The sequence below is a fragment of the Lissotriton helveticus genome, chromosome 2_1 (genome assembly GCF_964261635.1).
Source record: "Lissotriton helveticus chromosome 2_1, aLisHel1.1, whole genome shotgun sequence".
Lineage (NCBI taxonomy): Eukaryota > Metazoa > Chordata > Amphibia > Caudata > Salamandridae > Lissotriton > Lissotriton helveticus.
In genome coordinates, this window is record NC_136059.1 from 1,278,502,474 (window position 1) to 1,278,746,266 (window position 243,793).

Here is a 243,793-nt window from a genome sequence, read left to right on the forward strand (position 1 = left end):
TGCTTTGACTTGCATGACACAAGCAACAAGGGATGAGGATTGGCTAGCATTAATTGCTGCCAGCATATTAAAAGATAGTACCTCATTCTGGAAAATATTGAATAATCCTTTTATCAATGGTGTTTCTAATACCCTGATTGAGATTGTCATTCAAGCAGAAGAATGGGCTGTACATTTTGCAAAAATGTACGCACGCAACTCAATTGAGGTAAGTGAGCAAGAGGAATTTATTGAAGAAGGAAAGGAAAATCCCTTCTTGACCTCACCCTTGAGGAAGTGAAAGCAGCTTTTGATTCTACTCATAGAGGGAAGGCCCCTAGTCCAGACGGGGTCCCAGTTGACCTCTTCAAAATGAATGAGGCACTATGGGCCCGCTCTTGACAAATGTACTGGAAGCTATATGTAGATTAAGGGTATTAAAAAATTGGACAGCGTCCTTGATTGGTTCAATATACAAGAAGGGTGATAGAGCCAATCCAACGTGTAACTGGCCAATCTCTCTCCTTGATTCATCATTGAATGTGAGAGGAAGAATACTATTATCCAGATTAACAAGCCGGGCAGAAGAACAGGAAGTCTTTTGGAAGGGGTTAAGGACTGTCAAACAGTGTCTAAACGTAAGTCTTTTTATAGGTAAATATACACTAGCAAAGTGGGGACATATTTACATGTTGTTCATGGATCTGTCTAGCGGTTATTACTGTGATAATCACAACAAATCATTACACCTGATGGCTGAGATGGGAGCGAAGCAGTCGATAGTGAATTTCTTATGACAGATTTACAAAGATGCCGATAACATGTTGAGGTGTGACATTAATGGGGAGTGAACACTAGGATTTGGGATCGGTAGGGAGGTGAAACAACTGTGTTTTGGCCCCAATCCTTTTGACAATGTATATCAACAAAAGCATCATGTTGAGACCATTCTCAATGATTTAAACAAAGTCCAGAGCACACAGGAAAATGTATCTTTCTGTGAGGGTAATCACATTCGTCAATAAAGATAAGATCTCACACAAATAGTATTATCTGTTAGTTTTTATCGGTCAAGGTAGTACTCCTATCAAAGGAGATCCAAAGAAAATTAAAACCAGCCGACACGTGTTTCGTCAAATCGGGAAATCACCAGTGACTCTTCAGGGCTGAAAAAGTGTAATTGGGGGCGGTATCGGGGGACCGGTGATCATTCCAACCCGGTCCTGGTCTGGTTTACATTCAAGTAAGGCCACCTGCGGCCGAAAAATGGTAAAGTGTTGCGCCAAAGTATAGAAAGCACCAAGACAGGCGGGTAATGCCGTCTTGAAATCAAAGGGGGCTCTATGCCGAACTGTTGGAGAGCTGCACGATCGTTGCCGGATACGGCAACGATCGTGCAGCTCTCCAACAGTTCGGCATAGAGCCCCCTTTACCATTTTTCGTCCGCAGGTGGCCTTCATTGAATGTAAACCCGACCATGACCGGGTTGGAATTATCACCGGTCCCTTGATACCGCCCCCAAATACACTTTTTCAGCCCTGAAGATCACGGGTGATTGCCCGATTTAACGAAACACGTGTCAGCTGGTTTTCATTTTCTTTGGATCTCCTTTGATAGCAGTACTACCTTGACCGATAAAAACGAATAGATAATACTATTTGTGTGCGATCTTATCTTTATTGACGAATGCGATTACCCTCACAGTAAGATACATTTTCCTGTGTGCTCTGGACTTTGTTTATTTAAACTAGAAGGGTGGGTTCTTCCCCACTCTTTTTTCAGAGGTTTTGCGTTTCCTCTGACCAAGAAGCACCATTCAACTTTAGCATTTCTCTCTACTCTCACCGCTATTTGTTGTGCGCCAACCATTTCTGAACACACAAAAGCCCTCGCAGAACTTTTACATTCTCAATGATTTGTCACGTATGGGCAAAAATGATGAGGTTGCATTCAAGTTAGTGCATGAGAAGTTGATTAATAGTAAAGAATGTCAAGAAAGAGGAGGAATGCACAAAAAAACTGTCAAAACATTTTTGGGAAATTTGTGGCAATAAAGGCCACAAGGCAAATTACAAAGAGCGTCTAGGGTGGAAATCTGTGTGCAAGAATTGTGGTAGGAAAGGTCACTTTTCTAAATGTTGCAGATCTTCATGTGGTACAAACAATGTTAAGGAAGTAGATTGGGATGATGGCAAGCATTACGTGGATGGTATAAATGAGGTGGTAGTTTTACAAACTACAGAAGGTGCTCTTGGTAGCCCTGTTGAAATTGTTCTGGTTAATGGGGAATCAGTCAAAATGTTATTTGATTCAGGTGTTAAGATTACTTTCATTCCGAAAATATTCTATGAGCACAAATTGAAGGAGAGAGTGAAGCTATGCAAACCAGACATTAGCTCTAGATGGTATGTCGGAGAACTCATCAATTTGTTGGGTTACTTTTGGGGAACAATTGAATTTAAGGATCACATCATATCAGGGAAAGTGTGTATTTTGGTGAAGGGCGACGCACTAGTATGCTGGTGTCACCAATTTGATCTTTATGTCTATATTGATCCTAACGAGAATCCTGCTGTGAGAGACATACTTATGATTGAGAGCATCTCTGATGGTAGTGGTGGGTTGCATAATCAATTTCTCAATCTTTTAAAAAAGAAGTTGGTCTGTTTATTATGTGCACATAATAAGACTCAAAGATAATGCTCAACCCAAAAAAGGGTAAATTAAGGCATGAACCTCCGTCTGTCAAAGGAAGCATGAAGAGTGAGTTCACTAAATTGATGGACAATGGAATCATACCAGAGGTGAAAGCCTGTGGTGATGGTTCATACAGCCAATGGAGAGAGTAGATTATGAGCGCACTTAAGTAAACCTAACAAGGCAGTGGTGGTGAACCACTATCCACTTCCGAATATCAACACGTTGTTATTTTGTGATTGAAAAGGAAGCCCTGGGTGTATTCTGTGCAGTTAGAAAACTAAGGACATTTCTTTGGTCCTGCCTTCAGTTTCAAAGTAAACAGACTTTTACTTTGAAACCGAAGGCAGGACGGGTGGCGACGGCCGGGCCCAATGTGTGGGATTCAACTTAAATTATAGAACAAGGTGTACATTTACAGACACCTGCATGGTATCCACGGCACTCAGGATCAGAGTAACCTATGAGCTCCTGATCTAAATTTGAATATTGTTGCAAAACAAGCAAGGAGGTTACTAGTGCATATTATGTTGTAACATTGAAACGATTGGCTACAGTTGGATTCCAGTACATGTGGAAGGAACTTAGATATATTTAGTTTATATAAACATATAACATAAGCAGCATCATTATTGTGTCTACTTAGATTGTTACACAGCTGAACAACTCTGCCCAAAGAGTGATTCACCACCATTGTGATCATTATTTGGTTTTGTGTATTAAATATCAGATATAAGACAGACAAATATTGTTAATGTCCTGATGAAGGTGGTGCCTCAATAACTTATCACCCCTGAAACGCGTAGACGCTCCTTTTTGGTATATGGTTACATCCAAGGAACCTCCCCATGTCTAATAGTATCATGAAGTAATGGACTGATGAATTGCTATTGAGTGATTCTTTTTGAAGTAACTGTGTCTTGATGTTTTGGTTGTTTCACACTTCATTTGTCTCTCAGGGTTATTTATCTGTTGATTATCATTTTGATGTATTGTACAATCATGTTTTTATCCTAAAAAGATGTTTTAACTGAAACAATATATATTAATAAATAAATGTTTATTGTATGGAGTTTTGAGCTCTTTATCCTTGTGTGTATTATAGTTGTTTTTTGAGTTCATACAGGAATCTGTATGTGTATTGTGTGATTGTTTGAGTGTGCACTAATGATATGTAAATATATATAGTTTTTTTTTTTTTCAGTAATTTTTTTATTGAAAATAAAGAGCATATTTACATGGTACTGGGTGAAGAACACATGGGGAAAAAGAAAGAAGAAAAAGCCCCGGGGGGGGGGGGGGGGATTGAGGTTGTCAAGCATTGTATACATTGGCTTTAATTAGTTTGGCTCTTGACAGTCCATTCTGCAGTTTGTTACATCTTCTTCTCTCCGTTCTTGCATGTTCCAGTTTCCCCCGTGTCCCTTTGCCACCGGTATGGTTATATATATATTATATATATTATATATATATTATAGTGGCAATAGCCAAAGCCAACATAAACACGCTCGCCCCATCAATAACACAATACGCTAACAGCCTGAACATCACGGGACAACAGGTAGCACAAATATACAGAGCCATGACCCCCAAAACGTCCAAATTGAACAACAGAACTGTAAGCCAATGGGAAGAAGCAGCAGGGAGAGAGCTAAGCGAGAAGGAAAGGGCAGATATATAAATATATATAGTTGAAAATAGATTCACAGTAGCCCCAAGAGAGTCTTTTCTTCTTCTTACCTGTGGTACCCTGTCTCTTGGCAAGTTGGGTCGCTCCCTTCTTTTTATTCACATTAAACTTTAAGGGGCCAGACAGCAGCACAGCATCATTGGCCGAGCAGCTCTGAGCTCCCCTGGGGACATGATTGGATGCAGATCCTGGGTTGCAGCCCCTGCCAGTCCGATGAGCTGGCTTGACATTGGCCCAGTGCGCTAACTGTGTCCAATGTCCACAGCTTCTGCCAACATTGACCATGCTGGGTGACTAAAAGACGTGGGTGAGTGGCACTGCACATGACCCAGAGGTGCAGACTTCCATATGCTGGGCCGCTGAATAAGAGGACAGACCCCATATCTGCTGCAGCCCCCCGCTTGTAACTCCCTCTCACCTCACCTCGGTTGATTTCAGTGCTGCTGAGGTGGCACCGAGGTGTGGAACAGCGTCAACCAAGTGGCCTTGCTCTGCCCCCAGTCCCTGGGTCCCTGGATAAAATGAAAGTGGTGGGCTGAGAATTTAGGGGGCATGTAAAACGAGGTGCGATGCCTGACAGCAGTACACCAACGCCCCCCACCGATAACCTGGCTTTGCTAGGGGGTACGGAGTGCACAGCGGCCCCCTCCCAATCTTGGGCCCCGGTGGAGTTATGATCCCCAACGGCTGGGGGTGCTTCCAAAGCTGAGGGACAGACAGGCCTGCAAGGGGACAGTGGTTGCTCTTGCAGGCACAGTACTTTTCATCTAGTAGATGCACGCTCTGCGCCTCCCGGGGGCCCCTCAACATCTGCTGAGGCCTGGCCGGGAGCAAGCTTTCTTCTACCCCCTGTTTCCAAAGACCTTGAACTGAACTACATTGTGCCAAGCGGCGCGTGGGGTCTGAGGCAATCACTCCCAACCCGAGTGCTCTGCTTGAGGGGTGCACCTGAAGATTGCAACAAAACTTTGGAGACAGGACCTGGTGCCTCTTGACTGCTCCGAGGGTTCCCAGCTATGTACTTCACACTCTGGCATTCCTGCAGCTATTCCCTGGAGACCTCCCTTACATCTTGCACTGTGGTGTAGCAGCCTTTGAAACACCACGTTGGAAACATATATCCTGGCACCCCGAACTGACTCCCGCCTACGACACTTCATAAACTGCTATGGTCCTTCCCTTTCTCCAATTTTGGATCCCCGGGGCTCACTAGGCACAGCTGCTAGCCTGCAGATGCATGGCACTGGTGGAAGTTATCATAATGGAGAATGGAACAGAGGAGAGGCTTTGGATGGACCAAATTTCAATCTGCATGGCTTCAGCTTCTTCAGCATCATGCCAGGCCCCAAATCCATCAAGGATACGCAGTAACCTCTCTTCGGGGCAAACTCCCTCCTGCAGAACAGCCAAGAAGGATGCCTCCCAGGCACTAACAGTGGCAAACCCACCCCAAGAAACTATCTTGAAAGACTGTATGGACTTGAAATTAGAACAAAGATTGGGTTAATTAAAACAGATCTCAAGACCTGCATCAAAGACCTCAAGAGGGACCTCAACTAGAGATACAAATAGATGAGCTAGCGCTCACTGTGGATGCCAGGTCAGAAAACCAGGAAATGCTGTGGATGAGAGTGATGACTCTTCAAGAGCAACACATTGAGCTACAAAGTAAAAAAGAGAACTTAGAAAACAGAAGTCGCTGAAACAATCTATACATCAGAGGAGTCCGTCGAGGGGTGGAGGACACTGATGCCATGACGTTCACAGCAGAACTCCTCCAAACCATTCGGCAAGAGGACAGCGCCGCTCCACCTGCCCTAGATAGGGCCCCCCCTGAGTGGGCTCAGCCAGGTTCTGAGCTGGGATGGGGCAGTGAGCTAAATAACGGTGATGGATCAAGCCCTGATCTTTGGACTGGGTAAGAGTGGTCTGCTTAATTCAGACACTCTGTTCATCACCACCCCCTTTTTCTGAACAATTTTGTCCACCATAAGCGTGGAAGGGTATACTCAGACATGAGTCCCTTGCTCACTGCTCCATCAGGATTCAAGCAAGCCGGGCCGACGAGGCTGAAATGCCAGAAACCGGTCCCCGGTAGCTTGTCTCCTTTCTGGTGAAGAATTGGCTTGGTAGTTTGGTCTGCCCTGTTCCCATGATGCACTGGGCCAGGGACAGACTAATTTGCATATAGCCAGGTTCTGAGCTGGGATGGGGCAGTGAGCTAAATAACGGTGATGGATCAAGCCCTGATCTTTGGACTGGGTAAGAGTGGTCTGCTTAATTCAGACACTCTGTTCATCACCACCCCCTTTTTCTGAATAATTTTGTCCACCATAAGCGTGGAAGGGTATACTCAGACATGAGTCCCTTGCTCACTGCTCCATCAGGATTCAAGCAAGCCGGGCCGACGAGGCTGAATTGCCAGAAACCGGTCCCTGGTAGCTTGTCTCCTTTCTGGTGAAGAATTGGCTTGGTAGTTTGGTCTGCCCTGTTCCCATGATGCACTGGGCCAGGGACAGACTAATTTGCATATAGCCAGGTTCTGAGCTGGGATGGGGCAGTGAGCTAAATAACGGTGATGGATCAAGCCCTGATCTTTGGACTGGGTAAGAGTGGTCTGCTTAATTCAGACACTCTGTTCATCACCACCCCCTTTTTCTGAATAATTTTGTCCACCATAAGCGTGGAAGGGTATACTCAGACATGAGTCCCTTGCTCACTGCTCCATCAGGATTCAAGCAAGCCGGGCCGACGAGGCTGAAATGCCAGAAACCGGTCCCCGGTAGCTTGTCTCCTTTCTGGTGAAGAATTGGCTTGGTAGTTTGGTCTGCCCTGTTCCCATGATGCACTGGGCCAGGGACAGACTAATTTGCATATAGCCAGGTTCTGAGCTGGGATGGGGCAGTGAGCTAAATAACGGTGATGGATCAAGCCCTGATCTTTGGACTGGGTAAGAGTGGTCTGCTTAATTCAGACACTCTGTTCATCACCACCCCCTTTTTCTGAATAATTTTGTCCACCATAAGCGTGGAAGGGTATACTCAGACATGAGTCCCTTGCTCACTGCTCCATCAGGATTCAAGCAAGCCGGGCCGACGAGGCTGAAATGCCAGAAACCGGTCCCCGGTAGCTTGTCTCCTTTCTGGTGAAGAATTGGCTTGGTAGTTTGGTCTGCCCTGTTCCCATGATGCACTGGGCCAGGGACAGACTAATTTGCATATAGCCAGGTTCTGAGCTGGGATGGGGCAGTGAGCTAAATAACGGTGTTGGATCAAGCCCTGATCTTTGGACTGGGTCAGAGTGGTCTGCTTAATTCAGACACTCTGTTCATCACCACCCCCTTTTTCTGAATAATTTTGTCCACCATAAGCGTGGAAGGGTATACTCAGACATGAGTCCTTTGCTCACTGCTCCATCAGGATTCAAGCAAGCCGGGCCGACGAGGCTGAAATGCCAGAAACCGGTCCCCGGTAGCTTGTCTCCTTTCTGGTGAAGAATTGGCTTGGTAGTTTGGTCTGCCCTGTTCCCATGATGCACTGGGCCAGGGACAGACTAATTTGCATATAGCCAGGTTCTGAGCTGGGATGGGGCAGTGAGCTAAATAACGGTGATGGATCAAGCCCTGATCTTTGGACTGGGTAAGAGTGGTCTGCTTAATTCAGACACTCTGTTCATCACCACCCCCTTTTTCTGAATAATTTTGTCCACCATAAGCGTGGAAGGGTATACTCAGACATGAGTCCCTTGCTCACTGCTCCATCAGGATTCAAGCAAGCCGGGCCGACGAGGCTGAAATGCCAGAAACCGGTCCCCGGTAGCTTGTCTCCTTTCTGGTGAAGAATTGGCTTGGTAGTTTGGTCTGCCCTGTTCCCATGATGCACTGGGCCAGGGACAGACTAATTTGCATATAGCCAGGTTCTGAGCTGGGATGGGGCAGTGAGTTAAATAACGGTGATGGATCAAGCCCTGATCTTTGGACTGGGTAAGAGTGGTCTGCTTAATTCAGACACTCTGTTCATCACCACCCCCTTTTTCTGAATAATTTTGTCCACCATAAGCGTGGAAGGGTATACTCAGACATGAGTCCCTTGCTCACTGCTCCATCAGGATTCAAGCAAGCCGGGCCGACGAGGCTGAAATGCCAGAAACCGGTCCCCGGTAGCTTGTCTCCTTTCTGGTGAAGAATTGGCTTGGTAGTTTGGTCTGCCCTGTTCCCATGATGCACTGGGCCAGGGACAGACTAATTTGCATATAGCCAGGTTCTGAGCTGGGATGGGGCAGTGAGCTAAATAACGGTGATGGATCAAGCCCTGATCTTTGGACTGGGTCAGAGTGGTCTGCTTAATTCAGACACTCTGTTCATCACCACCCCCTTTTTCTGAATAATTTTGTCCACCATAAGCGTGGAAGGGTATACTCAGACATGAGTCCTTTGCTCACTGCTCCATCAGGATTCAAGCAAGCCGGGCCGACGAGGCTGAAATGCCAGAAACCGGTCCCCGGTAGCTTGTCTCCTTTCTGGTGAAGAATTGGCTTGGTAGTTTGGTCTGCCCTGTTCCCATGATGCACTGGGCCAGGGACAGACTAATTTGCATATAGCCAGGTTCTGAGCTGGGATGGGGCAGTGAGCTAAATAACGGTGATGGATCAAGCCCTGATCTTTGGACTGGGTAAGAGTGGTCTGCTTAATTCAGACACTCTGTTCATCACCACCCCCTTTTTCTGAATAATTTTGTCCACCATAAGCGTGGAAGGGTATACTCAGACATGAGTCCCTTGCTCACTGCTCCATCAGGATTCAAGCAAGCCGGGCCGACGAGGCTGAAATGCCAGAAACCGGTCCCCGGTAGCTTGTCTCCTTTCTGGTGAAGAATTGGCTTGGTAGTTTGGTCTGCCCTGTTCCCATGATGCACTGGGCCAGGGACAGACTAATTTGCATATAGCCAGGTTCTGAGCTGGGATGGGGCAGTGAGCTAAATAACGGTGATGGATCAAGCCCTGATCTTTGGACTGGGTAAGAGTGGTCTGCTTAATTCAGACACTCTGTTCATCACCACCCCCTTTTTCTGAATAATTTTGTCCACCATAAGCGTGGAAGGGTATACTCAGACATGAGTCCCTTGCTCACTGCTCCATCAGGATTGAAGCAAGCCGGGCCGACGAGGCTGAATTGCCAGAAACCGGTCCCCGGTAGCTTGTCTCCTTTCTGGTGAAGAATTGGCTTGGTAGTTTGGTCTGCCCTGTTCCCATGATGCACTGGGCCAGGGACAGACTAATTTGCATATAGCCAGGTTCTGAGCTGGGATGGGGCAGTGAGCTAAATAACGGTGATGGATCAAGCCCTGATCTTTGGACTGGGTAAGAGTGGTCTGCTTAATTCAGACACTCTGTTCATCACCACCCCCTTTTTCTGAATAATTTTGTCCACCATAAGCGTGGAAGGGTATACTCAGACATGAGTCCCTTGCTCACTGCTCCATCAGGATTCAAGCAAGCCGGGCCGACGAGGCTGAAATGCCAGAAACCGGTCCCCGGTAGCTTGTCTCCTTTCTGGTGAAGAATTGGCTTGGTAGTTTGGTCTGCCCTGTTCCCATGATGCACTAGGCCAGGGACAGACTAATTTGCATATAGCCAGGTTCTGAGCTGGGATGGGGCAGTGAGCTAAATAACGGTGATGGATCAAGCCCTGATCTTTGGACTGGGTAAGAGTGGTCTGCTTAATTCAGACACTCTGTTCATCACCACCCCCTTTTTCTGAATAATTTTGTCCACCATAAGCGTGGAAGGGTATACTCAGACATGAGTCCCTTGCTCACTGCTCCATCAGGATTCAAGCAAGCCGGGCCGACGAGGCTGAAATGCCAGAAACCGGTCCCCGGTAGCTTGTCTCCTTTCTGGTGAAGAATTGGCTTGGTAGTTTGGTCTGCCCTGTTCCCATGATGCACTGGGCCAGGGACAGACTAATTTGCATATAGCCAGGTTCTGAGCTGGGATGGGGCAGTGAGCTAAATAACGGTGATGGATCAAGCCCTGATCTTTGGACTGGGTAAGAGTGGTCTGCTTAATTCAGACACTCTGTTCATCACCACCCCCTTTTTCTGAATAAGAGACTACATTCCCAACATCTTGACACGTGTTAATTTCTTCACTGAAAATTAGGCTATCCTCAAGGCCTCTAGGAATAAAGCTGATTTGGTGTTCCTGGGGCACATCATTTACTTGTATCAAGACCAATCTTCTGTTCCACTACGCCATAGGCAGGCAAGACGGTGACAGACAAACTAAGAGAAGAGGAAATCCGATATAAAAGGGGACACCCCTTCATGCTTCTCTTTACCTGGGAGGGTAAGCGATTGGGCCTTGCCATTGATCCTTGAGACAGTGATCCTTCACTGGCCTGAAGGGCTCCCCAGGGAAGGATTGAAACTGGTCTGGACCACAGTATGCTCCACCACCCGGATGAGTGTCTCAATAAAACTTTGTCCCAGGAGACAAAACAGGACATCATCCAACATCTTCGAAAAATGGGCAATGATAAATCGGCGGCACCTTCTACAGCAGGTTGCCTGTAGCGGCATGGACTCTTCACCATCTGCTCTCTCACATCCTCAGCCGCAGGTGCTGATGACTCACCCACTGTCATGGTCTTTGGGTGCATAGTACTGCGGGGGACCGGAGGAGCACAGTCCTTCAACATCCCACAAATGAACTTGAACATTGCCTGATGGTCATTTCCCCACACTATACAACCCAGGCGGTAAACTCCTCCAGTGGATGAGGGCACACTGGTGCCGGTCTCCGTGGGAAGTGGATAAAACTGCTGGACCCTGTTGGTTGGTTTTCCCTACTTTTTTCCTACAGGTCAAATACTGCTAGCAATAGTTACAGCAATGGGGTACAGGTGATCCTAGGCATTTCTTTAACACTGGGGAGGAACTGCAGACCACTCCTACTATCTCTGTCAATTCCTGGGGACACCCTATCAATTTAGAGTAGCCACATATCAACACCCTTGGGGCCAGATTGGGCTAGGGACACTGCAGCCCAATTACGCTCTCCTGAAAGCACTAACCCCTCATTGCTGTGAGAGACACATCACATCATGACCTCCTGTGACCATGACCATGAGGGCTGATGTTAAACTACTCTCTCTTAATGTCCGCTGCCTAAACTCTATGAATAAAAGCAACCAAAACACCTGACATGCCACTGCGCATACATGGACACAAAAACATTGGAAGTGGGCATCCTCTGTAAAACAGTCTTCAACTCTGCTATACCGAAGGTAGTGAGGGACTAAGAGGGCTGTTACCCAACATTGCACATGCTGCATGGCAAACAGCAGCTCACGCTCCTCAACATTTACACCCCATGCACCGCTCAAGACCCATACCTCCAACGCATCCTGCTGAAACAATGAGCAAGGGTAGAGGGTGACATTGTACTTGAGGGCGGCTATAACTTAGTATGGGACCTGGGAATGGACTGAATTGCTACCACTTACCAAAGCACTGGGACAATGTCAGCGCACCAAGAGAAGGATTTTGTAGTTAGGACTTTTAGAAACCTAGCATTAAAAGTACCCTTATACGCAGGATTACTCTTTTTATTCACAAGTACATACATCATATTCCTGTATTGACTAAGTCTTAAAAACATTCCCTCCTTCAAAACCTTGCTGCGGCGAAGATGTCTGCTATCTCTCTCTCTCTCTGATACCTGAAACTAGTCTATGATCCATTTGATGTAGAGTAGATCAGTAAGGGAATCACTGAATACTTCGCTCTTAACTCCCTGCTGCACATATCACTCCACACACTGTGGGATGGGTTCAAAGCCACTTTCCTGGAGGTTATCTCCTCGCTGACCATCGCCTCCGGGAGAGAAGCTCGACTGGTTGAATCCAAATTGATGGCTTAGGTTAAGGCTCTGAAGCAGTAAGACAAAATCATGCCCACTAGTCGCAATAAATGAGAGTTTGCCATCCTTCAAGGCCGACTCTGTGCTTACAGGACAAATAGCGATGAACGCTCTCTCCCAGCACTCAAAAAGCAATATTACGAAGAAGGTAACAAAGTAGGTACCCTTCTGGCTCCTAGACTGCACCAGGCGCACGCTAAGGCACACATTGTGAAGCTCCAAAAGCTAAGGCGCACATTGCGAAGCTCCAAACTGGAAACAGGGGTTGGGTGATCACTGAACGTGATAAACAGCGGGAATTCCACGAATACTATCAGACCCTCTACAATGATGAAGAGGCCTTGCCATTCCTGATAGAAGACTATCTGGCCATTTGCAAATGGGAGTCACTCCACCCTCACCATGTGGAGTCCATCGATGCCCAAAATGTACTCAAGGAACTACGTAGCACAGTTCGAGCCCTCCCTGTCAGCAAGACACCAGGACCAGATGGGCTCCCAGTCAGCTTCTACTGCCTTTTCTTGCCTGAAATGTGAGATCACTTACTACACCTGTTCAACTGCTTCACACAAGCCTCGGGCCTCATGCCCACTATAGCAGCAGTGGAGATATCTCTAATATTAAAGTCAGGCAAAGAACCAATGCTTTTCTCATCTTATCATCCCATCGCCCTCCTGAATACCGATGCAAAAATTTTAACCAAGATCCTCCTCCTAGTGGAGGAGTGTGGCTCAATGGTTAGAGCGGCAGACCCTGATGCAGAGTTCTGGCCAGGGACCAGGGTTCGATTCCCGCCTCGGCAGGGTCTCGGGCTCAATTTCCTCAGACCTGTTAATTCTCGCCTCAGTGCCTATTCTAATCACGGGCCCCACGCTGCAACTCTGGGCAATAGCTTGCTTAGCCTCCACACCGGGCCCAACAGCGGTAAGGATGCCTGGTTTCACCCTGGGGGTGCCCAGGAGTGGACACTTCACAGGGAAAGCCAGGAGGGGTTCCACAGCGGTATGAGTATCAGCGCCAGTAAGCCGAATAGGCGACACCGCAAGGTGACCGTCTGGTGACAGTGCGCTCTATAAGTACCATGACATTACATTACATTACATTACATCTAGACTGGAACATTACCTCCCGGTCCTTATTGACTCTGACCAAGTGAGATTTATCAGCAAAAGACAGGGAGCAGAAAATATGCGGCACATCAAGCACCTTGTTGAGAAGTCACACTACTATCACATCCCGACTAGCCTTTCTATCGTGCAACACAAAGAAGGGTTTTGTTAGGGTGAACTGGTCCTTTCTCCAAGAGTTTGTGTGCAAAGTTGGGATGGGTCCTGGCATGATCACCAAAATCATGGCTTCCTATGGGGGGGCACACTTCATGTCACCAGGCAAAGCATGAACCACACAGCTATCCTTAGTGGCACGTGACACGGCTGCCCACTGTTACCCCTTTTATTTGCTCTAGCAGTCGAGCAGCTGGCTGTCCCCATCCGCTGCATGGTTGAAATAGAAGGGATCCGCTTTGGAGGGCAGATGCATAAGATTAGCCTATTTGCAGATGACCTCTTACACTTTCACAGCGTGTCGCCTCTCTCCCAGCCCTGGTGGATAGTTTGACCACATTGGAGGCGGGATCTGGTTTGACAATCAATATGTCAAAATCGAGAGCGTTCAACTTAACTATACCCAATCACATATGGGTCACACAGTCCACTAGGAAAGGGCTGACTACCTTTTCCTCCCCAATACACCAATCTCAAGCAGTCCTCACTTTACCCTGACACTGCCCCCTTACTCGTTTCAGGACTGGACTGCTGGCGACTTTAGAACGTTACGTGATAGCTTCACAGGGAGCTCCATAAAGACCTTCGAGCACTGCAAAGAAAACTATAATCTCCCCAAGACAGCTAGGTTACAATACTTTCAGCTTTGACATTGGTCATTATAGACCTCTGTTTACCCCAAGGTTGTATGACCCTTCACTTCCTTCGAGAAGCTTGTGAGAGCATAGATGGTTCGTGAGAGCTCATTTTCAAAACATACCTCCTGCTCCAACACTCTACATTCCCTGCACCCATACCTACCAGACCACATGGCATTCTACAACTGCTGAGGGCATATCACCTAAACAATGGGACAAACTGTGTCGCGACATACCCAAAACATATCGTAGCATGTGCCTGAGAGAAACGGCATATAAGCCCATGTTCCAGCGGTATTACACACCCCAGTCTGCCTCTCCTTTATCTACCCTGGCACATCATCTCTTTGCTGGTGATGCAAAATGAACCAAGGCGACTTTTGTCATGCATGGTGGTCCTGCAGCCTCATTGTTAATTTTTGGAAGGAGGTGTTAAGTCATGTCAAAGCCACTGTGGGGTACCCCCTTCCATCTTCCTATACCATGGTCGTTCTTGGGATTCGACCCCTGGCCTTCAAAGTGATTACCCATGCTGACTGGATGCTTAATAGCTACATGCTCCAGGCAGCAAGGCAACTTCTGGCCCTAGCATGGAAAAAGACTAGTCCCCCTCCACAGCACAGTGGTTCTCTCACCTATGTCATATCCTAGTGATGGAACAGTTGTCCACAACCTGAAAGGAATAGAAGCCAAATTCCAATCTGTGTGGCGACCTGTGATACAATACCGTACCAGCATATAATTCACCTGTTTCAACTCTCCAAAACAGTAGGCGTTTCAGCTCTTCAGCTGACCCACCCCTGCTGGATATTTAACCGTAACACACCATTGCCTTATCGTAGAGAGCAGTCTATGATGTGCCTTATTACCTCAATGATGCTGCAGCACCTCACCACTCTTGATCTGGTCCCCACAACCCATGTTCGGGTTGTACCCTTTGGTGCCTTGAACTCTTTTACTTTGCACCTCCATATGGTGACCTCATATGGACAATCTGATCCTATGACCTGTTAATAATCATTAGCAATGCACTTAATGAGCCTTGCTCCCTGCAATTGATCAAGCTAATTGTACTCTTTTATATCCATGTATGTTGCCATGATGTAGTGACACAGTCACCTCCAGGTGTTTTGTTTTGAAAATTTCAATGAAGAGATTTTGAGTATAAAAATATTTATCTAGTCAAAACCATATTTTAACCTAACCCTGTTTGTTTCGGTTTGTCGTAGTTACGGACAATAGGCAAAAAAACAGTGCCTTCAGATGTCTTGCAAGGAAGTACAGTATATAAATGTCATCCATTCTTTTCTCCCTTCCCTACATTTGTTGGAGAAACAGACATGACTTGGAAGGTGTCCAGAATAGCTTCAAGACACAACACTTTGTAAAGAATTTATAAGGACATTCGAATTCTGACCAAAAACTCTAATTGATATAGGTCCCAAAATACTACACAGATAGGCAGATTTTTAAAGGATTTGCATTGCCCAAGCATGACGCAAATAGTCGCAAGGCAAGTCCTTAATTGGGTTTACTAAGCAACGCAAAACTCCTTTGCGTGGTTTTCCATGGCTTAGAAAATATAAATAGATAGCACTGTCTTGCTCCACTTTGCATCAGGTAAGCGTTACATGGGAGGAGCATGGCCGTTGCCATCCATCCACCCATGTATTTTGATGCAAACCCAGATTTACAAAGACTTGTAAACCTGGGTTTGTGCTAAAAAGATGCATCTACTTGACAGAATTGTAATGAGGAGTAATGTCTTTATTTCTCTTTGTTAATTCCTCTACCCATGTGTAATGCATTCCACAGCACTCTGAGGAATATCCCTCTAAGTATTGTTTTTGTGCAGGAAGGCATCCTATCCTGCCCAAACACCATCATACCCGTAATGCAAACACCCTTGCACTATGATGCAAGGGTGCCTCCTTTGGCCCTAGGCAGCACACATAGTGAGACAGTGCAAGGACAGAAATGCTGCATACCTTTGTAAATATGGAGCCCTCATTTCTGCCCTCTCCCTTTCACACAACGCAGCATAGCAAGTTAGTTTGCTGCATTGCAATGTGCAAAAGGATGATAAATCTGCCACTGAATGTCAAATTTCTCACTCTTGAGATTACTAGGCATAGACACTTAGTGGTAGAGAAAAGCTGTCACCGGTGCCAGTATCTAAGTAACATCATTCTTTAATCGTAGGCTAGCACCAGGAATCTTAGCTATCAGCAGTGAAGATTGGGTTGAGGACGTACCTCTTGCTGATGCTCCACTGCCAGCCAATAGCCTTACTGTTATCAGAACATGAACTTGTGTGTGAGACTTGAAATTTTCCAGAAGGTAGAACTGAATTATTTTTTACAAATCTAACCCTGGTTTGAAACGGGATTGCTGCTATGTGACCCAAAACTATTTTTTTTTAAAACCTGAAAGCATTACCCGTCGGGCCCTATATTGAGTTCAATTTTATCGAGGGCCATCAAATATTGACGCTTTTTAAGAACTAAGCTAAAATTACTTGATGGCCTGGCAGTCTGGTTAAATCAGGAACATGGAATTATACAAAGCCAGTGCCTTTTGGATGGCTGAAATATCCCATAATCTCTGTGATCAGAAATTACTGAGCCACAGGGATGGAATATTGTCTCACCAATTGCAAGGATTTGTCCCAGAAACCTATCTCATTAGGATGAGCTGAAACCAAGAACCCAGGGAAAACCTTATTTGAAAGAGATGCTTGTCCCTGAAAGACAATAAAGCCAGAGAAGTATAGAACAAATGAGGAATTGGCATTGGCTGGATTAAGGTCCCCTGCTTGATTTGGTAAAGCAAAGTCGTCCCTCCCTGTCTGTTTTTTGTTCTGATTAGCCCGGTGTTTTCCTCCAGTGAACTCGACAATCATGAAGGTTTACTGAAGTGCCTCATATTTTTATTGTTTTGTTCATCATTAGTGCGGTGTTCTGTTGACATGGGGGACATCCAAAGTGAGAGCGGTCAAGGCCCCCTTGGCCTAGGCAATGCAGTGACTGGTAGAAGTTGTGGTGGTCATCTCATGGTTCAGGGGGAACATTGTTTTGATCTATACCCCTGATGGGAGACTGCTGCGGTCTCTCCCAGGTAAAATGTCCCCCCACTCTCAGTAATAAGGGTATCACACCTTCATCATCTGTCGAAAAGTTTTGAAGGGGGCAAGTGCTTCACTTGTGTATGGTTCACAGATGACTTTAAAGGCTGGAGGCTATTTGGACACAGTCTGTATGCTTCACAAGAATGTGGCTTTTCTTTTGGCAAGGCTGGCTCTGTTTATATTTAAATATGCTAGCCCACACAAACTCCAGGTACCCTTCCCCAAAATCTGTTCCACCTGCTGTTGTCAGTAGGGCACCAGACCATTACTTTCTCCGTGTTAGGTTTCCCCTGTCTAAGTGAAACCCACTAAAGCCAATTTTCTGTGTGTGTTTTTGTTGGTTATGCATCCAATGAGAACATATCAAGATCTCTGTATAAGTCCATTTCATAAAACCAATAGAACACATCAGAACTGGTCAGATTTCTGTACTCATCTTCAGAGCCCCAGAAAATTCTGCAAGAAGTTCTTCTCTAAGATTAGAGGTGTGCTTAAACTTTTAATTAAAACCTTATGTTTGATTCTGGATTCCTACCTTGTCCATCAGATGTGGAAGAAAAAAATAAGTATTGGCCCAATTATCAGTACTTGGTATACCAATGAGAACTGTGTAAGATCAGAAGAAGGAGGCTTCCTACACACAAGGAGTGGAACCACTGAGGGTTGCTACTTGTACTACAGGGTGAGTCTAAATCTGGGAAGCCTCCAAGATGCATTGTTGTTGTGATTTAGAGAGAGACAAAAAGTGCACTTGCCTGAGCACTTGGGCACAACTGCCAGGAGAAATCAACCTGATTCATGGAAGACCTGCAGAAGGCCCAATTGACTAGAAGATCTGCATGGAGGATATCTCAGTGGATTGAGGTCACCCAGGAGCCACATGATCTCTACGGCATAGTTGTCGAGGAAAGGAGGAGCATACTCAGCGTCATGGAGTTGCATTGTTCCCTTTCATGCAAAGGGTTAGTGAGCCTGCACTGTTCTTCAATCCTCCACATACCTGTATTTAGGAGGCACAGGCATAGAATGTGTTTCTGTTGACTGGCAGAGGTGGCTCTAAGTACAAAACGGGTTGAACCAACTTTGTAGCTATACAGTTCAAGATAGCAACTTTTAAAATTGTGGTTCAACCTTACTTCTCAAGCCTAATTCCAAAAGGAATTAGTGAAGCAAGTTACTCTCGACTGAGATAGATAGCTGGCATATCTTGAAATACATGCCCTTAAATCTCTGGTCACCTTCTAGGCTCCAGCTGAAGTGCTGGCCTAGTGCTACATCTGGCCCATTGAAAAGATTACAAAAAACTAGTCATAACTGGTTGTTGTCTCCAGTTACATTCAGTCTGGACCACAGGGACTTAACTCGGCCTAACCATTTCATTCATTACTAGATCTTTGGTGGACCACAATTAACTTTGGAGGAGTGTGGCCCTTGTTGCTTTTGGTGGTGGGTTTGGGTATAAGGAAATTTTGAGGAACACCATTTATTTAATTTTCTTTTACACTACAAAATAATTAGATGAGGCTTTACTGTATAGAGTTGTCCAAGTATTGAGCAGTGCTAGATTTAGGTCTGGATTCCCCAAATCTGTGTCGCTGGTATAAAACTGATGCAATTACACAGAAAAGCCATTGCAAAACAATAGAGACCCAATGTATTTGTGAAGATGCCTGACATGAGCAAACTGGAGCATAACAATACCCATAAGACCAATGTTATGATGCCGTCGTGCCTATCTCATTGAAGGTTGTATCTGTTAGGACACAGCGCTGTGGCAAACGGACAGACAAAGCTGCCTCTTCGATCTCCAGACTACAACCTCCATACAAACCACGGCGGGAACTACATTACCCATCATGCTGTGCGCGGCGCATGCGCGAGGCATGCACGCGGAATCGCCGGCATAAAACGGACCGGGATGCAGAGACAGCCGTCGGATATTTTCGGGACCACAGTCGGAATCTGTGCCACTACCAGGTGAGCCGTACCTCTGGAGAGACGTTCACTCGACTCTTGTTCCTTACGCTGAGAAGCGCCTCAGCCCTCTGTCCCCGCTCGAGGGTTCGAGCACTGACTTCGCGCATTGAAGCGCCACAGCCCCCTGTCCCCGCTCGAGGGTTCGAGCACTGACTTCGCGCATTGAAGCGCCTCAGCCCCTGTCCCCGCTCGAGGGTTCGAGCACTGACTTCGCGCATTGAAGCGCCTCAGCCCCTGTCCCAGCTCGAGGGTTCGAGCACTGACTTCGCGCATTGAAGCGCCTCAGCCCCTGTCCCCGCTCGAGGGTTCGAGCACTGACTTCGCGCATTGAAGCGCCTCAGCCCCCTGTCCCCGCTCGAGGGTATCGAGCAACAGAACCAGCGCATTGAAGCGCGGCGGCTCCCCGCTCGAGGGTATCGAGTGACTATGAACTCGTCCCAAGAGCATTAAGAACAACAAATCCCCGTTCGAGGGTTATCGAACGTGTGGGCTAAACCCCTTTGAGTTCCCGGAAACCTTTCCATTTGCCCTCTGTTGGATGATGTCGGGACCGGCATCGCTGCAGAGGACGAACTAGGGATTAATCTGTCCTTACCATCGCAAACCCTGTTCGAGTGGCATTGCCGGCCACTACTTAGCACGGTGTCCTCTGTTGGGTGGCTGTCGGGACCGGCAGTCGTGCAGAGGACGGTTGGACGCCCACATTATCAGCTTCTACCCCGCCCGCTCTGTACCAACAGCTTTGCGGTATTTCATGTACTCACTTGTTTGATTAAACCCTGGTTAATCTCCGCATTCTACGTCTCTGTACGTTTGTACGAAAAGCAAGGCCAGAAGGCTGCACACCACTCAACCCCGGGGTACTCAGGGGGTTACAGTATCTTGGCCCAGAAGGTGCTACCACCTTCTACTGCACTGGCTGCCACAGTCCATGTACTGTGGATGAATGGCCTTCTCACAACCAGTGTGGGGTGACACTTCTCAGCGTGAAGCACACAAACACCCCATGTCGTACTCCCCTCAGAATCCATCTAGCCTGCCTGCCACCTTTATGAATGACATATGCAGGGCTGTATTAGATTGGTGTGTCACCATGTCACCTTGGTGGCATCCCTGTGTTTTGGGCACACCTTTGATACTTGAACAAGCAAGCTTCCACAATAAATATGATTATCGTATTTTATTTGAGTATCATCAATAATTTCATGATGTAGAAAATCTTTTTCCGATGGAGAGATGTCTAACAGCCACGGAGCACACTAACAACCTATTAATCCAAACGCCGGATGACATAGCTCCCGGACGAAGGGTATACTACCCGAAATGCATTGGAGCAGTTTTGAAACATGTAATATGCAACCGGATCAGTTTTGAAACATGTAATATGCAACCAAAAAAACGATGAAATATGAATGCATAAAAAAAGATTTTCTACATCATGAAGCTCATGATGATACTCGAATAAAATACGATAATCATATTTATTGTGGAAGCTTGCTTGTTCAAGTATCAAAGGTGTGCCCAAAACACAGGGATGCCACCAAGGTGACATGGTGACACACCAATCTAATTCATTATAGACGCGTGCCAGGACGGACACGCCACCTGTTTGGAGCACCCAACCCTCAAACACAGATTTCTTTCAAATCACAAACAGACTTTGCCAAACTAGCTGTGCGCCCCCCACCCATTGTTTCAGTCATATGCAGGGCGGTGCCACACATCTGCTCCCAAACACCATTCCCAGCCCATGCAGCACCTCTGCATCTTAGTGAGGGGAATGTGAACAGCAGCACGGCACTCCGATTCCCAAACACCATTGACTCGCATTCCTTAAAACCCAGACAACCCAAACCACTATGTGAGGGGCATCCGTTGCTGCAAGGAAGGGTGGGAACTCGTTACAGATACACTTACGAACACCATTTATTTGTAATTTATTTTTTTGAACCATTGATTTTTTCTATTCAATTAGAGTGACCACTGAGAATTCAACATGGCGGCTGTGTTTGCAGGCATGTGGCCATTGAGATTCTCCTTTGTCAGGTCAGCATTATAGACATGCTCTTCCTGCCTCCATGACCCTCAGCTCACCTTCCTCACCTATTTAATAAAACATTTCCAAGGGCTGTCTGAGAGCTGCACTGAAATGAGAGCTTATGGGACGGACTTGTTTAAAGAACAAATTAATTGTGAAACAGACCGTGCTCTTGCAGTTTCCCGCCTCCCCGTGTCAGCGTTTCTCACCTGCACCTGTGGACTCCTGTGATCCGGCTTGGCAGCGCTCCTCCAGGTCAATGATTGTGCGTTGGCTTTCCACCATGGTAAGCCGCGCTGCAGAGCCATGCCCCTTTGCTTTTGAAGACTGCATCATCAAAATGGAAATGACTTTTCGCTTCTCAAGCGTGGTAAAATTACCTTGCTCTTCTCCCAGGTGGGGAGGGCGCAGTCCTTTGCGATGGGCTGTCACAACTGGCACTGTACAAATGTTGTAACTCTTGCTAAAAATGAAAGCTCTTGGGTGTCAAAACGTGCACCTAATTACACGTGAGCCTCTTCCCAGCGTCCAAACATTTATATTTCCTTTTAATTAGACCCACATTTTTGCAGTAAACATACTGAATTTGTTATAGCAGGCAGACACATGCATAAGCAAATGGTGTTTGCTTGCATTACTACCATAAAGATATCTTTCCAAATGTTCTTTTTTTTTTTTTTTTTACTTTTTAAAGCTAAAGTACTGAGGCATATTGAAGTTCTTGTGAGTTTATATGCAGTGTCCTAGTGTATCCGAGTATTCAACGCCCTACCCCCTTAGACCCTCATAATGAGTACAGCGGACTTTGGTGCAGGGATAACAGAGGGCAGCAACTCCTGATTCTTGCTGGTATTCCAACCCCCACCCCGTTTAAATCTGTTAATTACAACTGTTCTTTCCAAAATGAGGAATAACCACATGCACCTGAAGATACTGTGTTTTCCGCAATCCCGATTGCTCTGTGCAGATTGAAAGATTCTGGAAAGTGGCCCGTGAGGGATCAAGGAGTGGGATGGGAGGGCAGGTAGTGGGGCTGGGTGGTTTTTGTCCTGTCTGGGAGCATAATCGGCTCCCCAATGCTGCTGTGGGGGTGGGTAGGACCTCACAGTTCAGCAGCCCACAGTCCCTATTCCTGCATCAGCACAGACAAATCTAGTGTCTCTGAGCCCGGAATCATGTTGACTGGAATATGGAGTCCTGATAGGAGGGTCTTAGCAGAGCGCGTCTTGACAGCTCATCCTCAATACCATGGCAGTTTAGTTCCCCAATAGAGTAACTTGATTATCCCTAAGATGCCAACGGCAAACAACAGCATCCTCACAGGTTAGTGCACAGTAACAACTTACTGACCCAGGACTCAGAAAAAAAGCTTATTCTAGGCATCTGTGTGATGCCCCACAACACTAAGACAGTAGTCAGACAGGGAGCACATGGAGATTAAGAGTAAAACAAATAACCAGCTTTGAAGATAACATCAAAGGAGCAAATCAGTACACGGTACCTGAACACTGAATACCAGAGACAAAATAATCTCAGAATCAGACAGCAAAATGCACATAGGGGCACAGGCACAGAAAGAGATGAACCTCAACAGGAGTAACCAGCTAAGCAGAAGATTACATAATAAGAAATACCATAAAAGGACCTGCAGAGCTGTTCAACGCTAATAGCATTCAAAAAACCGTAAAACAGCACGTCTCTCTCTCTCTCACATATCGTCATCCACCACACTGATATGTGCTGCGTCCCATAATGCAATAACTGCACCTTGGTGGTCACACAATAAACATTTAGGATATATGTTGGTGCCTTGTATTATATATTTCCAAATTTCATATTAAAAAGGACTATACATGTCCATAGGTCATCATTTTCTTGTATAGTAATTTATTAATCTCGTTGAGACGACAGCAGGGACCAATACAGCATAGTCCAGCTCTGAATCACACAGCAATTTGCAACGTCTTTTTTGGACCCAGCAGTCTGGATGTAAAGAAACGCATCTGTGACATTTCTTCGCCTTGAAAAAGCCCCGGGCGACCTTGCCACATGGACCGAAACACGCGTTGTAATAACTTGTAAAATTTGAGTGTTGATGTCATCAAGGACTACGAGATTACTTAATTACTATACAAGAAAATGATGACCTATGGACTCTAATGCTCATTTTTTATTTGAAAAATATATAATACAAGAGACCAACCTATATCCTAATTTTTTATCATGATTGTACTGTGGATTAAGGGTTATAACCCACCAACAGGTTGGCCCCTCTTAACCTTAAAATTGAGCTCTATTAAAGTTGGCATGAACACCCTAAACTATTACCCCAACGCTCCTAGGTTATTGCACGTCATGGAAACACTTCCCATATAGGGTCAAAACAAAGACAACATCCTTTCAACCACACAACCTACACAGTGTAGCCTGCCACTCATGTAGAAAAGTGCTTCAGCACCCAACATAGGGGTAGTACGCGCTATATAAATGCTGCAATACAATGGAACACAGCAGGAGCTGCTACTCTGGAGACAGCACATCAGTAGTCTTCTCAAACACCTTACAGAATCAATGGAGGTCATCAGAAGTGACAGAGAATGCGCTATATATAAACGGCGTAACTTGACAGGAGTCAGGTCTGGTAAATGCTGCAAGTACGTTTTTATCGGGTTTTAAAGTCGATAGAGTTGGGCTGTGACTGTCAAAGACCCAGACAGAAAATTCCATGCTATACTTTCATATATTAAGTATAGAGGAGTTAGTTGGCCTAACAGCCAGGGAGGTGGACTTCGAATCTGGGAAACTGGGTTCGAGTCTCGGCAATGACATGGAACATCCTGTGATTCTGGGCAAATCACTTAATCTCCCCGTGCCAAAAAAAAATGAATGTGTCCTAGTGTAATGCAACTGGTGCTTTGTAAAGCTCTCTGATACCCGATTGGGGTCAAGTTTGCCCTATATAAAACTCTGTAAAATAAAAATAGTTAACCCGTGTAGAGCAAACATGTTAGCAAAGCCCTCTGCCTTGCTAGGCCCCTCTGCTTGGCAATGCTGTAACTAACTCAAGCTTTTGTGTGATTTTGCAATTAGTGCCCCTGCGGGGAGTTGCAATCCTTGAATCCATTAAACTCGTTTATTTTGATGTGTTCCACACAAAGCAAGGTTTGCATTCCAGTTTATTTGATGACTGCTGGGTAGCAACAGTCATTTCTCGACCCATCTACTCCTCCCACCCATTAAACAAGACCTTGTTCCCCCATAGTTTTACCAGAACCACTCGCTCTCTTAGGAATTTTCGCACCTTGTTAATTAGTTGGTTACGAGTAGGAGCTGGTCTCTTTCACTGCCTCCTATTCGGCTTTCGGCAGCGTGTGACGCAGCAATAAATGTACACGAGGAAAACTGTTCCTGGCAATTCTCCCTAATTAACGTCGGGTGACTAACCATAAATTAGACCGTACGTGTTTCTGATATAAGCAAGATATTGTCCGACTTGGCATCACATACTGATGCCCTGAGAAAAGTACAGCTGAGCTCTAGTTTAATTTGTTTTCCTGCCTCGCGGCTATATTTTATCTGCCTGTTCGGGGGACACCCTGAAGGTCTGTGTTTTGGTTGCTTTGAGTACCAGCACTGGAGCGACTGAAATGGTTGTTTTCATTCGGCGTCAGGGACGGGGATTTCTGGTGCAAACAGACTGTTTAAGTCATAGGCTGTAAATAGCGCCTAGGATCACAGCTCCTTAATGAATGAATGACAGGTCTGCGATTTCTGAGGGCGCACGCTCACATTTTATGGCGTTGAAGCTGATGGGAGCCAAAAACCTGTCAACAAAATGTCAAATGTGGGAAGGTCCCTTCAAGAGGTTGCTAATGGATTTAAGTTTATGTTTTGCGACAAGTGTTCCTTTTCTCCGCGTCTTCCACTCTGGCATTCATGGTAGGGTACATTCCCCCAGAGCACATTCATTTTTTTTTTTTGCAGTTTTATATAGTGCAAATTTGACCCGAATCGGGCATCAGAGCACTTTACATAGCACCAGTTATGTTACATGAGGACACACATTCATTTTAGTTAGGCACAGGGAGATTCAATGATTTGCCCAGAATCACAGGATGTTCAGCGTCATTGCCGAGACTCGAACCCAGTTCCCCAGATTCGAGGTCGACCGCCCTAGCCGTTAGGCCAACTCCTCTCCCCTATCCCATGCGGAAAAATAAAGATGCCAAGTTCTTTCTGATGCGGCACGCTTCTCCGATGTTGCGAGAAGTCTCGGCTCAATGCGTCAAGCTGCAGCGGCCACACCCTTGCTCAGAGATGCAACAACAGCGGATCCAACGACGGCACGCTTCTCCGTGGATGCGAGGCGCTTTTCTCAATGCGGTGCAATGCGTCAGCTACAGCGGCGACATCCTTGTTCAGAGATGCAACGGCATCCATTGCGACGGCGACACGCTCAGTGCGAGACGCTTCTCGCGGTGCAATGCGTCAGCTGCAGAGGCGACACCCTTGTTCAGAGATGCAGCGGCTGCAACGGCGACACGCTTTTTCGGTGCGAGGCGCTTCTCTCGATGTGGTGCAATGCGTCTGCTACAGCAGTGACACCCTTGTTCAGAGATGCGACGGCTGCGGCGGAGACATGCTTCTTCCTCTTGAGTCGCACTTCCAGCTCCTTGCAACACGCAGTCCCTCAGAAGGCCCAAAACAGCAGCAGGCACTTCCAAAGAACTCTTGGAGAGCTGGGGGTTGAAGTCTCTTGTCCCTGAGACTTCAGCAGGAGGGAAGCTCTTCTCTCAAGCCATTGGAGATCCGTCACAAGTTGAATAAAGTGCACACAAAGTCCTTTCTCCTTTCTTTGGCAGCCAGGCAACCACTGCAGGCCAATCCCCAAGCAGCACTTCAGCTTAGGGATAGTCTCTCCTCAGTTTCTTCAGATTCCTCTCCTCAGCAAAGGTTTCTTCTTGTAGTCCAAAAGTGATCTAATTTCTTGGGATCAGGGTCCCAATATTTATACCCCAAAATGCTTTGTCCTCTGAGGCAGAGGAGCCTTTGCCTAGTCCATACCAGTTCTAGTCCATACCAGTTCTGGAGCACTCTGTTCACAGGACTCCTTCTTTCCTTTCACAGTGCAGGGCAGACACATCAGACGCCCCACAGGAGGTGGAGCCAGCATTGTGGAGGAAATGCATAGCCCTGAAGCACTCTGTTGACATGACTCCTTCTCTCCTTTTACAGTGCAGGGCAGAGACATCAGACGCACCACAGGGGGTAGAGCCGGCATTGTGCTAGGCAGACACTGCCCTATTCAGGTCCCAGGTGCAACTCCTCCCACCCATCTAGATGCAGATCTCTCCATTCACCACTGGGCTGACTCGTCCTGTCTCCTGGAATCCCCCAGCCCTGTCACTCAAACTCCAGACAAGCAATACACAACCTAGCAAAGGCAGGCTTGGATAGTTAGACAAGAAATACCTACTTTCTAAAAGAGGTATTTTCAAACACAGAATGTTAAAACCAACTTCACTAAAATATGTATTTTATCATTCTGAGTTTAGGCATAGTAAACTCTAATTTCTACCATGTTCCCTGAGTCAGTTAGGGTTATAAGATGTAATAATCTAGCTGCTCATTCTGGCCTATGGAGAATAGGTAGCCTTGCAATAGTAAAAAACGAAAATGGCTGTTATTCACTATTAGGACATGCCACAGACACCAGGGCATGTCCTACATTATACTTACAATGCACCCTGCCTTTGGGCCTACCGTAGGTGTGTCTGATATGAAGAAAAGGGAAGGTTTAAGGACTGGTAAGTGGGTGCAGTTGCCCAGTCAGCATTACAGTACCAGACTGCACACAGGCTCTGCAATGGCAGACCTGAGACACACTTTTGCAGGCTGCTTCTGTGGGTGGCACAACCGGTGCTGCAAGCCCACTAGCTTGTACTATACTAGACTATACTAGATATGTAAATACTTGCAATACAGGATTCGGCACTAGACTTATAATGCTACAACTTTTGATTTTTTAAAAGGTATCATCCCGCTTGGCTGTTGCCATCGTGCAACTACACAACCTTCGTTGTGTTGATATTATCCTATATTCAACCTGGCAATGGTCTAAGAATAGAAAAGACCATACCTTTATTACCGGGTAAGACTCTCTTTTCCTCACATTTGCAAAATGAGATAAGATGTTTCTTACGTAATTTGAAGGCCCTTACATTTAATCATTTTTTTGAAGGTGCCAATCCGATTGCCACAACATTTTTATCCAGTCCTCATCCACCTAAGGACTCTCTAATTACACCACTACAGTGGTAAGTCGTGTGAGAATTTTTCTATATCGAATGAGACGTTAAAAAAATTTGCCACTAACTCGTTATTAATTTCTCCCTCCCTCATTTTGATACATCGCGCTACAGTACCCGGCTGGGTTAACTGTGAGTGTAATTACTTTTATCCTATATCACATATGGTGGTGTACTCTCATCTGAATATCAGTTTTTGCCTACACAATTCAGGTAATCCGTCAGTAAGCCTCCTTCATTAAAATAATCTCATTAAAATAACCTAATTTATAATAAGCACGGTAATAATAGTGTTTCATTTACTTTCCCAATTCACAGAAGTCCCCTACACCTCTTCAGTCCTGACGAGACCCACTAAACTTATTGGGTCGAAACGCCCTCGACGCCCCTAGAAAACGAACCTTGCAAACAGTGACTATGATTCATGATAGTCACTGAGACATATAATATTGTCATTTCTTATTAAATAATTGGTCGTTTTTCTAATTTTCCTTGCACAACAATCCTCTTAGAAACCTTGTTAGTTTACTTTGTAATTGTTATTTTATGTGTCCTTTTGGTTCTTCTATATACACTTTGGTTCACTTCTGCACTTTTTGTACTTAAAACGCTATATGTATATAAATGCAATTTTGATTGAAGAAATTCAAATGATGGTTTAAAAACAAAAAAAATGAAATATAAATGATGATGCAAAATCTTACTGTGTAGAGTTCTTTTTCGCTTTTGGACATCCTTTTAAATACCCTTTCCATATATGTTATTGATTAACGGTTAATATACTTATGAATCATAAAACTAATGTGCCACAAGAACCATTGTTTTTGATATTTTGTGTATACCCTGGTTCTTTAGTGAGTAGGGTCTCCTTGTCCTTGTTGTGGCAAGCCCACTAGCAGCATTTGATTTACAAGCCCTGGGCACACTCAGTGCACTGTACTAGGGTCTGACAAGTAAACCAAATCAGCCAATCATGGAGTCACTAATCCATACATCAATTTACAATAGGGAGAACATATGCACTTTAGCACTGATCAGCAGAGGTAAAGTGCCCAGAGTCATAAAACCAACAAAAACAGGTCAGATAAAAATATAGGAGGAAGGCAAAAAGTTCAGGAATGACCCTGCAAAAAGGGCCAAGTCCAAAACAGCCCCCTTCCAGCCAAAACGCAGGGTAGACCGATCACTACTTTGATAGGCTTCCCTGCTTGGGCGATAGAACATGGACCTGGCCCGCAACAGCAGGGGCATATTCCAGTTGTACCCCAATTTGAACCTATTTCAATTCCTCTGTCCATACTCTCAGGGTCCATCAAGCTAACCCATGTGAAAACCTTCTCCTCACCTGTGGACTCCACCGGTGCAACATCTAACTTTAACTTGCTCATAGGTGTGTCCCAACAGACAGACAGCAACCACGGTGGCCACTGACAGTAGTCCGTGTTGAGAGCCAGGCCTTATGCCTCTCAGGGCTCTCAAACCTATGTGGCATCAGAGATCAGGGGTAGTAGCCCCAGGTGCTTGGCACCCTTTGTCCACTGTCCCTCCTGTCAGGTCCGGAATGCTTTTCTGACACTGACCCACCAGCCCCAGGCCTCTACCCAGCGGCTGGAAAAGAGACTGGAGTGGGCTCTCCCACACCCGGTCCTCCTCCTTGGGGCTTTGTACCCTCCCACCTGGAGCAGTACCCTCCTCCAGAATTGTCATGGCACCTGTGGCAGGTGTCCTGCACAATTTGCCCACCAGTTCAGAGGTTCTATCCTGCAACTGGGCTTCTAGGTTAGCGGGACACCCTGAACCTGGACCTCCAACCTAGGGTCTAAACCCTTCTGTTGAAGTGGGGTCAGAGGCGAGGACTCCCCCCCCTCTACACCCCCTTCCAGGGTGCTGTACCCTCCCACCTGGAGTGGTACCCCTAGAAGCTACATTGGTCTGGACACTGATTACAGCTGCCCCTTCCTCCAGGTCAGACAACACCTGAACCTGGCTTCCCAACCCAGTGAGCAAACCCTGCAGTTGAACCCTTGCCTGGCAAACCAGGACTTCCTGGGGAGTGCATATACCCTCCCTGAGGGTGACACATAACTCGTGTCTTGTGACAGTCTGCCTGGCGCAGATCTCCCGATCCCTGTCCATCTGACGGTGCACGAAGATCCCCCAGGACAGAAGTGGTGTCACCATGGTCATTCACTGGGGACGCAGCCCTTCTGGCTGGCCCCTGACCCACTGGTTCTTCCACTGGGGACTCCTTCCCCCTCTCACCTCTCAGTCTGAACTTCTGTACCCTTCCCTTAGGAGTGGCACTGCCAGATACCATAACTAATAGAGGCCTACTTACAGACACTCCCAGTTCACCAGACACTAGGGGATCCCCTCAACGGGCAGCCCACCAGGACAGCCTAGGCTCCCCACCTGTTGTTCCCTTAAAGAACTATCCAGGCTCTGAGACTGAGTTTCGGGCACCTGGAGACACGCAGCCCCACACTCACTCCTTCTCCACTGAGACAGGACATGAGTCCCTACACTCCTCCCACCACACTGGGACCTAGCTGGGCAACACTGAACCACTTCCACCACTGTGGGTTGAAAGATACCCACGCCACTCCCCACAGGGTCACTCTCCAATGCCTCTACAGACCCTCTGGAATCCACCAAAAGGTCTGCCTCCAATGTGTGCTCTCTGGGGTCATATAACTCACTCTCCAACAGGTGTTGGCATAGCTCTGGAAAACAGGGACTTACAATATGCTCTCCCACAATTGGATCACACAGCTCCCTACAGGGGTTAACCAAACTATCCTTCACCTCACCATCCAGTGCCTCGCACACGTGCTCCACACCATTCTCCTGAGATTGGCAGGACAGTATCTGACTGTCTCTGTCATTCAACCCACACTCTTCTGGGCGGTCTTCACACTCGCATACCAGGACATCAACCTTGGGGGAACCCCTCTCCCTGCACCTCTCATCTAGAGTCAGTAGAATGTCCCTCCCACCACTAGGACCATGAACCCCTGTGCCAGTTTCCCCATTCTCCTCATTGACACTGCGCACTACTGGAGCTGCCTCATATCCTTGAACCTCCTGGTGTATGTTAACTGCCTCCAAGTCAGGCGCCACATCTCTGGGTGTGTGTACTACTCCCTCCGAACTAGAAAATTTAATTGTGCTGCCACCATCTGAGCTGGACTCCACCTCAGCCAAGCCCCCTTTCTGAGCTACACACTTTTTCTTTTCAGCTAAGGCTCACTCAATTTCCTTGCACTCCCGTTCTAGCTGCTTCAGCCTCCGGTCACGAGCACAAATCAAATTCCTCTCTTCACAAGTCAATATTTCCCACAATGTGTCCTCCTCAGTGCCACTGCCCTCTTGGTATTCTGGCTGGGGATCCTCCCCCTCAGACTTCTCCTCAGAGTCATCTGTTAGTGTTGCTGCCCAGCGTAGCACCTCATAGCTATACAGGGCTGCCTCAAGATCCTGCCTTGTGGATTCTCCTCTTCACAGGCAGCCCCCTCTCCTTGCAAAATACTTTTAGCTCCCCTATCTTGTAGATGTACAGGTGACAAAAGTTGACTTCCATTTTGACAAGGTCCAACAGGTGCAACAACTAACCAGAGTTCCAAAAACCAAATTCCAAAGGGAAACAGGGAAAAATAGTATGTGGTTGCTTTCGGTCTGCACTCACTAGTAGTGTTCACCATTGTCCTTGGCTACACAGAGATGAATGAAACTTGGTGCCAAAGGGGTACTAAATCCAACTGAAGTACCAACACCATAACAGCCAGAAGCAGCAGTTATCAAACAAATGCAACCCTCAGTAAACATAGCTGCCAAGGTTTTGGATCGCTATGTGTGACATTTTGATAATTTCAGTGTAATTATGAGTGACATTTCAACGGCTATTCTTGACACTTTCTCGCGAGCAACATCAAGCAATGAAGACAACGGAATCATATAAATATCAGATATGACACTCATTTGAGCAACAAAAAACTCCAAGAAGATCTTTAAACTGCTACAAAGCAGCAGGAATGTAGGCAGTAACATAGTGCTCTTGTAACCTAAGAGGCCACTACACAACATCATCCATGAACAGTGAGTTACATCATAAACGCCGGTCTCTTTAGTGAGCACCCAGTCTCAAAGGCAGCTGCCTGATGAGGCCGCGCTGCCGTTAATGTGTCTCACACACATTCAGGGTGACTGGTACTTACTTGTTCATTACTTTGCAGCAGACAGCGTGACTGTGTCGGCAACTCAAAATGCCCTCCTAATATTACCGATTGCCCCCGATGTTGCTTGATTGGTCAGTGTGTATTATTTACATAAGGAGCAATGCAAGTCTATCAGCCCGGATTTTCACATATATTTTGATGTCGAGGTACAATAATGTTATTTGTCTGTATGATAATCTTTCCGTAGGAGATCTCTACCAAGATTATGCAGGACTGTAATATCTGGATCATCCACGGTTTGAGTCACTGTCCCCTTACTGGCATGTTTTGAAACACCTGTGACAAATTTGGTGCTATTTAGGTCATAAACATTTTATAGAATTCTCACAAACCTATCTGGGTAATGGTATTTAAAATATTTATAGTCATTTGTGCCTTTTCAATTGTAAAAGGCTCAGTCATTTGTTTCTTTTTTGTCTGAGAAGTTGAGCACCTGCAACAAGTCCTGGAAGAGTGAAGGTTAGGGGTGGGGTTTTTATTTAAGTAAGGAAGAATGGCACTTGGGCTAATGCGCGTACTATCTACTGCGGACCTGTGTCAGTACGGTGCTGCCAGGTCGGGGGAATAACCTGATAACCCCCAGAAATGTGTGAATCACAGGATCCACACTGTAAAGTAGGCACAGTCCTGGGCACACGTGGTTAGGACATTACAATGTTAACGTCAGTCTCAAAGCGTTATATAAATGCAGTGGTGGACACCAGTATAAATTCGAAAAGTTTTTGTATCTTGCAGCAATGACTATGTTGATCAAAACAAAACCAGCCGACAAGTGTTTCGTCACTAGGAAAGGTCCTGTGACTCATCAGATGTTAACATTGTAATATCCTAACCACGTGTGCCCAGGACTGTGCGTACATGTTCTTGAAGAGTTTCCCTTTCTCCTTGCCTTCAACAACCAAATACTCAAGTACACAAAATCAGCTCCAGTTCCCAAAATCAGCTCTCTGTTTCTTGTAGCCTGCAAACATTTTACTAATTAGATGTGCACTTGTTACTTACCATGTCCGTTTAGTTTCCTTTTCAGCTATCTGGGTTCATTCAAAGCAGCAGCCCGGCTCCTCAGGCCGCGAGCCACTGACCCCCCACGGGCTACAATAATTTTGGTTTGCCACCCGCCTCCTTAGTCCACTGAAGGATGGCCAGCTATCCTGAATTGGTTGGCGGCCTGTTCAGCGTGACAGTCCTGGCAGCACCGGGCTGCTGCACAGCTGGATGATGGTTAGTCACTAACTGCACTAGTGGACTCGGACCGCAGGCTTGGCAATTTAAATTGGATTCGCCGCAGGCGGCAGCCATATGCCTGAGTCAGTGTGGATGGCCAGGCCGATGCAACAAGCAGCAGCAGCGCTGCTTAACCAGAGCCATAACTGCGGTTCGGGCTGGTGCGCCTGCAAAACCAGCCACTCACAAACTCCTCGGCAGCAGGACATGACATCAGCCCGCAGCACCACAAGCGGCCAGATTTATTACAACCTGACTGTCTGACAGTGGTGCTGTGGGATCAAGATACATTGTAGCAGAGCTGTGAGCTGCTTGCCAGCGGCTCTTAGCTAAACTGCGTGCGCACAAGCAGCGCGTGCAGGCCACGGGCGACGGGCTGATAGCTGCCAAACTACTCAGTTTTAGGCAGCACTTCAGCAGACACAATGTGGAATGCATCATATGTGTGATAATGCATTTCAGTGCAGTGATGCGGAGCACCACACTGAAATGAGTTGGTCTAACACCTGATGTGTGGTACTTGGCAGGACTGAGTAAATGATCAACATTTAGCCAATGCTTCCAGTAGTCCAAGAACCTAGAAAGAGAAAATCATTGTAACTTTACCAAAAAGTCTCCTCCCTCTTTACTTGCGGTTTCTTCTCTGTATCACTATTTTACCTCTCACACTCAAAATGTAACCCTCTTTTATACCCTTACATCCGTTTTCAGCACCTATTTTGAGTTGCTTTTGCATCATTTTGTCTTGTTTGTTATTTAGCGATTATGTCTTTGGTTATTTTTCTGTACTGTGATTTCTTTCTTGTGAAAACGTGGATTATTACTTGGGATGGTTGTCAGCCTCACCAATTTATAAAGTCATTATTGTGTATCCAGTTAGGTTTCTTTAATTTAAACCTTAGCTCAGTCCTGGGTCGCTGTGGCACAGAGTCTTAACTCAAAGGAAAAAAGTGTAAAGCATTTTTCAGTACCTAAAGTCTTAATAAGAAACAACCCACTCCTATATTTACAAATAGTATATATTTTTATCTTTCAAAAGACACCTAAATGACAAATATCTGATGAAGGGGGCCGAAGTTATGATTTAGTTTTTTTCACTTTTTTATAAACACTGCAATTCAATCAAAAAGTTTAATAAATCACTGGTTTTCCCCTAGTCGCCATAGTCTATGAGCCTTGAGCGCAAGGGTCTGGGCCAAAGTCAAAGTTTCAGGCTGGCCACAGGCAGGAGCAGGGTGGGACCTAGTCAAACCTTTACCTTCAAACTTTTCTCGTTCTTTTTCTCGTCAATGGGCTTGTCGGCAAAGTCCTCTGCAGGTGTATATATATATATATTTCTATTTTGAAAATTGCCCATATAATTGTTTTTAAATCCACAATATTTGGTTTTATCAATGCAGAGATTGAGATGACAGTATTTGACTGCAAATATTTTTACATTGCATTATATTTTGTAAAACCAGATACTAACTTGTGTAATACCTCTGCTGAGTCATTTCAACTCTAGTATCTTGTCCATGTCTACTATCAGCCCGATCAGGTGACGTTGTTACAACCAATTACTGGCACTTTAAATGAGCGTTCTCCACATTTGAATGTTGTCATGTGAGCAAGGCTCTTCGGAGCCGAAACGTCATGCGGCTGAATTTGCACAAATAAATCTTCAGCACTTACTTGGTCCGTGCCGTGCTAGCTCTGTCTCAGTGTAGGTGTTTGTTGCTGGGTGGAGACGCGGTTTACCGGATATATCGGCTGGTTTGTTCCCGGACCAGCCAATACACGAGACCCTCTTCGAAAAATGGACAACGCCTGAATCTGGACGCTATCTTGGAGCTTCCAGGATTTACGGACTCCGGAAGGAGTAAGGCGTCTGACCCCCGCTAGCCGGGTTTGCAGCAGCAGCTGAGATTCAGTCGTTGAACTTTGGTGAACGAGCCCACGCGGTGGCGGACCGGGAGATCAAGGTACCGGCAGTTATCGTCTCGTATACAAGTTAAACCTGAGAAAGGCTTAGTGGTTGAAGAGTACAGTGCATAGGTGCACTGCTTACCAATTATTACATCGGGGCAGATTAGACGCCTGTTTACCAACATTTAAATATTGCAAATATGTCGGCTGACAACGTTCGAGATCGGGATGCATTAGCAGTTACGATAATTTCCGACAGCTCTCCTCTCCCAGTTAACATTCGGGGGAGAAACAGTGATGGCGCCAGTAAAAGCAGCAGCACAGCACTTAAAGATCTCTTCAAAACTCTGGAAAAGAAATCCAGAAGCGAACAATCCAAGTGGTGGGAATCTAAATCTTTGCAGAGATATATTGAAGTAAATCGGATCCCCCGTGGTCTACGTATATTGACTGCCCCCACCTACGAGGATCCCAACCCTGATCTAATGAGGGAGTGGGCGGAGTGTAACCTGGAGGCATCGCGTTGCCAAGTCCAGATACTTATTAAGTATGCAGATATAGATCGAGCTAAACTGCTTACGGAGATAGCAGCCATTCAGGAGCAACTGGAAACGATGGGGGAAGACGAGGAGAGGCTAAACTAACGAAGGCAATGAATGAACGTTTGAAGAAGGAGGAAGCTAAAATTATATAGAGAAAAACATACAAATTCCAGCGTGATCGTAGTGATTACGAATTGGGCCAGATCTTCACGTTCTCCAAGAAATACGATGCTATTCGCAGTGGTGTGGCCAAACCTCAGTCTAAACCCAAGCCAAACAGACAAAATCAAGGACAGATTGACTCATGCAATTCTACCCTCAGCTCTGATGTAGAAACTGAATCTGACACAGAACGCCGGAAACAAGCACAAGCAAGTGTTATCCCGAAACCATCGTTGGGACAAGAAATCAGTTTTTTGTGCCAGGAAAGACTTTCAACATTAAGGCCCCGGACGCGACAAAACTACGCAAACAGCGGGCAAACTACAGGCGGCGCAAAAGGCACAGGGCGTCCAAAAAGTGGTTATCAGAGAAGAAAAAGGGGCGGTGGGCAGGGATCTGCCAGCCAACAGGAATAAGCGGTGTCAAAAATCAAACGATAGTACATTTAACGTCTGTTATCTTAACATCTAAGGAAGAGGAAATACTTAACTTGGGGCTAACATTTGCTCCCCTTTGTAATTTCAATTACCCCACAGTCAGATGTGATCTCTACAAAGCAGTCAGAAAACTTAAGCTACGAAAACTATATGCGCTTAAAGCAAAATCTAAAGGACCCACACTGGTACAAAGTGGTAATGAGGGGATGTTGAACATTGCATCTCAAGGCACGGAGGCTATCACTGAGCTTTGGGAAACTGATGGGGCTGGTTCTGAGGATACCACACCAGCCATAGATGACATGGGAAAAATAGATGAAGTGGGGAACAGGATTTCACCAAGAACCCCGTTCAGACCCCCCTCAACATTTACCCCGGTATTACCAAGAGATGCCATCGACATTTTTCATGAGAATGTTGTTACACAACTAAAGGATTTACAAAGAAATGTATCTACTATTAAAAGGAAACATGATGCCCTATCACAGCGATATACAGCCCTTACAACCCGATTAACTAAAGAAAAAGACAATATAATTCGAGGAAGTGATAAGGGCAGAAATATTGTCCTGATGACTAGAGCAGATTATGATAAAGAGGCGTATTCGCAGCTGAACGACAGAAACTGCTACGAGCGCATCAACGTCCAGGCCCTGAGTTCAATCAAGAAGGAATATCATCAACAACTGGTAAGATGGAAATCCACCAAGTTGATCAGCGAGTCGAAGTATAAGTACCTTAGAAATGACAACCCAGTCACACACATAATGTACTTTATTCCTAAAGTGCACAAGAAATTAATGCATCCCCCAGGCAGACCTATCATCTCTGCGAGGAATAGCCTGTTGGAACATACGTCTGTATATATAGATTATTTTCTTCAAGGGTATGTGCAAAAACTTGAGTCCTATGTACAGGACACTGGGGATTTTTTACAAAAAATCAGACATATTGAATGGGTGGAAGGGGACTGGCTGATTGCACTGGACGTTACAGCCCTTTACACCAGCATTGCACATAGTGATGGGTTATCAGCGGTAAAGCATTATTTATCGAGACGTGTCCCCCTATTCAATGAGCACAATGCAATGTTAATGTACATGTTGGAATTTTGTCTAACTAACAACATTTTCATGTATAACAAGTTATTGTACCGCCAATTACAAGGGGTGGCGATGGGGGCCAGCTTCTCCCCAAGCTTCGCATGTTTACACATGGGAGCTTGGGAGGAGCTGGTCATCATAACCACACATGAGCAGGCACTTTTGAACAATGTAGTAGGATGGTATTGTTTTATCGATGATTTGCTTGTAGTGTGGAGGGGCAGTAAAGAGGATGCTACAAGATTGATCCAAGACATTAATCAAAATGAACTTAATTTGAAATTTACTGCCTCACTTAGTCAGAGTTCAGTAACATTTTTAGACACTGAACTATATATAGCAAATGGACGATTGGAAACCAGAATACACCGTAAAACCACCACGGGTAATAGCATTACGTATCCGGTAGCAAGGCACTTCCGTGGCTGTCATCAAAGTGTAAACACCTCTTTAAAATATGTTGTTATTGATGCGGTCAAGGCCACTAGACGTGGCGGAGATAGAGAGGCCAAATTGCGAAGATTGGAAACCCGTTATATCCTCCTACTCGACACCAAGGCCCCAGGAGGGTTAAATGTCACTGAAGATATGTATACATGCCTCCCATAATTAGTCCTACTCTATGCTAAGCCACCAAACTGTTCTGCTCTGGCCCCTATAAAGTTATTAATATTATGAGCCCCGCTCCTACAGATTTTACCCGGCTGGGAAATTAGTAGTATAAGATCTAATTTGGGGATATAGCATTATGATGATCAACTATATGCTTTTTATATTTTGGGATGTTATGAAGTAGGTCTACTAAGTGCTCTAGCTGCTGCTGTTTATATGAATTATGTCTCCTAAAATAAGGGCTTCTATCATCTTCTAGACCATAAGGGTCCTTAATCCCTATTAGTCAATCTGCAAGATGATTCATTTATAGTTTTATTCACGCTAAATAATCTTCCACTTGAAGGACAATCTAAGAGCTTATCTGTAATGACATTGTTGGATTTTATGAATATGGGCTTTTTTTAACTAAGAATTGTGACAAAACAATGAGATGAACAAATATTTTATGATGTTTTATCAATATTTAGACAAAACAATGTAGCTGTTTTTAATGTATTTTTTATCCACTAGAAAACTTGGTAGTACATTACCAGTAATAAGTGAAATTTGCACATTTTGCACTGATTTATTATTATATGCACTTTAATTGTTCATATGATTAGAACAAGCTATTTGCACAGCTGCGTATTTTGCACAAAAATCCAAGGAGATTATTATTTGAGGATATGAAACTTGCACTATTGCGTAATTTGCACTCAGCCTAAGATGTAGCATTGTAATTTCACTGTACTACCAACTAGATGGACATAACTGTATTGAAATTATACGTTAGACAGCGTTTCGCGAATCAAATTGATTGATATAGACACTATTGGGTATTTGACCGTGATTTCTATTTTGAAAATTGCCCATATATTTGTTTTTAAATCCACAATATTTGGTTTTTATCAATGCAGAGATTGAGATCACAGTATTTGACTGCAAATATTTTTACATTGCGTTATATTTTGTAAAAACCGATACTAACTTGTGTAATACCTCTGCTGAGTCATTTCAACTCTAGTATCTTGTCCATGTCTACTATCAGCCCGATCAGGTGACGTTGTTACAACCAATTACTGCCACTTTAAATGAGCGTTCTCCACATTTGAATGTTGTCATGTGAGCAAGGCTCTTCGGAGCCGAAAAGTCATGCGGCTGAATTTGCACAAATAAATCTGTAGCACTTACTTGGTCCGTGTCCGTGCTATCTCTGTCTCGGTGTAGGTGTTTGTTGATGGGTGGAGACGCGGTTTACCGGATATATATATCACAACAAGGGAATCCGCTGGAACAGAAATCAGGCGAGCCCACAGACTGATGAAGCAGGTAAGGTTCTTTTATTTCGGCAGTGAAGGACGACGCGTTTCAACTACAGCCGTAGTCTTGGGTCACATGACCCACGCCTCCATGTTTAACATTTTATAAGGTAACAGTGTGATGACATCATCATAAACATAAAAGTAATATTTTTGGCATGTTAAAACGTCACATTGTTTACATTTTTTGTAAAAATAAAAGTAAAAGGGTGCAATCATTCAGTGCAACATAGTATAATTTTGCTGCTTTCAAACCTGTAGTGTACAGGTTTGTGAAATGGCAGATATCAGACATATAGTATGGTTGTTGGTACACATGTTGTGTCAGACGGTATAGCACGCTTTGTGCTTGGCAGGTCTAGAAACCAGGTGCTGTGTTCAAATTACAGTGTAATCAGTGGGTCTAGTGTGCCACGTCGCTTGTGATAGTCAGTGCCATGATTCCTATATATATATATCACCCAAAGAGGCTCTCGAGCTCAATTATGCCACTCCATGGAGGAAAGTTCAACAGAACCTTTATTAAAAAAAACAGAACACCCTTTCCGGATTCATTAGCCAATCCCAGATGCGTTTCAGTGCTGCTGCACCTTAATCATAGTGTGGAGACTGAACAAAACCTGGATACAGAAATGTTTTGCAGTGCGTATCCAGGGTTTGTTCAGAAACGCATCAGGGATTGGCTAATGAATCCGGAAAGGGTGTGCCGGTTTTTGAATAAAGGTTCTGTGGAAATTTCCTCCACGGAGTGGCGTCTTTGAGCGCTGGAGCATCTTTGGGTGATATATATATATATATATATATATCACTCTTCAAGACAAACCCCCCCACAGTCTGAGGGTTTTTGAAAAAAGCAGCACAGCCAGGTACCAGCAGTTTTGCAAGTAGTCATTTTAATTTAATTTTCATCTTTGGGTGATATATGTATATACATATATCCCCTTGCTGGGCACAGCACAAAACTTGTACAAAACTTGTACAACCAGCAAATAAATGTTTGTGTGCAACATAGGTTCACCTTTAATGAACAACCATGAGGCATATTGGGACATTGAGGCTTTCACATTTGTTTGTATATTTCCCAGACGATGGGGATGCCGTTTGCAGATTGGTCCACAATCCCACCAATGAGAGACATATTAAAATGTTAAATAACGCAAACCTGTGCGCGTTTTCATTGAATTTGGTGCACTGAAGAGGGCCGATGCCGAAATGCATGTGCACATTAAAAATCAAGATATTACCCCGTGAGTGCTCCCTTACATGTAGTTGTTGTGAAACAAAGGCGGTAGCAGCCCCCGCCATTGGAGGCACCCGCCGAGTGTTCGACTGCCAGGGTGGACTGTGGAAGCTGTTGATACTGGTGAGTCTGAACCGCTGCTGTCAGGGGCCCGGCAACCAAGAGGCTGTGTACTATGCAAGTCTGAGGTGGCCTACCATAAGAGGGACACCTACGGGACCACTGTAAAGGACATCTTGCAGCAGGAGAGGGAGACGGGCACAGGAATGGACAATGTGGACGGCGGCATAACATAAGAACCAAACGTGAGGGAGAAGGATTCAAATTTTACCTTTAATGAACAACCATGAGGCATTATGGGACATTGAGGCTTTCACGTTTGTTTGTATATTTCCCAGACGATGGGGATGCCGTTTGCATATTGGTCCACAATCCCGCCATTGAGAGACATATTAAAATGTTAAATAACGCAAACCTGTGCGCATTTTCATTGATTTTGGTGCACTAAGGAAAGCCGATGCCGAAATGCATTTGCACATTACAAATCAAGATATTACCCCGTGAGTGCTCCCATACCTGTAGTTATTGTGAAACAAAGGCGGTAGCACCCCCCGCCATTGGAGGCACCCGCCGAGTGTGCGACTGCCAGGGTGAACTGTGGAGAATATATATATATATATATATATATATATATATATATATATATTACCTACTGGCGGTCGCCAGTAGGTATATATAGTTAGGATTTTTTCTCTATGGGATTTTGGAAAATTCTATGTCTAATAACTTTGGCGTTTGTGGATGGAATTGGCTGAAATTTTCAGGAAAATGGAACATTTTGTTTCTGAGCAGCCACAGAAAATTTGGGGGGGTTTTGTCAAGGGGGGGTTGAGAAAAAAGGGGGGTCCCAAAACGCGTTTTTCCCATTCATTTTTCCATAGGGCTCACTTTTAGCTCGAACGGCTGAATGGATTTCCACGAAACTTGGCAAAATTGTAGATATTGTTCGCCCGATGTGCCTTTGCTAGGTCTCAAGATATGTGCTCCTGTGAATTTTAAGTAAATTAGGTTTAAAAAAAGATATATATCTAGAGCCGCGCCCAGGTGCGCGTACCGGGAGCGCTCCGGGCGCGCGACGCGACTTGCGCACGGCAAGCTGATTGGTTCTCGGGTGTCTGTAAACATTCGAAACAGTCCGCAGCGGCCGCCATCTTGTGTCTCGGTAGGATTGAGACACAAGAGGTGGCAAAAATCAAAGGGGGAAATAAGCAAAAGGGGGCAGGGTACACCCCCCTGACCCCCTAGTTTTGATGTGGGGGCCATAAAATTCGATTTTCGCGGGGGGAGCGCCCGGTACGCGCACCGGGGAGCGTACGGGGGAGCATACCATAGAGATAAAAAATGACAGACTTTTTTAAAAAAAAAATAGCATTTTTTTATAAATTGGAGGTAGTTCTGAAAAGAACTTTTTTTGTTTTTGTTGTTTTATATTTTTTTAGACTTTTTAAAACGATTTTATATTTTTTTGGGATTTTTGTCAGGGGAAAAACAAAAACAGGGATTCCAAAACTGCTCAACAGGAGCAAAAAATGTGAAAATTTAGGGACTGGCAGAGCAGCGGTGTTGCTGTTTCTTTAGGGCAATGAGTTCAACACTCTGCTCCCCATAGCAGAGCAGTTCGTCACACTCCGTGCACAGAAATTTGATGCCTGCAAACACCGGCTGAATGTTAGGGACCATTCTTCCACGGGGTGGTCCCGAAGGTGTTGCTCCACCAGTGGAGGTGCTGCCGCCATCTGTGGGTACATTCCGTGCCAGCTGTCTGACACTCTCCCTGGCAAAGTTGTTAGGGTGTCTTCTTTTGACATGCCTGATTAAATTGGCATTCCCAAAACTATATTTTTTCAGAGGATTGCCTCTGGATAAAGTACTAACACATATTTTGCAGGTTACTTTTGGAGCGTTGACTTTTTTTTGTCCTTCAGGGATGTCATAAAATTTCCAGATGAAATGGTCTTTTTTCTTCTGCTGAGGAGGGTCCTCATCTAAAAATCCTTCGGAATCACTGCTGGATGACTCTCTTGCAGCCATTGCTATAGATCAGAAAAGTAGGAGATGAACACAGTACACAGAACAGCTCTTGCTCTCTCCAAGTACAAAGCAATAGTGAGAGAAATGGGTGGGTTTCACACAATTTGAAAAAAAAAAAGTTCTGAACCAATGAAAAGTGTTATTTTAAAGTCACATGGTTTGACGCGCTTACGCTACGCGCCCCGGGGCGCGTCCCGGGCGTGTTTCGTAAGCGCATCAGGGCGTTTACGTTGCGCGATCGTATGCGCTTCCGGGTGCGCTTACGCGGTGCGTCGTAAGACGCATCTCGCGGCTACGCGATACGTGACTTATGACGCAAGGCGTGGCGGCTACGCAATACGTCACGATGTTGTTTTCGTTCGCGGCAATAGCGCTATCGGGACGCTCATCAGTACGCGCCCCGGGGCGCGCCGCAAGATTGCGCTTACCCGTGCGTTCACCGATACGCGCCCCGGGAGCGCACCGAAAAGAATAAAAAAAAAAAGACATAATTATACAATATAAAATTCGATTTAAAATTTATTATTTTTTAAAACTATAAAGATTTGCTATTAAAAAACCTATGAAATTCACTGAAAAAACCATAGGTTATAGACCATATATAGTTAGGAATTAGCATTTGGAAAAACCTTGAAAATTCACTGAAAAAACCATAGGTTATAGACCATATATAGTTAGGAATTAGCATTTACAAAACCTTATTTTACTCACACAAAACCATTGAAATTCCATATATAGTTAGTTGCACTAACTATATATCGCGCACCCGCAATCCACTGCTGATGATGTCACATATTACATCATTCATGACATGGTTAGTGACATCACTGATGACATCACTGATGACATCTCAAATGACATCACTGATGACATCACTGATGACATCTCATTTGACATTACTGATCACATCACTGATGACATCATTCATGTGATGATACGATGAACCTCTTCAGACTCTAATAAAAACTTAGATACACTCAGTGTAAACAGACACTCACAGACTGTCACTCATCCATGGAGTTACTCACACACCTAGTCAGTCTTGCAAAGATTCAATCACACCTCCATTTCCTCAACTATATAGTTATACACACCTTACTTATTAAAACATATAATAACACATATTTACTCTGTTATACAATCCCTGATACAAGTTCACAATAATCCATACAGACACTCATACATTCACAGGCTCTTATGCACAGTTATTTATATATGTCAACTCTCACATGTACTGTGTTTTACATATGTACTTACTTTAACATGTAGCACTGAGATATCCATTCACTCACCAATACACTCATGCACACAGTCAACCGCCCATACAGCTGTTTCCACATGCACTTTTGAACCCATACATCTAGTGAATCAACTGCTCACACATCTATTCACAGAGTCATACACCTCCCAGACACCCACACACACACTCAGTCTCCCATACAAATACTTGGGCAACCAATCAATAACCCATATAGTTAGTCATATAGCTAATGATCAACACATGCATCAGATTACAGAAGAACAGACACAATGATGCACAATTTAAAACAGTTTAGTCACTAACCCATGCACTCAGTGAGACACATTTAATCACTCACTTATACAGTCAGTCATGCACCTACTAAATCCTTCATCCAGACACTTATACATCCACTCATTCTTCAATATGTAAGACATATTTTAACTTTACAGAAACATACAGTCACTGGATGTTGTCATCAGTGATGTCATCAGTGATGTCATTTGAGATGTCATCAGTGATGTCATCAGTGATGTCACTGACCATGTCATGAATGATGTAATATGTGACATCATCAGCAGTGGATTGCGGGTGCGCGATATATAGTTAGTGCAACTAACTATATATGGAATTTCAATGGTTTTGTGTGAGTAAAATAAGGTTTTGTAAATGCTAATTCCTAACTATATATGGTCTATAACCTATGTTTTTTTCAGTGAATATATATATATATATATATATATATATATATATATATATATATATATATATATGGCACAGCACAACACTTCCACAACCAGCAAATAAATGTTTGTGTGCATCATAGGTTACCACAGCACAAAACCTGCACAACCAGCAAATAAATGTTTGTGTACATTATACCACACTAGTTACTTTTCTAATTAGGTGTACCAGGGAGTAGTGCTTTTTCACCGTATTGTTCATTAGGTGTACAAGGGAGCAGTATTTTTTTACTACTACAGATTATTGTAATTAGGATCATCAGGGAGTAAAGTTTTAACACTACGTGCAACCTCCATAAAACTGGATATTTTAATTAACTAATTTTGTGTGGTCTATATGTTATTATTCACATTGTAAATGTCTATTTTTTATCAGCACTGCTCTTAAGACCGTCGGTAAAATAAACGCCACTTGGGTTGTCGTGGCAAAAAGGTTAACACAAGTACTGATGTGATACACTTTTGTTATTTGATTTTGAAGCTGTTGTTGGCTCACAGGTTTAAGTGCACCAATATGGTCAACTGAAGAGGAGATGTGTGTTCGTTGAGAGGTTCATATATCACTCCTAATCGTACAGTGGATTTTAATAGCCAATTTTTCACACGAGAATGTTAGAAGGCATTCAGAAAAATAAAATAGGAAATAAAATCGGCTCAACTGAACTCACGCAAAAGCCATTTATTGACAATCTGTGCAAAAACAGCAACGATTTCTATGCATTTTTTCTGAGGAAAAGCATGATTTACACCACATTTTCTGCAAGAGAAACCCGTGACCATACAAATATACTTTGTTTATTACAAAATGGAAACACATTAAAAGAGCCGAAGAACAGGTAAAATGAGCACTTGACATGTGGTACTCCACTAAAAGGTCTTTTCCTTTCCAAACAATCTAAATGAAAATAAGTTCCGGGGAGCTCTTCTTCCGCCATTTTGAAAGCCCTTCCTTGTGGAGTTCATTAGATCACATGCTGTTGCCCGGAAATAATGACCGTCTGAACCCTTACACACTATGGTCGCCAGAACATGAGTGGAAAGTCACACAATGCTATTTATCTGTCAACTCTGAAATTCCTCAAATGGAATAACAACATATCATGGTAAGGCCCAATTACCAATACTCTTTGCAAAGTGTGCAAAACATTTGAACGTGTGAATGCAATTAAAAAAATCCGTATTAAAAAGTGTCAACCTGCAAGTGGCCATATAAATAACTGGCACTATGCCTACATTTCAACAGAGGTAAGTTTAGAGTAGGGAATCGGGAGTGTTCTCAAGGGAGTGGCAGTCTGCAGCCATTGGGATGGTATGGCACACCTACAAAGCAGTAGTTTTGCAACCATTCACAACCTTCACATCAGTGCCCGTGAGTATCTAAGACAGACAAACCACCACAGAATTGAAGGGTACCTCCACACGTGGAAATTTCCTACATGGGGAAAGTGATAGAAATGGTGTCCTTCCGTCACTACCTTGAGAGTACCATAAAGTTGCTGGCTTCCCACCATCCAAAATAAGCTAGGGTTTTTCACTTTCTTAACCCCTTCGACGCTCATGACGAGCTGGGCTCGTCATGGCGTAGCCTCCTCGCACGCTCATGACGAGCCGGGCTCGTCACGTAAAGTGCGATTACGAGAATCCCAGCGTACGGGCGGAATTCCGCCCGCACGCATGCGGTTAAAAACTAAAATGGGCCTCAGTAGAACTGCACATTACCATATTGGTTTATTGATATGCTCACATGTACAGTAAGTTGCAACATCATGGAGTAGCTACTTGCTTTTCAAAATGAGGGGAATTCACTTATGTGCAGCTAGTTACTGCACATATATTAAACGTATTAAATTATAAACTGTGCCTTCACCAATGAATAATGAAGCAAGCAACCCCGCCAGCAGTGTGCTGTGTATTTAGATTGTGGTGCCCTAAAAAACCCAGGCCATTGCTATTATTTCAGTGCATGGCCCTGCTGATATTTGTAGTGTATTGGCATTGCAGGCTTGGTCTGACACTTGTAATACCAGAGATGGCCATTCACCACGGGCATCAATGGCAATTAGATGCCAGTAAGACATTACAGGCAGTGGACTCTAGCTATCTGTGGGTAAATTCTCAACTCCAGCACTTTGAATTCTCATCTTTGTATGTGCACCATTTGTTGAATCATATTATTACATTTATATAGCACTTCCTACCCAAGAAATGTACACTGGGCTCCTCGGTGCCAAACACTCATAATTCTTTTCTATCTAACCAGAGATGTTCCCAATCATGTGCATTCGTTCTTAGCTCAGATCAGACCTTGGGTTGATAGGGGAGGAACAGGGCACTTATCTCTCTGCACAATATAAAGCTATTTATGGTCAATAATTAACACAAGGGGCCGGTTTCACAAAGGTAAGCTGAGATGAAAGTCTAACTTTACGACTTTCGGTATTTACAAAAGGCATTTATGAGTAGTAAAGTTAAGACTTTTGAATCAGTTTCACTTAAGCTTTTGTCTTATGTTTAACTGAGACCAAAAATCTAGACTCAGTTAAACTTAAGGCTAAAACGTAAGTTAAACTAAGACAAAAGTCTAACTTTACTACTCTTAAAGCCCTTTGTGAATACGGAAAGTCTTAAAGTTAAACTTTTGTCTCAGTTTACCTTTGTGAATCGGGCCAAGTATGTTAATTCTATATCATGCCAATATTGGAGGCACTTAGCATATCACTACATTCGTAATTGACAATCATGTTACAGCTGCATTAAGAGGTCTGTAAATGTACTGTGGCATGGACCAAAGAGGATATTACAGACGTTCATAAAGCCATTGCTTTAAGCTGTGAGCAAAAAGTCAGACATGATGGTCCACTTGCTGTTAGGAGAAAGGCGAGACTAGTTGCATGGTGGTGTTTGGCATGAGGTCATATTCTGGCCAGTGTAGCAAATAATGCAGCAAAAACTGCAGCAATGGGCATCTTGGGAAAATGACACCATTTGGTCTGAGGCACTTTTGCTGTGGTATTTATTGCAGAAGCTACTTGCTCCAGATCTATTCTAGGATCACTCTCTGGACATACATGTGCGGGCTGGGCACACTACACAATGGGGAAGCACCAACAGCCATAGTATGCTCACACCAGTGGTCCTCTTCTACACGTCGGAAGGAGAGATTCTCCGGAACCACAGAGCATACACACACAAACAATATTCTCACAATGAGCTGAGGCAATTGGCACCGGGGCTGCGCCCATGAAAAGTAGGCACATGTTCAGGTTCTGAGAGTGCTGCACTCTTCTGCTGGAAGACCCAAAAGGGAATGGTTTTATTGGTTGTGCTTTATTACATGCACTTACTGGTCCATAAGACTACTCGCAGGTGTGTGGAGGCATTGTGGCCCTTTATTTTCCTCTCTCCAACTATGGATGGAGTATTGTTGGCACTCTTCAATTTTACTGTGACCAAGAACATTGTTTTTGCATTACCTGAGGGATGGCAGAAGATTACCTTTTTTAACACCTTGGCTGCTAGGGAGATTTTTCTGCTGTGCTGAATAATGTGTAAATCCATTGTTCATGACGAGCTCAGCTCGTCATGAGCACACGAGCAGTGTACTGCATGACGAGCTGAGCTCGTCATGAGCATCGAAGGGGTTAATCACTCTCTGACAGCCAATTTTACCCAAGAAGCAAGACCTACTGCTCTGGTATGGTGAAGGAATGTGATGTAACAGGACTCCAACAGCACCAGTTTGACACAAACCAAGGAAGAATTGCTTTGGGGGTGCTATTGTGGTCTGTTTTTGGATCACACATGTACACAATTTCCCACCAATACAGTGCAATTTGAAATTTGACCAGATTTTTTATTTTTTATGTGCTCTAGACAGATGACTTCTAAGTACACTGGTAAATTAATGCTGAGTGAGTCACAGCAAATACCATGCAACAGAGATATATCCCCAGTGATGACCAATACAAACAAAACTATTAGGCAACCAACCATTTTGATACAAGTATATCACTTTGTAAAATAAATGCTGAAATTCTCACATATACCCACATTTTCCAATGTACCAGCTTTTGACTGTGTTGCTTGACAAGGGAGGGATAATGGGGGAATTCAACAGTAAAGTGAGTGTCAGGATTTTGTACAGTTTTGAAGAAGGAGTGCGATTGTGCAAAAGCCTTAATTTGCCATGCTTGATGAACAGATTAGAGATCTGGCCAGATTAGAGAAGACCGGTTTGTACAGTATCTCAGAGAATATGCAATGAGGCATTCTAATTATCTTTGAGGTGGATTCAGACTGAAAAGTGAATATTATGTTCCCAATTTGCCTCAAAATACTATGTAATTTACACTGGTCTGGCTCAATACCAACATTTGATTGGTGAAACATTGCAGATAACCCTAGTGTGTCTGGCAAAAGCCAATGAAGACGAGGTGAGGTGTGGTGTGTGTTCAAAAGCGAGGGGTGGGTGTTGGTGACTTGTTGGAAGATTTGAGTGCTAAGCGACTGAATAATTCAAACAAAATGTATGAGAGAGTGATAGAAATTAAGCCGGAGTAAGCAATAATGAACAATCATAAGAGTTAATGATCAGTAATGGGAAATGTTGAGCGTAGCCGGGTGATGCTGAGTGTGGTTGTGCAATACTTAGAGGTAGAGGGTGTAGATGAGTGTGAGCAAGCATGCCGGTGACTGCGTAAATGACAATTAGTGCAGAGAAACAATAGGTGGGTGGTTGTAGATAAGCATGGTTGTGCCCAGATGAGTTGTGGGTCAACGATTAACAGTGGATAGGATAAGAAATGAGGAGTAGATCAGCAGATGGAGAGCGGGTTACATTTTGAGTGAGTGAGCCGATGATGACTGAGTTAAGGGAAGAATGGGTGAGCTACTAGTAAATACATTGTAGTTAGAGTGGATGAATGCTGGACAAAGATGATGAATGGTTAGTGAATGCACAGAAGTGGAGAATAGAGTTGGCTAGTGATGGTGAGTGTCAACGATCATTGGTGAGAGTGCCTAAATGATGAACAGGGACGAAACGTGGTAAGTGCGGATACTAGAATCATAGAACATAAATGTGGTTGAGGAAGGTTGTCTTGCACAATACAGCTTCAGTCTGTGTGTTTATGGTCAATTACTGATTTGGGGGATGAGTGTCGGAGGAAGGGGGGGCAAGACATACCAGTGTATTTAGTGCCAGCACCTCATCACCCTGACATAGAGCCATGTGGGTGAGTCAGGTTGCGCTGCGGTCATGTGAAGAACAAAGCGTTGGCGTAATGTGAAGAACAAAGCATTGAGATGTGTGCAGAGTGTTACTGAATCCAGACCCATAAACGCCTGATGTTTCTAAAAAAAAAAAAAGGATTATCCCTCACCCTGTCACTTATTAGAAAACTAATAGATTTTGCCATGAATATGTAGCCTTGCAGCTGGATCAGTCATGCTCACAGCAGAAAGTACTCTCCTCCTTTGGCTAATAACTGAGATGCTGGACGCCAAAGATAAAAGCATGTTGTCGCTTTCAACTGTGCTAATCTCTTTACACGTTCATTATACTCAAGCTAGACACACAACGTCTTTACAAGAATACATAAAACATGCGAGGAGGCAAGTTTCCTGAATCCCTAACTGAAAGAACACAGTCTGACACTATTATAAAAAGTTTGGATATTTGCTCATCATAGACATTAATTCATATTGTCAATGCTCTTTAGCTGTTACTTAATTCTGTACTAGTGAAATATCTGCATGTTTACAAAATGAGCAAAAAGTCACATTTTATTCAAACAGTGACATCCAAACTTGAATCAGACAGGACCAAGCACAAGTACATTTTTAGCGTAACTACTTTGACTGTAAATGATGGCCATTAATACACATTTTGTGTCAAGTCATCTCATGGGGGTCTCCAGAGTTGTCCTGGTTCCAGTCCGTCCTCTCTCTGAGGAAAGACCAAAGCGGATAAAAGAGTTGACAATTGTTTTCTTTCTAAATTATCATGAAAGAATAAGAACACTTTACTAAAAAAAAAAATCAAAAAAGATGTGGAATGACTCAAACGTGTTGAAGAACCACCTACTAGAAAGTGCAAAAAATGGTTTAAGCAAGGGAGATTTTAACAAAATTCCTCTTCCCAAAAGAGACACTCGCAATACAAGTATGGCTGGAGTTAAGAACAGTGCAATAAGAGGAGGGGGATTTTGGCAGCTTTGAAAAGGGATTAATCTTTTGTAGAAGAACCTCTACAGTTGAAAGAAGTAACACGATTATTCAAAAGTCACAAATCTGTCTTGTTGATCCACATGCTTAAACGGGAAGAACCAGGCTTTGGACTCACAAATATCTGACAGTTGTCGTCATCACTGAACAGTGATTTTTAGCCTGTGATGACTGAAAACATTCTTGGTGCCATGATGCATAAAGCAGAGCATCCATTTTAATCCATACGCCAGTGTGAGGATGAGGAATCCTCCAAAAAGACAGCTACAAGAAAGTTTTTTACGTACAACTCAAAGGTGACATTTGTTAAAGATAGCTGTAGAAGCAGCAAGACAGGCTTATATAATAGTTCTTGTGGGACTTGGTATATTGTGCAATGGAAACTACCTTGGAATTTGAACTGGTTATGTATTTTTTTTACTCCCTATTCTCGTCATGGATTCAACTGCTGCCCAGTAATTTTTACTTCCACTCCCTCTACTAAAACATTTTCACCTTAACTTATTGCAACTAACTTTATTTGGATAACCCGGAACTTACTTCTACTACACCTTTTCCATGTTAAGAAAGCCATACTTTGGCTCCCTTTTGATTGGGCGCATTGAAAAATATGTGATACTCCTCTGCTCCCTACCAGAAATACTGACAAAAATATCTGCAATGTATTCCTTTGAGGCACATGTTGGTTTTATGTGGAATTTCCTATATTGTACAACATGCGCAATAAAATAATTAATTTTTACAGACAGATGGAGGACTCCTGATGGGCTTTCCTGATGTATGAATAATTGCCCTCCATGTTGTGCCTGTGGCTGTACTAAAAAAAAGAGTTTCATAATTTGTAATCCACTGCTTGGCCAGTAGTACAGTTGTTCATCACTTCTTTCTTCCACAGGAAATTCCAGCTAATATAATTGTTTTTACTAAAGTTATTGGATGTGGAAGGCAAGCACGACAATTTGAGTGCTCTGTTAGGAAATCAAAGTAAATCCAATCTAAACAGACAGACACACACACACACACACACGCCTCCCCCCACATTAACAGGAAAACAACAAACCACTCCGTGCCCTTTATTTGGATTTGCGTCAAGGTGCATCCTTCTAAGTATTTTCCTTAATTAATGCAAATTTCAAACTGGTGAAAACGAAACCGGAAGTGTACAATTCACGTAATGCATATATTAAACCAGACGGGTTCTGCTTTCCATGCTTGATCAAAGAAGAAATTCGTAATGCTAAAATCTATAAAGATAAAAAAGCCCGCAGTCCATTCTCCAACTATTATTTTTTTTAACCAGAGACATGTATAAATATTCTAGCAGCCGATGGTGCAGATAAACAGGTGCCACACCCGTGCAAATCCTCTCCTCTCCCCTGCCCCCACAGCTGTATGTACTTTCTCCTGCTCCAGATGCCAGTGTTACTGTTACATGTTCACGGAGTGGGCATGCTTCTTGCACAGTGGCTTGTCCTTCTTGGAGAAGAAGGTCTGCCCCTCCAAGCTTTCACAACATACCTGGAATAAAAAACAACAACATTCATTCAGTGGTCCAAGTCTGGAACACTAAAGTCACATTACCATACCCTAAATAGTTCCATACAGCACAATGAACCCAAAACCGTACATACTGTATGGGATACATTTTTACATATACACCTTTTTTCTGTTTAAGAACTTTGTATTGGATTTTCAAAGACAAGAAATACAAAAGAAAATAGGTACAATAAAATGAGAGAATCATAATATAAAAGAACATACCATAAAACATAAGTAAAAAAAAAGAATTATAAAAGGTTTGATGTAAGCATAACATTAGGGAAATAAGAGAGAGAAAAAAAGAACAAAGAGAGGGGAAGATAGAAGAGAAAGAAGAAGAAACAGAAGGGTATGAAAGGACCAAAAATGTGTAGAAGAATAATATAAAAGAAAAGAGAGAGAAAAGAAAGAGTTAGTGTATAGAAGTATGAGTAGAAAGATTTGATGAAAAGGGAAGCCAAAGAAGATCAGATTTAATTTTATGAGAAATAGAAATGGAGGAAACATTAGCGATTCTGATATATATACACCTTAAGTGATAGATTAAAATATTGCAAATCACCAACTAGTCCCGTGACTAGTTACAGGAATAGAACTAAAAGTTAAATTCCTTGATAAGGCTCACAACCCATCCTCCAACCAACAGCAAGGGTAGCTTATGCTTCAAAGTACATGGCACGCTTTCACCTTTCCAAAATCGGTCTGTAAAAGCCTTGCTCGCTTGCCCCGGCTTCAGAAATGGATACTCTGTTAGCAAATGTTTTCACCAAATGTGGACTAGGCACTGCCAAAATAAAAGCCCCAATATGCATCTTGCAATGTGTTACCAGTATAACTATCACGTAACCAGCTGTGGGTTTGAATTACTGGCAACATGCAGACAGATTCCTGCCACCTTGTAAAGTGCTCGAGAAGTGTAATAAAGAAATTGCCACAAGTGTCTCATTGTCAGCTTCCGGAAGAAGGTAGCTAGAAAGCAATTTGTATCTTTGTTTGATTATAATTCTTCCTAGTGAAAAATCAACTGTAATACTTTATCAGTTATGTCATTTTCTTATTACAGGCATGTAGTGATGTTACGGCTAGGCTATAATAAGGAAACTAGAAATGTTGTACACAGTAATGGCAGTGTTCTAACATATATATATATATATATATATATATATATATATATATATATATATATATGGGATAAAGTGCCCCCTCCTGTACATGAAAAGTACACTACAAGTTACCAAGGTGTTCTGTGACCATAAAGAGGCAGGAGGTCGCTTATTAGTAAGTGTCAGTACCAGAGAACAGCAGCTACTGCTGCATCTCTTTGCTTGGTCTGTGTATGCCGCAGTGGTGGCTCCTCTAATAAGGCGGAGGAGCATTGCCCCACTGCTTTGAAGCAATGAAAGAAAGGAAAAATAAAATGATAAGGAGAGTGAAACGCTTTGGTAATCCAGGGAGCACGAATTTGTGTTTGAGACAAGAGTCGCGAAAAAAACAAACGATTTCTTGTGCACTGTGACGAGGGCAAATCTCATAAAGCTCCTGAAATGTGGTCATATAGTGTAACCCTACGCATTGTAAAGTTCAGCATTATCTGCACTTTTGCAAGAGATGGTTTCCACAGACTTTGGTACACGCAATTGCAATAATCTAGGCCTGAAAGAGTGCAACCCTGCAACCCACTACCACTTTGCAGTGTGGTTAAGAGGATGTTTTGTGTTTTTGTGTCGTTCAACTTCACAAAAGTTCACATTCTTCCACTGATGAATGCCAGCCAGCGAGTTGTTGAGCGTAGTGGTAAACCTAATTGCAAGATGATCCAGTCAGACATCAACTGGGTGCTGTTGGTATATCACTCTTTAGCACCCAAAGACCCTGATGAGTTGCACCGGGGTCAAACATAAAAATGAAAAAGCATTGGTGATAAAGACTACCCCTGCAGGAAGCATATGGATTTGTAAAAAATATTAGAAGGAGAAAGTGGAGAGGAGGCAAGTGGGTATTATCTTGAAGATATAATGCTGCCCAAGCTTCTACACTTCCAGAGAGATCTACTTTTCTGAATCTCTGCAATAGGACAGTGTATTCAGCAGGGTCAAACTGGGCATTTAGGGTCAACTTAAGGCAAAAGGGAATACTGCACTGGGCATATAAAAAACACACTAAGCATCAACAGTTTTTGAGGGCAAATGTGCACATTTGGATACTGCATGGCACATTTTAGGCCATCTATATCTGTATGAGGAGGGGGTAATACAGATTATTATGGGGACATATCCACAGTTTGAGAGGCTTCAGTCTGCATTTTAGGTCACACCTGCACAAAGAGTGGTACGCAGACTATATAAGGCCACCATGAAGGCAGTACTGGCATTTGATGTTATAGGATAGGCTGAAGTAGTAATCTGAGTCCAGGAGGGAAACAGAACTGCTATTTGAAGCTAAGCTTGCACATAGGAGGCTGCATTGGACATCAGGGGCATCCCTGCCCCTGTAGATGCTGCACTTTGAATATGAGGCCAGATGTACGTGGAATTGCTCAGCCGGGCATGTAAGGCTACACATGGGAACACTCATGTGCACAGTGGGAGGGCAACACTTTCTATTTGAGACTTCTCTGTTCACCTGTGCCCGTATCGCTGTACCTCCAAGTACTGAGGGTGAACTTGGCATTTCAGGCAATGGCAAGCTGACCAAGACATCTGAGGCTACATCATGCATGGGAGTCTGCACTGAAGGTTGCAACTAAACATTGGAAGCTGCACTAGTATTGGAGGCAATACTGTTGAGGGGGCTTCACTGGCTATTTAGGGCACCTAAGTATGAGGAGTCTTCCCTGGCCATTTAAGACTAAGCATGAGCCTGGCAAGTGAGTGCTGCTCATTCAGATGCTACCCATGCATGTGAGAATGCCCATGCCGAAAATGTAGCAAGGGAATTATACCTCTGTTTATTCAAGGCTGAACTTCACATTTGTTGAATGTGCCCAGCCTATGTTAACATGCTTGGGTAGGTGATGGTCTTTACTGCGGCACATCCTGGTAGCATCCTAATAAACACATTGGTGTAAACTAACCTTGTCTGATTTGCTTCAGTGACAGGTGTTATAAATCCTACCCTTGCTGTTTGTTAACCTCATTAATATGGCGTCACTTGATGACAGTTAGCACAAAGGAATTTTGCTGCCACTTCCTGTAATGCCATCATGGTGAATGATCATGCATTATCACGTCATACAAAGTCATTGTGGGCAAAGGATGTGTGAAATCAATTCAGCTGCCCCTGGCTTTTTTGATTAAGTGACACCTGTGTGCTCACCTCCAGACATGTAAATGTTGATGAATGCCCAGGTGCACCACATTTTCCCCACAATCATTTCAAGGAATATATGACAGACCAGTATTTCTTCTTCTTGCTTTAGTCACATTTTTTTTTTTTTTTTACTTTTATTGACTGTATTTTATATGTAACCCTTGCTAATTAGAACCTTCATAGCTCAACTAATAAAGCTTTTCAATTGATAAAAGTCAGTAGGAAGCCAGAGCCCTCCTGAAAGGCTTACCTTGCCCCGGCTCATTGAGTGAGTTGCTTATTTGTAATCCGAACACTTTAGACGCTCAAAAGCCAGCATGAAAAGACCTCTGGTGTTTCTCTGGAGCACCAGTAATGTATCTCTCTGCGTGGATGCTGTTTGACCATCAGACAAAAGATGAAACTCTTCATAAAGAGGACAAGCTTTGATATAAACAAAATCTATGACCTTCGTAAGTTGAAATAGATATTCTGGGCGGTACATTTACAAATCAAAAGTAAAAAGAAACAATTGGAAATGGAGGAATGGAGTCACTGTGTGCTGAAAAGACTAATCCTTGAAATTCATTGAGGATTACTTTGCTGCCTCTCCCCATGTGTTCGGCCAACCAACGTCAGTTTACTGCAACACTCATACATGCCATGTTTGCAGAAAGCACTGAGAGACTGTACCTGGAGCTCCTGCCAACATTTACTTTTTGTCTCATGCTCTTTTAATTGGCACACATCAATGTATGCCGCAAACCTGATCACGTTACGTTGGGTTGGTGGCGTCTGCGGTGCCAAATCCCAGTAAGAGCCACACACTTGCACAATGAGTTTAGTAGTGGCCTTTGTGTGCGGTTAAATAGGGATTATGAACCCATAATCAGTCACGCCCACATCTCTGAAGAGGTTGGGTTGGGCAAGAGCTTGGGCATGCTTCAAAAGAAAAAAAGGGCTACTTACTGCGCATACAAAGCAGGTGTCGTGCCAGGTACTGCCCAGAGCTTCCAGAAATCTATCCCCGGCTTCTATCGGGAATTCACATCCATGACACATGGTACCAAACAGAGAGTAGTAATCTGTAGTGCAGAAAAATAGAAGAAGTTGGTTAGGACTAGGGTTTTCAGTTCCACATGGTTATAAACGGTCGACTAAAACAAGCCACGACTTCTAGGGCTACCGAATTTGTAAAAATGGTATAACGGCATCGCTATTCAATTTCCCACACTTATGTTTTCCACAGATGGCCTAGGGCACCATATCTCTAGTGCTATTGCAGCTGAACTATGCAAATTAGAGAGAGAGACAGAGAGAGATAAAACGATGTTTATTTAGACCATAGTCTTTAAACCATACATAAAACGATAAAATGATTAGGATCCTCATAGTGATAACATTATTAATTCTATGAAAAAAAAATTAAACAATTTCACCTACAGAGAAAATACAGGGGGATAAGCCCCCTACAACAGCCATAATTCATTTAACACAGTTTACAATGCATTGGGAGAACTCTAAAAAGATTTAAAATCAATGCCCCTCCTTTAATTTCTCCCTTACAAAGTCTTTTGTTGCTTTCAAAAATTTCCCCAAAGCAATTGTAATATCTATAGATGACATGTCCGTAAGAAGACAAACCGCTTGAGCACGTGAATTCACCTTGTATTGTAAAAATATTGGACATAAAAATGCTTTCCGTATTGCTAAAATCAGTGTGCAATCAAGCAATATATGCAAGATATTATTTCTTATTCCTAGGCCGCATTTACAGATACCATCTGGTTGGATCAATGCTGCCTTTATTTTTCCTTCCGTCTTCCAAGGTTTAATACCCACACAAACCCTTAGACTATCATGTCTTACCCATTTGTTGGGCAAAAAGTTTAAGTATGGGAACCAAGCTTCCTTTTCCCATGCACTCTTTACCCATTTGACAGTTTTTTCTCACTCAAATAATCCAGATCTTGCGATCTTGAGTATAAGAGCCCTTGGTCTCTAAGAGTTCTCTTTGTGAAAACTACATCCAGGGATGGTTGCGAAATGCTCAGCATAAGGTGCGCTGCTACATTCTGGAGGGTTCTTCTTACATCCTGTGCCCAACCAAGGCTACTAGTTTGGATCTCCTCTCTGCACCATGTTGAGACCTTCTGCACACCACCTAAAGCCTGGCATTTCCAAAATCTTAATAAGGACATTTGGGTCTTTACACTCCATGCTATTAGCCCTACCTCCATTCTGATTGCTTGGATCATTGTACAGTTTGGTAAGGACACCAGCATTTTTAGAATCCTTCCTTCTTCACAATCCCACCCCCTTTTAGCACTCAAGTAGAGCACTTCTGTACCATACAGTACTTGCGGGGGGGATCATTGCTTCAAATGCCTTTAACATAGGTCTGTGGGACATATCGCCATATTCTTTGTTACATTTTTTCAGTCTACAAAGTGAAGAAGTAGGCTTTCGCTGTTTGAGCCTCCAGATGAGTACCCCATTTCAATGCGCTATCAAACCAAAGGCCTAGGTATCTATATTCATTAACTATTTCTAGTTTGTCTTGTCCTAAAAACCAATTAAAATGTATACTTCTCTTCCCGAAATGTAAGACCTTTGTTTTTTCCATATTAACAATTAAAAACTTTTTGTCACAGTAATTTTTAAACACATTTAATTTCCTTTGGAGTCCCATTTCAGTTTGATCGAGGATCACAAGGTCATCTGGATATAAAAGGCAGGACACTTTATTTTCGCTAATACGCGGAATTGCACTTCTTTCTATTTCTAGCACTACTAGGAGGTCTGCTAAAAAAAATCAAAAAAAGCAAGGGTACCAAAACACAGCCCTGTCTAAGGCCATTCTTTACCGGTATTTTATGGGTTAATGACCCCTGTGTATCTCTGATGACCTGGGCCCAATTCCCACTACGTAGTTCTTTTAAGATATTCAAAATGCCATCAGGTATTCCATATTTTTCCATATCTTCCCAGATACAGTTACGGTCCACAGAATCAAAAGCTGCCCGGAAATCGACAAAGCAACAAAACAGTTTACCATGTTGCTCTAACGATTTTCTGGACAGTGCCCACAGGGCAAAGCAATGATCTATAGTGGAGTGTCCTTCTTTAAAACCTCCCTGTTCAACTGGCACAATGGATCCTTGTTCTGCCCAATCTATTAACGTACCTAATTTTATTTTAGCAAAAATCTTTTCTCCTACATCTAGCAAGTTAATTACTCTGTAGTTCTTAGTGGCATAAACATCCCCTTTCTTATGAATCGGCCTAATTATTGCACCCTTCCAATTTGTGGAAATCATCCCTGATTCTAAGATTACTAAAAACATTTGAGAGAATAATTCAGCCCACCAGGGCGACCTTGAATTTATTATCTGGGCTGGTAGGTTGTCTGGGCCTGCTGCGCTTGTTAAATTCAGAGTCCTTATTGTACTAAGCACATTTTCTGCTAAAAAAAATCAGATTTTAGGTCCTCTACCATGCCCCTCCAATCCCTTAATTCCTCGTCCCCAGTTTCTCTCCCCGGGGTATATAGGTTCTGCAGATAATCTTCCCATGCACCCTCTTCCACTACACAATTCATTGAGGCAACCGAAGATTCTGTTGCTGATTGTATTGGCTTCCAGAACTGATGTATGTTCTTATTAGTTTCGATAACCTCCAGTAGTTTCCCCCAACACGTTTTTTTATGGGCCCTTTTAGTGCTATGGAGTAGTGAGGTGTATTCTCTAGTTATTTTGGCCAGATTATCGGCCCTAGCCTGGTCTAATTTTTTACGCTCGTCTCTCCTTAATTCGCTTTTCTTATATAAGCAATCTATATTGAACCAATTTCCTTGTTTAACCTGTATGTTTTGTTTGTACTTGGGTGCCCTTGCATCAGTTTTTAATTCTACACTTATACATTGAACCACTTGATTTATTTTCTCAACGTACCAAGTTAAATTTAGGCCGCTCACACATCCTAGCTCTACTATGCAAATGGATTCTAACTGGGAGCACTACTGTACATTTTGTGAAGACTACAGAGAATCCTTAATCCAGGAGCCAGACAATTACCAGGCCTAAGTCACCACATCACGCAGGTCTTAAGGCCAGATGCACCCCCTTTAAGGCATTCTGCATTGACCCTGCGGTCACCCTGGGCACCAGACATGCTTTCATCCAAAGATTTTTCATTGATAATGCGGACTTGTGCCCCACACTCTGGACTGGTGCTCACCATTGACAATCTGTCTTTCAAGAAGCCTTGAATCAGTGGAATTTCTTCACTGTCCATGCTGCAAAACTCTGGAAATCCCACCTGGCACAAACACCAACCACTTAAGATCTCCATAAAATCAGCAAAGCAGTAAAGACCTGGCTATAGCTCGACAAATGGCTCCAAGCCACACTGTCCATAAAGAAGTATCAGACAACCACAAAACTTTGTAGGTATCACCTCTTTCCCTCCAATTCTCATTCTCAATCCCCTTCCCTCCAATTCATACTCAGGTACATCTACATGTGACATGATATAAGCATCCTGGTCATTTCCCACAACACTTAACCAAACCCCCATAGTCCACACTGTATAATCAGACTCTTCTAACAAAGCACAATCCAGGGCCATGCAAGTTTCCAATATACTGAACACACTTCAGCATCTCAACAAGGAAGAGAATTACTTTTCAAATTCACAAGAGGAGGTATCACTACACAAATGGAACTACACAACAGTATAACTCTGCGTGAGAAAAAAGAAGCAACTTAAATCTGCTATCATGCCAAGGATAAAACCCAGTTCATAAGGTTTCACGTTTCATGGTCACTGGAACAAAACCCTACTACACATCACTGCCCTGTACAGGGCTAGAATTTCAGTGAACTTTACTCCTAGAATCTTAATCAATAATATTTCCAATTCAGAAGAGCAAACTACCTAGCAGCTTTGCCTTTGATGGCACGTCTGGACTCCATGTTGAGTAAGTACAAACTTTCTCACGATCCATTTGAAAAGCAATAAAACGCACATTATAGGCTCTGAAAAGATAGATGAAAAGAGAGAAATATGTCATCATCGTCACGCCTCCCCCCGTGGCAGCCATGTTAATCTGAAAATATGGATTCTACGTGGTCTACCCCCCAGGAACCAGCTGATGCTGACGCTTTAGTGGTAGGAGTCATGGCAGTTAAGGCATTTGGAGATCCGGCACGTTTTATGAGGATTAGTGAGGTGCAGTTACTAATGCATGAATAAACCTTCAATAGCCATAGAGGAACTGCGGACTTTAACGTTTAAATGGTTGATTATAAATAAAAGAATGCTTAGTTATAGATTAAAATTCATGTTTCCTTTCCTAGTCCTGCCTTTCGAGCCTCCTGTCCATCCCTTTGCTTAGAGGCAGACAAAGGCCTTCATTACAAACTTTACAAAATACCAACATAACTTAACATACCTGCTAACTCCCACCATGCCACTGTGTGACACATGTTATCGGCTCCCATAACAAGGTCACTAGGTGGAGAGCCGATATCACACGGTGGCAGGGAAGACGAGATGAAAATCGCTGTAAGTAATGTTTTTCCAGCTCGATTTCCAGGGCACTCAACCGCCGACATCTATTAAGGTGTGTAAGTACACCCCAGAACATTCGCACCATCCACTGCAAGCTTTTTTTTTTGGGAGGAGGGGGCTTTGAGGTAGGGTGGGGTTCAAAAGTGCCTCTTGGGTACTTCTTGGCACGAGGCCCTGTTCCCCCCTCCTCACAGTGAGATTTTTGTTCAAGTTTGCAGGTATGATATAAGATTAAACCAGGGTTGGACAAAAACTGAGATTTGCAGTGTGACACGTGCTGTAGAATGATTGCATTAAGGAGTACTGACCTGAAACAATGCAGGGCCAGAGGTGTAGCTTCGGGGAAGGGGTTGTATGGGGTGTTACACCCCCCCCCCCTAATAAGTGTATATCCTGGTTAATAATTGGGTTCAGAGGCTTTCAGTAAGGTATGGTGAGATGCCGACCAGATTTCACCAGGAATGTTAACAAACACACAGACGGAAACGCACATACACCTTCTCTCCCTATCTGTTTAAATTCCTAAAATGTTGGTTATTTTACAAAATGTTGGTTATTTTACAAAATATTGTGTATTCTCTCACTTAGTGCCCCTGCCAATCTGCATTCCTCTCACATTTCCTCTGCCCCTTATGCCCCTCCCATGCACCCTGCTTATAGTAAATTGCATGTAAACATTATATGACAGCGTGATTGTTGGATAATCTGAAGCTCACCCCCCCCAAACCCCCCATCTTAATGACTGTGCAGCTACTTTCTCAAATGATTAAACAGTAATCAATTATGCCAGCAAGCTAGCCAACAAAGGCCCCGATTTCACAGCACAATGGTTTAGAGGTCAGCGGACAAAGTGGGAAAAAGAGGTTGTACAGGAGATAAGACAACAGGATCCGCCATGGGCCAAAATACCAGCGCTCACCTGCCTCACAGTAGGGCTCGCCGTCTTCCAAGTGGAATGTATTATTGCGGATCGGTTGACTGCACGCCACGCACACAAAACAGGTGACGTGCCAAGTCTGCTTCAGAGCATTGATCACTTCCTGTTGGAACGAGGAGACAAGGAGAAAAGGGCTGATCAGTAAGCGATTGTGACAGGGGTGGGCAGAGGGTTATCGGGTTCCGAAAGACGTGTCGCGCTCTGCCTTTGTTCTCTCTATCCCACGGCGCTGCCACACGAGAAACCTATTAATAATTGATGCCCCTTCGGGCCTGCTGACTCTACCCATTCTAAAATGTGTGTGCGTTTTTGACAAGGGTGGCAATTAATCATCTGAGGCGATAAAATAACATTTTCCTTCTAGCGTTTGGTTTCGATGAGAGATAAGACTCAATTGTTTTGGTTTTTCAATTTCAAATTATTTAAAAATGACATTTTCCCTAGCAACACTGGTAACTGAAAGCACATTCACCTTTTTTTTTATTTCAGTAAATTTTTATTGAAAATTATATTTACATGGTGCCAGCAACACCGGTAACTGAAAGCACAATCAACTGTTTTTTTGTTTTTTAAACGGTTACCCTATTTTATGGTAGCCTTGATTTTAAATGGTATTTAATTACTTTACTAAAAGGAGAGAGAGGAACATCTCCGTAGTCTAATTAGTCTTTGTAAACATGTATTACGTTTGCACTGCTAAAATGCCCCAGAAGTTTATTTTCATGGCGTCTACAAAGAAAAAGCATCCATTTTCTGATAAATGTCCGATATCTTCCTAAAGCACTTCAACCGTCTAGTAAGAGATAAACAAATGCATTTAAAATACAATATAAACCATGCTATTACTTGCTGATGTCTACTTAAGGCACATCATTCCTCGTCTGTGACGAAAGACGCATAAGCCCTATGCGGGGATACATAACCGAGAACCGAGCCACAAGAGACAGACCAATGCAGAGGTTTGCACCCACCCATGTGTTATAAGGGAACTTCTTTGCAAAACACATTACCTGTGCCTTAAACCTTATCGCTTACAAGTAGTGCATAGACTTCAATCTAACAGATCAACTGAAGAAAATGCATATGTTCTGCAGCGGGAGAGAGGTTTCCCTGATCTTGAACTTGCATATCTTAATTGTTTTAATGTCTTTTATAAACTATGCCTATGGATTACTACTCAAATATAGACATCTAGGTTGTCAATAAGAGGGAAACCAGTTGATGCTGGGTTAGTAAACTTGGTAAAATTATGATTTTGTATTTTTGGTCTCGGTTTTATGGATACTCTTTTTATCATTATCCTGCGTACTTATCTTTTGTATTACATGTAATTGTAATATTTTATGTGCTTTTATGGCTGTACAGCCAAAATAAAGTTCTTTGACTGACTGACTGAACTTGCATGGTGCAACACTGAGCAAAAGTTCTAAACTATAGTGATCGCCTTCAAAACCGAAAACCTCTTTGGTAATGTTTTCTTCACCCTTAGATTAGCTGCATAGCTCCCTTCTGCCCTCTTCATCTGGAGTCTTGGAACATTGATTCCTCAACCGGCTCAGCTTGAACCACGCCCCAGCCACTTCGGCAAACCTCTGTAACTGAGGCTCCACCAAGAAAGTTCCTCTGAACATTGTAACTTTATTTTGCAAGACATAATAACTATTTTACCTGCACCGGTATCATCTCAAACTCATTTGTGACCTGGGCCAGCACTTTTGTAAAAGGAGGTCTCGGGGAGCCACCCAGTGGTGGAGGCAATTTACTGCAAAAGGTCTGAATACTGTTTTTTTTTTTTAAGTTTATCGGGAGCACTTAAGAGAGTAAATTTCCCATTCGCGTTAATCACAGAAAATCTTGAACAATTCCAGTCTTTGATCTACGTCACAGTTTACCAAAATATCCACCATTAACAATCTGTAACCTGGAATATAAAAGTAGTACACAGCCCCATGTATTCCTTTAATATACAGCTTTCTAATGCCAGACAGAACTGCCACACACCAACTTATAAGTAGGGAAGTTTCATGCCTCTATGCGAAACGGCATGCTCCCCTCACCCCATACCATATCTCGCTTCAACTTCATATTCTTAAGTGACTTCTGGGATCACATTTGCTGATCTCGCAGAGATTTACTGCTTCTCACACTATGAACTCAATTCAGTTATGAACCCAAAAGGCAGAGGGGCCAAAGTATGTTTTAAGTAAACTTTGAAACTGAGTTATCAACTGGCTCAAAGGAACTAGCCATTTCAAATTGATCTCTTTTAATTATTTATTTTATAACATTTACTAAAGCAGTTTTATCCAAGCATCTTGAACTAGAACAAAAGGTTCAAGATAAATGGAAACAAATTAGCCACAGATAAAGGTGAAGGATATCCCGTCTGCCGAAATATAAATCCCATGGAATATAATGGGATATATTCACCTGGACAAAGTCCTCTTCTACACCACTTTGCTTTTCTTCGATCCAGAGAATTCCACAAAGAGCTGATCCTCTCCACAATATTCTTTTGTGCAGTATTGCCGAGTGTCGCAATATAGCAGCTCACAGACCTTCTAGGATCAAGCAGATGGAACCTCTCCTCCTCTTTTGAATGGTGAGGTGTGGCATAAAATGTTGGCATAGTGATAGACGACCAATGTGAATAAGTGTCACCATTTGGGTCAAAAAGGTTACCTGGGTCAACAGTTCAATTTGTTCTGGAAGATATTAGTGTAAGGCAGTTGCAGTGAGTGTGCTTGCATTTTATTCACGTGGTGTAAAGAGATTACAAAAATCAGGAAAACCTTTCTGAGCACCAGTAGTCAAAGTGAGCATCTGTGCAACACTTCCCAAAGTTTAGCATGTTGGGGGTCCGTATGACAAGAGTCACACCACCAATTGAATTTCTCCTATTGGCTTTGAGCTGCAAGGACAAGAACTACTGTGACAGCCAGATTAAATGCATTTAACTACCACGCCTCAATCACAATGCATGCAGTAAGTTGCAGAGGGCAAATACTCATATGCAGGAGCTCTGGGTCCCATAATCTCCTGGCCAAGCTCAGGGCTATACATATGACCTGGGCTTGGTCTGCCATGACTTTCTATGAGGCAGGAGAGGCAATGGTGGGGACGTGGGCAGAAGTTCAATGCTCCTTCACAGTCAGATTGCTCCTACCAGGGATTTTCAAGAAGGAAACTCCAGTGTAAAGTAGATTGGACATTGAGCCTTCTCACTGATGGCAAATTTGCCCAGGGAATGCTCCACATATCAAAGATGCCCCTTGCAACCTTGGGATGAAGATGCCACTTTTGATCGGCAGCCTGCTCAGCTTGCCCTCTCTGGCATTCAAACATCCTGCTAGGTGGTTGGCTATCAGAAAACTGCTGTGCTGGCTCGGTCACCTACAGAGACATATGGCCTCCTGGAACAGGATCCAGGACCCATTGTGGCCCAGCTTGTTGCAATGTATATTTCCCCAGGGCTCCAAACCTTAGAGTCCCAGGAGCAGCAGCATGTAGATAGATGTTTCCACAGGAAAATACAAAAAGAAAACTAAAGGTGAGCTGCCATTTTGTGCAGACACTCGTGTCCTTCATGGACTCAACTTACATCTTCGCAGTCATGCAGCATGGCACACACACAAATACACACAGAAAAACTCAATCACACTCACAAACACACACCTTGGTTTACACACCTGGGGCTTTAGTGGAGGTAAGGATCTCAGTTATGGATGGTTCCCAGCAGGGTTGATACATTCACTCAGTGGAATGGTTTATTTGAATTCACTTGTCTCCATGAACCACAGTCGGCCGCTATCAACTGCTAGTCTCCCAATAAACAGGTGTAAGGGTTCTGCAACCGCCACTGACTCTGAGTAGGGGCGCCCTTTGGGAGCACATCATGGATAGTAAAGCCTATGGCTTTGTAGTCAAACCTCAACAAATACCATCTCTAATAGACTCAGAGATAGTCAAGTACACTGACCACAGGACTAGTCATCAAAATGAACAGGAGAAAATGGCCAGGCTTCCTAACCAAAAATAGACATTCGCCCCTACATGTCTATTTATCCTGTTGCTAAATGTCTGTATATGGCATTTCAATTGCACAAACCTAGCCAAAAAGGCAGAATGCGCAGTACAGCATCCAAGACACGTAGAAAGTCAGTGATTGGAGCTACAGCTGTTGTCAATGGTTTACAAATTGTCATGTAGTGTTCTTTAGAGAGGTGAACTATTTCTTAAATAGGAGCAGCATTGTTATGGTCCTAATGGATAGGAGGATATTGTTCCAGATCCTGTTTGCATAGATAGAAAAGGCCTGCTGCCTTGTTTTATCGGTTTTCTCTTCTCATCTGCAGTCTGTTGGTGTCCTGGTTTCAGTTATGAAGAGAACTAGCATAGGAGATGAGTTTGTCTACAAAATAAGCCAGCATGCTCTTTGTGATGGCTATATAAATGATGCACCTGGTTTTGAGGATGGTGTGAGCTGTCAAGGGGAACCAATGCAGTTTGATGAGGATAGGGGTGAGATGTGGTGCGGCTTGTAGGATGCCCTCAAGGGGTCCCAGTGTGGAGTCGGGGTATGTCCAGGAGCAGGGCTTTACCACCATCCAGATGTGGTAGTACAAGGGCATGAACAGCAGTTCTGAAGTTGCTTCCTGGAAGAAATGTTTTCACTTTCTTTAGAAAAGAGAGCAGGTACCAGGCCATCTCTATTTTTTGCCAATGTGTTCCTTGAGGGTGACCTGGTGTCCAAGGTGAATCAAGTGATTTGGTATTCCGTGAAAGTTGGGTCGCAAAGCTGTCAAGGTTCATGCACTGAGCCAGGATTATTCTTGGTCGGGTTGAGCTTGATGTAAGCTCCGGACATGCAGGTCTAGATGATGTTCAGGCAGCTTTTTAAGCGTTTGATCTCTGAAGCAGAGGAGTCTCATATAGATTGACCTGCATATCTTTTCCTAGTTGTCATACCAGAGCAAAGATGTCCTTGCAAATGGTACCATGAAACAATGCACATTTTCATGGGACAATCTGGCCCCATCGTTACGGTCATTTCCCCCACATTTCCTTTTCTGCTTCTACATTCCTGTATTGCCAACTAGGAAGATATGTTTGGCTATCCATAATGCACTATCATTACATTACCTGGTATGCAATTAACATTTTGGGACAGTTTTTTTCTAACCACAAGGCTCCACCCCATTTCGTCTTCCATGTCCCCTTTTTCTCTCCCTATCTTGGCACTGAGGTGGACTTTGGGCTACATCAAGTGATTTACAAGCTACCGATATAGCGTCAGATCATGATGACCAATAAAAGGAAATAATGCTGTGCATTTCATATAAATGTTGCAAAGTGGTAAGCGCTTGTGGTCTAGCTTTTAAATGGTAGGTGGAACCAAACCCTGCTAGCGACCATAATCCACTTGTCTTATTGTTGAGTACTGTGGCTGACAGGGAACAGTTTACTGAATAACTGATGAAATATAGGTTTTAGGCTAAAATGGGATAGGGTTCCTCCTAAAAAATTGGAGGAAACAATCTTTAAAGCCAACCTATCACAAGTAACCACCTGTCTAACGAGCACCTGTGAGCCTGAATCGATAGTACAGAACTTTGAAGTTCTCTGCGAGAGTGTGGCCACATATTTGTTTAAACCTGCCGGGAAGGGTAGTACCCGAGATAACAAATGGTTTGATGCTGAATGCTCCGCAGCACAAACATTATTGAAGAAGGCTTTACACGGAGTCCCACGGGATAAGGCAATGGTTAAGAAAGCAAGAAGAAATTATAAAGAGACCATTGAAAAAAGGAAATTGGAACTGAAAAAGCAGGCATGGGATGACCTTGAGAAAGCTTCTGATTTAAGAGACAGTAGATTATTTTGGGAGGTTATAAATCGTCCCTTCCTTAGTAACGAAAATAGGAGCATGATTATGCATATAACCAGGGAGGTTTGGGAGTCCCATTACTCCAAGATTTTCAATCCAAAGGGTACCACTTTGATAAGTGAAAGTGAGGATGAAATCCATCTTAATATTGAGACTGCACAACAGCTTAGTCTCTCGCTTTCCTTGGGTGAAGTGGAGGAGACCCTGAGAAGAGGTATCCCACTCAAGGCACCAGGTCCTGATGCTGTACCCTTGGATTTGTTTAAAAATAATCTTGAAGTTTGGGTACCCCTGTTGCTTAATGTTTTTAAGGCGATTATTGTGGGGCGCATTCCATCATCTTGGAAAGAGGCAGTAGTTGTGCCAATCTTTAAAAAAGGTAACAAAAGCCACCCCTGCTGCTATAGGCCAATCTCCTTAATAGACGCCTCCTGTAAGCTATTGGGGAGGGTAATATTGGCCCGCCTAGAGACATGGGCGAACTCCTCTGGACGTATTGTGGATACACAATATGGTTTTAGAAAAGGTAGGGGGACAACAGAGCATTGTCTCAATTGGGCCCTGATCATGGGTAAGTACATAAAGGCCAGGGGTGTTTCTATGCACCTGGCCTTTATGGACTTATCCAGTGCTTTCGACACTGTGTGTAGTGGAGGAGATTGTGGCTACTAATGGAGCCTATGGGGTTTGAGGAATCATTGGTTACTTTGCCGCGTAGATTACATGCTGCTACTTCTGTGACCATTCGATATGGCCCTGGGGGCGAAAAAAGAGGGCCTATTCCATCAACTGAAGGCGTCCGTCAGGGCTGTATTTTGGCCCCATTTTTGTTTTTAGTTTACACAAATGGTTTAGAAAATTTTTTGTTGGAAAAAGGTTTGGACTTCCCTATAATAAACGGCAAACACATACCTAAATTGTCCTATGCAGACGATACTGTGCTAATGACTTTAACTGCAAATAGCATGCAAATATGCTTGAATGCTTTTAATGAATTTATGCTGGGATTAGACCTAAAGGTTAACTTTACAATATCATTCACAATGGTTTGCGGCCCAAATAGGACCAAAACCCGTAAATTTGTTGTGGATAATATGGTTATTGAAAAAGTTCCAAATTTTAATTATTTGGGAAATCTTTTTAATAAAACCTTGAATTGGGACCCTTTAATAACAACTCTGGTACAAAAGCCAACTAGATCGATAGAGGACCTCTTCCGTTTTGCAAGCAAATTAGGTCAAAAACCAATCGCTGAACTAAAGATATTGTATAAATCTAAATGCTTGCCAGTTGCGACCTATGGAGCAGGGGTATGGGGATACTACAAAAGTGCACAAATACAAATTATGGAGAACACGTTTTTAAAACGTCTTTTATCAGTTCCAAATAGTTCTCCCAACACTTTTTGTCATTCCGAGGTGGGTTTAGACTTCGTGAGTGACAGTATTCATGTGTCCCCATTGCTCCTATGGGGAAAGGATATGGTCATCAGAAGACCTATTGTTCTCAAAAGAAATCCTAAAAGATTGTGTACATTTGGATAATGCCATGCAGATTCCATGGCTGTGTTATGTAAAGGAAACCTTTTTTAAAATTGGTCTTGGTAACTTTTATGATAACCCAGATTCTATTAAATCAGACACCAAGATGGTGATTACGAATGCATATCAGACTATATTAGCCTTGTCCAAACATGACAAACAACTATCATATCAAGCAGTTATATCACAGCAACAGTTCTATGTATCTTTTACTACACACACGCAATGGCGTTTTTATTTGACTAGATTTCGACTAAATGCACTGCACTTTTTAGTTGCTTTTCCGAAACAAGGGGGTTGGTGTGAGAGGCTACCCCCTTGCCCATGTGATATTGAAGCTCAACAATGCACAATGCACTTTGTGCTTTTTTGCACACTCTATAAAGCTCCAAGAGATCGTTTTATTAAGCCCCTCCTAAGGGAAATTCGACCTTGTAATTTTGAGGAAAGTTTTGAGCACCTAAGATCATTACAAACTGCTGCTATATGTAGCTCTATGCTTAGCTTTATTAGATCGGCTCTTTTAATCAGGAATCGCTACTGATAGCATGTTTTCTGATATGACATATTGTGTTTCCCACTGAAAGCCACTGAAATCTATAGAAATGAAATACTATTGATGATCTATATGAATGCATTTAGTTAAAACGTACTAAGTTTTGGCAGTTGTCGTGCATAACCAAGTGGGTTGGTGTGAGAGGCTAACCCACCTGTACATGTAGTAATGTAATTTGATAAAGCATAGTGCACTTTACATCTTTTCGCTTGCTTTTGAAAGAAGCTATTAAACTCTTCCTGAGGGATATTCGATCGTGACTATATAAGGAAGTCTGGAGTAATAGGGATTATTATTAATTGTTTTTAATGTAATTTTTATGCTTAGCTCTATTGGATTGATTTTTAAGAATTTTTATATGAATACAATGTTTATTGATATTGTGCTTTTTGATATACTGCGTTTTGTGTTTCTGTTTTTGAACCTTTGGATATGAAATACCATTTGTGAATTTGTATGTCAAACTGTATACGTTTATGATTCTCTTGAATCGAATAAAGTTATTTATGATGATGATGATGATGGTAGGTGGAACCAGGTATGCATTTAAAGAAAATATTTTACAATTCAGGACACAATAAAAAAGTGACACAGCTGTTCAAGAAGTTGCATAAACAAGTTAGGAAGAAAATCAGTAGCTTGTAACTACGGAAAGTGAAAACAAATAAACTAACTGGGAAGAGGGTACTGATGCTCTCAACTTCAATCAAACTAAGGAATAAGGCACTTAAGTAGACTTATACATGGAGCATTAAAGTGATGCAATGAGTTGGACCTATGCAAAATCTCTACCGCGTTATCGGTTTTGGTCTACCACAAAACGTGCAGCTTCCTCTTGCATTGAGGAGTGTTTCTAGAGCAGATGATGTACTAAATGTGACCTTTGCAAAACGTTAATTAAGCACAGTTATCCCGTAATAGTGTAAGATACCCGTGAAACTATGTACTGGTAGGAGGCACACATCACCTGCTTCTAGATAAGTTACATACATTCAGTGTATTTATACGGCTGTGCACACTATCAACCGACAAGGACTATGTCTCTTCCTTATGCTGTAGATATAGCCTATTTAACTGTTATTGTAATAAAAGGCATTGGTAAACTTATCAGTTAACATAAAGTTAATTGCGTTCACAACATGCTTATGTGTTTGACGTCTGTGTTTGTAAGTCTCTTTATACCAGATAACAGAAGCACAAGGTAATTCAAGGCTGTGAGGTGGTGAAGGGACACATTACAGAGGTGGACGGGGCTTCCTAGGATGGGCGAGGAGGGGTGGAGAGAAGATCATGAAGTAATGGACCAAGAAAGGGGAGGAGAGAGTAATGCTTGATTTCTTTGCAAGAAGTGTCACAGTGTAAGGACTCTGCATGTCAGATTTTGCTACATACCCCAAGTATCTTCCTGTGACAGCGGGAGCATTCAGGTGCAAAGAACTTTCCGTAGCACAGATCACAATAAAGAGAGCCCTTCTCGACCACAAATCCAGACTCCACCATGGACTTCTTGCAATGGGCACAGTTAAACTCTTCAGGGTGCCAAGACTTTCCCAAAGCCAACAGAAAAGGTCCTCTGTTTAAAAAAAAAACACAAGAAGAAACAGAATTCATCAGAAATTGTAACTAAACTAAAACGGCAAAAAAGAAAAAAATAATGTTGCCAATGCTCAATTTGTTAAAGAAAGCGCGCCAGTGCCTGAAGCTGGCGACCGGTGCGATTAAACGGCGGTGTGCCCAAAGCTAAGGCTGGTAGTCTTTAATCTACTACCAGACACTCCACGCCCCTTTTTTCCTCACTCTTGCAGGTTCCTGCTTTCTCTCTTTGTTCTACCATCTTTCTCTTCCTCCATCTTGACGATCTGTGCGTTTCCCCCCTCTTGCACTCTGTAAATATTTGATGTAGGGAAAGAAGTGCCGGTTTGCAAAAATAACAGCTGGTGGCCCCCACCAGCTAAAATTAAGCACTGGCTTTTGCACAGAATTGTAAAATCGTGACCTTCTGCTCTACCACTGAAATGGTTCTTATTGTTTAATGTAGAGCGAAATATTCTAATAGCTGCCGCGTGGTTATTATGGCCGTCGTTAAAACCCTGCTCCCTCATTAGAAGCCCACGCATATGGCCTACAACGGAGCCGTTCTTTAAAAATGGCGGCAGCCCTCTGCAGCGGAGTTCTATACGGGCACCGTGATGTTTACACCGTATGACCACGGAAAATGATAGCCTTATCAACAATATTCGTGTAGTTAAAACACGTCTTCAGTCCAATTTTGGCATACTTCACAATTTCAGAGTATTTACATATCCACATCAACTAATGCCATTAAAGTAAGTGGTGCATGCATTTCCTCGAACGGTAGTCCCTACCACGCTTCATTTCATTGCATTGTTTCTGGTATTTACCTCTTCACTTTGTGTGCCTTTCCACTCTGACGAGCAATTACTAAAAGGCAAGGAGAAGGTCACCCGTTGGAAAGCAACTTTCACCGGTTCTGTACACCTTATTCCCAGTATTTCAGCAGACTACAAACTCATACTCGAGCAGAGGTGTTCATCTGCTGGCTGAGATCAGGCCGTTTACTCGATCAAAGCCTGCATCAGGGATTTCATAATAGAAATCTGTTTTTGATGATATGAAGACGTTCACTCAATTTCCCAAAAAGCATTGATCGGTACTCTACGAAAACAGCTTAATGTGTCTATAATACATGCTCTTTCATTTTTTTATGACTTCAAGTTTTCAGACTTTTCATACAACACGAAAATGAAAGCCTTCCCCAAACACACAACATGAAAAACATTTTTATTTCAAAATACAGGGGTAGAAGAGTTTGCCAGAGCAAATTCAGAGTTGACCATTTTTTTTAAGAGATCCGTTCGGCTCCCGTGAAAACAGTGCACTGACCTTGGGGTGAATTCAGTCCTCGGAGGCCTATCAGTGCATGTAGGACCCAATCATAACAGGCTTGTGGGCGGTGAAGGCACAGTATTGCCCTTCCACTACGATCCCAGCATTGACAAAGAACCACAGGCAGCAGATATGCAATCTCTTCTTCAGCAGGTACACTGCTTTCATTCTGGAAGGGGCTAGGTTGTTGAACATGGCAAGATGTGCTTAGGAGCATGGCTGAGGGGAATACAGAGGAGTAAGGAGCGCATACCTTCCAACCGTATGTGGAGATGGCAGGGCATAGTGCTGAGTGCTAAGAGGCACTCAGCCCCTCACCAAACCCCCACTCCCTCCTAAAAAAACCAAAGCAGAGGGTCATAGAGGCAGTCGCCGATGTCCTGGGGTATTTTCACACATTTCAATGGACACCGGCTGCATACAGCCTCCGACAACGATGTGGAAGTCCACTGTCTCCAGTGGTTTCCAGTTCGTTTTCCCTGCCACAGTGTGATTTCGGCTCCTCACCATGTGACCACACGGAGGGAGCCGAAATCGTGTAACACACTGTGGCATCGTCTGAGTTGGCAGGTATGGGGGTTGCTCTCTGTATCAGTGGACCGGAGTCTCACTATCAGCATGAGTGAACTGTGGGGGAGCATAAATACCTGGAACAACTTGTAGAACAAGACAAGGAGAGAAGGAGCCCTCATCATGAAAACATTACTTAGCAACTAATTGCCAGGGGACAATGGGGTCTAGTTATCAGGATAATTGTGAAGCAAAAGTGTTGCATCCAAACCCTATAAATCTCTCATTAAGTACCAAATGAAATGAGGTGGAGGTTCATTCCTGAATCCACCCAGAAACAAGAAAAAGAAATGCACAAATAAACAACAAACATCATATCTATCCCTTTAATAGACAGTGTCTTCTATAATGATGATCTTATGAACATGGAACGCCTACTTCCGACTGAGCTGCAGAAGGGAACAGGATTTTGGTCTGACTGGATCATTATATTGATCTCCCTGAGAAGCAGTGATGTATTTTGTGCTTATGTATTTTAAAGATTTTCCATGGATGCAGTTATGTGCCGGGAAGAGAGCCTTCATGGTTACAGATGCATCAGTGTAAAACAGTGAAGTGATTTTATAGTTCGATACAGGCTGAACTAGTCAGAATCACATGGAGAAAGGAAAAACCAGAGTAATGACAGGAAGCGCAGTCCCGATCCTGATCTGGGTGTCAATTCTTTTAGAGTTAGAAGTGATTTCCAGTGACTTGACTTTGTTGCTGTAAAATGACTGGATGACCCAGAAACAATGGAGACGCAGAATCACTTGGAAAGGAGAAGAAGCATGAGGTGTTGAGGAAAAGCAATTTATTGATGGAACCACTGAATTTGAGGAAGCCTACTGTGATCTGTAAAACAATGGTAGAGTGGCGGGTTTGTAGGACATAGTTTTGGTTTGCTTGTGGGTGATGCTTAGACACAGTTGTATTTGTTGAGTGAGGGAGAGGCGGAGGAGGTCACAATCATGGATTCTCTTCATGAGAAGGTAGACAATAAAAAATACAATTGAAAGGCATCAATCTGGGGACTTCTCAAGAGTAGGCAAGAGTCAGAATAATCCTGGAGTCCAATATATACGTGTTAGTTAGCACAGCGTATATCAGTAGACAGTTAGATATTTGTATTATATATTTGAAAACATATACAGGTACAACATGTTAAAAAGCTTTTATGCATTAAATTATATTGCCCACTAGCTCAAAAGAGAATACTTAATTTAGATTAGTACTCTTGACATATATTGAGTTAAATTGATTTGCTTCTAGATGCCCGTATAGAAAGCCATCAAAAATAAAATGTTCTCAATGACTGAAATTGAATGCCTAGGATTCAGGTGGTATAACCTTATTTACATTTTTTATTTGTTGAGTTTTGTAACAGCAACACAGATTTCATTTTTAAGTAGGTGTATTACATAGTCAGATAATGTGGTAATTACCAATGTGCAGAAATGCAATAGGAGGCAGGAAAGGAAGATTTAGGGGAGAGGGAAGGGAAGGAGGGAAAAGAGAGAAGGGAAATAAGGAGTGAGGGGGAAGGAAGCGAAAGAGTAACCAATAACATTGCCACTCAGTAAAGTCCACATCTCACTAGATGGTGAAGTCTGGATTTAAAGCACCTACTAGTTCAGCTTAAGCCAGGCTTAGCTGGGCATACAGGCAAGACATCAATGGGAGACAGGCATATGAATATAGGCACACACTGGGGATTGACCCAGCAGATTGTCCAGCGATTCATTAAGTGACCTAAGAATTCGTCAAGGGGGCCCAAACATCCTTAGGGCGGGAGTGGACTGGCATCCACTCTCAGTCGCAGCCAGCAGCTCCCAGCAAACCGCTGCATCATGCAGCCAACTGCTCCTCACGGGAGCTCATCGCCTGCCCCAGTGCATCACCATCCTACACTTCGCCAGCAATAGAAGATTTGCCTCAATCGGCGTGCCTCCAGGGCAATCTCAGTGATGGAGCCCAGTAGTGTAACAAGGGGTGTGTAGTCCAGAGCATTGCCAGTAATGCTAGTGACATGCCTGAATACTGCTGCTCAGAAGTCACTTATCTCTGGCATTCCCAAGTCAAGTGCAGGAAGTCTGTGTGGGTGCAGCACAGAGCTAACATCGAGTATCCTCTACGAGGCCCCTTCGCTGTAGTCACGCTGGTGTGTGATAGTTTCTATGCACGAACATGAATTGGATCAGATGTGGCCTGTAATTTGGAGATAGGGCCTTATATTGAGTACAGCAGCAAGACCACTGTTGCTCACTTATCACCACATATTAATATTGTCCAACCAAATATGTCGAGCAGAGGTGACCCAGATCGGAGCAGTCCACTGCATGCTAGTGAAGATTCGCTTGATCAGTCTGCACGGTGAGGGGTTAGTGAGCATCTCTTCGAGTACAGTGAATGCAGGAGAGGCGGTCAGGAAGGTGTCAAAGGTCGCGCATGGTCACTCAGAGCTGATAAGTCATGGCATCCAGAAGAGGCACCAAGGAGTTCTGAAATATCTGTTGATATGTAACGAAGGTGTTATCAGGATATGCTGTCAAAAAAGAGATCAGCTTTAGCCGGCAGAGATGTGCCCACATTCCAACCTCTGAAGCCGCAGGGAGTAACAGGTGTGCCAAAATCAGAGCGGATAGGGCAAACAGACGAGTCACGCATGCTCTTTTTCGCAGCTCAATCTATGCCCAAACCGTGCATACCACAGTGTCAACTTGTCTCGCACTCTATGGGAAGGGCCATAGATCATGGTCTGAAGTTGGAAGGGAGCTACGTGGTAAACCTCAGGACCAGTGTGAGGCTAAAATTGGATAGGGTGCAGCCAGAAATGCGCAAAGTGTGCCTAGGCGCTGAGAAAATAGAGATCCATCTTGGGCGCTCCAAGACCACCCTGTTCAAAAGGAAGTGTGAGAATTTCCCATAAAACACAAAGCTGCTAGCCAGCCCAAGCTATCGAAACAAGGTGGGACCGGAGTTGTCGGTGGAAGCAGGTCGGAAGAGGAAGGAGCAAACTGATAAAGAGATAAAGGAATTTGGGGAGTATATCCATTTTAGCAATGGCCAATTTCCAGTTAAGGACAGCAGTAGTTTCAACTGTATGGCCACCTGATCCTTAAGCCACAACATTAGCTTGCCATAGTTGTCGCGCCACAGCTCCTCTGTTTTCTGGTTGAGCCATATCCCCAGATAGTGAAGGGAATTGTGGCCCACATCAAAGGTAAATTAGGAGCAACGTTTTGCGTGGTATCAGTGAGCTGGAATAAAATGGACCTCGCCCAGTTGATGGTGATGCCCGCCATACCGCCTTAAAGGATCAACTCCAGAAGGAGTGGGCCTATGTTTTTGGACGGGTTCCGGATAGTATAATTTTACATACAGATTCAGAAATAGTCACTGTAAAACCTCAATAAAGTCATACAAATGGGTTTAGTCATGTGGCCATAGTGTTTATTACCTCCTCGATAGTCTTCCTCGCCACATGACTTAGAAAGTGAGCTTCAGCTCCACACCAGAACCCTCCAAAGCGAAAAAGTCAGCCTCCCATGCCTCCCATCCCTTCCCAATATGGCCGACCCATTACACCCTGACCTTTATAAGAGGCGGGCCGGACCAGCCCATCAGCCTCAAACTACCAAGCACAACATGAAGCAGATAGTCAGGGAGGGAGGGATGGGAACTCATGTGGCGAGGAAGACTATACCCGGAGTAATGAAGGTTACCGGTAAGTAACCGGGGCATTCCGATATGGCACCCTCAAAATTGAAGCCAGCCAAAGCATTTGCTCCCATCCAAACCTCTTTCTTTGGGCTTTTGTGAGGCTTCCTATTAGTCAACTTTTGCCACCTATCAAGGTTCTGATCATCAGTGAAATTCCTGTATCTAGACTATGTGATATGACATCAAAAGGTATAGTTTTGTTACTGAAAAGAAGGTTAACTGAAGTGATAAGAAACATTGTTTTTAGAAGAGCTTATCACATTTAACATACACGTTCACATGATAACGAAGTCGCTCACATTCCCAAAAAATCTTCTATTTGAAAAGATTAGGTTTGCACATGTTTATGGAGGGCCACCAGACTCACCAATGTATTCTTTACTACAAGTAGCCTTTTTGTAAGTCTTGCCAATTTCTCATCTAGTCACTTAACATCAAGGCATTATTTATCTGTTAAATGTTCAGCTCAAAATGCTTTAAAAAAATTCCAATTGTCAGAAATGCATTCAATTTTGTTTGGTAAGAGTTATCAATCTGCATACGTATTAGATGTCTTTTTATTTCCCTCATTGGACACCCGAACCAGATTCCAACTTTTAGTTCCTGGAGATTGCTATGATACATCTTCAAATACGTTGCTATGTAACGTGAAGCTATCATTTTCAGTTGCTCTCAAGTTAAATCCCAACTGCAGTGTGAAAGTAGCTCTAGAAAAGCAAACAGGCCTTGCCTTGACGAGTTCACACTTTTTCCATAAGCATATGCAATACTTAACAGTTTAAAAGTAAGATAAAGTAACAATGCTGCAGACTAAAATGGTGTACATATATTTGCAAACACATTAGTGAAAAAAAATATGTCGCGCATTAAAAAAAATGTATATAAACATTTTAGATAAATTGACCAACCAGCCCTGGACTACTTTAATGATGAGTGAGATGGTATTAGCAAAATACCATCACTCCCAGTTAAGAAAGCCAATGGCTGAAGATGGCTAGCCCGATGCCCTATGCTGTGGTGGGTCAAAGAAAAAATGCATCAACACTGGTCATGTGATGCTACATAATTGCAGTGGCCCTGGACATTTTCCTCTTTTTTACAACCGCACAAAGAAACGTAATTATAAAATAGCATATTTACACTTTAATGTGGTCTGTTTCAATTATGTTATCGTTTTACATTAGTAAGACATACATGCAAGCAATGTTTGAGTAGCAGTTTCCTACATACTCATGGAAGCCATCCTGCCTTCCTGTCCCATGAAAAAAATCCCAATTAATTTGTAACTTCGCTTTTCATCTCCAGAGGCTTCTTAAAACTAGGTAATTTGTTAAGTGTATATTTTATTGCATTAGTAAAATATTAAATCCTTTAAACTAAATTTGTTGGGTGTATTACCGGTATATATTTTACAACTGATTATTTTCACCTCCTAGAAGTGGTACTTAACCTGTGGTCAAAGAACCCCTGGGTGTCCGAGACTGTTTTACAAAATTAAATCATATTAAAATTAATAAATACAAATTAACGTGTATAGAAATGAAGCAACATTTAAAATGTGAACACTTTTTCTAGATCTGATTGTGAATGAAACCAAATATTTCAATATTTGCGCATTTGTTGGGTGTATATATGTTTTTGTATTTTTGTGTGTTGTTTTGAGGTTCAAATCATAGAAATTGCTTAGGTTGGAGGTGCCCGGCTTCCAATAAGGGCTCAGTGGGTATTCCTGGCTTGCCATAATGACTAAGTGGGGGTCCACAGAAGTGAAAAGACTAGGAACCACTAGCCTAAAAAACAAGGCTGGTGAACTGAGCCCCACTACAAAAAAAGTTGAATTCCTTGGAGTAACTTTGAGGACAACAAGTTGGAAGCTTGAGAATCTGCTAATGTGCTGCCAGAGACCGGGAGTGGTTTCTTAAGTGAATGTACTATGTGTATTCATTACTTGGACACTTCACATGTCTTCGTCGTGTGGGAGGCAAAGCAATCTTCAATTACATACATTTTTCATACCCTTTTGACGATGCAAGCAAATGGATTAGAAAGGACAACGTGAATCCACCTAAAGCCTTTTCTATACTGAAGTCGATTCTATATCACGAAAAGCATAGGTAGATGAGCGAAAGTACAAGAAGTCAAGTATACTTGTTCTAAAAGAACGCAGGACTTCCCTCAGGTTAAATATATTCCAGACATACATATGTGCCTTTGCACCGAGACAGTGCAGGTATAAAGCAGGACAAGTGAGTTGCAAATATTTGCCAGTCACGTGACAGGAACCCTTGAATTCCATCCGATGCGCTCAATTTGTTTTGGACAAGTGTACAGAAAGGTTCAGGGAAACATTCTGTTTGAATTAGCAGCAGGAAGCTTGGAGCGGGAGAGCTACTCAATGTCACTCCGCGCAGGAAGCACACACTTCTGAAGACAGGGGAGCTCACTGTATTTGAAAGGGAATAGATTTACACATAGAAAACAGAACTCCTGAGCAGAGACCACAAAAAGGGTGCACTTGTTCAAATCCCAATATTTTTCAGAGACATTAGGCAGTTGTGGAAAACTGTTTCTTGGCTACAGTCAGGAGAAGGCCCAAGAAGGGAGATCCTACATGCTCAAAGAAACCACCCGCTGGTGATAGTTTCAACGGAATTGCCAGCGTAGGGAGTGGAAGTTGGCTCTGGGGATTGCAGGGGTTACACCGAAGGCACATTTATTTCTATGTGTGATGAGCAGTTGAACCCTTGGCCTATTGGCCTGCCTGTATGGAAATTATGCGTGGCCAAGTATCAATGGGGTAGAAGATTAGGCCTTGTGGGATACAGGTGCCACCATAACCTTGGTTATGCCCAGGCTGGTTTCCCCAAGCCAGATTCTACAAGGTGAAGTGCATGAGCTACATGGTCTCTGAAGAGGAGGGAAGTGCCTGTAAGTACTGGCTTGACCTGGCAAAACGTCAAGGCGCAGGTGGTCCTTCCAGAGAGGACCTGAGTAAGCAACATCAGTCCAGTCCCACTCTTGAAGGACAGAGACAGTTGGCTGTCAGACAGGTGGAAGGAGAGGTTAGTGGTACCCACAAAGTATTCTGGGAGGAGGACCTCCTCTGCAATGACGCAATGGACCCCAAACCAGGGGCAACCAGGATGGCGTTGGTCCTTCAACAGTACAGAGAGTTCCTCCTTAACCTAGCCCATGACATTCCCTTAGCTGGACATCTTGGCAGACCAAAACCTGGGACAGGTTGGTCAATCACTTTTACTGGCCTCAGATGTCAGAAAAGGTAAAGGAGTTTTGTCGCTCCTGTGTTAATGTCAGGCCAGTGGCAAGACAGGCACCAAGCTAAAGGCTCCCCTCATACCACTTCCAGTGGCAGGGAGTCCCTTTGAGAGGGTGAGGATTGATATAGTTGGTCTGCTAGACCCACCTACTGCCTCTGGGCATAGATTGAGTCTAATAGTAGTGGATCGTGCCACTAGAAATACAAAAGCCACCCCCCTTTGGGACAGTCACTGCCCCTGCAGCTGTTTGAGCCTTACTTGGTATTTCTAACAGAGTGGGTTTTCCTAAGTAGGGTATTTCAGACAGAGGCACAATCTTCATATCTGCATATCTGATAGCAATGCGAGATGAGTATGGGGTGACTTACAAGTTCACCACACCATACCATTCACAAGGTAATGGCCTTGTCGAAAGATTTAACAAGACCATGAAAGGCATGTATATGGGCTTGCCTGATAAACCCAGGAGGAGATGGGCTATTCCTCTCCCAAGCCTGTTTGCCTACAGGGAGGTTCTCCAGGAAAAAGTACGATTCAGTCCATTTGAACTGCTCTTTGGAAACCCTGTCAGGGGTCCTTTAAGTTTGGTCAGAGAAGGTTGGCAAAGACCTCTCAGGAGCCAAAACAGGACATCCTAAATCATGAATCACCAGGATAAGGGTTAAGTTGCTTATCACCTTTCATCTGGAGGGGGGGTCATGTAAGGAAATGCCTCTTTTTGCATGTTCACCCTGACATTTTTCGACTGATGCTGCAGTTTTTTTTACTCTGAGAGTGTATTGAGGCCTGCTAACCAGACCTCAGTGCCAGTGTTCGTACCCTGTACCAAGTTATATTGAATTGGATATACCTAACTGGCAAGTACTGGCTTACTTATAAGTCCCTAATAAATGGTACCCGATGTACCCAGGGAGAGTGTTCACCCAGGGATGCAGAAGTGTTACTGCCAACATGCCTGTGGCAGAGACTATCTGAATACCGACCTGCCACAGCAGACTGACAGGGCAGTGTGTGACTCTGCCAGTTCAACTTTGCCATTACATGTAAATGACAAAGCCACCACTTCCTTTAAAGTCTATCCTAAGGAAGGCCTATAGAGTACTATGGCAGAGAGCTACATCTTACTGAGTAAGAGATATGATTTTCTATATGTCTTAAAAGTAACACTTCCAAGTTGCCGTTTTGCTGTGGAAAGGACAGGAGCCCCATTGGCTAACCACAGACACCCCAGCCAACTTTTGAATGGGACAACCTAACAAAGTCTAGTAAGGTATCAAATTAATTGTGATTAATTGAACTGATGCCCAGGCCAGATTTAAAGTCACTATTAAAGTACAGCAACTTTTAGAAAGTTGCCACTCTGCACTCCAGCTAGTCCAGTGACCCCACAAAGGCACTGACACAGACTGATTTCTGACCGCCTGGGGAGACATGAGCTGCTGCAGAGCTAGGTGTCACATCCTCTCCCAGGATAGCCACTCAAGGTGTTAGCCCAAAAGGCAGACTTTAAAGGTGAAGCCACCTTTGAAGGGCCTCTGTGACAACATCTCTGAGCAAGATGCCTTTTGTTCCATCAGACAATCAGCAGACAGAGCTAAGGGAGGGAAACTAGTGTCCAAACCGGTTTTCCCATGGGTGTGTAGCCCACTGGTAGCCACACCTCTAGGATGGGGTACCCTGCTCCCGAAGACCGAGGAAGGGCTGTGCCATCTTGAAGGGGGCACTCTGGAATAGCCAGATGTCATACATCCCAGGAACTTCATCACTAGAGTGGACGGGACCCAGTAGCCTTGGCTGGTGACCACATGGTCCCCTTTCCTGGGATAAGTAGGGCACCCCTGGCATTCTTTCCCTCAGTTCGAATTGTAGAAGAGAAGAGTACTGAAGATGGACTCCCCTGCTGCCTTTTACATGCACAAAGAGAGGCTGCACTGTCGTCAAGACTGCACCTGCTGCAGGTTTGGGCAAGCAAGACTGAGATTGTGCCTGCGACTTCTGCAATGGAGAAAAGTAGTTTTCCCACCTTCTCTAACCCCAGTGACTTCCAGGATCAGTCTGCTGATCTCTAGGATCCTGCTCCAAGACACCAAGAGCTTAAATAGACCAAACAGACAGGCTGGTAGCCACCGCAGATGTTTTGCCGCTACCAGTTGCCGGGCACCACAAAGACAATCCAAGATAGCCAAAGCTTCCACCGGAGTCTGCCAGACACAGTAGTACTGCTTAGAGTCCAGATTCATCATACCCAAGGGTCGCCAGCCCCCACCAAATGGTCTGCTTCCAATCTCAGTACTTCGAAACCAGTCGTGCAGCATCGGCTGCCGGACTACCGCAACGTAGAGGACTTTGAGGGACCCCGATCTCCGCTGCCAAAGTCGCCCCATGACACTCGTGGTCCGATGATCCAACACCAAGACACCTCTGTGTACCGCACCACAACCGAAGCATCCTTTTGAGCATCCTTCCCTGCATTCCTCAGCATCAGGACCACTCTATTGACTTCTATGGCAGTCTTGCTGTACAGTTTGACACTTGCTCTAAAAGCACTCTGGTAACCAGGTAATTGTCCAAAGCATCCATCCTGGCCCCCTAGACCGCATCCCTGTCAGATTAGGTCGCCCAACTCGGGCCAGAGCACCAGCACTAACATTTCCAAACTTTTGAAAAGTTTACACATTTTTTGCTGACCAATGCTTGTTTGTGGATGCATTTAAAAGTGATAAAAACTTATAAAATCTGTATCTCTGGAACCCTTCAGTGGATTTTGATGCTTAAGATCTCTAAAAGTTCATAAGAATAGAAGTTCATAGGAATAGAATCTTTTTATATGTTGTTGTTGGGTCTTTTTATTGGTGTGTGATTTTCCTATTTCAATATTTGGTGCTGTTAAATGCTTCACAGTAAGTTTTTTTTCAAAGTCTTACTCCTCGCAGCCACAGCTACCGAGGGTTGTGCTAAGGTTGAGTAAACGCTACTGACTGGACCCAAGATGGCATCTTTGAGTATACTCCTCAATAAGGCCTCACAGCCATATCATATAGTACACCCAGATCTTCACAGCTACAAAGAAAAAGTACAATATTCTGAAAGATAACTTGCCAGTCTGTAGACCTGCCTAACCCGCACTCCCAATACCTGCACAAGCAGCTGAGAAGGCCATCCTCACAAGAGGTCATCATGTACGACAAAGCGGTCCCTACACACTTCCGCAGTGATAAGTAATGTAACAGACTCAATAGCAGGATAGTGACATGGACTAACTCACCTTCCACTTTGAGGGTGATAATGCTTCCATATATCTGCATTAAAACGCTTGGGTTACTGTAACTCACACGAATAACCTTCCCTTGCCTTACTAACAGAAAACACATATGCACGGAATGGGGAAAATGGAGGGGGTCTGGTAACAGGAAATCTTACAGATTTGAAAGATTATTTTGTGATGCAATCAGAAAATAAATCTCAATTGAGCAACTCCAACTCAATATTGAAAGTTAATTTTAATGTTGGGTGGGCAGGATATGGTGGGTCAGGTTGGTTTTTGGGGGGTCGGTCAAGCTGATCCTTAGTACAGCTGTACAAAACTCCGGTGTGGTCTTTTTTCTCACTCTTGCAGGTTCCTGTTTTTAGGTCTCGCCTGTCGATGCGCATGCGCATCGAGCAAGCGAGACTATAGGGGCTCATCTACTCTTTATCTAACTTGCAAGGAATCGTGGCGATTCCTTGCAGTGCCCGTGACTTTTAAGCTCAATGCGCATGTGCATTGAGCTTAAAAGCGCGTGCACAGCCGCCCGCATTCCTCCGACACCTTTGAAGTGAAGCTTAGCTTCACTTCAAAGGCCCGGCTTCTTCACACCCACATGCCGCTCTGCCCCGCTCCGCCCCCTCCCCTGAGTCATCCTGCCTGCCCCTTCCCGCCGTGTCGCATTTCTCCTCCCCCCTCCCCTCTCCCCTCTCTTCCCTCCGTCTTGTTTTCTTTGATGCTGGTATTTCCATATCTGGCAGCTTCCTGCCCTCACCCCACGCACGCTGTTTATTTATTTATATTTAATATGCAGGAGATCTCAGTTTATTTAATTTATAATTAATGATGCCGCCCACGCTGAGGCTCGAACCCTGTTCTCCTTCTCCAAAGTCGGCATCGTTATATGTTGAGCCACCTCTTCGCACCGTTTGTTTGTGCTGACTTTCTTGCTCTGCCGCTGCTGGCAGCGGCATTGCGCTTGGAGGGAACATGTAATTGACCCGTCTCGCTTCTTTTCATTTGAATTTTTTTTACATTGTCTCCTTCCTTCCGCCCCTCGCAGTTTGTTTTCCTTGCACCGTCCCTTCTTACAGTCCCTTTAACCATTTTGGTGTTGCTCAGCCCCAACTAGCATGTTATTGTCAAGCCTCCAAATATGCAGCACAAACACGACGTACAAAGAGATTAACGTGTTGCCTGGAGCACATTTCGGGAATAACATTAAATGAAAGCCCAAACCCGCTTTACCGCAACTTGCTTTCACTTGTTGTCTTTGTTTCCAGTGCTATTTTAGAGCTTTGTGCAAACTACACTCTCGTTATTTTGCTGGTAATAACTTTGAGGGAATAGCGTATTTTTGTTTTTTAAATAGCTGGCAGCTTCCTGCCCTCACCCCACGCACGCTGTTTATTTATTTATATTTAATATGCAGGAGATCTCAGTTTATTTAATTTATAATTAATGATGCCGCCCACGCTGAGGCTCGAACCCTGTTCTCCTTCTCCAAAGTCGGCATCGTTATATGTTGAGCCACCTCTTCGCACCGTTTGTTTGTGCTGACTTTCTTGCTCTGCCGCTGCTGGCAGCGGCATTGCGCTTGGAGGGAACATGTAATTGACCCGTCTCGCTTCTTTTCATTTGAATTTTTTTTACATTGTCTCCTTCCTTCCGCCCCTCGCAGTTTGTTTTCCTTGCACCGTCCCTTCTTACAGTCCCTTTAACCATTTTGGTGTTGCTCAGCCCCAACTAGCATGTTATTGTCAAGCCTCCAAATATGCAGCACAAACACGACGTACAAAGAGATTAACGTGTTGCCTGGAGCACATTTCGGGAATAACATTAAATGAAAGCCCAAACCCGCTTTACCGCAACTTGCTTTCACTTGTTGTCTTTGTTTCCAGTGCTATTTTAGAGCTTTGTGCAAACTACACTCTCGTTATTTTGCTGGTAATAACTTTGAGGGAATAGCGTATTTTTGTTTTTTAAATAGCATGCACGAAAACAGTATAATTTCAATTTGCACCACTTATTTCCCATGTTTGTGTCAATGTAAAAATCGACCCTGCACACCCAGCACCAGGGCCGTGTGCCTCAATGATGCAGTACACGCACCAGTAACTGAAATATGACGAAAGACTGAAAGGAGTAGCTACAAGCTGTGCTCTAGTTCTGCTCTCCAAAAAATCAGCAAAGAAACAAGCAATTAAGAACATTTCATTGAAGAAACCATTGAGCAGGAAACAGAAGGAAATCCTACAGAAAGAATCCTAGAGAAAGAAGCTTGAGGTATGTAAACACTTTTATTATGCAAAGGACGTCAATTTCAGGATGCTCAGATGCTCTCATTGGAGTGAAGCGATGGCTTACGTTGAATGAAGAAGCAGCTCTGAGCACTTCAAGAACAGCTGTAGTTTACCACAAGGCACAGAGGCTCTGGCAAGCTTGCATAATGTGGCGGTAGTCCACATCTCGTCATCTAGTGCCCCTCCCTCTGACCACATTATAACACGTTTGTGCCGAGTTGGCTCTATGGTTTATGCAGGAATGAAAAGAAACAAGTAAAATGCATCAGAGATGAGAAAATAAAAAACAGCGAATCTTTCGTACTAAAAAGATGTATGTGAAATAGTTACGAATCTGTTAAAATATGAGCGACAATCCTCAAGTCATCCACAACTTACACTGGTGCTGTTCACTGAAGGGTTCACACTCTGCTTATTCAATTGTTGGCCTCTTGCTGAGATGGTGAATAAAAAGCTATTTAGTGTTCATTTGTATTAGAGCATGAATTACAAGATCAGCGAGTAGTAGTGAGACCACCCAACAATTCTCCATCAGTTGGCAAGTAAGGGGCCATTCTAAAATGGCAACACCCAGATCCTGGACTGCCTAACTCTCGGCCCACCCATAGTATAGTCTGGTAAAGATGATGCTCACGAGTGCCTGTGCAGCAACAAAAAATATCAAAAATGCATAATCTCGCCGGCGCTGAACTATGGATCGATAATTATTTGTCAAATACATTTTTAAAACATAAATGTTCCTCTAAGGCACATGGCAGATGCTATCTGTAGCCTTGAAAGTCCATAGGCCCTGAGAAGTGAAAGGTGATTGGTGAGGGCAAGTTGTGCTAAGACATACTCCTAAGCTTGTGTGCTCACCCTCACCCTCAAACCTTCACCCTCAACCCCTCAATCACCCTCACTCTCACTCACCCTCACTCAGCCTCAACTACTCTCACTCACCCTCAACCCCTCACCCTAACTCACCCTCACCCTCACTCACCCTCAACACCTCACTCACCCTCACCCTCACTCACCCTCACCCTCACTCACCCTCAACACCTCACCCTCAACCTCAACCCCTCACCCTCACTCACCCTCACTCTCACTCACCCTCAACCCCTCACCCTCACTCACCCTCACTCACCCTCACTCACCCTCACTCTCACTCACCCTCAACCCCTCACCCTCACTCACCCTCAACCCCTCACCCTCCCTCACCCTCACTCATCCTCAACCCCTCACCCTCACACAGTGCAATAGGTCTCAGACCATTTCAGTTAGAGCTTTAAGAAATGTTTATGGCTTTTTTTATTTGTAATTCTTTAGCATTGGCTACAGGAAACAAAAATGCTAAACATTTACAAAAAAAACCCATAAACAATTCTAAAAGCACTAACTCTAATGGTGCGAGACCTATTGCATTTCCAATGCTTGTTTCACTTTGTTACTGTATTCCAGTCTTTCGCTAGCTCCTTCTTTCCGATGTACTTGTTTTTCCCTCTCTTGCTTGCCAGAAATGTCTGATGTGAAAGTCTACCACGGGCTCAAATTAAACACTGTGTGGGCCTGAATTTCTCAGAGCCCCTTGTCTTTGCAGAGCTGCTTTACTTGCCTGACAAACAGCTATGAGCTGGGCTACGAGGGCTATGAGTGTCTGGGAATTAGATGATGGCATGAAAGCTGCTGAGATCACAAACATCCTTCCCCAACCAAAGAAACCTAGTAGGTATTTTGACATAATGTGGTTATAACTAAAAGCATAGGAGCGAGTTACAATCAAAATATGACAAATACATATACGTGTCCGAAACAATCGCTTTAGAACGCTCCTCTCTTAAGAAAAAGTCAACGCAAAAATGCATAAATTAGCTCTTACATCATAGTAGGCTTTGTTTTCTAAGTTCCGGATTAAAATTAAAAAAAGTTGGCCAACATTTTGAGTACATTTATAGGCTTATTAGACTGTTTAAAGAATTAAAAGAGCATTTCTGGGGTCCAAGTGTCTGTCGAACATATTCCCCATGGAGAAACACTATCACCTACACTGCCACCAACTTATAAAGAGTTCCTGTGGAATCATGCAAAAATAATTTTTATGGAAATCAGACATGGACCCACAGCGTTAGAACGGCCCAGTCCAGGACCGCTCCAGACAAGGGAACAAGCCCACCTGGACCAGATTCAGCATACTCATGCCTTGTCGGTGAGGTACAGCTTGAGTCCAATGGCACAGTGAGTACATCACATATCTGGGCATACGGTGACACTTACAGCATCTCCCTTAGACAAACAAAAAAGTGAGGAGTGGAACACAAATAACCTCACAAAGGCTTCAGCCTGCTTGCTTCTGTTTTCCTTGTGAAGAGGACCTGGCCTGGCAGATGGGGCTGATCTGTTCCTATCAGAGCAGAACCATGTCATATTCATGTAGGGCTCCTCTCCATCTTGCACAAAGAAACAAAATATTAATTGGAAGAGCAGCAACGGTTGGTGATGGGAGCAGAAAGTGTAAAACTTTAACTGGGCATCTTTCACAAGGGGTGTTTTAGTACTGAAAGAGTATGTACTCTGAGGCACAACTCTCACCCCATGACCTGCTGACAAAATCAGGTTTGCAGTTTAAACTCCAGAACAGAAATATACGCCATGTTTAAAGTACCATTCCCAAAGCTGGATACAAGTAACACTTAAGTAAGCCTCAGTCCTACCTAAAAGGTTGATTCAGTTCATAATTATAGGCAATCATTTCTATACAAATTGCCAACAAGTGCCACAGTTTGTACACTGCCCACCTTCTAAAATGAAGGTGTTCCAATCAGACATAGAGTGGAACAATTCTCAAACTGCACAAGAAAACTGCAGGTTAATGACTGAATGTGGGAGGGGAGGTCGGGGAAGGTTAGGAATAGACTTTTTTTTAAACTCCAAGTGGAAAGGGGAAAATATATAACCAAGTGAACTCAGATACTGATGTAGGAATGTAGAGATTGGATGTACAGCATGCAGGAAACAAATACACGGGGCTGATGCACAATGCATGCACGATCTACCTTTTGCATTATATTTAAAAAGTGGTTTCTAATTCTTGGAAAGGATGGCGAAGTTAAAGGGGGTGGATGAAAAATTCAAGCATTTTATGGTGATTACTTCAACATCTTTCACGAGAACCAATATACTGTTTCATTCAACTGTAAGCTTCCGGAGCCAATTTTGTATGGCTAGATCTACTCATCCTTTCAAAGAACCAACTTAATGTCCTTTCCAACTAATTCTGGGAACACTCCTATCCCTTGGTAACTGAACTCACATAATGCTCATACCTCCCATAATGTTCCCATTGCATTGAATCTCTGTGATCCAGTCTCAAGTCTTGCTCACATCCTCCTCCTGCTCTATCTCCTTTCCCACATTCCATCCAATCCATCGCACAATAACAAGTTCTTCTCTTTATCACTATCAGGAGTGATTAGGAACTTGAAAGTATCAGTCTCTAATAGCGTATTCAGTTTTTGTAAAGCGACAAATAAATGTGTCATGATCACTGAAAGAACAATGAGAGAAACAGGAGTTGCTAATTTGATCCAGTCCATAGGTCTGGATCCTGATATAGTGGAGGGATTTACCTTGTAAATCTTTGTCTACTATGCACAGGTCTGTGTATTAAAATCGGGATCGAATGGATGTCAATGAAGCAGTGTCCATGCTTGCTTAGTATACTCACATAGGAAAACTTTTAAGGTGCGCTTCTTAATTCTCTTCCCACTCTCAGTTAGTTCATGATGAAATGAGTAATGTCCATGTCAAGCCAGCAGGCACAGTCAAGTCAAGGCAAAAAGATCTCCCTTATGAGGGATGCTCAACAAAGACGTGATTGCTATGGCGGCTATTCCAGCGATAATCCACGACTACATTGAAAGCTCAACCTTGGGAGTCATAATATGTGAGTGTTGGAGCATATAAATGAATATACAAGAGAGTGAGTGATTGTGAGAGTGGCTGTGTGGATGAGTGTGTGCTTGTATCCATGATTGTATAAGAGAGTAAGTATGATTTAGTATGTGTATGAATAAGTGAGGTGGTCTGTGTATAACTGTATAGGTGTGTAAATGGGTGTGATTGAGTCTTTGCATGATTGAGTAGGTGTGTGAGTAGTCTATGGATGAGTGGCAGTGTGTGAGTGTATGTATAGGTGTATGAGTGCATATGATAGTGCTGTATTGATGAGTGACTGCATGTATGAGTTACGGTATGAGTGGATGTGTGTGTGTAGAACTACGAATCACTGAGTGTGTATGTACTAACTGCTATTGGTCTGTCTATGCTTTCAATATTGGTAGTCTGTATTTTAGGGAGTGGGTGTATGAAAGGTTTTATTAGACTGTGAGGATGTGCATCAGATTATGACATGGATGATGTCATCAGTGATGTCATTTGAGACGCAAGTTATAGTTACCTCTACTAACTATAAAGGCCGAATTGCTCTGATTTTGCATGAGTGGTGAAATGTCCAACTAACTATAACTAACTATAACGACCCTGAAACCTGTGGTTTTTTCAGTACATTTGCTAATTTCTAACTATAACATCCCTGAAACCTATGTTTTTTTAGTGAATTTCAAAAGTGTCTTAAATGCTAATTTCTAACTACAATGTCCCTGAAACCTATGGTTTTTTCAGTGAATTTCTATGGCTTTTAAATGCTAATTTCTAACATTAACATCCCTGAAACCTATGTTTTTTTCAGTGATTTTCAAAAGTTTTTTAAATGCTAATTTCTAACTATAACATAGCAGTCGCATTTGCAGAGTGGTCAAGAAAGGTGAGTGTGGCCTCCAAACACCTTTTAGGATTCCCACTGTGTGGGATTTAGCTAAGTTAACAGGAGGGATAGTTAGCCCTTAACGTCAACCTTGGGGGCCAACTACCCCTTTTATTACCTCCAGTAAGTCCCACACAGCAGGATTGCTAACTTGTTAAATCAAGCCCCACCCCCTCCTTGCACCACTGTGCAAAGGCACCCCCTGACAGGATGTAAGTTGGGGGATTAAGTACCCTTGAATCTTGAGGGTCCCTGAGGTCCTCAGGACACAAGAGGACCTCATTGCCCCACCAGCAGTGCACCAGAAGCTGGGTTTACAGAGTGGTGTCAAAAGGGACGTGGCCTCGGACCACCTCTCTGAAACGCAGCTCTGTGGCACTTACTGGAGGCACCTGGTGGGCTAGTTGGCCCCCAGGGACCCTCAGGATTGAAGGGGACTTAATCTCCCATTTACAACGTGCCAGGGGGCACATTTGCTATGTCAGCCCGCCACCCCCTGCACCACTTGCCGCATTGCAAGTTGGGGTGTTAAGTCCCCTTGAATCCTGAGGGTCCCTTGGGGCTAACTAGCCCACCAGGCATCTCCAGTAAACGCCACAGAGCGGAGTTGCAGAGAGGTGTAAAAGGGGGCATGGCTTCAGACCACCTCTCTGCAACGCAGCTCTGTTGCGCTTACTGGAGGTATTGGGTGCGCTAGTTGGCCCCCAGATACTATCAGGATTGAAGGGGATTTTATCCCCCAATTTCCAGCTTTCCCATATATCCTCAGTTTGCATTTTCTTAACCCTGCCAAGTGGGAACCATAATAAAGTGGGTGAATACATCCTTAGGCAGTCTTAACATTTTCTCTATTCTAAGATTTCTTTCTTTTCTCTATTCTTTCTTTCTCAGCGCTCCTGTCTGGATGTTGGTCTGCACCAGGGCGTCATAGTGGCCCTATGATGAAGCATGCCACTCCTTGTGTGGGTGAGGGCAGTATTTCCACCTCATCTGGACTCCCTAAGGGAGTTATGATTTTTCAGTTTTTGCCTTTCTCTTAAACTTAGGGGACTCCAGTGTTTCCCTCTCCTTTTAAAGACAAGTCCTTCTTGTGTAGTGAGTAGCATAGTTGATAGGAGAATGAGGGAAGGTTGGATATATAATCTGTATATTGAACTCGTGTGTTTAACCTTTTTGCATTATTGTAGATAAGCATTGCGGTCCACATTTAGAAATTGTAAGTAGCTGTATTGGAGAGAATAAATAACCCATGTATTTGCATTTATTAGATATTCACGTTATAATGGTAACAGCTGCTTTTCTAAGGTCAATAATGTTATAATTTGCCTCCGTTTTGATTCTCGTGCTAATTTAGCTTGACATTAGGCTTGGTCAGGTGTTACACATTTTGAAACTGTTAATCTGTTGTTTATTCCTTTCTTTACAGGTGCGTTATCAAGTCCCTCATTCGCTAGAGAAATTTTCATTATTTTGTTTCAGCCGACAGTGAGGGATGAAGACGAAAAGTTGACAGCAGGTAGAAAGAAATGAAGATGAAAGGAGTCGCCTGTGCCTGGCGTACCATGAAGATGCAAATCTGAAGGATGAGCAGGTGTGTACCTAATTCTACTGGACTGGGAATTTAGGGGGTTACTGGATTCCGCTAAATACCGCCATGAGATTGGCTCTGGACTGTGAGCGTCAATGTGTGTTCTGGGACCCTCGATTGTCCTTTTAATAGATGTTCCAAAGTAGCTAGACAGAGACCTTTTTAGGTTTTGCCTGGCGAAAAGATGCGCTCTGCGCATCTTTTTCGCGCAGGCGAAAACCTGATGAGAACTGTAGTGTGGGTTTGGGTCGGCCCTCGTCATTCATTGGCTGGCTCCATAAATGGAGCCTAGCCATTGGACGAGGGGCCTGTCCGTCAATGCCGGACCAGATTCGGGGGCGTTCCCGAGATTCTTTGGCTTTTGCCGACGTCACGCGACGTCAGCCGAAAGCCGGGAACGCCCCCGAATCTGTTCCGGCATTGCCGGCACCCGCCTTCCTGCTTGCGTGAGTGCTTTTCCGCCACGTCTCTCCTGCGCTCTCAGCGCTTCCGGTCACCTTCCCCTTGCTCCTCGTTATGCCCCCACAACAGTCGGGGATCTCTGGTGACGAGTTCGCCACACGCGGGGTAGGCAGCAGTCACGCGAGGTCCCAGGGGCTGGCAGGAGGACTTCCCCCGGCAGCAGCGCCTCTTCTCGAGGGGCACAGGCGCGCGTCCAATCCGTGCGCGGCTCTCGGGACGAGCCCCTGATGACGCCGCACGCCTCTCCGGTCCTCGGCCAATAGGAGCGCAGCTCCTTCGTGTAGACCCTGGCGGTGGACCAATGGCAGCGCGTCCTTCTCAGACGAGCCTCCCGGAGCGAGCCAATCCTAGCGCGGCCGCTCCGATGCTGCTCACGGGTCCCGGGCCGCTGGCGGTGTGTTTTCTTAGCTCAGCCTCTTTTACAAAACTATAAGCCGTTGCGGTGTCTAGGTGCTGAAACCAGGATTTTTGTGGCCGGTGTAGGTGAGCCCAGATGTGGGGCTAATGTGGCATTTTTCCCATATCATAGTGCGCTGGGAAAGCACTGAAAAAACCTATGGCCCAAAGATGTGCGCCCCTGCTTAGTACAGCACGGGTAGGGCGCTTCTAACTATAAACTTCTAAGCCTGAGAAGTGGGCTCTTACTTCCTCATGATGAGAGCAGCCGTGACGCCAACTGGAAGTCAGGCTGTGGAAGCCTGGTCCTTGGCGGGGCTCCTGTGAGGAAGAGTGCTCCGTGGGTTTCCTCAGCCTTGTTGGGGGTAGGGCCCAGACACACACAGTAGAGACCGGAGCCTTGCGGGCTCCATTCAGCCGCTTTCGACATGGACCCCCTAGCTGGATAGCAGCCCTGGGTGCGTGCATTGTGAACGATGGCAGGAGCCTCCCAGCCGCACCAGGCGGCCTGCAGCAGAATGTGAGGAGACCGGACCAGCGGGCGGCTGCAACCTACACTCGCTCAGCCCCCAGGGAATGGTAAGTGAGACTGAGCTTCAGGCTGATGAGCCCCATGCAATGCGCTCATGGGACCAGTCCTTGGCATGAAGGGAGGTCCCCGGTCAACGTGGGCAGAGCATGGGACACCCCTACCCGTGGTATTTCGCCTACATTGGGGTCTCCAGATTTTTGGCGTTAAGGCAGGGTGTGTTGCACCCCTTACTTGTGGTGTTGTGCTCCAAAATGGGGTGAAACCTCAACGGAGGCCCCCGGGGACGAGGACTGCTGCATTTTCTGGTGTAGTTGGGTGTCTGGCCCGGAAGCCTGTACAAAGGACACCAAGTACCCAAAGGAAAGCGCAGGTGTTGTGCTGATTGGGATGTTCATGTATTGGTGTTTGCACTGCTACAAGTGGGCTGTGGTGCACGACTAAATGTTGGTGCTGGATATCATTAGGGGGCACAAATGTTTCTGGGGGACTTATGGTCCTATGGCCTCCTCTGAGACAAAGTGATGTGCGACTTATGTGATGCTTATGCCTAATGCTTTATACTAAGTACAGTTTCTACAAATAGTTATTGACTATCCCTAACTGTAATGGTCATGACAGTGGCCCGATTGGTCTTGTGATGTATGTAAAGTTATGACAACTGCCCGATTGGCACACTGATTTATGTACTACCTGTGAAGTCATGACAAGAGCCTGGTGGCACAGTATATATATGTGATTGTGTTCTAACGTGTTTTTATGGATAATTCATATTACCTTGTGTGGAGTTTCTTTTGTGGTGTGCCTAGTGTGTCGCTGATGTATGAGTGTGTTGCTCAACTGCTTTACACATTGACTTTAGGAAAAGCCTGACTGCTCTGGTCAAGCTACGAAGGGGGTGAGCAGGGGTTATCTTCAGCTTGTACCTCCTTTGCCCTGACTAGAGTGGTGGTTTCTGCCTGGCTTTGGTGCATGCCCTAGCGAACCAGAAACCCCATTTGTAACAGTGCCTCTCTGTCCTAGACAAGAATTGAAGGAAGAACTTGACAAATTGTGTTCCATGTCTGTTAGAGGGGGAGTTATCTCAAATTATGTTGGCACTTGAAGCAGGTAAATCTTTGCGTCTATGTGTGGATCTACGCAATCTTAATCGCAAAATTTGGAGGATTGTCAACTGCTTCAGCATATCAATGAGATGCTAGCTACATTGAAGGCCCCGGCCAAAGTCATCGAGAAGACCGTCAACAAACAGCTGGCCGCCTTCCTCGAGACGAATGGATCCCTCGACCCCTCACAGTCCGGCTTCCGAGCGAACCACAGCACCGAGACCGCCCTCATCGCCGCCACCGACGACCTTCGAACCCTGATGGACAACGGAGAAACAGCGGCCCTCATCCTCCTGGACCTCTCCGCGGCTTTCGACACGGTCTGCCACCGCACCCTAGTACAGCGCCTCAGCAACATCGGAATCCAGGAGAAGGCACTGGAATGGATCACCTCCTTCCTCGACGGAAGAACACAAAGAGTCCGCCTACCACCGTACAAGTCAGAGGCCACCAAAGTCATCTGCGGCGTCCCTCAAGGATCCTCACTGAGCCCCACCCTCTTCAACGTCTACATGAGCCCCCTCGCGGCCATCGTACGCAAACACAACCTGAACATCATCTCCTACGCCGACGACACCCAGCTGATCCTCTCCCTGACCAACAACCCCGACACCGCCAGAGCCAACCTGCACGAAGGGATGAGAGACGTAGCCGAATGGATGACGACCAGCCGCCTGAAACTGAACTCAGACAAGACGGAGGTCCTCATCCTGGGCTCCACGCCCTCCGCCTGGGACGACTCCTGGTGGCCCCCCGCCCTGGGCACCGCACCCAAACCGACGGACCACGCACGCAACCTGGGCTTCATACTGGACTCCTCCCTCTCCATGACCAGACAAGTCAACGCCGTCTCCTCGTCATGCTTCAACATCCTGCGCATGCTACGTAAGATCTTCCGGTGGATCCCCACCGAGACGAGGAAGACGGTCACCCAGGCCCTCGTCACCAGCCGACTGGACTACGGCAACGCCCTCTACGCCGGAACCACCGCCAAACTCCAGAAGAGACTCCAGCGGATCCAGAACGCCTCGGCGAGACTCATCCTCGACATCCCCCGTCGCAGCCACATCTCCGGACACCTGAGAGATCTGCACTGGCTCCCGGTCAACAAGAGAATCACCTTCCGGCTCCTCACCCACGCGCACAAAGCCCTACACGACCAAGGCCCGAGCTACCTCAACAACCGGATCAACTTCTACACTCCCAAGCGCCTCCTCAGATCAACCAACCACGCCCTCGCCGCCGTCCCCCGCATCCGAAGAGCGACAACAGGAGGAAGATCCTTCTCCTACCTGGCCGCCAAGACCTGGAACTCACTTCCGACCAATCTGCGCCTGACCCAAGACCACCTCTCCTTCAGGAAGAAGCTCAAGACTTGGCTGTTCGAGCAGTAGCGGCACCCCCCCCCCCTCCCAGCGCCTTGAGACCCTACGGGTGAGTAGTGCGCTCTACAAATGACCTGATTGATTGATTGAAAGTTATTTCAGTTTTTACAATTTTAGATATGTCTGCAGCATACATTAATTGAGTTATACCAGGATTCGAAACATCTCACTTCATTTGTGACACCGGAGGGGTCATGTTGATATAGTTATTTGGATGATAATTTGGTCTAAATAATTATTAAGAATGGCTTTTGGTGTCAGGGATGGGATGGAAAGGTCGACTCATAAATATTTAGTGATTATCTCTCCAGCTGAAGGTTCTATTATATGCCTTGAAAGTGTGTGGCAGTCAGTGGGTGCTGGTTCTCTTTTTTTTTTTACTTTCTACATTTAGGTCTGTCATTGAAACTAGACAGTAGCTATGATCAATCATTTATCACAAGTGAGTGGAAGTGACATTTGTGGATCAAGTGATCACAGAGAATGCTGTTTGGTTCTTTCTAGAGATATTTAACAAAGAAGGTACATCTGGTGTTATTCTGATAGAAAATTAGGTTCATTTACCTTTAATGTCATGTACAATGTTTAACAAAGTTTTAGTGGGATGTGTGCAGAGTGCCTACCAGTGCAGAGCTAAAGTTGTAGATACTGTTAGGGACAATCTGTGGTCATGCAAAACTGTGCAATTATTAGCTACTGTCAGGTCACCATGGGTTTTACTAAGAAGAGGAAGGGTATGCAGTGAGTTGTGTTCTTTGTGGATGACTATAGCAATAAGTAAGGGTATGAGTGGTGAACTGTCGAAAAGGCCAGGGTGCATGCTGATGTCACATCATGTATGGAGGAGTGTGGTAGCAAATGTCATCGTTCTCTTGTTGGTTTTTGGGTGCACCCCTCCTCCCGCTCTCCGTGTGTCCGTTCCTGCCCCGGCACCCCCCATCCCGCTCTCCGTCTGTCCGTTCCCTCCCGCTGATTCTCCCTCCTTCTCTCTCGCCCCCTCCCCTGGTGGCCCTGTCGTGCAATGGGGTGTATGTCGTCCGCAAACACCATGAGGCAGCGGCAGGGACGAGCACACAGCACCCCTCAAAAGCGTGCATCCGTGTATGACCCTTGCTGCGTGGGGGGCCTGTGAGCCGACCGATGTGCACGGCGGCGCATTCAGGGGGTCCTGGAGAGTCGGGTGTATGTCGCTCTTACAGCTCCCACTACCGCACCTTCCTCCGCCCTCAGTCTTTGTGAGGTAGTGTCGGGCTGGTCACTCGGAGCTCCCTCGCTCCTCACAGTATTCAGCAGGAGGATCCGGGCAACAGCAGGCCCGCCGCACCCTCGTTCGCTGCACGGACAGAATTTGTCCACCTACCCTGTCCCCGCAGAGCAGCACGAGCCGGGGCTCCCAGTTTCCAAGAGAGGGCTGGTACAGTGATGACGCCCACCAGTGGCCGAGTGGTCAGTGCCGAGAGCTCCACACCTTAAGGAGGGGGGTCAGTACTCACAGAATTATGGCGCTATAACATGCCCCATTTTCACGGCGTCCTCAGTCCCAAGGCACAGCCCGGTAGTGTCCTGCCTGCAGTTGCCTCCGTGTGCCCCTGTTGCTTGCTTGTGCCCCTGTTGCCTGCTTGTGCCCCTGTTGCCTGCTTGTGCCTCTGTGTGCCCCTGTTGCCTGCTTGCCTCCGTTTTCGTGCCCCTGTTGCCTGCTTGTGCCTCCGTGTGCCCCTGTTGCCTGCTTGTGCCTCAGTTTTCGTGCCCTTGTCGCCTGCTTGTGCCTCCTTTTTCGTGCCCCTGTTGCCTGCTTGTGCCTCCGTTTTCGTGCCCCTGTCGCCTGCTTGTGCCTCCGTTTTCGTGACCCTGTTGCCTGCTTGTGCCTCCGTTTTCGTGACCCTGTTGCCTGCTTGTGCCTCCGTGTGCCCCTGTTGCCTGCTTGTGCTGTGTAAGTGTGTGTAGAGTGCTCTGTGTGGATGTGTGTGGGGGGCTTTGTGTGGCTGTGTGTGTGGGGGGCTTTGTGTGGCTGTGTGTGTGGGGGGCTTTGTGTGGCTGTGTGTGTGGGGGGCTTTGTGTGGCTGTGTGTGGGGGGGCTTTGTGTGGCTGTGTGTGTGGGGGGCTGTGTGTGGCTGTGTGTGTGGAAGGGCATTGTGTGGGTGTTTTTGTCTGTCATTTGCGAGAGATAAAGCTAGTGGCATTGTAAATTACAATGCCATGTATTTATGTTAAAACAAAACATAAATAAAATAAAAATAATGTCAAGAGCAATGCCAATAGCTCTAACTTTAACAAAGGCAAAACCATTGCATTGTAAATGCTTGTTCCTTACTGGGAAGGGAGCAGATCCCTGTATCTTTCTGAATTTCCAGAGTGTGAAGCTTCATGCTAAATACTCTCGTCGCCTCTGAACTTGTTACTGAGGTTCGTATGTTGCTGACACCTTCCTCTTTTGCCTTTTATTAATCCCCTTCGCATTTTCATTTCGTAATTTAGCTAGGGCTAGTTTCTTTATGAAACATTTGGTGTGGATATTTTGTGCATTCTTTACATATTGGTTATTTGCTTCCTGCCATTCAAAATTCAGAGTGCTTGAGCGCCTTAACATTTTTACTGTAATAATACATTTCATTAATCATTGCAACTTTGCTTATTGTGATGAACTAATAATTCTAAAATAAAACTTTATGGTTGCATACCATCCGCCTTGTCATCACTGTAGAACTGTATTGGTTTAATTGAAATGTATTGAATTCTGAATGTAGGCTTTCCAATAATGCTTCAAATCGACTACCAAAGGTCCATACGACCAGTGTGGGATTCTGTTTGATAACTTTACCAAGAGATTGAGTTTTAAAGATCCCCGTTCGATCATCACCAAAATTCTGTACCTCTGCTTTAAAAGGTCAATTAGTATTTCATACAAAGTTCTACACTTCGCCATGCAAGGCAGCAGTAATATGGCCACATTCAATTACAATTCACAGCAACTAGTGAAGACTTTAACGTTTATATAAAAGAGTAAAATATGTGAATGATGTGCAGAATAAAAAGGACAAAGTATTTTAAGATATTCCGTACCAATTCATGCGCAATTTTCTCATCCTACTGTATGGATGAAATATTGGAAGTTGTTCCAATGAAAACTATAGGAATAGTTCTGTTTCATGAGGAACCATGCACAACTACACAAACTTACAAGGCTGAAATAGCCCCTTTGTTTGGGACATTTTCCTTTTCAATTGTGTGTATGAGTGGTGTGCCTCTTAAACCAGATAGGACATTATTTAAGTAACAATATAATAGAGCCCTAATTTCACGCAAGCAAATGTTAGGATTTCATCTTGGTCAACCACCAAAAGTAAAAAAAAAAATTAAAAAAAAAAAAAGGAGATGGAAAGGGAAAGAAAATCATTGACACTTTAACCGAAGATACATTATTAATGGAGGCACACGGAGACACAGGCCCGAATTTGCCCTCCGAAGGGACAGTCAGCGCAGCAGCTTGGTGTAGAGTGACAATTACAGAGTTACAGAAGTCCTTGAGTGCTGTCAATCACAGAGTCGGTGTCAGATACATGGCGTGCATGCCTTTGGTCATAGATTGGAGATATTCACCCTTGGCGGCTGAAACTCTTGGATTACGAGACAACTTCGTGAAGACAGCAATGTTTTTTTGAAGGACTTACCTGTTTTAGATCACTTGATGACGTGTTTTGTTAGTTAAAAAAAAGTACACATTTTTAATGGACTAAACAGCAGGACTGAAGCTAAAAAAACAACCAAAAAACAGACATGCTAGTCTGCTAGGCTGGAGGTTTGGGATTCGCTTTCACGACTGGATGTGGACAGAAGGCCTCTGCCCATATGACACGAAAAGCAGCCCCGAGGAAGCCCTGCACAGTTTTCTTAAAGGTACACGCATTATTTGCGGCGGCAGCAAACTGGCGTTCTTCACAATGCGCGGCAGGTTGTAAAGCAATTTGTAGGCCTGCTTTCAGCTTCCAGTCCAGCCCTGCGTGACAGGTTAGAGTTACTTTATGCCCTGGTTTAGAATATCCATGTCTGCAGAGGGCTGCGATTTGGCTTCAAAACAGGTGCACAATGAAATGTCATTTGAGCCAACCCTTCTAAAAGCTGCACCACAAAGAAGGGCACGAACTGTAATTATACTAAAACCAACGCTAAACGCGATCACAGGCCTCGAACGCTGCTGGGCCGCGCGCCACCAACATTTGATATTAATTAGTGTCAGACATTCTCCACGTGGAAAAAACCTGGGCTGAACAAGAACGCAGACGGCCAGTGTCTTGATGCTAAAACGATATGTCATTTAGGATAATTGCACGCTATATTAAATTATGCTAGATAACTTTGCCGATTGGGCGGAGGCATGACCTCAGTAGGGTTTTAAGCACCACAATTAGAAGGCAGCAAATTAATCAATGAAATATCTTTAGGAAATCTATGTTTGGTTAATCTAGTTATCAATAAAACATTTAATTGTAAAAAAACAAACGTAACAGTGATTTAAAGCAGAGCTACGGCTGAGTAAGATTGTATGCTTTCTCTTGGCAGGCTTGGATTTCGATTTAACATAATGAGGCAATGCATTTTTAATTTTAGTTTAATTTACAAGTAAATGCTTAATGCATGGTAATAACGCCCATTGAGCAGTCACATAAGGGTTGGTCTTTGGGGGACAGGCAGATAGAGATACACATAATACTACAATACAGATAGATGCAATAATAAAAATACAAAACAAAGCAGTCAAAAACTGAACACTTTGTGGAAACAGATGGCTTCTACCCTTCTTTTCCTCAGTACTGCCTAAAGCATTGGCAACACCAAGGGCTCTCAGCTTTGTGAGAGCTGTTGAGTACGCCAATGATTTTTAGCCATTTTGTACAGCAGCGTGGACGCTGTTCAGCATGGCTAAAAGTTTGTGGCGTGGCCTACAGGGTAGTGGAGTAAAGTAGTGTGGTTTAGTGGAGAGTGGCATAAAGTGGAGTAGATTACAGTGGAGTGGCACAGGGAAGAGTGCAGTGGCAGCAAAGTGGTGCAGAGTGGAATAGACTGGAGTAATGTAGAGTGGCACAGAGTGGAGTGGCATAGGGTGACGTACAGTAGAGTTGAGCGGCAAAGAGTTGAGTGGTGTGGAGCGGCGGGGAGATCAGTGGAATAGACTGCAGAGTAGCATGGCATAGAGTAGAGTGGAGTAGAGTACCATAGAGTGCCTTTATGTGGAGCGGTGTAGAGTGGAGTGGCATAGAGTGGCCTCATCCAAAATATTGAATTTCCCAGTAGACTTTTGGTCCTAGGATGGAGTCAGTAGTAAGCCGGGATACCACTCATCAAAAAATCCTGGTCGCAATTTTGACATGTCTGGTCGCAAAAGGCTGGTCGCAATTTTGACAGCTTTTGACATGTCTGGTCTTAAACTTCTGGTCTCATTTTTGACAGTTTAAGACCAGGACTGTTTAAGACCAGGGTTTGATCTGGCCTTAAACAGTCTGGTCTTAAACTTCTGGCCTTAAATTTAACAGCTAGGGCAGCAAAAACATGTGGTAATTGTGTATGTGTTTAAAAGTGCATAGAAAAACTGCCTGGTTGCAGGCTGGAATGTCTGGGCACTTTTAAAACTGGGGGTTTGCAGCCTGCTGCTGTTTGAACAGCTGCTGGGGCAGGCCTGAGTTCCCCAGCCCAGGGCCTGGGAAGAAGAATGTGTCATGTAGGTGTCAAAGCTGTAAAGGGTCCTCACAGTCTTAAACTCCTGGTCGCAATTTTGACAGTTTAAGACCAGGACTGTTTAAGACCAGGGTTTGATCTGACCTTAAACAGTCCTGGCCTTAAACTTATGGCCTTAAATTTAACAGCTAGGGCAGCAAAAACATGTGGTAATTGTGTATGTGTTTAAAAGTGCATAGAAAAAAACTGCATGGTTGTAGGCTGGAAATGTCTGTGCATTTTTAAAACTGGGGGTTTGCAGCCAGCTGATGTTTGAACAGCTGCTGGGGCAGTCCTGAGTTCCCCAGCCCAGGGCCTGTGAAGAAGAATGTGTCATGTAGGTGTCAAAGCTGTAAAGGGTCCTCACGTCTTAAACTCCTGGTCTCAATTTTGACAGTTTAGTTCCAATTTGACGTGGCTGGCAGGAAATTTGACATATGAGTCCCAAGGTAGATTCTGTTCCCGGGCTCCCTAATTCCCAGGAGAAGGGGTCACGTAGGGGTGAAGAGTTTTACACCGGCCCCCATTGTCTAACCCCACTCTTCCCAGGATAGGCCTTGAGTTTGAGTAACAGGTGTCAAAGTAAACAATGTTGTACTGTTTATACTGTACAAGGATAGAAAAAAAGGTTCCCATCCAAAGGCCACCATGACATTGTTCTAAACACCCCTCAAGTCATAAAGGGGTGTGGGGGGCTTCTAATTAGCATGCTAGGACAGGTATAAAAAGGCCCCTCATGGAACACTGCCAAACACCCATTCAAAAAACCCCCTTTGAGGAGCGACTGGCGTGGATTGTTCTGCTGTACCTGGAGGACTCCTGCATCTACAACCCAGTCAGAAAACCTTTGTGGATTTCTACACCATCAAGCCCTTCAAAACCTTTGGGGAGTGACTGGCCTGGATTGTTTTGGAGCCAACCCAAGGAACTTAAGGCAAGAATGGACCGGAGCAACTTTTCCCAGATTGACACCGCCTGTCAACATGTAGAGAAGGTAAATAATGGATGGCGCAATGGTGTATTAGGGTGTACATGTAGTTTGGAAAAAAGTTGCACTTTTAAAAAATAGTACTATGTAGTGTGGATTGTAAACTGTTAATCTTTAAGGCGATGTGCTGTGTTTAATGTGAATAAAGGTTTTGTTGAAGGATGGAGTTTAAAAAGACCTGAATTGTAATGTAAAGGTATTTAAAATGAATAAAGGTTTTGTTGAGTTTAAAAAGCTATGTGTGTAGGTATTTAGTGTTAATGGGGTGGTGACGTAGGGTAGAGTTTGAAGGCTATGTATTTAAGGGGCATAATGTTGTAGGCCTTAGGAGGGTACATGCAGAGTGGAACAGGGTATTTTACAGCTCATAGAAACATTTAACCACACTGTAACGGTACCATAGGGGCTTTAAATAATATACAGGGCATATAATTAAAAAATTAATAATGCCTGGTTGCACTCACCAAACCGCTGTAGAGAGTTGGAGGGGTCCATGGAGGGCTCCGGGGTCCTTGCTGCTCCTTGGGGGGTCCTGAGGGCCTTGTATTTAAAAAAATAAATAAACCCTGGGGCCAGTTGTCCAGGGGGGCTCCTGGTGGGGCGCCATAGTCCCTTGGGGTGTCCTGGGGGTCTCTGGGTCCCTAGTGCAGCGTTATTTTTAAAAATATGCCCCCAGAGCCCGCGTGCCTCGGGCGCTGCTCTGGGGGGTGGGGGTCGCGGTGTCTCTGGGCCTCCGCGGCCGTTCCTTGTGTAAATAAAAGGCCCCCAGAGCCCGCTTGCCTCGGGCGCTGCTCTGGGGGTGGGGGTCGCGGTGTCTCTGGGCCTCCGCGGCCGTTCCTGGTGTAAATAAAAGGCCCCCAGAGCCCGCTTGCCTCGGGCGCTGCTCTGGGGGTGGGGGTCGCGGTGTCTCTGGGCCTCCGCGGCCGCTCATGGTGTAAATAAAAGGCCCCCAGAGCCCGCTTGCCTCGGGCGCTGCTCTGGGGGTGGGGGTCGCGGTGTCTCTGGGCCTCCGCGGCCGCTCCTGGTGTAAATAAAAGGCCCCCAGAGCCCGCTTGCCTCGGGCGCTGCTCTGGGGGTGGGGGTCGCGGTGTCTCTGGGCCTCCGCGGCCGCTCCTGGTGTAAATAAAAGGCCCCCAGAGCCCGCTTGCCTCGGGCGCTGCTCTGGGGGTGGGGGTCGCGGTGTCTCTGGGCCTCCGCGGCCGTTCTTTTTAAAAAATAATCCCCCACGAGCCCGCTTGCTGCTGGCGCTGCTCGAGGGTGAGGGGTGTAGGGCTCCGGTGTCCTTGGGGGCTGTGAGGGTATATACCAGCCCCGGGCTCCACGTGGATCCAGCAGCAGGCAGCATGGCGGCGTGAGCTTCTCCGGGGCTGCTGTGTAAGGACCGCCCCCAACAGTGATGAGTTGGTGACATCACTGAAGGGGCGGCCCTAACCCTGCAGCCCCGGTGTGGTTTTTTATTGAGAATTATCTAGCGCTGGGCTTTACCCCGAATGTGTCAGGGCGCTTCACAATAGCGGGACACGCCTGGGGCATAGCGCTTCACATAAGAACTTGCTGCAAAAACATAAGGACTAAGGATTACATGCACTACATAAAAAGATACAAACAGGAAAACACACCACGGAGCTGCAGGGCAGGGTCCGCCCCTCCACTGATATCACCAGTGATGAGTTGGTGATATCACTGGAGGGGGCGGACCCTGCACTGCAGCTCCGAGGTGTTTTTTTTTTTTTTTTTTGTGTTTTATTAGCTAGCGCGAACTGTACACGAAGGCTGGCAGAGCGCTTTATATATGACCCATTTGTAAGACATAAGCACTAAGAATTGGATGAGTTATATAAAAAAGATACAAGTAGAAAAAAATGTAGCGCAGACTTTATCCCAAGTTGTCAGAGCGCTTTACACAAGAACCTGTTTGCAAAACATAGGGACTCAGGATTACAGGTGTTACATAAAAGATACAAACAGAAAAAATACTGCTTGTTAGCGCAGACTTTACCCGAAGGTGTCAGAGCGCTTTACATAAGACACAGTTGCAAAACATAAGGGGAGTGACATGTGTGCCGGTTACAAAAGCAAACGTTAAGTTACATGAGTAATAAATAAAGTGACAAGTGTGCAGGTTACAAGAGAAAACAAAGTACAGTTAGAGCTATAATACTGTGATATAAGGCAGACACTCAAGCACAAGAATAAGCGTTATGTAGGCAATTGTGGCAATGGCGCAACTATTTAAAGCACTCAAAATGTGAGAGTTATTAAACAATGTGTTACAAGAGAAAAGTGGCATGTACATGTTACAAAAGAGTAACCGGTATATAGGGTAGTGGTTAAATGTCAGAAGGGCCATGTGTACCTAAAGTGGTTTACCCCATAAGCAAAGGATATGGCGCAGGTTGTTTTTTAACATATGTTTTAGCGCAGCACTTGCAACGCTTTTTTAAAAATGTGTGTTGGTGCACCCCGCTTATCAGGTTTTAAATGTATACAAGAATTGTTTGAAGTTGTGATACTTTTGTTTAAGAAAGGCGTTTACTAAAACCGCTGCTTTTTTTTTTTTTTTTTTTTATGTTTAATACAGGTGCAAGACCTTGCAAATGCAACCGTCACCAATGTGCCCCCTGCGCTGGCCCCAGCTGTAATAAATAGCAACGCTGGGCACTTGTCAGCCCCGCAGCCAGGTATATATATATTTAAAGCTATGTAGTTCTACGTAGTTTTGTACACCAGTCTCTCAGAAGTTCTCTTTTTTCTAATGGGCTCTCATGTGTGTATGCTTTTACAGCTTATGACCCCGACCTACAACAAGCTTTTGACGATTTTATGGAGTACATCGAGGCTCAAGACGCTCTGAACACTGTGCAAAACACTTCAGTTCCTACAGGTAAATAAAAAGACAGCTGTTATTTAAACTGTCTAAGACGCTGGGTAGTTGGTGGGGTAGGCCAGAGTCCTGACCCTGAGGATGTATAGAGGTAATCATCAGAAAAGATGTCTAATGTTGGGTATTATTTTTTTTTTACAGGTGTCCCTACGCTATGCCAGGACGTCGTCAAGGTCCAAGAGGCGGCGCATGGTTCAAAAGAAATCCCCTTGAAGAGGAAAGCTTCAACTTCTAAAGTGGGACCACTGTCAAAGAAAGGAGCTGCAAAAAGACCTCTTTCAGGTGTGTTTTTTACAAAAGGGTGTGAGAAGTACTAGAGGTGTTACAGCTGCTTGTAGCAAAGCCTATATCAAAAAAGGTGGTTGTGTAGGACGTAGTCCGCTGGTGCTTGTATGTGTTGTTTTTTTTATGCTTTCTCTAATATATATATATTTTCTGTTTATATTTTAGAAGCGGCTCAGAAACATGCTGCTGAAGAGAGGTCGGTGGCGCCCTTAACGGACATAACAACATCCGTCCAGAACAACGGAAGCGGCGCGAAAGGCGTGAGTAGGCGTGTACGCCAGGAAAAACTCTCTACCTACTATACACCAAGCAACACGCTGAACAACCAACTACAGCAATCTATTCTGCACAGGGGTGGGGTCAACACTGGAGGCCTGCCTACAAACCAGGCCTCCCTTAAGAAGAAACAGCGGGACTCAGAGAACCTCCCCAAACCTTTAAAACGTGTGAAGGCCTGTAAGGTATTCACAGATCCCCAAACAGAACAGTTAAACATGAAGAAGAAGACACCGGAGGTGCTCCAAGAGGGTCAGGCAAAGCTCTTAAGTCCTGAGAAGAAAAGCCCTAGCACCCCTGAGCCCCAAGCTAGCCCCCTAGATTTATCTATAAAAAAGGATGCTAAGCCCTTGAATGAGACCTATACAACCTTGAGCCCCAAGGAGGTGTTAGTTGCACCTGTGGGTGTAGAAGAGGCGTCGCCACCACAACCCCCTAAAACATCGCGCCTCTCAAGGAAACATCTGAAGCTGAAACCGGGGGTCCCTAAGCTACAGTTAGCAGAGACCCTCAGCAACCCTAAGGCAACGCCGGATCCACCAAGCGTCCTGAAACCCCAGACAGTGCCAAATAGAATAACTGTACATGTAGAGGTGCACGCCCCTGAACAGCCCCCAAAACCGGTTGTAAGTGTTCAGGCACAGCCTAGGGTCTCAACAGGTGATACTGCGCAACCCCTAGAAGGTCCTTCTACCACGATTAGCAACTCTCTTGAGGCGTTGAGGGGGTTGGTAGACACCATAGGTAGAACCCCAGAAGCGGTGTACCAAGGGTCTTTGAGCACAGAGGGTTTACAGAACACAGGTAACCAGGCACCACACCCTACCACCGACATTTCAACTAGGCCCCAGGATTACAACGACACCTCCTCACAATCCTCATACCCTTTGTCCCCGAGTACCCCTCCAGGAGCATACGACCCTACCAGCCCCACGGCCATTCACATGTACACCCCCGTGTCCAGCCCCTCTGCCAACCCCGTGTACAGTCCTGTGTCCAGCCCAGCTGCCAATCCCGTGTACAGTCCTGTGTCCAGTCCCATGGCCAGCACCTCTGCCAACCCTGTGTACAGTCCCGTGTCCAGCCCCGTGGCCAGCACCTCTGCCAATCCTGTGTACAGTACCGTGTCCAAACCCGAGGCCAGCACCTCTGCCAGCCGCGTGTACAGGTCCGTGTCCATCCCATGGGACATGCCCGTGTACAGACCCGTGTCCAACCCCGTCTTTGAGGGTTGCAGTATAGATGGGACTGGGGGGGTGCCTCCATTTATAAGACCTCGCAAGGTGTGCCCCCCTAAGCAGGAACAAGATGGGTCTGTAAACACAGAAGATGTATTGAAGACACACGTAAGAGAGATACAGATGGCGGTTCGAAAATTAAAACGGCAGGCGAACCGTGCACTCATAAGAATGGATATGGGGTATTCCAATCTCATCAACAAGAGGGAGGCCCAACATCTGGTCGTGGCCAGGGTTGGGGTTTGTAAAAAAGACATCATACAGATGTGTCAGGCGGCTGTGGCCGACATACAAGGTACACATTCATGACTATGTAAGCACCAACCCCTAAAGACCCCCACAACCACTGGTGCTCATAAGAGACCCTCAAAATATAGCCGTACGGTCCAGAGGTTAGTGACAAAGTCTGCACGCTTCTTAAAACTGCTCAAGCAACGCCCAGTTGGTACCCCACAAACCTTCAAACAAGACCCCAATGTTTCCATAGAACCCTTCAAACAAGACACCCCTGTTTCCCTAGACCCTTTCAACCACGGTACCACAGCTTCAAGATCAACGCCTGAAGCATATAAGCCAGCACTTCACCACCGACAATACATAGGGGCAGGGTCTAACATCCCCAGGGTCGGCCATTTAAAGGGGGTAGGGGGGATGGCAAAACTCCAAACAACGCAACATTCAGAAGGACCCAGGGGTGGAACTGTAGCGGGGGCCTCCATGAACAAGACATCCAACGACAGCGACCTACCTGTTCAGATAGGCTGGGGCTTGGTATCTAGAAAAGCCTGGGCCCGTAAAAAAAAACAAAAGTGGCTTAATAGTACAAAGCAACGCCGGCTTTTAATAAATAAGCTCAAGAAGGCTAGAATATGCGCTACCCGCAGGTTTACAAGGACCTCTGAGACAGGGACCAACCTGACCTCCCAAAGTGACACATCAGAGAACACCTCCACAAATCACACTCCTACTGATGAGGGCCCAGAGCCCTTGTTTTTAGAGAGTGTTAGGAGTTACACTCGCAATGTAGAGAGGTTTAGGGCCGTAGAACACTATGAGGAGTTTAGATTTGTTAACCTACATCAAATAACATCAACCACTCACGGTGTTCTGGCTATACATCAGGCTGTGCAGGAGCTCATAGTAAGGTTGTTACACGCTGTGGGGCCTAATGACTTTTTCCAACTCCGCTTCCAGGGGCAGGGTTTTGACACACCGTTGTTCACCAGGCGGAAGACCCGAGATGTTTTTGATGCTGTGCAATTTTTAGAAAACCTCTCAAGGCTTTTACAGAGTAAGGCTGAACTAGTCGCCTATGGCACGTTTAGAGTCATAGCCCTCATTGTACGGGGGCGTGAGGGGGGTGTTTCCAGACCCTTAAAGAGCGTACTATACAGTAAAATAATTGGCAAGAAACAGAGGTGGCTGCTCAACTTTAGCAACGCCACTGCCAATACATGTCTGGCGGCCAGCATCGTGGGTCTGTTGATGACTCGCAAGACCCCTGACGCTGTCATCATGTCTAGAGCTGCTGAAGCCCATGAGGTTCTTGAAATACCTCCTGACCGAATGGTCGGCTTTGGTGATATAGGTCTTTTTGAGAACTATTTCGCCGTGACGGTGAAAGTTCTCTATCACAGCGGTTCCTGGAAGTACTTTACAACCGGGGAACCTGTGAGAAACAAGACCGTATATGTCCTCCACATGGAAAATCATTTTTACGGTATCTTGAACCTTAAAGGTTTTCTGGGGGCCAAATATGTGTGCGCCCACTGCGATCATATATACAACAATAAAACATACCACCAGTGTGAAATGTGTTGTAAGATGTGTCAGAGGGACGGCTGCATAGAAGACGCTACCCTAAAGGTGAGGTGCGGCATCTGTAGGTTGTTTTGTCGCTCGCAAAACTGTTTGAGCATACACGAGCAATCTTACAGCTGCGTCCCTAAAAAGGACTGTAGCGAGTGTGGGCGGTATGTGGCAGTGAATCACAAGTGCAAAGGTATGATATGTCCCCGTTGCCATGTATCTTACAAAGCCGGTACCAACCATCAGTGTTATATGGTTAAAGGTCCATCTCAGACCAAGACCGAAGACTATATAGTGTTTGATATAGAGTGCACACAAGAGACGGGGGTACACCAGCCTAACTACATTTACGCGCACCATCTAACTTCCGACGACAGTTGGGAGTTTGAGGGACGAACGTGCGTTGGTGATTTCCTGAGCACTTTCATTCAGGCCAAATTCCAAGGATATACCATGCTAGCCCACAACTCGAAAGCCTATGACTCCTTCTTTATTCTACGAGACATGATTCGTGAAAAGATACAGGTGGAACTCATAACCCAGGGGTCTAAACTGATGCTGATGACGGTATGTCCTTTAAAAATACGCTTCATAGACACCCTGAATTTCCTACCCATGAAATTGAGCAAGCTGCCAAAGGCCTTTGGGTTCCAAGGTTGTAAAGGGTATTTTCCACACTTTTTCAACCCCGTAGCTGTCAGGAGGCGGCATGGGTCCCACATAATTCTGGTTAGCCCAGGTGTTGAAAAAGTGTGGAAAATACCCTTTACAACCTTGGAACCCAAAGGCCTTTGGCAGCTTGCTCAATTTCATGGGTAGGAAATTCAGGGTGTCTATGAAGCGTATTTTTAAAGGACATACCGTCATCAGCATCAGTTTAGACCCCTGGGTTATGAGTTCCACCTGTATCTTTTCACGAATCATGTCTCGTAGAATAAAGAAGGAGTCATAGGCTTTCGAGTTGTGGGCTAGCATGGTATATCCTTGGAATTTGGCCTGAATGAAAGTGCTCAGGAAATCACCAACGCACGTTCGTCCCTCAAACTCCCAACTGTCGTCGGAAGTTAGATGGTGCGCGTAAATGTAGTTAGGCTGGTGTACCCCCGTCTCTTGTGTGCACTCTATATCAAACACTATATAGTCTTCGGTCTTGGTCTGAGATGGACCTTTAACCATATAACACTGATGGTTGGTACCGGCTTTGTAAGATACATGGCAACGGGGACATATCATACCTTTGCACTTGTGATTCACTGCCACATACCGCCCACACTCGCTACAGTCCTTTTTAGGGACGCAGCTGTAAGATTGCTCGTGTATGCTCAAACAGTTTTGCGAGCGACAAAACAACCTACAGATGCCGCACCTCACCTTTAGGGTAGCGTCTTCTATGCAGCCGTCCCTCTGACACATCTTACAACACATTTCACACTGGTGGTATGTTTTATTGTTGTATATATGATCGCAGTGGGCGCACACATATTTGGCCCCCAGAAAACCTTTAAGGTTCAAGATACCGTAAAAATGATTTTCCATGTGGAGGACATATACGGTCTTGTTTCTCACAGGTTCCCCGGTTGTAAAGTACTTCCAGGAACCGCTGTGATAGAGAACTTTCACCGTCACGGCGAAATAGTTCTCAAAAAGACCTATATCACCAAAGCCGACCATTCGGTCAGGAGGTATTTCAAGAACCTCATGGGCTTCAGCAGCTCTAGACATGATGACAGCGTCAGGGGTCTTGAGCTGCTGAAGCCCATGAGGTTCTTGAAATACCTCCTGACCGAATGGTCGGCTTTGGTGATATAGGTCTTTTTGAGAACTATTTCGCCGTGACGGTGAAAGTTCTCTATCACAGCGGTTCCTGGAAGTACTTTACAACCGGGGAACCTGTGAGAAACAAGACCGTATATGTCCTCCACATGGAAAATCATTTTTACGGTATCTTGAACCTTAAAGGTTTTCTGGGGGCCAAATATGTGTGCGCCCACTGCGATCATATATACAACAATAAAACATACCACCAGTGTGAAATGTGTTGTAAGATGTGTCAGAGGGACGGCTGCATAGAAGACGCTACCCTAAAGGTGAGGTGCGGCATCTGTAGGTTGTTTTGTCGCTCGCAAAACTGTTTGAGCATACACGAGCAATCTTACAGCTGCGTCCCTAAAAAGGACTGTAGCGAGTGTGGGCGGTATGTGGCAGTGAATCACAAGTGCAAAGGTATGATATGTCCCCGTTGCCATGTATCTTACAAAGCCGGTACCAACCATCAGTGTTATATGGTTAAAGGTCCATCTCAGACCAAGACCGAAGACTATATAGTGTTTGATATAGAGTGCACACAAGAGACGGGGGTACACCAGCCTAACTACATTTACGCGCACCATCTAACTTCCGACGACAGTTGGGAGTTTGAGGGACGAACGTGCGTTGGTGATTTCCTGAGCACTTTCATTCAGGCCAAATTCCAAGGATATACCATGCTAGCCCACAACTCGAAAGCCTATGACTCCTTCTTTATTCTACGAGACATGATTCGTGAAAAGATACAGGTGGAACTCATAACCCAGGGGTCTAAACTGATGCTGATGACGGTATGTCCTTTAAAAATACGCTTCATAGACACCCTGAATTTCCTACCCATGAAATTGAGCAAGCTGCCAAAGGCCTTTGGGTTCCAAGGTTGTAAAGGGTATTTTCCACACTTTTTCAACACCTGGGCTAACCAGAATTATGTGGGACCCATGCCGCCTCCTGACAGCTACGGGGTTGAAAAAGTGTGGAAAATACCCTTTACAACCTTGGAACCCAAAGGCCTTTGGCAGCTTGCTCAATTTCATGGGTAGGAAATTCAGGGTGTCTATGAAGCGTATTTTTAAAGGACATACCGTCATCAGCATCAGTTTAGACCCCTGGGTTATGAGTTCCACCTGTATCTTTTCACGAATCATGTCTCGTAGAATAAAGAAGGAGTCATAGGCTTTCGAGTTGTGGGCTAGCATGGTATATCCTTGGAATTTGGCCTGAATGAAAGTGCTCAGGAAATCACCAACGCACGTTCGTCCCTCAAACTCCCAACTGTCGTCGGAAGTTAGATGGTGCGCGTAAATGTAGTTAGGCTGGTGTACCCCCGTCTCTTGTGTGCACTCTATATCAAACACTATATAGTCTTCGGTCTTGGTCTGAGATGGACCTTTAACCATATAACACTGATGGTTGGTACCGGCTTTGTAAGATACATGGCAACGGGGACATATCATACCTTTGCACTTGTGATTCACTGCCACATACCGCCCACACTCGCTACAGTCCTTTTTAGGGACGCAGCTGTAAGATTGCTCGTGTATGCTCAAACAGTTTTGCGAGCGACAAAACAACCTACAGATGCCGCACCTCACCTTTAGGGTAGCGTCTTCTATGCAGCCGTCCCTCTGACACATCTTACAACACATTTCACACTGGTGGTATGTTTTATTGTTGTATATATGATCGCAGTGGGCGCACACATATTTGGCCCCCAGAAAACCTTTAAGGTTCAAGATACCGTAAAAATGATTTTCCATGTGGAGGACATATACGGTCTTGTTTCTCACAGGTTCCCCGGTTGTAAAGTACTTCCAGGAACCGCTGTGATAGAGAACTTTCACCGTCACGGCGAAATAGTTCTCAAAAAGACCTATATCACCAAAGCCGACCATTCGGTCAGGAGGTATTTCAAGAACCTCATGGGCTTCAGCAGCTCTAGACATGATGACAGCGTCAGGGGTCTTGCGAGTCATCAACAGACCCACGATGCTGGCCGCCAGACATGTATTGGCAGTGGCGTTGCTAAAGTTGAGCAGCCACCTCTGTTTCTTGCCAATTATTTTACTGTATAGTACGCTCTTTAAGGGTCTGGAAACACCCCCCTCACGCCCCCGTACAATGAGGGCTATGACTCTAAACGTGCCATAGGCGACTAGTTCAGCCTTACTCTGTAAAAGCCTTGAGAGGTTTTCTAAAAATTGCACAGCATCAAAAACATCTCGGGTCTTCCGCCTGGTGAACAACGGTGTGTCAAAACCCTGCCCCTGGAAGCGGAGTTGGAAAAAGTCATTAGGCCCCACAGCGTGTAACAACCTTACTATGAGCTCCTGCACAGCCTGATGTATAGCCAGAACACCGTGAGTGGTTGATGTTATTTGATGTAGGTTAACAAATCTAAACTCCTCATAGTGTTCTACGGCCCTAAACCTCTCTACATTGCGAGTGTAACTCCTAACACTCTCTAAAAACAAGGGCTCTGGGCCCTCATCAGTAGGAGTGTGATTTGTGGAGGTGTTCTCTGATGTGTCACTTTGGGAGGTCAGGTTGGTCCCTGTCTCAGAGGTCCTTGTAAACCTGCGGGTAGCGCATATTCTAGCCTTCTTGAGCTTATTTATTAAAAGCCGGCGTTGCTTTGTACTATTAAGCCACTTTTGTTTTTTTTTACGGGCCCAGGCTTTTCTAGATACCAAGCCCCAGCCTATCTGAACAGGTAGGTCGCTGTCGTTGGATGTCTTGTTCATGGAGGCCCCCGCTACAGTTCCACCCCTGGGTCCTTCTGAATGTTGCGTTGTTTGGAGTTTTGCCATCCCCCCTACCCCCTTTAAATGGCCGACCCTGGGGATGTTAGACCCTGCCCCTATGTATTGTCGGTGGTGAAGTGCTGGCTTATATGCTTCAGGCGTTGATCTTGAAGCTGTGGTACCGTGGTTGAAAGGGTCTAGGGAAACAGGGGTGTCTTGTTTGAAGGGTTCTATGGAAACATTGGGGTCTTGTTTGAAGGTTTGTGGGGTACCAACTGGGCGTTGCTTGAGCAGTTTTAAGAAGCGTGCAGACTTTGTCACTAACCTCTGGACCGTACGGCTATATTTTGAGGGTCTCTTATGAGCACCAGTGGTTGTGGGGGTCTTTAGGGGTTGGTGCTTACATAGTCATGAATGTGTACCTTGTATGTCGGCCACAGCCGCCTGACACATCTGTATGATGTCTTTTTTACAAACCCCAACCCTGGCCACGACCAGATGTTGGGCCTCCCTCTTGTTGATGAGATTGGAATACCCCATATCCATTCTTATGAGTGCACGGTTCGCCTGCCGTTTTAATTTTCGAACCGCCATCTGTATCTCTCTTACGTGTGTCTTCAATACATCTTCTGTGTTTACAGACCCATCTTGTTCCTGCTTAGGGGGGCACACCTTGCGAGGTCTTATAAATGGAGGCACCCCCCCAGTCCCATCTATACTGCAACCCTCAAAGACGGGGTTGGACACGGGTCTGTACACGGGCATGTCCCATGGGATGGACACGGACCTGTACACGCGGCTGGCAGAGGTGCTGGCCTCGGGTTTGGACACGGTACTGTACACAGGATTGGCAGAGGTGCTGGCCACGGGGCTGGACACGGGACTGTACACAGGGTTGGCAGAGGTGCTGGCCATGGGACTGGACACAGGACTGTACACGGGATTGGCAGCTGGGCTGGACACAGGACTGTACACGGGGTTGGCAGAGGGGCTGGACACGGGGGTGTACATGTGAATGGCCGTGGGGCTGGTAGGGTCGTATGCTCCTGGAGGGGTACTCGGGGACAAAGGGTATGAGGATTGTGAGGAGGTGTCGTTGTAATCCTGGGGCCTAGTTGAAATGTCGGTGGTAGGGTGTGGTGCCTGGTTACCTGTGTTCTGTAAACCCTCTGTGCTCAAAGACCCTTGGTACACCGCTTCTGGGGTTCTACCTATGGTGTCTACCAACCCCCTCAACGCCTCAAGAGAGTTGCTAATCGTGGTAGAAGGACCTTCTAGGGGTTGCGCAGTATCACCTGTTGAGACCCTAGGCTGTGCCTGAACACTTACAACCGGTTTTGGGGGCTGTTCAGGGGCGTGCACCTCTACATGTACAGTTATTCTATTTGGCACTGTCTGGGGTTTCAGGACGCTTGGTGGATCCGGCGTTGCCTTAGGGTTGCTGAGGGTCTCTGCTAACTGTAGCTTAGGGACCCCCGGTTTCAGCTTCAGATGTTTCCTTGAGAGGCGCGATGTTTTAGGGGGTTGTGGTGGCGACGCCTCTTCTACACCCACAGGTGCAACTAACACCTCCTTGGGGCTCAAGGTTGTATAGGTCTCATTCAAGGGCTTAGCATCCTTTTTTATAGATAAATCTAGGGGGCTAGCTTGGGGCTCAGGGGTGCTAGGGCTTTTCTTCTCAGGACTTAAGAGCTTTGCCTGACCCTCTTGGAGCACCTCCGGTGTCTTCTTCTTCATGTTTAACTGTTCTGTTTGGGGATCTGTGAATACCTTACAGGCCTTCACACGTTTTAAAGGTTTGGGGAGGTTCTCTGAGTCCCGCTGTTTCTTCTTAAGGGAGGCCTGGTTTGTAGGCAGGCCTCCAGTGTTGACCCCACCCCTGTGCAGAATAGATTGCTGTAGTTGGTTGTTCAGCGTGTTGCTTGGTGTATAGTAGGTAGAGAGTTTTTCCTGGCGTACACGCCTACTCACGCCTTTCGCGCCGCTTCCGTTGTTCTGGACGGATGTTGTTATGTCCGTTAAGGGCGCCACCGACCTCTCTTCAGCAGCATGTTTCTGAGCCGCTTCTAAAATATAAACAGAAAATATATATATATTAGAGAAAGCATAAAAAAAACAACACATACAAGCACCAGCGGACTACGTCCTACACAACCACCTTTTTTGATATAGGCTTTGCTACAAGCAGCTGTAACACCTCTAGTACTTCTCACACCCTTTTGTAAAAAACACACCTGAAAGAGGTCTTTTTGCAGCTCCTTTCTTTGACAGTGGTCCCACTTTAGAAGTTGAAGCTTTCCTCTTCAAGGGGATTTCTTTTGAACCATGCGCCGCCTCTTGGACCTTGACGACGTCCTGGCATAGCGTAGGGACACCTGTAAAAAAAAAATAATACCCAACATTAGACATCTTTTCTGATGATTACCTCTATACATCCTCAGGGTCAGGACTCTGGCCTACCCCACCAACTACCCAGCGTCTTAGACAGTTTAAATAACAGCTGTCTTTTTATTTACCTGTAGGAACTGAAGTGTTTTGCACAGTGTTCAGAGCGTCTTGAGCCTCGATGTACTCCATAAAATCGTCAAAAGCTTGTTGTAGGTCGGGGTCATAAGCTGTAAAAGCATACACACATGAGAGCCCATTAGAAAAAAGAGAACTTCTGAGAGACTGGTGTACAAAACTACGTAGAACTACATAGCTTTAAATATATATATACCTGGCTGCGGGGCTGACAAGTGCCCAGCGTTGCTATTTATTACAGCTGGGGCCAGCGCAGGGGGCACATTGGTGACGGTTGCATTTGCAAGGTCTTGCACCTGTATTAAACATAAAAAAAAAAAAAAAAAAAAGCAGCGGTTTTAGTAAACGCCTTTCTTAAACAAAAGTATCACAACTTCAAACAATTCTTGTATACATTTAAAACCTGATAAGCGGGGTGCACCAACACACATTTTTAAAAAAGCGTTGCAAGTGCTGCGCTAAAACATATGTTAAAAAACAACCTGCGCCATATCCTTTGCTTATGGGGTAAACCACTTTAGGTACACATGGCCCTTCTGACATTTAACCACTACCCTATATACCGGTTACTCTTTTGTAACATGTACATGCCACTTTTCTCTTGTAACACATTGTTTAATAACTCTCACATTTTGAGTGCTTTAAATAGTTGCGCCATTGCCACAATTGCCTACATAACGCTTATTCTTGTGCTTGAGTGTCTGCCTTATATCACAGTATTATAGCTCTAACTGTACTTTGTTTTCTCTTGTAACCTGCACACTTGTCACTTTATTTATTACTCATGTAACTTAACGTTTGCTTTTGTAACCGGCACACATGTCACTCCCCTTATGTTTTGCAACTGTGTCTTATGTAAAGCGCTCTGACACCTTCGGGTAAAGTCTGCGCTAACAAGCAGTATTTTTTCTGTTTGTATCTTTTATGTAACACCTGTAATCCTGAGTCCCTATGTTTTGCAAACAGGTTCTTGTGTAAAGCGCTCTGACAACTTGGGATAAAGTCTGCGCTACATTTTTTTCTACTTGTATCTTTTTTATATAACTCATCCAATTCTTAGTGCTTATGTCTTACAAATGGGTCATATATAAAGCGCTCTGCCAGCCTTCGTGTACAGTTCGCGCTAGCTAATAAAACACAAAAAAAAAAAAAAAAAACACCTCGGAGCTGCAGTGCAGGGTCCGCCCCCTCCAGTGATATCACCAACTCATCACTGGTGATATCAGTGGAGGGGCGGACCCTGCCCTGCAGCTCCGTGGTGTGTTTTCCTGTTTGTATCTTTTTATGTAGTGCATGTAATCCTTAGTCCTTATGTTTTTGCAGCAAGTTCTTATGTGAAGCGCTATGCCCCAGGCGTGTCCCGCTATTGTGAAGCGCCCTGACACATTCGGGGTAAAGCCCAGCGCTAGATAATTCTCAATAAAAAACCACACCGGGGCTGCAGGGTTAGGGCCGCCCCTTCAGTGATGTCACCAACTCATCACTGTTGGGGGCGGTCCTTACACAGCAGCCCCGGAGAAGCTCACGCCGCCATGCTGCCTGCTGCTGGATCCACGTGGAGCCCGGGGCTGGTATATACCCTCACAGCCCCCAAGGACACCGGAGCCCTACACCCCTCACCCTCGAGCAGCGCCAGCAGCAAGCGGGCTCGTGGGGGATTATTTTTTAAAAAGAACGGCCGCGGAGGCCCAGAGACACCGCGACCCCCACCCCCAGAGCAGCGCCCGAGGCAAGCGGGCTCTGGGGGCCTTTTATTTACACCAGGAGCGGCCGCGGAGGCCCAGAGACACCGCGACCCCCACCCCCAGAGCAGCGCCCGAGGCAAGCGGGCTCTGGGGGCCTTTTATTTACACCAGGAGCGGCCGCGGAGGCCCAGAGACACCGCGACCCCCACCCCCAGAGCAGCGCCCGAGGCAAGCGGGCTCTGGGGGCCTTTTATTTACACCATGAGCGGCCGCGGAGGCCCAGAGACACCGCGACCCCCACCCCCAGAGCAGCGCCCGAGGCAAGCGGGCTCTGGGGGCCTTTTATTTACACCAGGAACGGCCGCGGAGGCCCAGAGACACCGCGACCCCCACCCCCAGAGCAGCGCCCGAGGCAAGCGGGCTCTGGGGGCCTTTTATTTACACAAGGAACGGCCGCGGAGGCCCAGAGACACCGCGACCCCCACCCCCCAGAGCAGCGCCCGAGGCACGCGGGCTCTGGGGGCATATTTTTAAAAATAACGCTGCACTAGGGACCCAGAGACCCCCAGGACACCCCAAGGGACTATGGCGCCCCACCAGGAGCCCCCCTGGACAACTGGCCCCAGGGTTTATTTATTTTTTTAAATACAAGGCCCTCAGGACCCCCCAAGGAGCAGCAAGGACCCCGGAGCCCTCCATGGACCCCTCCAACTCTCTACAGCGGTTTGGTGAGTGCAACCAGGCATTATTAATTTTTTAATTATATGCCCTGTATATTATTTAAAGCCCCTATGGTACCGTTACAGTGTGGTTAAATGTTTCTATGAGCTGTAAAATACCCTGTTCCACTCTGCATGTACCCTCCTAAGGCCTACAACATTATGCCCCTTAAATACATAGCCTTCAAACTCTACCCTACGTCACCACCCCATTAACACTAAATACCTACACACATAGCTTTTTAAACTCAACAAAACCTTTATTCATTTTAAATACCTTTACATTACAATTCAGGTCTTTTTAAACTCCATCCTTCAACAAAACCTTTATTCACATTAAACACAGCACATCGCCTTAAAGATTAACAGTTTACAATCCACACTACATAGTACTATTTTTTAAAAGTGCAACTTTTTTCCAAACTACATGTACACCCTAATACACCATTGCGCCATCCATTATTTACCTTCTCTACATGTTGACAGGCGGTGTCAATCTGGGAAAAGTTGCTCCGGTCCATTCTTGCCTTAAGTTCCTTGGGTTGGCTCCAAAACAATCCAGGCCAGTCACTCCCCAAAGGTTTTGAAGGGCTTGATGGTGTAGAAATCCACAAAGGTTTTCTGACTGGGTTGTAGATGCAGGAGTCCTCCAGGTACAGCAGAACAATCCACGCCAGTCGCTCCTCAAAGGGGGTTTTTTGAATGGGTGTTTGGCAGTGTTCCATGAGGGGCCTTTTTATACCTGTCCTAGCATGCTAATTAGAAGCCCCCCACACCCCTTTATGACTTGAGGGGTGTTTAGAACAATGTCATGGTGGCCTTTGGATGGGAACCTTTTTTTCTATCCTTGTACAGTATAAACAGTACAACATTGTTTACTTTGACACCTGTTACTCAAACTCAAGGCCTATCCTGGGAAGAGTGGGGTTAGACAATGGGGGCCGGTGTAAAACTCTTCACCCCTACGTGACCCCTTCTCCTGGGAATTAGGGAGCCCGGGAACAGAATCTACCTTGGGACTCATATGTCAAATTTCCTGCCAGCCACGTCAAATTGGAACTAAACTGTCAAAATTGAGACCAGGAGTTTAAGACGTGAGGACCCTTTACAGCTTTGACACCTACATGACACATTCTTCTTCACAGGCCCTGGGCTGGGGAACTCAGGACTGCCCCAGCAGCTGTTCAAACATCAGCTGGCTGCAAACCCCCAGTTTTAAAAATGCACAGACATTTCCAGCCTACAACCATGCAGTTTTTTTCTATGCACTTTTAAACACATACACAATTACCACATGTTTTTGCTGCCCTAGCTGTTAAATTTAAGGCCATAAGTTTAAGGCCAGGACTGTTTAAGGTCAGATCAAACCCTGGTCTTAAACAGTCCTGGTCTTAAACTGTCAAAATTGCGACCAGGAGTTTAAGACTGTGAGGACCCTTTACAGCTTTGACACCTACATGACACATTCTTCTTCCCAGGCCCTGGGCTGGGGAACTCAGGCCTGCCCCAGCAGCTGTTCAAACAGCAGCAGGCTGCAAACCCCCAGTTTTAAAAGTGCCCAGACATTCCAGCCTGCAACCAGGCAGTTTTTCTATGCACTTTTAAACACATACACAATTACCACATGTTTTTGCTGCCCTAGCTGTTAAATTTAAGGCCAGAAGTTTAAGACCAGACTGTTTAAGGCCAGATCAAACCCTGGTCTTAAACAGTCCTGGTCTTAAACTGTCAAAAATGAGACCAGAAGTTTAAGACCAGACATGTCAAAAGCTGTCAAAATTGCGACCAGCCTTTTGCGACCAGACATGTCAAAATTGCGACCAGGATTTTTTGATGAGTGGTATCCCGGCTTACTACTGGAGTCTAAGTAAGACTCTTTATCTCTTTGTGGTTGAACACTTTAAATAAACTTCTGTGACAGCTAAGCCGGATTTTTTTCACAAAAAGACAGTCGAACAAGTGTCCAGATTTGAATACTATCAGTTTACAGTTACGTGGTGGGGAAGTTAACTCTGCTACAGGTATGCTGCAATATACTGGGAGCAGTCTTTGAGCATATACGAGAAGTCACTGAAACGGCTGCATCTTCACATTTTAAACCACTTTGGTGCACATTATTTGAGCAGATAAAGGACCATTAATTCTATGGTGATTATTGCATCAACTATACTTACTTGCACTTTCGCTTGTGGGAAAATAACAGCACTCATTTGAATAAGGAGTGGCATTTTCCCCTTGACAGTTTTTCGGTGCAAACGCAGTAGAAGAAATTCACTTGCAGTTTTTTAGATACAGCCAGGTACAATGTTGGAGGCAACAGCAATAGTTTTTCTATACAATTAACACTGCCTAAATCTATAAATGGCGATATAGCATTACTGCACTATATGAACTCATACAACATATTTTTTATTTTAAACTGAACATGGCTTGGCAGTTCAGGCTGCACTGTTCCCATGAGGAACAGGGTCAAGACTGATTTGCATATGGCTGGGTCCAAATTGAGGTGGCATGAAAGTTTTCATTGTTCAACATTCCGTCCATCGTTTGTTCCTTTTGCTACCCTAAGTGGGAAGGGTGTGCCCAGAAGTGGGTCTCGTGCTCACTGCCCCACTGGATTCAAGATAGCTTGGATGAGAGGTGATGCCATGAAACTAGTCCCAGGATGCTTGTTTCTGGTCCTGGCAGGACCTTGCTTGGCAGTTCAGGCTGGACTGATCCCAAGAGGAATAGGGTCCAGACTGATTTGCATATGGCCTGGTCCAAACTCGGGTGGCGTGGTGAGCAAAAGAACGATGGATTAAACCCAGAACTTTTTGACTGGGGGTGAACGTTTGCATTGTTCAACATTCTGTCCACCATTTGTTCATTTTGCATAACAAAGATAAAGCAAGTTAAAGAGAATCCAATGTGTTTGCTAAAATAAAAGTAACAAAAATAGTACATCTATTGAAGACTACAACACTAATTTTATACACTAAATTTAAAACTAATTGTCAAATACTTACCATGTATTTAAACACCAAGCTTAAGTACTCAGTTAAGACTTAATTATCACTGGGTGAATTATAAATTGATAAAGAAATAAACAAATGAATTCATGAATTAAACAAATTAATAAAATTAGGAGTTAAAATGTATTGTTTTACACTTTATGTATCAATTAGGAATGTAAATGTTATCAATGAGTTAAAATCCATAGGTTTCTCTTCCTGTTTTTTTTTTACCTGCAAAACCCAAAACACCCTTCCATTCTTATATTAATTTTGTCCTTAAAAAACACACTATTTTGCCTCCCCTTTTACAAAGGACCATACAATCCTGCAATTTTTCGGTTAACCATAATTCACATCCTTTAATACATTTTATTGTTCTAGCTAATAGCCATACGATTATTAACCTTCTTTAATAAATATACAATCAGCAAAATGTACCAAACTTAAAGATTATAAAAATCATATAAAGCACATTAAAACTTCAAGGCTGGAAAACGTTTTCTTGGTGCGGAAAGTATAGTGATTTAGAGCTAACAATGGGCACGTGTTGCATCTTTCATTTATTCCTTGTGAGATGCCATGTCGGAACAATGTAAGCTGTGAAACTAGGGAAAATAGCGGATGGAAGCTGCCACGCCTGGTAGCAGTAGCGAAAGGATGTTTCCAGCAAAGCTTACAAATTACTAACATATCACCCCTCATGCTCCTACAATACCACCATTGGGCTCACCCAAACAGTAAGGCTATCTATACGCAACCGAGTTACATCACTAAAGTGATGCATGGTTACACGCCCTGTGAGATATAATTAAAGAGAGGCAACTTCTTTTGAATTGATCACATACCAATATGGCACACATACAGGTCAGTTTCTGACCTACAGCCAACACTTGTTGTTGTTGTAGCAGAGTTTTATATAGCGCGAACTAGACCCGAACCCGAACCGAATCAGGTATCAGAGCGCTTTACATTGCACCAGTTACGTTACATGAGGACGTACACACATTCATTTTAGGCACGGGGAGATTAAGTGATTTGCCCAGAATCACAGGAGGTTTTGGCGTTGTTACCGAGACTCGAACCCAGATCCCCATGTCCGAGGTCGAGCGCCCTAGCCGTTAGGCCAACTCCTCTCCCCACTTGCTGTGCATACTGGAGTAGTCCTGCAGGAGGGGGGTGCATCAAATCCCATATCATCTGGGAGGGGGGAAAGAAGCAAGTATGACAACCATTCAGTCTTTCACAGTTTGGTCCAATCACTTTGAAGAAGACTGTTAACAGACTTTTCTTCTCTGAGGTTAAGGACTGTCAAGCTCTCAGCTGGGGTCAATGGATTTCTAATAACTGCTACCTTGCTTCCTAACTTACCCCTGATTTTGAGCTGTCTGAATTTTGCTTAAATTATTGTTCTGACATTTCTGCATCCAAGGTGTCTAGAAACCTGTAATCAACTGCCAGTTTATATTTGTTCTCTTCCTTTGTTTTGTACACAAAATAAAGGTAATGAAAAGGCGTTTCAGTGCAGTCATGGACAGTTTTCTCAAATTTTAGAATAACCTTAGAATATGAAAAGGAAAATGTTACTTACACAATAGACTTCTATTCGTGGCATGTAGTGCTGTAGATTCACATGCTGTGCATGCTTCTGCCAACTAATGTTTTTGGTTCTGATGTGTTCGAGTTGTTTTCCTTCAAAGAAGTCTTTCAAGTCATGAGGTTTGGTGACTCGTCCTCTTGCTGGTAATGCGTATGGGCATCCACTCCAATGCTAGGTTGTTTTCTCCCATATGTCGGGTGATGGAGTGAGATGCTGAGCGATGTGCGGAGGGATTTCCATGCCAAAAAGGGTAAAAGTGGTAAAAATATAAAGATAACTGCAACAGCCACAGGTGTCCAAGGAGAAGGGTGGGCACATGTGAATCTATAGCACGACATGTCACAAACAGACGAGTAAGTAGCATTTTCCGTTTGATGCATGTGTGGCTGTAGATACACATGCTATGCATACACTGTAAAGCACTCCTCTCAAAAGTGCTGTCTAACCTGTGGGTGTTGCAGTAGATTGTGTACAGAGTACTGCCTGAATAACTCTGGCCTGATGGTGGGCAAACACATCCACACAATAGTGTTTTGCAAAGGAGAGACTCAAAGAGGGGACCCATAAGTATGAAGAGGATGATTCTGAGGTTCCATGATGGAGATGGTGGGGTTTGGGGAACGATTACCCTCTTGTGACCCTCCAAGAAACTTTGATAACTCGAATTCGGATAAGGGAAAGATATTCTGTACTCTGCAGGTAAGCATCCACAGTGGCTAGATGAGTCCGAATAGAAGTGAATACCAGTCTGCAAGTTTGTAGATGTATCAGGTAGCATACAATTTCATGTAGGGGTACGTAGGTTAATATATTTTGAGTGACAGTAGTGGACAAATGGTTTCCATTTGGCTGTGTAGCATGCGCGGGTAGTTGGTCCATGTGCTTCCTTCAGGATGGACATGCATTCAGGAGGTCATTTGAGATATCGAAAGACTTCAAAAGCAAGATCGCAAGGTTGAGAGACTTGGGGTCTGGGGGCCATATTTCTCCATGGTCTGCGTGAGAAGGTCTGGCTGATCGGGAGACTCTCATACGGAACCACTGAGAATTCCAGAAGTGGTGGGCCCAAGTGGAGGCCACCAGAATAAGAGTGAGGAATGTCTGTCATAACCTCTAAACCATAAATGGAAACAGGGAGAGCGGAGGAAAAGTGTAGGCAAATATCCCTGACCATTGCCATTGCCTTAGGACTGTGGAAACCTGGATGCAAAGTTTGTGTATGTTACATCTTCTATGTTTGCGAAAGGGTCATTTGGGGAAAACCCCATTTCTGGAAGTACTGGTGGAGGACTTGCGAGTGAAGTTTCCACTCGTGGAGTGGACTTGTTGCAGCAACCTGCTGAGGAGGTCGGCATCATTTTTGAACACCCCCAGGAGGTACTCCATTAGTAGATGATGTTTGTAATAAGAGCCCACGCCAGATGTGCTGAGTGAGCCAGGAGAGCTGTGGAGCCAGAGTCCCCCCTGTTTTTGAGGGTAAAACGGCTGTGGTGCTGTCCGAGCGGACAAGGATAACTTTTCCCAACAGATGGGGAAGGAAAGCTTTCAATTCAAGGAGAACTGCTAAGAGAACTTAATATTTTATGTGAAGGCCCTGGTGTGTGGGTTCCCAATGACCTTGGAAGGTGGAGAAGTGTGGCTCAATGGTTAGAGCGGCAGGCCCTGATGCAGAGGACTAGCCCAGGACCAGGGTTCAATTCCCCGCCTCGGCGGGTCTTGGGCTCAAAATTCCATGGACCTGATCATTCTCGCCTCGGTGCCTATTCCAATCATGGAGTCCCACTCTGCAACTCTGGGCAATAGCTTGCTTAATCTCCACAATGGCCCCCACAACGCTAAGGATGCCTGGCCTCCACCTTGGGGGTGCCCAGGAGTGGACACCTCACAGGGAAAGCCAGGATGGGTTCCACAGCGGTATTCGTACAAGCGCCTTGAGACCCTTTCGGGTGAGTAGTGCGCTATACAAGTATCAATTTACATTTACATTTACATTTTACATTTTGCAAATCTGCTCCCCATCCTGAGAGAGAGTTTTCCATTTTGATGGTCTCCTGCAGAACTGGGTCAAGAAAGGCCGTCCCTGCAACAGGATTTTGGTGTTCCACCACAGGAGAAAACAACAAGTGTGGTGGCTGACCAACACTAGATCTTCCCAATGACCCTCCCCCGGAGACCATTGCAGGGCTATTCATTCCTGCAACAGACACATGTTTAGTCTTGCCTGAAGCATTATTGCAATAACGGAGGCTTTTATACCTAGGAGACGTGTAACTGTCCTGGCTGTGAACTGGTGGCCTAATTGAAAGTGTGGAAGGAGTGTCTGAAAAAATGTATTCTGGTCACATTGTAGTAGGGAAGCCCACCCTCTGAGTTGAGGATTGCTCCTAAGTAAGGCAAAATTTGTTGATGTAGGGTTGCCATGCACTGGGGTCGTACAATGGCTCCCATGGTTAAAAATTGGTTGGATGAAGCAACCCACTGTCAGACACTACTGGGCAAATTTTGGGATCTGATGCCTGCACCTAGCAGGCCCCCTGACATTTGTGCCCCCTTGTTTTGTACCTACAGTGCATGACGTCTCAGATGACTCTGTACCACCTTCCCCTGTTGCTGATGCACAAAACGCCCAGAATTTGAATGCTGATTCCATCTCCCCACTATGCCGGATTAATTGTGCCTTGTCTGCTGTGCCTTGATTATTATACAATAACTGTTGGGTTGCATTTGTGTGTATACTTAGCCTCATTTCTCTGTAAATTGTTATCGTATTGGAAAGTACTACCCAATGCTTTACTGCTGTGATTTCACTCTGTAACGTACCTTGCGTTACTTTGTTTAATGAAGGTTTTTGAAAAATCAAAAAAATAATAATAATTTGTCGGTGTTGGAGGTGTTTTTTTTTAACGTTGATGGTCATTCCCAAATTGTGTACTAAACGTATAGTGGGCTGAATGTGTTTGTGGCATAGTTGGCAGGTGAAACTTTTCATGAGCCAGTCGTCTAGATAATGGAAGATGTGAATGCCCTGCCGAGGCAGGTGTGCAGCTAGCAGTGCAAGTCACTTTTTGATTACTTGTGGAGCTGTAGTGACCACAAATAAGTACCATGAACTGATAGTGATTGCCGTTGGCCACAAACCATATGTAGCGCACATGAGCTGGGTGTATTGGTCTGGCTGATCGGGAGACTCTCATACGGAACCACTGAGAATTCCAGTAGTGGTGGGCCCAAGTGGGGGCCACCAGAATAAGAGTGAGGAATGTCTGCCATAACCTCTAAACCATAAATGGAAACAGGGAGAGAGGAGGAAAAGTGTAGGCAAATATCCCTGACCATTGCCATTGCCTTAGGACTGTGGAAACCTGGATGCAACGTTTGTGTATGTTACATCTTCTATGATTGCGAAAGGGTCATTTGGGGAAAACCCCATTTCTGGAAGTACTGGTGGAGGACTTGCGAGTGAAGTTTCCACTCGTGGACTTGTTGCAGCAACCTGCTGAGGAGGTCGGCATCATTTTTGAACACCCCCAGGAGGTACTCCATTAGTAGATGATGTTTGTAATAAGAGCCCACGCCAGATGTGCTGAGTGAGCCAGGAGAGCTGTGGAGCCAGAGTCCCCCCTGTTTTTGAGGGTAAAACGGCTGTGGTGCTGTCCGAGCGGACAAGGATAACTTTTCCCAAAAGATGGGGAAGGAAAGCTTTCAATTCAAGGAGAACTGCTAAGAGAACTTAATATTTTATGTGAAGGCCCGGTGTGTGGGTTCCCAATGACCTTGGAAGGTGGAGAAGTGTGGCTCAATGGTTAGAGCGGCAGACCCTGATGCAGAGGTCTAGCCCGGGACCAGGGTTCAATTCCCCGCCTCGGCGGGTCTTGGGCTCAAAATTCCATGGACCTGATAATTCTCGCCTCGGTGCCTATTCCAATCATGGAGTCCCACTCTGCAACTCTGGGCAATAGCTTGCTTAATCTCCACAACGGCCCCCACAACGCTAAGGATGCCTGGCTTCCACCTTGGGGGTGCCCAGGAGTGGACACCTCACAGGGAAAGCCAGGATGGGTTCCACAGCGGTATTCGTACAAGCGCCTTGAGACCCTTTCGGGTGAGTAGTGCGCTATACAAGTATCAAATTACATTTACATTTTGCAAATCTGCTCCCCATCCCGAGAGAGAGTTTTCCATTTTGATGGTCTCCTGCAGAACTGGGTCAAGAAAGGCCGTCCCTGCAACAGGATTTTGGTGTTCCACCACAGGAGAAAACAACAAGTGTGGTGGCTGACCAACACTAGATCTTCCCAATGACCCCCCCCCCCCCCCGGAGACCATTGAGGGGCTATTCATTCCTGCAACAGACACATGTTTAGTCTTGCCTGAAGCATTATTGCAATAACGGAGGCTTTTATACCTAGGAGACGTGTAACTGTCCTGGCTGTGAACTGGTGGCCTAATTGAAAGTGTGGAAGGAGTGTCTGAAAAAATGTATTCTGGTCACATTGTAGTAGGGCAGCCCACCCTCTGAGTTGAGGATTGCTCCTAAGTAAGGCAAAATTTGTTGATGTAGGGTTGCCATGCACTGGGGTCGTACAAAGGCTCCCATGGTTAAAAATTGGTTGGATGAAGCAACCCACTGTCAGACACTACTGGGCAAATTTTGGGATCTGATGCCTGCATCTAGCAGGCCCCCTGACATTTGTGCCCCCTTGTTTTGTACCTACAGTGCATGACGTCTCAGATGACTCTGTACCACCTTCCCCTGTTGCTGATGCACAAAACGCCCAGAATTTGAATGCTGATTCCATCTCCCCACTATGCCGGATTAATTGTGCCTTGTCTGCTGTGCCTTGATTATTATACTATAACTGTTGGGTTGCAGTTGTGTGTATACTTAGCCTCATTTCTCTGTAAATTGTTATTGTATTGGAAAGTACTACCCAATGCTTTACTGCTGTGATTTCACTCTGTAACGTACCTTGCGTTACTTTGTTTAATGAAGGTTTTTGAAAAATCAAAAAAATAATAATTTGTCGGTGTTGGAGGTGTTTTTTTTTAACGTTGATGGTCATTCCCAAATTGTGTACTAAACGTATAGTGGGCTGAATGTGTTTGTGGCATAGTTGGCAGGTGAAACTCTTCATGAGCCAGTCGTCTAGATAGTGGAAGATGTGAATGCCCTGCCGAGGCAGGTGTGCAGCTAGCAGTGCAAGTCACTTTTTGATTACTTGTGGAGCTGTAGTGACCACAAATAAGTACCATGAACTGATAGTGTTTGCCGTTGGCCACAAACCATATGTAGCGCACATGAGCTGGGTGTATTGGTATGTGAAAGCACACGTCCTTCAGGTTGAGAGTGGTCATGAAGTCACCCTACTGTAGAAGAGGTATGACATCCTGAAGGGTGACCATATGGAAATGATCTAAGTGGATTCATCTGTTGCCGGGCTTAGGTTTAAAATGGGCCTGGGGGAGTCTCTTTTTTTGGGAATTAGGAAGCACAAGGATTACACTCCCGAGCCTTACTATTGAGGTGGTATCAGCTCAATGGCGTCTTTGTGAAGAAGTGATTGTACATCTTCTTTGAGCAGTTTAATGTGCTCTGCTGAAAGTCTGTTTGCAGGGTGGTATTGTGGGAGGTGTGATAATTAGCTCCAGACCGTAACCATGCTGTAGAATGTCCAGCACCCACTGGTTGGAGCTGATGTTCTGCTAGGTGGGGAAGAACCCTTGCAAACAGCCCCGAAAACTGTTATGTGATTGGGGGAAGTCAGTGCTTGGTAACTGTGGCAGGGGTTGTTTTTAGAGCAGGACATTTGCCTCTACCTCACCTCCGAAATTATTACCCCTGTAGGTGCTTCTGAAAAAACCTCACCCTGAGCGTGATAGGGCCTGTGGGTGATTGTACGCTGTTGAGGTTTCAGGAGAAGTTTGTTTCGAGCCTTCAAGGAAGTGAGTGTGGCAAAAGGAACCACAGAAAGTGGGTGTTTTAAGTGCGCCGATAGCCTTTGCGGTCTCTGTATCCTTTTTCATCTTCTCAAGGATTTGGCCCACCAAGGGCCAAAAAGATGTTGGGCATCAAAAGATAGGGCCAGCAAGTTCTAATGTACCTTAGGTTTGAACCCTGACATGAGTAAGCATGCATGGCGCCTGAGAAGGAAGCTTTAGTTGATGCCTCGAGAAGTAGTGTCTGCAGCATCAAGGGCATATCGTATGGTGGTGTTAGAAATTAATTTCCCTTCAGATCTCTACTCATACCCTCTTTTCATGTGTTCCACAGGGAGGAATTGAAGGAGGCTCTCCATTTCATCCCAAGTGGCTCTGTAGAAGAGACCTACAGAATTGGCAATACGCCAGTGGTTAGACGACTTCACTGCTAATCTTTTTCCCACAGCGTCTAGTCTTTTACTTTGTTTATAAGGCGGGACATCTTTGGTTGCTTGGGAGTTAGCCCTCTTCCACACAATATGTACACCATGATAGTATGGGGGAAGCTGACCTCATGTAAGAAGAATCTGATGGGTATGCCTTATACTTTTTATGCTCTCGGGGAGTAATTATCCCAGCATAGATGGGGTCCTGGAAAATGTCAGCTGTGTGACGTAACATACCTTTTAATATAGGGAGGTATTGTGTAGTGCGTTGTGTGGCGAAGAGGGTCTCAAATAGAAAATCCTCTTCTATCGGAGCTGTAAGGAGGGAAACTTTATGGTAGGTCACAGCTCTGGCGTGGAGCTCCTGATATGTGGTGGAATCATGTTGGGGGGGATGGTCAAGCTAGTTAAAGATAAGGGTCAGTGTCTGCTGGGGGCACAGCATAGTAAGTTTCCCAGGGATCTGGATGCGTGGGCGCTGAAAAGGGGGTCAGCTCTCCCCCCTCTATATCCTCATTGTATGTAAGTGGTGACCCCTGTGGAGAGCAGAAAAGAGGGTCCCTGTGTGCGGAGTGAGGGAAAGGTAAGTCTTGTATGGCCTGTGTTGGTGATGGAGGAGCAGGTAGTGGACTGGTGGCCTTGTCAGTTTTTTTCCTGTGCTTAGGAGCTGGGGCTCTCATTCAGGATTTCCTGGAAATACAGTGGCCTTTTCGGAGGATGTATGGCATTTCTAAGTAGGAAGGCAATGATCTAGCCTGTCTGAGGATGTTTTGCTAAAGGTCTCTGTCTAGTATCAATCTCCTGTTAGAGCCGATGGTGGAGTGGCTTAACCGATTAGTCACAGACTGTGGTGGTCTACTTTGGCACCGAAGGATTCAGCGTCAAAGTTGGTTTCTGCCTGGTGGTGTCGGTGCAGATGGTATCAGCACGGACAGGTTCACCTCCAATGATTTACTGGATTTCAAGCCAGTCACAGTCGGTGCAGTGTCGATTGGCTTGAAGTGTTTTTCTCGCACCATGCCAGAGATGAGCGTTGAAGCTGAAGTCGATGGTTGGTGCCTACGAGGGCAGTGGTAGATCAATGGGTCATCAGCAGATGTTCCTGGATAGCTGTGCAGCCTTTTGTGAAGGCCTGTGAGCTACATTGAGGAGGGGAAGGGTGTGTACACATGCCCTACTGAGCACCTGGAAGGTCCTAGATCTCCAGGTCAGCGCCGGCACTGTTATCTGGCGTTAACACCTCCTAGTCGGCTCTAGACAGCTTGTCGTGGTGTTCTTGAACCTCTTCAGTGCTGAAGTGGGCCACCGGTTCTTCGTTGCTCCTCTGCGACATCTCCAAGCATCGGGCCCGATGTTCACGGAGGGTCTTCTTCAATCTGAAGGAGCGGTAAGCAAGCTCATTATGCTCAGACGAAAGTAACAGATCTGATGGCCTGTGGATATTTTGAGTGGCATCGAGGGCAATATCTAAAAGGCGTTTGTTCCATCACCCTCGTGACATGGCATGGAACCAGGCGAAAGCCCCGAGAAGAAGGCCCTTGAGGGCGACGCCTCACGTGGGTCCGAGATAGATCTGTGGTTGACCTGGGCACAGTTGGAGTCATCGACCCAGTGCAGAAGGAATAATGGATATGGGTTTGAAAACAATACTGACTGTTATGAGTTACCGTGGGAACCAAAAAGAGTACCAACAGCATTCTTGATCCAGAGCACACGTCCGAACCAGACGGAAGAAGGAAAACCATCTAACAATGGAATTGATGCACCTGCAGATTATAGTCAAGAGGAGGAGTCACCGAACCTTATGACTCAAAAGACTTCTTTAAAGAAAACCAACTTGCACACAGCCAGGCCCAACACTAGATGGCAGGAGTATGCACAGCATGCATATCTGCAGACACACATGCCTCAAACAAAAGATTATATGCATTCTCTTATTTCCTTTCTCAGGAAGGCTGTATGAATCTTTTAATAAAATAAAAGCACAGAAGTTTGTATAATGACCAGGACTTCATATTTCTACCCGGTGGCTTATTTTCAGGAGAGTGGAGATTATTTCAAAATTTGTCAACTGGGAGCATTATATTTTTTTTATCAAGTACAAATTGTACTTATATTATTTGCATAACCCAATTAGAACATATATTTCAATAAGTGATTTCAAACAAGACCTCAAAACAAAGGCACTCCTAACGTCGTCAAGTAAAATGTAATGTTTTATGTAATATATTACAGGATTTTTAACGGGTAAACTCTGGTTTAACTTATTTTTGGTGACAGCAGTCGCTGATGACTCAATCGTCAAATTAATAATTGTATGCATAATGCTTATATTTCAGCAGCTCCAAAAACAGTTCATCTGCATTACTTGAGTTTCTATCTTAAACTGATGGACTCTAAAATTGTTCTAACATAGGCTTCTTTTAATACTGGTTTAAGAAATTATTTCTATAACTCCTAAACCTAAGGGCAAACATTTGTTATGCTCCACCCTTTCCACCTGCCCAGCATGACTGATACATAAGTTTTTTCCACTCCCAACTTCAAACTATACTGACACATTTTAAGAAAGCACTGGCTTTAATTTGTTTTTATTTTGATCTTATGCCGAAATTCCTTTCTCAGACATTGCAATTTTCAAGACCCTATTCCCTCTCAAAAGTATGACATTCTGAAGTGGGAAGCACTGATGAACTATCCAAAAATTAGCTTTACAACCTACCCTTGATGTTCTTCCCTCCAGTACCTTTATAATTTTGGATTGTGGCTAAGGTTGTCATTCTCTACCACATTTAATGCATATTTTCTTGATAATTGATATAAACACTACCAAATTTGGTTAGAATTTCACAACAATGAGGTAAAAAAAAATATCCAATTTTCTTGAAATGAAACTCAGCCTTGGGAACACTTGCCGTTAGATAATGCTTATTGCAACTTGAACATTTCTGCAACTCACCTACCAATTTCCAAGTCAGGGGTGAGTCAGGGTGTCATCTATGCACATTGGAATGTAATATGGTATCATGCACCTCTTAAAGTGTTTACGTATATTATGAAACTGCTAGCAGTAGGGACACCAACCCAATTTTCTTGCTGAAGGTATGGTTTCCGTACATTTGGCTGTGGTTAGAGTTTAAGAAACAAAACCATTGCAACACAGCGTTAAACTTTCCTATTCATGGAATCAGGCATTTGAGAAGATTTTCAAGAAAACGTGAATGGTAGGAAATTCTTTCCATATCAGCTCCCATGACTTGCAATGGTCCAGCAAGAAGGTGTGCTTGAGCACCAGCAAACATCTCTCTGCTCTGGATGACTTGAAACCAACCTACCAGGTAAAGATGGGTTTCTGCAGAATTGTGCATTTATCTAGCGACCTATCATTCTACAATTTTTTTAAGAAAATGTAGGCTGGAACTGGGCAGCTAAATGGCAAGTTTATTCATATGTCCAATGTGTTGGTTTGCTATAACATGTACACAAATACTTTGCACAAATATGTATTGGACTTGTTCATTCAGCCGATCTGTTAAGTCGGTGATGCATGATCCTTAAAAAAGGATGTTAATCACAGGTACACCTGTATGTTGGATGCATTCAGTTTCTTCGCAGCCTGTAGACTTTTTATTTGGTTTCTTTCAATGTGGATAAAGAAGTTTTAAGTTGAAGGACAGGACTGCCCCTAGTAAGTAAGTACTGCATTTATAACCACAGAATCTGCATGCACTGGGCATCAGTTGCCATGGGGAAATCATTCTTGAGAAAGGCTTTGGTTCTTGACAAGAGAAGGAGATTGTCATACCATTTAGGATCCAATGCCTCATCAGATTACATTTTGCATGAAACCAGTTTCAATGGTCCTGTGTCTGATGGCTTCAGCTTGCAGGTGGACCTGCGCGACAAAGAGACTCATATGGAGATGCTTTGGGTAGTCTCTAACAGGTCCTTTTGCACAAGGCATATGCAATTACATTTTATCCTACCCTCCACCTATAATCAGTGAATTTTAGTTGCAGGCATACAAGACATCTTCCTGTTTCATCCTGCTTACAGTAACCATCATCTTTAATCAGCAATTGGGTGTAATCTACATTTGATCCCACAGAGCAGGACAAGGAGTATTGGAAATAGCAAATAAATATTAAACAAGAACGGTGATAAGAGTGACCCCCTAGGGAAACTGTATAACATTTTGGAGGAAGATGATTGAAATATCAAATCAATATACCACAAAGGAATGACCACCCAACAAAGCAAACCATGACAGTCATGAAGAGGGAAACATTTTTGGAGACTAAGGGGTCGATTACAATGTTGGTCGGAACGGTTCCAAATTGGTTTTGCCAAATCCGATTCGGAAACCATCTTTCCGACAGAGTCAGAAAGCTATCCGAACAACCAATTACGATGTTCGGAAACCGTTTGGACTTTCCAAATTGATTCTGACTCAGTTCCGGATGGCATTCGGAGGAACCAAGTTGTTCGAAGCCGACTCATACAGGTCTATGGGCCGCGTTTCCGACCAAGCGATTATGATGTTGAATTCAACAGCCTTTCCAAATTGGTTTGTCTGACACGGATCGGCTGTCGGAATCTGACTTTTGGGGCATGTAGCAGGCCCCCCTTCACCCGGAGCCTTCAGAATGAGGCCTGTGGGGTTCCCAAGAGACCCTCTCTGTGGTGGGGCGTCATCACGGGAGTCCTAACATTGTTCACTGTTTGGGAAGGATTGTAGAACGATGAGTACACTGATAAGAGAGGAGGGAAATGAAATTGGTATTCTGTCAGATTGAAGGGACGGAGGAAGGTCACATCGGAACTAGATCACGTAGATTAGAAGTCAAGGGGTTTGTTTCATTTTAATAAACTGAAATGAACAAGCATTGAAAATACAAAAAAAAGGGGGGGGAAGCATGAGGGAGGCTGTTTGATCTGATGGCATTTTCTAAACATGTTTGTTGAGTAAAGCTCTGTAAGTGGAAAACACGATTGTGGTATCGAGCAAAACTGTTTAAACTGTCGTAGCATTTAGAAATGTTAAATTTAAGTAGTAAACACAATTTGTGATTGTGGTTATTTATGATTTATTCACAGTGACCCCCGAAGAAGGGCATTGAGCCCGAAATGCATTGGGTCATTTTTATGGAATAAACGCTGCCTGACATGAATTGATGCTTCAGTCCTGTTCATTCATAAAGGTCCGGATAGACATAGTTTGAACAGTAAAAAATCGGAAATGGCATGTACACACAGCGTGTGGACTCGGATAAAAGTTGGAGAATAAGTGAAAATAAGGTTGGAACACTAAGGAGTACATAGATGAACAGTGATGATGAACCAATAAACTAATAAATGCCTTAGCGGGCACATTCAGCTGTGCGATTGTTTGGGGCGTGATGACGCCCCACCACAGAGATGTTTAATTACCCCAGTGCCAATCGGGCATGGCACTCGACCCAATCTGCACGCATTTTTTGGATAAAACGTAAACAAGTTTGAGGAGTGAGAAACACGAAAGGTGTGCATCCTGACCCTACAGCGCAGTTTCGTCACAGATTCCCAACACCAGGATTGCACCCATGGATGAAAATTGAGAAATTGATGAAATTTGTTGATTGAAACGCGAGTCCGCACGTTAGGAATAACAACGTAGTTCATAAACGACAGTGTTAGAAACGCTCAGAGAATGAATTTTTAAATGATCACGAAAATGAAGTTCATGACACTTACATTGAGCATGTGCTTGTACTGTGTGATTCACCATTATTTTGTATAGTTTGTGTATCACTGTGGGTGGTATTGGTCAGTTGAGTTGAACGAAAAAGCATGATGGGAAATGCAGTTTTTTCACGTAAAATGCATAACGTGCCTCGCCGAGAGGGCGGGAGATTCGAATCAAAGAGCCTAATTGGGACGGGAGGATTAGGGGTTAAATAGGAGAGGGATCATGGGAGGAACACGGAGGAGAAGGAAGACGGAGTGAGGACGATTCGTTTTTAACATCGAATGGCAGGTACATGAGAAGCAGAATGTTTGGGAAGGGGAATGGCCCAGTGCACGATTAATTTAAAGTGGAAGCGAGGGAATAGTTAACAGTTGAAAGGGCCCGGTTTTGAGAACGGAGGCACAGTCGAAAGGCTAAATAACGGTGGTTTTGAGAACGGAGGAGGGTAAACAGACATGAGAGATAAGCTATGGGAGTCCTAACATTGTTCACTGTTTGGGAAGGATTGTAGAACGATGAGTACACTGATAAGAGAGGAGGGAAATGAAATTGGTATTCTGTCAGATTGAAGGGACGGAGGAAGGTCACATCGGAACTAGATCACGTAGTTTAGAAGTCAAGGGGTTTGTCTCATTTTAATAAACTGAAATGGACAAGCATTGAAAATACAAAAAAAAGGGGGGGAAGCATGAGGGAGGCTGTTTGATCTGATGGCATTTTCTTAACATGTTTGTTGAGTAAAGCTCTGTAAGTGGAAAACACGATTGTGGTATCGAGCAAAACTGTTTAAACTGTTGTAGCATTTAGAAATGTTAAATTTAAGTAGTAAACACAATTTGTGATCGTGGTTATTTATGATTTATTCACAGTGACCCCCGAAGAAGGGCATTGAGCCCGAAATGCTTTGGGTAATTTTTATGGAATAAACGCTGCCTGACATGAATTGATGCTTCAGTCCTGTTCATTCATAAAGGTCCGGATAGACATAGTTTGAACAGTAAAAAATCGGAAATGGCATGTACACACAGCGTGTGGACTCGGATAAAAGTTGGAGAATAAGTGAAAATAAGATTGGAACACTAAGGAGTACATAGATGAACAGTGATGATGAACCAAAAAACTAATAAATGCCTTAGCGGGCACATTCAGCTGTGCGATTGTTTGGGGCGTGATGACGCCCCACCACAGAGATGTTTAATTACCCCAGTGCCAATCGGGCATGGCACTCGACCCAATCTGCACGCATTTTTTGGATAAAACGTAAACAAGTTTGAGGAGTGAGAAACACGAAAGGTGTGCATCCTGACCCTACAGCGCAGTTTCCCAAGAGACCCCCCATTAAGACCATGCACAGTGTGGCAGGCACCACAGGGTGCTCGATTTTTCCCACCCACCCCTTTCTTCAATGGGAGTCTGTGTATTTGGTCGGAACAAAGGCTCCTATTGAAGGCAATGGGAGTCCGAGCGAATGGAATCGGGAACCATCGTAATCGGTCGGTCGGACTCCCCGAATCCGATTTGGTCAGAAACCATTCAGAGACCGATTCGGTCTGATTGCTTTCCGACCGACATCGTAATCGAGCCCCAAGGTGGGAAAGAATGTTACTTTTTTTTTTAGGACTTCACAGTCAATCTACGGAATGGTGACAAGTCAGCATAAATAACCTACTCCTTCATTTTGGTTTTTTATCACTCAAAAGTTATTTTTTTTCTTGTTTGTCCAGCTCTTTTCATTCTTTTTTTGCTTGCCCAGCTCCTTTTATTCTTCCCTTCTCGTTATTTTTTACACCCTTTTCTTTTCTTCATGTTTGAATAGGCAGAGTATCAACTGGCAAGATTGGAAATGCATGTATGGCCCTATCCACAAACAGCCCTTTAAGCCTTCAGTCAAACTTTTGATTGCAACAGCAACACATATATGCTTGCCTAACAAGTGAAAGAAAAAAGAATAAGCGAGCTTGGAGGGAATACAATTTACAGGAAAACAATACTTGACAAAGCAAAGCAAAATACCAACTTACTATATAGATACAAGGGGATAATAATGGTGTTTATTTCTGGACAAAAAGGAACTATGATTTACCAACCATGGCTTGCTGTCGTTACATCATCTCAAAGTATATGTTCCCAAAGCTCACATAGATCCACTTGCATCTGTCTGCCGTTCGCTTAATCCAATGACAGTATGTGCTCTCACTTTTCGCGAACAAATGTGGTCTTGTATCTTTTTCATTTCCATGTATTTTTTATGCAGTATTCATGTATCCTATGTCTTCGTTTGGCTGAGCAGAACAGGCGCGACTCCAAGTGTCTGTTCATTCGATACTACTTTCCCACCGTTGGATCAGTTTTGCTCGTCTCGGTGTCACCAGACATTTGTATGGCCAGTCTATGAACTCTTGCGCCACAACTGGAGAGAGCACAACTTTATTCTATCAAAACAACTAGGATTCTAGATGCAGGTTGAACAAAGCACATAAATAACATAACAAAAAGTGAAGAGATTGTTAAGAGTTTCTTCAGCAATGCATGGACTGCCGACTCCTCTTAACTATGGAAACCAGGTGTCGAAACAAGACCTCGATCCTTATGAAGGTCTGATCCTCACTGCAGGATCTCTAATGCCCACATCTCGTCTTAAACCTTAGGTTTGATTAAAAATGGATTGTGAGTGGGAAGGGCATAATAGTGGCGGAAGTTAGCTCTTCCAAACAGATCCTTGAGGCAGTCTGAAAACCTGAGCCCTAAAACGTCAAACCTGCGGCCTGCTGAGACATCACAAACATCCCTAGAAGGGTAGAACTGAATTTCTAAACTTTATTTACAGCTCAGAGTTCGACAAGTATTCCATTCAGGCAACACAATTTCTGCAAATACATTTTAAAAGGCTCTTGAGTAACTTTGGGGTTTTGAATTTAATTTTTTTTATAATACAATTGAATGCACAAAAGTGGCGAATTTGACTTAAACGCGTCTTTAAAGAAAAATGTATGTCTTATATTGGTGCAACATTAACTCTCTCCATCCCCCGACTTTACACTGATTTCAATGCAACCTGCTCGACGCAAAGGCCAGTTCTATAAAAAAAAAATAGAAGAGGAATGACAGTAGAATCTCACGATTAAACCATCAGTAAGAGGTACAAGTTGCCAGATTACTCTACCTCCAGAAATACAGGGGCAGCCTCTCAGACTAAACCCCACTAACCTAATCGACATGCCGGCCATCAGAAAAAAGCCAGCCGTAGAACCTTACAAGGATGGGGCCTTGCATTATAGAATGCAATGGACCCTACCATCCTTCAAAAGTGAGTACAATACTAATCTGTGCAAGACTGCCTTTGAACCATAAGTATCTACAGCCAGGACTCACCCCTCCCTTCAGGACAAGGCCCCCGTTTTAGACTGCTCCTCCATCCAGTGTTTGTTATCCCAATAGGGTCTCATTCCTACCTTTCTTTTTCTCCTTGTACTGTAAAGAGGCCACCGCAACAAGTTGGTGCATAACAAGTCAAATAAATCAATAATCACATTAAAAACTGGACGCATAAGAAACACCTGGTGAACACTTCTAAGAATACAAAATATCTCTCACACATGAAGTACAGTCGAAACCCCTGGAGATCATGGATCACGTTAAAGGAAAAAAATTGGTTTATGTTTAAGCTAGAAATGTCAATTTTAATTCAGACAGGTTTAATGATCTGTGACTGGAAATACAATCTGGAATGCCAGGTACCAATGTCTTGGAGAAAGATTTGATGTGAGAGGGAAACTAATGCCTTTGCTTGAAATCAACGTGTATCCAAGTCTTTCCCCGAAAACTGCATATTTCAGATTTTGTAAAAATGTGTGTAACTACTTAACAAGAAACCTTTACGTTCTCAAGGTGAAGGCTACACACGACCTATGTTATTTTTTTTGCATCAGCCGAAGCACCTTGTCAACCACAAACAATTATTTGGCAGATTGCATAAACAACTGTAACTGATATTTCATTAAACTGTAATTGCTTTCTACAAACCTTATCACCATGTTACAGTGGGCACACATTGGTGTTCGGGTCCCAGCAGGGATATGCTCTGGTTTCTGAACCAGTGTGTCTTGTTCAGTCTCTGTAGGCTGCACCCCAGGCTTCTTGTTTGGTGCAGTTCCAGCATAAGGAGAATTGCTTGGTGCCTTTACGCTTGCAGGAGCTAGGTAGATATTAAAAAAGAGTGCAGTCAAACATCTGAACTGCAAACGTACAGCACATTTATGTAAAATATATGCTTTTTATATTTTTTACTTTCAACGCAACCTCAATAATTCTGCATCAACTTTCTTATTACACAACAATTTTTTTAATTTCTGGGATCTAAAGATGAGAAAATCAAAAGCATGGCATTTACCATACTATTGCTGGACCCGCTATGGTACACAAGGGCCAGATGAAAGAAATGCCATCTTAGACTTGTACTACTGCCAAGAGCCCAAATTCAGAAGACCTACATCCAGTCCTAGCTATGCGCCTACAGCACTGTGCAAGAACTTCCTAATATCAGGGCGGACCTAAAAGTTCCAGTATGACAAGTGCTCCTAGGCGTAAAGCTACAACTGGTCAGAAGGACATGGGGAAGCTTGACAACCACAGACCTTTACGGCTTTTCAAACCTAAATGTATGCAGGTTTTCACGTTACCACCTTTGCCTTTCATTCAAAACCACCTGTTCCCCTTTCTTACGTGATGCCACCCTAAACTGCCTATCACTTTTAGGCAGTTTTTTTGGCTTCCTTCAAACAGATGCACAGTCACAAAAGAGTTGGCAATGCCCTGAGTGAAGGTGTATGTCTAAAACTAAAAGTCTATAAGTTTTGCTGACATATTAAGAATATTTAAATTATACTCTACTTTGGCATACTAAAATAATTCTGACAGTGTAGGGTATGTTTCTGATAATGTAGTATCAATTGACAGTGAACTGAAATGGCAAAGCAATACAAGCCACAAACTACAAAACCTTCTCAAGCTTCAAGTGATGCTAAGACTCAAAATTAAATGTCATTGCACCATGCACAACTCTTCTTGGAGCAAAGACCATGGTTGCCTTCAGAAACAAACCAAACACTCTATGATAAACAACGTCTCATCAACAAACTTTCATAATATTGCAACCTAGGTTCAGGGTTGGACGTCCTCGCTCGGAAGAGGTCGATTGAGGACATGGGAATTGAGGAATAGCTGAAGTGGGAACTCACAAGCACTATAGGCGGACACTCTAGGCAGAATCTGAAACAAATGGAAATCTCTACATCTGACATTAGGAGCAGATCCTAAATTTGTGTTCTCTGGAAATCAAATTGCTCAGACAAGCCTTTAACTAAAATAGAAGAGAGAGTAGTCATGACACCGCATCTGTTCGCTCATGAAGGGGAACCATACTCTTCTTTGATTGACAGACAACAGCAATATCCTACCTTACATCTCCTCCGACAGCACCCTAGGACCAACATAAGAATACCCTATTTCAACTGCCATGCTTTCCGGCCTACAGCCAGTGTGAGCGAACACAGCCAGTTAAGAGCCCAGGATGGAGAACCAATCCTGCATCATAAGAGAATCTTAATTTGAACAAAGAAGCAAGACATACCAAAAATTGAACATGCAACACCAAAGGCTTTTACAAAATTCTGATGGACTCTGTTGCGGCTGCAAATTTTGTTGAGACAACTCCTCTGTAAACTACCCCAACTTCAAAGATGTTAACCCAAAATTGTTATGCCTATTTGAGATATCCGCGATAAGGTAAATAACCAGCACATTTTACTAACATATAAACAAGCTGTAAAGATCTTGCTTAACTGTTAAAATTTTTTTTTAAAAATGTGCAAAATATATATACTGAGTACTCTTACAATGGGCTCTGACGCACCATGTCCATGCTATGCACAATTTTTAAACACGTCAATAAGCATTTTGTGCCGGCCCGCAGCTCCCAACTAATGCTCAAGTGAACACCTTTGTGTAATTGGCACACCTAGTTTATACATTTGACTTGAAAATACTTTAATCATATTAAGATTTGGCCTTCTTTCAATTTTCTACTGTGAACCTTTCAGCTTGAAGGAACGAAATATAAATTAATTCGGGCTTCAAGATTGGCGGCAAAAAACACAGGAATACCTTTGAGCTGGGGCCACCAAGTCTCATTTCCGACAGAGCTTTTCAATAATAAAATATTACAATCATATTTTCGCTGTAGCATGTGCCAGCGCTGTTGTGTTAAAAAAGTCAGATTACTGCAACAAAACCTAAACATTATTATGAAAATTAAAAAGCAGATTATATGGTATGACTGCCAGGTTTATTTCCTTATTATGGTTGGTAAAGGAAAGGAATAAGATGAAGGTGAGGATTTCTTTTTCTATTTTGGATTGCTATACTCCTAAGACCTCGTTCAAAATTTTCAATAATTCCAAATCATCAGCCTTGAAGTTATGTGGTAATGCACCATGCAGCATTAAACAGTGCAGTACAAATATATACAGTATAACCACAAGCGGTGAATCCAAATTTTAAGCTTTTCATCAGGACCTAAATAGCCAATATTATGCACATTGTTCATACTATAGATCACATTGTGGGGACTGACTTCAATGTTTTGTTCACCATGGTCAACAGTCTTGGTTTTGTCCCTGCTGTTGTAGAATATGCTCTTGCTAGGGTCCCTGCAGAGGTACAGCTATGGTTGCCGCTGTGGTCCATGAAGGTGTGGGAGCTGTTGTTCCTGCTAAGGTTCCTGCTGTGATTGCAGCCTTTGTTGTTGCTGTGGTCCTTGAAGGTGTGGGAGCTGTTGATGCAGCTGAGGTCCTTAAAGGTGTGGGAGCTGTTGTTGCTGCTGTGGTCCTTGAAGGTGTGGGAGCTGTTGTTGCTGCCGAGGTCCTTGCAGCCTTTGATGCTGCTGTGGTCCTTGAAGGTGTGGGAGCTGTTGTTGCTGCCGAGGTCCTTTCAGCCTTTGTTGCTGCTGTGGTCCTTGAAGGTGTGGGAGCTGTTGTTGCTGCCGAAGTCCTTGCAGCCTTTGTTGCTGCTGTGGTCCTTGAAGGTGTGGGAGCTGTTGTTGCTGCCGAAGTCCTTGCAGCCTTTGTTGCTGCTGTGGTCCTTGAAGGTGTGATAGCTGTTGTTTCTGCCGAGGTCCTTTCAGCCTTTGTTGCTGCTGTGGTCCTTGAAGGTGTGGGAGCTGTTGTTGCTGCCGAAGTCCTTGCAGCCTTTGTTGGTGCTGTGGTCCTTGAAGGTGTGAGAGCTGTTGTTGCTGCCAAAGTCCTTGCAGCCTTTGTTTCTGTTGTGGTCCTTGAAGGTGTGGGAGCTGTTGTTGCTGCTGAGGTCCTTGCAGCCTTTGTTGCTGCTGTGGTCCTTGAAGGTGTGGGAGCTGTTGTTAAGGCCGAGGTCCTTTCAGCCTTTGTTGCTGCTGTGGTCCTTGAAGGTGTGGGAGCTGTTGTTGCTGCCAAAGTCCTTGCAGCCTTTGTTGCTGCTGTGGTCCTTGAAGGTGTGAGAGCTGTTGTTTCTGCCGAGGTCCTTTCAGCCTTTGTTGCTGCTGTGGTCCTTGAAGGTGTGGGAGCTGTTGTTGCTGCCGAAGTCCTTGCAGCCTTTGTTGGTGCTGTGGTCCTTGAAGGTGTGAGAGCTGTTGTTGCTGCTGAGGTCCTTGCAGCCTTTGTTGCTGCTGTGGTCCTTGAAGGTGCGGGAGCTGTTTTTGCTGCTGAGGTCCTTGCAGCCTTTGTTGTTACTGTGGTCCTTGCCGTATTGACAGTACAGCTGTGGCACTGATGTTGACCCTGTTGTGGAGGCCGCTGTGGAGATACTGAGGTATGAGCTGCAGTTACTGCTTTGGTAGAGCCTATCACTAATGTTGTCTCTACTATGCTTGCAATTATTCTGGCAGCTGCTGTTGCTACTGTGGTGGTGGCTAATGTCATAGCTCTTGTTGAGCCACCAGTGGTCAATGCTATTGTCATCATTATGGTGGCGGCTCGGGTTTATGTTACGGCCCCAGCTGTGGTTAGAGCTGTTGGCGGAGCTGTGATGGCATATGCGGTCCCTGCTGTCATAGCTTTGGGCACTGGGTGCAGCTTTTGCTATTGCGGTGGTAACTGCTCTGCTGGCAACTGCTGTGGCAGTTGTCACCGCTAGCTGCTGTTGTCCCGGCCACGATTACCTCTTCGGTGTCGTCTATGGTTACAACAGTGGCTGCTGCTGACTGTATTGTGGTGGCAGCTCTAGATACTACTGTGGTCGCTGGTGTGGTTGCAGCTGTTGTAGAAGCTGTTATCACAGGTAAATTACAAAAAACGTAGATTCCCGTGCTATTTCCTGGTGTTTTTTGTTAATTACTACGCAGTCCGCAAAAGTACACAAATCATAGGTGGAAACCTACAATGGGCAGATTTCCAACCTTCCTAAACTTTCTTTGTGAATCTGGCTCCTAGAGAATGCCTTCCCTGCTCAATGGCATACATATCTTGTATTTCCATAATTGCTAATGACAGCGCACAGCAGTTAGTGCTAGGAAAATATGACACTAATATGTAATAATGAATTAAAACGCTAATCACAAGAATGTAAGTTGTTTATCAAATGTTTTTTTATTTCATATGTTACTGCAACACCCCCCACCCCATTCAACATAATCATACCTTATAGTCTAGTGCAGGACAGTAAAGAGGGGAAGGCGTCATATGCTCAGTCTAGATCAGATCAGCTGAGGTTTTGGGACCTCAGGCGAGGGTCATTGTCTACGGGCAAAGCAACTCGTGCTACCGTTATAATACATGAGCATTTGACACACAGGCTGCATTTGAGTGCAGTGGGACGAGGTCAAAACAAATTATGCATCAAAATACCATGGAGCTGCCATGCAACCTCTATAAACTGGAAATAAACAAAGCACTTCAAACATCAAAGACATGTTGAAAAATGATTTCACTGCAACTTCAACAGTAGTCATAGTAAGCAATACAATTACTGCTTGGATGAATTAGCTAGACGATTGTGGGCTGTCTCCGATGACACGACAAACCGTTATGACACCTACATACAGTAAGACTCCGGCACACATGACTGTCGAATATTTAAAGGTAAAAAAGATACACAGTGCTCCTTTTATGTACTGACCGTGCAATTTACCCCTTTATCTCGAACTAGGAACTGATCAGAGGTGAATTATTACACAAGTAACATGAGCGTGGCAGTCGTTTCACTGCATGTAGCCAGCTTACGCAGGACCGCACCTTAGCAGGGCGCATTACTGGGCCTCTTCCACAAAACCCCCCGATTGTTTTGGAAACTGGTACATTCCTATTCGTGCTCTGGTGCTTAACGTGGCGCTCTGATATCAAAGCCCGCCGACACATGACTTTGATAAATGACAGGTGCGCCCAGTTACCATGTGGAGGGAGGTTCGCTTCTTTAAAGTTACCACAAACCATCGTTTTATCAATCCGAGGCTCGAGCTCATAATCCTAGCCTCTGATACATGAGATGCGATATTTATGCTGGGCCCACGAGGGACCCTCTATTCCGAGGACAAAGGAATTATTAATTAAACAGTGGTCTGTGAAAACAGATCGGCGCCGCGCCTCGAAACACACACAGAAAGGCACGCACGCAGGAACTGTGCTCTCTGAAGGTATAATAAAGCACTTCATCACGGCCACGTCGCTTGTACTCTGTAGCTTATCTCGTAACTTCAAATGATCCGACATAAATGAGTACTTTTTGTTTGATGGTATTTCCTAGCAAATGTCCACATAAAATGCTAAATGGAATACACGCCCTAAGACAAAACTCTTCTAAGAATGTTTTCTTAAGGGCTCACAGCAGCTTTGAGAAACTTGAGGCAAGAGTAAATGAAAGTGTAAGAGGGTGTATTAAAGGCCAAGTTCGAAACAAAGTTAATCAGGAGAAATTAAAACAAACACACATGCTGACAAAAGAAGCAAACAAAAGAAAATGACAGGCCGATGGGGGAAAGTGTGACTAGCTGAATAAGTACATAGGTCAATATTAAAACATGGTGGGGTGCATTTTTGCACCATATAGAGACCTGTCAGCACTTTACTCAAACAAAGAGCCACGTTATGATCGCAGAGGCTTAATGAAAAATAAATCAGGTAAACAAAATGCGATAGGTAAGCAAACATTTCACAGAAACTTTAAAGACCAGCGTTTACCAGGAAGATAATTTGCCAAGAAAACGATGCCAGCTACACAAAACTATCAACTATTGTGCAGGAATTCTGGCATATGCATTGACTGATCGCTTTACATTTTTTTAGACAGACCACACGGGATTTATTTAAATTGTAAACGGACGGTAGGAGTCTATCCTATCTGTTCTTGGAGTGAACATTTCTTCTTCAGTGGTCCTTTTTTATTTAAACGTATGCTTACTGGCATTTCAATGTAATAATACAGAGAAATGTTTGTCATTATTCACATGAAAGGAGAAGAAATGTTTGGTCGGTTCTTGGAAGTTCCAAAGTGTACAGTGGGAGACACAGATATTACTTGTCCTTCCTCTAACAGACATATTACTCTACCCTTAGAGTTTTGTTGCAAGAAAAAGGAAACCATATATGTTAATACAGTAGGTTTCATTCAAGTGTAGAAGCATCTGATCTCCTAGTATCACCTGGAAGACCTACAAGGCACTGTATATAATACCCCCTCCCTTCTGTCCCGCAACAGTTTACTAATGTTTCTGCCAACCCCACCAGTTGTTCAGCTCCAAGGGTGTTTGGACTGCTTTTTCCAAACCAGACATTTTCATAAGTTGACAATTTAATGATACTCTTAAGGGTGTTTGTAGAGGTCTATACACTTAAACACAAATAACAATAAAAACAATCAATTTGTCTTGGGGGACCATCCACCCCCCCCCCCCATCCAGGTATCCCGTAAGAAGGAGCGATTAGGCAGTGTGGTGGCATGTGGGGGGGGAGGAGGAGGGGATAATAGGAGGTAGAGAGCAAAAGGGCTCAGCCAAGGTGATTGTTGCAGAGGAAAGACGGATGATAGGGGTGAATAAGTGGCGAAGAGGGGTGCAGAAGGGGGGGATATATATGAAGGTAGTAGGTACCACCCTGTATCCCGCAATTCTGCATCCACGCGTTGGAGCGCGTGTCTCCAAAAGCACAGTGCAGCACATCTTTGTTAGAGCCCATCATCTTCTTAAACAGAATCGTGAAGGGGTCAACTCCAGATCTTTTGGCTGGTATATCCCAACCCTCCACCCAATCCCCTGCAGCCTCCTCCTGGGTGCTTCCAAGTCTTTAGCACCTCCGCCCACAACCATACTATTGGACGTCTACGTATACTACAGTCGTCTTCTCTAAGCAGGGCTCTCTCTTCGGCTCGCACCCAAACTGTGACATCCTTCACCAAAGTCTCAATAGCAGGGCCTGTCCCAGATTTCCACATCATAGCTATATGTCTTTTAGCCAAGGCCAGATCTAAATCTAAGAATATAGTGCCCACTTTCCAGGCCCGTCGTCTAGAGAACAATCCCAGTAAGTAGGTCTTGAAGGTGCAGGCTAGTGTCAGCGTTTGTCTTCTGTGTCATGGTTATCTCAGTCACCGTGAGCAGGGCAGCTGCCTACTCCAGCTCAGTTTGAAAGGGGGCAGTTTCTTCAAGGATCTTCCAGAAAGGGTCTCCTATGTGCGTTTTCTGGATCTTTGCTTAGTTGGTCCTCGCCCGGTTGAACCTTGGAGAGTGTTGATCCAGCTTTGTAGCCTCCAGCCAGTTCTAACCTGCCTTTGGATCGTTTCAAATGTGAGTTGTGCCACCCAGGATGATCCTAATTCTTGTGAGAAACATCAGGGAGTATTGCAATCCTTCATCTCGGAGGACCTATTTAACCACTAAAAACGAAGCTCGCTGTGGCTGGATCGATGCTGTAAAGTCGGGGAACACAGAGGCTTAGCCATTGTCTACTATGAAGGCGCCCTCTGTCCGCGCTCTATGGAGGATAGTGTCTATCTCTATAGCGGAGCAGTCTAGTCACCATGGGCGGAGCGGGTGGTCCAGTGCCAGCGGGCGAGGCGGGTGGGCTGGTGCCAGTGGGTAAGTCGGAACACTGTGAGCTCTCTCCAGGGCAAAGAAGGGGGTAAGGGGATTCAGGACCACTTCTGACCAGAGCCAATTTTTCCAAGTACATCACCATGTCAGTGCCGTCTATGCCCTCCAGGAGCCCCACCACTCTAATATTATTCCAGGGGTTATGTCCCTCTGCATCCTTGGTTCACCTTTCCAGGATTCGCAACCTTCCGATAGATCCTCTAACTTGTGGGTGAGCATGTTTTGCTCTGGTTGTATTTCCTCCCATCGAAGTTTCAACCACAGTGACACAGTCAGCTAGTTTGCGGTGTTTGGCCCACAGTTGATCTAGCCCCACAGTCACTGCACTAATGTCTTGCTGGAGAGTGCCATTGTTCTCCACTATAGAAAAAAGGACCTTATCAAGATGTAAGTACAGGGAGGCCTCCGAGTGTTACGGCCCTTCGGTTTCTCCAGTCGGTGGTGGAGTTCCAGAGTACCGGGCTGGGCCCCTGGTTGCCTCGCCTTCTTCAGTGGTTTTTCATATTCATGATATATGCTGAGCCAATTGAAGAGCTCTGTACCTAACTTTAAAGGCACACTTGATTCCCATGAAACAACGCTCTGTTTTTCATCCTTTTTTTGCTAGAGAAAAGGGGTATCATTGCAGCAGCTACAAACATCTCTTACTGACACTACTCACTTTGTGGTAGGTATTTCATCATATTGCCACTATTGTGTCCGATTAACCAAATCTTTGGTACACCAAAACATTTAGTACACCAGCACATGGGTGCACAGGAAGTATAATCTTCGGCCATGTAACCTCTTGGAGTAGGTATTCACAAACATGTGCAATAGTTTTCAGATTAAGCTAGTGAACATATTGCTCATAATCCTCAATGAAACACAGTTATAGGTTATTTTGTTGTCTAGGAACCACAGAAACGTCATAAAATTGGCACAGAAATAACTTTAATCTGCAATACCTTGCAGATTACAGCGTTTTGATTATATCTCTAGCATGAAAATCAAAACTAAAGGGTTCTCGTGCAATTTAAGAGAGAGTCCTATTATCTGCATAGCACCACAGACATAATGAAAGGATCATCTTAAGCAATGAAAATCGACAGTCCCTCAGTTATTTATAGGCCTCCTGGTTTTATGCTATTTGTTTTTTTGACATTGTCTATAATTATTCATATGTATTTGTTGCTCTTTTTATTTATATTGATCTGTATTCTTTTTGTGTTTCGCGAAAAGACTAACTCAAAGCTTCTATATTTTCACATTTATTTAACCAATTAATGTGCAGTTGCAATTGGACGCCTCATGGCTTTTAGTGGTGTAAGACCCCATATATAATGCATCACTCATATGCAATACAATCATAAGAACGTAACATTTTATTACAATGCAACATTAAAGCTTCATTAGAAAAAATTGTCCCTTTGTGTTTATAAATTGCCCTGTGTGTTAGCCTACACCGCTATTATAGCCTTACAGCCCACTGCCAAGTGCTAGACCGTTTTTTAAAGGTACTGAACCCGAGTTATAGGCAAGAGCCACAGACAAGGGACTATAGCGTGGGAGAAGACCTTTAGCAACTGTGGCAGAAGGGCTATAAGGCTATTAGAACATTTCACCAACTGAGGGTAAAATGCTCTAAATTAAAAATGGAGAAATAGAAAGACAAGCATTGGCATGTTGGAGTACAAGGATAGACCAGAGCTATTTCTTTGTTTTCAACGGAGCTCCCCACATTCCAGCGTTCTAATATAGCCTTGGAGCCCGCCATTGAGGGCTCTTCTGGCCATTAAAGGCCCACTCCAGTGTTAAAGGCCCGAGCTGAAGGGGATGGCCTTTAACAAGGGAACGGGCCTTTAATGGCTGGTAGAGCCCGCTAGGGATGGCTTTAAGGATATTAAAACATTCCACCCCTAGTGGGTAGAATGTTCTAATGTGTAAAACAAAGGCCTCAAGGAGCCTGAGGGGATGGGAATCCCCTCAGGCTCCACAAGGACTTTTGTGCACAGCAATAGCTGTGAACAAACATTATAATATTGGAGCTCCAGATTTCCCCATGCCATTAGAAGCACAGAGCACTCCATTGTTTTCAATGGCGCTCCCAACATTCCAAAGTCCTAATATTGGCTTAGCAGTCATAACTGACACCATCAAAGATCACCCTGAATAAGACCAAATTCCAAAACTTTTTCATACTTAAAAATAAATACAGACAAATATATAGTTGGTTGTGTTTTCTGTCTGTATTGATATGTAAAAACCATAAACACAAAAAACTGATAGCCTTAATTATGTTAGGCCGGCACAAGAAATGGCAGCAATAAGGCTGTGATGGTTGCTAGAGGAATGGGAAAGGTAATGTTTAGCCCTACAGGACCTGCTCTTCATTGCCAAGCTGTTGATAGAGAACATACTGACCTGTGGGAGCATGGGTCCACCCAGTGACTTTTAGAAGGGTGTTTAAAAAAAACTGTCTGGCAAACAAATACGTTCACCCTGGCTTAATCAGAAAGGCATTATAGCTGTGTGTAACTATCAACAAATATAGAATATGTGAGGGTTTATTTCAACGCACAAACTACTCTCTTGACAACATCCAGGGAAGTCTTACAAGCTGCCCCATCTGACTGTGAAAAACGAAGCATACTGATGGAAATTTCATAAGTGTATGTGAGATCTCCAAATGCCAAAATATGTCAATCCTGAGTTTGTCACACAGAATCAGATTTTGAATACATAGGTACAAAACATCTTTATTGTTTAGGTTAATAAAAACTGTAACAATGCTACCACACATACAGAACTATATAAAATATAATACATGATTAAAACAAGATTCAATGAACATCACGGTCTCAGACACTAAAGCCTTCCCAAATCATTATTAAGAAATAAAACGAACATAATGCAAAGTTCCAAATAATTATCAATATGTCAAATTGCCATAACTTGTCGGTAGGCAGTCATCAATAAAGTGCCCCTGTGCTGTTAGGCATAGATCATTAAAAAGTAAAATTCATCATACACAATCCCTTTTGCCAGTGAACAGTATTGAGTCTATTACAGCCTTTATTATTGGACCAACCGGTGCTCTTGTGCACCACCACCCAGCAAAAGTTTCCTGCGGGTCATTTGGATGCGAACTTAATTGGTTTTTCATGTAAAATAAAATATTTCATCATCTTACAGATGAGCTGAGGGTCTACTGGATCGAGCCCTTTTATTATCGCCGCCCTGCAGGAACGAATGCCCCTGGCCTTAAAACCCTTTCAAAAATAATACACGTGCTTTTTTAAAAAAGGGACATATATACTATCAAATTAATAAAATCCTCCTTAGCCGAGCCACATAGTCTACAGTATATAGGACCACTGTGTTTCTAGGATGGTTGATCTACCAGGGATGGTAATGTGCCAAATTAGAATGCCATCAGCTTTCTCTGTATATGTGCTGAGAATGTTACATTTAAATATGACTTTGGTTTCAATGTGTATAGGTTTGAAGGATCATCCAGGCATGGGTACGGCTGTTAATCTGTTTTTATCATCAAATTAAAGTGCATTTTGGCAGCTTTATCTACAACTGCCGAAATATTGGGTAGGACAGATCAGTGTTCTAGAGCTCTATTGTCTTTGTTACTTTCCTCGATGAGTACATGTATTCTCGGTGACTAGATTGAGGATCTGCTTCCAATGCCAACCATAGTGAGCTGTTTAATAGGCTTCCTTGATTTGAACTGAATTTATACCAGGTTTTTATTGTAGAATAGCTTCCCCCTAGGGCCCAAATTCCAAGCGAACTTGAGCTGCAGAAGCATTCTGTGAAAGTCTGAATGCCCACTTGAATGTGTTGACTTGCAATCTGACCAAAAGCGAGGCATTTTTCCCATGCATGACAGAACTTGCATAAGCCACTATTGGTAGCAATTTGGCCGCTATAACACACAATAGTGGCTTGGAGGAGACACCATCCAGCTTCTTAGCCAGTATACAAACGCATAGAACAGGACATTTCCTTTCTTGGTTACATACTGCTTGCGCTCTTGGAAATGTAATCGACTATCTCTATACACTTCTAAATCTTTGTATCTACTAACCTTCTCTAAGACCTCATTGTCCAGCTTGATTTTGAGGGGTGGCCTGGGTCGGTTCATAATAGTCCTTATTTTAGTTTTTGTTATGTTGATTTCAAGTTTATTAACTGTGACATCTTTTTTTTTTACGCTGGTGAGTGATCTTTGGAGTCCCACTCTTGTTAAGCTGAGCAATACAATGTCATCCGGAATAGAAAATGTGTGTCAAACTTAAAGGACCCAGGCGTGGTGGATGAGAATTTACCTGGTTGCATCTCGGGGACAAGTCTGCCATGAACAAATTGAACAGGTATGGGGTGAACACAAAGCCTAGCTTGCGGCCTATTTCTGTGGGGATTTTTCTTGATAATCTTGTACCGCCTGCCACTTTAACTTACATCCAAGTACGTCTGTACAGTTGATCAATGGCTCGTAGTATTCTAGCTGGGAGGCCCCACTCCCTTAATTTTCTCCAGGAAAGCTACCGATCTACGCAGTCATACCCTGCTTTAAAGTCTATGAAGCAAAGGTGCAGCTTTTTCTGAAGGCGTTTGCACTTGTCTGCTATTAGGGCAATGGCTAGGATATTTGTAGATGCTTCAAACCCTCTTCAAAACCCGGTCTCATTAACTGGGACTAGGTTGTTCATTTTGACCATCTTATAAGCATCACAAGATTAAGCGACGCGTAGTACTTTGCTATGAGCCTACAGTTGACAGTGTTGGACTAGTCTCCACCCTTAAAGATTTGGTTTATAATTGACCCTCTCAAGGTCATTGAGATCAAGCCCGTTAGTTCAACTTCCTTGTATAGCGCTGATAGTATATGTCCAGTATTCAGTATTTTGTTTAAAAATAGCACGCAGAATGCCGTCTGACCCCGGTGCTCCATCTCTTTGCCCTGCATTAGTACTTCCACTATCTTATTAGGTGGATAGGGCTGGACCTCATGCTTGGATAGACAGTGCGAAGTAATACACAAAAAAGTCTGTAAAACAACTACGTTCACCCTGGCTTAATCAGAAAGGCATTACAGTCATGTGTGACTAGCCACAAATATTTATTACTATTAACCATTCTTTTAGGATTGCTAATATCTTTTGTTGCAGTTTCGCCAATGTTACAGCTGCTTTCTTTATTCACCACCTCTTCCATGCTGCTGTAAGTAGTAAAATATTGAAAGGGTTGTAGGAGCACTCCGAATTTTTCTGATTTTTCACTCTTGTACACTGGTGCTGCGATTGTTAAGGGTTGTCAGACCTGGTACTAAAGTTGGTTATGGTGAAATTGAGTTTCCACCCAATCGCGCACTGTTCACTTGGCGCCCTAGCGCTTTCTGTAATTTATTCCTTTAATCCTTCTTAAACCACACTTGTTTTTATTTGCATTAGTTTTCCTTTTATTTCTTTTGTATACTCTTTTGTTGATTGATTATAGTTTCATTATTCAACATTCACATGACTGTTTAGTTACAAACTAATATTCACAGTGCATTTTTACATTATTTTGATACACATTTGCTTGGCACATATATTGCATTGCATTTAATCAACATTTCTTGAATGAGCCCAATGCATTTCGGCACTCGTGTGTGCCTTCATCAGGGGCAGTCTCTGGTTGTTGTTGCTTTATACCTTTTAAATTCTGTCCTCCGTTATAGCCATTACTCTTCTCCGGTAATACTGTCAAGAGTTGCTCAATCGAATATGCCTTGAGTCTCTTGTCTTGCTCTGTGCGTTCGCAATCTGTGCCAATTCCTTCTATCGTGATGAACATTTCCCGCTGACCGCTACGTCCAGCTGGAAATGTGATGAACATTTCCCGCTGACCGCTACGTCCAGCTGGACGTAGCGGTCAGCGGGAAATGTTCATCACGATAGAAGGAATTGGCACAGATTGCGAACGCACAGAGCAAGACAAGAGACTCAAGGCATATTCGATTGAGCAACTCGTGACAGTATTACCGGAGAAGAGTAGTGGCTATAACGGAGGACAGAATTTAAAAGGTATAAAGCAACAACAACCAGAGACTTCCCCTGATGAAGGCACACACGAGTGCCGAAATGCATTGGGCTCATTCAAGAAATGTTGATTAAATGCAATGCAATATATGTGCCAAGCAAATGTGTATCAAAATAATGTAAAAATGCACTGTGAATATTAGTTTGTAACTAAACAGTCATGTGAATGTTGAATAATGAAACTATAATCAATCAACAAAAGAGTATACAAAAGAAATAAAAGGAAAACTAATGCAAATAAAAACAAGTGTGGTTTAAGAAGGATTAAAGGAATAAATTACAGAAAGCGCTAGGGCGCCAAGTGAACAGTGCGCGATTGGGTGGAAACTCAATTTCACCATAACCAGCTGTAAGTAGTAGGCACAGGTCTTAATAGAGTGGAACCCTTTCCTTAGGGGAATGACGCATACGTTTATGTACTACTCTCCTTGACTCAATTGTCCTGTAATTATGCAATCATTCTTGTTTCCTATTCTTACCTGATGCCGATATTGCATTTATGTCCTTCATTCCATCCTATTGTAAAACGCTCTTATATCCCTCGGGATCTTGTTTGCGCTATATAAAACGTTATAAATAAATACGTTCCGCCCACACTAGATTCTCGGCCCGAGAATCATCGGAGAACGTTTCAGTCAGGCGAATTACCTTTTCCTTTATAGAATGAAGTGTATGTCCAGCCTACACTGGATTCTCGAAGCGTGTACCATCAATAAATGTCTCAGTCAGGTGGGCGAGACCCCAACTTCCTCCGTCACACTTGAGTTTTTTATTATGCTAGAAGTCCTGCCAATACAATTTATAGTCTCTCACAAAGCCTACAGTTGGCTTGCTTCACATTAAATTGCCGCTTTGTCCAGAATGTATCAGTTTTCGTTTTCTGGTTGTCCCAGAGTTGTTTTTTATTTTGTTTTCTCCGGTGCTTTATTGTCTCACATGCATGTGTAGGGGTGTCAGGATTTTTTGAATTCCTAACTGTCTTTCTTAATTCCCTTCTTAAGACTAATGAATTATGCATCAACCTCAAGCGTTTTAAATTTGTTGTTTTAATGAGCCCACTTCTACTGGGGCACTGATGTGCCTCGGAGGAATTATACTCAGCTTAAGTTGCTGATAACAATGGTCCCTTCGTGTTGTATATTTGACTGCATGTTTTCTAAGATACACAAATAATGGTAAAGAAAGGTTTGTATAGTCTAATATTGAACGTGAGTTAGCACCATAGTATGTATACCTTGGGGTGTGTGTCCTCCTGGGTTCTGCCATTTACTTCTCTCATACCTAGATGTTCCAAGGCAGTGACTAGTTTTTGCCCGTTGGGATCATGGCGTTTTGAAGGCCGAGCTATGGCTGCCCTGCTCATATTGTGTTATCTACAGCAAAATGATCATCTTCGTCTGGGGTATACGTTAAATTTGAGTTGAAATCCCCATTCACAACTACCTCCCATGTTGGGTTCGAAAACCTTACTTCTGTTACCACAGAGATTAATTTTGGGAATAGAATGGTCTTTTCCTGTGCATTGGAGTGTGCATAGACTTTAAACAACAATGCTGGTGTTGTCAATTGTTTGTGCCAGGTTCTGAACTCAATTATTTTTTAGGCCAGAGACCGAGGAAGAAAGTTGCTCTGAGGTGATGTTTAATGCTATTGATAGATCAACTGCCAGGCCCCCCTTTGGTCTCCCAAATCAGTGTGATCTTGTGACCTTAACATGATGGGGCATATAGCCTACCAAGTGCTAAGGCTCAATTAGCCTCGTCTCTTGTACAGCTATGCTCTCATATTGCCCCAGTTCAGTGGGGGTGGGGGTGGGCACACTATCTTGAAGTATAGTTTTTTTTCTTTTCAAAATACTTTATTGATTTTCACATGGTATACAGTTTTGACCCAGCGATATACCAGGAAAGGACGTTTAGCAAGACACCCTGGGGCTCACTAAACCGTTATTTAGGATGTCACTCTTTTCTTGGAGCATTTAACCCCATCCCCGCGGGGCTAATTCCCCCGCTGTGCTGGGGGAGCGGGGGCGCGCACAGCGCCGCTGAGCTAGTCACGCAGCACAGTGGCGCTGTGCTCATGACGAGCTGAGCTTGTCATGACCACGTCCGTTTTCATAGAACGCTCAGCAGAGCGGGGGAATTATCCCCGCGTGTGAGCGCCGCGCGTGTCATGACTAGCTCAGCTTGTCATGAGCACAGCGGCAAGGTGACTCATGAAGAGCTGAGCTCGTCATGATCACGGAAGAGGTTAAAGCTAATGCTACCCAGTTCCACCGGTCCTGGCTCAAACCCCTTAACTGTTTACTTTTTATTAGTTCCATTTTTTCATTTGTACCACGGGCACACTATAATACTAAACACACAGAAGTTGTTCCCAATTCTGTGCTTAATCTCCTAGTCGTCATCAACAGGGGAAGAGGATACCGTGACTTTGTTTGTTTTGACAGCTTTATGACCCATGTTTCAAATTGTTGTCGAACATTCATAACTGATAGTGTGATGTCTTCGGTTATCCATGTAGTGAGGGTTTGATCAAGTTGCTTATAATCCTCATTTGAAAGGAATTAAACCGACAACAGATCTGTTGATTTAAGATGCTTCAAACTGGGAATTTCAGCAAATAATCTCATTATATTTCCTCTATTGAGGATGTCATACTGGACTTGTAAAACATATTGTGGGTTTAGGAGAACTTTCTGAGTCAGACTCTCCTTTTGCAGGGAGCATGTTGTTGGTAATGAGGAATGGAGATGCATCTCCAAGTTGTTTTTTGCTGGTGTGTTTTCTGGACTGCTTCACCTCTAGGACTATTCTCTCATTGCATTTTGATGTTAACGGCTCTCCTTTCACTTTGGATGTTATTATATGTGTAGCAATCCTGGTCGCCATATTGGGCAACTTCATGTGATTTCTTGTCATGACTATTGCATATTAACTTGATGATTCGACCACAGGCTGATTTTCCTTGGGTTAATTCTCTTCCATTATCTCTTCCATTGTTTGATGATCAGGAGGGATAATCATGTATAGAATTAAATTCACTTTGAGATTTTTCTCATATTGTATGGGACACAGTCCTATCTGGACCTGATCCCTGGATGTTTTGCTTGGAGTGATTCCACTTATTTACATGATGCGTTTTTTTGTTAGACCCAACTTGAGTCGGGACAGTGTCTTAGGGACATTACCATTCCTATCCACCATGGTTTGCAATGTATCTATTGAGTTTGAAATTAACAACTTCTCCTTCATTGGCATGTCTTTAACCCCTTCTGCGCTCATGACGAGCTGAGCTCGTCATGAGTTGTGCCGCTCGCACGCTCATGACGAGCTCAGCTCGTCATGTAACGCGGCTTTTTGAAAAAACCGCGCAGCGCAAAAATAGCGGCCGCACGCATGCGGTTAAGAGGATTTGTAGCGGTGTTTGCAATTGCCATGTCTCTTTGACCTTGCTTAGCCTCAAAGATGGAGTATAGTCTGTTGCTGCTGGCTGCTTCTTTCCCTATGCACTAGTGGTTCTCCCTTGGCTTCCTAGCATGTTTTTTACGTCTCTTAGTTTGAACACAGATCATACGTTCATTTAGTTCAGCATCATTCTCCGATCGATTGACTGCTGAGTGAGCTCTCTCAGCTCCTAGTTAATAAGAGTTTCTCCTGTGAAACTGCACAGTTTGTTTGTCTCGAAGATATGATGTTCTTCTGCCATTAGTACTTGGGTTCGGACTTGCAATTTTCCCTTTCATTTAAAATGCTTGTTAAAATGGCTGGTATAGTGCTTAACTTACCAATAACTGGGACGTACGCACATTTTGTTTTCACAGGAGGATTTATTTCTTTCACCCTTATTATCAAATCTGTCAGTTTTTTTAGTTTGCATTTATACTGGTGATGTGGGAAGTTATTACATTCATAAGGTCAATATGGATGTCCGGTATATCCGACTACAAATTAAGTGCTGTGATTGATATTTGTAAAATGATTAATAATGAAGCATTATGTAGGCTCAAAATATATTCTGCTTTTAAATCTAAGGTCTCACGATTCTCTGACACAGTATGTGGGGTCATTATTTTCCTAATTACCTTCAATGAAGGGCCATCAAATGTATTTCCTTTGAGGTCTTCTGGCTGTGGGAGAGTTAATGTTACTTGGTCGCTAAACACAGACTTATGTTCATTGAGTAGCTCTTCTTGGGTTAATTGCTCAGATGAATCTGAGATTTTATTAGCAGATTGATCATGCCCTATAGGATCATCAACCAGATTGATGGACTCAACTTTCCATTGCCTGTACTAGATCCATATGGTATGCTAGTAAAATTGAGGGCAGCCAGGAGTTCTCCGCTTCCTCAAAGGAGTCAATTATGGAGTTGTTTAACTGCGGATAGCGCTGGTTTGGGTGAGGTCTTGGCGTATCATGATAACTTTAACTACTGGCATTTCACTGTTTCCAGGTGATGTGACTTTTAAATTCATAGATGGACTTATGCTGGACTGCTGACCTGGATTCAATTATGAATCTGACTTTTGAGGAATGATTGGATTTGGCAGTTCTGCAGTATTTTCTGTTGTTGAATAAATGGCTGCTGCTGAGTCTTTTAAAAACGTAAATGTACAGCAACAGTTCATCTTCCCAAATGTCTGTATTGGAGATATCAATGGATTGCCATGGCCTTCACTTGCTTTAGTCGTGTTATCTTGCACAATGTCTGTCTTGGGTTTCCATGTGATTTTTCTTTATTCAATCGTTCTGTGCAGCCTGTTGTCTGATCTTACCGGATCTCATTTTTCCTGTAGACGCCTTGGTTCCCTTGATTAGTCAAGCCTGTATTGCAATCTTAACAGCAACAGGAGGCTTAATAGTTTTTGGTATGTTTGGTGTGTCATGTGGGAGCAAACACTGAGCTCCCTAACCTTGTGGGGCCGTCTCAACGAGGTTGCACTCAACTCAGTATGGCTACACTAGCACCCACCCTACCGCAGCCCCTTTTCAGGATTCTTGAGTTCCGAACTTCAATTTCCATTTGGTTCAAGACTGTGCACCGGGCCACAAGCAACAATCATCTCAGGGCATTTCATGGCAGAACGCTTCAGTAATTCAGCCTCAAGCGATTCAGGGTTGAGCGCCGTGCTCCATCCCTGAGTACTCCCCGGCTTCCCACAGATGTAGACCTCCGTACCTCTGTGCCTTCACCCACTGCACGATGCTCTCCCGAGAAGAACCAAGCAAAAGCAGGCGAGGGAAGGAGGGTTAGGAGGAGAACTTCATGGCTTCACAGCCCCTGTAAAAACCTCACAGAATGCCTCCGTTCTCTTCACTGGTTGATGCTCTCCGGGGTTGATACGAGCGGAAACTGGGCATAAGAAGGAGGCCCAGAGAAGAGGGAGAGGTTAGCCCGCTGAAAGACCTCTGAGGATTGCTGAGAACCGCTGTGTAGCTCTGCTCTGTTGCTGAACCACACCCACAGTCTCCAAGATTTGAAAAACGTTATTTCACTTTTTCCATTTGCAAGAGTATCATATGCAACAAAAATGTTTAATAAATTGACCCAAATATTTTTTTTTTCAGAAAATTAAATAATTTTCATTGATTTATGGAATCTAACACAGAGTGTTTGCGTACTTTCAAAGCCGACAATGTCCAAATCCCTGACTTTCCAAGTGCAAAACAAAATTCACAACACTGAAAAGGCATGTGCAAAACAAAATTCACAACACTGAAAAGGCATTACAAGTCACAAACTGATTTCTGATTGGGAACGTTCACATCATCGTCCCTTCCTTGCGAACTACAATTACAGGTATCAATGGTTTGTGAAAACCACTGAGGTCACAAATCATTGATTGCAAACCAACACAAGAATTGACCTTTATCCCTGCTTCTGTATTGCCTCAAGCACAGAAGACACTTGTTTCGCATACAGACACTTCGTTTGTGCTCCTTACCACTGGCCTAGTGTAAGCTGTGGCAGGGTGACCTGTGTCTTTTCAAGTTCAATTCACCAATATGGAATTTGCGATACCCAGCCATCCATACAGTGGTGGGTTGAGATGCCCAAACTCTCCCACAGGCATCTAAATGAGCATTTTACGGAACTCTAGATGCACAGTGAAAAAATATTGCAACATGGAAAATCACATGTTGGTTTTCTTTTTTTCCCACTTTGACAGCACCAATGCTTACCACAATCCTAGGTTTCATTTACAATGGGAAAGTCCAACTAAACACAAGGGGCTAAACCAAATCAGGGTAAAAATTAAAAAGGCGGCTAAAGGGTCCGAAGGTCAGAGTCATTTTGACAGTGTTTCTGGTGGATAACAGCAATGCAAAAGGGTCAGGCTTTAGCACCCATCTGAATATAAGTTTAGGAGTTACATCAAACCTTTAAATAATCTTACCACTTCTTTGTATGGCAGCCAAGACTTTAAAGTGTTGTTTCACCTTCACATTCCGGGCTTCCCCTCCCTCGATGACTAAAAACATGGCACACTGTATTTTAAACTAAACTGAGTTGGAAACATTTTATGTGTTTCATTTCTGATCACTTAGGTAAGGATGCAAAAAGAAATTCCCCGCCAACACACACCGCACTCAGACGAGCACTGGAGAAAGTAAAGTGCCGGTAATGCACCCTGTGGTGCGTGTTCCACAGACGTCTGTGTGCGTTAGCTGTAGCCTTTATGAGCTGTGCCTGAGACCTTAAAGGCCAAGCAGAAGACATTCCAGACAGAAAACAAGGCCGCAGAATTACTGAAAGAAAAGCAAACACCTCATACTATAGCGAGTTTGAGGCCCCTTTTACAGCAGTGCACATGAAACGTGTGCCGCACAATCAAAGGTCAAAAGCAACTATTAAAGATGGATTAAGGCGGCCCAGGCTGGATTAAAACATTATCATGTGACTGAAAGGCTGGGAATGCTGGTATGTGCGCCCCGAGGAGACAAAACAGGTGTAGTTGAGGCTGGAGGTCCGCGAACCAGTGTCACTTACAAGAAGAGGGTGGGTTGGTTTCCTACACTTGCCCAGAGCCTTTCAACTCTAACACCTCGAGATTAAAAAAGATTGGAAAGAGATTTAAACAGAAAGTGTTCGTGGCTGTGTTCTGTTGAATTACGACAGGATATGACTATGTTTGCGTAGAGTCATGGGTATATGGCTACAAATTCCACGTTATAACAAAAATCTCTCTCTGTCTTTCTCTCCCCCCCTTACAAACCACCACTCCAGACCCTTGCCTTTTCCTCAGACCACACAACCCAGTGGACCCAGGGCCAAATTCAATACAGAGACATGGATCTCTTCCTTGTGAAATGCATACTTTTCCCATTAAAGGAGAGTGCAACCACGCCATAGTAAAACTACTACATGCACAAGTGAAGATGTGTGTCAAGATGTGCAATTTCCAAATAGGCAATACAGACTGGGTTTGGGGAAAACTTGGGTACTTCGATCTGGCACCTCCAGTCAGTTAGGCTTCATGGATATGGGACACAACCATGAAAAAAGTATATCATAGGGGTTATGGATGGGTTGATAGCAAGACAAGTAACACACTTGATGCAGCAACTTCGCATCACACTGTAGGAGAAAAGGAAGGCAGAAAGAAAATGAATGCCTGCATAACAAGTGTAATAATGGCAGATAGAGTAACCTTAAAGCCAGTTGGGTGACTGTACGCCCTGGTGGCATGGTGGAATGGCAGCGTGGCACACACTCAACATGTAGATGGTACCGAAAGGAATGAAACAGCAGGTGACAGCTAACAGGAAACCTCAACCTCTGCAGCAACCTTCAGGAGCTGGGCCTAACCGGATTGGGCATATGACCAGTACAGGACATGGCATTCGATCCAAGTTGACATGTTTTGAGACACATCCTATGAGAGGAAGGGGCCCCTGGAATCACATCATGAGATGTCAGAGTTCCACCCTTAGGCAAAGCTGAGGGAAACTACTTCGTTTTGTGGCCAAACCAATAAGAATTTGATGGCGGTTAAATGTGCAATGTCATGCCAAGAATTGCTGCCTCATAGTTCCTCCCCACATATGAAGACCCTGATATTTCCACGCATATGCTTGCAATGCGTTGTGTTTACCATTACACACGTGCCACAGATGAGATCCCTTCATCAGAAGAACAAAGAGTCCTAATCTTGGAGACTCGTGAAGCGCTGATCGTTCTACAGAGGATTCATGGTGCAGAGGATAAATTACGGTTGATGTACAACCACAGGAATACACTGAGTGGGCATTCCCAAGGACAAGAGGCTCTATGTGTCCAATCCAAAAACTCCAGCAAAATGAATCACCTAATCTGAAATTATAACATAGATCGACTTTTTGTTGAATTATCATTTTATCCTTGGGCGTATTATAACAGGGCAAATCCCAGTTTCAGCATATCACGAAATGTACTCGCAGCTTTCCACTGGCGTCAATTCAATTTTTGTGCCAAAGGGCCAGACAGCAGTTCATATGACGAGCATTTGTAGAAATGATGGGTCTAGTGATAAAATAGCTTGTGGCATCACTTTTGATAAATCTATTAATTATGGCGCATGTAGCCCACTTACTACACAACTTACTACACAAGTGTCTCTGGGTGCATTTCCAGATTTTACAATACCTGCAGTGATCTGATTAGGAACTAAGCGGTACTGGAAGTGTCTTATAAACATCACGCACAGCGAAAGAGAAAATGTACCCAATGCCAAATGATTTCTTTATTTAGGAAATCTCATAAGAAAAAGCGAGCAAAGGACGGTGTAGGTTTCTGCAAAGGCTGGGGATCAGATTCTTAATTATATTCCTTGTACTATTTAACATCTGGTGAAGTCTCCCGAGGACTGGAATTATAGTCCGTCCTTCTGTGTCTAACAACAACAGACATTTAGGACCCTTTCTGGGTTTATCTGCCAACTGATTGGACAGGCAGGGGTTCTAAAAGAAATTCTGTACAGACTAAGTATATGTTAGATAGGGACGACAGTAGCCTAGTGGGCACATAAGGAGATACGGGTGATATAACTATTATAAAAAGGCACGATCCGTGACATTGCGGGTATACTTACACTAGTACAAGTAGCATTAAGTGAGTATAAAGGACAATGTTGAGGGAGGTCATGTGTCTGAGGCAGTGAGTGGGTGCTAATGATGCTGGTTCAGTAGGCTAAAATAGTGGCATTTGGATGCAACGGAGAAGTTTGTAGTTTGCTGAGCGGAGCTGCAGACCTTGAATGTGCCAGGGAGGGCTTTGTGTGACGAAGTTTCAAACAGCGCTCTTGATGGCTTTGCTTACTAGAGTTAGCAGCTAGAAATGAGCTGTGGACGGGAAACGGCCATTACAACGAAGCCGTTTCCACGAAATCGTTAACCACGCATGCAGTACAACGCATGCGTGGTTACCACGAAAGCCTTTACCACGCATACCTTTACTACGAGGTTTGTAGTAAAGGTATATGTGGTAAAGGAAAAAAGTAAAAAAAAAGGGGGGCCCCAAAAAAAAACTCACCTGAAGTCACGTCGTTTAAGAGAAATCGGAAAAAAACTTCCGTTTTCTCTTAACGACGTATGACGTCACCACGCCACCAATCGAGGAAAATGTTATGAGTGGTAAATGAATTCCGTTGTAACGCATGCGTGGTAAAAGCATGCGTTGCAACGGAATTCGTTGTAACGTCATACATTCGCTGTGTACTTGAGGCATAGCGAATTCGCCTGGTGATGGAATGATGTGGTAAACACATGTATGGAGATTGAAGTGTCTGAAAAGATGCACGCGACACAGTTTACTACTATTAAAGGAGGAGGAAGTAATGAGGTAGTCTAAACCGGACGCAATTACATTATCCCAATGTACTCATGACTAGAGTATTTAGCTCTGTTGAACAGGGACCAGGGAGGGTTTCTCATATGTTCAGTTCTGGGCAGCAGTGGATATAATGCGGAGATAGAAGATGAAGCGAGTGCTCAAAGTCAAAAGCACACGAATATTTCAGCTTTAGTCAAATTGAGCCCTGAGACTAAGGGGTGAGTAAATGGATTCAGACCTCGTGTCAACTGCAGTTCATTCAATTAAGTAAATGATGTTTGTATTGTAGAAACTGAGTAGTAGTAGTTAGATATTCAACAACCAATAGTCATTGGGAAGTTGGAAAATTATTTCTGGGGATGAAGGGAAAAGACTGAATACGAAAATAAGCTGTGGGTGCCTTCCACATACAGATGACAGAACACAATAATATCATTCAATTGATGGATGCAGCTTTAAGAGGAAAACAAGAGGAGTGGTCCTAGGACTGACCTCTAGGGTAAAGTGACTGGACTTGGGAACTGGGAGGGAAGCAGGAAGAACTAGGGACAGAAAGAAACAGGAAAAAAAGGATTAAAACAAGTCAAGAGATGATCAGTGACACTTCGACGGGCAAGCACAGTTGACAAGGAGTTATGATCAGACATGCTGAATACCACTGACAACTTAAAGAGAACAGGGATGGGAGATAGATGGCTGCGATGGGCTTAGGTGAAAGAGTTTGGAAATCTGCAGTGCCCGCCGACTAGACTGGCTAAGGTAAGCAACTTCTTTGTTGATTAAAATGGTAATGAAAACACAACACTCTGGGTTTTTTGAAGAAAATGGGAGTAGAGAGACATTGTGGTAGTTAATTAATCATTCACTTGACAATAGATTTATCTTGAAAGCCATACCGACGATTCATAGCTCCTACAATACCATTACTAACACTGGCCATACAACTATTCAAGACAAAAGGAGGAATCTCTTTGAGCAGCCTAAGATGAGGCCAAAAAACATTGGTTATTTAGCTGGTTGAATTTGTTCTTCTAAAATTTAACACAAGAATGATATCAGTGGATTGCTCCTTGTTCGTTACTGGAGTTTTTTAGAACAGGATAGTGAAGAGGCATCTTATTGTTTTTCTTGACAGCATATCTAATATAAATATTTTCTTCAAACAAACGCTAAAGAGGTCCGTGCAAAGACATTATGATCTAGAAAATATTGTGCAACGTATTTTTTTGCACTTTCCTTGCCTCTTCACAGGGCCTCAAAGCACTATAGTAACATGCATGAAACGACTAGAAGCTCAATGAATCCTTGGCTAGGGTCTTCCACTTCCACCTAAAAGGAGATGGTGATATAGATGGACTTCCTGGACGGTTCAGACCACAGGCACACATTACAATCATGGCCCTTTCATGAAATGATACCTCGCCACACACCTCCCTCTTGAGACAAGCTAGGGAAGCAGTGTGCAGAACAGACTAAAATTACATGCTTCAGCCTGAGAAGGTGGGTTTAGAAGCTTGTGTACTCCCAGTCCCAGAGGCCACGCATTGGCCATCATGTGCATGTATTATCTACTAGTACTCAGGTGAATCTGCTATGATCAAGATCTCTGGGTGTGAAGACCCGAAGTGGAGCCCCCAAAGAAGGCTTGAGCTCGGTGGAGCTACGTGTCACTCGCCGCTAAGCTGTTGAGCGAACTAATCAAAATGGAATAAGTGTGTCGAGGAACATAGGTGGCGTATCGCTTTGTTCGCCCTAAGTGTGGCAGGGTATACTCAGACGTGAGTCCCTTGTTCACTTGGCCACTGGATTCAAGATAGCCTGGCTGATGAGGATTATGAATCCGAAACCGGTCTCAGGATGCTTGTTTCCGGTCCAGGGAAGACATGGCTTGGCAGTTCGGGCTGGACTGTTCCCATAAGGCACAGGGTCAGACTGATTTGCATATAGCCATGTCTGAACTGGGGTGGCTGAGTGAACTAAAGAATGGTGATGGATTAAACCCAGATCAGTTGACTGGGGGGGGAGTGTTTGATTTGTTCAAACGCTCCGTCCATCATTCCCGTTTGTGTGGCGTTAGTAAGGGACCTGAAGTCTAGAAAGTCAACATTTATTTTGTGCTATATTCACAAAGTCAGAGGAGCTGTAGTAGTTGGAACCTCGTAAACTTTCTCATAAATATGTCTAGGCCTACTGGATTTAATTATTTTAATATAAGCCTCAAGGCACAACTATGAGGTACTGGCTGTATACTTTCCAGATAAAGAAAGCAGCTTTTAACAGATCAGGAAACAAACAGTCTGCTGTGTGACAGAACATGAGCAAGGGCAATGCTTTCATAGGTGCAACTCCAATGTGGCAATGGAACCTGTGTTCTTTTTTCACTGTGAGTATTAGCAAGATACATCAGCACTTCCAAGAGGGGTTCTGGGTAATAGTTCCAGGGGGGTGATATGTGCTTAGGAAGTGAACATGGCAGAGGCAGGGCTTTTCCTAAAAGAGTACGCAATTGACCTTGCTAACGAGCGCCCACAGTTGAAAAAGAAATTAAACTCAACTCCTTTCCTTCAGGAGGATAAATGATCCCTTTTCGAGCCAGAGTTGTGCTCATCTGTAACATGTACATATTACAGTTTGATTTCAGAGGTAGAGGAAGGCAGGTATTTGCTGTTTAACTGCCTATTTCTGCAAGATTAATAGCGTGACTTAAAGGGCTTTCTCCAAATGAAGAAAACAGACTAGCTGCTCTTAAAAGAGGTACAGAAATAAGTTTAATGAACGAGTGAATGTATTCATGGTCCATTACTTAAAAACATTACATGAAGCAACATGCACAATATTTCGTAATATACAAAAATGAGATCTAAAAACCATTTTGTAAAATCTCTCGAAGTTAAAAATACCTAAAAGTTGAGAGGAGCGGCATGTCAAAGTGCAGAATGCTCCTGATGTGTCTTGACGGGCGGGAATGTCCACCATCTGGCAGATGCATCAAAGTAAATACCGGGAGCAAATGGGCAGATTCTCAGAATCTGCACCTTTGCTCCTGGCATTCTTGCATTTGGGATGCATCATCCCAAATGCAAAAATCGCAATTTAAGGAATCTCTAAATTGAGATTCCTTAAATTGCGATTGCCTTTAAGGAATCCCAAATTGAGATTCCTTAAATGCAATGCATGAAAGTAAAAAAAATAGCGAATTCGCTAATAGGGGGAGCAAATTACCATGAAGTTGGACTTCATGGTAATTTGCTAAAACTTTGATAAAAGCACTTTTGTGCATTTTTTCAAAGCTTCATGTTGCGCACACACATGCCCTTAGGGCATGTGTGTGGGCAACATATGTGCATAGATCAATTTCAGGGGTGCAACAGGGTGTCATTTTGACACCTTTGCACCCTTGAAATTGCATGAGCAATTTGCGAGTAGCTACTGGTACTCGCTAATTGCTCATGCAATCTCCAATACATTCCTATGGGCCTGTAGGCCCATAGGAATGAATGGGACAGCATTCCTTAATTGCGACTAGCAATTTGCGAGTAGCAATTAAGGAATGTTAAGGAATCGGTATTTTAATATCGATTCCTACATGCATAGGCTTTTGCTATTCCTAAATAGCGATTCCTTAAAAATCGCTATTTAGGAATAGCAAAAGGCTACGTTGATGCATCTGCCAGCATGTCTTTAGGTTGGTTCTTCAAAAAAGAAAACATTTTTGTGTGGGAGTCTGATGAGCTATGAACGGCCACGGATTTGAGGCCTAAGGGATAAATACTTTGGTGGGGGCTATGTGTGGCACGCATTTAATCTGGTCCAGTATCGCCCACCTGTGGCAATTGGAGTGCTGATTGAATCTCGTTAGTGAATTTCCACAGCCTAGCTACGATCATTGGGGTGTTATTACAGAAGCACAAGTCCAACGCCGTTCTGCAGGTTCTTATTCCTTGAGCCAGAAACAAGGGGACTAGAAGGCGGTGACGCTCACGGGAAAGTTTGGGGCAGCAGCACAGTAAGTGGAGCCAGGATTCTTTATGGTAAGTGCAAAGTCTGCAAGATCTTACCTCGCCTTGCCCAAGATGGGTTGAAATCCGTTATTGGTAGGTAAAGAGTTAAAAGTGCACATGTGTTCTGGGGGTGAAGCAGATCTAGCACTCACAGATGTTGGGGTGACGCACACAGTGCTCTATTAAGAGTAAACCGTTAACCAGGAGATGAGTGGAAAGACTGCTGTGAAATGTAGATCTCTCAAAGAGCAGCATGCAACCATACCCGGAAGTACATGGCGACTGCCCTGGATAAGGGAACAATGAGGTGTTTCGCTTAAATGAGTTTAACCTATAGCACATTTTGGCTTCACTCAGCATCCCAGTATGACCAAGCATGATTCATATAAACATATAAAAGAGATCAGCATATATACCCATCTCATCCTACAATAAGTGGGCACTGCCCAAAATGGCATCATCTCCAGCCTCGTGACAGCCCATATCTCAACCATGACAGACCTTCTACTCCAGGTCCTGACCTGATTTGTAACCATCATGAGCATGGAAAAGGGAAGGACCATCTTCCTTTGATTTGTGAAAGTAGAACACTCCACCCTCAAGGTCAGCTGCTCCCATAGCTAGGCACCATGCTGCTGCCTTTCTGAAACCACCACCACCACCTTTTGATACCTACCAAAAACAAAATAAAGGTGATAGATGGACTGCTTGGATAGAGACATTTAATGATTTTATTGATGCACATGAACAATCTTGCTGGTGATGGTGTGAAAAAGCCATAAAGAAAATGCAGTGAATTGATGAAGAAATTAAATATTGTCAGGTTAAAAAAACGTTGAACTACTGTGCTCTCCCAGAGAGCTTGCCGTGATCCAAGCAAACTTGTGCATGCCACTTATGTATAACACACAAATGGAGTTTTGGTGCAACAACCAAGCTGGATTTATGTATACAATATTGTGCACATTTGCATATGAGAGCTTGGTAGACAAAAGCACGACACCACACCACATCAAGGGAGTAGCCCCAAAATTATAATGCACCCCCGCCCGTAGAAAACAAAGCTCTTATGGCACAAAGCAAGTCATCACAACCCTCCCCAGAAGAGCTCTTTTGTCTGTTTCATCCAAGCACCTATCCCTTCATCCTTCCATCCACCTAATATCTACAATTTCACCTTTATATTGTCATCCATTTACTCTTTCATCTATCATTCATCATTCCTTCACCATTCCTTCCATACACCCACCCATATCCAAATCTATCCTTCCATCTCCAGAAATGTCTATCAAACCTATCCATCCTTGTACCCATCCATCTCTACAACCACCTTTCACTCATCCATCCACACTTTTGGTCATTCACCCATCCACCATTCCTCTCTTGCACTCATCCATCCATCCACTCATCCTTTCACTCTTCCACCCATCACCTCATCCATCCCTTTACCATTTCACTCATCCCTCCTCGCTAATACTCATCCGCCCATTCTTTCACCATCCCTTGCACTCTTCTATCCATTCTTTCACTCATTCATCCATCCACTCTCCCTTACACACATCCATCCTTTCACTCATCCATCCTTTCGTCCATCTATCCATCCACCTATTTCATTAATCCATTCTTTCATTCATCCATCCATCATTTTGCTCATCCATCCATCCTTTCAACCCATCCATACTTTTATTCTATCGATCCATTCATCCTCACTTTCACTCATCCCATCCATCCTCCCTTTCACTGAGCCATCCATCCTTTCACTCCCTCATCCATCCTCTCCTCATCCACCTTCCCTTTTACTCAGTCATTAATCATTTCACTCAGTTACTGATCCATCCTTTTTCTCATCATCCATCCACCCTCCCCATCCATCCTTTCATCAATCCCTCCACCCTCCCTTTCACTTATCCATCAATATTTTCACTCATCCATGCATCCATCTGCTCACCCATCCATCATTTAACTCACACATCCATCCACTCTTTCACTCACACATACATACATACTTCCACTCAGTCATTTACCTTTGTATGCCAAGTTGCAGACAGAAGAGGCCCATCAAAAAATCCACCCCCCTGTAGCTGCTAAAGTTGAACGTTCATGATGACCCAGATCAATTCTTTCACTCATCAATCCATCCTTCTACTCATTCATCTAACCACCCTTCCATTCCATCCATCCATCCTTTCACGCCATCCTCCCACTCTTCCACTCATTCATGCATTCACCCTTTCATCCACACTTTCTTCCATCTTTCCACCCTACCTTTTCACTTCTCTATCCATTCTTTCACACATCCACCCTTACATTCAACCTTTCAATCATTCATCCCTCCATCTATACATCCACCCTTTCACTCATCCATCCATCCTTCTGCTCATTCATCTAACCAACCTTTCATTCGTCCATATATCCATCCTTTCACACTATCCACCGATCTACTTTTTTAACTCATTCATTTACCCTTTCATCCACCCTCCCTTTCATTCATCCATCTATTCTTTCACTTATCCATCCATCCACCCTTTCATTCATCTATCCACCCCTTTCACCAATGTATTCATTCCTTCACACATCCACCCTTACAATCGTACTTTCACTCATACATCCCTCAGTCCATCTATACATCCACCCTTTCACTGATCCATCGGTCCTTTCACTCACTCAACCCTTTCACGTTATATATGAGCCTATTTCTGCCGAGTTGCATCAGAAGAGGCTGATCAAGAACTCCACCCCGCTGTGGCTGCTAAAGCAGGTGGTTGACTGCGTTCTTGCACCACATAGATAGCATTACATACTCTTTACTGAATTTGGGGAAGGCTCTGACTACTGATTTGCCCCCAGGGAAGCCAAACACTGCGACAATACCTGGTGACTTACTGCTTTGGGATTGAAGTGGTTACTTACAATAATCTAAGAGTCAGTGTTCTGAGAAAAAAGGAGTTTCATTACGGAATAATCATAACAAGATCTGCCTATAAATTAAATGAAAATTAGTCTAAACAGGGTAGGTTTTAGTACTACGGATTTAGCTAATGCAGAGCTATGTAATGCACTTAACATGTTAATCATCGCCAAGAACCCTAGTTAAAAGAGTATAAAAACGTAAACGCGTTGTAATATGTTTTAACACCAGAAATGATGCAGAACAGGGTAGCAAAGTTTTAAAATGTGAAACATGTCTGATTAAAGGACACATTCTGTTCAAAGGTGTGAACACCCTTTAAATTGCTAAATACAGTACACCCCGAGCAGTGGCAGAAAGGCCTTCATTAAAACACCGCCATCCATAAACAGCCCTGGCACTCACTGTAACATTAGCCCAGGCCAGTCCATGAGGTCAGATTGCAATTCCAGGCGCACAAGCAGTGTTTGGAAATGCAGTGTTTGCCTGTTTAATGTCCAGGCTCGGCTCTGTATGTTTAATGTTCCTTTAATGTTGCATTTGGCTGCCGACCAAAGCCTGATGGATTGGTTTATATACAAACTGTCCTGGCGGCATTTTAATAACACTTCTAGATGGGTGATTTTAAATGAAGGGCTCTTCAGCATCTCCAATGTTTGTGTCATTTTCTCAGTGGAACCTGTTTTTCATTGTTGTATCTACATCCTGGTCCATATTTCACAAGAGCAGAGCATTTGCCCTACAGAGTTACAAAACTAAACCCGGATACATATGTGTAAAGTTTTAAATATGTATAATGCACCAAATCTTGCGTGTTGCATTCTTAAGCAAGACTTAACTGCTCTCCAAGGGCACGGTTCCTTAGGCTACTTTACACTCAAAAATTAGAGACTTACTCCTGGAAAGTGAGGAGTAAACGGCATCTGAGAAAAGAGTAAGATACAGTTACTCACAAAGCAAGACCATTGTTAATCAGGACCTAGGGGATACGAATTGTAGTTTATGAGCACACTTAACCCCTTCGACGCTCATGACGAGCTCAGCTCTTTCATGAGGTACACCTCTCGTACGCTCATGACGAGCTGAGCTCGTCATGAACCGCGGGTTTTTTAAAAGTTCAGCGCACAGCGGGAAAATGCGCAGCGCCAATGGTGTTAAGATCAGGTTTGGTACTCAAAAATTACAGATTGACATAATTATCATCTGTGGAAATGTACGCCACAAATTGTTGTATGACAAAACTACGCATTCATATTCCACGCATTCCTTTACAACGCGGGCGGAACAACAAATGTGTCTGAACATCGCATTCCATTTACAACGCAAGTCGTTACAATGGCTTGCCTTAGGGGGGTGCTGGACTTTAGAATAGTATCATTTACTATTCCAACTCTAGTCAGTGGAAAAGGAAAGCGTTGGACTTTAAAGTCCAACCACGCTTGACCTAACGCATGTCGTTGTAACGACTTGTGTTGTAAATGTAATACGTGGTTTAGACGCATTTGTTGCAAAGGCAGCGCGTCGTTCAGCAGTCGTTGTATTTGCTGCTTCCCGCCACAAACATACGTCAGCGCCATATAATATCTGACAGAATGTTTCACTTTATACAGTAATACGTTCAGGGAAGGGGTACTGACCTAGGTTGTGATGGGGCAAGTCAGTGGTCACTAGAAAGTGAGTGAATGGTTTCAATGGATTTGCACACTCAAATGGCGCAACTATAGTGTGTGCCACAACAGGCTGATATAAGGGGGCAAACTGGGAGTGAGGAACACCCATAGAATCCGCTTTTTGTGTGTGTGCAACGGCAGTGACTTTTTAACAAAGAAAAATATTTTATTGGTGTAAAGGAAAGCGGGAACTCGGGTTTGCTATAAACATTACTGCCAGACGAAGCAGAACTTTTGGAAAATCTACGACTTGGATAAATGTATATGACTACTTGATATTTTTGTAAACCATCACGCTCCCGGACCATCGTATCCCCCAACAGTCATAATTCTACTTATAGAAGGAAACCTAGGATGAATAAATTTCAGATTTGCTTTAAATAGGTCAATGAATGGAGACCTAAAAGTACTGACAAACCCATGTTATTGTGGGCCGCCTCAAGTACAGGAGAGACATGCTGCAAGTTAACAAACTGCACTCTTCCTAGAAGGACCTATAGATAAGCCAGGAGTAATTGACTGTATAGACCTGGTAAGAGAAAAGCAATATTGCTCATTTTATTATTTGGGAAACGGTTGGAGGAAAATGTATAATTTTTCCCCCCAAAAACAAAAGTGACATTTGGTGAAAATGTTTAGGATTCCAGGTAAGAGAATGCAGTTTGTTTTCACATATTTTAAATACACTCCACAGAGTAGCCACCATGTTCGTAAAGTTTCTTCCCTTATTGACTAGCTTGGGGCTAAACTCGAGAAATACGTATTTATTGTACGTTTTATTATTATGCTGGCTTCCTCAGAAACTGCAGTTCAGATTTCTCTTTAAAAAAAACGTAAGTCCAACTTTTGTTAACATCAAAATGACATCAACCCACCACGTTTGAGTACTTATCACTCATTGATTTGACTATTTTTAAGCAAGAACCCTCCTTACATTTTGTTACCCACGTCTCAGCTCCTCTCCCTTAGGCAGCTGCAAGAATGGTTGTAGTCGGAGAGATTGAATCCAGCACTGAATGTATGACGGAATTCTGCATGCGTTTTTCACGCATGAACTGTGTCAGATGGACAAATGCGTCTTTAGCACGCACTTGTTCTGCACACAAGTCATTTTAAAGATTTGCCTCGGGGGGCACTGGATATTGGAATTGTTTAATTTGCTAGGCCAACTCCAGTCTGTGCAACAGTAGGGAAGGTGTTGGGCTTTAATTTCAACACCACTCTACCATTGCGCCACCCAAAGCAAGTTGTCGTAACAACTTGCATGCAGAACGATTGCGTGCTAAAGACGCATTCATTCTATTGCCGGCAATGTGAAGGCACAGCGTGATTCCGGCTTCGTCTTAAAGGACGTTGCCCTCCAGGACTACCACATTTTCATGCAGATAAAAGGTGCAGCTTGTTTGTTGTGTACATAAAAATCCTTAATAAAGGTATTCTATGAACACCGCATACTGTAGGAGTAGTTGCAGTTTTACTGAGATCAATATTTCCTCACATGCACAGAATCCTTCCATAAACACATTTATCAATTCTCAGTCCGAATTTAGCTTAATCTCTTGGTGATAAGCTTCAGTCATGGGAACACAGAAATCTCCATCTTATCTACTGGCTACCAGAATTTGTATAGCACACGTCTACCATTTGTACAGTCCTATTGTGCTTTAGGAGTCCAGGCCACTTTATGGTTGAATTAGGTCAGCTAAGATATACCAGTCCAATTTATTGCGCAGTGATGATTCTTATTGGATAATATGGCTCACAAGATGTTACCTATTATTTCACGGTTTGAAGTATACTAGTCATTTTATTGGCTGAGAAAGATAATCCTGTGAAAATCTGTGCTGATAGCTATGGAATACCAGAGCTCTCACATTTATTTTATTTGTTTTATAGAAGCTCTCATACCAGTGTAGGTTGTCTGAGCGCTTTTCATTACACAGACATAGAGACACTGAATAATATGTGTGTTTATCAGTGTATACAAAATGTTACATACAACAAATGGAACTACGAGGTGCAGGATTCAGAAGTCAACCATCCCGATAGGCGATTGTTAAGCGTGCTTGGTCTGGAGAAGCACAAACTTGGGATTCAAAATGTAGCACAGTGGCTAGGGTTGGCTATATTAATATGAATGTATTTCTACCAAATCAATCCTATTAGTAAAATTAGGATAATGAAAGACTGGTGAAAAAACATAACTTTCTTACCTCTACCATGCAGTTTGCATGTAGCTCTTCGATGGCAGGTCTTAGTTTACCATGCTAGATTACGATTGTAATTTATGAACTGCACAGTAATAAAATGATCTCTGTGAAAAAGCAGTAACCTATTGAGTTCTGCACATAAAATACAGTTCTGTGATCTGCGTGTTACACGTTCATTGCAGAAGGGGTATTAACCCGCAGTATTACTTTAGATGAGTCAAAACTGCCACTAGACAAAAACCCAGATCAATCTCCAGCAGGAAGATTAATCACTAGAGATATCTTGGCATTTTTAATGTTTCTGAAAACTGCTGGATATAAAAGGAACTCTGCAGTGGATGCTTTTAGAAACCATAACATATTTCAAAACACAGGGACTGGAAATGAGAGTAAGTGCTGAGTAGATTATGCTTGCCTGCCGGTTTTGGTAATAGGGGCCGATACTACAGCACTGCTGCAAAACCGTGCCCCCCCCCCACCCAGTAACAAAACCAGTCCCCCCTCCCCACTTGCAGTTTCCCCGAGAAACACCCTTTGTCCGGTACGGCCAGTCCATCCTTGGCTGTGTGTACAGTAATTAACTCCTTTTGCACATCACTAGAGCCAAGGCTTTAAGTGAGCCGGGTCCTGCCATTGCTCTGCACCAGCAGTTCTAAAAATAAGGTGCTGAGACCGGTCCCTATCAGGCTCTACATTTTTGCCCTCACCCTCAGATAAAAAAAGTCTTCTCCTGCCTTTGATGTAACTTCGAAAAGACCTGTTACACTTCTTTCACAGTCTCATTTCAGATTTGAAGCATTTTCAATATTCTATACAACAAAGCCATAGTTGTTGCTTATTTATCTTATGCAACTAAGAATCACTGGCAAAATAGTTCTTGCTTGTTGTAGGTGTAATGTTACTTGTTGTATTAGATAGCTGGATGCAATGACAGACCAGCAAATTGCCAGTCAGACGACACAGAACTTTAACTTGGGTGTTATAAGCCACGCCCTATTCACATTGACCACGCCCCTTTGCCCTTTGAGAGACTCGCCCCCCAGATTTTTCATCCCACTTAAAGCCCTGACTAGAGCCATAATCTACAATCAGTGGAACAGTGTTTCAGTTGTGGAATGCCATGGCCATGCATTGATCACATTATGGCTCGCAACAAACCGCTAAAGCCGTCTGTAGCAGGATGGTAAGAAGCTCAGTACACAGAAAATCATCCAACTGCTTACTGTCAAGCTGCAAAAGGAAACCACAAATGTCTACCTCACCTCAGGGATGTGAAACTGGGGCTACAGTACTCCATAAATAGTATGAAGCAATTACACGATTCACTACCTTATTTGCATTTAGCTGGGAGCACTTTTCTGCTTACACTAGGTTCAGGTTTTAACATTTTCAAACCTGTAACACACTGAAGCGGTTAACCAAAGAGTCAGATTTTTTATTTATCTGAAATTGCAGGAATGTAAATACAGCCCAGTTGCAAAGTGCTGTTCCGGGCTTGGAAGTACAGTCACTGCACTTCCCCGGCATATGGTAACATTTTCTGCCATGTTAAGAGGTGGAGGGTTGTTTTTGTAATGGCTCCAAAGTGGTTTCATAGTTCTTTGCTTTGTTAGGACTTAGTTTAGTCAATTTAAACAAACTGTAGCCGAGGATCTTGTGTCCATAAACAGGGTCGCCATGTCTGTCCTGAACCAAAGTGTCCATCCACACCTTCGGTTTGAACTACTCAGAGAGGCTCATATGAAAACACCCTCAAAACTGACAAGCAGCATTCGACATCATCAAGTGTGATCCCACATGATTCACGGGTCACTAGGGAAACAGTATTATGATTTTATCAAAGCAACAAGTTTTAGCTTAACAGCTGTTTTACATAATCCACACAAAGTCTAGTTCTTAATTAATGTACATAGGGCCAAATGTATGAAACTTAGGTTTTGCGATTCTCAAATAGCGATTTTTAGAGACTCGCTATTTGAGAATCGCAAAATGCTATGTATGTAGGATTTGCAAATAATTTTGTGAATCCTACATATTCCTTAATTGCAAATCGCAAATTGCAATTCGCAGTTAAGGACTACCTCCCCATTCATTTCTATAGGCCTAGAGGCCCATAGGAATGAATGGGAAGACATTCTCAATTTGTGATTCTCAATTAGATAATCACAAATTGAGAATGCAATTTCAAGGGTGCCAGGGTGTCAAAAGGACACCATGATGCACCCCCGAAATGTGCATGTGTGCACATGTGGCACACATACATGCCCTAAGGGCATGTATGTGCGCCACATACAACTTGAAGTTGGTGGTAATTTGCAATTCCTTAAGGCCAAATTGCACTTTTTCTGTGCTTCTTACATTGCGTTTAAGGAATAGCAATTTGCGATTCCTTAAATGCAATCTCAAAATAAGGAATCGCAAATTTTGCGATTCCTTATTTTGCGAAGCAGTTTTGCTGTCTTACATACCATTAAGCCTAATTGCGATCACAATTAGGAATGATACAATAGGCCCATAGTCTGACGCCCAAAAAAAAAAACATTCAAGGAAAGAAAAAAAACTGTCCCACTGATTTTATTTTCTCACTCCGTTCATAGCTTGCGCCTGTATTTGCAGTAGTGGTTTCCAGAATACTTTTGAGGCCAGTTTATGGTTTTAGCTAATTTCCGGTTCCGTTGGCATTAACAAGCATGATAATTTGACAAATTTAAAAATTTCAATGTTCTCAATCAATACAGTGGTCACGGGCCTGTGGCATCAGTATTTTTTTTCTAAATGCCTCGAAGCCTATGTGTCAAGTCGAAAGTTTCACCAGGGAGTAGGAAGACCAAAAACGCGTTCCTAAATGTTGGCTCTACTTCAGGACTGGAGATCCTGGCACGCTTCGCTTGACCCATGTCCTTGCACTGGGCTCTTCTGTCAATCACTTAAACCACCTTAACCACTGTGCATATTCTTCCCAGTCCCCAGCGTTAGCATGAAGATGAATTTACTGACCATCTTAACACTTAAAAAAATATGAATTTAAAGCCTACATAAACATAATGAGCTCGCCTTGCTGTTTTGCCACATATGGGCTGCTGTATTTGTTGTTTATTTGATGGTTATATTATTTGTGATGTGCACATTACACCGGTCACTAAAACAAGTGTGAATTACCTTCAACTGAAACACCAGCACTAGGGACTTGTGAACTAGATATATTGTCTTCAGCTCCAGAGTCCCCCCTGTCCATGTGTAAACAGGTTACTATTATCCCTAATATGTTTAGAGTTTTCTCCTTCCTTTGGCCAAAAAGTAAGAATTGTGAGAAGATCTCTTATTCCTTGAACCCAGGGGTGTCTTTGTGAGCTAACCAAATGGGAAGCTCTGTCTTAGGTAATACATGCAATTCTGCCCGTTTAATTCACTGAATCATCTCTGGAGGATGGAGCAGCGTGACCTGGTTGTACAAAACAGGCCAAACCTTGGGTTTCAGAGTAGACAACCCAAGCCTCTGAATGGTTTCAGATCATCTCATAGGCAAGATATGGACAAGTAGTAAGAGGAACCTTTAATCTATGAAGCATGCTTCAGATCTGAATGAAGCGACAGAAACAGCACGTAAGTCCAGCGGAGTAACTCATAACTATGCTTGCGGTTATTTTTGAGCCTACGGTCAAACTTTACGGACAAGACAAGCATTATCACAGCAGTGATACCACCGGCAAAGTCCATCAAATTGAGGTCAATGAGCACCAAGTCTAAAACAACATGGCACCTCTTTTCAAAGGGGGTGGGGGTGAAAATCAGTCAATAGAACACCTAAAATCTGGGAAATGTCAAGAATCCCCCTTCGAGAGGCCATTCACTCTCTGTCAAAAAGCTAAAAGCCAATGGGTTGTAGGTAATTAGGCTAACAAGTTTGAAGCAAACACACAGTTTAACTGGATAGCTGTAACGCAATTCACATACTTGGGTCGAATGAAAGGTGGCATGAAACACTTCATTACTAAATATCCCTTTAAAGGACCATCGCGGTTGTTTGCTTGTTTCATGGCATTTGACCCATCAGTGTATTGCATACAAAATACAAGTAAAAGAAACATGAAAATCTGTAAACGTTAAACTCACTGGTAGCCCTTCTGTCTAGAGAATACTGTGCAAAATCTGAGAGAAAAGCCCATAAAGAGCTTGTGATCTGAAATGCCACTATTCTCCATACTTACCCTTCCTAATCACTACAGTAGGAGGGGTTGATGTCTGCAGATATATGTGGGCTATAAAAAAATAACTAAAAAGGGGGGTGAGGGACTTTGACTTTAGGTTGTTTACTAGCCGCCCCTGATGTTCAATGAAGGAGTTATTTCAGGATAAATTATTTGTTGGTCATTAATTACCACTGTAATGTAATGTAATGTAATGTAAAAATTATTTATAAAGCGCTCGGACACCACTGGTTTCATGGCGCTATAGAACGGATGAGCAAAGGTGGGGAGCAGGGTGCAGGTGTTTAATCATCATAAGTTTGACGGAACAAGTACGTTTTTAACATTTTCCTGAAGGATGTGTAACAGGAGGAGGACCGGAGTTCGTGTGGAAAGGAATTCCATAATTTGGGTGCCAAAAAAGAAAACCTAAGGCCACCATGTTTTTTCCGCTTGAAAGAGGGAACGGAAAGAAGGTTGTGGTGCAGGGAGCGGAGGATGCGGGAGGGGACATAACAGTGAATCCTAGATGTTACAAAGGCAGGGCCATGGCCGGTTAATGACTTGAAGATGGTGCAGCCAAGTTTAAAAATACTGCGTTTTGCCACCGGAAGCCAATGGAGCTTTTTCAGCAGGGGGAGACGTGTTGATGTTTAGGTTGACGCAAAATAAGTCTCGCCGCTTGATTCTGCACCAGTTGTAATTGGCGAAGCTGGTAGGCTGGAATGCCAACGTAAAGAACGTTGGCATAGTCAAGGCGGGAGGTGACCAATGCCATGATCACTAATATAAGGGCCTCAGTGGTCAGAAACCTGCAAATTTTTCGGATTCTCCGAAGATGGAAAAAGCACGATGAAGTGACTGCATTGATCTGAGGTTTTAGAGAAAGGTCCTTGCTGATGATTACCCCTAAGCTCTTCACGGAGTCAGCAGGGGAGGGAGCGGAGCCCCAGGAGGGTGGCCAAAAGTTGGGGCTCCAAGGATTAAGAGAGCCTCCGGTTAAGACCAGCTCCGTTTTGTCGGGGTTAAGTTTCAATTGGCTTTGGCACATCCACTCGCCAATAAAAGTCATAGTAGACAAAGTTGGCGATGGATGTGGATGAAGAATTAAGATTAAAGACCATTTGAATGTCATCAGCGTAATTAAGGATAGAGGCTGAGTTATTACATAGGGACCGAATCAGGGGTTGCATTTACAAGTTAAATAAGAGTGGCGATAAGGCAGACCCTTGTGGGACCCCACAGGTTAGTTTCTTAGGAGTGGCTGAAAAGGTGGATAAGTGAACAGCCTGGGAGCGATGAAGTAAGAAGGATCTGATCCACTCCAGACCCACGCCCTGGATGCTGGCACAGCTGACACGGTCGATCAGAAGATCGTGATCGACCGTGTCGAAAGCAGCCGACTGATCCAGAAGCACAAGGGCCTGGGGGATATTGTTATCAGCTCCCCTCCTGAGCTCGTCCATCACAGCCCACTGGGTTTGCAAGCTCTGCGTCTCCATGCTTGTCCGAAATCCTTCCTTCCCTGACAATTGAAATCATCTGTGTTATCATGGAGAGGGTACCAAAGAGTTCCCGGGCCCTGTTTCCGTTTGATTTTACTGCCATGACAGTTGCACCTTTAAAAACAGCAGTAAACCGGTACAGGTTTGGGGGAATTATTTAACAGCTTATAGGAGTGCCATAAGAGAAACTGATAGCAAATTGTGAATGGACAACTAAACAGAGAAAAAAGACTCAATTTGTCAATTCAAAACCAGCTTGCAGCTGCATATCAGAGACAGCCTAGAGTACCTGGAGTCGCTGGTGCAGGATAGGCAAATGTTGCAAAGTAAAAAAGCGTAACATTGCAATTAATCTTTGCAAATTTTTTATCCACAACAGCTCACCATAAATCCCCAGCGATGGGATCACCTTGGTGTCCTGGGACGAAGTAACAATCGGACAGTGGTGTACAATGGGGCCTTGGGCCCTAATGGATATTAGGAAAATGGGCTGCCTGTCCTATGGCAGGATAATGAAAGACAACTCCTTTTGTGATGCAGTGATAGCCTCACACGCTTGCCCACTGCATATGCTATAGTCATTCTATCTGCCCTTGACTGCTAGCATAGCTCCCTCTCTGTTCCAATCTGCAGTGACAGATCAGAAGAGAAGACACAGCAGATATCGTTCTATGCAGGTTTATAATACCAACAAATGTTTCGTCCCAGCCTAAGCCTGCAGCGTTGTGGATTACACATGGAGAACTTATCCATCAAGCATAGAAAAGACAATTTCGTACCAGTGTCTAAGGATGCTTCTCAAATGGGTGTTTTTCAGTGCCTTCTGTAAGCTCAGTGTGTAAACCCAAGGTCACAGGCTGGAATCATGGATGGGAAGACTACTGTCCTAATTTGGAGTTTGAAAGACAGGGAACTCTGCCATGAATGTGGTGGAGTACACATACTGCCAAACTGTTAGTCAGCCCGCTCCATTGTGAGTCAGCCAGACCACTATGTTTCTGCCAGCCCGGGATTATGTTGGCTCAGATGGTGGAAACCCGTCAGATACTGGGCTGCCAGTCAATGATGCCGGACCATCCACCCTACTAAGGATGGCAAATCAGATTTCATGAAATCTACAACCAGACACTGGGAGAAAACTCCCAGTGTGTCAGGGCCATAACTTTTTTGCTTTTCAAAAAGAAACTCTGGCTTTGAGAGTTTGTCTTTATAACAAAAATGCTGTACTGCTCAGCACAATTACAGTGCCTTTTGAGGTGCCACCATGCTGATGGCTTCTTTTGAAGGCTCGGAGATCTCAGTGGCAATCTCGAAATTCTAAATGCCGTCATCCATAAAATTAGCAAAGAATAGGCCTATAAACCCCAAAGTAGTTAATCCTTACAAGGTTGATAAAATTATTACCACTAAAGCACCAAGAACCAATTCCATTGGAGGCCTCATAAACTGATATGATATTATCCGTGCAACTGTCTTTTCACCCATTCTCAGGGAATAGGCTTTTCTGAAACTAGCTCATGAACAAGTAAAATGTTGGACTGGGCAGGTTAGCCTATTGTTTGCAACAAAATCCAGAACTCAGTTTGTGCTCTAACTGTTCCCTTAAGTAATTGCAAATAGAGGTTACAAACTGCTCGGCCCTAATCGCACAGTGTATGGAAAATTCTGATGACTGTATTATGTTTTTATAATCTTTTAGATTTTACTGATATTTTAATCATAGTCATTTTTCACTATGTATATGATAAATAGTTATGCAACTGGTTTTGCTTTAATAGGTGGAAAGTAGTAGTTTTAATGATCAAATTTTAGAGTCATATGTTTTTTGTTTTTTTTAAACCGGTGTGTGTATTGTTTCTTGTCTTTTGTGATCTCAAACGATCGAAATAAAGACCATTGAATGAACGAAACTAGAAATGGCAGGGGATGAAAAGGTGCAAGTCCAAGGGAGTAGAAACTGTTGTTTCAAGTGTCAGTGGCAGTGTTTCATGTAAACTTTCTGAGCTCCAAACAAGTCAGAGAGAGAGAACACCTTTGAAAAATAATGCACTGAAATAACTAAAAAGGCAAAGCCTCTGTACTGCCACAGGCAAAAAAAGATAGCACCATAGGTTTCAGATTTTCCCATAATTGAAAATAAGGTCCCGGTGGGGTGTCTTGCTTCCAATCCTATGAGGAGGAGTAAGGTCATCAACATCATTCATTTTTTTTTTCTATTTTCGAAAAAGTGGTGTACTAAATGTGTTAGAATTAATGTAATGTATGAAACAAATATAGCATAACAAAATTAATGAAGTATTAGAAGTTAAAATAAAATGTATAAAAACAGACCTGGGAGAAAAAAAAACATTTTAAAATGGAAATAGCAACACAGAAAAACAGATTCATTTCTGAAAATGAAACGTAGACCAGATGCAAGAGCGCTACTCGCATTTACTGCAATTCGGCATTACAATGCGTACAGCTTAGAATGCCCGAACAGAGATCAGCTTTGAAATTTCAGTCACACCTGCAAATATTGTATTTTGCGTGCATGGAGTCTACAACGCAATTTCTCGAAAAGGTTCTTATAAATGTAAAAATAACCGGGACAGAGGTCTGTGTTTACATGCAAGCACTTGACAGAAGAGGAAATGAGTGAATTAACTTCCAGAATTTCCTCGTGTACTTTCCAAAGCAATGTCAGGCCTAGTGCGCTAAGAAAAACCATGTGGGATAGCGACCTGACACGCCGTACACAGCGCGCGGCCAGCGGATTTCCGTTCCTTCCTGAGTAGCCTATCCCGGTCCAAGCGGTTTGCCAAAACCCGGAAGAGCTGCTGGTCTGCAGTAGATACATCACAAGTGTCACATCACATCACGGTGGAGGCAAGTTGGTCAACACCACGCTTCGCCTTTCCGTTGAGTACACACACTGCTAATTGGATACAAAAAAAGTGTAGAGGACGAAAGTTTTTCACAGAAGCTCGTCGCCTACTTAGGTTAACGCAACCATGTCCGAATACCAAGGCTGCCTAGTCTTGATTCTAACTCGTGCCTTTTTTCTTCCACCACCCTACACATCCTACCTCTAGTTCACTCGTGCAGGTTCTTTTTCATCACTGCTTTTTCACATTGTCTCTTTTTTCCCCGTTTCTCTCACTGCACTTTTCTCCCTTTTCTGTCTTTCTTCTTTTTGGTCAAAATCTCATAATGAAAAATAGGTTCCAGTTCCCAACAAGCATTTACAATGCAACGGTTTCGCCTTTGTAAAAGTTAGAGCTATTGGCATTGTAAATGACAAATATTTTATTTATGTGTTGGTTTTGAAAACAGATAAATAAATGGCATTGCCATTTACAATGCCAATAGCTTAATCTCTCGCAAACAGTAAAAATGACTAATGCATTGGAGGGTGGCTGGTGGTGAATGGACGGGTGGAGGGTAGTGGATGAATGTGAGTGGGTTGGTATGATGAGTCGGTGGATGGATTAGATGGAGGATGGATGACATGGACAGATGAATGGGTGTATGGATGGGTGGATTGATGCAGTAGTGGATGGACAGAGCAAACTGCACGTTCTACTACGTTTCCTGGGGGTTTTAATGCGATATTGCAATGCTGCTGTGGTCGTGTCATTCATTCTAAAAGCGAACACTGCAACGTCCGTTAATAATGGACTTTATGTACGGATATCTTACGTATATCGTGTGGGATGTCGGAAAAAGGGTCATTTCCGGTCCCATTGTAGTTTCCATTTGTAATCAACAGCCATGGGCACGCACCTGTAAAAAGAGGCAGAGCTGCACGCGCGCACCGGCATGTGTCAGGGCACGGCGGGCGCGTAGCTGCACGTGGAGTGTCAATAAGCTGCCTCCTTGAGAGTTCAAGAATTCAACACACACAAGCACATGAAGCGGAAGAATGGATGGGTGTGCCCCCCCCCCCCTGATATTAAACATGCTTAACCGCATTTAAGAGGCAATGTACGTATATAAGAGCAGACCACCCCTTATTGCGGAATTATAAAATGCCTAAGAACCCCAGTTGTTTCCAGTAATGAAGTGGACGTAGCCGCGTCACGCTGAGAGCCCTGCAGTTTACTGCGCACAGGGTTGTAAAAGTGAACGCTGCAAACATTCCATGTTACTTTTGACATTGGTCATATTCTCAAAATTAAACCGCCTGGAAATGGATTGCGCTATTTCATTTATCTCACGTTTCTTTACTGGCATGTAGCGCTTCTTGTCTCCGCGTGGCAGTGTTTTGGCACTAGTCCTGATAAACTGAAGCGGATAAATCATTAATCAGCGTGTGCATGCTTCAGGTGGATTAAATGCTTGCTCTGCTGTTGGTTGTGGCAGTGTTTGCTGGCTTGCGTGTCTGGCTCCCTCCCTGGTGCTCCCCTAGTACAGTGACAGTGTGTGCTCTTGCACTGGTGAAGCTGTGCACAATACCCCAACACTGTGGGGGGTTGGGGGGCAGGTCTGCATGCTGTCCCATTTGTGGGCTGTGAATTGAGTCTGGTGTCGGCTGCAGCTCCCGTGGGGGCTTTGGTAATTCGCCCTGGTCGCTGCTGGCTGATGCGCTGGGTCGGTGGTCCCGCACAGCCCTCCCTCTCGATAGCTGACAAATGTTGCGAGGGTGACACGGTGCATCAGCGGGTTCCAGCTGAGCAGGGCCGTCGCGCTCCCTGCAAAGGCGTGTCAGGAGTGTGGGGAAGGCGAACCAACAATCTGCCCCACACCACAGCGTCGGATGGGAGCGTCTCTGCTTCCACCCCGTGCGTAAAGCGTCTTGCTCATTTATGGGGCTGGTTGTATAGCTCATCACGGCCGCTTCATGGTACTGACTGCTAAGTCTTCGTTTTCTCTTATCTTGCTGTGGATCGTGCATGTGGCTGGTAAATTCATCGTGCGAAGTAGAGTGTGTAAAGGAAAGGAAAACCAGCGTGCGGTTCCTGCACAGATCACTCGCCGGGGTCTGCACCGAAGATCCACAAATTCCGTCTGCAAGTCCCAACAAAGAGGTGTAGGTAATACATTATGCTGCACCGTATTAATTTGTAGAAGCTTGACTTAACGAGAAGGCAGTTACACAACACCAGGCTCCGAAGCTCACAAGTCCAAAATGGCCAAAACATCACGAAAAAAACAAAAAACACACGCCCACCGCCACAATGACGTGCTAAAAGGGGCAGGATGAGAAAAATTAGCCGGGAACGCCCACCAATCGCCTCGGTGAATGACGGACGCCTCTGTCTTCCAATGGCTAGCCTCCATTTATGGAGCTAGCCAATGGAAGACAGAGGCGGGAATAAGCCACATATTATTCTCAAAAGTTTTCGCCTTGCGAAAGTCTGCTACGCAGCTTTCGGCGAGGCGAAACCTAAAAATGGACGCAGACCACCTGCTATCATCGACAAATGAAGTGCAGAGCACACATCAATAATTCACCCCAAAACAGGCCCATGGTGCATTGCGAGGTGTGACTAGTAGCCAGGTGGTCATATAATGTGTAACATCAGTTTTTCTGGCTTTTTCCCAATGAATAGTTTGCATTCTGGGAATGGCAGTTTCACATTAAGAATGCTATTATTATAAGGTCAATGAGCCCGACTATCCCAACATGAGAAGTGATTTTTAGCTCCAAAATTAGCGCTAGGAATTAATTACATATGACACAGAGCCACATGAGGGCTATGCAGAGACCAAACCGCATCTCAGCACAACCCACATGACTCCAAATGCTTATTATATTCGTACAATCGTTATAAAAATACACTACCTGAATATAAACCCAAAATCGCACTCCGAATTTTCAATGGATTAGAGGTAACAAATAAGTTTAAAAAAAAAGAAAAATCCAGCATTTTGATCTTCCTATCCTTAGCTAATACTCGAGGAGGCCGCATCCAATCTATGTATTTTCCGGTTCTGGAAGTCTCATTTAGACAACTGTCTCCAGTTATCGATCTGCAATTGGATTACTGCAACTGCCATCCGAGGCCTCATCTGGTCTATTGTGTCCAGGCAGTCCTGGGGTCCTCATATAGAGAGCTTTGCAACCAATTCTGAAGGGCATCTCTGCCAACATGTGTCTGTTTCTGGAAGTCACATCCGGATCCGTGTACCGTGTTTCACTTCCAAGTGCCGAATCTGCAGAGTAGGATTACGTTCAGGTATCTTCATTTAATTTTTTTGTGTCTAGTTCTAGGGGGCTCGCTCTTCTTGATCTGGAATAGTGTGTTTAGTGTCGGAAGCTTCATTTGGAATAACGTATTAACGTCTTTTTTACTCACCTGGCGTTTTCATACTACATCTCGAAGTAAAATCAGGTCTATCGTGTCCATATCTGGAGAGGAGGGGAGTGATGTGGATTTCTTCCACATTCGGGACTGGGGGGCACAAGCCTGGTACCCACCTTTAATGCGTTTAGTTGAATTATGTGTCCATATCGGGAGAGGAGTGTGCATTCCTTGTATATTCTGGAATATGGCGCCCAAATGGTTTTGAATGAAAGAGTGACTGGATAGGTGGATAAATGGATGAGATGTCAGTGCATTGATGAAAAGGTGGATAGATATGGAGTGAGTGAATTGGTGGATGAATAAGTGGGTGGATGATGAATTTCATCAGTCTGTTTTAATTGCAGCTGTGGTTGAAAAACTAAAAAAATGGTGCCACAGCTACCAACAGCTGTGCTCTGAAAAAAAAAGGTTAGGCAAGGTCAGTTAAGTCAAATTTTACAGGCAGATACAGGCACAAAGCACCCTGTAAACCTCTTGTCATGATTTAAGCCTTTGCAGAATTTACAGTATGCCAGCCTATTTAGTGTAACTTTAGGATATTTTTGTTCTGCTTGTTACGCAAAATTCCCCAAATGACATCATTATGCCACTTTGCATGATAACGCAAAATTCCCGTTAACAATTTACAGCGACTGCACATAAACAAAAGAATGTGAGAGGCTTTTTGTTGGCGGTGCATTTGTTAAATGCGTTCTCAGGCCAAAAATTGTCATGAGGGCGAATGGCATGATAACATATGGTGTGACATTACAGTTTGGATTTCAAGTAATTTGGCTTTATTTAGCTTGGATTTAGCATGATTTAGCTAAAGCAAATTACCCAAATTTTCACGAACTTAATCAACAACAAGCAATTAACTGTAGCTCAGAGCTTTGTGTTTTCACTCTGTAACAGCAGTGCAAGGAGTTCAATATTCTCGTCTACGATGGAATGATTGTATATCAATTGTCTGAACCAGAATGGGTCTAAAACATGAGTTTTCACCAATAACTTCATCAGTAAAATTTAGAAACTGGTAAACATCATTATAAAAACTGATAAGAATTCCCAACACATTTCTGTACCACTCGCCTGACAAATGGCCATGGCACGCTTCTGGTGGAGAAGCGTGGCTCAATGGTTAGAGCGGCAGACCCTGATGCAGAGGTCTGGCCCGGGACCAGGGTTCAATTCCCGCCGCGGCAGGGTCTTGGACTCAATCTCCCCGGACCTGATCATTCTCGCCTCAGTGCCTAGTCTAATCATGGGTCCCACTCTGTGACTCTGGGCAATAGCTTGCTTAATCTCCACAACGGCCCCAGCAGCGCTTGGATGCCTGGCTTCACCTTGGGGGTGCCCAGGAGTGGACATTTCACATGGAAAAGCCAGGAAAGGTTCCACAGCGGTATGAGTGCAGCGCCGGGACACCCCGTCGCGTGGGCAGCCGTGCGCTTTACAAATACAACACATTTCCATTTGAGACACTTGTTCTTTGTGTGATACTTGGATTTTTCCCAATCCCCAAGAGTTCACTGCTTACTAGCGTCACAGGGGCTCTTACAGCACTGGAAGCTTGCTGTCTCCTTTGAATCCCTCAGCTGCAGGAGTCTGACTTCATGCAGCAGAATCTACTGAGGCAAATGTGGGGCCACTGCAAAAGCCTCATTGCGCATGCACTGAATGGTAGAGCAGTGTGCATACCCACTTTGAAAATGCAGAATGTGCCATTCATCCCTGGCTACCCGACGCCAGCAGAGGTCAAAGAAGAAATTATGCCCATGCTGCTGGGTGGCTTCTGAAGACCAGACCATCACAGTAATCACTAAGTTCAGCCAGATAGGTGGAGGGCAAACTATGGTGTTGGACTTGGCCATTTTGGAGGACCATCCAAGGAACGCTTTGCCTTCCTCCTGTATTTTTTCTGACCTGTTGTTGGGGGTGTTATGACTCTGGTCACTTTACCACTGCTGATCAGTACAAAAGTGCATGTGCTCGCTCTTGTAAACTTGGTAAGATTGGTCTACACCTATTTAATTTACCTGTAAGTCCCTTATGCAGTGGTATCCCATATACCCAGGGTCTGTAAATTAAATGCTACTGGTGGGCTTGCAGCACTGCTTGCGCCACCCACCGCACTAGCCTTTCAAATCTGTCTCAGGCCTCTGCCACTCCAGGGCCTGCGCACGCAGTTTACTGCAGCCATGAAGTGGCATATAAAGTGGTTGCTACATCTGCGACTCCTCTTTTACTACATATAAGCTACCCCTAATGTAGGCCCTAGCTAGCCCTATGGGCACGGTGCTGTGTAGGTAAAAGGTAGGACATGTGCCTTAATTGTGTGGCATGTCTTGGCAGGGACAAACAGCCTATTTGGTTTCTCACTGCTGTGAGTCTGCCCTCTCAAAGGGATGCATTGGGGATTCCCTGATATGTGCTTCAGTGGTAATTCCTGACATGAGAGAGGTAACGTGACAGTATTTGGTATGTTTGGAATAGTAGAGATAAATCCTACTTATTGGTGAAAGCGGATTTATTATTACTATTTTAGAAATGTCACATTTAGAAGTAGGCATTTCTGTGTGCTTATGTGTCTTTGTGCCCTGCCTTGATGTGTATTGACTGTCTGGTTCTGACTGACATGTGAGAGGCGATGTGCATTCACTGCAGCCAGTCCCGGGGAGGGGGAGTTTGAGGTGTGTCCTGCCTTTCCTCTGTGACTCAGCGCTAGGCTGGGTAGACCATGGCTGAATCTGGAGTAGCAGGAGAAGTTGTCCCTTGCACCGGTATAGACCTGGCCTGCATTTGGTGTGGTGGGAAGCATTGCACCTGCACCTGAATAGGGCTGTACCTGCCTTCCACAATGCAGGCTCCACCCCCTGAGGTGTGTCTGGGACATGGGCTAAAAATGTGAATGGGGTGTTGTGCCATCAATAATGTTTGATGTGCCCCCCAGAACAAAGATGCTAGTACTGTAAGTACAGGGGCTGTGAGCACATGAACAAAAGAAGCCACCGCGTGGACTGCACCTGGCCAGAAGACTGCCAGGAGGAACCACCATTGAACTGGACTGCTGGGAGGGCTGCCCTACTGCCTGTTGGGCTTTGGGAAGTACTATCAGTTTGCCTAAAGAATCCTTGTGCTGGCCTACCTGTGTGCCCCCAGTGACCTCCCAGGGCTTGGTGGCCTGCCCTGTGGGTGGGAGGAAGTGACGCAGGTGAGCGCTTTGTTTTTTCTGGGATCTACTTGGGAGCGCTTTTATTGAGAAAGTGCACCCCCAGCAGCGCGTGGTGAGCGCTTCTGTTCTTTATTGGAAATGCGCAGTGGTGCCCACTGAGCGTTTGAGGCCCGTGGTGATCGTTGTGGGGCCAGGGTTGGGGCTCCCTCGGCCTGAGAAGAGAAGGGAGCGCGGGTTGCCCCCTTGCAGTACTGCACAATGAAATTCCCCCTTCAGCGTGGCCCCTTCTTGTTGAAAGGGAGGCCATGCCCTACAGAGGCGAAGGGAGAAGGGGCCCACCCATTTCCTTGAAGCGGGAGGCTACAGCAGCATTGCCAGGAAGCCAGCACGGCCACTGGGAGTCCCTGACGTCACTACCAGCAAGCCAGCGGGCCGCGCATAGCAGCAAGGTCGCAACCCCCGAGACAGCAGGGAAAACTTTTCAACATTGGGGAAAGCTCTTGAGGTTCCCAGGCTCAGCCACTTCCAGGGTGGTAGCGGAAAGCAGTCCAGAGTAAAGCAGTGGGAGGCTGCGGATGGAGTTGGGCCCGCACAGCTCCCTTTGGCCGGCACGGCAACTGCCCCGTGTGGTAGTGGGGCAGCTGGCCTGAGCAAGTTGGGTGAGTTTTATCAGGTGTGGGGGTCCGGAAAGGTTGCCCCACCGAGGGAGTGTTGTTCTCCCTTCCCCCTGCTATGGAAGCTTCCTGAAACTACCAGAGTCACGGTCGTAGGTGGGTAGTGTCCTTGAAGCCTACATGTCAGGGAGCAATGACTACGGGACCCTATTTGGGAGATATCCAGAGGTCTCTGTGACCTTCATAAATGCCCTGGCTGCCACAACTGATGTAATAGAAGTGCAAGGGCGCTGTGTTCAGGGCTGTTTATGGTAAAACATATTGTGCGATGGATATGTTGTGGGTAATTCTGATGTGTTCTGCATTACCCAACTGCTTGATGCCTATGCCCTGATGTTGTGAGGCATGTTGGTTCTCTTCGCATTCCCAGGACTTGCATAGCATGCCCAGAAGCCATGATTTATGTACGACCTAACCTGCATTTTAGGCCCTGATATGTTCTAAAGTATGTCGTTTTGCCTTGCACTGCTCAGGATAATGAGTATTATTTCAGAGTGTGCCTTATATGTACAATGAGGAGATGGTGGTATGTACAATATCAGTAATGGTATTCCCATGATGGATGCTCTCTACAGGTATTTACTGCCGTGCAGTACTGATGATGTTATGACAATTGCCCATTGGCAAGGTGATTTGTGTAATCCCTGTGACGTAATGATAAGTGCCTAGTAGCACAGTAATATATGTGATTGTGATCTAATGCGTTTTTATGGATAATACAAAGCATATTTTTATATAACCTTGTGTGGAGCCTCTTTTGTGGTGTGCCTTCTGTGTCACTGCTGTGCGAGTGTGTTGCACAAAAGCTTTACACATTGCCTCTGGCATATGCCTGACTGCTCTGACAAGCTACCAAGTGGGTGAGCAGGGGTTATCTTGGGTGTGCAACTCCCTTACCCTGACTAGAGTGGTGGGTTCTTCCTGGCTTAGGCACATACCATAGCTAACCAGAAACCCATTCTTTAACATAAGGGATGTAGTAAAAGAACATAGACTCACTGAAGACAGATTACTGGAACTTGGAAAACTAATGATTTGAGTGTTGGTTGTTCCATTTTATGCTAAAACAAATGGACAGGTAACCTTAAGACAAATGTTTTGTGTCTCTAATGCACCATTAAAACTAGAAGTAGAACTAGTTATGCTTCTGAGATCCCTGAAAAACATCCAGAAACTCAGAAAACTACATGTTGCTGCCCAGTGTGAGATACTGAGATAGAAAGAACTAAAGTAACTGTTAAACGTACTGTAATAGAAATGGACGAGCCAACAAATTAACAGAGAGAGCCAAGCCCATGGTCTGCATTGGCACTAAGAGCCCAGGCACAAGATGAGCAGTGGGAACATTGGACATGGAAACCATGCAACAGATATTATACAAAAAAAGGATAAAGTGTTTACTAAAAGAGACACTTTTAAACATGAACTTAGAAACATTCATGCCCACCCCACTCCGACAACAATTACACATTGGCAAGTTAGTTGTCATGCGCATCCTTTATGTGGGCTATATTCTTATTTTACACGGAGCAACGATATAGCCTATTACGTCAAACATAAGAGATTTCTGTACAGCACACATCATTAATTTCAAGGTTTTCTAATATGCAGTAATGAAACAAATGAAAGGCACAGTAAAATAAAAAATTGCCTAGGATCACACAATTGTATCAAGTGTCCAAGGCTGGACTAATACCAAGTTTTCTGGCCAGTGTAATACCGGTTTTGTATGTGAGGATATTTTAGCTTACACTGCTGATGCCCATCTTGTATCTGTGCTGCGTGAGAGGGAAACATTCAATGCTACCAAATGCTCCACATTGTGTGTGTTTACACACAGGCGTTGACTGCTGCTGCAGATGCTGTCCATGTTCTGTGTATGCAAGGGAACCTTACATTATTTCTGACCAGATAGGTATGTGTTCTATGGATGAAGGAATCCTATACACCTGCCTGACAATGTACATGTTCCGTGTATGGAAACCTTACAATGCTTGGGAGTCAAATTCACATACATACACCCAGTGCTGGCCCTTACACTTGCACCATATCTAAAATCCTGCTTGCACGTTGTATCTAAGGGAGGTATTAAATGGTGCTGCACAGTGCCAGTGCCACACTTGTTCATTGTCTTCCAAGATAGCTTGCAGTGGCCCTTTAATACAACACTTGTTCCGTGCCTTTGAAGGAAGCTCGCACTGGCTGGCTCTGCGGTACTGATTTTGTTCCATGTCTTTGAAGCAAGCTTGCACTGGCTCGGAGTATCACACTTGTTCCAGATCTTTTAAGGAAATTTGCACTGACCCTCTAGTGCCAAACCTGTTCCATCTTGTTTAAGGCAGATTGTGATGCTCTTGACCAGTGCAGGATGTCTTATGCATGTGAGACAAGGACACTTTGTACTCCTGCTCCTTGTGTGCTATCAATTTCAGTGTGTTTTGGGTCTGACCAAAATGCTAGTTTAGCTAACTCACCAGCCTCATATTTTTGTAAAAATAATATATAATCTTGCCAACACAAAATGGGCTGTGGGTAAGTCCACTTTAGTTGTTCATCAGAATTTCATGATCACATTAGTTCAGCTCTTCGGAACAGCATACCCACAATTGGGCAGCAGGTCATCCCTCTTCAGCGACTAGTTTTGCCACCAATGCTTGGCTCTGCTTAGTAGACAACCGCTGGTCTTTAGGATGTCAGGCAGGCTGAGAAACAGTAGTTTGCCTCCTTACTCTGTTACTCTGAATCCAGAGGAACCCACCCTCTGGACATATTTTCCTAATGTTCACCCCAGCAGCTCATGAAAATTGCAGACTAGTGCTAACTGAGCAATGAGAGTACAGGCAGCTGCGCTGCCATTGCTACTGGACCACAACGTTTTTGTGCGGAGCACCAGGGGTCACTGCTGCAAGCTTCAAAACCCGGGCATCAACTTAAACTGTATTCTGCATACTCTGCACACACTGTTTTACTGTTGCAAGATGGCAGACCAGTGTGAAGCTTTACTCATATTTTGTTATTGAAGCATATGTCATCCACATATAGTTGGCATTTTCTTTTTTATATAGTTTTACATATGCTTCAACTACAACAAAAAACAGCCAGCTTTCTTTTTAGAAGGCAAGTGGGATTTTTTTTTTATGCCAAAACTCTTCTCCACAAAAGTTCACTTAGATCAGACTCAAATAGTCGACAGTGCTGCTCCAAGTGAGTCTAATTGGTGGTTATAAAACCTCAGTGGACATTCAGGCTTCAGTTCAGCTCACCATAACAGCTTTGAATTGTACTAGTGGCCGATACACATAATACTCAACCTGTGCCTCCTATGTCACCATCTATCCAAACTCTGCTCCTAGTAAACAGTGTACTTGTGTGAGTTTAGAATAGCCGCCACGTTTAGTGAGTGCATTATGAGGGGTGGGCCTGTGAGAATGAAGGATTAACATTGTCTTTTGTAAGTGCAGACTAAGTGGTCTCCAGCTTGAACATGGTTGTGCCGATGTGAGTTCAGCGTGAGAGAGACGTGCCTATGTGAGAGTATCAGTGACCATGTGCTGTGCCTTCTTGCTGTGTCTTTGCGTGCATGCACTTTACAAGGGCCAGACCTATTGGCTTTGTTAATGCATTTTGGGCATATGGTTTTGACATGCAGTAATACCGTGCAGAGAGTGTGACCAAAAAATGTGTGTGTATGAGAATGGTAGGTAGTTTTGATATGGCAGATGCAGACTGTCGAAGGAGGTTGAGGAGTGTTGGGGGATCTGAGAGGCTGAAATGTCACCCTAGTGAGGAGGCCCAGTTACTTTTCTTGCACAAGGGCAAATGGAAACCAAACTACGCCACTGGGTTGCATAGACTTAAATCCACCTTATGCCTCTGGCAGACACTCCCTGCTCCTTTAACTAACTCTTGCAGGCTCCTGCTGTCTCCCATTGTGACGTTTTTTCCCAGTATTTCTCATCTGTTTTTTGTGCTCTTACTTTTGGTAAATATCTGATGCAGACAATTAAGTGCTGGTTCCCAAAAATAAGTGCCATTTGCAGCCACCGGCTCAAATTAATCAATGCATACTCAGGTGCAAATAGGAAGGTCAGAAGGTGTTTTACATCCCGAGGGATTGCATACCCTGGTATGGCAATTATGCGTTACACAGCGGGGCAATGTGGACACATTCATCGCATTTGGGATTTGCTTTGCGGAGAGAGATTTGGAGAGTAAGTGTGCTTTACACAGTAAATGATATTGAAATATGTGCGCCGAAAGTGCCACGCATTCTGGGGAACAGTGACAATTACTGTGGCAATCATGGTTTACATACAGGCAGTGAAATGCGCAAAGTAGGATATGTTTTCATACACAGGGAGACATGTAAAATCTGTCTAGGTAGTGGGTTACACACCTCGAGAAACAGAAAAAAATGTGGCATTGTTATTTTGGTGTGATGGGGTAAAGTCGAACCTGTTGTATCATGATGTGTTTTACATCCTAGGTCCAATGTGTGGACTGGCATCACAATATATTAGTATCTGTAAGAAAATGAATGATTCTACCTTTGAAATCCAAGATAAGTTTGAAGGGGGTAATACGTAACCTGCATCTGACTTAATACCTTGAATGGCAGGCCTGGCACCCTAAGTAGCCGCCAGCACAATCAGGAGGATCTGGCACATTAAGGCTTTGCTGTGAATTGCAAAGCCTTTGGCCCTGTACTCGAAGTAATCTGCCTCTGTTTTGTTTTCATGTTCATTTGTTCTGTCGGATCGTCTTTGAGTCCCCTCCCCCCCGCCCCCCTTACCTCCCTTGAACTTTGCCAGTCCATCATGGTTTAAAATGCAATCCTTTAGATCAGTCTAAAAGCTCACCAGTAATTGGCTGCTTAAACAAATCAACATCTTCATGCACATATTATACACCAGATTTCACAAACTATACCTTAAGGCCCGAAACATAATTTAGCCTGCCTCCTATAGACTCATTTACTGCAAATTCTCAAACACTTGTGTTGCAACACAGAATAATCACTGGAACAGTCAGAAGGTATTTTCTGGACCACCTCTTAGATGCTGCTACTCATACTTTTCTGAACAACTCTGTCACTGGTGATGTGGTGTGTGACGTGAGAAGCGATGCATGTGATGACATTTTTAGTTAAATATCGGGTCATAATCAGTGTACAGAAGATGCTAAAAAAGTGTACAGAAGATGCTAAAATGCAACAATATTTTATCAACCGATTTTGTATCTATGTAGTTTTATGTTTAAATTCCCATCGGCTACAGTTTTCACAAGGGACTTCGATATGTAAAACATAGTATTGTCCTGCTGCTGGGCAAACCGTCTTACACTGCAGTGATTCGAAGATTTTGCTAAGTTTCTTTATTTACTTGCTTGGGTTGATAAAAATAATCACAAATGATCTCAAACTTCCAAACTCATACAGTATACAACCAAATACAAATGTAAAAGGTTTATACACCAACGCATTCTACGTAGGCCTTAAAAATGTCCATTAAAACATGATTTTCATGAATGCATAGTTTAAACAGCTACCAGAAAAAAAACAGTTTAAAATATGTCACGGCATCCATACATACACCTCTTATCTACATGTGGAGTGCAAAATAGTCACATACAGACACCTGTATCAATCACATGCTTTACCAAATTTAATAAGTGTATAGCTCAATTAATTGTCTATAAGTTTCAAGGCAGTGACATCCTGGCAGCCATAAATCTGAGAAAATTGCATGAGAGTTGTGGGCGCGCCCCACTTAGACACTGAATCAAAGCAACCCTACAAGATCGTATTTGTAAAGGGTTAAAGCGCTTGCGTAAAAAGTGTCTAAGGGTGTTGGTCAAGTTTGGGCAAACACACAAAATATGACTTGTCAAATCTAGTTTGTACCCCACATAGCCAACACGCTATGCTCCTAGTGTGGTATCATGTCTTTAGTGGGACGGTCACCAATCCTTAACATCATGAACTTTAACTTAATGCAATATGAATACAAGGTTTTCAGTTTTGATGGATGATGTGGCCAGCCATAAGACTTTATAACCATTTAGTAAGCACTATATACATGCAAACCTTTTTCCTTCTTCTATCCCTCCACTATCCTTCTCAAAAGGCAGCTTTTTTGGTGGAATAACAATTCTATGACAAAAATAATTAAGATTCACTTACCTAGATAGCGTTGAACTACTATCATTGAGTTGGTATTATTCACCATGGATTGAATTGTTCTCTGTTATTAATTACTTATGCACTAATGTTTCTAGTTCTATGTATCCATTTATTTTTTGTTTAACCTTCTGTATGATGTTTTATGTAGATTTATTGACATTTTCTGTGTTTTTTCTATGTATGAAATTGTAAGATATGTACAGTGTTTTTTTCTGCTACTAATATTTGAAATAATGTTTGAAAAAATAATGAAATAATCGGCAAAAAATAAAAATTGCTGGGTTCAGACTTAATAAATTTCGTCTGATCCCCTCAAAAAAGTTTTTTCTTTGAACAACTGTGGTACAAGCAATTTATGTGTTGTTTTCAGTAGAAGGCCTAGCTTGTACCACGTATCATAGGCCTATCTCCTTAGCATCAGATTGTCTGGGATAGTAAGCGCTATATAAATGCATTTGCGATATAATTACAATCTATGCGTGAGCTTTCGTGATAAATAGTTGTTTGGCCTGTAAGTGTGAGGAAAATCTCACTGATGTATTCATTGCTTGTTTAAAATAAGGACCTGTGGCGGCAGAGGCCCAAAGTGAAGTAAGCCCTTCGAAGATTTTGTTAGGAATATATGGTCCATAACTGAAGAACTTTTTTGGGAGCCACACTGATGAACCATGCCCACAACTGGCTAGGAAGCAGGCAGGAGTGGTAAAATAGAGACTGCTTTGTGGAAATGAAGGTAAAAGGTGGAGTACCTAAAGGACAATTTCTAGTTCTGGTATATTTGCTTTCATAACCCTCACCACAGAGTTGGCATTAAGAGGTGTAAGCCTCTCTGTCATATAATCAGATTTTATATCTGAAGGTAGATCAAAAAATTGCAAAGGCTTTTTAAAACCTGAGGTCAAGGAGGCGTCAGCTCCTTGTCATCAAAGCCCCGTACAGAGGCAGTTAGGGGGCAGAAACTGATTAGGAAGAACAGTACAAGAGGGGAGAAAAGTTTCCAAAAGTCAACAAATGGTATAGAATGTCTTGACGCTTTGACATCTATTGTCCTCAAAAACAATGTAAACTAGTGGGAAGAGAAAGGCTGGGGAACCTCTGGAGAATATAATAGACTATCAGGAAAATGCAGTCTTCGATACAAGTCTGGTCTTTGTTACTGATGCTTCATCTGGAGAATAGAGCTCAGGTCTACAAGCCACACTGACACAAGAATAAGGAAAGATGGAGGCATGGGATGACAAAACGATCACTGGTGAAAACCACACCTCACAAGAGCAGACCAAAGGAACCACACATGCGCAGTGGAGTGGGGTGAACTTTGAACAGAAGATGTAAATAAGGTACATTTTTGGAGGAACGGTTCCAGGTGGGTAAGGCATGGAGATTGGAGTCTAGCGTTTGAAACAAATAAAAAAAGTCTATTGATTGAATTCGAGGATGAAGAGAAAAAATGCAATCAAATCAAGGTTTTGAAACAAGAAAATACTAGTGAACGAGAAAAGTTGAACACCTTGTGGGGAATGACTCTATAGAGAGAAATCACCAACAAAGCTTTTCTTCGTACCCAATGTGTGTAATTGTGAGTACAAGTGGTGCTTTGATTTCAACGTTGTGTTGGCTAAAAGTTTATCTTTGTTAATATATAATATTCAAGCCTTTAGTAGGTGTTCGAATGTATCACTTGGCATGCTTTATCTACTCAAGGAAGAATCATCTACATTCCTTTTTATCAACAAGTGTTTCAAAGTTCATAAACTGGTGCACCTACTGTGTGAAATGCTTAAAAATCTGATACCTCCGGGCCATGCACGCTCTATTTGATGTTCTAATAAACAAACAAACAAACAAACAGACTAACCTGACATATGTTTTCGTTATTAGTAACTTTATCTGGATATTGTGTGACGTTTAACAAAATGTGCAAATACAACAAACTTTTAGCTGTTTTAAACGAAAAACTTGTTAGATGTATTAAACGTCGCCTCAAACAAAAGATAAATATTTCCGCGAAATTGTAAAATTCTAAAAGCTTTCTAGTGGTAGCAAAACATATTTTTTAAAGTTCTCCGCTTTATAAATGAGAATTTGCGTCACTTTCTGCATCTCTTCAGCCGGAAAAAAAACTGTCCTGTTGTAATGAGTGTCCCGGTAAGATCCAACAGTAGTCCCATCTAATTCTCAAACCGGTCTGCTTTTGCCACCGTGTGGCAGTTTGAGGCAATGCAGCCTTAAACATTCAATATGATATTACAATAAATAGCTTGGTGCTTCTTACTGAACAGCCTAGCCTACCTGTCGCTTCTTTTGTCAAATATGAATCGCTAGTTGCTCCAAAAAGATAGGAGACCTTATCAGGAACAGCATAACGTACAACCTTTCGTTGTTGTATATTAGCGGGTTCAATAAAAAAAATTCCTTGTGAAAAGCGCATAAGGTACTAAATGAGTAAGTAACGATATTTTCACCTGTGGTGTGGTTATAAGCGCGTATGCTACATTCAAACGAAATTCTGCCTTCAGTATTTGTGTACCACAGAATGTGGTGAATTATTTTCATGAATAACATGCTGTCCTTTCCTCTTCAGTGTTTACGTGAGCCACTAATACACTTTTACAATGCTTTGCTACATAATTTTGTTTTAAATTTAAGTGTTAAGGATTAAAACTACCTAATATTATATATTCAATTGAATACTGATAGAGTAGAAGAATGTAGCTTAATTAAATGGCATATTTTACAGTAGACATTAAAACACAAAAATGCTTTCTATAGTGAAACATAGGAAAATGGGCCTTTTCTTAAATGTGCAAAATTAACACATAGCATGATTTTTGTAGTAAGCAATTATTTCTATTGTAATTACACTACAAGGCTAGAATAGGCCTCTTCCGTTTTATATCTTTTTTTAGACTTTTCTTCTTTAATAAATAAAGGCTTTTAATAAATGCTGAACTAAGCAATATTATTTGATAAATTCACACCTGACTTGCGGTGTTTTTTCTTTCGCTAAGCTACATGTTCTCATCGAAATGTCGTACATTTTCTAGCTGCCACATATTTACAATGATGAATGCTGAATAGTGTATTAAAACAATAATGCTTATATGAAGAATTAAATCTCATGACTTAATCACTTAGGTTACAACTGAAATGTTTCTGCCTTTGGAACAGTTCATTGTTACGCAGTGGAATACTAAATAGCTAATAGTTTAGATTGCAGTGTTCTTGTGGAAATTTAGAGTGAAGCTAACGCATATGAACATTTAGCAACTAAGTTGACACTTTGCTGACTTTGTCCCGTAGCACTTTTTACCTCATTTGCTGCGACCTACTGCTGATGGTGAGTTCTGTTGCACGCTACTTCGTGGGTGTCTATTTACTTTTCTTAGCTTAACTTGGCACAGTTGTTACTGTTTGCTGATGCTGATTCGAGACAAGAGACTTGGACGAGTTTTGGAACTACTTTTCATTAGGAGTTCAGCTTCAATATGATTATATTTCAATGCTCCCTTATTCCTTGCTCTTGTCCAAAAGGACACTTTATTGGCTCTGGTAGGTTAGATTTCACTTAGAGTAGAGTAAGAATTACATTCATTTATGGAACACGCTGTCATTTTCTTGATTCACTCTAATCTTGATTTTCTAGATATTTCTGTAAACAGATTTATTTGTGTTACTAATTTGAATAGAGAGACCAAATTAATATACTAAAATGTAATTAATAGATAAAGGGTTTTGACTGATCCAGAGCTCTTATTATTGACTGAATTAAATGACTAAATTGATGATGTTTATTGAAACGAGTTCCATTGATGCTCCATTCTAAAACAGTGGCAAAGATCCATTGCAGAAAAGAAGAATTCGGTGTGGAGCTGGAAACTCCTATTGTAAGTCATGAGTTGAACTGATTAAATTAAACAAAACGTTTCTGTGCCAGCAATACCAATAAAAGAACAAAACACGCAAATCAAATCATATATTACTACATCTACAAACATCATATAAGAACTAGTGTACTGACATCAGTTGATCCTCACCAAGGCTGTTTATAATATGGTTTCCACTGCACAGAGAGCATAGGCAGGGACGCTGGAATTAATGCGCAGGAGAGGACCAACTTATGCGATAGGTTTGAGTAAATTATGCGATAGCAAAACAAACAGGCATAATGCAGCACATTTTTGACAGAATTATTTCATTATTTTGTCATCTTTTCACATGCACTCTCCTCGGCAAAGGTTTCAACTCACTAGTTCCACATTAGCACTAAAACACAGCACTAACCTATTTGAAAGTGACCAGTTAATATTGACAAAGGCTTTCCAATGTGTGGCACAAAGGGTTGCTGCCTTTTTATTAACATTTGATCTGTTTGAGGTACAGAAATTTTGTTTTGTTAAAATCTGCAGATTATGCAGCAGAAAATGGATTATGTGAAAAATAGAGCTAATCCATAATTACACAGAAAACGCAGCAGCCACAGAACCACATAATTTAGGCAGGCCTGAGCGTAGCGACGGATACACTAAGATGTCATTCACAAAAAGCAGCACCAAATGCGCACCAACCTTTTACAAATAAAACCAATGTTGTCAACCAACCTATGTACTAATAGACTGGTTTACAAAATCATCATTCAGAGTGGGTCACAATTCGACCTACCTCATCAATACTCGAAAGGTATGTTGGAAATTGCAACTTGATCCCATGCCTGGGTAGTGGTCTGCAGGGCACTATGTCTGTGATTGTAGTTACATTTTTCTTTTTAAATGCAGCCCATTTTTCTAAAAGGAAATGAGCCTGTATTTAGGAAAACAATTCCTGGGCCACCGCTCACTCATTCACAAATTCGTAAGGGTCGAAAACCTATCCATTGTTTGAGAATGAAATTGCTGTGATAATGAATCTGCATCTCCACGCCCAAGAAGCAAACCATCAACATTTCAAAAAGGGTGCCATGAATGGAATAGAATGACCAAGCTAAATTCCAATTCTGAAGCTCTGAGGGGGGACAGAGTGGGAGTTTTTCGGGCCCAGCCAACCTCCACAGATGAGGACAATAAATCATGGAAGCTCGTGTGCTTCAGTGGTGACATCTTTGGGAGTTCATCTCTTGTTCAGACTAAACAATACAGAGGGGTTATAATATCTACCCAAGGTGCCAGTGATCCCAAAGTGGAATGGGAACCATTATTGTTGCCTTGGGCTCTGTCGTTACAAAAGGGGGTGGTGATGGACGGAGTATCTAAACCAATCAAACACTCACACCCAGTCAACAGATCTGGGTTTAATCTATCACCGTTCTTTAGCCCACTCTGCCACCCCAGTTCAGACATGGCCATATGCAAATCAGTCTGACCCTGTGCCTCATGGGAACAGTCGAGCTCCAACTGCCTAGCAATGTCTTACCAGGACCGGAAACAAATTTCCTAGGACCGGTTTCTGGCATTTCAGCCGTCTTCAGCCAGGCCTGCTTGAATCCAGTGGCAAAGTGAGCAAGGGACTCACGTCTGAGCATACCCTGCCAACTTATGGCGAACAAAGTGGTACAGAGGTAAAAAGCTCATTCAAGGGACTGCAAAGAGTGAGGGAAAACTCTGGGATCTTCCCTGATTTGCCATGTCTAACTCGCACCAGATGAAAAATCTTCAAGTTAAATATTACAAAAAGGAGTTTGCCCATCAAAGTTTCTTTGAATTTCAGCAAAGGTGATAGTGTTCTGTGAGGGTGTCTATTCATCAGAAAGTGGCAAAAAAATCTGGCATCTGTGAAGTCCAAAGACACTTCCAGGCCACGAGTATTCACTTGCAAACTGGATCTGCTCAGTTGCTTTTGCCTATTAAAATTCTGAGTTTCTGTAGGTTGTGACAATTCATTAGTGTGATTGTTTTCCCTTGTTAATTTTTATAAAGGAGGGGGTGTAAACCTTTATATTTTTTTATGTGCCTGATTATATGTAATGTTTCATGAACACTGTGTAGTGCCCTATTGTTTGTTCTACTAATACAAATATTTTTACATTAAAGCGCACTGCTGAGATTTGAACTTCCCACAAAGTTCAAGCATTTTGGGTGTACACAACATTTCTTGCCCTTCCCCCTGGTTACACACATGTTCCAACACCGAACTTTAAACACAGGACCCATAAAAATGGACCACATTTGCTGATTTTTAAAGACAAACGTTAGATCTAGAGGCATACATGTTTTAAAATCCTGGCCATTTGAATTAGCATTAGCTATTTCTGCAAATAAATATTTACATAAACTGTTGTTAATCAGAACATGTGTCGCTCAGACATCCTTTTACCACCTTAAAACCAAATTGCAGCCAGGCTTTATTTCAAGCTCTAGTTTTCTCCTATTGCTTTGACTGCCAGGTAGGATCTAATGGGTTCAAGGTCAAATTTAAAATCAAATGTATTGCTGAGGTGTTTAAAACACGCTGCAAGTTATACACTTAGTATATAACAAACAATGCTTTAACGCCACCATCTCAAAAGTAAGGCGTGCTGGCTATATATAGGTTCTAAATTAACTCATCAATACTAATCTAATTATACCTTTGTGTATCTTTTCAATAACCCTTCTCCCAAACCATAGCTCATTTTTATAGAATATGTAAAACATTTCATGACAGTGACTACTACCCCCTCATGTGATACAATAGGGAGATTGACAGCTGGTGGCGGAGATGTCTGTATACCTCACTCTTATGTGCACTGGTCTGCAGTGATCATATCTATGAAAGAGGAAACACTGAGAATTCCTACAGGTCTCCCAGGAGAATATGACTCTTTACAACACATACTAATACCACGCATTCCAGTACAACTCAAGTATTACTACGCGTTGCAATTGCAACTACATTCCATTACATTGCATACTTTTACCACGTATATGCTTTTACCACGCATACCATTACAATGCAAAGGCATGCATGGTGAAGCTATACTCATGGTAAAAATATGCAATGTAAGTGACACTACCGTGCCCTGCCCTAAACCCTAATTTACGACCCTCCCTGACCCCCTGCACTCTCCCTACATTAAGGCTACCCAGTACGATCCCCTGACACTCGCTACACTTAAACACTACCCTGCACAACCCGACACTACCCTAAACTCTAAAACACTACCCAGCACTAAAACACACACCACAGCACTACCCTAAAACCTAAAAGACTACTCCCACCCCAGGCCCAACCACCCTTACCTCGCTCTCCTCGTGGTTCTTCTCCCTGGTTCCTGCTTCGCTACATATCAGCTGAGGGGCGGTGCACGATGCATGTCATTGTGAGGAAACGGAAGAGCCTAAGTTTCCTCACAACAAGGTGAATCGCCATTACATCGCATGTGTTGTAAAAGCTCATGTGATGTCATAATATGCGTAGTAATGGCTACGCGGTGTTACATCGCATGCGTTGTACCGCTTGTGATGCAATGGTAAGTGGTGTAAAAGCAGCGTTGTAATGGCTGTTTACCCGCCCAGGAATCACAGATCCTAAAGCAGTTGTCCCAGACTACATAAATCTCCACCACCCATTGATGCAATGACCGGGAACATCCAAGGTATGAATACAGAGGCAAGACCTTATCTTAGACATTAGGTACTTGATATGGGGTACACATGCTCCAGGCAAGCTTGCCACTGGGTAATATATTACCAAATATTATCCAATTATTGCTGTCTTGATGCAGTCAGCACTGCATACAATATGACAGAGCTTATGACTGGATGCCTTCTTTGTCCGAGTTCCTTGCTTTTGATGGGCTGTCTTTCCTCCCTATTCTTCTGTTTGTCCTGCCACTGGAGCATTCCTTATTCACGCAGACTTTTGATTGGATGAGCTGTATCTTTCCACTGCAAATGTCATGGAACAATTTCTTTCCTACTGAAATTTATAATCAGCCCTTTATGTGACAGCCTGTCCTGCTGCTTTGTCCCTCTTTTTATCCGATCATCCCCTGGTGCTCTTTCTTTCTTTCTCCGGGGCCCATTCCCACCCCCTTTGTGTTCTCACCCGCCAGTCAGATTGTGTTGACATCAACCGCCAACACCAAGCATGCTTCAGCACAGTCTCAGGCTCCCACACTCTTCTTCCATCTCTCTCCCCTCCTGTGGCTTTCTTTCTTCTTCCCCACCACCCTATTCTCATTGCTTCCGCTCTTGGTTTTTCCAATGCCGGCAACTGTTAAAACTGTACTGGCACTGGCAAAGTCAAGAGTGGTGGCTGGCCATGTCCGAATTTCAAAGTATAAAAAGTTTTAATTTGTATATTTTCAACAGCAATGCCATGTTGCATGTAGTTGTGATGCGGCAGCCATCTTGAAAGTACAGAAAATGTTAAGGCTTATAAACATATCTTAAGATGGGTATAAGGGCAGATGTGGTGCTCCATAACTAAAACACAATTACCTCACCTAAACATTAGGCTGCTGTGCTAGATCAAAAATGGGCCAGCTCTATCTCTCTCTGTATGTTGCCTCATTTCTCTTCAATATCTTTTAATGCCAACGTATTACTTTCTCCAGAGGTCTTTTCTTCTGTGAATTCTAGTCACTCGCCACCACTCTTTTATTGTGCAAATCCGATCAATTTAAGGTCACCTGAATAAATACGATTAAAGGCAGGTATTTAATGAAACGATCTACAATGAAATAGCTAGAAAATCAGAGTTCGGTTTATCATCTTATCGGATGTTCTTTTTCCATTTCCTAGCACCTCTACATAAATAATTGGGTCTTATGATGCAATTAACACAGCACGAGACCTACCAATATATGGAGTTGCAACTCTCAACATTCCCTGATTTTGCTAAGATTTTTCACCTTTAGTTATTATTCGATTTTCAGTAGTTACCACCCAAAATCTCAAACTCTGGGTGGGTGTTAAATTTGCAAAGGAAATACAAGACTTGGGTCCCATAGGAGAATTTACCTCATTGAATGGAGGCAGGCGAAAACATTAAGTAGCGCATAGCATATTTTGAAGGTCAGCACTGGTTCTAAACTGTTAGCTGGTCCCTTGAGGTCAAGCTTACTCTCTACTTGATTGGCTCAGTGTAAGTCGCCCATAGTTTTGGAGTTAATCCCAGATAGCTGCTGTGAGTACCATGCATCATAACATGACTATAGGAATAATATGTTAAAAATGTTATTCGAAATACAGAACAAGAATCCCAGAAGCAAATCATTGTATCTAATCAGATAGGAATCTAAGCAATCTTTCACGGCACTGAAGATCCTCTCTCAAGCAAATTAAACATGCAAAACAAGACACGATCATCATGGTACATGGACGGTGGGGATGCGGTGGAGGGGTAAGGATGGGGAACTTTTTTGTATTAATAATTGTAATAGGCTTCAAAATTTGACGACGGATGGACTTCACGAGGAATGATTTTGAACTATGCAGGTCTGTTCAGGAGGAGCATTGTAACTACAGTCTGGCACCGAAGAAAATGGATGATAACAAAAATCATTGTGTTATTGAGAATTGAACATAAAGAACCATAACAAGTGGGTCAACATCATGACAAACTAAAATATATGTATACTTATACCTATATATAGGTCACCTTCACGGTGCTTCTAAAGCACTTCTGGTGGTGGTGGTGGGCATACAGCAGTTAAGAAGCCACAGGTCACAGCATTGAACCATTAAGGAAGGAAGGAGGTGAGACTCCCATCTAAATGGGGAGGGACCAAAAGGAATGTGGAAGCAGGAAAAGCCAATACAAGCACAAGGGTTGAAAGTAGACCTAGGGGAAACTTAAATTAGGTCTGCTTAGTGTGAGTAATTAAAGGAATTTCATGTTACACTTGTTACACAATATTCCTGAAACAAAGCCATTAAGTTGCTGTGCGTAATTACGAACTAAAGGTACAAAATAATTCACCACGCATGCATAGGAACAAGAGGTTGTTTGCGGGGCTTTTTTTTGTGTGCACTTTTTCAAAGTGCAAAATATGTCAGATGGGGAAAAAAATGCAAGGATGCATTTCGCAATATAATAATTTCCGTGAATTTCACACAGTGGACAATTGAAAATTCAGTGCAATCCAGGCTGGATTACCTAAAATTTCTACACCTCTTCAGCAGGCAAATTCCTAGAGAAGGGTTATTATTGGTGGTAGGGTGTGTGCAAATCCAATGATATGTAATATTACTGGAAGGGACACCATGGGGAGGTGAGGGGGATGCAGTACAATCTAGTATGGAAAAATGAAGACTTCTTTACCTCTCCCCAGGCCAGTAGAGGTAACCACTAAAAGCAGGATCTGGTTACTGCTAAAACCCCAATTTTAGAGCTTAAAGAAACATTTTAGAGCAGGACCAAGAGGCCAAGAGACCATTGAAAAGACATTCAATGACAATACTGCACTGGGTTATGGAGAATTAACTCATAAAGAATAATTATTGCATAGAATGAGTATTAACTCATAAAGAGTAATTATTGTACAGAATGTTGTGGATGTTTACATGCATGTACACACTGTTGAGAACCAGATAAGATACTACTGTGGAATCAACAGAACTCCTAGCTAACAAGATTACAAATTGTTTATATACAAAATATTTGTTTCCATTCTTCTTTCTCGAAAACCATCCCTATCATAGTGTTAGAAAAACTGAAATATGCAGGTTTTACCTGTTTGGCTGATGGGTTGCCAACCAGTGGATTTGACAGCGCCTGTGGGCCCGCTTGGCTTAGCAGGTGTCGCTGATGCGATGTGGACAACAGCTGGTTTACTGCCGCCGTCGGGTCCTTTTGGCACACTTTTAGTGGAAGCAGCAGCATAAGATACAGACTGTGGAGGCTCTGGGTAGTCACTGTTTAGAAACAAGGAGTAACAGGCCTGTTAAAAACAAACCAAGATCTGCAGTGATTCCTGTAGTATTCATTGCCCTTTGTTTTCCTTATAATGCCATCCCCTACTGTTGTAAGATTGATTCAGAAGACGGTTACCTAGTGGCAGACAGTCAATTACAATTCCAAGTAGTTGAAAATCTACATTCCACTTAAAAACAGCAAGCACACACAACACAACATCCATCTGACACAAACAAAGCTTCCTACAGGCTCCCATCAGGGAAGTGGGAAGTGCAGATTGACATTGCTCCAGCAAGGGTATGAGTAATTAGTCAGACGATCAGGAGGTAGTGAGTGTTTGACTGGAAAAGGAGTGTGTCTTCTGCCACCATTGGTTTTACTTTCTGTGACGCCATTGTGGTGTGAGTCGCTAGAGAAAGCACTGGGGTAAAACGCACAGGTACAGCCAGCCAGCACCACACCACGAGTTACTACCCATGCCTGTTTCTTGTCTTCTGTTCTTTGTGGCAGTTTGTGATTCAGGACAGTTGAGCAAAAAATGGTTCAAGAAGAAATATGAAGACGACCACCACACAAGCTCCACTGTTTGGATTGCTTTGTCCGACCAACAGCACTCCAGGATGAGAATATATTGCTTTTTCGTTCCTACTCTCACTCAGCACTGCGGTGTCCTATGCAAGTCTTTCCTCCTTGATGGTTGCGCATTATGGAGAACACAGATCAACATCAATCTTACAGATGGTTAGGATTGGGAGGTCCCAGTACTCTTTAGTTTGATTTTAAAATCATTTTTATTTTAAAAAATGGACACGGGGATAAACTCCACTATTGCAAATACATCTGCTTCTAAGCCATTAAAAAAACCAACAAAAAAACCCACAAATATCCAGTCAGGAATTCCACACAACAAAATAGATTTTAGGGTGTAAATTACACCTGTATTGGTTTGAACAGCATATACACCCAAATCTCATAAGGCAGCATGAGGGTACATGATCAGGGAAGGTGATGGAAGATCTGAGCCCTTCCTCAAAAGAGACAATGAAGCACCCAGCTCCAAGTTTGCTTGCACATTTTTCACTGGAGATGGTAAAACATAAGGGAAGAAACGAATAGTGTTAAAATGGTCATCCAGTTTGGAATCTCCCACAACCCGCATTTCAGAATGTTCATTTGTTTGATAAAGTCTGCTTATGTTTTGAGACCTATTGTAGAATCAGTCACTGGATGGCCCATTTAACCCCTTCGCTGCGGGGGTTAATCCCCTGCCGTGCTGGGGGGGAGGGGGCGCGCGCACAGCGCCCGCATGCTCATGACGAGCTTAGCTCGTCATGAGGCACGGCGCTCCTGTGCTCATGACGAACTCAGCTCGTCACAGGTGCATTACCTGCCGTGGAACACTCAGCACAGCAGGCATGCGACCGTTCCACGGCTCATGACGTGCTGAGCTCGTCATGAGCACCGGAGCGCCGTGGCTCATGAAGAGTTCAGCTCGTCATGAGCCTCGAAGAGGTTAAAGAATCCAACTTTTAAGCTCAGTTCACGTATCCAATGGGCCTTTTTATAGATTTTTTTTTTATTACACGGATAGTGACAGTAGTGTCCTCAAAGGATATACTGTACCCTCTCTGGAATCGGCATAGCAGAAACCATGTCTTGTCTCTAGGATGAAACAAACAGCCCAAGAGGGATGGAAAGGATCACATATTTAAATGGTCTATTCTTTTACATAGTGTCTCTTGTGGAGTGGTTGATCTGCTGCAGTACAGCCCCAGGTCTCTGCAAGACCTAAACTGTGGTTTCCAACATGTGTGCAATCTTAGCTTACTCAAGGGCTGAAATAGCTAAGCACCCCAAAGATTAATGTGCTAAAAACCACAGCACTCTTCAATTTTGATAAATGCGTTTATGGTCATCCAGGTTAAACACCAAGACTAAACAGAGAAAAAATACTAACCTTTCCATAACACACTCTGAAAGACAATGTGCCTTAACTCGATTAGTAGACAATTTTACACTTCATTGTGTTCAATGGATAGATTCTCAAAAATCCTTAGCTGTGGAGTAACTAGTGTCTTGACTTCACCACTTGAAAACATATGTCGGTAGTGAGCTGTGTTTACAGCGTTAATAGAAATATCGGGAATTACATGATAATTAGTCGCATGCTTTGACATAATTTTCTTTGTGCCAAAAGTGAGGCCTGCAAGCAGAGCTGTGCCACTTTTTTGGGTTGGTGAGGAGTGTTTTTGCAGAGCCAGCTCCCGTAACGAGGTGTTTCGTTGACAAATTGAAGATTTTAGTTGGCAGGCCCCAACCAAAATGCTTTCAGTACGTTCCGACATTGCTGCCAACTGTCCAGCTGGGGATTTGGGAGGTGATAATTGTAGATGAACTCATTGTGGCAATCAGTCAGAGTGATTTCTCTGACCCAGGTGAGACAAGAAGAGGCAGAATGCAATTTGAAAAAGCCAACACAGGTCCATAAGAGCAAAGTAAACACTCCGGCCTTCGTAATTAAGCGACTAACACAAACCAACTGCAACATCTGTTCTCGAAATATTTCTGACGAACAGATATCCTCTGTTCCCTTTTGGCATACCTAGTCCTTTCGGGCTGCAGCATTTGAGAATAAGCGGAGGAAGTCTTCAAACAAAGTTCCTTTCAGTGTAACTCAGTACATGTGTATACAGTACCACAGTCACGATCTTGGCGTCCTACTGGTGTCGGCTAATTGTTCAAGGCCATTTAAGCAACTGAAAAGAAGGTGGGAATCCTTACTTTGTTTGTAAGAATAAGGGTACCCCTGACACAATCTCCTAAATCAGGGTGTGTAAATCAGTTGTAAAAAAAACTAATTTCGGAAAGTAGAATATAGTTTTATGAACCTAAACAGCATACACAATATAATATAAATACACCCTGTCAATTTCAAAGTAGAAAAACTTTTTTTTTAATTTCTATTTTGTAATATTGATTTAGATCATTCATTTTATTTTAAATAAACAGTTTAAAAAGAACAAGCTGCAAGAATGATGCTCTCTACAGACATTCTCGACTGTAGAGAGCATCATTCTCCCAGCTTGTTCTTTTTAAACTGTTTTTTAAAAATAAAATTAATGATCCAAATCAATAATACAAAATATAAATAAAAAAATATGTATTTCTACTTTGAAATTGACAGGCTGTATTTATATTAAATTGTGTAAGCTGTTAGGTTCATAAAACTATATTCTACTTTCCTAAATTTGTTCTGGGAATCCTTACTTTGTACAGCAAACAGCAACATAAAATGCAGTTTTAAATTGCTAATAAGAACCCTTCAAGATTATGAAAGATGGTATGTAATATTATTAAGCGATCTGGGAATGTAAAAATTGTCCCCTCTTCAGAACTTTATTGGCTTATCTGTTCCACTTGGTGCTGAGAACCACATGTGCCAATATTATCAATGCAGCACCTAGCACGTGCATGATGCTCTGGCCAAACAATTTTAATCCACGGGCTACAAACATCGTCTTCCAACCCAATCAGCCAAACAAATGTGCGTAAATGTGTTCTACTGCTCCGATCTTCGTAATAGGAGGCATTTCATAGCACAACATGTTTTTGTGGCTGCCCCTTCATCAGGCGTATAGGTTCACTAGAATCAGTTATACAATTCAAATTCTAGCCTTGTAGGACATAAATACATGCCAAATGGTGGACCCTGCACAACATTTTTCAAACCGTAACCTTTGGTGTCCAAGTTCAAGGCCACCACAGTGCTTCTGATCACCTCTCACACCATGGTCATGATTTTAGGTACCCGATGGGGAATGAAATATTTATTGCACTCAATAAACCTGATTTCAGGGGGTATTTCTCATTCTGGTAAATATTCCACTTTATGAGTTATGCCCTTCAAAATGGAGAACAACCTGCAGACTTTGGTGCTTTCCACACTAATATTCATATGTCTTAATAGCGGCAGTTTTGACCTGACAATGGGTATCTGCAGAAAATGTTGAGGTACAGACTTTACTGCATCTGGTATATACTGGGTGCAATAAACCCTGCACAACTCACAACTCCATCCACTGGGGTTTGCACAGAGGTGGGAATTTTCCAGCCCAGTTGTAACCAGAGCCCATCTGCGTACCCAAACGTGTCTCAAGGGAATTCAAGATTCCTTAACTTCACGCAGTGGAAAACCCAAATCTCCCTGTAGGAACCGGGTGCCCAAAACTTGTATTAACCAAGCATTGACTCTACAACAATTTACAGTAAGTTCAACATTTCAGGAGGGAAGTAGCTTCAGCTCACTCGTACTACTTCTTGCCCGCACGGCCCCCTATGTCACATTCCAAATGCAAACAATAGCACTGCCTTCCACTATACCCTTTGCAAAGGAACATGATATATGAAAGGGCTTTACTAAATAACAGGTCAGAAAGCAAATCCTGCTAAACCAAATTCCCAATACAAAATGCAACACCACATCTGAACCCTCGTTACTAAACACAATAACGCAACTAACCATCCCACACATCTTACTCGTCATCACCAAGGCATACCATGCCACCATTTAACACCACATCAATTACAAGTCCAAATGCCACCATATCATGCCACACATGAACCACCACATCGAACACAACATCTCCAAAATACACCACCCTTCAGACAGCATACCTAAAAGTGCAACCCTAAACCCCACTACATACTGCAGCATGCATAAGCAAACAAAATGATAGGAGGACTGGTAGTCAAATTTTGAACACATACATGATTTCAACTGTATCTCAAAGGTAAAAAAAAAAGTGAGATCGTAAAGTATTCTGTCGATTCTGATTCAGCTAGAATACATTAAAAGTCCGCTACGACATCTGACAAAGAACAATAAAGGTAAGATTTAAGTGTGACCAAGAAAACGCACTAACAACGCCTATCCAGGATCCTGCCTTGGACATTACTAACACTGCCGCCCCAACCCAATGTACAGTTTTTTCAAAATGCAGAGAAATCAATGACAAGCATTACTAACAATAATGTGTTGACGCAATGCATATATAATATATGGAAAAGTAATTTCACTCGATGGTTGCATCTGTAGCACTGCAGTAACCCGTGTATTTTCCCCTTAGCTTATATATACATCTGTTAGTATCAAAAATGTAGCCTTGTGTTTCAAGTCACAACTCAGACATAATAAAAAATGATAGAAGTTTTTTTTCTGAATTTTAACACTAATTAGGTTGAACCCTAACTAATATCTGGGGGTATGGGAGAGACTCAGGGGCCCCTCCACATTTTGCAGTGGATCCCCATCCTTTTACGTTATGCCACTGGTTCCAACTATTAAATACACAAGTCATCTTTAAGGGGAAAGCTCTTCTCCCTTGGTTGGAGGCTCTGCTCTGTCAGGGCTGTATCAAGTCCGACATTTGATAGTTGTCCTTGAACTGAATGCACGATTAAGATGGATTGTTTTCGAAAAAGACAGTTTGCGGCGCCCCAGTGATAAAAACTTGCATAACACTAATAGTTGACACATAGGAGCACGACAGTAACTATAACAAAGTCTTTCTTATCAGTACAGAAATTAGCATCGTCTTGCTTCGAGCTCTGCACAGCATGATGTATCTATAATTTACATTCCTAGCGTTGTCTGTGCAATTCTTGTCGTGTCTGAAACGTTGCTGCTGACATGGGTAACGCTATGACTTGACACAGCATGACCTCAAACAAATGGCTGCTGTGATCTTCAGTAAGAACCCTGTGTGAACAGACTTCCTGCTGCTTGATGGAAAGGCCACTCCTGCGCTGCAAATGCTCTACACCAACAAACAACCATCAGCAGCGTGCGAGCGCATACATAAAAAAACAAGCATTGGCAATGCCAATAGGTCTGGCTCAAAAATCCCTTCAGTTAGTGTGCATTCAACAAATCATCACATATGAAGTCTGCTACTCATCCTAGCACCCGTGCATCAGTTTACTGACACAATTACTTTATTCTCATTCACCTACATAACATCCACAATACAACATTTTTTAAAAATCAGTAAGCATTTGCAAGGTAATTACGAGTATAAGTAAAAAATTTTTTTTTGAAAAACCCACCCCCCCAAAAAAAAAACACGTCACTGCCTAAAAGCAGTGCCCATCATGCATTAGTATAGCACATAGTATTTTCTGTTTGTTTTTAGGTCCCGCCTGTCGATGCGCATGCGCATCGAGCAAGCGAGACTATAGGGGCTCATCCACTCTTTATCCAACTTGCAAGGAATCGTGGCGATTCCTTGCAGTGCCCGTGACTTTTAAGCTCAATGCGCATGCGCATTGAGCTTAAAAGCGCGTGCACATGCCCCCAGCCGCCTGCCTTGCCTACTCTCCCGCCCCCTCACTTCTTGATTGCACGGCCGCTAGGCCGTGCCTCCCCTACTCTCCTCCTCCTACTCTGTCTGTTCCCGCACTCCTCCCACACCCCCGCTCCGCCCCCTCCCCTGCCTGCCATGTCGCGTCGCATTTCTCCTCCCCCCTCCCCCCAGCCGCCTGCCTTGCCTACTCTCCCGCTCGCCGTCTGTTCGATAGCCATTGTTTTGTATTTCCTATTTGACATTTTTTTTTTCAGCCATGCAAATCGTTAGCATTCCCTTATCTGTTACAAATATAAGTGTTACTGTAATTGAATTTGCTTATGTCACGTCTTATTTCCGTCACGTCCTCGAAGCATAGTCAGAGATAGAGGCGCACTCGGACGTGCAAGCATACTCAGACATAGAAGCAGAGTCAGAGATAGAAGCACACTCAGACGTGCAAGCATACTCAGACATAGAAGCATACCGCGTGCACATGCCCCCAGCCGCCTGCCTTGCCTACTCTCCCGCCCCCTCACTTCTTGATTGCACGGCCGCTAGGCCGTGCCTCCCCTACTCTCCTCCTCCTACTCTGTCTGTTCCCGCACTCCTCCCACACCCCCGCTCCGCCCCCTCCCCTGCCTGCCATGTCGCGTCGCATTTCTCCTCCCCCCTCCCCCCAGCCGCCTGCCTTGCCTACTCTCCCGCTCGCCGTCTGTTCGATAGCCATTGTTTTGTATTTCCTATTTGACATTTTTTTTTTCAGCCATGCAAATCGTTAGCATTCCCTTATCTGTTACAAATATAAGTGTTACTGTAATTGAATTTGCTTATGTCACGTCTTATTTCCGTCACGTCCTCGGAAGGCTGAAGATGGGAGGGAGCCAACGTTTTTGGTGTGATTTCTGGTCTCTTCATTTGCAAGGCAGCTCGGCTGGTTTAAGGCCGCCTGCAGAGATCTGTGTGAGGCTTATGGGTCACAGCTTGCATTATTATCAGGGAGACTTTCACCACCATAAGGCTCAAGCTGATGTTGTGAATGCTGTGGGTGAGGCAGCCTGTTAGTAATACGTGCGCACAAGAAGTTTTCAGTGGGCATTTATCAGAAGTTGAAGTGAGCAGGGATTAACAGGATCTGTGTTCCACTGCTTTTGATTTTACTGTCAAATTTTCAGAGTTCTGGTTCTCTCAGTTTTCGAGTTAAAAGCATAAATCTTTTTAACTTACAAAACAGTTCACGTGAACACTAGCACTCGCTTGCCATTTGCTCCCGCCCGCCTCCGAGAGCTTCACTTGAAAGGCATCCAGTCCCCCGCCCCCTGCTTCACACTTTTCACGGCCGCCAGGCCCTGTCTCGCATTTCTCATCCCCGCCCTAATTATCTACCCCTGCTGTTGCTGCCCACGGCCTCCCCACAGCAATGCCAAGAGCTTGTTTTTGCCAGCCGCTTTCCTTTCGGACGATGCTTTTTAGGTCGTCGTTGTCGTCGTTGTTGATTTTTTTTTACTTGTTGAAAGCGACCCGTTATTCTTTTGGGCAGGTGATTGTTTGCGGGCCACTGGTTGATGTTTCACACTAAGCCTTCTTTGAATGTCACATTATAAATTTCCCATTGCACCTGGAGTGTGCATAGTTCATTCAGTGGGGACCTTTAGTGCAGAGTGCAAGTCGGTAGCATTGGCTACAAAAAATAAAAATGCAAAAGATTTACAACAAAAAACCCATAAACAATTCTAAATGCACTAACTCTAATGCTGCGAGACCTATTGCATTTCCAATGCTTGTTTAAAGTTCCAACATGGCAACCATGTTTAGAAGCCAAGAGTTGGCCAATCTGGAGCAGTAAATCAATGATACATAATCCACAATACCTCTCCATGAGGGCAGCTCAGCAAACATCCCATTGGCTGGCCATTTTTGTACGGTAATGTGCATAGTGTATAATTATTCGACCAATCCAGGATGGTATACAGAATGCTTTAAAACGTGGTGTCCATTTTGGAATGGTAAAGCAATGGTAGACTAAGGGCAATATAATTGCTAGATTGTCGCTTGTTTTAGAAGTAGCAGCCTTGTGCCATTTGGCACACTGCCTAGGTCATAAATTCTCATAATAAACATATCAGTCCAATGGCATCTGACATAACATTTCACAATGAGCCAATAAGACCTACTGCTTTTATCACTAGCCTATCAACATAACTACAGTCACTACCAGAAAATGCTAAATCATAACCTCCTGTTGTCAGGAAAGACTTAAAACACATCTCTTCAGTCTATAACCTCTTGACAAAACTCAACTGCTATCACCTCTGTGTTACTTCTGTAACTTTCTTCATTTATGCTTGTAAAAAAACTATTTTGCCGGGTGGCTAAGCCCAACTACATAAATACTTTAAATAGCAAAGCTGGCCTTATGTATTGAAGCATAAGCATTTACACAAGGCAAACAACAAGTATAGCTATGAAATTACAAATATGTACAAAACTACGTTTGGCAAACCAATGCTCAACCGCTCGTAAGAGGGGGTAACAACGTTTAGCAAAGTGCATATATTCTACCCAGGCATTTGCCAGACTGCCTCTTAACTCAATATGTGAGATTCCATATAAGAAAATATTTGTGTACAGGCTTTAATACATTGTAATTCCAATCCATCCCTGAAGACCTATTGGTTTTAACAAATAAATGTGTTCTATCTTTGTTGTAACGATCCGTCCTAAACAGAACAGACCTACAGTGTCTGACACTATTGTTACTGCTGACTTAATCTGGCCTATAACATTTACCATTGGCTTACCACTGTAACTTCCCGGCCCTACTGTATTGCATATAACTTTCCCATAAGGTATACTGTAAAGTAATGACAAATACAAAATTGCAATTAGTAAAACAATGTACACGACCTCATAAGAGGATCTAAAAAAGGTTATTATACTCCGGATTTGTCAAAGGGGGTAAACATCACAAAAGCACTTGCCATCCATTGTAATGCGTGGGACTCCCTGCAGAAAAATATCTGTGTACAGGCGTTAACACAGTACAATACCAATCCATCCTTGAAGGTCTATTAGCTTTACCAGATGCTGTTCACAACAAATAAAGTATGTCTACTGTCTGCACGTTAACTTTGCATAATGAACAGTCCAGACCTATGGCATGTGACATAACTTTTCCCAATGAACCCATCAAGACTCTAGCTTTTTTTCCTGGTTTTTTACCATTACCAACTCAGGCCTACTGTATTGAGAGTAAGCTGTCCTACAAGTCAATCATCGGGCATAAACTCATAAAATAAAAAATACGTATAAAACGGAAGATGGCAACGCAATACACCACCTTCTTGTGAGAGCCTAACAAGAAAGAACACAGTGCAAGGGTTTTCAGAAGGGTAACCAACAACAAAACCATTGAAGATTATAGTAAACTATGTAATACCTATGTTAAGGCTTTAACATGGTGTAATAACAAGTCAATCTTAAAGATCTGCAATTCTTATCAAAAGGTTCAAAGGTTCAAAATATGCTTTATTCGATATTCAACAAGGAAATATCATATAAGCGTACAATTTCATAAAATATCATACAAACATACAATTACAAAAATAATTTAAAAACAAACAATTTGGTCAATTCATTAAAATAAGTAAATAGCAACCATGTCTGGGTATAAACACATGGTGGCCAGAGTCCCTTTTCACCAAGTGTTATTGTTCATTGCTCTGGGGCCCGGGTAAAAATCGAACAAGTCCCAAGTAGAAATAAGGCCATCACCGGGTTTTGGTTGGAAAAGTCTTAAGAAGGGGACAATGTTCCTGTGTTTAAATCTGATCAATATCAGATCTCCCGAAATGTCTTTAGGGGATCTGCCTAACCACCCCACCCTCCTGACGCTCACAATTCCGCCATCTAGGGTGGGCGGCAGTGGTCTGTTGTCGTTAAGCCAAAAAATGGTCTTATTTAGCAGCTCCTCGCTTGTTTCGTAATTGCCCTGACCAAGTTCGGGCACCCCGGAAAGAACGGACACGTAGGGGGCAGCCTCTGGGGGTAAATTAATTCTCTGCCTTCTTGGCCGAGGGTGTCTAGGGACTTTGGAAGAAGCACTATTATGGTTACGAGTGTTATTTTGGCCCCTTGGGAAGGGTAAACTCAGGGGAGGGTCAATTATTCGAGTTTTTTTGAGTTCAGTATGAATTGGCTTATCCGAGTTTATACAGAGTGTAGAAAGTGGGGAGACAGCCGAATTTACAGTTGATGGGTGAGTCATTTTTACTATTTGTTCCACACTGGACAGCCTGTCTCCCAACTCCTTGATTTTTGTGACCAGGGGTAACAGGGCAGCATTCAACAAACGTTCAAATTCGGCCAATAAGGTCGATTGAGGGGGGGAAACAGGATTATTTGATGTGGTCCCTGCTTTATGTGGCGTTAGAACAATTGGATTGGCGGGGAGGGATAAGAAGCTACAACACAATGGATTGGCATTTGAAGGAGTATCCTCGTTGTTAAACAGGATTAAATCAGGGGATACAGGAACAGCTTGGGTGGTACAGGTTACAAGATCAGTGACTTTGCCCACTCTGGGGGGGGTTAATATATCAGGCACATAATTAGTGCCGCACACGGCATTTAGCTCTTCCCAAACAGACATCATGGGAGGACTATATAGAGCCCGTTGACGACACAGGACGAATGAACATAAATAAGTATGCAGTATTATGTCTCTGTACCTCTTATGTTGGGACCATGTGGGGTGGCCCGCCCCGTCCTCCTCAGGTCCTCGGAGGGCCACAGAGGGCCCGCCCTTTGCCCGGGCTTAGCCCCGGGCGCTCCCGCGCGCGACTCGCGTGGCGAGAGGCGTTCCTCGCTTTTACAGGCGCCTCCAGGCGCGAAGGTGGCGTCAGGGACGCGACTCGGCCGCCGGGGCACCTGGGGGTTGTGGTTCTGTGTCCCTGGTGTCAGTGGCGTTGCGCTATTCGGCCGTTCCCCTCACGGCGCTTCTCCCAGGAAGGTCATCAGCCGTTGCCCTCACGGCAGGAATAAAGTCGGGTCAGAGGCCCCCCTCTGAGCGCTCAGCGCTCCTCGCTTTTACAGGCGCCTCCAGGCGCGAAGGTGGCGTCAGGGACGCGACTCGGCCGCCGGGGCACCTGGGGGTTGTGGTTCTGTGTCCCCGGTGTCAGTGGCGTTGCGCTATTCGGCCGTTCCCCTCACGGCGCTTCTCCCAGGAAGGTCATCAGCCGTTGCCCTCACGGCAGGAATAAAGTCGGGTCAGAGGCCCCCCTTATCATAAGAGTTTCACAATAAATAAGTCAGGCCAACTGCCTCTGTAATAACAAGAGTGGACAGCCATCAAAACCGACAGTGGGCAACCACCGAACCCTTTTGTACGTTGAAGAAAGCCACAGTGATGGCGGTTTCTTTCAAGGTACACAGATGACCGCTGGGCTTCCAGTCATGCCTAAATTAGACAGACGGAGTACTGTTGGGATGGCGGAGGTAATCTCCTCTGCCATCCCGATGGACAGTACTCTGTTGAACTTACAATCAGGCCTGAAGTCTTTTTTTACAGAAACTGATATCCAGGCTGTGGTGCAGACCCTTGTTCTGTCCAGGCCTCAGAATGGAAACTCTTTACTCACAGGTATTCAGACAGTAACCATATCTGTCAAAAGAACTAGACATTATGAACATATCTCTTCTGTTATTTTTTCCCTTCAATGGTTTCTGAAATTAGAAGTGTTTTCAAATTGACTTCCATTGTTCAGAAAGCCTTACACTGCTCTTCTGGTACCACTGCTATCTGGTACAGAAACTAACAATTTCAGGTAGCTAGCTCTCACATAAAAGTTCTGAATACTTTTTTTCTTGCAACAACAAGCATCTATAAAGAAGTACACAGTACCTCAGTCCATTTGGTTAGTTCTGTGAAACTTTGGAGGACATTACCTCCTTTCTTTCCTCAGGACTATTCTGACTCACCGGACTTTCAAGAAAGCTTCCTTCAACACTTCCAATGTGGATTACTGCTACTTTACTATGTAATATTGGGTATGGGGTTAGTAATGGAAGCCACAAAATTTTCTCACAGACACGCATAAAATGCTCAATCCCACCAATCACTTGTAGAAGAACGCACATCACCATCTTAACTTCCACCCAGAAATATGTTTGGGGTGCGTGCAAGGAAGTTGGGTGAGGTGAAACGAGGCACACATGGAAAGATCACTGTGGTATTAAGAATTATGGTGAGAACAAGAAAAAAGAAGGTTGAATGTGGGGACATGGGGATTGCAGTCCACATCACGAGGGAGGGGGACAAATACTCTCCATTCAAGTTTCATTAATAAGGGATGTGGCTGATACTTACAAAGACATCACTGCTCACCACATTTAATGCGTGACTATGAGCAAATAACCCGTGTGCATCCTTCCCATGAAGATGCTAAATATCCCCTTCAGAGGAGCATAAAGTGAAAACGGTGTGCTTGATGGCCCAAACCCACACCCTTGAGGATAACTGCCCAGGTTTTCAAGTCTAATTAAATCAAAGGAGAGCCCCTGAAGCTTGCACCTTGTGTGCATCTGAAAGACTAGGTGGGTCACACTACATGAAGGAATATCACTACTGCTAAAATTATTTTAGTGGTCATGAATGTTCTCAGCTCATCATGAGCCAAGCCAATGGCTATTGTTTGCATGGTAGTTTGCATGGTGGACCCTCACCTACCCTCACTAACCACGCCCACAACCTCAGCATCATCCTGGACAGCGACAACTCCATGAAGCGCCAGCACAAATTCAGTAGCCTTCTGATCCACACCCTCCGCGAGCTTCATAGGATTTTCAGGTGGGTCCCAGTCAGCACCAGAAAAACATTGACTCAGGCCCTCGTCACCTGCAGACTTGAATATGAAAATGCACTCTAAGCCGGAACCACCACCCATCTCCTCAAATGTCTATAGATCATAAAGAACGCCTCACCAGACTCATCCTCGGCCTCTCCAAATGGATCAGCATCTGCCCCTCCTCAGAAGCCTCCACTGGCTCCCAGTTCAGAAAAGGTGCCAGTTCAAACTGCTTACTCAAGCCTGCAAGGCACTCCACAATGCCGGACCCCCTACACATACCAATGCCTGACCTTCCACCAGTCGACCAGACAACACCATTCTACCTCCTTCGCCCTCTCACATGTCCTACGTATCTGGCGCAGCCAAGTCCTTGAACAACCTTCAACCTCACTACCAAGTCCTTGACCGACCTTCCACTTCACCTCTGAACCTCCAACTCACTCCCTGACTTCAGAAAAGTACTCAAGACCTGGCTCTTCGACTAAGGTTCACCATTCCTGAGCATCTGGACATCCCCACGGGGTGATAAGCCGCGCTATATAAATACTGATCGATTGATTAGAATACCACCATCGTGAAAACTCCCACAACACTCAAAACTGCAAAAAGGAGTTAAATATGCAAAGAGTTACCTCTAAACCTCCAATGGTCTTTTAAATGTTTTACACTTTGCTGAGTAAGGTAGGGGTGGACTATATAGTTAGAAGAAAGTCATTTTCTAGCATGGATTACTAAGAGATCCTTATGAAGAGAGTCGAAACGCAAGCATGAAAAAACACAAAAATGTCACAACCAAGTGTGCAGAAAAGGTAACTTTCTGTGCAAGTGCTTGTTAGTTAAGCTCAAACCGACTAGCAAATATTAGATGTGCCGCACATTTGTGAGTTTGATTTGACTTCTCACCTGATACCATCCTGTGCACACAGAGCGCTCATGGACTTCCTCGAAGATGTCTGGTAGGGTGGAGAAGGTCTAGTGACAGGGGTGATCAGAAGAGCATCCAGTAGAGCGCGATACGGAGAAGGGTCGGAGAGTCTAAGCAAGCGTTCAAAGAGAGCTTGTAAGAGGATTAAGCCCTGGACAGCCCCAGAGCCTTAAGGCACAATTAGATTAGGATTATTTTCTCCCTACCTAGAAAACATGCAAGATGACCTTGATAGAAATTAATGTAATGCTGAATATAAAATCCCCGATACCCATTACATGGACAAATACAGGATACCATGCACAACACCACCAGTAAAACTATCATGAAGCTACAGCATTGAAACGGTTAGTGAAGACTAAATCCATGGCCACTTTGCAAGTGCACTAATAAGGGTTGGTGTATGTGCCTCCTGAGTGATGCTTTAGTAAATTGTACAGGTGGAAAATGGGAATTGGGCAGAAGCCTGTGCCAACAGAGTGTATGGGCACAGGGCGAACTGCCTGTGTCAAGAGGCCTGCTGGGCATATTGTGCAACACAAGTGAGGCAAGACTTTCAGAAATCACTAAGTGTGATGAAAAATTAACCTTCCATGAAATGTATTTATTAAAAAAAAAAATCATCATAAAAGTGTAAAGGATCCCAGAAAGGTTCAATTGGGCACATTTAGGCCTCAATGCAGCTTAACTGATGCCTCTAACGTTTTCTTGTGGCACACTAAGTAGCACAAAAATGTCCGCTGAAAATGTTAGCACTAGTGCTAGAAATGGTACCACACTGTGGGAGTGGGCTAGGTTTGATTAATTCTTCAGATCGATATAAGAGACCGGTGGCCACAGGTATGGGTCTGTAAACAGTAACACTACTTTACTTTTGCAGTAAAACAAAAAACACTTAGGCAGCATGATATGTACAGGATCCTTGGCAGCTGGAGACAAGCCTGCTCAAATCAAACGAAAAGTGAGGATCTGGCTTTGTATACTTCTATATTCTCCCCCTATGAAACAATATTTAATATGTGAAACCAAAGTGGTCATTTACGCCATCACATCACGGCGAGGAGGAACCTTTGAGGAAGCTGGCATCTCAGCTGCTGTGACTAGAGAACATTCTACAATAGGCACGCCATTTTAATCTAATACAGACTATTAGTGATCAAAATTCACTAATATTCGTAATATTTAATTTAGTTTAGTGTTTCTGTAAAGGACTAGTAAAACGAATGGATGTTTGAAAGTGCTAGGGTTGAAATATGGATTTAAACGTGTAGTAACGACATAGACATTTCAACCCCTTAATCTTAGCTAAACAGCTGGGTGTTCCTATGATTACAAATTTATTTTGGCATCACCCTTAAGGCACAGAGGAGAAAGAAGAGAGGTCAAGAAGGTGGTGCGTTGTAGGGGATACGGACCTGCTGCAAACCAGTTCCAGCTCATAATAGGAAGCTGCCTTAGGTGACTGGTAGAGTAGTGAGGAATTCAGCGACCTGTAGAAAGAATCCACTCTAACCAACACAGCTATTTCTTAAGATTTTGTCATCATAGGCTGCCAAAAAACTGCTTAGCAGAGGGTAAAAGACGTTTAGTTTGAACTAGAAAAACGAAAATTCTAGCCGGCAATCTTTGGTTGCAAATGTTATTGTCAATTAAGAGCATTTTTTTAATTATTCGAACACCAACCAACTGACAAGGGATAAAGTCCCCTTCCAATTTTATGTGGATATTTCTTTTTTATTTGATTAAACTAGTTTTTAGGAAAACAAGGAAGCCTGGATTCAATGAGTGAACTGGTCCAACTTTTGAAAGTACTTTCTACACAGACACAAAAGTGAATAGAGTTCATGCAAGACAGTGTCGGCCTTATAAATGGGATTTACAGTGTGAAGGAACAAACCACCAGTCCTTGTATCTCTACCTGGCTTGAACACCAACGGCAGCAGAAGCAGCAGAGACCGCAGCAACAACACTTGCCCTGTCCATTGAACTCTGATCTGGAAATGACTCAAGGGGAGGAGGAGAGAACGGACTGGATTTTGGCAAGCTATCCAATGGATTCTCACGGTACAAAGTTTTGCGATAGAAGCTTAAATGAAAGAAACAGAGTGCAGAGTAAAAAGGAGAGCAGAATGAAGCTACATCAAACAAAGATTCCATAAAATGTTAGATGCCTGATTTGAGAATGGTTCACTAGATCCAAAACTGCATAATGAATAAATGAATTACCTTTAGTAATGCCCTTTCTTGCGGATACTCTTATCTAATAGAGCTGATGGATACTCATATCTAATAACAAATTGATCACCTTTAGAGCATTTCCCATGGCACTAAAGTGGATCCAGAAATGTTCTGTGCTCCTGTGTGCCACTAGGTGGTGCCGTGCAGCTCTGCTTTTGGCTTCCCTCTTCCCTGAAAGTGAGGGAGCAGACCCTGATGTAAGCGTCACCCCTACGTGCCAAAGTCAGTTTCTGGCTTGACTCTTTCAGCCCAGACAGAATTGACTGAATGCCCTTCCCATCACACCTGGCTATCAAGGCAGTAATGTTTCATGAACATGTACATTCATGCACTCATTGCAGCCTGAAACATTTCAAGGACTGGTACTCTGCATGCCAATGCAATGGTGGCAACCTTGGCCCTGGTGAAATAGGCCCGCGGTCCTTCCTGGGGCTGATTTTTGTCCAAAGCATTACAGATCTTAACACAACGAGCTATCCATCTTGACAGAGTCATTTTCTCCATGCCTTAGCTTTCTTTGTTCCCACAAAAAGATGATTGTCCACCCAATGGTCTTTGGGCGATCAATGTAAAAGTTTTAAGCCCTTTTGGGGTCAGCTCATTGAGTTTCTTCTCCTCTTTTGTGTGGTTAAGAGGGAGAGAGAACGCTACGAGGATGATCTATTGCCCAATGTGAAAAGGAGTCACAACTTTTGGCAAAAAGGCCGACCTGCTTCTCTGCCCCAGTTTGTCTGGGGAAAAAAGGTGGTGTATTGGGCTTGCTTCGAGAGAACCTGGAGCTCACTCAAATGACAAGCAGAAGTGATAGCGATGAGGAAGACAGTGTTTAGTGTACGTAGACGCAACAAGCAGCTGTACATCAGTTCAAAGAGAGTATACATTAGAAATGTCAGTACCAAATGAAAGTCCTGCAGTGGCATCACTATTGCTTTGGGAGGGCACATATGTTAAACATTTAATAAACCGCATGACAACAGGTGATTTGAACAAGGATGTTTGGCCCGTTAAATGCAGAAAAACTGAAAGGCCCTATACAGCAGTTTGGATTACAGAGGGTCTGTCTTGCATACACCACACCAGGCATTTAGTTTGTCCCAGCGCACGTCATAAACTGGCTTTGTGGACAGGAAGGCATACCGGAGACCAGTGTTTCACCCCAGTCAAAATACATCTCTTAAGGAGGAATTACATTGGAACTTCAATGTGCAAAAAAGGGACACTGCACGTTCTCTACTGCAGTGAAAAGATCTAGTCAAGTTTCTCTCATTTACGTAATATGCCCTGTGCCACCTCGGGATGTAGACACCATTCATGATTCACCAGGGAGGTCTGTCTGAGTTCATCTGTTCCAACCAAGTCCACAAGCACAAAGCATTCTGGCACAGGACCCAGGACCCTAGTTCATCCTTCCTAGAGCAATTCCACTTGGCGGTGATGTTGTCACTGAGAACTTGCACCAGCCCCCCTGTGATGGAAAGTAGGAAGGCCTTCAACACCAGGCAAATGGTACACAACAGATTGATATGGAGGTGGTTTTCAGTTGGAGGTCAGTCCCCCCTGATCTTGAGCTCTCCCAGACTACATCCCGTACTCACTAGTGATGCATCTGCCAGCACTAACAGCTCTGGATAGCGAGGGGGAACGATCTGCTGCTGTTCATGCTGTGGTTAAGCAGCAACCATTACAGATCTTGTGCAGTCTCCACCGAAACCTGGATGACATTCAACAGGTTTCCTTGGTACTGGGCACACATAATACAGACTCCAATGCAGACGCTGCATAAGCCATGTGACAAAGTGGATGAGGCCAAAACGCAAAGAACCTTCCGAAATGCTCTCACCAAGATCTAGTATTGAGGCTGAAACATGGGGATCATAGCTTAAATGTCTTGGACTCTTTGCAACGAAGGAAAGGTCCTGAACTGCACAGTGTCCAAGACAGCTCCTATAAAAGGAAGTCTCTGAAAAGGAGTCACGTGCAAATTCAGCTTGTTTATCGAGAACCCCAACAATGTCAGGAGGTCAGCCGCATCTGGAGGTGGTCTTCGACTTACTATGGCGAGCCTTCAACCGCCATCAACAGTCAGACATTACTGTAAGGGAAAACTGGTATACATAACCTCTAAAGATGGGTAACAATGGTAGGCATCACTTTTGTGAAGAACAAAGGGGCACTGATGAGGCTAAAGGCAGGCACAACGAACTGAAATTAATCTTGACCAACTTGAGCATAGGTAACATCTATGGGACAGGAGGATGGGCACATGGAAGTATGCATTCCATAGGTCCAAGGCTACCTTGCAGTCACCCGGATCAAGGGCAGACCGAACCTGGCACTGTGTGAGCATTATGAATTTGTCCTTCCACAGAAAGCTTTTCAAAAGGTGAAGTCTGAAATAGGATGAAGACCGCCATCCTTTCTCAGCATAAGAAATAGTGGAAGTTACAACCAGTCCATATTTCTGAGTTCAAACCCTTTTGATGTCCCCCTTGGACAGTCGAGATCACAAATCACGCAGCAAGATGGAAATATGTGGTTTGTCTGAAAGATCTGGAGCACCCATCTGTCAGATACAACAGATTGCCAAACATTGATCCTGCCTCCCACAGGGTGATTATGTAATGCTAAGTACAAATTAAAGCGACTTGGGGGCTGATGTCACAGGGGCTGGGGACTGGGAAGATCAGTGCATCTGGTGACTTGATCGTTGCCTACCTAATCCACATCCCTTGTTACAACCGGACTGGGTTACTGCAGCAGGACAGTGAGGCCCGTGGACTATTAGCCAACTCTGTGGAGTGGCCTTGGAAGGGCCGAAAGTGATCAAGAAACTCTGGCAGCAGTCAAAAGACCCAAAGAATGTGCTGTGAATCTACTTTCCTTACAGCGTTCTAGAGCAAAATCAGTTTTTTTGCCAAATTGGTGGGATCTATCAAAATTCCTGTCGAGGGGTGGAGGTTGGCAAGAATAAAGCGTAGACCAAGTGTCTACAACAGTGTCAGTTAGGGCTTCACTGAATGGGAGTAAGGGCTCAGAGGAAGCAGGCCAGGGTTGCAGAACTCTGTGAGGATTTTTGTTTTAACTTCAACAGAGAAGAGTTGTAGGTCCAGGACCACAGAGACATGTTTAATTATGACAGCAAAGTAAGCACTCTCTTCTGTTGGTGGCTCAATGGGTTAATCGCCCTGCTTCATGGTAAGTATCAAGCCTACTGACCTTCAGCACATTCAAGTATAAACTATTATCATAATGTCATTGAAATCATCCACATCTTCACTACAGTCTTCTCAGGGTGGTGGTAAACTTTGGTTAGAATTGGAACCAAAAAGGATAATGGAACTCGGAGGATGGTTCTTAGGTAGTGGGAGTGTATTGCCTGAATCTTGTTGTACGGAAACCAGAATTGGGAGCGACGCCTCGGTCCGAGTCGCGACGAATTTGGATCCCCATCTGGTGCCTGCGTCATTAGGACAAGTGTTGATGAAAGGGGGACCAGTGTACTTTTTAGACCCAGAACTTAAGTCAGCACCCGAGTCGGTGCGGGATCCGAAGGGGGTGCCAGGGGCTCAGAAGGTGCTGAGGATTCACTGGCTGTAACCTGACTGGAGGCCCTTTGCAGATCTTCTGGGACAGAAGATGAGCCAGAAGGAGCCAAATAGGGAGTCAACAATATGCGGCGCAACCTCCTTAAATGCCTTGAACTGCTGCGGCATCACTCATCGGGATCAACTCCTCATTTGAAGAACATGAGTGAGATTGAGTCCCACCTTGACGGGAAACAGCATTTACAACACTGACAGAACAATTCAGTGCCATTACAACGCAGGCACTACAATGAACACATCGTTAACACGCATTCCATTACGAAGCAAGTCATTACAACGACTTGCTTTTGGAAACTCATTGTTGGATTTTAAAACCAACACCATCCGTACTTTTGTACAGACTGGAGTTATAATAGTAAAATATACCATTCCAAACTCCAGCGCTTCCCTAAAGCAAGTCTTTGTAACAACTTACGTTAGAATGGAACGTGTGGTAATGCCACATACGTTGTATTGCCTCAGTTGTAAAGTCACAAACTGTAAACGCATGCGTGAATACGTCATACATCCACTTTGACACACTTGTCACTTCTCTTTAAATAGAGAGAAGTGGGATGGGTTTGAATACTGCTTTGCCTTCTTGTGCTTCCTCTTTGATTTGGTCATGGATTTACCAAATGAATTTGACTGCGAAGACCACCATGTCCTCACTTACAATAACCTTTACAAAGGAGAAAATGTTACCAACACATAAATATATATAAAAAAACAACTGTACAACATACTAGAACTACAAAATTAAGATAAAATATACAGCTTCTTAACCTGAACACATAAATTCTTTGTACTTCTTCGGAAATGTAATTTCTCATTTCTTTCTGCCACCGTCTTGCTCCTCCATGTCAGAGGAATTCTATTGACCCCTTCACCATTGGCCATACTGCTGTTTTTCAATGACGAATATTCCTGTTAGATAAATAAGTTTCCACATCCTGGAACAGAATTGTGAACCATTGTCCGATGTTATTTCTTCTGGATAACCTTCTCTAATTAATAATTTCTCCATGAATTGAATTACATTTTTACTTGTCACGTCATTCATGGATTCAACCTTAAACCACTTCGAATAATAGTCCACTATGTCTACCATAAACCTGTTGCGATGTCCCATAATGTCAAAAGGACCCATTATATCCATGGCAACCTTCAACCAGGGGCCAGCCGGATAACTAACAGGTTGAAGCGGTTGTCTGTTAATTTTTTACCACTTGTTCACTCTTTCCAAATAGAGTACATTCTTTAACTACTTCCTCCACATCCTTTAGCAGGTTGATCTTCCTGCTTCCTTGACACACAACATCGCCAGTGTTCCGCATTCCACATTCCAATACAGCCTCCACTCACATTAATACATGAGCCAGTCTTGTAATGTTTAAAACATAACATACCAGGTCACGAGATCTGCCTTGAGAGCAGAAATAGGTCCTTGCCCTCAACTTGGAGCAGGACTTAAGCAAAGTTTGTGACTTCTTTCCATGCTCTGCAACAAGCAGCTTTGCTTCAGGGCTCTGGATTGCCTTCGACTGCATGAGGGCATATTCATCGTATGACTACGGAGTCATGCCCTAGCCCAAACACAAAGGGCACACCTTTTGCTGATCTGTCACAGACACCTGTTTTTGAAAGTCATGGTTTGAACACTGGAGTTTTAGGTGGGACATTGGTCCCTTTCACACTGCAATTCAACGTCAAACCACTGTAAAAGGGAGTGGAGTTCTGGATCCATGAAGGCATGGAAAAAAAAGGAACTGTTGTCAGCCTGCAGGGATGATGTTTATATGCAGCTCTGCTCCATCACTACAGGAGCGGAAAGAAGTCAATGGGGTGCTGCATGGCACAACCTAGTGGGACGCAGGAGCACTGCTATAAAAAATCTTCCAATCCAATCTGGTGCCTGGGGAAGAAGTATCCATCAGAAGACAATGTTTCTAACACATCTACCAAAACAGATTCCACAAAATTTCTCGCTCATATTCAATGTAAGCAGAGCATTTACGTTATATTCCTTCATCAAGCCCATTACAGTCACAACAGAGGTGAACCTCTACTGCCGCCCACTTTTTGGTTTCTAACCATTATCCTTAACCCCTTGGGCGCGGCCGCGATTCTGCGCCTGTGCGGCACTTCTAAAGAGTGGGCGGGTTCATGACGGCCCCAAGCAGTCATCAGCACACGAGCACTGTGATGCATGACGGCCGGGGGACATCATCAGCATAGAAGGGGTTAATTAATACTGGAACACCTCAGCATGTATAGATCACATGAACCATTCTGGCATAATAAAAACCAAGAACAATACCAGTAAACATAATTTGCTTTAGTAAAGGTACCACCAATAGGCAGAATTCCCATGTATTAGCACCAAAAACCATATGGGTTACAGATTTCTGCAGTCAAATTGGTCAAAACACATTGGTGAATCTCTCGCAATTTTAAGTTAAGCAATAACAGTTCTCCACAAGAGTACAAACATTGGCACCCGTAAATGTGCCTCTTCTGTGCTCATAAGCTGCGGCACACCAAACTGTATTGTAAGCGTCCACGGGTGTGCTTTTGCGCAAGTAGTTGTTTTGTGCACCGTTGGCTGCAAATAAATGTATAAGCATGTTGCTTGACTTCCTTCAGGGGGCACAACACAGTTTAGTTAGCTCCTCTGTTTATGTAGTGCACCTGTGTAGTGCATACATAACAACAAGAGCAAAATCACTTTTCACATAAAACCTGAATGGAGTAACATATAACCTTACGTAGTCCATGGGAGAGGGGCAGAAAAACAGAGTTTGACATTGAGCCAAATACACATTATTAGTCCTATGAGGAACATGAATACTTTTTGCATTTTTTTCTAAGTACTTGTTTAAGAACATCATGGGAGCGGGCTCAATGCCCCTTACATAGGGTAGGAAAGTGTTATGACAATAGTTCAGTTGTAATGGGTTATTGGGAATGTTAGATTGGGAATTGTAGATGTGCACCAACAGTGCTCCCCACTTCTATAACAGGCAACTAAGAGTGGCTATAATGGGATAGTATTAACTATTCGAACATGCTATCACTGTCCATCCGTAATCTCCCAAGAAGGGTGCAGCACCATGCACTCCTGAGCTGAGGCCTGTCTTGTTCAAACCCCAAATCTGCAATCTATTCTTTAAAAAGGAAGTAGCTGTTTTCCCTTAAAACCCCTGTGAGCCCAGTGAAAATATGCCAAAACCCACTTCTTAAGGTCTGAATATAAGGACCTTAGCATTTAGTACTTCATTTTACCCAGTGGTTGCAGGTTAGGGCCACTGGCACTTATTTGTGGAGGCTGGCACTTGTTTTTCGTTAACAAACTTTGATATAGAGCAACCGAGAGAAACACACAAAAGGATGGAAGAAGTACGAAGCAAAAGAAAAGACAGTGAAAGGGCGAAAGCAAGGATGAGATAGCGGCTAGAGGGTTCTGGGAGTGTATGAAAGGCACGAGATGGAATCAAGACTAAACAGCCTTCATATTCAGCACTCCGACCTTTAATAGCAAAGGCCCGAGGGTTCTGAACAAAACTGTGGGCCCCAGCGCTACTTCTTTTACAAATTTAACACTGTTACTATTCTTTAGAAAATTGAAAAGCTGAGTCCTTCATTGAGGACCACTGAGGACAGAAGGCAAAGGACGCTGGGATAAGCCGGTTTCCATCAACATTTTAATATCCTAACCTGATATGTAAAGGGAGGGAGAGACGCCATGCCGATAGTAACCAAAATTTCAATGAGAATTTCACAGACCTAGTCAGTTTATGAGTAGTTACGCACAGAGTTGAAAAAACAGAAAGCTGCTTTAGCCGACCCCATCTTCATTCACAATCATGTTTTACTGGATTCTCTTGACATCCACACAGCATGAAAAAGTGCATTCATGTAGACTAAAGGGGATATTCCTCCATCCGATTGGGAGAGTATGAAGATTGATGTTGCAGGTAAGTAGGTAGTTGTGGAGGATGTCATGCACTAAGAATAGCCAACTCTGTCAGCGTCCTCTCCAGGTTTGACAGATATCAGTCGGAGGAAATAGAGGACCTTGTCAAGCACCTTCCCGAGGATTACAGAAAGCGAAGGGCAAGAAATTGTCCAAGGTCAAGAAATTGCTCATAAGGCCAAAATAATCTTCAATGCCACCATAAGGCGTACCCACAGCACCACTGATGAGGTCACACACAAGATGAACACCAGCATCCTACAAAGGAGTCATGCATGCTAGGAGTGTCTGGTTTCCAACCTGCGGTGCAACAACTCCTCACTGTCTTGCCTTTTGAAGGAAATGACAACTTCTATCGATGCATCAACTTCATGCAGGTCAAAATAAAAAAAGAAGACTCCAACTCTGCCAAGTCCATGGGAACATTCCGAAACGAGCAGCAAATGCTCTGGTGTTGTCGCATTCCGTTGCTAGCTGGAGCAAAAACAGCAGACAAATCACAATGACTGCCATATCAGCCACAAGAGTACTCTCAGAAAGGTCAGCAGGCCAAGCTATAATGTAGAGGTGACTTCCATGGCAACAGGTGTGGTAGGGCCAGAGGTGCCAAAACAAGGGCATCTCAATGTCTAAATATTGACCTTCAACATTCCTCTCAACCACTCAACACCTTTTGAGGAACGCATCAGGTTGTATCTTCCCCAGTAAAAGGCTATAACCTCTGACTGGTGGCTGTACTTCATCATCATCCTCAACTAATGCTTGGAATTCCACACCACCAAAATATAGCATTAAGCCAGCACAGTATCAACCAACACCACCAACAGCTGCTAGTTGCTACAGAAAGTAGGGCTAGAACCTGCCCCACAACATCAGGGAGTACACAGAATCTATTCCTTATACGTTCGTATCCATAAGAAAGATGGGACGTTGTAGTAGATTCTCAACCTCCCATCGCTCACTCTGTGAATCCCATCAGAGGTCTTCAAGATGACAACTCTCCAAAACGTAGTTCCACTGCTCTGCATTCTGGACTACATGGGGACTCTCAGTCTCAAGGATGCCTATTTCCCCATTCCCAATCACCCAGCCCACTAACAATATCTCAGGTTCCTGGTAAAAAGAGTTCACTATTAATTTTCAGAGCTACTCTCTGGGGTCACACAGCCTCGCTGGTGTTCACCAGATGCTTGGATGATGTACCAGTTTATCTTCAGTGGAACAGCAATCATGTCTTTCCATACCTAGATGACTGGCTGGAAAAGAGCACCAGTTGAGTGTCATCCCTCGCTCATACTCTATAGGCTATTGCACTCTACATATGGGATTCATAATCAATTCCCCCAACATCTCAACTTTTCTCCCAACACATGCAAGAAGAGTTTTTTGGAGCTGTACTAAATAGAGTGATCAGCTAAACCTATCCCAGCGATTAGACCGCATTACCTTTTTCTATTCAATAATTATTTTTTTGTACAAAACTATGGCTAGTGGGTAAAAACGTATGGCCTATGCTGGACCATCAGTTTAGTGCTTACATTTAGTAAGAGGAGGAATTCATCATGCTTCTTGTGAATGCAAACCTGTCACTAATGTGATGATTCTGCACATTGGAAGGATGCGGGTTATTAGTGAACTGTAGGGAGGAACTAGGCACCTTTTTGGACCAGTGTCAAGCCTTTATTTATCCTATCAGACCTCTGCTTTCAATATGGCCAACAACAAGAGACACTGCAGGGAAGGAGGAGAAGACCTTCAATGGCAGAGAACGGCTAGAAAGACTTTAACAATATTTGTGGAGTGGGGGAGATCTGTGGCTGTGTTCCTCACTAGGATTGTGTAAATCTTTCTCTTTCAACTAAATTTTTCTCAAAAGGAAGATTCCTCCGCTCCCGGAAAAAATTAGTTTTTGCTTCACAAATCATTTTCCTTTGTTTTCACAGCAAAATAAGTGATGTAACACCATCGCGAGAGGAAATGCACCTATATTGGGGTTCTTACAACATTCTAGGACTTATAACATACCTGACGGAAGAAGAGTGCTCAAGCGCTCTCGACTCCTGCGGCTGTGCTGCACCAGGAGGCGTTACAGATTCAAATGGAAACGAGGCTGGTTCAGCGGTCTGGGTGGCCACTGTGCATTGGCTGGCAGCACAAGCCTTGTTATCAGCTCCATTTGTCAGAAGGTTTGGCACAGCTGGAGCACTTGCTAGCAATGCAGAGCCAGGTATTGTTTTGCGAGACCTTGATTTGACAATGAATAATAATCATCAATGAGATCAAAAAGACAGGCGCCCATTAACAGAAACTAGGGGTTCACAAAGTTGGCAAACATCTGAAATTTTTTGAAGACTGCCCATTAATAAGCCGTTATCCGATTTGGTGTCCATCATAACTGTTAATAAATACAAAAAAATCCTTAATACATGTACCAAAACCTATACAGAAAGGGTTCAAACCATCCCACTTAAACGAGTTTATGGACAGAAACTAGAATTTAGGGAAAAGTTAATTCGATTATGTATTGTAATATATAATTTACTTAATGTTATTGGCATGACAAAGAAATATTGCCATTATAAGGGCTGCAGTTCATTTAAAGTTTGTGTTACATGAAAGCACAAAGCAAATGTTCTCCATCATATAAAATGGGGCCCCGCATCCATCTAGTATCTGTCTTTGGTGATGATGGAACTCTATCTTGCTGCAGGTGATCTTGTGTGAGAAGAACATGGTATGGGTTCCACTATGCAGACTACACTACTGCCCATGAAAATGATTAATAAAACAGCTTCATAATGGTTCTCCGGCAGTTAAACTCCAATACTTCCCTCATCAAATAAATCGCCAGGAGCCACCAGAATGTTCTGAGAAGGAGCATGTTTTCTGCAGCCAGGCTGAAAAACTGCAATGACCATTTATCTAGTGCACAACCCAGATTACAACTTTTTCAGAGGAGCTGATAAAAATGGTGATACACTTCAAGCTAAGCAAAATGGGCGTAGCTGAACTTCACCATTTTCTGAATGTGCACTTCAAACCAAACCAATTTATCTAAACGTTTGTCATGCGGCCCAATCATTTTCTTCCTTACCACTAGAAAAAAGTTAGTGGGATAGCTGAATTCGAGAACAAGAGGATCTACCTAGTGTATGAAGTTGCAATTTTGGACACTGTTGCAACTTCGCTGCTCAATTTTAGGACCTGGAAAACAGGAGGTGGATATGGTGCACACTTTGGTAAGGCTTCCAATGGATTCTCAAATAGAAGTTTTCTGGATTTAAAGAAAGAAGGAAAATAATTATAATACCGCAAAGAAGAAACAAAAAGGCACCGCACCCTGTTTCTGAACTATGAAAGCACCACTCTAAAATATCATGGATTAAATAATAAGTGATCTTGAAGGAGCCATAATGCAGCACAAATGTTTCTCTGAGTTGCACAGCACACAATTACCATCAATCCAAACACTCGGTCATATTCTAAGCAACAGATTACGAAATTTCAACACTTCAGAATAAGTCCTCGTTCCCTACCAAAAGCAGCAACATTGAAAACAGAAGGTGTAGGGAATTTACTATATAGATTAAGGCTTCAAAAACGTTCAATGTGTTGTTAAATCATCCCAATTTCGCCATATTTATTTATATAGATGTTTACCCACTAGATCTTGTCCGGCTCAATAAATATTTGTAAAGGTGATGTTCTCAAAACTTTAAGATCAAAATCATAAAATGCAGTCACGAATATTCAGACGGCGAAAGCATTGACATTAAAAATGTTTAAATATATTCTAATTTAGATTAATTTAGAAATATTGGTTTACAAGACATTGTAAAGTTGCCAAGCAAATGTACTTTGGTTTTCATAATTAGTACTTTTCCAAAAACAGTATGAGAATACTTAGAATTATAACTTGCAATCTCCTTTTATCTGTTTTGCATCCTTTAGTCAAATCGGACTGCTTTTCTTACCCAAAATTATAAAGTTTTCAAAACTAGATCCCACAATCCACCATCCAGCCACGGTAGTGACCCAAAACATCTAAAATTATTCTGTCTGCCTAGTTAAAGTTCCTGCACCTTTAATGCTCACAGGTAGTGCTAATCAACATGGAGGGAAGGGGTAATCATGTTGTAGAAGGCAAGTATAAAGTCATGTAATCTATTTTTAATATCTACAAACTTATTTTTCATTTATAGTACGTTGTATACTGTTAGCTTTTAAAGAAAAAGCTTTACTTTTAAAATAAGAATGAATTGTTGATAACTTCCAAAGATTTACTTTTTCTGTGTTTCTTAGATCAAAAATTCATTTTGAAACTTTTAACTCATTTCCCATAACTAAACCACACATCATACTACTCAAACATGCAACATTTTCACAACTCATTTCATTTGTCAAAATTATTATTTCAAGCAATTTTAAATCAGTGCTGCACTTTTGCTGATCAGTCTTGCAGGAACATTCTACTGAAAACTTTGCCCCATGTATTACCTAATAGATATAGCCACTGCAATATCTTAATTCACACTGTTTATTGGGGAAAAAGAACGATTTTAAGCTTGCACCATTTGAAAAATTCCATTGGGGGGAGCAACATAAACACCCTAAACCTGATGGAATGTATATAGTCTCAGAATTCAGCAATCAGTTTGATGGCAATGATTCCATTTCAATTTGGGTTTTAAAAAATGTATATTTGATCTGGAGCACACCGTCAAGAAACAACAATTTGCTATTGGATTGCACGGTATTTTTAAGATTGCATCCAAAACTTCACAATGTACGTTTTGTATGGATATTGTCATTGTAAAACGTATAGCAGTTTTGATTGCATATTGCCAATTTAACTATTAACTTTATCCTTTACACTGGAAATAAAATCGGCCCCAAGTGTTCGAATGATCACTATTGGACGTGGCCCTCTCTGCATAGTCACCTCCAATTTTCTTTTGCTTTTCTTCTGCTTTTTGCTGAATTTGTTTTTGTGTTTGTGCTCTCCCCCTAAAACATGGTAACATTGGCTCATACCAAATGGCATATTTAAGTTATTTGTATGTGCTTAGAAAGTCGGACTACATGGGGCCAGGGCCAGTAAATTAAAAGCCATAAGGGAACATGCAGGTTTTGATTGTGCCACCCACTTAAGTAGCCCTTTTAAAATGTCTCAGGCCTGCCATTGTGGAGCCTGTGTGTGCAGTTTTAAACTGCTATATCGACCTGGCAAAAAAAACATCATGCCAACCCCAAGCCTTTCAATTTTTTTTCACATAGAACTCAGCTCTATGGTAGGCCCTGGATGGCCCAGAGGGCAGAGTGCACAAAATTGGAAAGGTTGGACATGTACTTTTAAGTTTGACATGTCTTGGTAGTAAAAACCTCTTAAATTCGTTTTTCCCCACTACTGCAAGGCTCGTCTCTCCCGTAGGAGAGCATTGGAGTTGCCTTATTATATTTTATAAGCGAATTTTAAATTGGAATTCTGAAAATGCCACTTTTAGAAAGTTGGCATTTTCTTGCCTTAGCAAATTGGTGCCTACAGCCTGTCTCTGACTATATTTATTTATTTATAAAGTTTTATATAGCGCAGACTTGACCCGAGTAGGGTATCAGAGTGCTTTACACTTGGTTAGACATGACGAAAATATGACAAGCAAGCAACATATACTGTCAATACCCGTTATAAATTGGGAGGTGGCCCATGAGTTAAACACCCAGCCGACGAGCGGCAGGTGTGAGCCCAGGTTGGGAGAATAGGTCAGTTACATTCCATATGCTGAGTCAGAGTGTTCTACTGTAGATATTTATTCATTAGAAACAGTTTGACTTCTCTTTTTAATGAGGTGATTGATGGATTCAATCTAATATCGGGGTAAAGGGAGTTCCAGATTACGGGGGCCATTCCAGAAAAGGTTTGGTTGTAGTTTTTTTTCCAGAGATTTCTGTGGCTTTAACAGTAAGGTGCTGGCACTCCTAGAGGATCTGCAGCCACCGGACAGTTCCAGTTTGACAGTTAGGTACTTCTGTATGTTAAAGTGTAGTGCTTTATGTATCAAGAAAGCAATTTTCAGCTGTATCTTGCCTCATAAGAGAGCTAGTTTGGTTACTGGGCGTTGTTGGCAGTTGCCATAAACCGAAAAAGTTAAGTCTGCCCTATATATTTAATTTAATGCCTCACTCTTTGGTGAGCCATTAAATTAAATATATTGGGCAGACGTAACTTTTTCGGTTTATGGTATCTTCCTCCCCTGCCTGTCTGCCCTGCATCTGATCCAGGGGGCCCCTATTTGTATTAGTCGTTGTTGGCAGTTGGCCTTTGTGCATTCCTCCGAGACAGCCACATACAATGGGAACTTAGGTGCGACTAGATGGACCATCATTGGCAGGATGGGATGCAGGGGCTGGGCAAAGATTCACTCACAACTGAATAGCATGTGCCCTGTCTCCACACAAAGGGCCTAACGACCCTGCATTGCCACTTTAGCCAGCTTGGAGCCAGGGCAGAGGAGGTAGGGAATCCAATGCACTTCAAAGCCCCGGTCTAGAAGCTTCTCCCACCTTTTGGAACCAGGGTATAACAGAAGGACCTCAGACACCAGGTCAGTACACTTTGGGACCTGTGGATACTCTTCCAGGAAGAAGTACTGCTGTGCTGCTCAAAAGACTGCCACTCTTCTGGACTGCAGCTCTGAAGGAGCTACTGTCCTGCTATAATGACTTGCTGCTCAGTTGCTTGGGAGAAAGAACTGGACCTGCAACCCATATTGAACCCAGGACCCCAGAGCAACCTAAAGGGCTAGTTTGATGGTCTCCTGATCATCAGGAGACCATCCAGAGACATAACAGGCTCCCCAACAGCTCCTGGAAATGTCCTCAGCATTGTCCCGACCCTCAAGTGGGTCCTGGACCCTTGGTACGGCTTTCAAGCTTTTGAATTCAAGCTTTTGAGCCCCTCACAACCAGGCCCCTTCTCACATGAACCGTGCTACTCACACCGAAAACCAGTGTGAGCCACAGCCAGCACGTCCCTTTGCATAGCAAGCATCAATTGCAACAGAGGAATGCCAATGAGAGGCTCCAGCCCGCAAGTCTGCGATGCCCAGCCTGCTGTTCGCGCCATGCCGTCCACCGCCAGAGGCACTCTACTTACTCCCTGTGACCCTCTCCAATGAGAACGGGACTCTTGGCACAAAGCTTGAGGAAGTAAACCTTCAGCTGGACTAATCTGGGACTGTATCTGATACGCGCTCCATTGCAGTCGGCCTGAATGTTTGACTTTGACACAGCCCAGTGTGACTAGATAGGCGTAGTTGGTTTGTTATGCTTTTAGGCGCTATATTGCAGTTTATTCTTTAAAAATTCAATACTGCGGTTCTACTAAATTTATTTTTGTCGGTTTGGTCTCGTCTATTTATTAAATTAAGCTCTATTTTTCTAACCTGGTGTGGGGTCTTTTTGTGTGGTGTTTTCACTGTTTTACTGTTTGAAGTGTTGCACAAATACTTTACACATTGCCTCTAAGTTAAGCTTGACTGTTCTGTGCTAAGCTACTAGGTGGCTGAGCACAGGTTAATTTGGGATTTACTTGTGCATTACCCTGACTAGGAATGAGGTTGCTACTTGACCAGAGTTCCAACCCAGTCAGCCAGCAACCCAATTTCTAACCTTCACAGTTTGATTTGTTTATATTTATTGTTACTTGACCGTGTTCTAGTCTATGTCCAGACCAAATATGCATTGTTTTGGGTGGGGTATCTCTTTTCTCCACTTGAGGTATGGTAGGGTAGTAAGATGTGTGTCTGATATTCCACCCTTTGAATGACAAATTATCTTAAAGCTAATAACATTATCTTGATACTCTTGTTACTGGTTTGTCTTTACCATAGTGCTCACGTTTGGGATGTGTGGTTAGTAAGTCCTCTGCTAATATCTATATTTGACATTGGCTTTAAAACATACTATATGTTACATTAGTACAATGGAAAGTTGGGAGCTCTATTGTAGACAATGAAGGGGTTGAGGGCTAATAATGACTCGTATAAGCCTTCTGCTCCAACATTTCAATGTTTCTCTTTCTGTTCTCCCCTTTCAATTAGAAACATTTCACCCTAAGTGGGTGGAATTCTCTAATTGTATAATAGCCTTTCTGTCTCGAGCTATATTTTGTTAAAAACCCTCTCCCCCATTAGAGGAGTTAAGGGCCTTTAACAACAAGTATGGCCCTCAGCGTGGGGGGTTATAAGGCTGTAATAAAGGGTTTGTGTGCCTTCAACAAGTTTTTAAATAAAAAGCTCATAAAAATTGTAAATTAACACTAATTCCATGACAGCACTGAGTGGACAGAAACTATTCCTAGCAGTGTTTCCAGAGGTCACTACGACATGTGAAGTTTTTACTAGTTACAGCACAGCAATCATTTACCTTCCTGGAGGGGAGGCTGAGAGGTTTGCTCCAAAAGATAATCTGGTAGAAAGAGGAGGAGGAGGAAGAGGTGGAGAAGAAGGAAAAACAGGTTCTGCAACTGGAGAGCTGAAAGAAGAGGACCGCCTACCAAGCACCAGGAAAAAGTAGAGCTGATTAAAGATGCAATATCAAAGAGAAAATGTGAGCAAATCATATACATGCACACCTACATAAGCAAAATGAGTTGAATCACTCATTCCTTTACTTGTCTACAGAAAAGAAAAAATGCAAGTTCTCAAGTTATTTTCAGCTTTACATCTTTATAATGCATTTATTGAAAGTAAGTCTGGAAGGTACACTGGAGACCACATTCCCATTCAATGTCAGCAAAAAGCTCTAAAGAAGTAAGGAAGTCAACAGTGATTCTCTGACTAAAATAGTAAATTCATCAAAATATGCAACAGAACAAAGAAAATGTATTGCATGAAATACCTGTACACATACTTTTAACCAACTATAGAACTTAAACATATAAGTAAAGTTGAATTCCCACGGATTCAAAACAGAAAAGATACACTGCAACTGCTACCGCATTATATGCCTAGGAAAAGTTGTCATGCGTTCCTTTTTATTAATTCCAAAGAACTCAGTAGAATTTGACTTGCATCAGGAGACTTGGGCACTTGTAGATGTCAACTGAAGACTAGATAAGTATTTCAGTAGTGGGTGACACAAGGAAGGTTGCATTTTTCGACCTCTGTTCTCTGATGGGTAAATATGAAATTAAACGGTCCGAACTTCCAAGGATTATGACATGTAACTTGGTCTTCACTACAAGATTTTAATTTAAGGCAGACACAGAACTAGGGCTCTGTCTGCGGTTTGTTCTAGGACATTCCACTGGCGTAACGAAACTTGAGGGGGCCCCTCTGCAAGGCACATGGAGGGGCCCCTCCAGATTCAATCATCATCTCTCCAGTCAGAGTTATGTGCTGAGGGGGGTCCCCTGGAGCTTGCCTCCCCGCATGGCAGGGGCTGCTGGGCCTGTGTTACGCCACTGGGACATTCTTTAAATGACTCATGTTTTGCCTGAAAACAGATTCCGACATGGGTAATTGGTTTATGCACAATTTATTGAATATGCATATATCATAGAAGCATTGTTTTGATTAGACTCATTTAAAATATGTTCTTATTGGTATTCCCTCAATTCCCCTCTTCTCCAAACCCAAATCTTACAGCATATTTTGTCACATCCCCCATAGCATAGGAAACTCTATTAGAATAATTTTTGTGAACCCTAAAAAAAACTATAGTATTGCCTCATAAAATTTACAGCATCAAGACAATACGAATGCCGCTCTATTAGATGTTTCTTACTGTGTCTTTAGTCAACCACAGAATAGATTTACTCTAGCATGCAAGTTTTAATCTAACCACTCAAACTCCCACAATCAAATTCACAACGCTGAAAAAACTCTCCTTAAACTTGCATCAACATCTCTTCATTCTCAATCACATTCTAATTACATTGAAATTTGGAAAGGAAGTGTGGCAATAAAAATCAGGTTGTTCTTAGTGATTAGACATTTGAAAACAAGCTACATCATTGGTTAAACTAGCGTCAGCCTTACCTTGACTAACCAATTGCTGCTGATTTAAATGCATGCCCATTTAAATTCCTTTGGGGGGAGCTGCGCTTTCCAGTCTACACATTTATTTGAAAGTGGGCCTGAGGTAATGAAGTAAATTTACCAATTTGCTTGATATTTCCTCCAAAAATGTTTCCACCTTTGCCTTTTTACTACCCATGTCATAATACAGAATAAAGAATATTCAGGTAAAGATACAAAAAGTAGCTTTGACATATTGTTAATGTGCTCTCTCTGCAAAACGAAACAAATGAAAACTTTAGGACCATCCAGCAATTCCATTAAATTAACTCGTAACCAAAATAAAGACATCTTGTTTTAAAGACAGAGGTGTGAAACTGTGCAGAAACTATTCCTATTTCCTGGAAAGAGATCAATAAAGCAATAATTAGCTATAATAACTCCAATCTATAACACAAGATACTTTCTACATTGGGAGGCTTACTGTGTTCACCTTTCATATGGCAGACTTTGTTCAGTATTCCCCTTCTAGTTGTAATCCGATTGTTTCCCAATTGTCTTGATTCATAAATCCTTAGAAGTAAATATTGGTAACTTAATCACATAGGCTTATGCCTATGTTTTGAGTACATTTTCAGCATATGTGGAATTAACTAAAAATTACAGAGGTACTCTTGGGCATCATCAATTGTTATGCATAGGTATTGGCACTTTTCCAGTTGTCTTTTCTCCACTAGCAGAACATTTTTTCGGAGTAGAACGTCTTCACCTACACTACCATCAATTTTCGGGATGTTCTCTCCCTTCTCACACTCTGAAAACTGATTAAGTCCTGTCATTAAAAGAAGAAAATATTTAAATTATTTTAAGATGGGAAACTACTTACAAACCTTTGGTGACTGCCCACAAAATAGCAAGAATGGAAACTCCACCTTGCTGGCAAATTTCTGAGTGAGCAAATCCTGCTGATCAGTTTAAATCACACCCATCTTGATTCCATAAATGAGAATCACAATTTCTCCTTGTATTGGTGTTTTACCTTGCCATTATTTATGCACTTAAGTTTTACTTAGATGAGCCAACTTCTTAGAGAATTGGGTTTTCTATTGTTTATTTAGATGAAATTCTGGTTAAAATGAATACCTATATATGGTGATTATTTAATGGTTCAACATCTGTTTTGCCATTGTTAAATGCTTTGCTGTTGAATTTGCCTACACAAAATAAAATGTTTATATTTTATTTATTGAAAGCGATTACATTTTTTATACACATAGAGGGAAACAGCAATTACAACGCGGTCTAAACCGCGCATGCCATTACAATGCAAGCAATACATCGAAAGCATTTCAACACATGCATGTTTAGCACGAATGCCTTTACCACGCATATTTTTACCGCAACCTGTTTTTACAATGCATGCTGCTACCAAGGAAAATGTAAGTATAAAGGTAAGTGTATTTTAAATGTAAGTGTAAAGGTAAGTATAATATAAATATATTTAGTGAAAAAACTAAAGGTTACAGGGACTTTATAGTTAGGCTCTGATTTCACTCCTCCAAAACCAGTGAAATTCAGCAGTTATAGTTACCCGAGCTAACTATAACTTACACCCGTGCAATGCGCTGCTTATTACCTCACATATTACATCACTTATGAAATGGTCAGAGATATCACTGATGACATCTCAAATGACATTGATGACATCACCGATGAAATCATCCACATAACCGCTCACACACCCACTTGCAGCCCATACCTCTCATACACCCACCCACATAACCACTCACATACTGATTCACAGACCCATACAATTACTTACACAACCACTCACTTATCTATAGAGCCACTCACACACCCACTCACTCATAGAGCCTGATATTACAGCCAATCACTCACCCATACAATCATTCACACAGCCACACCCAACCATACTGACACACCCAGTTATTCACCAATATAGCCACCCTCTCGCTCGCCCATACAGCTTCACAACAGAGACACTCATTCACCCATTCAACCAATCAAACTCACACACACCCACACAACCACTTAGATACCCAATCACACATCCATACAACCACCCACACAGCCACTCCACCAGCAGAGCAGAGTTTACTGGCACGCTCACCTCTAGTCTTCATTCCCCAGGAGTAATCCCGCTGAGGAAGACTTACTTGTGGCAACAATAGGGGTTCCTGCACTTGGTCAGAAGGGTTTCCCATTTAGCTAGTTAGACATTTTTCTTGGCCTTGGATATGGCTGCTTTAAAGGTGGACTTAGCTTGTTCTATTAATGACCTACACGTCCCCTTTAGGGAATTAAGAAGTGCCCGTTTCACTATTCTACACTGTTTGGAGTACCATGGCCTTCATTGATCTCCTTGGCAATACCTTGGACTCTATTAAAAATATGCTTCAACGAGGAGAACAAGGCATTGTGTATTACAGAAAGGGCCCCACAGGAAGCAAAGTCGTTGGCCCTGACCCTGGCTGCCTCCACAGCCAATAGAGCCGAAATAATAACCTCATAAATGTGCAGTCTTGTACACAAGGTCCCAGCTACAGCACTCCATTTGAGCC

General features: G+C 43.7%; 3 protein-coding genes across 3 annotated transcripts; 1 reads left to right on the forward strand and 2 right to left on the reverse strand.

The window, feature by feature from the left end:
* Positions 1-45,154: 45,154 nt before the first annotated feature.
* LOC144818625 (PDZ and LIM domain protein 5-like) lies at positions 45,155-223,477 on the reverse strand. The gene is made up of 8 exons (XM_078676226.1): positions 223,313-223,477; positions 221,373-221,504; positions 207,098-207,279; positions 139,689-139,860; positions 71,435-71,615; positions 62,041-62,161; positions 56,517-56,632; positions 45,155-52,238 (listed from the first exon to the last, which is right to left on the reverse strand). Exons 1-8 carry the CDS (start codon positions 223,375-223,377, stop codon positions 52,149-52,151), a joined length of 1,059 nt encoding a protein of 352 aa, XP_078532352.1. The 5' UTR covers positions 223,378-223,477; the 3' UTR covers positions 45,155-52,148.
* Positions 101,694-108,004, forward strand: LOC144818622 (uncharacterized). Its single transcript, XM_078676223.1, has 5 exons — positions 101,694-103,016; positions 105,592-105,691; positions 105,796-105,894; positions 106,036-106,176; positions 106,345-108,004. The coding sequence occupies exons 1-5, from the start codon at positions 102,759-102,761 to the stop codon at positions 108,000-108,002; spliced, it is 2,256 nt and encodes a 751-aa protein (XP_078532349.1). The 5' UTR covers positions 101,694-102,758; the 3' UTR covers positions 108,003-108,004.
* Positions 114,459-120,769, reverse strand: LOC144818623 (uncharacterized). The gene is made up of 5 exons (XM_078676224.1): positions 119,447-120,769; positions 116,772-116,871; positions 116,569-116,667; positions 116,287-116,427; positions 114,459-116,118 (listed from the first exon to the last, which is right to left on the reverse strand). Exons 1-5 carry the CDS (start codon positions 119,702-119,704, stop codon positions 114,461-114,463), a joined length of 2,256 nt encoding a protein of 751 aa, XP_078532350.1. The 5' UTR covers positions 119,705-120,769; the 3' UTR covers positions 114,459-114,460.
* Positions 223,478-243,793: the final 20,316 nt, after the last annotated feature.

Bases quoted from the DNA above. Each gene is read 5' to 3' on its own strand.
- LOC144818625 (XM_078676226.1), bottom strand. From the start codon at position 223,377: ATGGACAGGGCAAGTGTTGTTGCTGCGGTCTCTGCTGCTTCTGCTGCC. The intron at 139,861-207,097 runs GTAAAACCTGCA...ATATCTACCTAG, and splicing joins GCAACCCATCAGCCAAACAG to CTCCTGCAAGCGTAAAGGCA. The intron at 62,162-71,434 runs GTATGTAGCAAA...TCGTTCCAACAG, and splicing joins GTCACAGGAAGATACTTGGG to GAAGTGATCAATGCTCTGAA.
- LOC144818622 (XM_078676223.1), top strand. From the start codon at position 102,759: ATGGAACACTGCCAAACACCCATTCAAAAAACCCCCTTTGAGGAGCGA. The intron at 105,692-105,795 runs GTATATATATAT...ATGCTTTTACAG, and splicing joins CTTGTCAGCCCCGCAGCCAG to CTTATGACCCCGACCTACAA. The intron at 105,895-106,035 runs GTAAATAAAAAG...TTTTTTTTACAG, and splicing joins AAACACTTCAGTTCCTACAG to GTGTCCCTACGCTATGCCAG.
- LOC144818623 (XM_078676224.1), bottom strand. From the start codon at position 119,704: ATGGAACACTGCCAAACACCCATTCAAAAAACCCCCTTTGAGGAGCGA. The intron at 116,872-119,446 runs GTAAATAATGGA...TGTTTAATACAG, and splicing joins CCTGTCAACATGTAGAGAAG to GTGCAAGACCTTGCAAATGC. The intron at 116,119-116,286 runs GTGTGTTTTTTA...TTTATATTTTAG, and splicing joins TGCAAAAAGACCTCTTTCAG to AAGCGGCTCAGAAACATGCT.